This window comes from Thamnophis sirtalis, unplaced genomic scaffold (assembly GCF_051295495.1).
Source record: "Thamnophis sirtalis isolate CommonGarterSnake01/CBP01778 unplaced genomic scaffold, rThaSir2_p1.2 scaffold_3, whole genome shotgun sequence".
Taxonomy (NCBI): domain Eukaryota; kingdom Metazoa; phylum Chordata; class Lepidosauria; order Squamata; family Natricidae; genus Thamnophis; species Thamnophis sirtalis.
Genome location: NW_028261383.1, coordinates 130,352,034 through 130,640,391, shown reverse-complemented (window position 1 = coordinate 130,640,391; position 288,358 = coordinate 130,352,034). Strand labels below are relative to the sequence as shown.

Sequence of the window (288,358 nt, the reverse complement as noted above, 5' to 3'; positions counted from 1 at the left end):
CACCCACCAACCTAGCAGTATCCCAAAGGCGTCAAGCAATGTGAGCGCCTTTGTCCCCCCAGCTCCTGTAGCTTTGTGCCTTCGGGATATCGCTAGGTTGGTGAGTGGCGCTCTGCCTGGCTGTAGGGGAGGTTGTCCAGGGGGCTTATTATTGGGGGAGGGTGTATATTTTTGCCCACAGGAAAAATACGGCATGGTCTTATTATCAGGACATGTCGTAATTTCGGGGAAACACGGCATGTTTAGCTCGCTTGACATTTTGAAGAATAGCTGCAGTATTTGAGCAGAACTATTAAGCTGCATATGCAGAAGAACTAGAGTTTGTTATGGCTCAGGATACAAATTGAAGGCTGCTTGGTTGGCTACATGCTGACCCAGTTCTAAAGAGGTTCTTCACATTGAGGAGGTTAAGCAAGTAGAGGAGGTTAAGCACAACTTTGTCACCTTCTGCAAGATGGGTGGCTATATAAATTTGATGAATCCATAAAATTATAGTCATATTGACTATCAGAATAAGACAATGTCTATTATTAGTTGTTTTTGTGCTTCCCCTTAGATATAGAAGTGACCATGGTTTAGGGTAGATTCTTGCCATCTAGTCAAGAGAGGTTGATTGAAACAAAAGAAATGAGGATTTAGAAGTGAAATGCAATTTCCAACATTTAATATTCCATTTCAGGAAACAAATTTACTTCAGTTCCAAAGGCAGAATGTTTTGTTGTTTGCATTTCAACTTCTATGGCAACTGTTTTAAAAAATATGTCTCAAATTGTGACCGTATTAATGCCAAGAACCCCAACATTGTACCTTACACCCAATTCTGCAATCCCCATCATTGTAGGTCAAATCTTTTTAGAACTGTCATGATTATGTCTATTCAGTGACATCATTTAAAAAAAGAGAACTGCAGCATTGTGCAATTCAGGAAAATGTGGCTAAGAGCACAGCAAAGAAGGGGAGACTGAGGTTTGCCCTGTAGAGACAGGAAAATTGGGAGGGGGTTTCCATTATTCATCCAGAGGGAGACACAAGGCCTCTTTGCTGTGTTCCAGAGGGGAGGGTTGAAGGAGGTGGAGGTAACAGGAGAACAAAGGTGGATCAGGTAGGCCCACTGGCCTTGACTGTGTGGGATATAACCCTGGTTTTCTCCACATATGGCTGTTCTTTGGCTGAACCCTTTGGCCCTTGATGATGCATGCTGCCCTTCCCATCCCACTCCTAGAGGTCTCCTGGCTCCAGGCCATTTTAACACCCACACCACTGCCTTGGTACTAAAATCACTAACTCCTCAGTCAACTGTTTGTGTGGCAAACACATTCATGATATGGCCAATGGCAAGAATTAATCCAGAGAGGTGAACCTTTCTATCAAGTATCCCAGCGGCTGCTGCATTCATAGCCTTGGCATGCTGGTAGCCCCAAAAATGTATCGGTCCTTTTTTTTTTTTGTATTAAAGTAGGAGATATGTTGACTCCCTTTAAGGAGAGCTCTCCCTCCCTCCTTTGTCCCTTTTGCTCAAAAATGTTTAGCTTGGGCGGTGCCCACTGCTGACTGCAATTGAAATGTGCACGAAGGGCAAATTTTAGTCCTTTGTTTTTTAATTTTCTTTTTCCCTCATTTGTATGTTTCCATGATTTTGGCTCTGCCTTTCCCTGCCCCCAAACTTCAGGAGGTACGTACCCCCATATCTCCTTGCTAGCTTTGCTGGGGCCGAGGCCGTGCTGCAAGTGCTTGCTTGTTTTTTCTGTTCTCTTTTATTTTTACTTGCTGCTGATGTTTCTCGTATTGCTATTGTTGCCACCATTGCTAATTGGCTGCACAGTCCCTGGGGAACTGGGGTGGGGTGGGGGAGACGTGGGATGGTGGGGGGCAGAGGTGGGGAGAGGAAGTGCTTGTGTTCTGCTAGGCACGAAACGGAGAGAGAAGAGAGAGCAGTGACTTTCCCAAACCATGATTCGGGTAGCTATCCTCTTCATCCTGCTTTTCTAAAATTCACATTGATCTTGCTGGATGTCTTCTGTGAGAGTATGGCAAGTTCTAAAGTCCTGAAGTATTTCATGTTGTCAAAACTAGGCCTGGCTGTGGGTTTCAGCTTCCGGAGGGACAGGAGCTACCCTGTTTCCCTGAAAATAAGACCTCCCTGGATAATAAGGCCAATCAGGCTTTTGAGCGCATGTGCTAAAAAAAGCCCTCCCCAAAAACAAGCCCTTTCCAAAAATATTGCAACAATGCAGTAGCCATGAGGTGACCATGTTTGCCACCTCCCAAAAATAATAAGACCTCCCCCAAAATAAGGCCAAGTACTTATTTCAGGGGTCAAAAGAAAATAAGACCCTGTCTTATTTTGGGGAAAACACGGTAGGAAGGGCATGATAGGGCTTGGGGAAAAAACCCTCTTCCTCCTGTGGAATAGGTTGCTTCCCTTGCTTTAGGAAGCCCACATCCCTTTGGAAGTATTCAGGGTTACAATTTGATAGCAGAGAATATGGATATATCTGCATAATATTTTCAGTAATACTAATTTTTAAATAATACTTTTAAAAAAAGGAAAGAATTGAAAGAGGGCAAATTTAAATATCTCCAACCCCATTAAAAAAAAAGAGTGGGGAGAACTCACAATTGTCAGCTTCTCTCTTTTTTTCAACCTCGCCCTTAGTATTACTGAAATTTTTCCCTATGGTGCTGACAGGCTGAAAATAATAATAATTAAAAATAAAGTATGACTTCCAACCCCAAAATGTTGTTTGACCTGTTCTGGGATAGATATTGCAGAAAAAAAAACATTTCTCATTAAGTTTGAAGTTGCTGGAAGTTGTATTTCGGCTACACTTAGCATACCACAGATTAATTATGTATTTAACACAATTGTTATACCATTCCAGTCTTAGGTAATGGGCAGTTCACAGCAATGTAGTTGCTTCAAGAGGCTTTTTCCAGATGCTATACTTCAGTCTTGATGATTGTAGTGCCATCATGAACCTTCATCTACCCTGCATCATACAGCTGATGAACTTAAAATGATTGTAAGATGAATCATGAATCTCTTTTCCATTTAAAAGTCTAGCGATTCTCAGTCATCCAGGTGATGGTTGTCCCAATGGTACTTTTTCTAGAGGCAACTGGACTTTCTTGTTTTTTCTTTTGAAGAAGTTTTGCTTCTCAGCCAAGAAGCTTCTTCAGCTCTGACAGGATAGTGGGGAATGGAAGGATTTATTTTCCTTCAATTTTCAAAAGAAAAAACAAAATCCAGTTGCCTCAGAAAAAAGCACCTTTGGGACAAGCTCTCGCCCAAGGCCCTAGAATAGTGCGTATTTTTCATCCAGGGGCACTAAACAAAACAAAAATGCTGCCAGTGTGAAAAGGAATAATAAAATATTAGTTGTTTAATTGATTGTGGCAATGAGTTAGCCATGCTCTGGTCCTGTGTGGAACAGAGAAGAAGAACCTTCTCTTAATTATATATGAGAGAGCTTCTAGTTAGTTGGGATGGCACAGGATCAGAATATCCAACTGGATCAGAGGAGAGAAGATCGTGATCCTATCTCTTATTAGATTCAGGTTTTTGGTTTAGTGCTACTCCAACTGACTAGAATTCACCACACATAATAAAGGTTCTTCTTTTCAATTGGTTAACTTACTGATCAATTTATGGATGTCACTTTTTAACAATCCCTTTTCTGATATTTACAATAAATCTGTAAATAGGTTATCCTTTCTATTTTATGGACTTGGAATAAGAACAGGATTGGAACCAGAGGTGGGTTCTTACTGGTTTGGCCGAGTGGTATGGCAGGCTGCTCGCTGCTGTCGCCATTTTGTTTTTGAGTTCAATTTTAATTGAACTGCACAAAGCGCGCATGCGTGGGCAAACTTGCAGTAAAGCCAGCCAGAACCCACCCCTGATCGGAACCTTCCCGAACCCTGTAATTTTTAGCCTGCATGGTTATTAAAGTATCATTATACCTGGAGATGCCTGGTTGAAGAAGGCAGAGGCTTGATTAATGCCACCCAGTGAATTTGTAGCTGAATGGATTGAATCCATCATTTGTTAATCATATAATATTAGCATTAGCTATAATTGTATTATTCAGTGATTTGTAACCGGGAGGGGTTAAAATAGTTTGTAACTAAAAGCAACGCAGGTGTTTCCTTTATTGTAGGAATCTCCCTAGGCCAGGTGTGTCAAACTTGTGGCCTGCGCCGGATGTCTCATATGCTAGCCACCCCCACCCACAGTTTTGTGAAGGGGGAAAAAGTTGTGATACATCACATGATAATGTGACACCACGAGTTTGACGCCCCTGCCCTAGGCCATTAAAAATATACCCCAACTATTAAAGTTGCCATGTCTGAATTGAAAATCAGGATGAACAATAGTTGACAGCAAGGAGCTCTTTGGGATTTTAATAACCCTGTCAGTTATTATTCTATAAGTTATTAGTTTGTAACATTTCAGATATAATACTGTTCCCTCAGCATTTCTTAGTTATAAATATGGCAGCAAATTGGAATTCTCTGAAGCGAGGGTGTTTCTTGAATATTCAGCTGTTTTACACTTACAGTTGTTCAATTGTCAAAAGATAAAAGTTGGAAAATGATGGCTGAAACTTCCTGGAGGTTTATGTCCCTCTAATTATTCACTGGAACTCTAGAGTTTATTTACATATTCACCCAAATTCAAAGGATGTTTTGAAATTGACACTTGTAAGTCTACCATCCTGAAACAAGAGCTTCACTTAAGAACTTTTAAGAGAAAAGGGAGGGGAGATGAAATGGCAGAGCTTTTCACATTTTGCTTTTCAGTTCACAGTTTAGGACAAATACATCAAAAAAACTTTAATCATCATCTTCATCCAAGGCCCTGATCCTCAATTGTTGGTCTTAGTTTTAATATCATGGTGGACAATTCACTTCTCTTCCGGTTGAATAAAAGCCTCAGTTTAAAGGTGGCTGGCCTAGGGTTCCTTAGAAGCCAGCTCACCGCATTCTTTTCTGGTGGGCTCTTCTGGAAGTTGTCTTCTGCTTGCACAAGTTGTTTGTCCACCCTGCTGAGCTTGGTCTACAGTGAAATGAAATGGGCAAAACACTACTGCCAAATACTTGTGAGGATACAACTGGAGACTTGCTGAGTTTACCAATCGGCTCCCCTGGGGATGTTTTGTTTTCTTTGTCTTTCTGTAATATATTGACTCGCGATGAAGTTGATCATTCCATGGTTAGAGGGGCTCACAACAGTTGAAGCTTTCCAGGTTCCTTGGGGACTGTAGCAGGCGTTATCTGGAGCAATTGGCTTCTTCCACCCACCATTGTCCCTTTCTTTCTGTTTTTTGTTTTTATGTTGCTTGAATGAAGTCTTGTTTGTGTGTGCCTATATGTGGCGTAAGAATCTCCCTGAGTGGGTCTTTATATTTTTGCTCCTGGTAATTTCTGGTTAGCTCAACTCTACTCTTCTGGATGTGCCAGAGTAGCCCCTGCTGATTGAGCGGATCTTGCCTCTTCACTTCTCAACTTTGATCTGCCTCTTGGAACCACAGGATACCCCCTCCCCCTTGCATAAACTGGCTAGACCAGCCCAAGGGGGCTGTGCAAACCTCCGTCCTTTAATGAGTGAAGGCAGGCAGTTGTGGATGGAAGTGACCTTGGTGGTCCCTCTGGGAAGTAACTGTTTAGAATAGTACCCATTTGTACCGATTCCTTCACAGTTTCTGAATCTCTGACAAAACCCGAGGTCGGTTTTTTTAAATGTTTGTCACAATTTGCCAAAAGTAATGTGCTTCCCTGCATCTGAGGCTTCTTATTGACATTGAGTTGACTTCCGGGAAAAAACCATTGGCTAATTGTGGGCACAGTTTAGTTGGGGAAAAGGGGAGAAAATCCAGAAAGAACCAATTGCTATGAAATAAACTGACAGGATTTATGTCTTTTCCACCGAGCTTCTGCTTTGGATAAACAGAAGGATAAATGTCTGAAATACACTGGGAGTAAAAAGGTTGTTTAGCAACTGGCAAAGCCAGGTTGTTTTACCTGTGAAGAACTTAGTATTGGGAAAAAGAAAGGAGATCGCTATATACCGTATTTTTCAGAGTATAAGACGCACCAAGGTTTTGAAGAGGCAAACTAAAAAAAAAGTTTTTGCACTCTGCAAACCTCCCCAAAACGGCCTGTTTTTCACAAAAACGGACCTGTTTTTTGTCAAAAAAAGGGTATTAGAAAGCTTATAGAGTGCTCCTGGGGGCTGGGGGGGCAAAATTGAGCAAAAAGTGGCCCGTTTTTTGCTCATTTCTGCCCTCCCCAGCCCCCAGGAGCTCTCTGAAGGCCTCCTACAAGCTATACACGGCCATTTTGGTGAAGGGGGTGGGGTTTCAGGAGGGAAAAGGAATGCTGTATTCAGTGTATAATATGCACACAGATTTTCAGCCCCTTTTTTGAGGGAAAAAGGTGTGTCTTATACTCTGAAAAATACCGTACATAGCCCTAATAGGTGTTAATTTGAGCCAACTCCCTTGTAGACCTATCCCCTATCTATTGGGGAAATCTCATCTGAAAATATCCTGTTTACATAGGATAATGTTTGTTCACCTGGTACCCTTTGGGTGATTTGGACCGCTGTCTTAGGCTGGGAAAATGGGAATCGTAGGTCTGAGATAGTCATTTAGAAGGCATGGAGTTGAAAGAATAAGCTAAGAGCAAATTCAAATATCAGGCCCTTTAGCATGCTTCCTTTTTTCTGCATGGGGCACAAGTAATGTTTCACAAATCCAAAATCCTTATTGCATCTTAAAGGCAAGTGGGGTGGGGATAGCTATTCCTGTCACCCATTTTGATCAAGGACTTTTCCCTTAGCCTAGCTTATTGTATCTTAAAATGCAATGGTATCTCATGGGGTGAGAGCATCAAGATCAAAAAGGCTGTTTCCTGGCTGCCAAATTATCATGCAGTGTAAATAATTCCCTCTTCTTTCACCTGTAATAAAAAAGAGGTGAGAGGGTGGTATAGATTTGGCTTTCCAGGCTCAAGTGGAATCCTAGAGAGCAGCTTCATCTGAGGATCTGGCTAAAATACAGACTTTACTCATAGCAATTCTATCTTAGTGGAAATCTGTTGCCTCTTCTCCATCCTTGTGCAGAGCAGACACAGGCTTGTTCGGTAGCATATAATAGGGTTGACCAATGCAACCTTTTCTCCTTCCCCCAAGCTGTTGTGCTCAGCTGGAAGCCACCTGCTGCTCTGGTGTGGGGCTGGCTCTGCTTGCGCTCTTGACAACCATGTGCTCGGCTACTGTCTGTTGTGCCCATAGGCTGTAGCTCTGCCTTTGCCTTAGCTGCTCTTGTGTCCAGAGCCAGCTTTTTGGCCTGGGCACGCATTGTCAAGCTTGCTTCTCCCTTGTGCAGGTGGCCGAGTGAAGACGTGGAAGCGACGCTGGTTCATCCTGACAGACAACTGCCTCTACTACTTTGAGTACACCACAGTGAGTGTCTCAGGTTGTTACCATTTGTGCAGATGCATCCAAGTACAACCCAAGGGCTACTCTAAATGTGAATTCTTGTTTTAACATAAGATTGGAGTATTTACCCTGTTTCCTTGAAAATAGGACCTCCCCGGATAATAAGCCCAATCAGGCTTTTGAGCGCATGCTCTAAAATAAGCCCTCCCTGAAAATATTGCAACACAGCAGCAGCCCTGAGGTGACCATGCTCGCCGCCTCCTGCACCTAAAAAATAATAAGACCTCCCCCCAAATAAGGCCAAGGGCTTATTTCGGGGGTCAAAAGAAAATAAGACCCTGTCTTATTTTTGGGGAAACACAATAGCATAAACTGTTGTCCTGAAATCTTCACTATTGGAACAAATACCACAATGAAAACCAGAAAACTGTACCTCAATATATTTGTTGGCCTTTTCCATGCCATTTTCCCCTTACTTTATTATGATATATGCCTTTAGCCTCCTCACTGAAAGTTTTGTCTTTAAAGCATCTGTCTAGATATATTTGTCTAAGAGAGGAGGTTTTTCCCCACTTAACTTTGTGATGAACTGAGAAGATAATTTATGGATTCAAATCTGACTATCTTGTAGGACAAGGAACCGAGAGGCATTATTCCACTGGAGAATCTAAGCATCCGTGAAGTGGAAGATTCTAAGAAGCCGGTGAGTCATTCTAATCCTGGAGACTGTGTTGAGATAGGGCGAGATCACCTTTTTGCAGCCTTTCGTTCCTTTTTGTTTTGTTTTAATTATGTAACTATGGTTACTAAAAGTTGAAAGCATAGTTTCTTATGGGAAGCTCTATGAAAGTTCTAGTACTGTGATGGTGAACCTATGGCACATGCGCTAGAGGTGGCACGCAGAGCCCTCTCTGTGGGCATGTGTGCCGTCACCAGCTACTGTTCTGATTTCCGGCACGCATGCGGGTTTTCATGGGCGCTGGAGCACCGGAAAACGGCCTGAAAAATGAACAAAACCCAGACCCCTTCGGGCTGTTTTCAGGCTGGTTTTTGGGCCAAAAACGTCCCAAATACCAGCATGAAAACAGCCCCCAAAATGGTGAAAAAACAGGCATGTGCATGACAGCCAGCTGGTCTTCAGGTTTCCAACACTCCAGCGCGCACATATACACGCATGCTGATACGTTCCAGTTTGGGCACTCAGTGCCGAAAAAGTTTGCCATTGCTGTTCTAGTATATGCACCAAGATGGGGAGATCATTATTCAAAACCAAAATGAACCCCCCAAATGAACTCTCCCAAGCCCTCATTTGTTGCCCTTCTACATGCTTTGAAAGAAAATGAGAGGGAATTCAAGAAAAGTGGGAGTAACCTTGAAATATGAGTTATTAAGCAGGCTTACCCACATTGCAGAATTGTTTCTGTTTCTATTACTCAGTGAGAGAAGGAAAATTATGTGTGACACCCCCAAAGCACTGAGATCAGGGAAATCCCACAGAGGAAAAAAATAGTTTTCTGAGAATTGACCAGGTCTTTCCCACAACATTTTCAAGTCCTACCTTGCTGCCTTTGATCTATTTTACAATAGATCTTGATCAGATGATTTCTTAAGGTGATCGGCGTTTGTTTGTTTTTTAGAATATTTTATTTTAGTGCACAAAACTGAGGCTGTCCTTGCTTCAAAAGTGATTTGGAAGAGGTTTTTTGAATCATAAGGGAACAGTACTTCTTTAATACAAAGGAGAAATACTTCCTTAATACAAATAACACCAAGAATTATACATATAAAAGATAAGCATCTATGAAAAAAAAACATTACAAAGAAAAGAAAAACTAGGTGTGTAAAAAAACAGAAAGAGAAAGAAAAAATAAATAACTTCCTCCTTCATCCCAGCAGGTAAAAACTATTTTAATAGCTTAACACTGTTTCTTAAAAAGGTGCTTCTCGGAGGGAGATTGGGCAGTTCAAAAATGTGAATAAATAAATAAATAGGAAGCACTTCTTTAATGTGGTTGTATCTTTTCCAGGTGTGCACAGTAGCCTGAAAAAAGATTTAAGTTACCTTAAGGAGGTGATCTGCTCATGTTCCCCAGCATTCCAAATGATTTCTGAAGCATGGACAACTCTGATATACGCTATCCAGGGGTGGGCTTCAAAATTTTAGCAAGGGGTTCTCTGCCCGGTTGCTGGGCAGGCGTGGCTTAGTTGGCCTTCTGCACCATGTTTGGGGGGGGGTTTGCCCTTCCTGGGCTCCAGAGGCTTACCTTGAGGTTCCAGGAGGGTAAAAATGGCCTCCACAGGCTCCAGAGGCCCTCTGGAGGCCAGAAACAGGCCCATTTCTGGCCTTCCCGACTTCCGATACACCCATTTTTCACCCTCCCTGAGTCTCCGCGTGAGCCCTGCACTTACCTGCATCCAAAATGGGCTGTGTGGGGACTCTTGGGAGGGGAGGAGTGGGGTGGGCGGGGTCAGCCAGGAGTGGGATTTGGGGGTTCTCTGAACTGTACTGAATCTTAACTAGATGTTCTCCCAAACCCCTGCAAACCCCTGGAAGCCCACCCCTGGTGCTATCCTGAAATTGTTGCCCAGTCAAGATGAACTTTGTCGTATCTGAGCTAGGATGTAGATGCCACCTTAACATTTCTATAAATTGCTATAACTTGACTTTGGCTTAATAAAAGAATAGATGAAGACACTTCTTGACAATGCCTACCAGTTTTCTTTTGTTCAGGCCTCCAACAGAGGAACAATCAAACTGGGAAGCCTTTTAATCATAGTTTCCTGTTTCAACTGAATTTGGAAATTAATACGACCAGTTTTGCAATAAAGTGATTGATTCAAGATTAATACTGATGGTTTAATTGGTAGTCATGATTTATCATTTTGGATGACATTGGAAACTGAATTAATATCTTCCTACTTCAGTTAATAGAAGTTGGTTTACGGAACTGATATTTGCTGCAGAAAACTTGTGACTTTTCTGTCAACTGCATTCTGTGTGTTGACACTTCTGACTTCCGTCTTCAATGAAGCAATAAGTTTTGACCTGTTCTTGCAGAACTGCTTTGAACTGTATATCCCTGACAACAAGGACCAGGTCATCAAAGCATGTAAGACGGAGGCAGACGGACGTGTGGTTGAAGGAAACCACACTGTGTACCGCATCTCGGCACCCACGACAGAAGAGAAGGACGAGTGGATCAAATGCATCAAGTGAGACAGAAGAAGGGAATGGCCAGGGTTTGAAGCAATATGGCAATTTGCTAGAACTTTGTGTGTATAATTCAAATTTTTGATAGGGAAGCAGGAAGAGGAAGTATAAATCTCTTGCCAAAGAAGAACCTGAAATTGGGGAGAGAGGAGCAGCATTAGGTTTTTGCTACCGTTTTTCCGAACATAAGACAGGATCTTATTTTCTTTTGACCCCCGAAATAGGCCCCTGGCCTTATTTTGGGGGAGGTCTTATTATTTTTGAAGTGCAGGAGGAGGCGAGCTTGGTCACCTCATGGCTGCTGCTGTGTTGCAACATTTTCAGGGAGGGCTTATCTTAGTGCATGCGCTCAAAAGCCCGATTGGGCTTATTATCAGGGAGGGCTTATTTTCATGGAAACAGGGTAAACTTTGTCACTAGACTTGTAGGGATACAAGTGGTCCTTGACTTACAACTGTTTGCTCAATGACATTTTGAATTAATGACAGCTCCCCAAAAAAGTTGGTTATGGTTATGACTTAAATTAAAACTTATGGCCATTACCCCATTCCTGCGCCCACATGATCTAAATTTGGGTAACCAGCTCACGTTTAGGTGTCCTTGGTGCTCTCTGAGCTTAGTTGTTTTCTTGCAGGTGTTTCATTACCCAAAATAACATCAACAGCACTGATGATGTTACTAGTTTAGGTAATGAAACGTCTGCAAGAAAACAACCAAATTCACAGTGTACCCTGAGCTGCACATTTTCTCCTTTATTCTCTTGATTACGATTTGCAATTTTAAGTACGATTTACACTTTCAGTGGGGAAAAAAAAAATTTAGTCAGCCACCAATTGTGCAAATTCTCCCATTTAAAAAGATGAGAAAGGCCTGTAATTGACATCATAGGTAGACCTCAACTATGAAAGACAAAATGAGAAAACAAATCCAACAATCACATTGTCTGATTTGGAAAGAATTTTTTTGCAAATTATGGTGGAAAATAAGTATTTGGTCAATATCAAAAGTTCATCTCAATACTTTGTTATATATCCTTTGTTGGCAATGACAGAGGTCAAACGTTTTCTGTAAGTCTTCACAAGGTTGGCACACACTGTTGCTGGTATGTTGGCCCATTCCACCATGCAGATCTCCTCTAGAGCAGTGATGTTTTGGGGCTGTCGCTGGGCAACATGGACTTTCAACTCCCTCCAAAGGTTTTCTGTGGGGTTAAGATCTGGAGATCTCCTTGTTAGGTAGGAGAATGGCCGGTGAAGGCAGCTTTCCTTAAAAGAGTCAGGAAAGAAGTTGAAGCCATTCTAAGCTCCTGTGATTTAAGTCCTCCTGGGAAGCTGACTAAGAGTTTAATTATCTCTCCCCCCCCCCCATTTTTCTCTCTTCAGAGCTGCAATCAGCCGGGACCCTTTCTACGAGATGCTTGCGGCACGCAAGAAGAAGGTTTCCTCCACCAAGCGGCATTAGTCCCCTGGTCTAACTCTATGGTGGTGACCTTGGCAGGGGATGCCTCTTCATCTCCACCAGAGTGGGGGAAACAAGAGGCTGCCCTAGACTGTCTGCTCTCTATTGCTGCCTTCAGGAGCCCAGCTTCAGCTTTTGCTATTCTTTTCCTGTTTGGGAGCAGGAAGAAGGGGCGGGGGCACTAAGCGGACGGCAGCCACCAACTCACTAACTTCTTTCTTGGGGAAGAATGCCAGCTTCTTATCTTGGCAACCTGAATCCCAACGGCATCTTCTGCAGTCCAGTTGACCAGAAGAGAAAGCGGTTGGAGTCTTTGGGGGCTATCATAGTTTAATTGTTCATTGTGTGAGCTTAATGGAGAGGTAGAGCGCATCACGCAGTACGCACCCCTAAGGGGATGCAGCTCTATTTTAAGTTGCCGTTGCTACTTTCTAAAGCCCAAGCACCAGGAGTGGACCACAGACCTTTAAAGGCATACATTGATCTATAGAGCAGACATGCTAGCTTTGAAGCCTAGAGATTCCAGAGACACACCTCCTATTGCCTTTATTTTTTTATTTGTTAGTCAAGCAAGATTGGTGGCTTCCATTCCCAAAGCGATTCAGTCATGGGGTCTGTTAGGCATGGTTAGCTGGGGATCCTCTTTCACTTTTTTTATAATTAATCATTAGGAGTATTGAGCAATCAAGATGTCTGCTCCAACACCTGGATGAGGGGGCCTAGGGCAAGGCTGCCACCTCCAGGATCTCCACTGCCCTCATTCTAGAGGGCACCTACTTTAGGGGGTTCTTGTTATTGCTGCAAGCCAGTTCACAGACTTGCAGAAGCGGGCAGGCGGATTGTGTGGTTAGTATTGATGCTTTGCAGGAAGACCTTTGCCAACAGTTGGTGGGGACTGCCCCACGGAGCTGCTGGCTGTGAAATCTCCACCCTCTGTTTTATTTAGCATTGGAATAATAGCTCAGAATAGCAGCATTTAAGGAAGAAGGGGAGGGGGGACTTCCGATAATAAGGAACCGTAGAGCACACACACCTTGAGTGTTGTCTTTCTGATCAGTTCTGTTGCAGTTCTTTTTTTGGCAGGGATGAGTTCAACTGAGGTGGCCAGTAGAAGCAGTAGTTCTTGACCTCGAGTGAAGCACAAGTGACTGGTTGGAGATGAGGGATTTGGAGCGGGTGTGCTTTGCTGGCTAATGTTTGCAACTCTGTTTGTGGGGTGGGTAGGTGAGAAGGGTAGCCACAAAGAAGGCTGCTTTCCCTTGCAAAGCTTTGGGGGAACTCTCGATTCTTCACACAGTTCTCCAAGCCTCCTAACCCACCGCTGTATCAGTCTATTTATCTTGAGATGTAGATACTCTCTGTACAGATTTCTTTCCCCTGGAGATTATTTTGTATTTGTTTTAAAGATTGTTTTTATGAAACACGGCAGGATTCCTGCATATTGCTGTAGCACAAGGGGGAAATGGGGGAAGAGTAAAAGCTATTACAAGTCAGGCAGTTGGGTTATAGTTTCGTTTTGAATCTGTTTTTCAGGGCTAGTTTGGAACTTTTATTTCCCACCACTTTGTGATTTAGCACAGAACACCTGCAGCAAATAAACATTGAACTCACCTCTGGCTCACATTCATCTTTGTCTGCTTGTGTTCCTCTGCCGACAGTTAGGCAAATTTTGTGTTCTGAGAACTGTCTTGCACCAAAAAAAGAAGAAGAAAAAAGATTCCGACTCTTGCTAGTTAGGGGCCAGATAATCTCAGCAGTCTCTTTGAATTTGCAAAATCAAAATCATATGAAGGTCTTCTTGTAGCTGGGTAAACAAGGATAATGAGATTGAACTAATTTGGAATCCAAGCAGCAATGTTTTTGCATGAGGTTATTGCCAGCCAATCCTAGGTTTTTTCCTATTGTTGGGGGGGGGGAATAGTACACTGAGGTGGGTCTAAGCAATTCTTAATAGCTATGGAGGATGTAGGCAGGATGAAGTCCAGTGTTGGACGTAACTTTTCCTGATTTGCACCTTATACTGAAAGATGTCTATTTTCTTTAAATAATTATATGATATTAAAAATATGATACAGAAATGATGAGCTTTTCAACATGTGCAGACTTGTCTGATGATGGGATTTTGTATATAAAAAACTAAGATAATTGTTGAAGTCTTAGAACATTTCAGGGCTATTCTATGTAATTAAACTAAATAAAATGCCATCTTGTATATAAAAAAATTAAGATAATTGTTGAAGTCTTAGAACATTTCAGGGCTATTCTATGTAATTAAACTAAATAAAATGCACAGTTGCAAGAAGGAAGCGGGAAGTTTCCCACTCAGCCAAGAAAATTTGTAACTTTGTAACTTTAATAAGATCTGTATGGCACCCACTCCCTTGGGACTCTGAGCGGCTCACAACAAAAGTAAAAACATATAAAAATTTTAAAAATACCATTGTTAAAATTAATCTAGCATCCATTCAATCAAATGGAGCTGGATATTCATCAACAGCCCCATGCCTGCCGGAACAGCCAGGTCTTGGTTGCTTTATGGAAGGCCGGGAGAGTGGTGAGGGTCCGGATCTCGGCGGGTAGCTCGTTCCACAAGGCCGGTGCAGCTACAGAGAAGGCCCTCCCTCGGGGAGCCGCCAGCCGGCATTGTCCAGTCGACGGCACCCGGAGGAGGTCCAACCTGTGTGATCTTATTGGTCGTTGGGAGATGAATGGCAGGAGGCGTTCTCTCAGGTAGCCAGGTCCAATACCATGCAGGGCTTTAAAAGTAACGACTAGCACCTTGAAGCGGGTCCGGAGACCAATGGGGAGCCAGTGCAGCTCGCAGAGGATAGGTGTAACATGGGTGTATCTAGGTACACCCATTATCACTCGCGCGGCTGCATTCTGGACCAACTGCAGTCTTCGAACATTCTTCAGGGGCAGCCCCATGTAGAGTGCATTACAGTAATCCAGTCTTGAGGTGACGAGGGCGTGAGTGACCATTTGAAGTGCCTCCCGGTCCAGATAGGGCCGCAACTGGTGCACCAGGCGAACCTGGGCAGAGGCCCCCCTGGTCACAGCCAATAAATGGTGTTCTAACATCAGCTGTGGATCCAGGAGGACACCCAAATTGCGGGCCCTCTCCGAGGGGTGTATAACTTCACCCCCCAGGCTAAGAGGTGGAATGTCTGGACCATCCTTGGGGGGCAACATCAATAGCCACTCGGTCTTGTCAGGATTGAGTGCAAGCTTGTTCGCTCCCATCCAGACCCTGACAGCCTCCAGGCACTGGCACATCACTTCAACTGCTTCACTGAGTTGGCACGGGGCGGACAGATACAATTGAGTGTCATCCGCATATTGATGGTATTTGAGCCCGTGCCGGCATATGATCTCACCCAGCGGCTTCATGTAGATATTAAATAGGAGGGGGGACAGGACCAAACCCTGCGGCACCCCATATTTGAGGGGCCTAGGGGTCGATCTCTGTCCCCCAACCAACACCGACTGCGACCTGTCTGAGAGGTAGGAGGAGAACCACCTTAGGACGGTGCCTCCCACTCCCACCTCCCGTAACCGTCGCAGAAGGATACCATGGTCGATGGTATCGAAGGCCGCTGAGAGGTCAAGAAGCACCAGGATAGAGGTGTCCTCTATCCCTGGCCAGCCAGAGATCATCGATCAGCGCGACCAAAGCAGTTTCGGTGCCGTAACCAGGCCTGAAACCCGACTGAAAGGGATCCAGATAATCTGTTTCATCCAAGGTCCGTCGGAGTTGAAAGGCCACCACCTTCTCGACAATCTTCCCCACGAAGGGGAGGTTGGAGACTGGGCGATAGTTGTTCAAAATGGCTGGATCCAGGGACGGTTTCTTAAGGAGGGGTCTCACCACTGCATCCTTTAGGGGGTGCGGGAAGGATCCCTCCCGAAGAGAGATGTTAACAATCCTCTGGAGCCAGCCACGTGTCACTTCCCTGCTGGACGAGACCAGCCAGGATGGACACGGGTCCAGTAAACAGGTGGAGGCACTCACCGCTCCCATGGCCTTGTCCATTTCCTCAGGAGCGACAAGTTGAAACTCGCTCCATAAAATCCGATCAAGACCTTCCCCTGGTACCTCGGCTGGTACCGTCCAAGTGGAGTCCAGGTCCGTCCGAATCCGAGCGATTTTATCCGACAGAAACTGAACAAATTCCTCAGCTCTACCCTGTAGAGGTTCATCCATATCCCTCCCTTTCAAGAGGGAGTGGGCTATCCTAAACAGGGCGGCTGGGCGCGATTCTGCGGATGTAATAAAAGCAGAAAAATGCGCATATTTTGCTGCCCATATCGCCGCTAGACAAGTCCTAATAAAGGCTCTTAATTGTGTTTGGTCAGATTCAGAGTTACTAACCCTCCAGCGTCGCTCTAGGTGTCTCTTTTGGCGCTTCATCTCCCAGAGTTCCTTGGTAAACCAAGGAGCCCTCCTGGATCCACTGCCGCAGAGAGGCCGTAAAGGCGCAATCCAGTTTAGAGCCTCCGCCGCCGCTATATTCCAAGCAGCGACCAAGGACTATGCTGGACTGTGGGCCAGAGTCAGGTATCTCACCAAGTGCCATCTGAAATCCCATCGGGTCCATCAGGCGCCTGGGGCGGAACCACCTAATCGGTTCCACCTCCCTACAGTGGGGGATTGGTTTCCGAAAGTCGAGCCTCAATAGGAAGTGATCTGACCATGACAAGGGCAAAATCTTAATGCCCCTCAAATCTAGATCACGTCTCCACTGCTCTGAGAGAAATGCAAGGTCGAGCGTGTGACCCACTGTATGAGTCGGACCCTGAATTACTTGGGTCAAGTCCATGGCTGTCATGGAAGCCATGAACTCCTGTGCTCCATCAGAGCGTTCACCGAGCGACGACAGGTTGAAGTCCCCCAGCACTATAAGTCTGGGGAACTCAACCGCCAGCTCGGCTACTGATTTGAGGAGCACAGGCAGGGCTGTTGTAATGCAGTTGGGAGGTAGGTACGTTAGTAACCCCACTTGACCCCCAAGGTCCAACTTCACCAGAAGGGACTCACACCCGACAATCTCCGGAGTAGGGATCGTACGAGGAACTAGTGACTCTCGGATGATGACTGCCACTCCCCCACCCCTTTCTGGTGTCGTGACTGGTGGAGCACCTGAAACCCTTCTGGGCACATTTCAGTGAGGGGGACTCCTCACTCATGGCCCAGCCAGGTTTTGGTAATACATGCCAGGTCTGCCCCCTCGTCTAACATTAGGTCCCGGACGTGGGGAGCTTTATGAACCACAGACCTGGAATTTAGCAACAGCAGCCTGAGACCAGGGCCCTGACAACTCTCGCCATCTTGTCCTGGAGTGAAGCTAACAGGGCCGGAAGGGGGGATCGCTGTAACATAGCGAACCCTCCTTCCCCAGTAATGGCTAGCCCTAAAACTCCTGTCAAACCTGCCTCTCCCAACTATGACCGGAATGCACCGTCCCGTCCCCGCACCTGTAGTCCCCACTTCCCCTCTCATGGCCTCGGTTCTCCCCAGCAGGCCATTCATACCACCCATTCTGGGACGAGAGGCCCCCTCCACTGAGTGCTTCTGCACTCAGTGGAGGGGGCACCAGGCTGCACTCTCAATCCCCCCATACATACCGACCTAACATTCTCCGCATGCATACCCCACTAATATTAAATATACAAAGATACAGTAAAAAACAATAATTAAAAAGCGTAAAAATAAAATAACCAGGTCCCTTTAGAGCAATAGCAATAGCAATAGTTAGACTTATATACCGCTTCATAGGGCTTTCAGTCCTCTCTAAGCGGTTTACAGAGTTAGCATATTGCCCCCAACAACAATCCGGGTCCTCATTTTACCCACCTCGGAAGGATGGAAGGCTGAGTCAACCTTGAGCCTAGTGGGATTTGAACAGCCGAACTGCTGAACTGCAGTCAGCTGAAGTAGCCTGCAGTGCTGCATTTAACCACTGCTCCACCTTGGCTCTTTTAGAGCTAACGAATGCAGTGTTTATCCTTGGAGCAGGCAAAAAGGAAACTCTGATATGCTAGAGCTAGACCGTGTTTGGGTAATTGGAAATAAAACAGCAAGAGTTTCTGACTCCCAAGCATTTCACAACAGCCCACTAAATTGGGATGCTGAAATTAAAAAAGTGTGGATGAAGAGGAAAGTTAGCTAGGAATGGATGTTTGTATAGAAAATGAGTTGGCACATCTTGTTTCCACATTCACAATTTTATTTACTGACCCCTTCTGTGTTGTAGAGAAAAAAGTAGATTTCACCAGCCAAAGGCAGAAGGCATGGACTTTCCACTGGGGCACCAGGGAAGGAAGGCTGCTCAAAGAGAAGATTTTCCTCCCAGAACTTTGCAACTGAGAGGCTGTTGCAGAGGTGGTATTCTATTGGCTCGCACCAGTTCGGGCGAACCGGGAGTGGCAGTGGTACAAGGCTCCACCCACCCACCCAGACATCATCATGCACACTGCGCATGCTCCCGCTGCTGAATTGGTAGCAGAGATAAGAGGATTTCATGCCTGAGCTGTTGATAGTGCTTTTGCGTGCAGACATGACCTAATCTTAAATTTAGCCTACCCTGGATGCCTTTCAAAATAGATTCTGAAATGAGGTAAGCATTTAGAGCAGCTGAAGTTCTATAACGAATCAGGCAAGGGAGTCAGCAATGCTGTCTGGGAATGCTGGGTGTTGTAGTCCAGCACATCTATTGAACACATGGTTGTGTTCTAAAGAATAAATTGTGAAGCATTACAGTATTGTAAACTACCTAGAACAGGGGTGTCAAACACAAGGCCTGTGGGCCGAAACCGGCCTGTGAGACCATCCTGGAAAATGTAAAGGCCCATGTCGCTTCAGCCTGCTTTACCCAATGTGAAGAGGAAATGTCATGCCAGTGTGCCTTTAGCCCAGTCTACCCAATGCGAAGAGGAAACATGCCAGCAGTTTGGGGAATGGCGTCAACCTGTCCACGCCCACCCAGTCAGCCACACCCAGTGAGTGGCATCAAGCTGGTCATGCCCATCCAATTGGCCACACCCAGCCAGCCAACCAAGCCCCCTGAGCCCCCGAGGTAAACCACAGCTGTGATGCGGTCCTCAGTGAAATTGATTTTGACTACCCCTGACCTAGAAAGTTGAGTAGCCAATGCTATACCACTTGGCGTGCCAAGTTAAATACAAATATTCATTTGCTTACAGGGAGGATCGGTGTTGAAGAGGGATGACTCTTCAGAGTTAGAGCTACATCCACCATCCTCTCCAATTTTCCAGATCATTTAAAAGGAACGGTGGTGGCGAAATGAACCAAATTTGTTTCCTAGTTTGCTTACAATTTGTAAAGAAATGTTTGAGAAAGGAAAGCAAAAGGAGAGAAAGAAAAGGAAGAACAAAGAAAAGAAAGTCATATTATTAGTCTACTTTATTCAAAACTCAACATGTTCTGACAGTCACTGTCCATGGTTTCAGTGCAGGAGTTGGCCACAGATGAAATCTCAGATATGTTATTTAGTGTCACTAAGCAGGCCCACCAAAACAAAGAGATCTATTGTGTGGTTTTGGGAGTGATTTTTTTTTACTCTTCATCAAAACCCAAACATTTCATTCATTGTCTATGAGGCATACAAGGGTGTCTGAATCACTCCAGCGCTATTTTCTCGTTTCTCTTGCAAGCACGCAGGCAAATTATATTCACTTTATTATTTCCACTGGCAAAATGGAAAAGAAATGTCTGATGGTGATTATCTCCCTTTTACTTTCACTGCCAGTCAGAATTTGAAGCTGCTTAGTTTTGTAGCTACCTGATTCAAGTTATGGAGCCCTTGTTTATTAAAGACACGCAGGAAATGAGTGTGTGGGTGTATCGTGTATTTCCTCAAATGTACGTTTTGAAACTCCTGCTGCCTGGTTGATTATACCTGAAGGTGGCAGCAAACTCTGCTTTTTGAATTGTCACTCTACTATTGCAGACCTTGTTTAAAATGAGAATTGCCTATTTGGAATTCAGTATTTTTGTGAAATGGCCTTTAGCAATCACAAAGAAATCATGTCTAGAAAATGTAATTTGACAACTGGAATGGGGGTGGTGGTATTGTGTTGATTCATACTGTAGAGTACCTCACTTTATACCTACATGCAAAGTTTCTTCTGTATATGAAAAGTGTTGTGGCCTGCCAGCGGCCAGCGGAGCTGGCAGAACTTTCGGACAGTGAGGAGGTTGGGGAGAAACATGGGCCAGGCCTGGAGTCTGGGGAAGGCTCTGATGAGGGCTCTGTGTTGGAGGCAGAGAGTGGGCCAGAGCTGTATGCCACATATCAGCTGCCTTCAGAGTCAGACAACAGTGAGGCAGATGAACAGCTGGAGCCTGTTCCCAGTGTGCGCATGCACAGAGTTGACAGACGAAGGGAACAGCTAAAGAACAGGGGTCGATTTGGGAGTACGTTCACAGATGGATGATGAATGGCCAGAGGAAATAAAAGGACGGAAAGGGGAGTGGAGTTTGCAGGAGACAATTAGTTCACTTAATTGGTTCGTGACTCTCCGAGACTCCTTGCCAAGTTTTGCAGATATCAGCCTGCCAGCTCTCTAAGCCAGATAAGGTCTGTGATTGTAAATCCTCCCTTGAAAGACTTTGCTGGATGTGAATGAGCAGAATTCACAGTAAATTAATAAAAGGGTTGTTTGTCGGGGCAAGGAGTTGCTTCATGCTCTTGGGAAGCCTCGGTTAGAATAAAAAGCTGTTTCCTTCAGATCATAGAATCAGGGCTGGAAGAGACCTGGACGTTCTATCAATCCAACCCCCTGCCTAAGGCAGGGATTCCTATACCACCTCATATAAACAGATGTCCAATCTTTTCTTGAAAACTTCCAGGAAAGCATATCAGTCCTCATCTGCATAAAAATTTATTAACTTTCTATTTCTCTGCTTGTTATGGTGGCAAACATCCACTGCCTTCCAAACTCTTAATATGGGCATGGCAGCACTTTTGTTTATCTAACAGCCTAACATCCTGGGAATACAAGAAGTGAGAAGAGATGATGTGAATCCCTTTCAATGAGAGCAAGATTTACTTACCAAAGAAAAATAAATAAATAAATTTCAGAAGTGATTTTTCACCCCTCACCAAAACTCAGAAGGATCTGTTGGAACTTTCCACAAGGGCAAGTCCTTCAGTGATGACTATGTTTCATCATCAGGGGCCCCCTTGTGACGGATCCAGAGCTGTCCTTTAATCTGCAACTATAAACTTCTAAATAAATCAACATTGAGCAAATTGTGTGAATGTATGACTGCAGTTGCAAAGCTTCTTACCAACTGGCGCGCCGAAAACTTAGAAGGTGGAACAGACAGCTTATTATAAGTAACTTGCAATGGAAGAATTAAAGTTGGGATGGTATCCAGGAAACTTCTGGGACTTCATACTATTATGTCTCTGTAAAGTGTTCAGACAGTCTTTTCTTCCTCCTCCCCCAACATGTTTGGGGATATTTTATAACTCCTTGTAAAGATAAAAATGCTATAACCTGCTTTTATATTTTTATTTGAGATTCTTGCATCTGCCAGCTTTCCTCTAAGAAGTCTACTGAGAATGGTAAGAACGATGATAGATTTCTGTCATCTGGGAACTAGAAACATCTGCCACCTTTAATTGTTTGCAGGTGCAATATGTTGGTGCTGCTACTAACTACTAAATAGATGGCATTTACTAACTAGTGGACTGGACAACAGTTTTAGGAGAACCTGTTGATAAATGCAAATGCATTCTGAAGTCTTGTTTCTCTCCAACTGCTCTTAAACATGATTTAAGAATTAATGCTACACACTCCCTCTGTATATATAGCATGATATGTTTATTATAGTGTGATATGTAACAAAGGTAACGGGTGCCTCAATTCTGCCCTGTTCTCAAAGATGCTTCACACAGAGATCGAGATCAATCCAACTTTTTTTCTTCCAGATTGCCAAACATTTTGCAGAACCTCGAACCCAGGGGTGGGCTGCTGGGGGTTCGCAAAGGTTCGGAAGAACCTCTAGCTAAGATTCTATGCAGTTCAGAGAACCCCCATATCCCATTCCTGGCTGGCTCTGCCCACCCCTCCCCTCCCAGGAGTCCACATGTGGCCCATTTTGGATTCAGGTAAGTGCAGGGTATGCGCGGAGGCTCAGGGAGGGCAAAAAACAGGCCCACTGGAAGTTCAGGAATGCTGGAAGTGGGCCCGTTTCCGGCCTCCAGAGGGCCTCCACAACCTGGGAAGGCTGTTTTCACCCTCCCGGAGGCTCGAGAAAAGCTCTGGAGCCTGTGGAGGGCGAAAAAATCCCCTCGCACCGTGGTGCAGGAGGCCGAATAGGCCACCCCCACCATTGCCATGCCCACCCAACAACCGGGCAGAGAACCCCTTGGTAAAATTTTTGAAGCCCATCCCTGCTCAAACGCTTTGTAATCCCAAACATACATTAATTCCAGTAAACCAGATGCGATGCAGAGTATGATTTTATTAAGCAAGAGTGGAAAATTGTGGAGAAACCATAACAAAACAAAACAAAACAATCATTTGAAGACAACTATATCTACTCATTAATGTTTGTTACCACTATGATTCACAGACATTTCCTTGAAAATAGGTTGCTTTATTTATTGCAAAATATGTGAGTCAGACCACCTATGCTAAAGATGGGGAAGCCGTGTTCTAGAGATAACTGAAGATTACTGATCCAGCAGTATCTGGAAGGACACACTGCTCATTTCCTCTTCTAAGTTATTCCAGCAATTGGATGGCTAACCCTTTTCTCAGTCTTCTTTTTGATCATTCAAAGGCCTCTTCCATTTTAGTTGAATGTCCTCAGACCAGCTTGCTATAGCACCCTTCTCCGACACAGTCCTCGCATGGAAAGGTTTCTGGGATTATGTGAAGTTCGGATGTTATTATTAATTTTTCACGGGAATCCGTAGAGCTGGAATATGTAGCCTGTAATGGAATCATATTCTTGAAAGTCTGCTTCAGAAAAAGGTGCAAAAATTGCTGTGCCAAACAGTTCCTTATTCCTCGATTTATATTGCTCATGAAGATGGCGAGGAGGCATTAAGGCATAGTTGGGCAATTATATTAACATGCGGTCTATCCATTTTTGAGTGAATAGAGAAGGAAGCTGCAATATTATACCCTATGCCAGTGATGGTGAATCTTTTCGGCACTCAGTGCTGAAAAGGGACAGAGAGTGCGCTTCTGACCTGGAAGAGGAGCTGCCCAGGGGGGCATGCGCGCACCAGAAAATGCACGCACCAGAAAATGCACTTCTGGTTTCCAGCGGGTGCCTGCATGTCAACCAGCTAGACTTCCAGTTACTACTGTGCATGTGCGTGGAACAATCAGCTGGTGGGAGAAAACCCTTCCAGTTTCCAGCACTGCCCCATGCATGGATAGCTGATCATTGCATGCACATGCACACCAGAAATCTGGAAGAGGAACGGGCAATGCCGCGCATGCCAGGTGACATGGCTCCGCATGCCACTTTAGCTATGCATGCCATAGGTTCGCCACCATGGCGCTATGCTCTTCTGGTTGGAAAGTAGAACTGCCCTCACAGTTTTATCATAGCACAAATTAAGCAGATTGGTTTTTCAACTGAGTATTACCTTCCAGGTACCTTCATTTATTTATTGCAATCATACCTTTCTTATTTATACAAATAACTCAAGGCAGTGAACATATCCTACAGACTTTCCTCCTCCTATTTACGCCTCAAGAACAACTCTGTGAGATGGTTTGCACTGAGAGTGACTGGCCCCAAGTCACTCAGTTGGCTTTGATGGTTTAAAGTGGGGCTAGAACTCATGGACTCTGCTTTCTAGCCTGGTGTCCTAATTACTAGATCAAACTGGCTTTCACTTTAGTGTAAGAATTACTCATTCTAAAGAATTATTAACGTAATTCCTCACTCTCAGGTTTGTTCCCTCTGGGATAAGAATTTGTTTTCGATAGATGATGGGTAGATATCTGCACTCTGTTACTGAGGATGTTGATGTACGAACTCAACAAGGATCACCTGGTAAAGCAGGATAAATTTCTCCCTATTCCATAGATCAGCCACAGGTAAAGCACCTGGGGACAAGACTCTCAGATTCACTTGCCATCTTCCAGCCCTAGCAGTCATGTTACAAGGTGTGGCAGTGGGGGTTAAGTTGCTAATGCCTGCAAGCTGTATTTCTGTCTACTGTTGAATACAAGTTTAGTGTGCGTCTAAATCTAAACATCGCTAAACCTATGTTCTGGTTGCTTCTGAACATGGATTTAGCATTCTTTTAGAAGAAGGATTTAAAGAAGCCCCAGTTACTCGTTGACCTTACAGCTAAGATCAAGCATACACAGTAAAGTAGCCCAACTAACAGTTGGCTGCAGGTCTGGTTGCTCCCACACCACAAACACTGTCCACCCCCACCCCCACACCACCAGCCATCTGCCTGTCAGCTGTATTTCAAATTATTTTTAAACACAGCTTTTGACACACTTCTGAAAGAACCTGAAGTAGCTGAAACAGTAGTTTTAAGAACAGGGGAATTGCTTGGTTAAATGGAAATTTGGCAGAGCTGATTGACAAATATTGGTGGTTCAAAACAGGCAAGCAAAATACCAATGAAGACTCTAATCTCAGAAGTAGCAAAAAGAGGAGGAATCATTCCTGCCAAATTTCCAAAACGTGTGATCGACCTGGCAGCTAAAGTGCAAATCTTTTGCTGACAAGTACATCATAATCCTTATGCTTCTAAAAACTCTCATATCTGTAACCTTTAACTGGATGAAATGGTACATCATAGATGAACACTTTTTCTAACAAGATACTTCAAGTGGACTAACAGAATGTGTCCAAAAACTGGGATCCATGACTCCCATGGAACTGAAATTTGGCAAATTTTATGAAACATAACATAAAATTATCATCAGGCATTTTATGACATAATATGACATGCCACAAAACATTTAGTTAGAACAATTGATCAGTGGAACAACTTGCCTCCAGAAGTTGTGAATGCCCCAACATGGAAGTCTTTAAGAAGATGTTGGATAGCCATTTGTCTGAAACGGTATAGGGCTTCCTGCCTAGGCAGGGGGTTGGCCTAGAAGACCTCCAAGGTCCCTTCCAACTCTGCTATTGTATTTGTATTTGTATTTATTTCCTGGAGTCAATTGCTGATGTTTGACTCTGCTGTACAGCTCAGCATGGACTACTTTCAAGGTAGATGCATCTCTGAATAGTTCTCTGAGTTTTTAACAATGCCCCCCATTGTTGAAGGCATTCATTAAGGACTCTGGTAAGGAAATATCTCTGAAACAATAACCCAGCAGGTTTCTATTTGTAGTAAAATGAACAGCAGATAAAAATGGAGGAGAACTGCACCTTCAAACTACTATTTCTCTCTCTGTAGCTTCACTGCCTTACCGTATCACCCCACTGCAACATCTGCATTGGGTTGATCCTTGAGAAGGGGCCAGTTTGAAAGAACCAAGTTGCCAAGAGCAGCTAGGTAGGGCCCAGCCCCTGACCCTATCATCCACCACACTACCACTGAAACATCCTGGATCGCATCAATGGCAAAAATTGTGTCAGGAGCAGTGGGAAAGAGCTAATTTAAAATGGAAGCATCTAAAGCCGGGGTGTCAAACTCGATTTCATTGAGGGTCGCATCAGGGTTGTGTTTGACCTCGTGGGTGGCAGGGTGTGTGTGGACAGGGTCAGCTTGATGTCACTCATGTTGGGGGCACCTGTGGTGGCCCAAGCGCTCGGAGAGCAAAAACAGGTTCCCAAGCTCTGTTTTTAGCTGAGATGGCCTCCTGCACCCTCTGCCAGCGAAAATGAAATTTGAGAGAGCTGCACATGATCCTCAGAAGCTCCGTTTTTGGCTGCCACAGCCTCCTGCAATCCTCTGCCAGTGAAAACGGAGCTCAGGAGAGCCACATATAGCCCCCAAGAGCTCCATTTTCACTGGCAGAGGCACCACGGGCCACTGTTTCTAGGGCAGCCCCATGGGCCAGATTTAAGCACCCCACGGGCCGGATCCAGTCCCTGGGCCTTGAGTTTGACACCCTTGCCCTAAAGACAATAGAACATATAACTACTTTTATAAGAACAAATATTAAATGGGGCAGAAGACAGACCCCATGTCACTGCATAGGGCTAGCTTATCACCACTTGCTCCCCCCACAAATGTGGTTCTCCCCTTCTCATATTGGTTTTATTTTTTTATTTCCCCTTGTTTATTCCTCCTTTGGAACAACAAAAACAGAACTAGATGCAGAGGCATCTCCAGAATAGACGCTTGCATCAGAATGCTGAAGCAATTTCTGCTGTAGACTTTCTGCTCCCCCCTGCCCCCCAGGTACAGACAACTCCAAATGGGATGGATTGTCCATTTCATCATTTGCCCCCTCTGCCAAGGTGGCGCAGTGGTTAAATGCAGCACTGCAGGCTACTGCTAGATCAGCAGGTCAGCGGTTCAAATCTCACCGGCTCAGGGTTGACTCAGCCTTCCATCCTTCCGAGGTGGGTAAAATGAGGACCCAGATTGTTGGGGGCAATATGCTGACTCTCTGTAAACCGCTTAGAGAGGCCTGATAGGCCTATGAAGCGGTATATAAGTCTACTGCTATTGCTATTGCTATTGCCTCTGCAGACCTCAAGTCCATCTGTCCCATCCCCTTTCAAACATTAGAATACCCGGGATCCGAATTAAAGCATGCTTCTTTGGCAAATGTGAAACAATTCTTTGCATGCAGAGGCAGGGATATGAGTCCTACTTTAAAAACATTTGGTTCCCCCCCCCCAGCTTTATAAAATAAGGAAATAAGTCTTGAATATCCAGAAGTGGAAGAAGCACAGTTTTTAACCCTGACTGCCCTCTGCCCCCCACCCCCTTCAATGAAAAAATCATCTGCAAAACTCAATATTTACCTCAATGAAGAATCCTATCCATCCTTTGCCTGGATTTTTTATTTCTTTCTTATAAACATTTGTGCTCTTTCCAAGAAAGAAAAAGACAGGAAATAGCTGGTTACTGTTTAGAAAGTTGAAATTATCCATGAGGAAACAAGATAGCATGATCATGATGTATATTAATGAGTATTATTTATAATGGTGGTGGTTTTTTTTTTGAGTTTTTGTTAGTTTTGGCCAGATTGAGCCTGAACCAATGGTGGGTTCTGGGCGGTACGGCCCGGTACGGCCGTACTGGTAGTAGCCGGGAGCAGCGGCCACCATACCGGTTCGGTGGCTTGTTTGGCCCACCCACCTGCCCATCTTCCTTACCTGCTTTTGAAGCAAACGGACCAATTGCGCACGCACACACAGTGTGCGGCGCCTGCACGACCTTTGCCGAGCAGCTGGGTGTTGTAGGGCAGTGGCGTGCACATGCGTGCACATGCGTGCGCAGCGCACATGCCTGACTAAGACGCTCGGCCCCATGCACAGTGTACCAGTTGCGACGGGATCCAGAACCCACCACTGGCCTGAATGTGCAGTTGGGGGGGTGGGAAGGGGAAATCATGAAACATACATTAAGAAAAGAAGGCAAAACAGATAAAAACAAATGTTTTGCTGCATTTGAAAGTGGTCAGGACAGCCAAGGAACTAGCCCAAAGTGAGATCTGGATAGCTACTCCGTCTGATGAGTTACAATATGATAACGCTTCTTCAGAGATAACAGGTGAAGGAGCTGCTCAGCTAGACACTCAATGGTGGGATATGTTGGGAACTATAGTAATAGCAATATTTAAACATCCATAAGTTTCCTATCCATGTCTTACACACCTGGGTGCTTGCTATTAATTGGATGGCTTTATTTCTTCCCGCCAAAGCTGAATGAATGAATGAATGTCTACTCACCACTTTATGCACCTTAGTACGAGTCCATTTAATAGGATTCTTTTTATGTTGTTCTCCAGATAGCACATGCATCCTGAAATCTCTCCTAGAGATGTTAAAAGTAGTGGAGAAAATTGTACACTCCAATATTGTTTTTGAATTGGTTTATTTCTCATTTTAATTCTATATTTCTTTTTGGTTTATATCATTTTTAAAAAAGAAATGTCATTTGGTTTTGCAAATTTAACTCTCAAAAAGGGACAGAGAATGGGAAAATAAATAAATGTATAGGGCCCCCATACCTTTCATCATCATTAGTCTTAGCATAGTAAGCATAGATCAATGAAGGCTCCTGGTCTGTTGAAAAGTGAATAGCTCCTCCAGTATTTTTCTAGAAAAAGAGGAAGGATCAATGAGAAAGAAATGAAGACAGGTGTTCTTTGAGTGCTGTTTTCCTTTTCCCTAAGTGGAAACAAAAAACACTGTTGACACATAAATCAAATCTTGGATGACCATGTCATTAATGCGGTCTTCTCAATTTGCTGTTGACCTGATGTATTTAGAAGTCAACCCTCATCCTCCTCTATTACGACCTGATGAAGTCAAGTTATGATGGACCATCAGTTAAATAGCTTTATATAAATCTGGTATATGGAACAAACAAACTTTGGTAGCTTGAGGCTGAATTTGATATTTGGATGGGGTGCAAATAGACTGCAATAGGAAACATGCATTAAGAGACAAGCAAATTCGAGTCACATCAGTGCATGGGTGGGCCTGGGACTCTTATTTTTAAAGGGTAGGATCTTTCTTTATGTCTGTTTAAGGTTTGCATTCCTATTTATCTGATGCTTTCTGTTTTGAGATAATTTTACAGTTACTGGACCATAGAGAGCTCTCTGCAAAATCAGCAGTGGAAGCAACACTGGAACACCAGGAAAGAGACAGGCAAGTCAATAGAAATAGCACTTAGACTTAGATACAACTTTACAGTGCTTTACAGCGCTCTCTAAGCAGTTTACAAAGGCCCCATATTGCCCCCAACAATCTGGATCCTCATTTTACCCACCTCGGAAGGATGGGAGACTGGGTCAACCTTGAGCCTGGTGAGATTTGAGCTGCCAAATTGCAGGCAGGCAGCAGAAGTAGCCTGCAGTACTGCACTCTAACCACTGCGCCACCGTGGCTCATCCTTTTTGCCTTAGCTATCTCAGCTGCAGTGGGATCACTGGGTGGATAGGACTGTGAGTGAATGTATGGAGCCTGATTCCTACCCCAACAGCTGGCATTGCATGTGGTCCTCAGGGCTGCAATCCTCCTGCTCCAGCTCTCCTTCTCCCACCAACCCCAGTTCTCCCACCCACCCTATCACCCCAGAATTGGATTGGGAGTATAGTCTATATTGATTTGTGGTGACTAATGTTTGTTCAAAATAAAGAAATAGCTCATTTAAAGTCTACTTAAAAGTAATGAGTAGCATAACAAAGATTTCCCATGAAGAGTTCACCAGAGGTATTATGACTGAAACTCTTAGAATTCCCAACCACTCCATCTGGACGGTTCCAGGTTGGTGTTCTCATTGACCATCGTATTGGATATACTAAAGTAATAAGGAATATTCTAAATTGTTTGTTGAAAATGCCTTTCTGTGGAACCTAAGCTTTTTTTTCCTTCACGTTTTGTTTCATTTATATAACATCCAATTTTCATCGAATAGTGTGTGTTCTGAGTACAATTGTGCTTAAGTAATCATATTATACATTTTTGTTATTATAATTCCTTGCCATCATATTAATAATAATAATAACATAAGAATATCGTAACATTGATATTTAACTTTTAATACAGGGGTGAAATGCTACCGATTTGCACCAGTTTGCGCAAACCAGTAGGGACGATTGTCATTGGTTCCACGAACTGATAGTAAAAAAAAAAGCTTCTGAGGATCGTGTGGCTCAGCTGTGAGCTGCACAATTGTCGGAAGCTTCCCCCCCCACTTTTTAAAGAATTTTTTTACTACATATTCCCCTGAATCAGTAGTAAAAAAATGCTTTAAAAGTTTTTTTTTAAAAAGGTTCCCACAATTGCACAGCACAGCTGAACCTTTTTTTCCACTTCTTAAAGCATTTTTTACTACCGGTTTGAGCAAATAGGTAGTAAAAAATGCTTTAAAATTTTAAAAAAGTTGCCCATGCCCGCCCAGTCACATGACTCCCCCACCAAGCCATCCCCACCAAGACACGCCCAGAGAACCAGTGGCAAAAAATTTTATATTTCACGACTGATTTAAAATGACTGATTTAAAATCATCTTCTTTAACAACTCTCCTCTTTACCATCTTGTTGAATACTAGCGCGGGAAGTAAGGTCCCCCTTTCTGATTGGTTCTCGGGCGGGGCCGGTTTAATCCTCACCTTGATTGGTTGAGCTACTCGACGCCCTATTGGCTCATTGTTCAAACTTGGGGGTATAAATGTTTGGCGCGAACCACGCCACGTTGAATCGTAGTTACTATGCTTTGAATAAAGGTTACTGCTTTGCTACACCTCTTGTCGCGTCCTCTCCCTTCGCTCCAAGATGCAAAACTGGCGACGAGGATGGGATGAGATTCCCGCGACCACGGAGGAGAACAAGCCAGCTTGCCACCGCGTCTGAAGCAGCAAGAACCCGCTCCTCAGGCTGAGAACTCCGGCAGCGAACGCAAAAATTTTCTTTGCCGTCCTTCTTCCCCCTCCGGCTTCATACCACAATGGCATCATCGCTTCCTCCTTTCGCGCCGTTTGGATCCGCTGGAGAATCATGGGACGGTTTTATGGAGCGTTTCGAGTGTTATCTAATCGCGTCGAAGAACCGGGCGCAGACTGATGAGGAGAAATGCAGTTTCTTCTTATCCTGCTGTGAGCCTTCCATGTTTGCCTCTGCGAGAGCTCTGGCCGCCCCGAGGCCAGCCTACAAACTTGGGTGGGACGAGCTGATGTCCAGGTTGAGGGACCATTACGCCCCCTCACCTTCTTTAATCGCACGGCGTTTTACTTTTCGCCGCCGAGTGCAGAAGCCCAACGAATCCATCAGCCAGTTTCTAGAGGCTTTGCGCACAGTGGCCGCTCAGTGCGATTTTGCAGACCTGGAGGAGAACCTCGTGGAGCAGTTTGTATGCGGGGTCCGCGACGTGCAATTGCGCAGCCGTATGCTCCGGAACCACAAAATTACCTTGGTGCAAGCAGTGGAAACCGCACGAGCAGCAGAGCTCTCCGAACAATCCACGGCCGACATCGAACGCCTCCAGCTGAAAACCCCCGCGCAAACCGCTGCAGCGCCTTCCACCCAGACGAACCTCGTCGACGACCCCTCTCCTTCGGAAGATGAGGAGGAGGAAACCGTCGGACAAATGAGGACGCAACCAAAGCGGAGGCCACACCAGCAACCACCGACGCCTGCTCAGCCAGTCTCAAACGCTCCTTGCCGCGGATGCGGCGGCCGTCATAGCCGCGCATCCTGCCCGTTTCGTTCCGCCGTCTGCCGCCGTTGCCGAGGAGAAGGACACCTCGCCAGGGTCTGCCGGGCTCTCGTGCCAGCCCCATCGTTTATGCAGCCCAGCGACCAGCGCCAGGCACTGAAAGGCCGCCAACAACCACGTTCTGCGAGGCGGGCTGAGGACTGCCATTCAACCTACCAGCTCTCCAGCGCCGACTGCGTGGTCTACCAGGCTTCTCACGTTCCCGCCGGCCATCGTAAAATTAGCACCGCCGTCCGTCTCGAAGGTCAGCTTTGCCGAATGGAGGTGGACTCTGGGTCTTCCCGTTCCCTTCTATCTTGGGCTCTGTTTTCCCGCCTTTGCCCCAGGGTTCCCCAGAGTAAATTGCGTCCCGCTGGGGTTTCCCTTCTAGATTACCAGGGAAATGGGATTCCCACGGCAGGAATATTCCACATCCGGGTGGAATACGGAGATTTTAAAGGAAAACTTCCAGTTTTAATTGTTAGGAATGACCTGCCCGCTCTCCTTGGGTTGGATTGGTTCCCCGCTTTGGGTCTCACCATAGAAGGGGTACATAGGGTAGTTCCCCGCACCGTAGATAGTGTGCTAGACGAGTTTGCAGATGTGTTCGATGGGAGATTGGGCTGTTATAAGGGCACCCCCATTTCCCTTTGCCTCGATCCTCAGGTCGCGCCTATCAGGCTGAAGGCACGCAGAGTCCCCCTTGCATTGAGAGCAAAGGTAGATGCTGAACTTGATAAGCTTATAGAGCAGGGGGTAATCGAGCCCGTAGATCATGCCCGTTGGGAAACTCCCATAGTCCTCCCGGTAAAACCCGATGGATCGGTGAGAATATGTGCCGACTATAAGTCGACCATCAATTTGGCCCTGCAGGCAAATCCATATCCTGTTCCCGTAGTGCAACATCTACTCCACTCCTTAGGACAAGGCCGTATTTTCGCCAAGCTAGATATGGCACAGGCCTACCAGCAGCTCCCCGTAGACGATGACGCGGCTACGGCCCAGACCATTGTCACCCACCGCGGGGCTTTCCGTTGCCGCCGTCTCCAGTTCGGCGTTTCGGTTGCCCCGGGGATATTTCAGAGCCTCATGGAGCGGTTGCTCCATGGGCTCCCCGGCGTCGTTCCTTACTTTGACGACGTCCTGGTCGCAGCCCCTAGCCACTCGGAACTCCTGAAAATATTGCGGGAGGTCCTTACACGTTTTAGGGAGGCAGGACTGAAACTAAAGCGCAGCAAATGCGAAATTGCTGTTCCCCAAGTAGAATTTTTGGGATTTCTCATCGATGCACAAGGCATCCACCCCACTCCCTCCAAAGTTGCCGCCATTAAAAACGCACCTGCACCCACCTCTAGGGCGAAATTGCAGGCGTTCCTGGGGCTGTTAAATTTTTATGCCCCTTTTATTCCCCACAAGGCCTCGCTAGCTGAACCGTTACATCGACTGCTTGACCGGTCAGCGGCCTGGAAATGGGGTAGCCGTGAAGCGCACGCGTTCGCGGCTATAAAAGATATTTTAACTTCGTCGGCAGTCCTTATTCAATACAGCGATAAGATGCCCCTAGTCTTGACATGCGACGCCTCTCCCTATGGTATAGGGGCGGTCCTGAGCCATGCCCTCCCGAATGGCTCAGAGGCCCCCATAGCCTTTTTACTCCCGGACACTTTCTTCAACGGAGCGGAACTACAGCCAAATCGATAAAGAAGCCCTGGCTGCAGTGTCCGGCATTAAGCGATTCCATGACTACCTTTATGGTAGGAATTTCACCCTTGTCACGGATCACAAGCCGCTCCTGGGGCTACTAGCAGGCGATAAGCCAACGCCCCCCATTTTGTCTCCCCGCATGACACGCTGGACTGAGTTTTTAACGGCGTATTCGTATACGCTGTTATACCGTCCGGGTAAGCAGCTAGGGCACGCAGATGCCCTGAGCCGTTGCCCCTTGCCACAGACGGACACAGCCCACGTGCCTTCTCTCTCTATTTTGTCCATTGCTGAATCTGATCTCCCCGTCTCTGCTGCGGATGTCGCAGCTTGCACAAAGGCTGACCCCGTCTTATCCCAAGTAGCTACGTGGGTTTTGAGGGGTTGGCCCGCGGAAAAGGTAGCGGAACGATTCCGACCGTTTAAAGCACGACAAGCCGAACTTGCCCTTCATGGGGGTTGTCTTGTCTGGGGGGATAGGGTAGTGATCCCCACAGCCTTGCGGGCTCGAATTCTGCCCGCACTTCACAAAAACCATCCAGGCATAGCGCGAATGAAAGCTTTAGCCCGCAGCTATGTGTAGTGGCCCTTGCTAGATTCGGAAATTGCAGATTATGTAGGTCGCTGCAGGATATGTCAAAATTCTAGGCCGAATCCTCCCACAGCCGCCCCCCGGGAGTGGGAAATTCCTAGAGGCCCATGGTCCCGTTTACACATCGACTTCGCCGGCCCCTTCCACGGCCGAACCTTTATGATAGTAGTCGATGCTTACTCCAAGTGGGTGGAGTTGGTAATTATGACCTCCACTACAGCAGAGAGTACAGTGAGGGCCCTTCGTAAGATGTTCGCCACACATGGGCTACCGGATGTGATAGTCTCAGATAATGGGCCCCAGTTTACCTCCACCACGTTCCAAGAATTCCTGGCCGAACAAGGAATTAGACACGCAGCCACAGCCCCTTACCATCCAGCTAGTAACGGCCGGGCGGAGCGCGCAGTTCGCTCAGCCAAAGAAGCCTTGGGCCGCATGGACCAGGGCGACTGGCAGGAAAGAGTGGCGGCGTATCTCTTGAGCCAGCACTCTACACCCTGCCCAACGACTAATAAAAGTCCTGCGGAGCTCTTGATGGGTAGGAGATTGCGAACCCCCCTAGACAGGCTCCATCCACTTTACGCAGGGGATCTGCCGAGCAACCTGGGGGCCCTCCCTTCCCACGCGTTTAAGTTAGGGGATCCTGTATGGGCCCGCTCCTTCTCCGGGGATCCACGGTGGGTTCCCGCAACCATCACAGCCCTGACTGGCCCCTGTTCCTTCAGGGTCGGCCTGGCCGACGGAACACAATGGAGGCGCCACCTGGACCAGTTAAGGCGACGCCTCCCCGCGGAAGCAGACGGCCCGAGCCTCTCAGACACTCGCTCTCAGCGTGAGCTACCCTCGATGACCTTTTCCCCAACGGACTGTCTCCACTCAGGGAACGGGGGACAAGCCGACTTTTCGGACAGACGTGCCTCATCCGGCTATTTCTTTTCTCGAAGCCCTTATCGAGACTCTGAATCTACATCCCAACCAGATTGCAGGGGGCCACTGTCGGACACTCCTGTTGCCACGGAGCCGCCACCTTGGACAAATGGACATGGGGCACGGGGCCCGGGGCCAGCACCATCCCTCGGGGCCGCGTCGCAGACTCCCCGCCTCACCACGGACACGCCTCCGCCGGTGGTCTCCCCCCCGACGACAGCCGCCGGGGAGTTACGAAGGTCGGGACGAGAGCGTCACCCCCCCACCTATCTACAAGACTATGTTTGCCCTTCCTAAGGGTACCTTGACTAGGGGGGGAGGGGTGTTGAATACTAGCGCGGGAAGTAAGGTCCCCCTTTCTGATTGGTTCTCGGGCGGGGCCGGTTTAATCCTCACCTTGATTGGTTGAGCTACTCGACGCCCTATTGGCTCATTGTTCAAACTTGGGGGTATAAATGTTTGGCGCGAACCACGCCACGTTGAATCGTAGTTACTATGCTTTGAATAAAGGTTACTGCTTTGCTACACCTCTTGTCGCGTCCTCTCCCTTCGCTCCAAGATGCAAAACATCTCTTCCAGTTGTATCTCCTCCTTTCCCACTTCTATTATTTAGCCAACTGATAAAATATGTCCCATATCAAAATGTATTCCATTTCTTCTTTAGCCTTAATAGCAAGTGTTAATCTATCCATTTCTGCACAGTCTAAAATTTTCTTAATCATATTCCCACAGACAGGATCTCATCATCTTTCCATTTTTGCACAAATACAAGTTGCAGTTAAGATATGCAAGATCAAGCATGTGGTCTTTTTATCATATGTTTCAGGTCGAATGTCCAAGAAAAATATCTCTGGTTTCAAATGTATATGTTGCTTTGTCATTTTTTCCAGCCATGTATGTATTTTTGTCTAATATTTTCTTGTGTTGGGGCATGTCCACCACATATGATAGAATGAACCAGATGCTTGCTTACACTTCCAACAATTAGCCGATCTATCTTTAAACATTTTTGCCAGTCTTGCTGGTACATCTATAAAAAAATTTATACAAATTTTCCTTATATGCAGTCAACATTGTCAATTTAATATTTCTGTCTGTGGAACCTAAGCTCTTATTTTAGCATAGTAGAGCAACAGTTTTTGGCTGTTGTGAATAATATGTCTCTCACCACAGTCCTGTTCCAATGGACCTCTGGATGCTGTTGATTCTGCATGGTGATAAGGTAAAAAGTGGCAGTTGGAACTCCAATACTGTCTTTATGGAAACCTAAGTCATGGTTCTTATTTGGCATGATCCTATAAATGATCAGGATGAGAATGGTATGAAATGCAAGCATTGCTTGATAAGAGTTCGCTTTGAAACAACTTTGCACAGCTGCCTATCTAATTTTGCACTGGCACACAAAGTAAACAAATCCTGCTATGGGGTTAAAATAAGCTGCAGTACTGGGTTATTTTTCTGCTCCTAAAAAAAATGCCGTTTCTCCTCTACCTTGACCAAGGAGGCTATTTAGTGATCCTTGGATATTATATAGGCTTGATATTACTCATCAATCGGCAAAGCCCAATAAATCCACAAACATTGTCAGAGAATTGGAATTCAAGCTATATTTGAGGCAATTTTCAAATAAGACAAGCTTATCATTATTACAAGGCACTTAGGAATAGTAAAGTCTGATTGTTCTCCTCCACTGCTCTCATTAAGCTCTACGGTGCCTAATTAAACTTGTTCATTGATTTACATGTCCGAAGGAGAGCTTGGATTTTGCCCAGCACAATTTCCCCCCTCATTTTAAATTGAAAGTGACTGTCTAACCCAGGGGTGTCAAGCTCAAGGCCTGTGGGCCGGATCTGGTCTGCAGGGTGCTTAGATCTGGCCCATGGGCCACCCTGGAAACAGTGAAGGACCAGCCCACAGTGCCTCTGTCAGGTTGCAGGAGGCTGTCATGACTGAAAACAGAGCTCGCAAGGGCAGTGCCCCCCCCCCCCAGCTCCATTTTCACTGGTAGAGGGTTGCAGAAGGCGCTGAAAACAGAGCTCAGGAGCTGTTTTTCACTGGCAGAGCACTCGGTCCATCACAGGTACCACCAACACAAATTATGTCAAGCTGGACACACCCTCCCTGGCCACCACCCCCCAAGGTCAAACACAATCCTGATGCAGCCCTCAGTGAAGTGGAGTTTGATACCCCTGGGACTCTAACGTATGCTATCAGTATAGTTGTTGCAAGAGTTAAGACGTAATTGTAATAAAATCCCTCAGATGCTCTCTTTTTGTAGAATTTATTTGCAATTCATTAATTCAAACTCTCGCTGAGCACTGGTTATTGCTCCGCTCCACTCTTCTAAAAATGCAACCCAAGAGCCTCTACACCAGAGATTGTTCTGCTATGGCTCAACTCACCTGAGGTATTTCTCTCCTTGTAGCTGATTAAAATAATAATAAGAATTGTCAGGCTGGCCCACTTCATCTCCTGATGCCACAAGTAGATACTTTGTTTTGTTTATATAATGCTTATTATATTCTGGGAACAGAAAAAGGCGGGGGGGGGGGAGGAATATGTGTGGATCTCAGCCTTGCCTCAGTTTGAGCAGAAAGCAAAATAGGATAGGGGTAATTGTTCAGAGGAAAGAGAATAGAATTGCTTTTGATATTTAATTTGTCCCCTCACCCACACCTTAAGTATGTGTCAGCCCTTCAAGGCAAATTGGATATCAGAGTAGATGATCAGAGTAACAGAATCTAGAAACTCAGGTTGTATCTTCCCCTCCCTGCCTTTATGCTGAAGAGAATTAGGGAAAGTCTGGCCTGAGACATTTTCTCAAATTCTTTTCCTCCTTTGGGCTGAGATTTCTCTTATCTGACCATTGCATTAGCTGCAGCTCTTCCTCCTGTTCCTCAAGGTTGTTCTCACAGCCCAACAATGCATGTTTCAAGTTTCTTTCACATACTCTGCATCTCCCTAAATCCATTTTTATCCTGATAAATACCACAGTCCTATAATCTAGTCCTTCATTAATTCAACCCATTCGTTTCATCTTCAGTGGTGCTTACTTACTCAAAGGGTCGATATTTGAAGCAATAAGTTCAAAACGGGGATGGTCGATCTGTTGAGTAATATTGAGGAAGTAGAAAGGCGCCAGTGCGAAACTCCAGCCACAATATGATCTGTACTGGTGATGTAAACTCTGCAGAAGATTACAGCTGTGATCTTTTGATGCAATAAAGGGAACCTTGACAAAAAGCTAGGTTGTTGGCATTAGATTTTTAAGTAGCCGACTCCCCAATCCTGCAAGCATCAGGCATAGTTTGGCTCCTGAGGTCCTATCAGTAATATTGGGGTCAAACCAAATTGTAGCATAGAGGTCAGCTTTTCCCAACTCTGTTCCCTCCATTTGTAAGAACTGCAACTCTCTGAAATTCTCAGGGGACATGGCCAGGGGTGGATTAAGGCTCACTGGTGCCATAAGCACTGACAAATCTTGTTGCCCCCACCTCCTTTGTACATACTGTACACATCTTCATTGTTTTCTTTTCTTTTCTCAACTTTGTGGTGCCCCTTTTGGGCCTGGTGCCCTAGGTACGTGCTTAGTATGTTTAATGGTTAATACACCACTGGACATGGCATATGCTATGAGCTAGATGGGATACAGGTCTGGTAACCCAGAAAGAGATAGCTTCTTCAAGGGACAGTTTAGTTAGGATTTTTGGAAACTGCCTCTATTTTTTTTAGTGACACATCAGATGACATCTCTGCCTTGGAGCAAATGCTCATTTTCATTATTTTTATTCTGAATGAAATAACAGAGATGATAATTCCACTAACTTTTCTAGGGATAAAGGTGATACTCCCAATTATTTTAAGACAGTCTAACTGTGCTCCTTCTTAAAAAAAAAAAACCAAATGGAAAAGTTTTAAATTTTTGTTTTCTTTCTGGCAGTCATTTTGTATTTTCTATAAATCCTTCAACCTTAGTATTATACTAGGATATTGGGAGGAGGCTGGCGGTGGTTGCCATAGAAACTACTGAACCACCACCCCCTGCAAAGTAGCCTTCTTTGGGAGAAGACACCTGAGAACTTTCCAACATGTATTTAATCATCTCAAACCTTGAAACAAAATGCCCCTTTTGGTTTATGCAATAATTTGTAAGTCTATATGTTCAAGTGTAGAGATTTGGATTTATATCTCAACTCAATTTGAACTGAATGGAGAAGTAACCTGCAGATAGGGAAGCACTGAGAGTAGCTCGGACAGGACAGGATATTTCCCCCCATTAAAATGAGAGCTGGCAATGGCGGCTTGGTTCCATCCATTATTTTGGACTCCAACTTTTCCAGTGCTTTCCCACTTGCTGTGCTGATGAGGACCATTCTGAGGCCAAGTCCAGGACTTCTAAAACAGGCTGCCCACCCCTCTTCTGCAATAACCCAATTTTCATTTCCAATAGCTGAAGTCACCCAATTAATGTCTCAGCCCCATCAGGCTTTGTATTCTACGTATTCTAAGCTGTTTATCTTTATAATTATGGAACTCCTTCGAAAAGTTAAGAAACTCCTTTAGAATAATCTGTAGGAATAGAAGATTTCTTCTGTCACGATCCAACCCAGTATACACAAAATACAGGTGTATACTGTACTGCATTTGAAAACTCTCACCTTAGCCAAATTCAGGATGTCCATAACGACTGAGACAAATGACACCACACGCTTGTCAACGGCTGCAGTCAGCCAAGCAATCCATCCACGCTAAGAGGGAGACATAGAAAGATGGAGAAGGTCTGCTGGAAATAAACTCAGGAATGCATCTGGGATGGATAGCCTTTTCAATACTTTAATGAAGAAAGACAGTGGTGAGCAGTACTTTTTTGTTGTTTACAACTGCATGACTTACAATAAACCACACCATCACTCCATCACATTAAAGATTAATTGTAGATATATACATATTTATCTTATAACATGTATGTAGAACTGTTTGGCTTTTATGCTATTTATGCTATTTATGCTATTTATGCTATTATACAACTGTCTTGTTGTTAACTTTAAAATTTGTGCTGGCAGCCACCAGAGAATGAAGAAAGACTTGGAAACGTAACTCAGTTTTGTCTCCTTTGCTTTTCCTCCCACCTTCAAGCAATAGCAAAAGCAATAGCAGTTAGATTTATATACTGTCCCATAATGTTTTACAGCACTCTCTGGATGGCTTACACATGTCAGTATATTACCCCCAACAATCTAGGTCCCCATTTTATTGACACTGGAAGGATGTTAAGCTGAGTCAATCTTGAGCCCTCCAGGATCAAACACCAGGCGGTGGGCAGAGCCAGCTTCCAATGCTGCATTGTAACCACTGTACCACCAGTACTCACCATTATGGATGCCAGACAAATCAAATTTGCATGGAATATCACACTTCGGCTGCAAAAGTCCAGGCAACCACTAGATGTAACTTACAGGTACAGAAAACTCTGTTGTCATTTGGAGTTTAGCAGAATTTTTGCAGCCAAGCTGTACTACCTCTACCAAAGAAGAATTAGACGCAGAGAAGACAAAGGAAGGTGGGGGAATAAAAGGGAGGGTGTCCCCCAGAGGGTGAAAGGAGATTTTACACACACACATCCTACTTAGGCTTTGGTCCTCTCAGATACCTTGGATGAGCCTAGTAGCATAAATTTGGTGAGTTTTACATTTCCACCAGTCTGTTTCACCAAGAAATCTGTAACTGTGTCCATGGCTCGTACAGTGGCCTGCATAGGAAGAGAGCAGGATTATAGCTTCTGGCTTTAATGCCGATTTAACATGGTACATTCAAAGCATCAACAAAATTATATTTTAAACATACAGTATATGTTTAATTGGCTCCTGTGAAAAAACAACATCTTTCTGCTGAAAAGGGAAAAAAGAACAAGCAGTGCTCCACATGTGAGGCAGCAGAACAATTATTATATGTTTAATTCATTTGCCATAACTTGAAAGGTTAGCCATTGCATCATCTATGTGCTAATCTTAAAGCGGTCACAAGGATTTATTTAGGTGCATGTATTTAAAAGTCCTGAAATTCTTTTCTAAATGTGGCAAGTACAAGTTATTTGCTAATGATTTTTGTGAAGTCTTCCTAGGAAAAGAGCAACAGTATTTTGGAAACCTTTTTATTGCCCACATGAGTGAACAGTTTGGTCTGAGAATGCCTTTCTCTCTCTCTTCTTTCTTTTAATTGACAACTAAGCATTGCTGATGCTAAATAGATGTTAAATAGAAAAGAGCTTTCTACAGCTCACAAGGTAATCACATGTGGTCTACAGCAACGGTCCCCAACCTTTCCAGCTTGGCAGACTGGCGAGTGGGACGGGATGGTTTTCTGTGAGTGCCAGGTGCACGAGCGTATGCACCTTCATTTGTGCAACCGCCCACTGCTCCCACAAGTGGAGCTGTGCATGTGTACAAGCGCTTGCCCCCCACTTGTGTGACCCGGTTATGAAAGGGCCACGGGATTGAAGACTCCTGGTCTACAGATACAGACATTAGAAGGACATATAGCTACACAAATCATCTGTAACCTAGAAAGATTCCATTGAGTTCAACACAATTGTGGAATTAAAAAAAAATTACTACCGGTTCTGTGGCTCTGGCTTGGTGGGCGTGGTGTAGCTTGGTGGGCATGGCAGGGGAAGGATACTGTAAAATCCCCATTCCCTCCTGATCAGCTGGGACTTGGGAGGCAGAGAATAGATGGGGGCTGGGCCAGTCAAAGGTGGCATTTACCGGTACTCAAAATTTCCGCTACTGGTTCTCCAGAACTGGTCAGAACCTGCTGAATACCACTTCTGGTACAACAGCTACACTGTACAGTAAATATGGGAAATCTGCAGTCCTCTATATCAGTGGTCCCCAACCTTTTTATCGCCGCGGACCAGTCAGCCTTTGATAATTTTACCGTGGCCCGCTGAGCGCGCGCAGGGGTGGGGGTGGGGGCGTTGTTTTAAATCCACCTTCCCAATTCAACACCTGAATCATATCCCACCTTCCATTTTGTATGTAGATTTTAAGGAATAAACAGCTGAATTAATCAAGGTCAAAGATAAAAAGAGCAAGGGCAAAATTAAATAAGCCAGAGGATAGCAATGTAAAAAGAATACAGTATTAAGGAGAGAAAGGAGAAGAAAAAACCTCGCTTCTGCTGAGGTCAGGGAAATGTTTGATACTGATCTGGCTGGGTAAGAGTCCAAGAGTCCATATCGCCAATAACTACGCGTGGGGGGAAAGGAAATGTGTTTTGTGAGGAAGGGAAAGAGCGCGCTTCACCTATGCCCGTTGGCGAAATTTTGGAAGAGAGGCAAGAGACTTCAGGCACCGAGCCCCCACCCCTGGCTGCGGCAACTGGAGCGGGCGGGAGGCAGGGAAGGGGTGGGCAAGACCGCCGCTTTTCCACCGTGCGCTGCAATAGCGGCAGCGGCGGCCTGAATCTGGCGACTGCCCCTCACCACCTCAGGCGGCGCTCATACCCTCCCCTTTCCTGCGCTACCGTTAGACTCCTCTCAGCCCCCCACCCACGCCTGCGGAGGGCGCACGCGCACCAAAATCGTGCACCCCCCATCTCCCCTCAAAAGACCCCCCCCCGCCCTCGGCTGCCCGACGTTCTCTCTCTCTCTCTCTCTCTCTCTCTACCTCTCCCGCCGTTCCTTCTCACAAGCCAAGGCCGGGCGGGGAAGCGCCGTCTCCGTCCCGGGCGCGCCGCCCCTCCCTGGGCAACTCAGAGACGACTGAGCCGAGCCGAGGAGGACAGCGAGAAAAAGAAGAGAGCGGCCAGCAACGACCGCCGGGGAAGCCGCCAGGGCCTCCAAGGGCTCCGCTTCCAGCGCATGGTCCGCCCCCTCCTCACCTCGCTTCCAGGCGAGCCGACTGAGGCGAGAAAGGAGAAAGAGGCGGAGGCGTTCACTGAGGGGACGGCTGACTCGGGGAGGGGGCGGAGGTGGTGTAGTAGCGGGGGATTCTTCCTCCTCGCCTCACTTGCTCCTGTGCTTCCGCGCAGCTCCCCCCCTCCGGCGACGGCGCTGCATGAGTGAAGAGTCGGCCGTTGCATGGCCCCCGGCCGCTGCGCGGCCCGGTGCCAGGTACTCCACGGCCCAGCACCGGTCCGCGGACCGGGGGTTGGGGACCACTGCTCTATATCAGCAGTCCCAAAACTTTTTGAAACTGAGACAGATTTCATGTAAAGGAATTCTTCCATGGACAAGATAGGTGGGTGGGATGGTTTCATGTGCTACCTAGATCCCACACAGGTGCAGATGAAGTTTCACTCACTTGCGTGGCTGGGTCTCTAACAGGCCACAGATTAGTACTGGTCCACATCCTGGAGGTTGGGGATTCCTGCTCTATATGTTGTAGATTACCAGTTTGTCTTTTCTGTTCAAGTGGGCTGAGGTTGATGGGGATTAGAACCCAATAATCTCTGGAGAATCCCAAGCTCTACAACTCTATAGTAAGGAATGTGAATTTCAGAATTACCTTGACCATTGGGAATTGGATGACCCAGTCCAGTGAAGCAGTTGGGTCATTAATAAATCTCCATAAAATATACGCAAATAAACTATTTTCTGTAATATTCTTCATCCCAAAAGGATGTTTCTGGAAATAATAATACGAAAAAATAGTCATTTCTTGTTTTACAAAATAATGACAGATATTATCACTTGCTCCAAGGAAGAATGCATTTAGTCCACTTTCCAGCATCTGTTGCAAATTGCTCAGCACACAAACCTAACCTCTTTGCTTAGCAAGAGATTTTTAGCCAATAATTTACATACTTGTATTTTTCTCTTCAACTGCAGTCTAGGAAAAAAAAGTGTATGTATGATTTCATATCTGTAAAAGTAATGCAAGTAGAAGTAATCCTCACTTAGCAATTGGGACCGACAATTCCATTGCTATGCAACATAGTTACTAAGTAAAACATTGCACAACTGCAATGGACTTTCCATTCAGCCATTAAGCAAGCCATCACCTCACTACAACTCATAATTTTACTGCTTCTCTATTGATCCTGCTTATTGGAAGCTGGTTGTGAAATAGAGAAATAATGATGGTGTATCTACAGGATGTTGCAATTATTGTAAAGGCCCACCTGTTGCAAAGCACTCAGATGTCAAGCATGTCATACTGCCATGATCAGAATGTCAAGAACTTTTTCTGGATCTGTTCCTGCTGCCGTGGAAACTCCAGAATATGACAGAACTATTATTCTCAAGTTTTGAAAGGCTGCTTAGTTGATATACAATAAAGTACCATAAGGAAATTTGTAGGACTCCAAAGTTGCAGGCCAATGTATAGCATTTACTCAAGAGCCATATGTGCATATTTATACAACTAAGTTACCATTGGGTTTTTTGGTTTGTGTGTGTGTTTGTGTAATACACATTATTTCTAAATTTACACTGATTTAAGTATTTGAATACACGTATATGATATAAAAATGAGTGATTTCATTTTGTAAAAAAACCCCAACAACCTCTAAGTGGCTATATTTTTTTATTCCACTCAGTTTATGACTATTGAAATACTGGCTGTTATTTCTGTTTTCCTTTGAATGTTATTACCTGCTCTTCTGCACTGCTGCAGGCCATACAGTCTACTGCAGTGGCACAGAAAGTTTCCATCATGAGCTTCTTTGGGGTCCAAAATGATTGTCCTGCATCACTACCTCTCCTCTGAAAGCTAGAAGGGAACTTCAAAGCAGGCAAAAGCCACAAGTACCGGTACTTACGTGGAAAGTGAGAGGCTGGAAGGGGATCTGCAGCAGACGAACTGCAACCCTGCCAAGACAAATCAGTCAGTCCAAACCAGTTTCGAAGAACAAAAACATCACCCTGGCAGAGCCTACTTTATAATAGGCAAACTCAGACAAAATACTGAATTTCCGGAGTGTAAGACGCACCAGAGTATAAGACGCACTAAGGTTTTGAAGAGGCAAGTTAAAGAAAAAAGTTTTTTCACTCTGCAGACCTCCCCAAAATGGCCCATTTTTTGCGAAAATGGCTCAGTTTTTTGTCAAACAAAAGGGCATGTATAGCCTTTAGGTGGCTTATAAAGTGCTCCTGGGGGCTGGGGGGGCAAAATTGAGCAAAAAATGACCCGCTTTTACTCATTTCTTCCCTTCCCAGCCCCCAGGAGCATTCTGCAAAGCTCCTAAAGGCTCTGCATGGCCATTTTGGTGAAGGCGCGGGGTTTCAGGGGGCAAAAAATGCTGTATTCAGTGTGTAAGATACACCCAGCTTTTCAGCCTCTTTTCTGAGGGGAAAAGGTGCGTCTTATACTCCAAAAAATACAGTACTTTGACACCAGTAACACCAGGTAGATGTCATTTCAAAGTTAGTCAGCCTGTGGCCTGTACCCAGCTTTCACTCCCTTTTTATGACCCCATGAATTCCCAGCTGTCACAGGGCTGCAAGTATCCTTAGCTAGTTGTTAAGTCAAGACTATTCCACTATTCTAAACAGAAAGTAACAATTGAAAGGGCCCAAGCTTTTCATTTCCACAAAATAGAAATCAAACTGCAGGTTCATAAACATCCATTCGTCACTCCCACCCACTCGTTAGAAAAACAATAAATCTGAGCTCTGCAATTGTGGAAGCATTTTTCCACCACTTTTGTTTCTTCGCCCTCACCACCCCCAAATCCATATATGCCAGGCAAAGATTTGACCTGCATTTGGAACAAATGGTAATCTATTATGTTGCATTGAATGAACTCCTTTAGTAGCCAAATTATATTTAGCAACTGTAGCAAAACTCTGATTTTTAGATGTGGCTGAAAACCAGAGAATGGTGGATATGCTCACTGTTTAGTAGCTAAGGGTTCTATAATAGCAATAGAAATAGCACTTGGACTTGGAAGAAGGCGGGGCTTAGCAGTGAGAAGATGGAGTTTCAGGCTACTCCTGAAATTCCTCTATACCGACCGTTTTGGACGGGTTCTTTGAACTCTAGCTGTCCCGGAGACGACAGTGAAGGTGAGGAGAGACCCAGGACCTCAGAGACACCCGCAAGTCTCTGGGGGGGGGGTATTAACTCCTCGTGCCAATTCCTTTCTGGATTAGCTGCGTGCTAACTGAAACTGCAGGTTGCCCCTAAGAATGGTAGAAGTGATGTCATCTGGTAAGCTGATTTTATTATCCAAGAGAGACTGTTCGCGTTAAAAACTTAAGCTAACTGAAACCAAAGAATAGGGAAATTTAGCGGCGAATTGGCTTTCTCTAATGGATTTATGGCTGGTGGTTACTTTACTTCTTAAATGCTTCAAGAAACTCCTTGACATCCTCCCCCCTCTGACTCTCCCTAAGTGAATCGTAAAATTTATTTTCTACTAATTAGCCCGTCACGATTCGACATTTTTATTACTTTATTACTTGGCTCTGTTTACGATCAGATAAGATTGCACAGCCTGCAAGAGACTAAGAAAAGTGCTTCGAAGTCTGTGGAAAAAAAAAAGAGCTTGCAATTTTTAACTGCGACACATCATGGCGTCTCAAAATACCTCTAAGATTTCATTTCAGATTCTTTTTTCCGCATGCAGAGGGCTTTTTGACTCTTATCAAAGGCTGGAAAGAAAATTGGATCATCTGATTTTAAAATATGAAGTAAAAACTGAGATCGTTGAATGTTTAAATGTTCCTGAAATACAAATGGAAAATGTGAGAAATGGTGTCTGGTCTATCTCAGAGGAAGAAAGGAGGGGGGGAGCTATAAAGAAGACTCATTTAAAGAGACAGAGTGCAGGAGGAATGGAAAATCCACCCTTGAGAATTAAAGTTAACTTGGAAAATTTTACAAGCCTAGGACAACATTATTATTTCATCACTGACATTCAGAGTTCAAAGGTGCCAAAATATCTTTGTCTGGATTTGCTTATGAAAACATTTGGTAAATTTATCCAACGCGTGGCAATTGGCTTGAGAAGGCTTTGCTATTGGAGAGACACTGGCTGACAGATGGAAGAACGTAATTTAAAATTAGCTAAATCTGATTACCTCAATGTGTAATAGATATAGCTGAATAATGACTGATATGGATAGTAATATATATAATTTGGAACTGGCTGATAGATTGAAGAATACAATTGAAAACTAGCTAAACCTAATTGTTTTTTTTGTAATAGACATAGTTGAATAATAATTGATATTTATAGTAATGTATATAATGTGGAGTTGATATGATAACTAACAATTGGATATGAGAAAACATCTTTAGATTATACATAAAGAGTATTAACTACAATAATTATCACTATTAAAAAAACTAAATAAAATACATACAATCAAATGTTAATCAATACTGGGAAAATGATATGATATATGATATAATTAAATAATATGGATGTCCAGCTAAAATAGGACATGAGGATTTGATGATAATAGAGGATTTTACAAATAAGTAAATGAATTGTCAGCATGTGTTATGGATTAATTCTTTAGCATAACCATAGGTAATTAAAACTGGAGGTATAATGATGTTGATATGGTAAATATCCGAGTTAAGATATTTGAATTAATATGAGTTAATGGAAGAGAAGCACCAAAGCATGTTGTAACCAGTTGATATACTTCTTTTTTTTTTCATAATAGATACCTGTGTTTTGTTTTGTTTTCCTGTCCTGTCTCTTGTCGTTTTTGTCTCTTTTTGTATTATTTTTATTTTTTACTTTTTATTTTAATTGTTATTTTTTATTTGCTCTTTTTTTATTTTTTATTTTCCCACTGGTGTGGGCAGGTATTGTTCAAGATTATTACTTTTATTAATATTTTTAAATAATAATTACAGTTAAATGAAAATGGATATATAATAATGCTTGAGTTAATATGAGTTATGTTGGTTGACTGTGGAGGAGATGTACTAAAACTTATCTGTAATTGATTGATACATTTTCTACAGATGTAAAGAAAGATGCTGTACCTGTTTTAAATTAAAATTAAAAAACATTTATTAAAAAAAAAGAAATAGCACTTGGACTTATATACCGCTTCACAGGGCTTTTCATCCCCCTCTAAGCGGTTTACGTAGTCAGCATATTGCTCCCAACAAGCTGGGTCCACAATTTACCGACCTCGGAAGGATGGAAGGCTGAGTCAACCTTGAGCCTGGTAAGAATCGAACTGCCGAACTGCTGGCAGCTGGCAGTCAGCAGAAGTAGCCTGCAGTACTGCACTCTAACCACTGAGTCACCACAGCTCAATGCAATGCAATACGCTCGCTCTAAAATTCATGGTCCTTGCTCATGTACCCAATGTCTCTAGCTATGTGACATTGAAAATAATTCTGCTTTTCAGATGTAAAACATTCAGCTTATTCCATTAGATCCAACTCTAATATAGTATTGCATTGTAAGAAAATAATGAATTAGTGTGCATTTGAATGTTGCTGGGGTTTAAAGTCTTCATTTAAAAAAACTTAATGGAATGTAACTGCAGACTTGGAGAGGATATTCAAATAAGTATTAAACTATATTTAGAAAAAGACACTCATAGGTTTATTTTTTAATCATAACCCCCATAATTTTCTGTCCTTGTCTTATGTAGGTAGTCCTCAACTTACAACCATTCATTTAGTGACTGTTCAAAGTTACAGTGGCACTGAAAAAAGTGACGCATGAGTGTTTTTCACCCTTACGACCGTCGCAACAGCTCCATAGTCACATGATCAAAATTCAGATGCTTGGCAACTGGTTCATATTTAAGACGGTTGCAGTGTCCCGGGGTCATGTGATCAGTTTTTGCAACCTTCTGACAAGCAAAGTCAAGGGGAAGCCAGATTCACCTTAACAACCGTGTTACTAAATGAACAATTGCAGTGATCAACTTAACAATTGTGGCAAGAAAGGTTGTAAAATGGGGCATACTCGCTTAACTATTATCTTGCTTAGCAACAGAAATCCTGAGCTCAGTTGTGATCATAAGTCAAGGACTACCTGTATCTTTATTCAATACTTCAAGAATCAAAATGAACAAAATTAGAGATAGTGGATATACTATACTAGGTTTTGTTTGTTTTCCATTAAGAATTATTTGTGCTTTCTGAGAAGTATAAATCAACTTTACCTATTTAATAGAGTTCGTATGTTCCAGAACTTTAAACAGCAAAAGAATAATAAATCCAAATCATCAAAGGACCTTCTCTGCAACTAAGAATATTAATGTAACTTGAAACTTACAAATTAAGGTCATTTGTAAATATCCTAATGTTAATTTTAGAAGATCCACTAGAGGGAGTAGAAGCATTAATGGGAAAATCAAAGGAATTTCGTATATTAGCATATTTAAGATTAATAAACAGAAGACAAAAATATTAACAAAATGAAACCATAAGATTAATTAGAACTGATTAAGAAGACGTGTTTTAAAAATGAGAAAAAGTTAAACATTTGAGCATTACTGTGATAAATATGAATTATATGCTATTTCAAAATGATTATGTTAAGACAAGAACTGAAATTAAGAAAGACGTATTAAGATGGGAGTAATTACAACTGTCACTGTTGGGGAGAATTTGTGTAATAAGATGGATTTTTTGCCCAAAATGATATTTTTGTTTCAGACAATGTACATCTTTTGATATCAGATGTACTATTTAAATGCCAAGATAAAAACATTAGGATTAAATATGGTATAACTTGCTTAATTAGAGAAAAAGACATTATCTATATTTTTATCGGTGACTGGAAGCCTTTTTTCAATTTTTTGTAGAAAAATGAAAAGAATGAAGTTTAATTTATGATTTTCATGATCAGACAGGATAGATTATAGAAAGAAGAACCCTATGATGTAACTTCATAGAAAGATGTATGTATGTATGTATGCATGTATGCATGTATGTATGTACGTCACTAGCCAATTTACTTTTGTTACCAAAAGTAAGTGCACTTTGGGGTACCTACTCTGTTTTCTTGGCTTTCCCCACCCTCAAATTATTCCCACAGTAGTGATTTATATAAGGTGACCAGATGTCCCGATTTCAGCGGGACAGTCATGCTTTATAACAATTTGTCCCGTGTCCCGGGGCATTTTTAAAAAGTCCCAATTTTCTGGCTTCATGTTGAAAGCCCGGTGGATTTGCTTAAGAACTCCTAACCGGGGCAAGACAAAAGACACTCTGTCCTAACCTCTCTCTCTGTCTCAGTACTTTCATTGAAGATATAATTAAAACATTAAAGAAAGAAAACGGACCCCCCGCACCCCTTTTACCTCATTTTATAAGAAAAAATGACCAAGTACCATAGAGCTCCAGAAAATGCTTGGCTAGAGAAGCCGCGAGTGTTACTTCCTGGATTTTCCGGAGGGGAGGGGCACGGAGGTTGGAGGTCGGAAAAAATGGTGGCAAAGTTTCTTTGAAAAATATTTCCCTGACTAATTTCACCATTTTAAGTTGCTCAGTTCTTTGTATTAACATCTACATCATTCTGGATTGACTTAGAATCCTCACTTGTGCCTGCTGGTAAGTGAGCTGGGTTTTTTCTTTTATTTTTTTAATGTATTTTAAAATAATATTTTATTTATTGTGCATAGGATTTTTTAAAATATTTTTATTCTGTGTGGATTATTTTTTTAAATTGTCTTAGACTATTTAAAAAAGATTCTATCCAAAATAAATTGAAGTGAAACCATTTTTAAAAATTCTATGCACAATACTTTGAAATGTTTTACTTCAATTTATTCTGTGTGGATTCTTTTTTTAAATTGTCTTAGACTATTTAAAAAAAGATTCTATCCAAAATACAAAATACCAGCTGCAGTTATTCACTTAAGACCAAAGTTACAATGGCATTGAAAAAAGTGTCTGATGACCATTTTCACACTTAGTGACCATTTTCACACTTAGCGACCATTGCAGCATCCTCATGGTCACGCGATCAAAATTTTGATGTTTGACAACAGATTCGTATTTATGATGGTTTCAGTGTCCTGGGGTCATATAATCACCTTTTGACAAAGTCAAATGGGGAAACCAGATTCACTTATGCTACTAACTTATCAGGTGCTGTTATTCACTTAAGAACTGTGGCTAGAAAGGTGGTATAGTGACCAAAGTTACAATGGCATTGAAAAAAGTGACTGATTACCATTTTTCACACTTAGTGACCATTTTCACACTTAGCGACCGTTGTAGCATCCTCATGGTCACGTGATCAAAATTTTGATGTTTGGCAACAGTTACAATTTATATTTGTAAATTGTAGATATGTTGAAATAAAAAAAATATTACAATACTATTTTTGCATTGTATGAAAATTTTTGTTGCCCCGTATAAAATTTTTAATCAAGTCTCTCCCCTCCCCCCCCAGTCAAAGGTGTCCCTCTTTACCAATCTGAAAATCTGGTCACCTTAGATTTATAGCATCTTCAAGCATCTCCAGACACAAATACACTGATATAACAGCAATGAAGACATGTTTTATATTTCCAGAGCAATATATGATGATACTATAAATCATGATTATGCAAATAGCTGAACTCCTCCTTCAGTCTTTTCCCCCTCTGATTGCTTTGCTTTTTGTTCTGGTAAAGTTTGCAGTTATTGCTGTTCCACTTTTTCCTCTGCCAGCTTTCAAAGACCTTTTCCTCCCTCAAAAGATTAATGTTCTTTCTCCTTTGCTGCCCTTAATATTTCAAACTACCTTCTGGAGCCTTTGTGCTGAGCCATCTATCTTAATTCCTTTACATGGTCACAGGAGACTCTACAAAAAAGACTTATGATGGGCCAATAGGGTGATCAGATGAAATAAAGACTTGGACAGGTACTTGGGGAAAATGCTGTGATCAAAACTTCTGGAAAAGCATATTCAAGAAGTCCAAGTTAAGTATTAGTAACAATCAACATTCTACTTTATTAGTTCTTAATCTAGGAAGGTGGAGTTACAGCTCTATTTAATCCTACTTCTATTCCTCTTTCCTCCCTCTATATTATTAGGTTTTAAATCCTAATCTTATATGAGACAAAGAAAATGTAAAAATAACTAGAGATACAATAGATGTACAGTTGAGACACATTCAGTCATTACTTTCTACATCTTCCTGCCTTCAGGTTCCTAATTCCTGTAGGATTGGTGATAGCAATAGTACTCAAATTCAGTGGTGGGATTCAACCTGTGTAACAACTAGTTCGCTGAGAGTGCGTGCGGTGTGTTTGAAAACTTACCTTCTACTGCAGCCCCGATGCAAAACAACTGGGCTTCAGAAAAGGGAATATAGGTCAGTACAGCACAGGGGCAGGCAGCTGGACCCAGCTGATCATCAGAGCGAACTGGTTCACTCTCAGCTGATGGTTGGAGCTACCGGTTAGCCAAAACTGGCCCAAACCGGCTGAATCCCACCCCTGCTCAGATTTATATACTGCTTCACAATGCTTCACAGCCTCTCTAAATGTTTACAGAGTCAGCAACCATCTGGGTCCTCATTTTATTGGCCTCAAAAGGATGGATGGCTGGTCAACCTTGAGGATCGAACCGTTGGCAGTCAGCAGAATTAGCCTGCAGTACTGTATTCTAACTATTATGCCACCACGGCTGCTGATTCTATGGAAACCATTGAGAACTTTTCCTAAAAAGTTGTTGAACTGCCATTATCCCTACTTAAGGAAAAGTTTACATACGATCCAGTTGTGACTGCTAGAGTTCTAATTTGATTAGCAGAGTATTCAGCAGGTTCTTCTGGATTGTCATTACTTCCACCAGCAAGCAAAAGGAAACATGACTTCTTCATCTGTGCATTCTTATATACTTTGGGCACAGCAATGGTCACCATGTGCCACCAGATTGTTTTATCCACTTCAGAATCTGGGGATGAAAAGACACATATAGTAAAGATGGGACTCCCAAGGCCCACACCAATGCAACCAGACACAAACTCCAACAACGATACATTATCACATCATAAAGTATTCGCTGGGACCATCCATCTCCGTGGGATGAAAGAGCCTGTTAAGTTGGTCTGCCCCAGGCAACTGATGGGCCCTGTTGATTTCCAGAGACAGCATGGGACCAGACCTATCAGGCAGTTGGGCTGAGTCATTGGCTATAGCAGTGACGGCTAAGCCTTTTCTCCTTGTGTGCTAAAATCGCACCTGGGACAGCGCCTGCACGCGTGCCCACACCCATAATGCAATGCACCCCACCCCTTGCACATGCATGCATGACCCCCAGCACTCCCCTGCTCCTGGGACCACAAATGGGCCGCAGGGAGGCATGCCGCACTCCCTGCACTCCCCTCACTCCCTGCACATGTGCATGCGACCCTCAGTCCCCCTGTACATGCGTGTGCATCTCCTGCATTTGCAGCAGAGACCCAAAAATCAACTGACCTTTGGGAGGCACGTGCACATGCGCAGTGCAGCTGAGCTGGCCAATGGCTTGTGTGTCAACTGTGGCACATGTGCCATAGATTCGCCATCATGGGTCTAAAGCCTCTAATAGGCATGTGACTAAGGCCTTGGACAGATTGCTCCTATGTGGCCTCTGTGTGTGTGCCAATCCCAGGATGCTCCTTTGATTTCTGAAGAGTTCAAGGAGATGGAATGACAGAAGTGACCCTTGCTTTTGGTCTCAGGCCTGCGGTTAGTGTATTTTATATTGAAATGTTTTGTTTCATTTGCGTTTCTTTTAAGATTATTTTAGTTCAAGTTTTTACGATTTTGTACAGTGTCCAGAGTGTACAATAGCCTACAACATTCTTGTGCACTCCCACGTAAGGAAATATGTAGATTTGTTGACCTACTGAATCCAGGAACTATTTTTGCTGCTCTCCACTGTTGTTTCATTTTACTACTTATGCTATCACATTCCACTTATTGTAGTTGATTATCCCCAACAAAACCGTAAGTTATAGAGTGATTAATATGTTCTTAGAAATGAAGTGAAATAAATCTGAGAGAGAGCTCCTCCAGACCTTCTTTCAGGATTCCACCAGACAACTGCACTAATATACACTCCTCCCATGCTTCAATAGGAAGAGAGATGTGTCCCATGGCGTTATCCCATGGCCCTGCCAGATAGTTTCAAGTAGTCCTCAATTTACAACCATTCATTTAGTGACTGTTCAAAGTTACAACAGCACTGAAAAAAGTGATTTATGACCTTTTTTCACCGTTGCACCATCTCCATGGGCACATGATCAAAATTTGGATGGTTGGTGACTGGTTATGACAGTTGCAATGTCCAGGTTGTTCATCTGATCCCCTTTTGCAACCTTCTGACAAGCAAAGTCAATGGGGGAGCCAGATCCACTTAACATCCATGTTACTAATTTAACAGCTGCAGCGATTCATTTTACAAGTATGGCAAGAAAGATAATAAAATGTGAAAACTCAATAACTGTCTCACTTAGCAACAGAAATTTTGGGATCAGTTGTGGTCGTAGGTCAAGGGTTGCCTGTACTCAACCATGTGACAGATGTCTGTTATGAGGAGGAAGAGAATAATCTGAGGGTAAAGAAACTGAGGGTGACAACAAGGGCTCAAAATTTGCAGGATGTAGGAAACAGGACCTAAAGATGAATAGATGAGGTAATTAGATGATAGGGTGAGATGGGTAGCTTTTGGGAAGATCAATGGGAGTCTGAGAGGTAATCGGGAGAAGGTAATGAATGGAATAAATTGATAATTTATAAAAAATATATATAAAAGTGTGAGGTCGTGGGGAGACTCATTACTAGCAGGCTTATTAGTGCCAGGAAAAAGATAACATAACTTAGGTAATCAAAGGAGATACAAATGAAAACACAGATTTACAATAGCAATAACAGACTTATATACCACTTCATAGTGCTTTACAGGCCTCTCTAAGCAGTTTACAGAGTCAGCATATTGCCCCCCAGCAACAATCTGGGTCCTCATTTTACTGACCTTGGAAGGATGGAAGGCTGAGTCAACTTTGACCCATGAGGCAGAAAGTTTACTCAAGAATAAGAGAGGAAAAAGGCAAAAATGTAAAGGAAGAGAGTGGCTACTCATGAGCCATCTTAAGAAGACAAAAGGGTAATAAGGAACAAATTGTCCCATTTAGGGAAGCAACTAACCCAAAGATTACTTGTGAGGAAAAAGTAATAGGATAAGGTGACCAGACGTCCCGCTTTTGGCGGGACAGTCACACTTTTTAATAATTTGTCTCACATCCCGCGGCGTTTTTAAAAAGTCCCGATTTTTGGCAAGTAAATTTTGGCAAGTAAATACATGGCAAGTAAACATTGCGCAGCAGTTTCCCACTGCCACGCAGTGTCGTTTGCTGGACACGGACTGCAGTCTCTGTACTCTGCAGAATGGCCGTGGAATCGTGAACGAAACCCCCTCCAGCTAATTGCAAACAGAGATGAATGCTGTTTGCCCTGTATCTATATCAGTCAACGCTTGACGGCTTTCCATTGGATTTGGAGGCATCACCGCATAGCCTGGCATCCATTGCACGTTGATGACGTAGATGGCTTTTTTGGGGGGAGTTGTTTGTGACGTGGCAGATCGGCAAGGCGGCAGCATACAGCAAACTCTTTTAAAGATTGCTGGTGCTTACTGGTCATTTTTAACTCAAATATCGTAAGGTGGCCTTAACATATCGCATGAACAGCAGGTTCGCGGCAGTATTATATGCCTGTGAATTGGAATACATGACATTAAGTTTAGAATTGTTTTATTTAGTCATGCAACTAAGTATATTTCCCACTGGTAATTTATAATGTCTTCTAGAGTCATCCCATAATACATTTGAAAGATTATGATCAGAAAGATCATAATACATAGGATCAGCTGCTCCTCTGATCATGGTCTATCAAAATGTTACTGCCTGCCTGATGCAAATTTAGACAGACGGTGCTTTGGGCTGCCCCTCAAATCCCCCCCTTTACTCCTCCCCCTGTAGAATTCAGCCCCCTGAGTTTTGCCTTTGCATGTGTGGTTATGGCGGATGGCAGAGTCAGCTGGAGGTTGAGAGGGGATTGGGGTTTTTTGTCTGCCTGTGGAGTTCTCCCCATGGACAGGATGGGATGTTGGCATGAAAGGGATCCGGGCACAACCTCACCTGTTCCAAGTAAAGTTGCCTTTTGCAATTGGCTACCCGTAATCCTTGACTTACGACCAGGATTGATCCCTCAATTTCTGTTGCTAAGGGAGATGTTTGTTAAATGAATTTTGCCACATTTTGCGACCTTTTATTGCCATGTTAAGTGAATCATGGTGGTTGTTAAGTCAGGAACATGGCTATTAAGTAAATCTGGGCTTCTCCATTGGGTAAGGTGACCAGACGTCCCGATTTTGGCAGGACAGTCCCGATTTTTAACAATTTCTCCTGCGTCCCGCGGCGTTTTAAAAATAGTCCTGATTTTTTAAAAAATTTTAATCAACCCCCTCCCCCCGGTCAATGGTGTCCCTCTTTACCAATGTTAAAATCTGGTCACCTTATAATAGGAGAACATGACAGGTTTTTCTCTCCACCCTGCCTTATGCCCAGCTGATATACCTGCTTGCAGCTAAGTTCAGGGGAGATGATCATCGCTACCTGTAAAGAGCTGCGTCCCATGAATCTGGTGGAAAGAGGGCTGGAGCCAAAAGAGTAAGAGGTGTCCAGTTTGTGATGGTTGGTGCAGAGAATCAAGACTGGCAGAGTCTATGAACAGCCCAACCTGCATTTGGATCAGCAAGGATGCCAGCTGGTTCAAAGGAGGGCAAGCCATCAGAAATGCATTGCCCTTTGAGGAAGCAGTTCACATGGGTGAGAGAGACACAAGAACAAAATTCTTGTTCACAGAGCATTATAAGTTACAGTTGCATAAAATTATCCTTTTAGTTGTTTAACTCTGATTGCAGACCTGTGTAGTTATTCTTCATCTGAGTAGTGAAATAAAAAGTTAAAAACGGGAAGTAAAATCTTTTCACTTACTGAAGGAGTGAAATGGCCCCTAAAATCCCCTTCGGCTAGAAAGTGTTGCTTTTGAGTTGACAATTTGTATTAACTCAACATAACTTCTCCAAGATATGGGCTGACCGGCATGAGAGATGGTGGGAAGGCATACATAATTAAATAGCCTCTTTGCTGAATGTGTTGGCCACCCATGAATTATTTATTCTGGAAAGTGTACTGCTAGGTCAAGTTTAGTACTATTTATACAATTTCATCTATAAATAAAATTCACTGTATTTCTTCAAAAAGCGCTATAACTCAGTAATGCTTTGTTCCAATCACTGGAAACAAATCAAAGGAATATGAGCCTTTTGATGATCAGCACAGGAGCATCATGTTACCATAACTTTTGGAAAGCTGGTAGGTCGTTCCAGCTGAATTTCTCCTGGCACTTCCAATGAAAATACTTTGGTGCGGCTATTCTGTCTTTCACTTCTAGACAGTTTTAGGTAAGTAAAACAAGAATCTATATTCAAACTACAGGTGGGATATAATAGAAAAGAGGATCTGGGGGCCAACTTTTTCCCATCACATTTTATGAAGAAGAAGGAAATTTTTTTATCAACTTGTCAGAAAGCATCTCTGCCTTTTTAATAAACTTCTTCCCTGAAAAGTGTTTAGGTTTCCCCTCCACCAAGAGCAACAACCAAACAAGTCCCAAATCACCACTTCCAGAGGGCTACTTACCGTCCAACCACTTCAGTGAGGTCATATTGATGGTATAGACAGTGGAGTCATGGTGCTTCGTTTTAGACACAAGGGTGTAACTGTAATGAAGATCAGGACGCGCCACATATTCATCCAAAGCCTTCCGACCGATTGGGTAAACAGGGGGCAAATGGATGAAGAAGAAGAGGTGGAACAGAAGGTCCATGCCTCAGTAGACAGTTGGAGCTGTGTGTGGTTCCTCTTCCTGCTCCTCCTTTCTTAGAAGGATCCAGGATTTCCTTTTCAGCCAAATAGGTGGGAGAGATCTACTTGCCTTATTCCTCACCTCAAAACTATCATGGAGTAATTTTCAAAAGGTATGTCAGTCCAAATATCCCACTTCTGCTTATATGTGCAACTCTGGAGGGCTGTACCTGAGGGACATTATACAAGGGAACCCAACGTCCTGAGGGATGAGTCTAACGACAAGCATAATGAGGAGCTTTCCTTCTCTTGTTGATGAGAAAAGAAACAGGACCATCAGTTGGAGAAGCCTAGAGAAAAGTCACATGCATACACGTGACAACTCTTTTTCCTGATATTCAGCCAGCTGCAAAAGGGAAGCAAAGAATATAACTGAAGACAGACCTAAAATAAGATTTATAGCACAGTCTGGAATGTGGTACAAATTGTGGAATTAATGAAAAGAAGGCTCAATATGAAAAGATAAAGGAAGAATACAGAAATACATGCAGATATCCATAGGGTTTAAATCTCTTTAGGTACAAGAAGAAAAAAATAATAATCCTGTCCATTTTTATATGTGTATGCCCTATCTTTGGGGACCAGTAGACAAAGATGTCCTGAATCTTTGGGGACCAGTAGACAAATGTGGAATTTTGAGAATATGTTGGGGCCATGCCTAAGGTGACCAGATTTTCAGATTGGTAAAGAGGGACACCTTTGACCGGGAGGGGGGGGGGGGCTTCATTAAAAATTTTATACGGAGCAACAAAATTTTTCATACAACGCAAAAATAGTGTTGTAATATTTTTTTTATTTCAACATAACTACAATTTACAAATATAAATTGTAACTGTTGCCAAACATCAAAATTTTGATTAAGTGACCATGAGGATGCTGCAACGGTCACTAAGTGTGAAAATGGTCGCTAAGTGTGAAAAATGGTCATCAGTCACTTTTTTCAATGCCATTGTAACTTTGGTCACTATACCACCTTTCTTGCCACAGTTCTTAAGTGAATCTTAAGTGAAGATGTTATATCTTAAGTGAATCTTAAGTCTTAAGTGAAGATGTTATACAGTAGAACCTCTGGTCACGAACGCTTCTGACCAAAATATTCACATTGTCCCCCCACCCACCCCCGGCTGCTGATTTCCCCTTCTGCACCATTTTTTTTGTAAGCGCCAAATTTCCAAAATTAGGTTTGATTCATGACCAAATCAGTTTGCGACCAATGTTATGGAATGAATTAAGTTTGTGACCAGAGGTTCTACTGTATTCATGCCTTTACATACTCTATATCACCTCAAAATGTTGCACAGCCTTCATAAGTTTCTAATACAGATAAAATTAAATACAACATCAAAACCATAAAAAAGTAAAATTAACCTGGCTGGAAAATCCTATAGCTATAAATCCTATAAATAGCAAGATAAAGTCTTGCTATTATTACTGACACACTTGCTGCAGTATTTGATGGCTAAAAGAAAAAAAAATTGTTAAAGTGTGTATTATGTTCACTCCCATGTCAGCGCACTCGCCGCCTCCCCCTCCCCCGGGAGGAGCTCTGCAGTGGGACAGACGAATGGAGGGGGAGATCGCCCCTTACTCCTCCGAGCCCCCAAACCCCGTCTTCCCTGGCCTGCACCCCTGCACCCAGGCTCCTTTGGGCTTGGGGGTAATCCGAATGGGTGGGATCCCCAGGGTGGAGGCCTCCTGGTGCAACGGTCTTCCGCAGCTCCGGAGCGAACCTTCGCCTCCCCTACCCAGGATTGCAAGGCTGGAGGCCTCAGCAGCAGCCACCCTCACTCCCAGCCAGCCAACCCTCACCCGTACCATGAGCGGCGGGACCCGCGCAGTTCCTCTCCTCCCCGGGGCCGTCCTGTGGGCATGCGAGCACTGGGTGCGAGTGGTGAATGGCCGGCCCGGAAGGCTTCCGGCAGGGCTCGGCCGCCATTCAGCGACACATGTTTCACTGAATGGCGGCTGAGGGGCACGCTAAAGTGCCAGCATGACTTTGAAGTGCCGGCTTGCCTTCCGCGCGGGCCGACGTGGAAGGCAAGCCAGCACTTCAAAGTCATGCTGGCACTTTAGCGTGCCGGCAGGCAGGGCTGGAGCGAGCGAGCGAGCGTGCTCCATCCCTGTGGGTGCATGAGTGGAGCACTTTTCCAGCTCTCCTGTGCCTGGAGAGCTCCGTCTGCATATGAGCCCAGGATCCGCCACTTGCACTCCCTTGCTCCGCCCCGCGACCCACCTTCCCTATCTAGGGGCTCCTCCAGCAGAAGTAGCAGAGCCGCGTCGAGCGCCGCTTTGCCTTCCTCCACGCTCTTCCCGCCCAGACGCCCAAAGCCTCCCAGCCCGCCCGGCCCACGGTGAGTCAGCTGCAGTGCAGCGGGCGGCGAGCCCACCACCATCCTCCCACTCACTCGCCCCGCCAGTCACTTACTCTGAGTTCGGAGAAGAAGCAGCGGCCCCAGGTGGCTCTTTTCGTGGAGGCTTTTCCACGGCTTGTCCGGAAGTGGGGCTGGAAAGGTGAGCTCATTCCCCCGCCCATCCGCCTGCTCACTCGCTACGCTACCCCGCCCATGCGAGTGGCAGTAGATGGGCGGGGGAGTGAGTCGAAGAAGGCGCCAAAATTAAGCGGGATCTTTTGGGAATGGCCCGGGATGTGGGAAAAATTATGAAAAGCCGTGCCTATCCCGCCAAATGCGGGACGTCTGGTCACTTTAGCCATGCCCCCCGCCCAAAGCTGAAAAATGATATGCTCATTCACAGATTCTTTGTCATGAGGGACATTCCATTAACAAAGGAATTACTTATTAGAATGCTACTGCTGAAATCCTTGTTTCTCATGTGTTTCCTAAATCCATGTTTCCTTTATTCCATTTCTGGGCACACTAAGCACATTTCCAAAGCACTGGCCTCGAGCTCTTTATGTTCACTTCCCAAGAAAGCTTATGTGGGACCATTTGGAGACCAGAGGCACTCCTAGCAGTAAGAATGCTTTTTTGTGATGATATGTGAAAATGACCTTGGGACAGGAGGAAAAGCTAGTAGGCAGTTATCATGCCGAAGATATCTCAGCCAAGAGAAGGAAAATGAGCATTGGAAGTGTCTCAGAAAGGATCTGTCAGAAATGTTGCAGATTCAAAACACAAGTAAGGTTAAATATTTGGGGATATATTTATCACCTAGATGTAGCACTCTTAAAGAGGATAACTATACCAGACTAAAACGACAAATAGCAATTGACTTGGAGAAATTGGAAAATTTGCATTTATCAATGATGGGAAGAATCTCTACAATTAAAATGAACATTCTACCTAGAATTCTATATCTGTTTCAGACAATCCCAATCAGATTGGGTAAGGATTTTTTTCAAGATTTAAATAAAATAGTTTGGAAATTTATTTGGCAAGGGAAAAAAGCTAGAATAAAACTTAAATTACTACAAGATGTTAGATCGAGAGGAGGATTTGGGCTACCTGATTGGGAGCTATACTATCAGGCAACAAACTTGATGTGGATTAAGGAATGGATATTATTAAAAAACACTAGATTATTGAATGTAGAAGGTCACGACTTGTTGTTGAGATGGCATGCTTTCTTATGGTATAAGGGTACTAAATCACATGGTTACTTTAGAAGACATTATATAAGGGAGGCGTTGTTGTTAAATTGGGAAAAGGTTAAAAGACTACATTATTTAAAAATTCCAGTCTGGATATAAACAATTGAAGCATTTTCATATCCGATAATATATAAAAAGGAACAAACAGTTAGATATAGAGAATTATTGAATACAGAGGGTGAGCTCAAATCTATTCAAGAGCTGAAACAAGAAGGGATGGAAATGAACTGGTATTCATATGTACAGATACAATCTAGATATAATGAAGATAGAAAAACTAAAGGTCTTTATAATAAAATGACCGGGTTAGACAAAATTCTAACAGGTACTGATGAAAAAGTAATCAAAAAACTATATGGATATTTATTGGAGTTTAAATTGCATGAAGAACAAGTTAAAGAAACTATGATAGCTTGGGGAAAAAACTTTAGGTATGGGATTGATTTAGAGAATTGGCAGAAATTGTGGTCTCAAAATTACAAAATGACAATGTCTACTGCATATAGAGAAAACTTGTATAAGATGTTTTACAGGTGGCACCTACCCCCGACCAGAATCGCAAGAATGTTCAAGAATAAATCAGAAAAATGTTGGAAATGTCACCAGATACCTGGCTCATACTACCACATGTGGTGGACTTGCACTGAAGCTAAAAGATACTGGACTAAAATCCACATGTGGTTGGAGAAAATGACACACAAACAAATAGACTTTAAACCAGAGGTCTTTTTATTGGGGATTATACCAGAAACCTACAACAAAGACTTAAAATATTTGATTGTAAATGTGTTAACAGCAGCCAGAATTGTATTTGCAAAAAACTGGAAAAACGAAACAATACCAAAACAGGAAGAAGTTATCCGAAAAATAATGGACTGTGCTGAAATGAGTAAATTGACATTTGAAATTAGAGAGCAAGAGAATGAACAATTTTATAAGATATGGGATTTGTTTTATCGGTGGCTAGGGGAAAAAAAAAACTTTGGACATGAAAAATGATATACTTATGCCTTAATTGAAAAAAGTAAATGATGATATAATTATGCTGTGAAATAATCTAATAATGACACAATGAAGTATTAATATAAGGTCTGGGGATATAATGTATAAGGTTAAGAACTTATTATAATGATATTTTGCTGCTGATAAAGCAATTCTAATAGGGGAACAAATGAAAACTGGTATATATAGGTAGCGATGCTTTGTTGAACAATGAAGGAATAAGATCTCTGTTTGAAGGTATGAAATGCAAGGTTAACAATAAATAGAAGTATACTCTCTGGGGAAAAATAATGCTAATGTTAACTAAATATATATTGTAGAATGAAAATAAGGCCTTTAGTTATATTAGATGAAATATTTGAGATGGTAAATATTATTTGAAGATGTAGAGGTTAAAACAATTGTAACCAAACGACATGCTGCATGTGATGATGGTTTTTTTTGTCTTTTTTGTCTCCCCCCCCCATTTTTTTTTCTTTTTTTTAAACCTTAGGTTATTGTGGTGTTTATTAAATATACAACAGAGAGATATGGGATGTATAAACGTAGTAGGGATGCACCTGTGATCAAATGACATATTGTATGTGATGATGGGGGTTTTTTTTCTCTCCTTTTCCCATTGTTTTTTTCCCCATTGTTATGTGATGTTGTCTATGTAATAAAAAATAAAATTATATAAAAAGAAAAGAAAAGAAAGGATCTTCCAAGGGTAGGCTTCAAAAATTTTAGCAAGGGGTTCTCTGCCTGGTTGCTGGATAGGCATGGCCCTCCCCGGGCTCTGGAGGCTTTCCTTGAGTCTCCAGGTGGGGGGAAACGGCCTCCACAGGCTCCAGAAGCCCTTTGGAGGCCCAAATCGGGCCTGTTTCCGGCCTTCCTGAACTTCCGGTAGGCCAGTTTTTCACTCACCCTGAGCCTCTGCATGCACTCTGCACTTATCTGCCTCCAAAATGGGCCGTGTGGGGACTCCTGGGAGGGGTGGGGTGGGCAGGGCCAGCCAGGAATGGGATATGGGGGTTCTCCGAACAGAATCTTAGCCAGATGTTCTTCCGAACCCCTGCAAACCCCCAGCAGCCCTCCCCTGGGATCTTCCCTAGTTTTCTGAACATAAAAATGAAGAAGAAAAGTACTTTTAGAGTTGCAAGTCACTATTACACTAACTTTACAATAAGGGTAATCTTAGTACTCGTGGTATAATGCCTCTTGTCTGGATACCCTGAAGGGCTGTGAAAGATTGATGTTATGGTTTGCCACATGCTGGCTTCTGAAAAATTTAAACAATTCTCCAGGGCAGGGAAACACAAAAGGAAATGCTTGTAGGCATACCAAAAGGCACTCTGGATCATAAATATTTTTCATGCCATTTATGCCATGCCAAAATTAGCTTCTAGGGTTTTGAAGGAACCTAGGCAGAGAGAGTAACCTAAGGTGAAGGAGAGTAACCTAACATGCTAATATTATGTTCTTTGGATCATTAGACAATATGTCCTGTTCACCATTTTTGAAGTCAAAGTACAGAACAACATGCAAACATTGCTTTGATTGGGATAATATTTATTATTTATCTTGCCTAAAAGGCATAGAAGACAGACAGCTCTCAGACCAGTGGGAGAAGCAATAGCTGTTGCAATTCTTTTAATGAGATTTTCAAAAATAATTTTAGATTAAATTATTTTTAACCGCCAAATAAAAAATGTCCTGTGCGTTCTCAAAGTAAAGATAACTACTGATAACTGTACTGTACAATATGGCACTGTTCTAATAAAAAAGGGATATGATTGGAAAAAGGAGTAAAAAAAAATAGTCCACTGAGGATACTGGAAGTTGAGTTAACTTCCAGACAACTCTACTGGATGACTGAGAATCTTCACTGCATACATCCACTGAGAATACTGTAAGTCTACATAGCTTTATCAGCACTACACCCAATATGACTGCATGATCTCTGCATATATTCCTGAAGGGACATAATAATAACTTGCTGTTTCCCTTCTGTAAGAATTGCTTTGCTCCTGTAAGAATTAGAATTGCCTCTGCCATTTGCTTCTACCAGTGATCTAACTCCTGATATCTTGTTTTTTTTGTATAACTCAGAGCCTGGTACATATCTCAAACAAGAAGCGGGGTATGTCATACCTTGGCAGGGGTACATCGAGCAAATACCTGTGTTGCTAAGCACTCAGCCCCCCGCCCTGTTCCTTGCTGCACAGCCAGTGCAGGGCTACAAGGAAGGCAGTGGCCAGGGGGACAGAATTGGGTACTAAGCTGATGTCTCTGAAGGTGTATAAAAGGACACCATACATTCCCCAAGGTGTGGCCTTCCTTGCATGCACCTTATCTATATGTTCATGGAATGGTCTACCCACCCTTTTGCTTTGATCAAAATAAATGCTGCTTCTTTCTCAAGCTTCTGCTTAAGTTCTTCTTTTGGCTCATTGTTGACTTAAGTATATCTCCGAATCTTACATTCTTATTTCAGGCATCCTGATCTTAACTTCCTTCACCCTTAGACCTGAGTCACTTCTCTGAATCTGTCCAACTGGGAAGGCAGTTGAGTGATGCATTACAATAGCAGCCGTTACTACATTACAGTAGTAATGTGTGTGTGTTCAAAAACAGCACCAAAATAAATTAGAAAAGAATGATAAAGCATGCAAAGAGCGAAAGACAAGAAAAGTAATCTCGGCTTGGTATTCGCTTATCACATAGGATTCATCTGGTGAGCCAGCTCAAGTCCATTTCCACTCAATGCTACTTAGAAATATTGTCACCACCTTCCTGCATGAACTGTATTTTAATTTTCAGACTGGCCTCAAATGTTGCTGTGAGCAACTCATTATAGTTTTTTGGTTCAATAAGTCACAATTGGCTGGATCCATATATCCACGTCACAAACCAGAAGTTAGTACGGTAGTTTGCCTGTGGCCAGATGCTACACTCACTCACTTTTTTCAGCCTCTCAAGGTCTCAGGGAGCATTATTGCTAGACTAATGAAATCCAAGATTACCATATTTATGGCATTTCTGTGAATACAGCAGATGTGGAGACTTCAAAGGGCAAAACAAGGGCCTTGAGGCTGCTCAATCTATTGCCATTTAATTGGAAATCTGAATGTTTATCTTCGACATTTCTAATACAAATTTGTTTCCTCTGCAGTCAAAAGAGAATGATGACTATTCCAAAAATGATAGTTTGCTTAAAGGTTAAAGTTGGACATGTTTCTATAACGCTCTGGTACTTATGGACTTCATGTTGACACCACAGGACTGAAAAATTGATGATTTATGGATCTGCATAAGGTTGTGTGGAAAAGCTATTTCACGCCCAACCTACAGGGAGTGAAGTTTTATAGGTTTTTCTATACTTGTGATGAAGATCCGAAATCACTTCTTTAAATATTTCTTTTATTTTTCATTTCATTTCATTTATTTTCTTTCTTTGTGTAGGAAGTTAAAACCCACCCCTCTACTAGTAAATGAAATATTTTAGGAAACATTAAAAGGACAGAATATGTTCTCTAAAAGGGAGACAGAAACTCAGCTCCCCCCCCCTTTGTCAATGGATCATTAAGGCCTGAGCTAGTCTATTCTACATAACAAAGATCTACCCTTCCTTCAGGCAGACCCATCTAGCAAATAGAAACTCACCACAAGGCACCTGGGAAAATTACATCAGCTAGCAAGGCAAACAAGCTTTGGTGTCAGGACAGCCTGCAAGCTAAGACTCCCCCCTGCCTGACAACCAATCAAAATAATTTCTTACACAGGAACAGGAAGCTCTGGGGTGGGACCCCGAGAGGGCATAAAACCAGGGCACTCTCAGCATCTCCTCCCTTTTCTGTTCAGGAGCTCATGCCATGTGATCCTGTCCACCATTAAACCATCTTTCCAAGCAGCCTCCTTGTCTCCAGTGTCTTTTTCCCCACTTGGTACTGAACCCAGATGGACATTTCTTCCAACATTTGCACTGTTTATTCTTTATTTCTATTACCCCTTTTCATGGGAAATCTCAGCAGGTGGCAGTATATGTCTGTCCCATTTAGGCTTAGAAGCTAAGCATTGTGAGATTCAACTAGTTCTTAGATAGAAGACCCAAAGGGACTTTCACTGTTGTGGGGCGACTGGGAAGAATCAAACAACCAAAAGAAGACCAGCAAATCATTTTTTCTGTTGCCAAAAACAAAACTACAAGCTGAGCATTCACCCACATACATCGCAGTTCAGAATTGAATATGTTATTTTCCCTGAAGTCTCACTCAAAAAGAGGGGGGGAAAGGAAGACTGAAAAATTATTTTTTAGGCAAGAGATATCTAAGAGAATCCTATTTTTAGAGCCAATCATATTATCAAAGCAATATGTAATTAATATGATACAATGAAGGTTTTTAAATACTGAATAATTGATTTCTTTCCATATTGCAGCAAATTTGAGAGCTGTAGTGCTGAATATATATGCAAAAGGTTAAATCAAAATTATGGTATTACATAAGATACTTTTACATAGTTTTAGAAATACAACATGTGAGCTAGGCTAATCATTGATGTGATCAGAACAGGCACAAAAAGGGGTTTTTAAACTTTCTTCACAGTTTTTGAAATATGCCTTTCAAAGTTAATAAAAGATATAGGAAGATGGCCTAATTTCTGTTTCCAAAGTAGTAGGTAATACAGTGTATGTATGTATCTCATCTGGTTCCAAAGTTACTGTATGTATGTATGTATGTGTGTATATATATATATATATATATATATGTATATGTATATGTATATGTATATGTATATGTATATGTATATGTATATGTATATGTATATGTATATGTATATGTATATGTATATGTATATGTATATGTATGTGTGTGTCTGTATGTATGTATGTGTGTGTCTGTATGTGTGTGTATATATATATATATATATATATATATATATATGTATGTATGTATGTATGTATGTATGTATGTATGTATGTATATGATCATTATGTGGTCTATAAGCAGAATTCCTGTGTTCAATTATTTTGAGAAATTGGGAAAAATATTATTCCAGGTATTAGGAATTGGATCCAGGAGATGAGTAATTTACCCACTTTTTGAAAAGGTACTCTTTTTTGCTATTCCAATACAATATATGACAAAATGATATATTATGAAAGATTTGGAACAAAAACAATTATTGTTTATTGCTCAGATTTTCCAGAAAATGAGAAGTCAGTCTTTTGTCATTTGCCAATAAACCAGAAGCTTAAACAAGAACATCTAGTAAACTACAAAATTATAGCCTTATTTTGCTTGCTGGCAAAGCAAAAATTGTTATAGCAAATTTTCCAGTACAAAAGGCTTTAACTTTAGAAGAAGGAACATCTGCCGTCCTTCTTTCTATTAATATTCTGTTGCCATTATGTACATAAAAGGGCCAAAGCTGAACTAACAAAAGCATTCTTTTTGGGACTGTCCATGCTAATTATTTATAGTATTGTTTTAGTGGCTGTGGAAACTCTCTTTTGAGAGATAAATAATGAGGATTTTTTGTCTGTTGGATAATGTCTTCCTTCTTTTGTCCCATTGTGTCCCATTGTTGCCAGTTAACGTTTGATGTTTGCTGATGTTTATTAAATGAACATCAAGCTCTACTTTCATTAGCTGAAGTGAGTGGCCTGCAGTGGTTTCAAATTTTTTTAGAACCTATTCTGTAGGTATGGCCTGCTTTGTGGGAGTAGCTTGCCGGCCATGTGACCAGGGGGGAGTGGCTTGCTGGCCATGTGACTGGGTGGGAGTGGCTTGTCAGCCAAGTGACTGGGTGGGCGTGGCCAACTTGTAAAATGTGGTGAAACTCACTTAACAATGTTCTTGCTTAGCAACCAAAATGTTGGCTCAGACACTTTGGCATTTGAAGCACGCAAGTCTTAAGACTGTCAAGTTACAAGACCCTTCCACCCCTAACCCTTTAGAAAAAAAAAACCCAGGGATGTTCAAACTTGACAGCTTTAAGACTTGTGGACTTCAACTCCCAGAATTCCTTCCCAGTCATGTTGGCTCAGGAACTCTGGCACTGAAGCACACAAATCTTAAAGCTGTTAAGTTACAAGGCCCTTGCACCCCTAACCCTTTACGTAGAAAAAAAACCCCAGGGTGTTCAAACTTGACAGCTTTGAGACTTGTGAACTTCAGCTCCCAGAATTCCTCCTCTCGCTCTTCATCTTGATGATGTCCGGACGGGTGGGGGGAGGGAGCTGGAACCGGTTCTAAATGGCACTGTAGATTTGTGGAACCTCTTCTATAGGAGAGGTTAGAACTGGCAGGAACCCACCCCTGGTGGCCTGGTACTTTTTTGATCTGATTGTAGGGATTGACTAGTAGTGTGCTATGTACAAACTAAATGGAACATTTTCCACAGTAATTTTCCAAACTCTGTTTTTGCAGGGCAATCAATAATCTATGTAACAGAAATCAGCAATTTGTTTTTCTGGAGGGAAAAATAAAATTTAAAATCTCCCTTATTTTGTAAAATAAATCCAATGTAAGGAGATAAATTACATTTGGATTGGTGGTGGGATTCACATAGGTTTACCACTGGTTCGCAACTGTGAGCGCATGCGCACACTCACGTGTGCACGTGTGCCTTCTGCACAACATGCAGCTATCCGTGCATGTGCTATGCTCATATGCACAGGGTACAGACATGTGCACGGTATTGAAAATGAGGCCATATAGGACATTTTGGAGGCGAGGTCGGTGGGTGGGTGGGAAGGTCACTTCACCACTACTGGTTCGGATGAACTGGTCTGAACCGGCTGAATACCACCTCTGATTTAGATAGATTGGAATCTACTAGAATTGCATCATTCAAAATTTCATAAAGCTGGCTCAAAATGCAATATTTTGGTTTGGTTTGGTTTATTGAATTTATATGCTGCCCTTCTCCCAAAGATTCAGAGCGGCGTGCAACATTAAAAAAACACATATTACAAAAGTTTAAAAAAATTAAATTGAATATCCAAAAAACAAACCCAATTAAGATTAACAATAACATTAAAAAAATCGATTAAAATTAATTTATTTTGTTTTGTTTAGGCTAGGTTGGCTTGCTAGAAAAGCCAACTTTTTAGGGCGCATCAGAAGGTCCGGAGGTCGGGGATTATACGAAGCTCCGGGGGCAGCTTATTCCAGAGAGAGGGCGCTTCCACAGAGAAGGCTCTCCCCCTGGGGATCGCTAGCTGACACTGTCTGGCCAACAGCACCCTAAGGAGGCCAACTCTGTGGGATCGCACTGGACGGTGGGAGGCTACCGGTGGCAGTAGGTGGTTTCGCAGGTATCCTGGGCCTAAGCCATGGAGAGCTTTAAAGGTCATAATTAGTACCTTGAATTGCACCCAGAAGACAACCGGCAACCAGTGCAGGCCGCCTAAAAGGGGTGAAACATGGGAGCACCTAGATGCCCCCAAGATAACCCGCGCAGCTGCATTCTGGACCAGTTGAATCCTCCGGCTGCTTTTCAAGGGCAGCCCCATGTAGAGAGCTTTACAGCGTTCATTTTCTTTTGCCAAGAAACAGGCTCAAGATCTATAAAAAATGTGGACCAATTGTAGCTATTATTCTTCCCTGACTTTTTCGTCCAAAGCCTTTTTAAAATGTGAGCTTTCTTCATATTCATTACTAATGTTCTTCTGTTTAGCAGAAATTATACATGGCTTTTACAGTGATGAAATCATGCAAAGGTTCAGTGACTTTGCAACTTCTCCATTTCTCTTTCTTTTCTTCAAACTCTTGCAGGAAGGAAAAACATTTAGCGGGCTATAGATGTAGCACCAACCTTGCCTTTTGTAATTTCTCAGTAAAATAGGGATTTTAATTGGATGATGTAAATTTCTACTCCCAAATTCTTGTTGCTGGGGAACCGTAGTTTCAACAATAGGTCTAAAACACTCCATGTTTCAGTAACTGATGTCTGGATTAATTTTAGCATGAAAGTTAGTAAATAGCAAATTTTTTCATTTCTATTTCTTTTTAAAAAACAGTTTATTTTGTGGTCACTGGGAGGACAGTCAGTGTTATGAAAAATGGATTCCTTTTACCTAGTTAAAACAAACAAATAAAGAGAAACCTCTTTAAAAATTTTATCTTCTCAAGAAGATCATTGTCCCACAGGAGCAGATGGCAACTCTTAAACACCAGTCTTTTTTTAACTGCATAATACAAAGTAGAGAAAAACTTTGCATTTGCGCTAAAAGCTTTTTCCCAGATGCTTCAAATAATCAGAATATTCTCCAAGACTAGAACTCTGATGTTGGGAAAGAGGGAAGAAGGCAGATCAGAAACTATGGACCATTGGAATTCACAGTTCTCCAGTCCTCAAGTATTCCAGTGGTGGGATTCAAAATCTTTTACTACCTGTTCTGTGGGCCTGGCTTGATGGGCGTAGCATGGGTTGGTGGGTGTGGCTTGATGGACATGGCAGGAGAAGGATACTGTAAAAACTCCATTCCCTCCTGATCAGTTAGGACTCGGGAGGCAAAGAATATATGGGGGTGGGGCCAGTCAGAAGTGGTATTTGCTGGTTCTCTGAACTATTCAAAATTTCCACTACCGGTTCTCCAGAACTGGTCAGAACCTGCTGAATACTATCTCTGAAGTATTCCCTCCAGCAGATAACAAAGTGATATCACTCCTAGTTCTGATATGTTAAAATAAGTGGGAGGTGTTATGTATTGAATACTGTATATATAGTTGTGTTAAGCCCTGCTAAAGTAAAACTAACATTTAGATGACCCTAATTGTTAACTGCAACTGTTTTGGAGGGAAACTTAGAACATTCATATTTGGGCGGGTTCTTTCAAGTATTATGATTGGTTAAGGCCCTATGGGCCCAGAGTATAATTACAGGGATTTGCCTGTTGTTCCGCAGTTCCAGTTTGAGTCAATAAATGCTGTTGTATCTCTGCTGGTCTGCTTCTTGCCTCCTGCAGCCCTATAAAGAATAGGAGGAAAAATATAATTTAAAAAAAGTTGGGGGAAAGTCAGGGTTGGGAGAAAAAAAAAATGATTCCTTCCTTATACCCTCTCTTCAAGTTTTTGTTGTAATAGTTTGTCTATCTAAAGATCTCCCAGATAAAGAAAAAGGAACTGTAAATGAAAGAGTGGGGATAGGGATTACAAATAAACTACTTCTATGTTAAGTCTACAAAATTAGAAATTAGTATGGCATACTCAAAAGTCTGAATCGTTAGGCTTAATCTTGAAGTATTGCCACTGAGTTTAGCCTGAAAGTTCTTTCTCCCCAGAAATGATTTCTTAAAAGAAGTAATTGACAATGTTGATCCACATTAAAATTTATCTTAAAAGGCCTCATTTGTTAATTATTAAGTCCCCTGAGTAGGTAAAGGAGCTTGGAAAGATACAGCCAATTAAGCAAAAAGTAAAGACCAATGAAAATAATGAATTGTAATCGGTCAAATCTAACCATTGAGCTGGTTTTGTACAAATAATGTTATATTTATTTTAAAAAATGAAGAAGGGAGTACTTGAACTATGGGTGATGAGATCTGCTTTTATGTTCTTTGTAATCCCTGCCAAAAATATGTGTAGAACCATCAGCCACTTTATTGGTAGTCTAATTTCAGAATACATTTCTGCTCTAGTTCAGGAAAAGAGTCAGCTCATTGGCTCTGCAGAAGGTGAAAACAATGGAAATACTTCTCTGTTTTTACACTGATAAAAATAGTTAAACGAGCTATCAAGCAGTAAGAGTTCATCTGGTACCTGAAAATAAGAAAAGAAGAATACAAAGTCCAAACATTTGTGGACGACTTAGTATTTATATTTTGAACAACTATTAGAGACAGGTCCTGAACTGGTGCAACACATAGAAGAATACGGTAGAGTAGCAGGACTTAAAACAAACAAAAATAAAACAAAGGCAGTAATGAAAAATCTTAGCAAAAAACAGGAAAGAGAACTGGAAGAAAGAATGGGCATACAAGTGACCAAAAAAGTAAAATATCTGGGAATTTGGTTATCAGCCAGATGCTCTTCAATTAAAGCAGATAATTATAGCAAATTAATGCAACAGATTAAAAAAAGATTTGGAAACATGGAAAAAATTACAATTGCCCCTTATAGGCAGAATAGCTGCCATCAAAATGAACATTTTACCAAGAATATTGTTCCTTTTTCAAGTAGTACCAATAAATGTAGAGAAAAGTTTTTTTTAAAGATTTAAAATATTGATTACGAAATATATTTGGCTGGGGGAAAAGCATGAATCAAAATAAAATTATTGCAGGATAGTAGAGAAAGCGGTAGAGATACTACCAGGCAATACTACCGTACATGGATTAAAGATAGGATAGAGCTAAAAAATGAAAGAATTCTAATTTTAGGAGGCATGTATTTATGTGGGATAGCAAAAATAAAATCCATAGTTATTTTCAGAAACATTTAATTAGGGATGCATTGCTACAAGTATGGCAAAAAATTAAAGAAAAGCATTATATTAAAATTCCAAATTGGCTAACAATTATGAAAGCACTAATCTACCCATATGTATTATATAGATAAAAGGATATAAAGTTTTACTAAATGATCAGGGGGAATTGAAAACAAGATTAGAACTAAATGAACAGGGCATAGACATATATTGATTGACGGGCATATATGCAGATACAGGCTAGATATAAAAAAGATAAAAAACAATATGGATTCCAAACAGAACCACAAGATTTAGATAAGATTTTACAAGGTACAGAGGATAAATTGATTTAAGAAATTATATAATTACTTATTGAACTATAGAATGGAGGAGGGGTAGTTAAAGAAACTATGATAACATGGGCCAAAAACCTTGGCTATAGTATAGATTTGGAGAAATGGGAAAAAATTTGGAATGAAAATTATAAATTGACAATGGCAGTAGCCTACAAGGAAAATATGTATAAAATGTTCTACACATGGCACCTTCTGCCAGCGACACTGGCTAAAATGTACCTGAATACATCACCAGACTGTTGAAAATGTAGATGAAATCAGGGAACATATTACCACATGTGGTGGTTGTTCCCAAAAGCCAAACAATATTGGAATAGAGTAACAAAATGGCTTGAAGAGATAACTAAACAGCAAATAGATATGAAACTGGAACTATTTTTTACTGAGAATGCCTACAAGGAAATATGATTTAAAAAATAATATTTAATTTTACATATTACAACAGCAGCGTGAATAATATATGCACAAAATTGGAAGAACAGTAATATACCAACAGAGGAAAATGTGATAAGGAAAGTTTTAGAATGTGCAGAGATGGATAGATTCACATGCACAAAAAAAAAAGAGGAAACAGAATATTATATGGCATGGAACGAATGGTATAAATGGTTAGAGTACAGGTGTAAAGGTTAAGGAAAGATATAAATTTGTAATATATATATATAGAGAGAGATGAATAAACATGTATAGATGGAAACGATACACAATGAAGGATTGTAATTTAAAGAATGTATATATTAGTATCATATGTACAGATAGGGAAATTGAAACAAGGGGGAAGAAATGCATATACAATGGATGTATACTGATGTGGAAATGTTCTATAGAAGAAAATTGTAAAAAAAATGTTTTTAAAAAACTGTTTAATAAAAATATTTTTAAAAATATAGTTCATCTGGTACATAATATTTATGTATTGTATTTGGCTGATTACTGAATCATACATTGTACTTCATAAAAGTGAGGGAAACAGTAGTTTCACTAAAGATAAATACAAAAAAATTTCCAGTGACTATTCATTTATATTAAAAACAATGGTAGGATAGGAGTATAACAACATGCAGAGGTGGCTTAAAAAAATAAATCCATTAAATATTTATACAGTTAGCAGATGAAGACAATGAGGCAATTTCTTTAAATACAGTATATTTGAAAAGCACTTAAAGCACTTAAACCACTTTCCTTTCTATTATGGAAGGTTAATTTTAAAGGTGCCATGTTGAAATGAGAGCTGCTATGAAATATATATCTTTTTAAAAAGAAGATAAGAATGCTCTTCCTGTGTTATTAAACAAGCAATATGTTGTCTATAAATGCACTGATGCTTTTTAAAGATGGTCCCCCCTTCCTCATTTTTCCCCTCTTCCTTCCCCTCCCTCTCCCCACTCCCTCCCTCCCGCCCTCCTTCCTTCCTTCCCCTTTCAGTTCTTCCTAAAAGAGTTAACACCTTCCTGTCACAATTAGGAAGCCATGCAAACCAGTGAGAAGCAGCTAAGCTACATGTGTAGATTTTATAACAATTATTAGTCTCATAAGGATAGAGAAATATTGGAAAATAAACAGCAGGCAAATGTCTGAATTTGCAGCCTTGCATTATGCATTATGGTCATAAAGCTATTACACATTGTGACAAAATGGTTATATATGTACACTATTAGGTTGGATAATGGATAGGGACACACAGGCTTAATGGTAACAACAGCTCTTTATTAACTACAACAAGTGAGAACAATCCAGCAAAGGTTGAGTCTGATAGCAGCCCTTTTATAGGGAGCTGTCAGACCCTTTGACCAATAGGATTAAACCTCTGTTCCCACTGGAACAGAGGACCTTGGTGGAAACCACTGTAGTTAGAACAAGCATCTAACATACACACATTTTTTAATTCATTACAAACATTGAATATCCTATAGCAGTGATGGCTAACCTTTTTCTCATCACGTGGCAAAAGCAGGGGGAGCACAGGGGGTCGTGTGCGGGCATGCTCACACCAATAATGCTATGCATGCGACCCTCGCCCTGCCTTGGCGCGCGATGGACCTGTTTTACGCCCACTCCAGGCTCCAGAGGCTTTCTAGAATCTAGCATCCCCCGCCTACCCGGAGGCCCTCCGGAGGCTTTCAGGAGGCAACCCAGAAGTTCGGGAACAGGCTTCAGGAGGCTTCTCCAAAGGGTAAAAAATGGCACTACAGGCAAACGAAATCTGTTCCCAAACTTCCAGTTTGCCCGTAGGGCCATTTTTTTGCCCTCCAGAGCCTTCAGGAGGCTCCGGAGCACAAACTGGTAGTACGTTTCAATGCGCAAACTAGAAGTACATCTCCAAACTTCCAGTTTGCACATTGGGTTGTTTTTCTCCCTCCAGAGGCTTTAGGGAAGCTTCTGGAGGGCGAAAAACGGCTGAAAAAGAAGACTGAAGTCAGCTGGCCAGCCTGTGCATGCGTGCTGGAGCTGACAGGGCAATGCCCTTGCGTGCCCTAACAAATGGCTCCGCATGCCACCTCATCACAGTCCTATAGCAAATCACTTTTAAGATAAAGCGCAAAAATGTAATCTTATAAAAGCAAATTAATTAAAACACATCCGTTTAAAAAAGAATATGAACTCCTACAAATTAAAAACTATTTTAGCAACTCATTGAGTGTGAAAAACCTATTGGGACAATACATTCTACCCTAGAAAGGTACTTCCTTTCTAGTGGAAGGGATTAGGAGAGGAATCTGGCCCTGCCTCCCTTGGTTGGGCATCTAAGACTTTGAAACAGCTAGCAAGGAGGATGTTTTCCATATTGTTAGCAAAGGGTCTTGCATGGTTGATTATATCAGTGGTGCCAAGTAAGGTGTCATCACTATCAAGGTCCTGAGTTCTGCAGCCTACAGGACCCTAAAATTCTGCAGTAGACAGACAACAGCAGCAACAACATAACAAAAAGTGCAAGGAATTTTGAAATAAATTTAAAAAAAGAACACACAGGAAACCTCACAATCACATGCAGCAGAGAAGATGTTTATTTGGAGTATGCCAAATATGTTGTTGGAAGAAATACCCTTCTGAGTTTAATTCCAAGTGGGGAGAAAGACACTGGAAACATGCTGGCTGTTTGGAAAGATGGTTTTCAATGGTAGACAGGATCACATGGTTTGAGGTCCTCTGGGAAAAGGGAAAAGATGCTGAGAGTGCCCTGGTTTTGTGCCCTCTCTGGGCCCCACCTTAGAGCTTCCTGTTCCTTTGTAAGAAATGTACTCTGATTGGTGGTCAGACTCCCAGGGGGCGGAGGTCTTAGCTAACTTTGTAGGCTGTCTTTTTTTTCTTTCTAGGCTGGGAAGGTGATGTAATCTTCCCAGATGCCATGTGATGAGATGGGTAGAGGGCTAATCCTATCATGTCATGTCTTAATCCCATCACTCTGGAGCTGTAGATCTTTGTTATGTAGAATAGACTGGCTCAGGCCTTAATGGCCCATTGACAAAGGGGGGGAATGAGTTTCTGCTTCCCTTTTACAGGAAATATTCTGCCCTTTTAATATTTCCTAAAATATCTAATTTTTCTAGGAGCGGGGTGAGTGCTAACTTCCTACGATGTTTTCAGAGATCAAAGCTTTGGTGGAATCTTTTAAACTCAGATTTTCTTTCAGTATCTATAGGTTTAGCCTTCCCAGGGTTTCCCTCCCCCCCCAGCTGTTGCATTAGATTTTGGGAACTTTCAACAAATTCATTGGCAGAAAACAGATCATCATGCAGTGGTTTACAGCTCATCTCCCCAGGGATTTTCTTACTGTGCCTATTTTGATTGCCTTGGCAACTCACAGGCACTTTTCCAATGATCTTTCTCTCCGTTCATCCTTTAAAGAACTTAAATACAATTGTGCGGGAAGTAATATGTGTAGTTGATGAATACAGACATTATGGTAATAATGATCAATGAAAATGTCTGCTTACAGGAATAAGACTGAATCAAATAGCTAATAGCATTGCATGGGTGTTACACTCACACTATGTCAAGCATCCCTCATTGGCATCTTGTCACAAAAGGTTCTCCCACTCAGTTATTGCAGCCAAACTGGAGCCAGTAGATCCTTTAGTCCCACACGGAAAGTCTTCAGCCCATATAACCAAATCGTGGTTATTTTAAGCAGGCGTTTCAAATAATAGCACGACCATTTTCTCCTTCAATAACTAAAGTATCTACGTCGTATATGTTGCATACACTTCAAAAATGATTAATAAATGTTTGATATTATTAATAGATTATAGATCAAAGTGACAGAGGGCTTAATCAAAAAACGCACAATGTGAACAAGAATAAGTGAAGATGAGGTATGGAGAATAATAGTTACAATTATTGTGTGTATAAGATTTACTATCTGTATTCAATAAGGGTTGTAGAAATTGTACCCAGATGATATACTGTTATTGTGAATATAGAAATTCTATACATAACCAAGAAAATTGTACAATAAAACATATTTTTAAAAGATTAATAAATGTTGTTTAGTAAAGCAGACTCATTTTTAATGCTTCTGTGCCAGCTTGGAAAAATGGCATCTTCAGATTCCATTTGATATCCCAAGAGGTTGATGTGGCAGCAGATTATACAAGGTCTTTTTTAGAATAGAAGGCATGAGCTGGAAGGGACATTGGAGATCTTCTAGTCCAGCCCCCTGCTCAAGCAGGAGAAACTATACTATTTAAGATATGTAACTATCTAGATTCGTCTTTAAAATATCCAGTGATGGAGCACCCACAGTTTCTGAAGGCAAGCTGTTCCACTGCTTAATTGTCCTCACTTTTAGGAAGTTTTTTCTTAATTCTGGGGTGCTTCTTTCCTTGATTAGTTCCATCCGTTGTTTCTTGTCCTGTCCTCTAGTGCTTTGGAGAACAATTTAACCCCCGCTTCTTTGTGGCAGCTTCTCCAATTTTGGAATATTGCTATCATATCACCCCTAATCAGTGGTGGGTTTCAAATTTTTTTAGAACCTCTTCTGTAGGTGTGGCCTGTTTGTGGGAGTGGCTTGCCAGCCATGTGACTGGGTGGGCATGGCCAACTTGTAAAATATGGTGAAACTCACTTAACAACACTCTTGCTTAGCAATCAAAATGTTGGCTCAGAAACTCTGGCATTTGAAGCACGCAAGTCTTAAAGCTGTCAAGTTACAAGACCTGGATTCTATAGAAATCTTCATGCTAAATTAGTACAGTGGGACTATAGATCTTGTATACTACTGGGTGATTGGAACGGTGTGATAGACACTAAAAGAGATAGGAAGACCTCCTGCCCAAATATTAAAATGCGAGCTAAGCTACCCAAACCTTTTTTTGACATGATGGACGACTTTGAATTGAGAGATGTTTGGCGAGAAAGAAACGCAGAGGAATATGACTTCACCTTCTTTTCTGATAGACACCAATCCCTTTCAAGGATTGATTTTATACTAATCACTAATGATTTGCTTTCTATGGTGAAGAGGACAAAGATTGCAGATAGGGTCTTTTCGGATCATAACCCAGTTTGGATGGAATTGGGAAGGGCAGTGCAGGCAAGAAGGTCTTGGAGATTGAATGGAAACTTATTCAGATATGAAAAGTACATTAATGATTGTAAAAAATTATTATCTGAATACTTTGTTTTGAATATGAATAAGGGTACACCTATGGAATTCGTATGGGATGCAAGCAAAGCGTATATGAGAGGAGTGCTGATGAATATAAATAAAATACATAGACATAAACAAGGGCTAAAACGAACAGAATTGGAAGAGGAAATTAAGAGGAAAGAGTTGGAGTTAACAAAGAATCCAGGCGATACAAAGGTTAAGAAAGCAATTACCATATTAAAATCTCAATTTGACATGTTGATCTCTGACCAGGTAGCCACTAGTTTATTATATGCAAAACACAATACTTTCTGTAACGCAAACAAACCTGGCAGATGGTTAGCGTATCAGATTAGGAAAAAAAGGAAAACTCGAAATATAACTAAACTGATTTATAGAGGGAAGGAGGTGTTTCAACAGGAGGAGATTCAAAAGGCATTTCGGGAATTTTAACAGAATTGTATAAAGGGGATAAAATTAATGGTTTAGATATAGACAAATACTTAGATAAAGAGAAAATACCCTCAGTTAGAGAAGAGCACAGGCAAAAAATGGAACCAACCAATAACTTCGGGGAAAATTTTGCAGGTAATTAAGCAACTAAAGTTAGGGAAAGAACCAGGTACAGATGGTTTGACAGCGGTTTACTATAAAAATTTACAGTTAGAAATGGTAGAACCTCTTAGAGAATTATTTAATAAGATTCAAACAGAAGGTAAGGTGCCTCCATCTTGGAAGACAGCGTTTATATCTTTGATACCCAAAGAAGATCAAGATACTACCCAACCAAAAAATTATAGACCTATCTCACTACTTGATGTAGATTATAAAATTTTTACTAAAATACTAGCAAATAGGTTAATGCTGGTTATTCAACAATTGATACACACTGACCAAACAGGTTTTATACAGGGGAGACAGATGAAAAGTAATGTTAGATTAATTATTAATGCATTAGAATATTTGGGAAAGAACAACCAAATTCCTGCTGCGTTTATATTTTTGGATGCTGAGAAGGCCTTTGATCGAGTTAACTGGCAATTTCTGTTGAAGATATTGCAAAAAATGCAGATAAGAGATAGCTTTTTACAGTCAATTAAAGCAATATACCAACAGCAAACAGCACAAATCATAGTCAATGGAAGTTTAACAGACTCTTTTCAAATTGGAAAAGGTACAAGACAGGGCTGTCCTTTGTCCCACTATTGTTTATTATAACTTTGGAAGTATTGTTGAATAAAATACGGGGCTTGGATGGTCTAAAAGGGATTAAGATTAGGCAGCAAGAATACAGAGTCCACGCTTTTGCGGATGATTTGGTCATAATATTGGAACAACCGCAGGAATCCAGTATGGTTTTAATGAATACGATTAATCAATATGGTCAAGTGTCTGGTTTTAAAATAAATTTAGGAAAAACAAAAATATTAGCTATAAATATGAATACTAAACAAAAGGAAGAACTAGGAAGGATGCTAGGATGTGAGGTAGTCAAAAAAGTCAAATATCTTGGGGTTAATATTTTAACCTCAAACGGGAAATTATATAAGCATAGTATACAGATAGAGATGAAAAAATGAGAGAAATTGCACTTATCTTTGTTGGGTAGGATAGCGGCAGTAAAAATGAACATCTTATCAAAATTTTTATTTCTCTTCCAAATGTTACCTATACTTAAAAAAGATGTGAATCTTTTAGAATGGCAGAAGGGTATCAACAAATTTGTATGGGCAGGAAAGAAGCCGAGGGTAAAGATGAAAATAATGCAAGATGTACGCGAGAGAGGAGGCTTGAAATTACCTAACCTAAAACTATATTATGATGCAGTGGCGCTATCTGTAATTAGTGATTGGACTCATCTAACTAATGATAGAATACTGAATATTGAGGGACCCGATCTGGTATATGGTTGGCATGCTTATCTGTTATTCAACAAAAAATTGGATAAGAATTTTAAAAGTCATATTTTAAGAAATGCTTTACTGCGGGTCTGGAAAAAATACCAATATAAATTAAATGACATATAGTAGAAATACACCAAGGGGAGGAGGAGTGGGATAGAAGAAAGAGGTGTAGAGAGGGCGGGAGAGAAGATGGGAGGGAGGGTGAGAAGGAAGGGAGGGAGTGGACTGGGAGAGAGGAGTGGTAGAGGGGGAGGGGAAGTAGGGTAGAGGGGAATGATGGAGGGAAGATAGTAAGTTGGAGGGGGGCGGAAGAAAGAGGTGTATGGAGAGTGGAAGAGGTATACTGGGCTTCTATTGGAGTTTGAGTTTCATTTTATTTATATTTCTGGGGGTATTTTTGACAAGAGGAATTGCTGTGATTATTGTTTAATGTTGTATGGCCCCGGTTATGCACAGTATATATGTGACTGTACGAAAATGGAAAATGGAAAATAAAAACATTTAATGAGAAAAAAAAAAGTTACAAGACCTTTGCACCCCTAACCCTTTAGAGAGAAAAAACCCAGGGGTGTTCAAACTTGACAGCTTTAAGACTTTAAGGTTTAGATAGCACTCTTAGAGGCGGGTGGGGCGATTGGTGAGCCAGCCAATCAGTGAATGGCGGGCGGGGCAAGTATGGTGTGGATGGGCGGGGGGAAGGAGCTGGAACCAGTTCTAAATGGCACGGTAGATTTGTGGAACCTCTTCTATAGAAGATGTTAGATAGAACTGGCAGGAAACCACCCTTGCCTCTAATCCTTCTTTTCTTTAGACTAGCCCAGGGATCTGCAACCTTAAACACTCAAAGAGCCATTTGGACCTGTTTCCCACAAAAAAGAAAACACTGGGAGCCACAAAACTTGGGTGGGCATGGCCAACTCAACGTCATGCCCACCCAGTTACATGACCTGCCCCAGCCACACCTACCCAGGTTTTGTGGCTCCAGGTGTTTTGTGTGGGAAATGTGTTGGTGTGTATGTGTCTCTCTCTCTTGTTTTTCTCTTTTTCCTCTCCCTCCCTCTCCCTTCCTTCCTTCCTTTCTTTCTTTCCCCATCTCTCTCATTTCTTTCCCTTGGTTCACTGACAAAACTGCGAAGCCCTTATCCGTGCTGACATAAGCGCGGAGGGCAAATCCACACCATCCGAAGTGCTAAGGAAAAAGGCGACCCTAGCGCGATGACATAAGCGCGGAGGCCAAATCTGCGCCTTCCGAAGCACTCAGCACTCAGCACTCAGCACCCTAAACCTAACCCTAAACCTAACCCTAAACCTAACCCTAAACCTAACCCTAACCCTAACCCTAACCCTAAACCTAAACCTAACCCTAAACCTAACCCTAAACCTAATCCTAACCCTTACCTTAATTTAAATCGGCTTTCTGAAGGCGCGCTGTTTTAAAGCGCCCTTCTGTCGCCGCGCTGTTGTCGCTGCACTGATGATATCACGGTGATGATGTCGTGGTTTTAGCGACACGGTTTTGTCGCCGCTATTTTGACGAGCGCGGTTTTGTTGGGCCATGCTTTCCCTTTTCCCTCTCTCTCATTCTCTCCCTCCAGCTCTCTCTCATTTTTCTCTCCCCCCTCTCTCTCCCTTCTTTCCCTGGTTTCATTTTTTCCCCTCTCTCTCATACTCGCCCTCCATCATTTTCTCTTTTTCTGCTCTTTTCTCTCTCCCTTTCATTTGTTTTTCTTTCTTTTCTTTCTCTCCCATTCTCTCTCTCTCTCTCTCTCTCTCTCTCTCTCTCTCTCTCTCTCTCTCTCTCTCTCTCTCTCTCATGTGTGTGTGTGCTCCCCCTTGAACCATTTCCAAAAACAGGTGAGGGTTGGATGGTTCCTGATGTTTTTTCTTCTTCTTTGGATGCTTTTTACCATATGGTTTAAATCAAGAGTCATTTCAGGTTCCTAGATAAATGAAGCTCTTTCGTCTCCCTGCTATGGCTCCCTTTTGGCTGGTGGCTCCTCCCCTCGCTCTCCCCTCCCAGTCACTTCCTGTGTAGCCTGAGAAGGTAAGGGTGACGGCGGGGATGGAGACTCACTCTGAACGAGAGGGAAGCGCTCCTCTACTTGCCTCTTATCTCGCAGAGGCTTTTCCCAGCACTTCTTAGTTCTGCGCGCACATCGGTCGCTTAGGAAGATGCGCAACTTGCTCTCTGCCCCAAGATGCTTGCCCAGGTCGGCTGTGGCTTATGCTCCACATTGTAAATGGCATCACCTCCTCCTCCTGAAGCCCATTACAATGTGGAGCATTGGCTGTAGCTGGCCCAGGACAACGTCTTGGGACAGAGAGCAAAACTCACTTCTCCCCAAGCAACCAAGGTGTGTGCAGTACTAAGAAGTGCTGGAAGAGGCACCCACGAAGTGAGAGGAAAATACAGGGGTGCTTTCCTCTGGTTTGGAGCAAGTCTCCACTCCCGCTGTCGCTCTTACCTTCTCAGGCTACGCAAGGAGTGACTGGGAGGGAGGGCGAGAGGCGGGGTCAGCCAGCCGACAGGGAGCCAGAGCAGGGGGAACAAAAGAGCCACATGCGGCTCTGGGGACGCAGGTTGCCAACACCCGGACTAGCCAAACCCAGTTCCTGCAGCCTTTCTTCATATGTTTTAGTCTCCAGACCTTTGATCATCTTAGTTGCTCTTCTCTGAACTTTTTCCAAAGTCTCAACATCTTTTTTGTAGTATAGTGACCAAAATTGTTTGCAGTATTCCAGGTGTGGTCTTACTAGGGTTTTATAAAGTGCTACTAATACTTTTTACAACCTGGGTGCAATAACTCAATGTTATAATCTGCCCTGCATTACTGAACTGTGGCAAAAAAAAAGATGTAATGCAGGCAGATTATAACATTGAGTTATTGCACCTGTGTTGTTAAAAAAAAGGACCTTGTGTAAAGAGTCATGGTGGCGCAGCAGGTAGAATGTGGTATTGCAGACTAATTCTGCTGACTGCCAGGTGTTTGAGCCTGACTGGATCAAGGTTGGTTCAGCCTTCCATCCTTCTGAGATTGGTAAAATGAGGACCCAGATTTCTGGGAGCAATATGCTGACTCTGTAAACTACTCAGAGAGGGCTGTAAAGCCCCGTGAAGCTATAGATAAATCTAAGTGCTAAGTGCTATTGCTATTATCTAAATTAGGCAACAATTGGTTTCATCATTTGCAAGTCTCAGAGTGGTTCCTGTCACTCCCTGTGCATATAGGGCTCCAAAAGAAATAGCCAAAAGAATGCTTCAGAGTCACCAACTGGACAGCATAGCAGCTGTTGAACTCTGCTGTTAGTGCAAACTAAAAAAAAAAAAATCAAGAATCTATACAGGTGCAGAATCCATTATATTTCTGGACAAGATGAGGATTATTTTATGGAATCTGCCCAAGGATGAGAAACCTATGAACCACACAGTCATTGATCATGCAGAAAGGATTGCTGGGGTGTATTTCACTTGCAGGGATCAAATGTGCAAGTGGAGTATGGGGTGTGGTGCCCTGTTTTCCTGAAAATAAGACCTCCCCCGAAAATAAGCCCTCCCTGAAAATATTTAAATGCATGTGCAGCCGGTCTCCATCATTTTCTCGCGTTGCTTGCTGCACAAACAACATGGTGGGGAGCAAGGCAGGAGGGGTAAGAAGGGAGGGGAAAACATGCCCCATGCACCCCACAAGCCCTTACCTAATGGCTGCCCCCACAAATCTAGCCTCCGCAGCCCTTCTGCCATGCTAATGGGCGCTGCAAAAAGAGCAGCAGGCCCAGCAATGCACAACACAGCAGCAGCCATGAGGTGACCATGCTTGCCACCTCCTGCACCTCAAAAATAATAAGACCTCCCCGAAAATAAGGCTAATCACTTATTTCAGGGTTCAACAGAAAATAAGACCCTGTCTTATTTTTGGGAAAACATGGTAGGAGTTTGCAACACAAAGATTTCTATTAAATAAAAACGTATCATGCCATAAATCAGTAGGTCTTCTAATCCCGGTGATTATAGGGATATTGCCGGAAGCAGTGGAAAGCTATTTGAGAGAAAGAGATATTCTTGAGTTAAACAGGGACTTGATGTGTTTCCAGATAATGCTTATATTGTAGAATAATTCTGCTTTATTCACAGAATCTGTCAGCCTTGCGAGGTAGTCCAGACTTGCGAGGTAGTCTAAGAAACTAGTCCGGGTCCTCTTCCGAGACATTTGCATGTCCATGTTCCTTGTATGGATTCAGTTGCCTCTTTTCCAACCATTCCTCTGTGTCTGGCTCCTCCCCTTGTCCCCCAAGGTCATTCTTACATATCACTTACCTGTTGCTCTCTTTTCAGTTGCAAACCTCCTAGTTTATCTCACTACTTTTGTTTTTCCTCTTTTCATACACAGAGATTGTTTAAGGAGATGTAGGAAGAACCACGATGCAGTGCCTTAATATCCGGTTTACGGTTTCAAGCAGACCTTGGTAGCGCATGCTGCTAAGCGGTTCCAGTTATCTAGACACAGCCTAAGGCAATCAGGACAATGTGGTTTAAGTATATTTACTCAGAAGAGCTCCATGAGGCTTATCGCCAGAGAGATCTACTTACAATTGCAGCCTTCTTATCTTCCTAGAAATAAGTTTCGCTGAAATTAGTGGATATTGTTTCCGAGTAAAATATATTGCACTGTCAGTTATGCTTTTGTTGCTATCTTTACACATCTTTTCAACGAATCATAGAATTGAAAAGGACCCAGAGGTCATTAGTTCACTCCACAGTGCAAGGTCAGCTAAAACATTTTAGATAGAGTATATCACAGAATATACCCCCTCACATTTTGTAAATATTTAAGTATATCTTTTCATGTGACAACACTGAAAAAATGACACTTGGCTACAATGTAAAGTAGTGAGTATACAACTTGTATAACAGTGTAAATGCCCTCAAAATAACGCAACACAGAGCCATTAATGTCTAAACTGCTGGCAATAAAAGTGAGCACCTTATCCAAATGTGTCTAAATCCTTCAGACTCCTTTCGGTGGCTAGTGAAGTGATAATCGATTTTGAATTTGATAATAATCCTTTCAACTCCTGTATTTAGATCATTGTTATGGACTTTCTCAGAGCTTGAGAAAGTAAAGTCTTGCAAAACATTCCTCCACTATCAGCAAAACTACAGTTCCTCTCCATCAAGCAGCCATTGTAAAGAAAATTAAGAATTCCCTGCCTTGGAGAGATAATGGATTCTAAATTGAAAGCACCCAGTTGTCAAGATTGTGGTAATGTTACTTCTCTCTTCCAATACATCTGATTGAAGAATACAATGAAAATCTCATTTCCTGTTGCCAAGAGTTTCATAGTCATTAATAAAAATATTGAATAGCACAGATTCCTGTAGCTCTGCACTTGTTCTCTGTTCTCTAAGCTCTAAGTACGCTCTACGTGTGGTCATTCAGCCAATGATGAATTCATCTAAAATTCGTGTTATTTAGCCCAGATTTCTCAAGCTTTATTCATCTGTCCTATCCCGGGACAAGCACAAATAAGTGCATAGAGAGGCAGTTGCAAACTTTACTGATACATTTTGTAAATAAACTAATATGCAAACAAATATGCATGCAAATACACATGCACTCACAGAAGAGAAATAGGTCCCCAAAAGTTCAGCCAGCTTGCCTTAAAAGTGCAAAACATAAGAGTGGTCAAGCAAAGGGCAACGGTCCAGATGTTCTGGAAGGTTCCTCAGCCAATTCAAGCCCAGAATCCAAGTCATGAGTGTTTGGAATCAGGAATCAAGGCACATAGAAGTTAAGTAAACCAACAGTTATAGCCAACAGAGAGCCTTATGCTCACTGGTCTTCTTCACTGCTGGTGTTGCCAATTTGGAAGGGTGATGCTCTTTTATCTTGTCAGAGACCTTCACTACAGTATCCTGTTTTGCAGGTTTTCCTGTTTTTCCTGGATTGCTTACCTCCTTCTGGATTTTAAGTCATTAGATCAGACTCACCTTCCGCCTCTGAAATCTAGTCTTCTGAATCCAGTAGAGAAGTCTGAATCTTCCTTTCCAGCCCATTTCCTTAATATTATGCATTCAGAACTAATATTCATAGAGCTTTAATCCAGAACGTGTAGGCCTTTGCAGCTTCATCTTTCAGGGGAGTTGAAATAGTAATTTTTATTAAACTGAACGTTTATTTTAGTAAAAAAATAATAATTATTTTACAGTATTTCATCTTGTAAGCTGTTGGAAGTTAAAATGATTTGATGCTACAATCAATCAATTGCTTCACCATTCCTTTAATGGATTTTTCATTTCAGTCTTATAAACAACCACTTTCTGCAGAGAGAAATGAACATTTATAAACCTAAATATGAAAGAGACTAACTAGATGTTTTGTAGAGTCCAGAAAATCCACCATAGTAGAATTTCCCTTTTATCTTCCTGTGATTCAGGTGTGGCTCTTTGTTCTTTTAATGTCCCAGGACCACAGTCTATAACATAGGGGTTCCTAAACTTTTTGCCATCACATCTCACTTTAATGTAACCTTAATGTCTTCACTTCTCTTAAAAATGTAAACATCAAAAAGGATACAAATTAACAATGTGTAGGAAGTTAGCACCCACCCCTCTCCTAGGAAAATGAGATATTTTAGGAAATATTAAAAGGACAGAATATTTCCCCTAAAAGGGAGGCAGAAACTCAGCCCCACCACCTTTGTCAATGGGCCATTAAGGCCTGAGCCAGTCTATTCTACATAACAATGTAGAATAATACATTGCAGAGCCATAATAGGACATCCAAAGCCCTTTCATTACATCACCACCTAGCAAGGCTCAACTAAGCTTGGGACTCAAAAACACAATCTACAAAGATAACCCAGCATGGTCCCATGGGAGTCTGACAACCAATCAGAATACAAGCTCACATTCAAATTCCAACAGAGGGTATAAATCTCTCTCTCTTTCTCTCTCTCTTTCTCTCTCCCTCTCTCTCTCTCTCCCTCTCTCGTGCCTTTTTGCCCAGGACCTCAAACCATGTGGTCCTGTCCACCATTAAAACCACCCTTCCAAGCAATCTCCATGAATCCAGTCTCTTTTTTCCCACTTGGAACTGAACCCAGATGGACAATTCTTCCAACAAATGAAAACAATATAATGAAAGTTTAGGAAAGATGGGCTTCTTGAACTATATATAATAAAAGGTTCTTCATGCTTGCCCTGGATTCTGTCTGCATCTCCCCAAGGGAGGAGCACCTTACAGTTTGGGAAACTCTGCCATAACCAATAAGGAAGACACACTTCTTCCAGAAATTAATGACCTACTCAGCTTACCTGACTATGAGAGTTTCAACTCTTCCCTGAATCACTCCTTTCCAGGAATCATGCCTTTTGAGATATGATTTCTAACCACCACCACCACTAAAGAATAGTGTGGTGTGTAGGGCATATTTGGTGGCATTCGTTTATGCTAGGCTGATTGAAAAATCTTCTTACATCAGTGAGACTCTTGTTCGCCAGCCCCAGTAGGCACTGGGCCTGTTGCTCTGTAGGCATCTCCTGTTGCTTTGTCATTCAAGATGTCGAGAACTGAAACTGAGAATCTCAAATTATAAAGCTATATACAGTATTGCTATAGCAAAAAGGTGCTACAATTGAGTAAATTAATAGCTTTGTGATGAGAAAACTGATGTGGATATATATCCTTGACTATAAACACTATTTTAAATGCTAGATCCTCATCACTTCTTCAATGCTGCACAGATACAGAAACACATGACTCAGTTGCCTGATCAACTACCCAGTGTCTCATCTAGATGAGAGAGACAAAAATGTGACAATCATTAAAATAAATATTTTTTTGAAAGAGGCGTCATCCTCAGTTTGATGCCTTTGAAAAAAACCTAAAGGTGAAAATGTAGTGATATTTGATAGACGAAGGTTTCTGTTTTGTGAAGAAATAGACTCTAGTGGTGTTTATCTAGAAAGTATGAGACAGGCTCAGAAACATAATAATTGAAGAAAGCAATTCTGTTCTCCCATTTCGATTTCTTTCACAAATAAGGAATACAGAACCTAGAACTCCGATGGTGAACTAAGTGGCACACAGACCCATCTCTCCAGGTACGCCAGCCATCACCTGTTGCTCTTCCACGTTCTGGCGCACACATGCGCAGTACCCAACTGATCTTTACACACACGGGAGCACTGGAAACTGGAAGAGCAGCTCCCTGGCATGCATGTGCACGCCGGGAAGCTGAGCTTCTGGTTTCCGGCGCATGCATGCACGCTGGCCAGCTGGTCTTTGCACATGCATGTGTACCAGAAACCAAAAGCCCAGGTGACTGGGGCACATGTGCATACTTGAAACTGGAAGCTCAGCTTCCCAGCGCACGCTTGCATGCTGGAGAACTGCTCTTCCAGTTTCTGGCGCTCCCTCTCCCACACATGCTCCTTTTTTAGCCAAAAAGGTTCACCAACAATAGCAATAGCAGTTAGACTTATATACCGCTTCATAGGGCTTTCAGCCCTCTCTAAGCGGTTTACAGAGTCAGCATATTGCCCCCTAACAATCCGGGTCCTCATGACCTAGAAGAATTTCAGGACAGTCCTACTTCAAGAGCAGCTGTTGAGTTATTAGCTGGTTGGCATTGAAAGGTCATTTTGTACCGATTGTGTCTAATTATAACCTAAATTAAATCAGCAGGTAGCAAGAAGGAACACAAAAAGAATCCATACCTTGGAGACTGCTTGAAAGTTGTTTGTGTATTTATGTTGTTAATGGTGACATGCATCCAGAAATGTTGATTGAGGCGAACACAGTTGTTATTTAAGAAGTTCATCAAAGAGCTACAATTCCATCATACTTGCGAAACATCCAGCTACTGTCACAGAATATAATCTGGGACATGAATGTAGGACTGGGTGTTTCCTCCCAGGATGCTCCACATTGCCAGAAATTTTATAGCCAACTTTTCATTTTTTTTAAGTCCAAGACTGCTTGGCCAACAGCATCTGAAAAAGGAGTTTCATTTCTTATGTTAGTGTAATATTCTGTCAGGCTGTGGATGAAATATCACTGGTGTGCAATGTATAAATTACAGACTACAGACACAAACCTCAGTAAATGTTGCCCTTTACTAGCAACTGTTAAAATAAAAGCCAGAGGGGAATATTAAAAGAAAACTTGACTTGGATCAATAAACTTCAAACCTTTCTCTTCTGTTTACACAGTAATGTCATTGGCAGAAGTGATGGATCATGAGGGAATGAATGAAGCACCCTATGGCTCTTGCACACTCCATGTTTGTTGGGAAACTGCTGATTTGTCAATAGCTGCAAGAATAATAATGAACGCTGGATAGATGGAATGATGCCTTGGTTAATGTTTCCAAAAATTAATGTTAAATAAGTAAATGTAGGTTATCTATTTGTTTTGCTTCTTTGCAAAAAGGGATATAGAAGCTAGTCCAGGAACAAAGTGAAGAAAGAAGGGGAAAAGCTTTTCATATGTTATCTGGCTTCATTATTAGCATTTTAATAATGGTGATATTAGCATTTTAGCAAGCCATTCATATCTTCTCTGAAGCTCAGGAAATTACATTTTCTTTTTAATCAAAACCATTTTTTTTTGATAGCAGAACTAGCCTTTTAAACAATACAGAGCAGAATAACAGAGTAACAGACGTGGAAGAAACCTTGGAGGTCTTCTAATCCAACCTCTTGCTCAAGCAGGAGACCCGATACTACTTCAGACAAATGGTTATCCAAAACTACTGATGGAGCACCCATGACATATTCTGGAAGTTCTAGAATACACTTGCAAGTATATTAAGAAAGACAAAACTCAGCTGAGAAAGGGGTGACATAAGCTATAAATTTGCCACCTATGGAATGTTATCTAAGACTGGTGCTTCCTATTTTTAATTCTTATGTCTAATTACTGTCTTGTAATTTGATTGTTGCTTTCTGATGCATCACATATACTGAATGTATTATTTGTTTCTGTACCATATAAAAAGACTTTGACTCCCCTTAATAAATGCTTTCTGTTCCGCCTGAATTACTTAGTGATTTGTATTTTGGAGTGCACTAAAAAAAACCTTTGCAAAAGTAAAATTGTTTTCTCTTCCACATTAAGGAAATAAGATCTTCAGCTCCACACACACCTGATCCCTGAGTTTCTAGGCAACATGGCAATATGTTATTTGGGAATATTGTTTGGGGCTTTAGGAAGCAGTAAGGTATTCTCTCAGCAGGGCACCTGCAGGACAGCTGTTGATTCCCACAAAATGAATTCTAAATGCAAAAGTACATCTGCCTTAAAGCCCACTGGATTTTGATCAAATCATAACAGGTGGAAATATTATTCTAGGAAAAGGGGAGATTACCATTTTACCATATTCAGGGCCAGTAAGGGAATGTAGGTGAAAGAAGGTTCTAGCAGGTGTGGCCGTTGATAAATGATGTCACTAGACTTCTGTTTGGAAGCAATATTCCTTGGCAGTTGGAGATTTTCAACTGGATGCCTCCAGGCCTATTAGGTAAGGGAAAACATGGTAAAACCCTGCTTGTCTGTGGGTGTGAGGAGCCTTTTGTGAGTATCTTGATTCCCCTAAAGCAGGGTTGTCAAACTCTTGGCCCATGGGCCGGTTTAAAGAAGGGGAAAAATGTCCCGATACATTGCTTGATTTCTCTGTGACGGGGTGAGTTTGACACTCCCGCCCTAAAGCAAGGGAATCTTTGGCAATGTGTAGCCCTCCAAACAAGACAATGCTTAATCTTCTCACCTGTTGGTCGTGCTAGCTATCCAGGGCTAATGGGAATTCAACCATTGCCTAGTGTTCAGGGTTTACATATTTATTTATTTACTTTTATTTATTTAGAAAATTTATATAGCCACCCAGTGGTGGGGTTCAATTTTTTTAAATAGTTTTTATTGAACGTTTAAAAACAGAAAGAAAAACACAAGAAAAAACAAAACACAAAGCATACTTAACAATATAAAGTAATTATACAGCCTTCTGTATTGGCTTTCATGTTTAGCCTTTATAATTCTCCATTCTGCATTGCCTTCCTATTGCTTTTACCTTGTCCTATAATATAACAATAGTAGTACTAACATTTATAATAATATTAATTATTTATATCACCATATATTTACATTCTCTATTTTCTGTTTTGGCTTCTGTTTTCTAGCCACTTATAAATTCTATTTCATATTTTATAGAAATCTAATTCTTCTCTTTCTTTTAGCTCTATTGTCATTTTGTCCATCTCTGCGCATTCGAGTACTTTTCTAATTATTGTTCCATCTGCAGGTGTATTGATTTTTGTCCAGTTTTGTGTGAAAGCAATCCGAGCTGCAGTGAGTATGTGTATTATTATGTATTGAAGTTCTTTATCCATTTTTTTGGTCTAATAGTCCTAATAAGAATGCTTCTGGTTTCAATTCTATTTTTTGCTCCATAATTTCTTCCAACCATTTCCGAATTTTGCACCAGTATTTCATCATGATGGGGATTCAAAATTTTTGACTACCAGTTCTGTGGGCATGGTTTTGTGGGCGTGGCAGGGGAAGGATATTGCAAAATCCCTATTCCCTCCCCAATCCTGGAGGAAGGATACTGCAAAATCCCCGTTCCCTCCCCACCCCACTTAACCTGCTTTCCAGCTCCGTTCATCTGTTCAGGGCAACAGAAGATCGGCTGGGAGGCAGCGATGGCAGGGCCAGCCTATTTTCTGGTTCTCCGAACTACTCAAAGTTTCTGCTACTGGTTCTCCAGAACCTGTCAGAACTGGCTGGATACCCCTCTGTAGCCACCTACTCACCCACAGTGACTCTAGGCAGCTTACAAACAATAAAAACACAATATGGGAAAAAAATAAAACTAAAAAAGCAATACCCCCACCAGTGACAGCACATGGTCAAATAAGCAATTTGATTGGCTCTATCCCATTCTGGGTTCCCCAAACCCGCTGGCAAAACCAAGTCTTCCAAGCCTTCCGAAAGAGTGCCAAAGTAGGGACCAGTCTCATTTCTGGAGGGATGGTATTCCAAAGGGAGGGAGCCACCATGGAGAAGCCCTTCTTCTGGGTCCCGCTAGATGTACCTCCTTGGGACCCGCAACATTTCTTGCCTCCCTGCTCTAGTGGGTCAGGTGGATGTGATCAAGAGACAGTTCCTTAGATAGCCTGGTCCCAAGCCATGAAGGGCTTTAAAGGTGACAACCAGCACCTTGCATTGCACCCAGAAACAAATCAGCAACCAATGTACTTGTAGCTCTTGCAGGAGAGGTGAGGCATGTGCACACCAACGTCTGCATAAAACCACGTGGGTTGCCGCATTTTGAACCAACTGGAACTTCCAGATGCTTTTCACGGGCAGTTCCATGTAGAGTACATTGCAATAGTCAAGATGGGAAGTGACTAGGGCATGAGTGGCCATGAGTAGGGATTGTTGGTCCAGGAAAAGGCATAACTGGCACACAATCTGCAATTGAGCAGGAGTTGTGAGTCCAGAGAACCCCCAGATTATGCACTGGGTCTGTTTGGGGCAGTGCCACCCCATCAAAGACCAAGAGTGGCAATTTTCCATGGGCCAAAGAACCCCAAACCCAGAGCCAGGGTTCAGCTTCCACCTGTTGCACCCCATCCAGTCTCTAACAGATGTTTTTTCCCCAAGACAGGAAATACAATTGGGAGAGGAGACTTTCCAGTTTGTTAGCTACTCAGCTCTGTTCATTCCGTGGTTAGCTGGTGAGCAATCAACATGGCAACAGTGGCTGATAAACGACTGGATTTCATAGAGAATTATTGCACTCTGTCTCTTCATGTTAAACCTGACAAATGGTCCAAGTTTGCAACCAGTGAAGAGACTCATACCATGCTCAATGAGTTCTATGAGAAGCAGGATGTGACAACGTTGGTGATCACCCTCAATCCTACTGGACAACTAATCCCCTGCCTTGGCTTCCCATCAACACTGAAAAATAAAGGAGTTTATTTTGTGAAAAAGAAGAATGAAAACATTACCAAAGATAACTTCCAGGAAGCACTCATTGTGGGAGATATCAGCCCTTCCCCAGTAGAGCAGATGATGGCTATTGTGGAAGAGGTAGGCTTCCAGTTTTGGTTTGTGGTTCGCTACAGGATGCTTCCATTTTCAGCAAATAGAGAGACTGTTGTTTTGACAGCAGGACTGGCATCAACAAGATGGATAACTCACAGAATATTGGTTAATCCAGACCATTGGAACTGTACCAGTATTCAGTACTACATGAAAATGGAAGCAAAAATCCTACAATATTATGGCTGAAACTATTGTTTTTCACTATTGTATAAAGCCAATATGATGCAGTATCTACAGTCCTGGAGGGAGGGGGGAATTCGTTTTCTCAATCCCATTCCCATTCCCAATCTCAATCCTAATTTATTCCTATAATGGTTGTGAGGAGCTTTGCTTGTTGGAAGCACTCTGTTAAGGTTGCAAATGGCAATCACGTGACTCCAGGATGCATGGTGGTTGCCAAATGCCCAAATTTTGACCGTGTGACTGTGGGTTTACTGGATTGATTGCAAATGCGAGGACCGATCATAAATCCCCTTTTCAGCACTCTCATAACCAACATTTATTTGGTTCTCTTTGGAGAAAGAGCTAGGATTGAAATATAACAAATTATACCTAGCACAATCTGGCCACTTTTTTTATTCTTGTTTTTCCCCCCAAAAAATGTAATATTCCTTTCCAGTGTTTATGACACTGTTTCAAATGGCACGGTGGTATCTGTTGTGTAAAGAAATGTCTGACTCCTGTGGGATGTCCATGCAGGAGTATTCCCAGAAAATCCTATGAGGTTTATATTCAACACAGACATTCTCCTTATTTATGAACCTAGGAGGTAGAATTATGAAGCAAATATCTGGAGAATCTGTGAAATATCCGGAGAAATAGCATTAATGTCGCCAGTGAACTTAAGTTTCTCCATGTAACTGATCTTGCTGTTTTTTACATATGATGGGCACCATCAGAAGCTGCCTCAGGCCAGTCAAAATATTGGTTTATCTATCAGTAAAGGAGAATATTTGTAGCTCAGGATGAAATGATTTATCTATTGAAATTAACAGCAGTTTTCCGGAGACTCAGGCCAAGGCTTCCCTTCATCCTTTAAAATGTGGATAAAGTGCAGAACTGAAACCGAGACCTTGGCATATGACAGTGCCCTGCCTTTAGGATATACTCAGTTTCCTCACCAGAAGCATGCAAAGACAGAAACAGGCTGAGATAATATGTGCCTGAAGGCCAGTAAAAAGGAAATGACACTAAGAAGGACTGGTAAAACAGTGCTAAGAAAGCATTGCTCCCACCACCACTTTTATATTACACAAGTTGCCACTCTGGTACATATACAAAACCCTACTCCCGCAATATGAGACACAGCAGAAACACAAATATATTCTCTAACTAACACACAGGTAACACTTGTCCTGGTTTAGAACTTCACAAATACATTCTGTGCAAGTCCCTTATGGACACACAGTCTGATTAGTCCCACAGGAAAAAATGCACATAAACACATATATACAGAGTTGGGGGCCCAGGACTTCATTGCAAAGAAAGAAAATATTAAAACCTCCAATGGCCATCGGTGGTAAAAGGAGTAGAAATGATTCCATGGAGCTGCCCATATGTTTCTATAGAGATATTTTAATATTGGTAAACATTTCCTCTAGTTCAAACTTTGAAACTGATCTTTTTCATAGATTTATAGGCTGCTTCAACAGTTTAACTGGCCTAAAAATGAAATTTCCTCGTATTGCCTAAAATAGTGCACTTATCTCTTCTTAGAGAGTAATATGCTGAAAGAGAAAGGATCAGTGCTCGCACAGAGTTATTGTTAAACCAGCATTATGCATATTACTAGTACATCACTGACATGGCTCTGATGGAGCATCTTCAAGAATAGTGTCATTAGATGAATGCTGCTGTTCTGTAATGAAATTCCAGGCATGGGTGTTTTAAAATAGAATGGATTTTTCCAGAAAAGTTTTAGTTTGATTAGGTCTGTTATGATTCAAAAAAAGGTATTTATTAGGAGGTATATAAAGTAATAATTTCAAATTTAAAACAATTCCAGAAGACTTTTGAGCTCCGAGTTGTTGTTTTTTTTAACTTGAAACCAAATTGCTTCAAAGTCCAAGCTTCCAAAATAACAATGTATTTCTAATGTGAAACTATTTATTTATTTAGTTAGTTAGTTAGTTAGTTAGTTAGTTAATTAGTCAAGCATGAATTATATAACAGATATAAGTATAGACATGATTATGAATATATGATTATGAATATATGAAATGAATAAGAATACAAGGGAATATTAGGACAGGGACAGTGGGAAGGCTGATGCGCTTATGCACGCCCCTGAAAGATCTCTTAGGAATGGCATTAGGTTGACAGTAGACAGTCTAAGGTTAAAGGTTTTGGGGTTTGGGGAAGAAACCACAGTGTACGGTAGTGCATTCCAGGCATTGACAACTCCGTTACTGACGTCAGTTTGGTGCAGTTTACCTTAAGTTTGTATCTCTTGTGTGCTCATGTATTGTTGCAGTTGAAGCTGAAGTAGTCATTGACAGGTAGGACATTGTAGCAGATAATTTTAGCATTTCATAATTATATTATATGTATAAATTATAAAATTATCTAAATGATATATGTGTGTGTGTGTGTGTGTGTGTGTGTGTGTTATATATATATATATTAAATTATAAAATTTAGATAATTTTAGCAGATAATGTCAGACCTGAAATAATTATTTTGTGCTCAAAATGATTTTTTCCCCCAAATCCAAAATTGTTTTATGCCAGTATTATATGTTCTAATAAAATCCTTTTCCTATAGGTGGGCTACTCCTTGTTCATGAAAAGTGTAAACCTTAGCGGATGGCCTCGAGTAGTAGCTGACGATGTGATTCGGCAAGCTCACAAGCTGAAAAATGAGATGTTTGTGATGGGAGGAAAGATCAAAGGAAAAACGCTGCTCCCTTTACCAGAGAACATGGATGCTCTGGAGAGTGTCTCAGAAGTCTTTGACAGGTGGATGCCTCTCAGTTATGTCTGCCACCTTCTGTAAATTTGTGTGGAGTGAGAGAGGATAGGCAGGACTCTTTCAATTACAAATAAATAGATGCACATACTATTAGGTTTATTATACTCTTTAGACAATATACTATTATTTTAATCACCTGAATAATATGTGGGTATATTCAGTTAGCCCTTATGTTACGCTCCATAGCACTTTGTTCCCTTCAGTTACTCAGGAAATTACACATTGTCCATTCATTCCTCACTTTTTATTAATCTCTTGTCAAGCTACCATCAAAAGATTCCAAAGCTTGCATTAAGTTTATGTAATGTATCTTGCTGTTTGAGTGTGCTTATATGCAGAATCCAATTTACAAAATTGAACCCAATCCCATAATTTGGATCTTCATTAGAGAATTGTTAGCTTTTTATTTACATGGTTCTTTAGTATGTGATGGTTTTCAACAGAAAACTTACTGGACAGAGGAGTCTTAGTATGATGTCTTATATACGCTATGCATATGATCTGTTAACTATGGAATCAAACATTCAGATTATTTCCACTATACCATTAAGTCTTCTCTGTGCTTTTCCCCACCCAGTCTACATGCTACTGTGGACAGTTCCCTACTACACTCCATTGAAACAATAATTATTGACTGGTCTCATCAGATCCGAGATATCTTGAGTAAGGATTCTGCTCAGCCTCTCCTGGATGGTTTAAACCCATTACCCAGAGTAGAATTTGATTTCTGGTACAGTAGGCAGGTCAATCTGCAATGCATAAATGAGCAGGTAGGCTGAACGGCTTCTTTCAGATTTGCAAGGACATCAGCCTGTGATACTGAAGGCCGACATGTTTTTCTGATCTGGCTTTTGCTTTTCCCCATCAGCTTTATGCGCCTCAAGTCAAAGCGATTGCTGACATTTTAGAGCGAGCAAAAAGCTGCTATTGGCCAGCACTTAAGAATGTCTTCAGGGATGTATCTGCAGGTAAACTCTATTTCCTAGAATATCTAGTTGTGTAACCTATGTAAGTGGCTGTTTCATTGGATTCTAGAAATCAGAGGAGTAGCAACCAACGTAATATATGAGCCGAGGTGGCGCAGTGGTTAAAATGCAGCACTGCAGTTCAGCAGTTTGGCTGTTCAAATCCCACCAGGCTCAAGGTTGACTCAGCCTTCCATCCTTCCGAGGTGGGTAAAATGAGGACCCAGATTGTTGTTGGGGGCAATATGCTGACTCTGTAAACAGCTTAGAGAGGGCTGAAAGCCCTATGAAGCGGTATATAAGCCTAACTATTGCTATATAATACACGGTATTTTATAACCATATTTTTTTAAACAGAGGAGTTCCAGGGCCTACTGCTCTCCCTATTACCCGTACCCTTCCCACTCTTTCAAATTCCTGCATTTTCAGGTTCCAAGTCCAACCAACCTAAACATGATTGTGAAAAAAGTTCTACAAAAAACTAAGCAGTTCTCTTTCTCTTCTTAATTCACTTACCCTCAAGCATTCTTTTTATTCAGGATTGAAAGAAGCCGATGATATTAACCTGTATTTGCAGCCTCTAAAAGTTACACTTGAGGAAGTGGAACAAGCTGACTATCACCAGGTATGTCAAAAATAAATAAATAATGTTTTGAGAGCCACCATGTGGAAGCTTACAAGCCAGTGGTTGGCTGCTAACCGGATTACTACTGGTTTGCTCATGCTTGCAACACTTCTGTGCATGGAACGAGCTCTCCCGCCACCGCCATTACCAGTTTGGCCGAACCGTGCCGAACCGTGATCAACCCACCTCTGTTACAGGCCACTATATCACTTTTAAAAACCATATTGACCTTTTCAGCTTTGTGGGACTTTGCAAGTAGAAGTTCCCTCTGCTTCTATGGCTAGATACTATGGGCAATGAAGTCCATCCCCGAAGAATACTAGGCTGGGTGAGGAGCTGTATGCGAGAGTAGCATAAGAATTCTCTGGAAGATATTATCAAACAAAGAACAAGTAAAGATCCTGACTACACTGTTTAGGATTAAATTAAAATTACAAGTCAGCCTAAATCCAATCATGGAAACCTGGGCAGAGAGGGAAATGGCTGATTCCAAAATGATTGGAAACAAGCTATTGCCACTTCCAACACAAACAATGACTAGTCCTCAGAAAATCCAAATATTTTAGGAAAGCAATCATGGCTTATAAATAGAGACCAAAAGCAGGAAATATGGCTTGGCAATACTTACACTTATTATCATCAACCTGCACAACTCTACTGAAATATAAGGGCTCACCTATGGGTTCCACTGAAGTGCATCAGGCCCGCCTCCACTCAACCTGAAGTGTAACTTTATCAATAAAACCTCATTCTTGTCCTCTTATGTGTCTGTAGTCCTGGAATCTCTTAAACTGGAGATAATTTTCTCATGCAGCACAACACATTCTAAGTTTTCTTCATTAAGCTTACAACAGAGAGAAGGAAAAGCCATTTAGGAGACATTCTATGCAACTGACAAATTTTGTCCATAGAGTGTTGCACAGTCTAGAGCTGTGTTTCTCAACCTTGGCAACTTGAAGATGTCTGGACTTCGAATGCTGGCTGGGGAATTCTGGGAGTTGAAGTCCGGACATCTTCAAGTTGCCAAGGTTGAGAAACACTGGTCTAGAGTAAGGTTTCCCAACCTCAGTAAGTTTAAGGCGGGTGGGACTTCAACTCCCAGAATTCCACAGACAACACTGGTCTTAGAGAGTCTCCTTGCTCTGATTTAGCATGCAAGCAGAAACCTCCATGTGATTATTAAAATGAGAAGGAGGGTAAACTGATACATTATGTTGGGTGTTAGTTGCTTCTATTTCTTTATAATGATTTCCTGGAGTTCTGGAAATGAGAATGCTTTGGGCACATGCAAAGTTAAGGATAAGCTGTCCCAAAGGTGTTTTTTCAAGAGACAGCTGAACTTTCTGATTTTTCTTTTTTTCTTTGAAGATGTTACGCTTCTCATCCAAGAAGCTTCTTTTTTCAAAGAAAAGAAAAAGAAAGATCAGAATGGCTAGTTGCCTCTTGAAAAAGCACCTTTGGGACAACCATAATCTGGATGACTGAGAATCTCCACAGACATTCAAGGATTAACTGTGCTTGTTTATAGTTGCCCAACTATAGGTTTTTTTCCCCTAGCCTGGGGAACATTGTTCACACATTCAGAAGTGTGGATGGGATTTTCAGACTAGGAAAGGATGATCTTGATCAGCACACCATAAACATATGCAGTACTATTGAAATGTTTATTTCACCTTGCTGAAATTCCTATCCTGCTGTTTCCATACAGGTGTCTTCGCACATCAATAGCATCATGTACACAGTATGCTTGATCTGGGCTAATTCTGAATATTACAACATTCCATCCCGAGTCATTGTCATTTTGCAGGAGATTTGTAATCTCTTCATTGAAATGGTATTTTACTATGGAAATTAAACATTCTTTATTGAGAAGGGGTTTTCCTTATCACTTTGATGTTTGTGACCACTGTAAAGGTTTAACCATAGAAACAATGAAAAAGAAATAATGAAACCAAGCTTATTATTCTTTAAATATGCATACATACCAGGCCAAGGGACCGTACTGGTATGGGGGCATGGCCAGGCCACCAGTCCTAACGGTATGCTACGGTACGGCTGGTTTCTAGTACCTATTCAACCCACCTCTGATACATACATATTGTTTTTCAAAAGAAATGGAAAACAAAAGTGTAGAACAAAATGTCATTTTAAAATCATGATGTGTATATAATTGATTCTGAAAAGTTTTATTAATATAGTTAAGCAATTTGGTGACAAATATGACTGGATTTGTTTATCACTAGAATTTTTCCAAGACAGTTATTGTTCTATTATTATTTTTAGCCTAGGCAATTTCCTACAGCTTTAAATAGGATTCAGTAAAAATGCATTTTAGTTTCCCAATGCTTTGAATTATAAATCTAGCTGACAATAAGCGAATCAATTTCTTGTGATGAATTAGTTTATGTGCATTAGGTGGTGTAGACAGTAAACCAAATTCAGGATTATAGTACTATTAAAAAATTCTGAGCAGTTTTCTTACCTCAAAAACCTTCAAACAAAAGCACTGTCTAGTCGGGCACTGTTATCAAGATGTTAATATACATTGATTTCTTTACAATTCCTACCATCAGTCTAAAGAGCTGCAATTTACAGTATGTAATATAAACTTAGTAGAATGTACTACCACTGACAGATTATTTTTATAATCTTGCTTGATTGCCTGCTGAAATAGATTGAAAAGGAATTTTATAATGCAAAGAATTTCAAATGAAATTTATCTAGTCCGTTGTCCATTCCTCTTAAGTTTTTAAAGGTATGGCTTCCAAGAAAAGCTCAAATATAAATGTAGCATATTACAGGCTTCTCTTAGTGTTGATAGATTGGGTAGATAAAGAGTGGTGCAGAATTAAGGGGAATATCATCACTTTTACCCACTTTCTTTATGGCATGCTATCTTGCATTTGGCATTCAAGAGAAAGAGTGGGTCTCATGAACCAGGACAATAATACTAAAAGTCATTCAGGTTTGAAGTATCCAAAAATGCTGTGATTGGTTTTTTCTTCCTCTTACAATTTAGTCTTATAGAGGTTCAATATAGGTTTTTAGAAATTATTTCAGTTAATTCAAGATTGAATTAATGTTGCTTTTGCATCTTGGAGCGAAGGGAAAGGACGCGACAAACGGGTATGCGAAACAGCAACCTTTATTCAGAACATAGTAACTGCGATTCAACGTGGCGTGGTTCGCGCCAAACATTTATACCTCCGGGTTTGAACGAGGAGCCAATGGGGCGTCGAGTAGCTCGACCAATAGGGGCGAGGATTGAACCGGCTCCGCCCGGGAACCAATCAGAAGGGAGTTCTTTATTCCCGCGCTTGTATTTCCCGCGCTAGTATTCAACACCCCTCCCCCCCCAGTCAAAGAGTTCCCTCAGGAAGGGCAAACATAGTCTTGCAAGTAGGCGGGACGGTGACGTTCTCGTCCCGACCTTCGTGGCTCCCCGGCGGTTGTCGTCGGGGGGGGAACCGCCGGCGGAGGTGTGTCCGTGGCAGGGCGGTGACTCTGCGATGCGGCCCCGTGAGATGGCGCTGGTCCCGGGCCCCGTGCCCGATGTCCAATTGTCCGGGGAGGCGTCTCCGTGGCAACAGGAGTGTCCGACAGTGGCTCCGTGCAGCCTGGTTGGGGTGTAGGTTCAGAGTCTCGATAAGGGCTTCGAGGAAAGGAGTAGCCGGGTGAGGCGCGTCTGTCCGAAAAGTTCGCACCGGCTTGTCCCCCGTTCCCCGTGTGGAGGCGGTCCGTTGGGGGGAAGGTCAACGAGGGTGGCTCGTGCTGAGAGCGGGTGTCTGAGAGGCTCGGGCCGTCTGTTTCCGCGGGGAGGCGTCGCCTTAACTGGTCCACGTGGCGCCTCCATTGTGTTCCGTCGGCCAGGTCGACCCTGAAGGAACAGGGGCCAGTCAGGGCTGTAATGGTTGCGGGAACCCACCGTGGATCCCCAGAAAAGGAGCGGGCCCATACAGGATCCCCTAACTTAAACGCGTGGGAAGGGAGGGCCCCCAGGTTGCTCGGCAGATCCCCTGCGTAAAGTGGATGGAGCCTGTCTAGGGGGGTTCGCAATCTCCTACCCATCAAGAGCTCCGCGGGACTTTTATTAGTTGTTGGGCAGGGTATGGAGTGCTGGCTCAAGAGGTAAGCCGCCACTCTTTCTTGCCAGTCGCCCTGGTCCATGCGGCCCAAGGCTTCTTTGGCTGAGCGAACTGCGCGCTCCGCCCGGCCGTTACTAGCTGGGTGATAAGGGGCTGTGGCTGCGTGTCTGATTCCTTGTTCGGCCAGGAATTCTTGGAACGTGGTGGAGGTAAACTGGGGCCCATTATCTGAGACTATCACATCCGGTAACCCATGTGTGGCGAACATCTTGCGAAGAGCCCTCACTGTACTCTCTGCTGTGGTGGAGGTCATGATTACCAGCTCCACCCACTTGGAGTAAGCATCGACTACTATCATGAAGTTTCGGCCGTGGAAGGGGCCGGCAAAGTCAATGTGTAAACGGGACCATGGGCCTCTAGGGATTTCCCACTCACGAGGGGCGGCTGTGGGGGGATTCGGCCTAGAGTTTTGGCAGATCCTGCATCGGCCTACGAAGTCTGCAATTTCCGAATCTAGCAAGGGCCACCACACATAGCTACGGGCTAGGGCTTTCATTCGCGCTATGCCTGGGTGGTTTTTGTGGAGTGCGGGCAGGATTCGTGCCCGCAGGGCTGTGGGGATCACTACCCTATCCCCCCAGACAAGACAACCCCCGTGAAGGGCGAGTTCGGCTTGTCGTGCCTTAAATGGTCGGAATTCTTCCGCTACCTTTTCCGTGGGCCACCCCCTCAAAACCCATGAGGCTACCTGGGATAGGACGGGGTCAGCCTTTGTGCAAGCTGCGACGTCCGTGGCAGAGACGGGGAGGTCGGATTCGGCGATGGACAAAACAGAGAGAGCGGGCACGTGGGCTGTGTCCGTCTCTGGCAAAGGGCAACGGCTCAGGGCGTCTGCGTGCCCTAGCTGCTTACCCGGACGGTATAACAGCGTATACGAATACGCCGTTAGGAACTCCGTCCAGCGTGTCATGCGGGGAGACAAAATGGGGGGGGTTGGCTTGTCGCCTGCCAGTAGCCCCAGGAGCGGCTTGTGATCCGTGACAAGGGTGAAATTCCTACCATAGAGGTAGTCATGGAACCGCTTAATGCCGGACACTGCAGCCAGGGCTTCTTTATCGATTTGGCTGTAGTTCCGCTCCGTGGAGGAGAGTGTCCTGGAATAGAAAGCTATGGGGGCTTCTGAGCCGTTCGGGAGGGCATGGCTCAGGACCGCCCCTATGCCATAGGGAGAGGCGTCGCAAGTTAGGACTAGGGGCATCCTATCGCTATATTGAATTAGGACTGCCGACGAGGTCAAAATGTCTTTTATAGCCGCGAACGCGTGCGCTTCACGGCTACCCCATTTCCAGGCCGCTGACCGGTCAAGTAGTCGGTGTAGCGGCTCAGCTAGCGACGCCTTGTGGGGAATAAAAGGGGCGTAAAAGTTTAAAAGCCCCAGGAACGCCTGCAATTCCGCCCTAGAGGTGGGTACAGGTGCGTTTTTGATGGCGGCAACTTTGGAAGGAGTGGGGTGGATGCCTTGGGCATCAATGAGGAACCCCAAGAATTCTACTTTGGGAACAGCAATTTCGCATTTGCTGCGCTTTAGTTTCAGTCCTGCCTCCCTAAAACGTGTGAGGACCTCCCGCAGTATTTTCAGGAGTTCCGAGTGGCTGGGGGCTGCGACCAGGACGTCGTCGAAGTAGGGAACGACACCTGGGAGCCCGTGGAGCAACCGCTCCATGAGGCTCTGAAAAATTCCCGGGGCAACCGAAACGCCGAATTGGAGGCGGCGGCAACGGAAGGCCCCGCGGTGGGTGACGATGGTCTGGGCTGTAGCCGCATCGTCGTCTACGGGAAGCTGCTGGTAGGCCTGTGCCATATCTAGCTTGGCGAAAATGCGGCCTTGCCCTAGGGAGTGGAGTAGGTGTTGTACTACGGGGACCGGATATGGATTTGCCTGCAGGGCCAAATTGATGGTCGACTTATAGTCGGCACATATTCTCACCGATCCGTCGGGTTTGACCGGGAGGACTATGGGGGTTTCCCAACGGGCGTGATCTACGGGCTCGATTACCCCCTGCTCTATAAGCTTATCAAGTTCAGCGTCTACCTTTGCTCTCAATGCGAAGGGGACCCTGCGTGCCTTCAGCCTAATGGGAGCGACCTGGGGATCGAGGCAGAGGGAAATGGGGGTGCCCTTATAACAGCCCAATTTCCCGTCGAACACATCTGCGAACTCGTCTAGAACGCTATCTACGGTGAGGGGAACTACCCTGTGCACCCCCTCTATGGTGAGGCCCAAGGCGGGAAACCAATCCAACCCAAGGAGAGCGGGCAGATCGTTCCTGACGATTAGAACTGGGAGTTTCCCCTTAAAGTCTCCGTATTCCACCCGGATGTGGAATATTCCTGCCGTGGGAATCCCGTTTCCCTGGTAGTCTAGGAGGGAGACCCCGACGGGGCGCAATTTGCTCTGGGGAACCCCGGGACACAGGCGGGAAAACAGGGCCCAAGATAGGAGAGAACGGGAAGACCCGGAGTCCACCTCCATTCGACAAAGCTGACCTTCGAGTCGGACGGCGGTGCTGATTTTGCGATCGCCGGCGGGAACGTGGGAAGCCTGGTAGACCACGCAGTCGGCGCTGGAGGGCTGGTAGGTCGAGTGGCAGTCCTCAGCTCGCCTCGCGGGACGTGGCTGTTGGCAGCGTTGCGGTGCCTGGCGCTGGTCGCTGGGCTGCATGAACGATGGGGCTGGCACGAGAGCCCGGCAGACCTTGGCGAGGTGTCCTTCTCCTCGGCAGCGGCGGCAGACGGCAGAACGGAACGGGCAGGATGCGCGGCTGTGGCGGCCGCCGCATCCGCGGCAAGGGGCGTTTGAGGCTGGCTGAGCTGGCGTCGGTGGTTGCTGGTGTGGCCTCCGCTTCGGCTGCGTCCTCATTTGCCCGACGGTTTCCTCCTCCTCGTCTTCAGTAGGAGAGAGGTCGTCGACGAGATTCGTCTGGGTGGAAGGCCCCGCGGCGGTTTGCGCGGGGGGTTTCAGCTGGAGGCGTTCGATGTCGGCCGTGGATTGTTTGGAGAGTTCTGCGGCTCGCGCGGTCTCCACGGCTTGCACCAAGGTGATTTTGTGGTTCCGGAGCATGCGGCTGCGCAAATGCACGTCGCGGACCCCGCATACAAACTGCTCCACGAGGTTCTCCTCCAGGTCTGCAAAATCGCACTGGGCGGCCACGGTGCGCAAAGCCTCTAGAAACTGGCTGATGGATTCGTTGGGCTTCTGCACTCGGCGGCGGAAGGTGAAGCGGCGTGCGATCAGAGAGGGTGAGGGAGCGTAGTGGTTCCTCAGCCTGGACATCAGCTCGTCCCACCCAAGTTTGTAGGCTGGCCTCGGGGTGGCCAGGGCTCTCGCAGAGGCGAACATGGAAGGCTCACAGCAGGACAAGAAGAAGCTGCATTTCTCCTCGTCGGTCTGTGCCTGGTTTCTCGATGCGATTAAGTAGCACTCGAAACGCTCCATGAAGCCGTCCCATGATTCTCCGGCAGACCCGAATGGCGCGAAAGGAGGAAGCGCTGATGCCATCGTGGTGTGGAGCCAGAGAGGGGAGGAAGAGGGCGGAGAAAAATTTTGCGTTCGCTGCCGGAGTTCTCAGCCTGAGATAGCGTTCGTGCCGGTTCAGACGCGGTGGCAGCTGGCTTGTTCTTCTCCGTGGTCGCGGGAATCGGAATCCCATCCTCGTCGCCAGTTTTGCATCTTGGAGCGAAGGGAAAGGACGCGACAAACGGGTATGCGAAACAGCAACCTTTATTCAGAACATAGTAACTGCGATTCAACGTGGCGTGGTTCGCGCCAAACATTTATACCTCCGGGTTTGAACGAGGAGCCAATGGGGCGTCGAGTAGCTCGACCAATAGGGGCGAGGATTGAACCGGCTCCGCCCGGGAACCAATCAGAAGGGAGTTCTTTATTCCCGCGCTTGTATTTCCCGCGCTAGTATTCAACAGTTGCCCAGCATTTTTATTTGACCAATCAAAGGAAAAAACGAAGGAGCAAGCTTTCTTGATCTGCAGTGTTACGGATGGAAGACAATCTTGCATATGATTGATTTTGCCATCACAGACAGAAGTGGGTTTCCGCTGGTTTGCCCTGGATCGGGCGAACAAGTAGTGGCGGTGGTGGGAGGCTCCGCCCACTTGCCCGGACACTTCTGCGCATGCGCACGAGTGAACCGGTAGTAAAATAAATTGAAACCCACCACTGACCACAATCTCTTGTGCATTCAGGGTGTGGGCTCCAGTTTATATGAAAACAATTTGCCCTGAAACTAAATAAAGACTTTAGAGATTGAGGGACTGTGCAAATTAACCCCAATAATTTGCCAGTGAAGAAGCACTGCGAGAGAAGCATTTCTGATTATGTCTGAACATTGCATCCAGAGAAGGGAATATAGGTAGAGCCAGGATGGGGAATCTTTACCCTGTCAACAACTCTGGGCCTTCTCTCATAAACTCTGCTTTCTCCTCTTTGCCACTGCTATTCCATAAGCCAATCTGAGACATTTCTTCTACCAGATAGTCCATCCTGAAAAGACTTAAATACCAGCATAAACAAAGGAGACTTTCATCTGGTAACTATGTTACTGAAACAACCCTTCAAGCATGAGACCATTGATTGCCAAGCTGTTAATGACATTTCAGTCACAATGTCTGGTTTTATAAGCCTTGTTCATCTTTATTTGCCTCTTTTCCTGTTTAGACACGTACCTTTTTGAGTCCCGAGGAAGTGCTGAAAGGCTTGCAAGGCGAAATTGAGGAGGTTTTATCTGGAATCAAGGTGGCCATTGCTGTGATTGAGAAACTCTACAAGACCTATGACCTTTGCTCCAATGATACAATGCCTTCTTTTTTTAAGGTTAGCCACAACAGCCAGAGCAGCAGAACCTGGTGAATCTTAGAGGGAATATTACTGTAAGCTTCTCAGAGTATGGGAAAGAAGAGGGCGGTTCGCAAAGCATTAGTATCACATAAGAAATCCTTAGTTAATGACTATAATTGACACTGGGAACTTTGTTGCTAAGCAATGTGCTCGCAAAGTGAAAAAAATCACATGACTGTGCCAATCAGGGGTGGGGTCTGGCTGCCATTACTACTGGCTCGGTGCCCGAAAAATTTTGCACATATACACGTTTGCACTTAAAATGATCTGCACATGCACACAACATTAAAAAAGGAATAAAAATCACATTTTTTTCAATGAAGATTGCTCTGCGCATTTGCAGAACAGAAAATCAAGATGGTGCCACCAAGGATAGAACCTGTACGGTCACGTATCCGCTAGAGTTACTACCTATTCGGCCGAATCGGATCTTCCCCATTGATTTTCTTCTCAAAAGCCAGTGGTGAAGATCACAAATGCCAATTACACACCCAACAAAATGCTGCAAATGTCGGAATTGTGTGCCAAGTGCCCAAATTGTCATCATGCAACTGGGGGGACCCGGCAATAGCTGCAACTTTGAGGACCAGCCATAAATTTCCTTACTAACTTCAAACAATTGTTGAACAAGTGGTGATTAATGGAGGACTGTCCCCATACAGCATCTGCATGTACTTCCGTTGTCAGGAAATATCTGCCCTAATGAACTTAGAGATAAATTGGCAAATGTATCCCGTTGCCAAGAATTCAGCCCTTACCACAATCAAAAAGCAAGATTCTCACAAAAGGTTTAACTGGATTAATTCAAATAGAGAAGGTTATTAGGATACAGGACAGCTAAACTGCTGAAACCCATATATAGAGGCAACATATATTCATCTACCCTGATTGGATGATCTTTCTATCACCCCTATGCACACTTTGGAAAGAAAGAGCAGTCACACAAATCACATTGTTTCATTAAAGGTGTCTCCTATGGCCACCCTGTCATGTCATGTTGTAAGAATGGCTGATGGTCAGATTCTGAAAGATCTCCTTTATGGAGAATTAGTGCAGGGAAAGCGCCCCAGAGAGAGACTACAGCTGCGACATGAGGATATCTGCAAGAAGGATCTAAAGGCCTTGGCAATGGACATTAACAGCTGGGAAACCTTAACCTCTGATCCTTCAGCTTGGAGGCTAAAGACACAGCATGGCCTTCTCCAATTTGAAGAGACACTTATTCGGTAGGCTGAGACAAAGAAGCAGTCCCAGAACCAGTGAAATCTGGGTACTGGGCAGGGGACAGAATGTATCTGCCATCAGCGTGGAAGGGATTGCCACTCTTGAATTGGCCTTTTTAGCCACACCAGATGTTGCTTTAGAACTTCTTTCCAGAGCACAATACCATAGTCTTTTGAGACTGAAGGATGCCAATGATGGCCACCAGTAGCATAGATTGGAAAGAATTTAAGAAGCAAAGTTCTGTAAATATTTCTTACCTCTTTTTTTTGAGACCTGATATTAGGTATTGCAACAAGATGGGTGATAAATGAATTTAATAAATAAATAAAATATTTTTATTTATGTTTTCAGGATAAAGAACCTCAGTACTGGGAATTCCCCTCTACTCTTGTCTTTACAAGAATGAATTTATTTTTTCATAGATTGAAGACCATAGAGGTAGGAATTAAGTAGCTGCTATAAAATGGGAAATGACTGCAATAAGAATTAGCATAAAATGATATATTCTTATATAAAAAGCAGATTATTTATATAACATATCAGTAGTTATAAAAATCTAAACTTTTAAACTCTATTTTTTAAAAAGTCTGAAATTAGATAAAATTGTTTTATGAATAATAGCACTTAATTTTTTTTTAAAAAAAATCTGTGAATAATGTGGTTATATGTCTTTTTAAGGAACTTTATGTGACTGCAATTGAATTTTTCAAACTGGAGAAAATTGAACTGGGAGGTGTGAAAGGCAATATCCTAGGGAGTTTGGTGTTCCAAATTTACGAAGAGGTTCTTGAATATGTGAAAGTTTTTGCAGAATGCAAATATGATCCATTAGATCCAGCAGATGAGGTTGGTCCTTTTATGACAGAAAACAAATGTACTAATAAAACTGATTAATTATTCATTTAATATAACCTAGGAAATCCTGGTGTTTATAATTGTTAGAGCAACAAATGCATTTCTTGTAATGTAAATTGGCCCAAATACTTCTCTGATTGGGAGTGGGAATAACTTCTGCCAGTCCACGTATATAGATATTAACTGATCTAATTTAGTCTATTACTTTTGTTATTTAAAGCAATTTGATGAAGATTATGCACATTTTGAGATCAAAATCCAGGATTTGGATAGGCGATTGGGCACCATTTTCTGTCAAGGATTTGCTGATTGTTGCAGTTTTGAATCAGCTGTCAAGGTACCCGTATTCCTGTGAAGCTTTACCTGTTTCTTATCTAACACTCTGGGTAGTAGGTGTGAGCCGCGGTGGCGCAGTGGTTAGAATGCAGTACTGCAGAATACTTCTGCTGCCTGCCGGCTGCCTGCCATTTAGTAGATCGAATCCTACCAGGCTCAAGGTAGACTCAGCCTTCCATCCTTCTGAGGTGGGTAAAATGAGGACCCAGATTGTTGGGGGCAATAGGCTGACTCTGTAAACCGCTTAGAGAGAGCTGTAAAAGCACTTAGACTTAAAGTGCTTATTGCTATTGCTAGTAGGACAAGCAGCTGTTTCTGTTCTTGCCAGAAAAAAACCATTTTTATGACCGGATAATCTGGAGGACTTTTCTAGTTCTATCTCTGATCTGAAGAACAAAAACTGTTTTTCTAAACTGTGCTCAATATGGAACAGCATTACTGAAACTTCTCAGACTCTTTCAGAATTAAACAACTCCCAAGATCAATCCCCACTCAATATATAATTTAACTTCACCCTAGCCCTCCAGAGATTGGGTAGATCAGTCCTACCATTATCTGTTCTTCAGAGAATGGAGAAGAAGCTACTGACTTGACAAAGGACTGGAAGCAGTGGTGGGATTCAAATCAACAACCAGTTCTCTGCCCTAATGACCAGCTGGGTAGGCGGGACTCAGTGGTCATATGACTAGGTGGGCAGGGCCAACTCAACGTCACTCACGTGGATGGCTGCTTTGCCTTAGCTGTTACAATGTAATAAGGATTAACCCGAGAGGCAGCTTTTGTAAGCAGGGCAATAAGGATTAGGCTAGAAACAACACCAGAATGTTTCCTTCCTGTCTTCCTTACAGCATTAGCCCTGTAAAGTGGAAAAAAACAACAACAGGTTCTCCCAACTGCTTAGAAAATTAACAACTGGTTCTCCCAAATAGGTGCAAACTGGCTAAATCCCACCACTGACTGGAAGTATTTCCAGAATTATTCATTTCACAAATCAGAAGAATTTTAATAGCACTTTTCACAGTAATATATTTGATTAGGGAACATAACTTTCATGAACTCTTGTTCACTTCATCAGATGCCAGGTTTCTTAAACTGTAGTTCATGAAAGTTTTGGGTATTAAGCAAATATGTTAGGCTGAAAAGTTAGTACCAGAATTTTTTTCTTGTTGGCTACCATAGACTAACATGGTTCTCTTCTTACAATATCTGCAATTGGAAGCACCAGATTTCTTTCACATAGAACCATTAACTTTATGGATTTTATTAAAAGTCCAGATCAAGATTCTGGGAGCAAGAAATGGGTAGATGAAATCTCACTGCTTCCAACTAATTATAATTAGGATTTTAAAAAAATTATCTGAAATTAATACAAATTTAAAATGTATGTAAATGTGTTCATAATATATTCCATTGCTATCATCATCAGTAAAATACAGTTTCAAGAAATGGGCTGTTCTTTTGATACATTGTCTCTCTTGTCTGATTAGCAGGTTGAAAAACACTGATATAAGGGTATACTTTTGAGGAATACACTGAAAAATGATGCAGGGTTTGCATGCAAAAAAATATCAATTCACCCATATTTCTATGAGCATTTTTATCCCCATTATATCGTTAGACAACAAAAGAAACGGTGATTTGTTGCAAAAAGAGTTAGTACTTGGATTAGAGAAAAGTTTTGTAAGATGATGCCGAACCTTTTTGGTTTTTTTTTTTAAAGGAATTGCCTGGCTGAACTCTGATTGTTTTTATGATAGCTACAAAATTTTAGAATTGCTAAAACCATAAGATAACAATAAAGCATTATTGCCATGAATGGGGGAAATATATTTTAAAGAACAAACAGTTTGATTCATGCTGCACAAATCACAAGTTGTGTGTTGTGTCCCAGTTTCTTTGTGTAGGAAGTAGATTCCTAAAAGCCAAGCAGCACAAGGAAAGAAACAGATAGTAGCTTTCACTCTGAATATAGCACAATGGAGGCATTGTTATTTGTGCTGTTGCATTCCTTGTATCTCTTCCATGGTTACCTTAGTTCACACTTCCTTGTATGTTTTCAATATGCGCATACATAAGTTTACATGATCATTCTCTTAATTACTGTTGTTTATCTCAGCAATTTTACTGGCACTGTTAATACAGATCTGAACATGCTTAGTAGTCACAGAATGGGGTCATTTGAAAAGAAAACAACATTGGGGATGAAGTTGCATACCAAGAAGCATGGCTAGGAATAACTGCTTAAAGAACCTCAAAAAGTTTCTGCAGATGTATATTGAAAGATGAGGGATATAAATCCCCTATATGTATACACGAACACACTCGCTCACTCACACATACACACTTATTCATACCACTTTTCTTCTCCAGCAAATCCATATGTTTTCATCTCTGTTGGAACGACCGTTGATCAAAGCAGACGCCGCTCCCCACTACACTACCCTTCTGGAGATGTTCAATGTTGAATTGGACAATGCAAAGATTTTGTATGATGCCCAGATAGAAGCTACTGAAACTGGAGATCATGTGCCTCCCATTAGCAAAAATATGCCACCTGTTGCTGGGCAACTGAAATGGGCTTTAGAACTCCAGGAACGATTGCAGAACCCAAGGAAAGAGTTGCATGCCATTGATCATCCGTAAGTAACAACCTGCCATTACTGACTGTCCAGTTTTTAGTAATATTTTCCCTGGAGTAGAATTACAAGCTATTAGCTTTGTTCAAGCTATTGTTAATTAAACTCTATTTCCCTTCTCGAACTGAGGGGTTTCTTTCCTCTTTGCAGGGTAATGGTCAGTTCTGAAGCCAAACTGATATATGGAAAATATGATGAGATGATACGTTTGCTGAAAGGCTACCGTGAAAGAATTTATGCACAGTGGATTTCCAGAGTTGATAGAGACTGCCAGTTTAATCTAGAGCAACCACTGATCCATAGAGATCCAGAAACAAGACTTATTAGTGTCAACTTCAGCAAAGAGGTTGGTAAAGGAAGTGGAAGCAAACTGAACAGTTCAATGTTCAGTTTGACTGCAAGTTTTTAGCCTTCTCCAAAATGGCAGACTATAGCTATATAGGACTATTTTCCCCCTGATTCTCAGACAGCGCTGACTCTTCTGTCTGGGAATGATGGGCATCAGTAGTGGGATTCAATTTTTTTTACTTCCAGTTCATGGCTTGGTGGGCGTGGCAGGGAAAAGGATACTGTAAAATCTCCATTCCCTCCTGATCAGCTGGGACTCGGAAGACAGAGAATAGTTGGAGGCGGGGCCAGTCAGAGGTGGTATTTACCGATTCTCCGAACTACTCAAAATGTCCATTACCGGTTCTCCAGAACTGGTCAGAACCTGCGGAATACCACCTTTGATCGGCATGGTCCGACATCTATGTATGATGTTTCTTTAGTATGCAATGACTGATCCTAGCAGAATCTTTCCCAAAATTATATACAGAAAGAATAACCTTACAAGGTTTTGAAATTAATTCTGTTTAAATGACATTGATTAGATTGCTTATGAGCTTTCAAGCTTTACAAGACTTTGATTGCACTGGTACATCAGATGATACGTTATTTGGTTACTGACTATCCAAATTCTTTTGCTACTCAGTAAAACCTGTAAGATTTCCTTATGCAGGCTGAAACCTTGCAATAGGAGGAGACGGTCCTTAGCTACTATTATCCCCAGCTTTGGATTCTTATAGCTGTTCTTTGCATTGAAAGGAAAGCTTCCTCAGCAACATGAATAGCAATAAGACTTACATATTAGCTACACGCAGCTTTATGTGGAACAGATTTTAACATATTTCAACATTATAGAAATGGATAAAACCAGATGGGTTCATACAACTTCCTGTTGTATTACAAGCATATCCATCACATTTTAGTTCAATTTTGTTTTCTATTGTATATTTGGAAAATCACTTATTTCTCATGGCTGCATTCCTATACAGCTCATAGCTGTTCTCCGTGAAGTCAAGTACCTGAACTTTCAGCAGCAAAAAGAAATTCCAGACAGTGCTGGCAGCCTTTTCTCTCAGAGTGGAACTTTCCAGAAGTTTGTGGATAACCTAGATCTCATTGTTGGCTGGTACAATAAGGTATTTATTTATGAACTGCCCAGTGGTGGGATTTAAAATTATTTACTACCGGTTCTGTGGGTGTGGCTTGGTGGGCGTGGCAGGGGAGGGATACTGTAAAATCTCCATTTCCTCCCCACTCCAGGGGAAGGTTACTGCCAAATCTCCATTCCCTCCCTATCAGCTGGGACTCTGGAGGCAGACAATAGATGGGGGCGTCAGAGGTAGTACTTACTGGTTCTCCGAGCTACTCAAAATTTCCACTAACGGTTCTCCAGAACTGGTCAGAACCTGCTGAATACCACCTCTGGAACTGTGATTATAAATCACACTCCTTCATTAGCAATAGAGATCAGTATGACTAACAATAAAATGGAGATAAAATAAAGTTGGAACTAAAGCATTAAGATTCATAAAGATTCAAAGAAAAAGGCATCAGCAAGACATTAATTATAGCGCACAGACACTAATCTTTTTTCAACAGCTTGTCAATTTAAGGCCAAATAGCTTGTCTTAATCAAAACATGGTTGCCCATCAGTGGAACAGGAATGCTATATCTTCCCTAGCAGTTCGTTCTTCATTTAGTAATCATTGCGAAAGCCCTCTCTATGGATGAGAGGTTCAAGAAAAGGTCCCAAGGATCTTAGAAACTAGGCAAGCTCTGTTGTCTTTCAGATAAGCCTCAAGACAATTAATAGTTCCTAAACAGTCTTTCAGTTGTGTCTGGAATCTACTAGAAATCATTCCAATCCATCTTTCATTATTTGCTAATCTGTAGAAGCTGTGAGTCACGCTAAGTGATGGTCTGAATAATGATTCATTCCTTAGGTAATGATCAGTCCATCACAACAGAATTATCAAACCTAAATTTTATGCCACCAAATACAGAAAACTGGAATCAAGTATACTTTGATTGATAAATAGTACCAGATGCTAATTTGGACATAATCCTGGAGCCCATCTTACACAGTAGTTTCAGATAGTCAAAGCTAAATCTACCCCCCCCCCCAAAAAAAAAGCAAGCCTAGGGAACTTGGGCACATTTCTCAGACTTCAGATGGTTGGGAAGGGAGGCTGAATCTCTGTTCCAAACACACAGAATGATGGAAAAGATCACAACAGATCTTTGGAAATCTGCCTCCGATCAGGCTAAGCTTGAAGAAATTATTTCTTTGAATGTCATCTACCCTGTCTCTGTGACGTAGAGTCAATCAGAATCCAAACCTGAGTGGCTATTTTTCAATGCCCTGACTTGGCATTTGGCAATAAAGTACTCAACTCAGAGAATTCTTATCTAGGCTTCCTGAACTAGAAGACGGTCGGAGTAATCAAATCCTGTCACAACTGCCTCCCAGTGTCATATTTTCTTCTTGCTTTTTGTTATAATCTTAGCAACTTCCCATTTTCTTCCACTGACCCCTTTTAAGACAAATCCCCCCCCCCCACCCGCTTAGCTCCATTAGATTATAAAGAGGCATACCCCATCTTTCTTTGTCAGGAAGAATGATGAGCTATTTCATGTATCCATCCATTCATTATGTGAATAAATTGGAAGGGATTATAAGAAAGCAGCACAATTCAGCCCTGCAAATAAAAACCTGTACTGCATATAAGCAATAGCACTTAGACTTACTGTACATACCGCTTCATAGTGCTTTACAGCCCTCTCTAAGCAGTTTACAGAGTCAGCCTATTGCCCCCAACAATCTGGGCCTGCAGTACTACATTCTAACCATTGCACTACTACGGCTCTTGTAATGTAATGTAACATAATATAATTTAATATAATTCTGCAAACTTCACAGCTTTTTTGAACTTGCTGAATGTCCACCACAAATGCTTCTAAAGCGGGACTCAGTTACCACAATAGCATTTCTTTTTTTTGACAAAAAATAATAATAATTCCCCCCCTCCTTAACTTGCGCATAAGCAAAAAAGTTTCGAGGACTAAAATAAAATATGCCACTATCAAGACAATACCATATATCTACAAAATGAGCTAAGAATGCATCCTGAAATAAACTGCCTATTTTTTTAGATCAAGAGAACAATTTTGCCAGTAGAACTTCCTCTGGTCAAAACTGAATTGGAAGAAATTGATGTTGGCCTAGAGAAAGCTGAGACCAATCTGTTTTGGAGTAATGAAGGTACATTTATCTAATACCAGCTGGGATCTGCCTTGAATCTCCTTATTTCCAAACTGGAGGGAGTGCGCTTCCAAATATCAGTTGCAGGAAGCAGTGGCAGGAGAGGAATATTTTTGTGTCTCTTTCTAGCAAGGACAACCAGAGGCCACCGATTTGCTTAGAAGGGCCAGCAGTGCCATTCTTATGTTCTTATGGCCTTTTGTTTCTAATGCCATTATATTGCAGTGATAAAATTGTGGGAACTGGATATTAACTCCATGGGAAATGATAGACTAGCTACTAACTAAGTTTCCCTTCCATTACCCATCCAGATGTTATGGATTATATTCAAGAGATGCGAAATGTTTTATATGATTTAGAGACAAGAATTCAAAAAACCAAATTAAATGTGGAGAATATTGAACAGCTTATGCAAGTGAGTAAAGCATTGCTACCAGACACTTTAAAAAAGGAGGTTCTTTGATTTTAGTTTTAATTTTGTTCTGCTACAGATTTATTTGTGACAACTGCTGTACAAGAACTTCCTATCCTGTTTCTTTTTTAAAAAAAGAGGAGGCTCCTTGATTTTTAGTTTTAACAGAATAGAATGACAGATTTGGAAGGTGCCTTGAAAGTCTTCTAGTTCAACCTCCTATACCATTTCAGACAAGTGGCTGCCCAGTCTCTTCTTAAAAGCACCCACAACTTCTGAAGGCAAGCAATTTCACTGGTTAATTGTTTTCACTATTGGGAAATTTCTCCGTATTTCTAGGTTGCGTCTCTCCTTGATTGGTTTATATCAGTTGTGTTTTGTCTTGTCTTCTGGTGCCTTGGGAAATAGGCTGACTCCCTCTTTTCTGTGGCAACCCCTCAAATATTGGAACACTGCTATCAAATCACCCCTAGCCCTTCTTTTTACTAGAATAGATAAACTGAATTCCTGCAACGATTCCTCATATGTTTTAACTTCCAGCTCCCTAATCATCTTTGTTGTTCTATTCTGCACTCTTTCCACAGTCTCTACCTCTTTTTTAATAATATGGCAACCGCTTTATAAAGCGTTAGTAAGATCACACTTGAATATGGTCTTACTAAGGCTTTATGAAGTGGTACTAATACTTTATGTGATCTTGATTCCATCCCTCTGTTAATGCAACCTAGGATTGCATTGGCTACAGATTTATTTGTGACAGCTGCTCTAAAGGAGTTTCGTCTTATCCTGTTTCTTCTCACAGGAATGGTCAGCTAGTCCTTTGTTTGAAAGGAAAGACAACAAAGAGACAGCCCTTCTTGATCTAGATGGAAGACAAACCAATATAAACAAACGCTATGCAGCAATCAAAGATGCTGGGCAGAAGATCCAGAGTATGGTGGAGGTATGAAGGAATGAGAGAAAGATAGTTTTCATAGTAATGTGGACTATTTGTTGAATGTTATGTTTGTCAATAGCACTAGTTTTTATACACTTTCAGAAACATAGGAAATTGTTTTATCATAATATATTATGACTTCATCTCTTTCAGTGTTGACCATAGTATTGCCTACATTGGTTAAGATAATCTTCATGAACCTTACTTAGATGCAGCAAGGATTAAATCTGAGATTTTTTGTATATAAAGAATGTGCATTATTCTTGCACTTCAGTCTTCCTTTATACCCTATGTGGCTACATTATAATATGAATATTTATTTTTGAAACTATATTATTACTAGCTACTTTTGGAGGGTTTTGCTCAGTGGAGGCTGTTAGCTTGAGATATGTGTACTCCTTGTAATGTGTGAAGTACGAAGCTGAGATACTTTGGTGGTAGGAAACCACAATATTTGTTTTAAGTCATTGATTTAGAGCATTTGTAGTCTTCCTTTTGAAGATTCATAAGGCAATTTACAAAATGACTTTAAAATACGCAAGTAGCTGTAAAGTGTGCTTAAGCATTAAAAGTGGTCCAGACTATTGAATAACTATTATTTTGCTAATTGAACTGCAAAGTAAACCCTTGAATAACATTAGTTCACACTCACAGGAGGTTCAAGTAAAAAGGTACAGTAAAAAAGATTTTAAGCTTTTTAAAAAAATATGTAACCTCTCTCAGCCAAATAATTTTTGTTCAGCCTCACATTTCCACCAGTCAAATTTGTAACCTTCCATATAAATACTTGTTTTCATGAATGAAAGGAACATGATAAGCATCAAACAGAATTATTTATTTATTTATTTATTTATTTATTTATTTATGGGCCATTAAGTTTCATTAATGGCATCAGAGGCATAATATTTTCTGGGTTTTGTTAAGTGGGCCTTTGAGAATATATGTATTTCAGCCTCAGTTGTCCATATATATAGAGAGAGACATTCTAACAATAAAATTTGTTACACTGAAAATGTAGCATTTAGGGTCCCAAGGCTGAAGATGAAAGAATGTAATCCACTCACGGATAGCTGAACCAAGAGAAGTTTATTGAGCAACCAGAATTGACATAATAATCAACAGCAAAATTATTAATCATGAAACATCATACTTATAGTGTTTGCAGTTTCTTTAGCTCTACCTACTTTATGTGTTATATCATTATTGGCTAACAAGTCTCCAAGGCACAATAATTGGTTAGTCCTTACATCATAGGTGTTCGTGAGAATGTGCATGTTGTTATAGCTGAATGAATCAAGTGTTATCAAATGAGTGAATAAAATGTTGCAGGTTTATTACTTTGTTTCATCCCGTGTCCTTGATCATGCCTGGGAACACTGCAAGCAAAGAATAGCTGACAGGCAAATATTTTCTGCAGATTGCTGCAGTTTTTACTTACACATGTAACCTCAGTTCTAAGAACCATCCAGATGATTCACTGTAAAAACCCTACGTGATACCACATGCTACACTCTCTTTTAGCATATTTTGGTCAGTCTGCCAGAAATGCAGTGAAGGCCTGGTTTTATCCCAAGCATGCTCATATTATGGTATCTACCTCTGTTTTCGAATCTAGAAATTGTCTTGCAAATCAATGTACAGCTGATAGCATTTCCCTCCCCTTGCCCCCCTCCCAGTTAAAAAATACAGACAATGCTCTGAGGGAAGCATATGCTATTTTAGAAATAGAAACGTTACAGGAGTTCCTGTCTAGGAGGGAAGAAACAATGCCCCAAATGCACTATATGGTAAAAAAAAATGTTATACAGGCAGTCCTCAACTTACAACCACATTTGAGCCCAACATTTCTGTTGTTAAGTGAGACAGTTGTTAAGTCAGTTTTGTCCCATTTTATGACTTTCTTGCCTCAGTTGTTAAGTGAATCATTGCAGTTGATAAGTTAGTAACTGAGTTGTAAGTGAATCTGGCTTTCCTATTCACTTTGCTCATCAGAATCATACCAGTGGTCATAAATATGAACCAGTTGCCAAGCATCTGAATTTTGATCAAATGATCATGGGAATGCTGGAAGGGTTGAAACTGTGAAAAACAGTCAAAAGTCACTTTTTTCAATGCCATTGTAACTTTGAACGGTCACTAAATGAACTGCGGTAAGTCAAGGACTACAAGCCATCAGTGTGGATGCAGGGCAGTGGTGGGATTCAAATAATTTAACAACTGGTTCTTGGCCTTAATGATTCCTTCCAAAAACCAGTTCACCCACTGCTCAGAAAGTTAACGACTTATTCCTTAGCCTTTCCCTTCTCCTGGCAGCTCTGCGCATGCACACACTGCAGTGGTGGGATTCAAATAATTTAACAACCGGTTCCCTGCCCTAATGATTTCTTCCAACAACCGGTTCTCCAAAAGTGGTGCGAACTGGCTGAATCCCACCACTGATGCAGAGCCATATGTGATGGGATATGCTTAAAGTGAACATGTTTTTAATCTCTTAGTTCTCTCCCATAGTTTCTCTTTACTGATATTGGAAATGATATCATATGTGTACTGGTAAATTCTAGTTACCGAAGTATTGTTGAATGACTCTTTCTATGACCATTAAAGCAATTACTATTGACAGAAAGGATCTGATTAAACTTGATTCACTGCTTCTCTGAAATATTTTTTTTCTATCTCCAGGAAAATGCAGACTTGTTCAAGGTTGACAAGACAACTGTAATATGGTCTCATTATGTAGAATATATAGACGAAATAATCTTAGATGGCTACTTTAAGTTTATTCGCAAATCACTGCAGTTTCTACTCAGCAATATGGCAGCCGATGTAAGTAAATGAAGTTTCAGAAGTATTTTTTCCTTTAATACTACCTTTGAAACACAAAGATATTAAGGGGCGCAAACTTGCATACTAATTTGAAGATGTTTGCATGAAAGCTCAATAAATTAAATCTCTGTGTCCAGAGAGGCTTTCTTAGTATAGGTAGCCCCCGACTTACGACCACAATGTAGCCTAAAAGTTATGTTGCTGAGACATTTGTTAAGTGAATTTTGCCCCATTTGATGACTTTTCTTGCTATCGTTGTTAAATGAACACTGCAGTTGTTAAGTTAGTGACGTGGTTGTTAAGTGAACCTGGCTTCGCCATTAGTTTTATTTGTCAGAAAGTCACAAAAGGTGATCATATGAACCTAGGACACTGCAATGGTCATAAATATGAGTCAGCGGCCATGCGTCTGAATTTTGATCATGTGACCATGGGAATGCTGCAATGGGGTGCAGTGTGAAAAAACCGGCTGTAAGTCACTTTTTTCTAGTGCCGTTGTAACTTTGAACGCTCACTAAATGAACCAAGGACTACCTGGTAAAAGTAATTAAGCAAGATGTGTTAGCGCCCACATATTTTGTAATGAGCCTACAGTGCAATACAATTGCTGTTTAATAGTGCTCAAAATGACATACTGATACAAGAGCAATTTTGGATTTACTGGGTTCACAGCTCTTCTCCTCTTCTATGTGGCCCACAATTCTTGTTGACTCCAGGGGGTTGCATGCATATTCCCCTCCCACTGAAACCTTTGGGAATTATTCTTTTGAAAACTGTGGAGGTGGGGAGAGCAAGCACTGTATGTCCTGCTGCTCCCCCGTACTGCTCTTCCCTTGTTTTACAATTGTTCTGCACTTTATTATTACCATTCTCAACCAATCTGAATAACACAAATCAGAATGATTCAAAATACAAATAAAGAAAAGTGATATAAAGGGATAATTTTCTTTTGAATCCATAACATACTGGTCTCTTTATGTACCTGCTGATTAAATTGTCAGATTCTTTAAAATGATTTAATATCACTTCAATGAAAGCAAGTCTGCTTTATACATTGAAATAGGACTGTAACAATAATGATAAGACCAAGGGCCCAGTGAGCTTGTAGAAAAGGAACAAAAATTTTATACATGAGACTGAAAACTGGCAAATGAAAACTGCACCGATGTGCTTTCAGGCCAATGTTGCCCCGTTATTTGAAGTACGGATGGAGTTGTATAAAGATGACTTAAGGTATCGTCCATCACTGGAAGTTGGAGTAGAACATGGTTTTTTGGAAATGGTAGAAAACTTAATGAATGATATCTATGAAACAGCAAATCTTATACCCCGACTGGCAAAAGGGAAACACAACTATAAGGTTAGTCCCAATCTAAGGATTTTTTTTCACCTGAATAAATCTAGGGCAAGTGATAACCAGTCAGGCAAGAGTTGATTATTGCTTTCGTTCAAAATGCCTTGAGGGCATCAAACTAGGTCCACCTGGCTTTACACAAAGTACTGATTGTTTCTGATGAGGCAAAGGGAGAGCAGTGCTTAAATTTTTAAGAATAATTAAATGCGCCCCGCAATTTCTGCATACCTTTCTGAGGACAGAACCATGCAGTGATGTATGTGCTAGTCATTCCCAACTCTAGGGGGTGGTGCTCATCTCTGTTTAAAAGCCAAAGAGCCAGCGCTGTCCAAAGACTTCTCCATGGTCATGTGGCTGGCATGACTAAACACTGAAGGTGCCTGGAACACTATTACCTTCCCACCAAAGTGGGTCCCTATTTTTCTACTTGCATTTTTGCATGCTTTCAAACTGTTAGGTTGGCAGAAGCTGGGACAAGTAACGAGAGCTCACTCTATTATATGGCACTAGGGATTCAACCACCAAACTGCCGACCTTTCTGATCGACAAGCTCAGCATCTTAACCCCTGAGCCACCATGTCCACAATGTCTCTTTAAGCAATTGCTAATTGAACACCCAAGGAATAGCAAATAATGGGCACAACAGCTATTAATGGGCACAACAGCAAATAATGGGCACAACAGCAAGCAGGCACAACAAATCACGAGCATTGTAAATTGGTATTAATGGGCTGGTGCACATCTCTTACTTTTTTTTTTTTTTAGAGGAGGGTTGAGTCAAAGGACAGCTCACTAGCCATGATGTTAATAGTGATGATGATTTCCTGTGGGAAGGTAGTATTGCAGGCATTCTTCATTCTGTCCCCAAAATAATTGTGTGAGCTGGGATGAGAAATAGCAATGTGTGAAGAGTGAGGCAGTGAGCTCCAGGATTGAGTGGGAACCTGAACGTGGACCTTCCCTGCCCCAGTTCAGCAGCTTCAACAGTAGCTATCTTGAAAAAAATCCTCTTCTACCATTAAAAACATATTAACCATTGCAACATGTTCATGTACGGTAATGCACATTGTTGCCCCAAGGGATCTTTCCCCCACTTATAATTATTTGATTTATACGTTTTGTTACCAGATAGAGATTTCCTGCAAATTTCTCCTATAGTTAAAAACAAAAATGGGGAAACAGACAGGTACTATGAAAGAAGCAACACAAGCTCCTTCTCAATAGATAGCAAAGAAGCAGCCCTGGAATACTCTAATTATTAAGAACAAATACATAAAGGTTCATTTAATACAACACATGACTTTTTTTTTAACAGGTGGAAACTAGCTGCTTTATGTAATTGCCTAATGCCAGTATTGTCCTTGATGTTTGCAGACTGACTTGGAAGATAATGGAGAACTAATGGAGATGAGGGAGGAAGTGGCTAACATTGTGGTGAATGCCATGAAGCAGGGCGAGGAATATCAAGACTCCTTCGAAAAATACTCCTACCTTTGGATGGATGATCCCCAAGAATTCATGCAGCGCTTCCTGACTTTTGGGCATGCTCTCACACAGGAAGAGCTTGAATCTCACGCGGAGGAGTATTTGCCACATGTTGCACCCACTCTTGAGCAATTCCAACTACAGGTTAGAAGAGGAGGGGATGGATAGGTCAAGGGAGACTCTCATTCTTTATCTGAGTAAACCATAGAGTGCAATATTATGGGGATATCTCCTACCCCGTTTCCTTAACCCCATAATGGCCATATCACTGCTAATAAGGGTGTGTAATAGTACGTCATCTGTCTTCTTTCAGTGGCCTCATTTCAATCATTCTCTTTCTATCTCTCTGTTTAGTCCTCTTTCTTTTATAATGTCCCAAATTTGATTCATAGACTATTACCTCATTCCTATCTTTGATTTGAATAAGAATATTCTCATCATTCCTATCACCCATCTCCTCCCACTTATGACTGCATGACTGTAACTTTGTTGCTTGTATTCTTTTGATTTATATTGATTGTTTTCTGATTGCTTATTTGTACCCTATGACTATCATTAAGTGTTGTACTTTATGATTCTTGACAAATGTATCTTGTCTTTTTATGTACACTGAGAGTATACACACAAAAGACAAATTCCTTAGGTGTCCAATCACATGGCCAATAAAGAATTCTATTCTATTCTATTCTATTCTATTCTATTCTATTCTATTCTATTCTATTCTATTCTATTCTATTCTATTCCATTCCATTCCATTCCATTCCACTCCACTCCACTCCACTCCACTCCATTCCATTCCATTCCATTCCATTCTATATGCATCTGGTGTTCCTTCTAATTTTTACATTTTAATAATGATCACCACATAAATTGTACAAATGTCCAATGGCAGGTGGTGTGTGTGTGTGTGTGTGTGTGTGTATCCAACAAAAACAAAACAACACATATAAAAAACTTTCCTCAATTTCGTCAAGCATGTTGTTTGGTTACAAACTTTTGTGCATCAGTTTTTACAATTAAAAATAAGATCACTGGTTATCCATCAAACATAACTAAATACATCATTATCATTGAGCATTATGTGTTCAAGTTACTGCTAATATTAATCATCCATAGAATATACAATACTTATAGTGTGGCATATTCAACTCCAGAAATAATTTCCCATTGATAATCCAAGTAGTTATTGAACATTTCAATTCATGTATGTAAAAATTATTCATTACATCATCATTAGTCCATTTAATATATAAAAAACTTTTCAGTATAACATGGTCAATACTTACAATTATACATAGGATTCAAATCATCATTCAAATAATCCCATTCTTATACATTGAATACATTATTGTCCTTTACATATCATATGATCAAAGGTGGTTTTTTCTTAACCTAAGAATTGTTTTGTCCTGAGTACCTGTGCTTTCTTTTCTTCATCTTTTGTAAAGTATGTTTGCTAATCATCTACAACCGAAAGAGGGCACTCTGTCCCTAGAAAAGATAGCCTTTCCTTACCTTTTTCAATTCTGTGGCAGTAATGGGAAGTTGACTAATGCAGACTTTGTAAGACACATTTATCCTCCAGTCATCTATGTTTTGCCCATCAGTGAAAGAGTTTATGCTGTCTACCTCAGAAAAGATAGGCAGCAGGAAGGTTTTATGTAGAAATTGTACCTCTGCTAGGTCCATTTCTTTTCGAAACTTTTTTTTGTTTTGTTTCCTAGATTGATACATATGAAAAACTATATGAAGAAGTATCCAAGTTTGATAATACCAAAGTGTTCAATGGTTGGCTGCAAAGTGATTGTCGGCCCTTCAAGCAAGCACTCCTGAACACTATCAAACGCTGGAGTTTAATGTTCAAGCAGCACCTCATCAATCATGTCACTAATAGGTAGGATCGGAAGATTTTGACAATTTCCAAGCATCTGATAACACAACCCTTCCTCCTCCCCAAATATGGAGTGTGTTCAAGGCAATCACAGTGATTACCTTCAGAAACTCACTATTTGTAATTGGGAAGCCCACAAGTAGCCCACCCATGTAACAACACCTCTCACACTTGAATTAGCTATCAACTCTACCGAATAAACACGCTGATTCTGATTCTGAAAATGCCACACAAGATGACAGCTAGTAATCTCTGATGGCCTTATCCTTTGTCAATTTGTCTAATCTAGTTTTAAAGGAATCTGAGTTGGTGGGCACTTCCACATGAGGATGTGAGTTTACAAAAACACTTTAAAGATTTGCTGTAAATTAGAGTAACATGGCTACTTCCTCTAAAGTTCAAATCAATGTTATTACTGCATTGAAGGAAGCCAGAATATCATTTTTTTTGCCCTTTGTAGCCTCCAGGAGCTTGCTGCTTTCATGAAGGAGGCAAATGTAGGCTTAACTAAACCAGTGAAAGAGGGTGACTACGATGGGCTTGTTGAAGTGATGGGACACTTGATGAAAGTCAAAGAAAGACAAGTAGCTACAGACAATATGTTTGAGCCTCTAAAGCAGACTATTGAATTACTAAAATTGTACGGAGAAGAAATGCCTGAAGAGATCCATATGCAGTTGCATGTAAGTATGCCAGCAGTAATTTTCACTAGAAACAATTAGCTATTAGTTATCTTTCTTTAAAAAAGTATTTGGATATAGTATAAAATGATACGATTCCTTTTGTACAATATAAACAATCACAAGTATCAAACATTTTTATAGTTCCTATATGTTGGAGTTGAAAGAAGTACAGAACATTTAGAGAAAAAATAATAATTTAGGAAGGTAAATACCTAATTAAACGCTAAATTTGCACAATCTGCAGGGATCCTTTCTATAATTCTGTTTCAGCTCTTTGAGATCCATGTGATCTGCCATATTTCTTTACTGTTCACTCTGCTGAAATTGGTGTTCGAAAAGTCACAAATATGAATAGAGCAAGTCCCCAACAAATGTGTTCATCCTCTTATTTAGCTATTTGACTTCTTTATTTTCTTTTTTCTCCTCATGTTACCTATAATAGTCTGTATTTATTCCCCTCATCCAAAGGTCTCTCACACCTGCATGGACAAAATCAATCTCTCTCTCTCTCTCTCTCTCTCTCTCTCTCTCTCTCTCTCTCTCTCTCTCTCTCTCCCTCCCACCCTCCCTCCCTCCCTCCCTCTCTCTCTCTCTCTGTGTCTCTCTGTCTCTCTGTCTCTGTCTCTGTCTCTCTCTGTCTCTCTCTGTCTCTCTGTCTCTCTCTCCCTCTCCCTCTCCCTCTCCCTCTCCCTCTCCCTCTCCCTCTCCCTCTCCCTCTCCCTCCCTCCCTCCCTCTCTCTCTCTCTCTCTCTCTCTTTTCCTCTTTTTTAGGAATTGCCAGAGCAATGGAACAATACCAAAAAGTTGTCCTTCCAAGTCAAACAAAATGTGGCTCCTCTGCAGGCCAATGAAGTTACAATTATCCGAAGAAAATGCCAACAATTTGAGGTATGTTTTATGATTAAGGTCCAACATTGCTCAAATTCCCTCAAGTATAACATAGATTAAGCATATGAGGGGAGGAAAGAGGCTTTAGATGGATACCTGCCCTCCGTTTGGCAGCAAGGTCACATTATGAGCCATGGTGGCGCAGTGGTTAGAATGCTGTAGTGCAAGCTACTTCTGTTGACTGCTGATTGACTGCAATTTGGCGGTTCAAATCTCGCCAGGCTCAAGGTTGACTCAGCCTTCCATCCTTCTGAGGTGGGTAAAATGAAGACCCAGATTGTTGGGGGCAATAGGCTGACTCTGCATACCCTGTTAACTATGACAAGTGTAACATAGAAACAATTCTTAAGGCTTATCTTACTATCTTTAAAAAGGTCATCCAGAAAAGCCCAATATCATTCTTTCAGAAGGCCAACCAGGTTAAGGGAGTTAATCTCCAGCGATGAACTAAGCATCTCCTCTCAGCTCCAGTCCTTCTGTTCTGATGGTAGTGGGGACTGGCAGCAACTTTTTCATATTGGACAGGCCAATTCTGGTTGAAGGAGGAGGTCCTTAAGTGTTCCAGTGTTGCATTTTAACCATTATTAATTACCTGTTCAAAATTTCCTTTCTCTTTCTTTTTTGTTCAGCTTAAACAACATGAGTTCAGAGAGAAATTCCGAGTTGAGGCACCTTTCACTTTTGTTGATCCAGACGCATATAAATCCCTAAGCAAGGTATAATCTGCTAAAACAGTGCTTCCCAAACCTGGGGCAAAATACCCCAAGTTGTTGGGGGGGGGGGAGGAATAACAACACACAATTGCATTAACCAGACATTTACATTGTCTTGAAGACTGTCACATGTACTAAAATATGCCCCAAAATTTTCCAAAGCATTTGCAAACCACTGAAATTACCAATGGTTATTTGTTGAAATGACATAAGATTATAAATATTATTGTCTTTATAATACTGGTAGTCCTAGAGCAGTGGTTCCCAAACTTGGCAACTTTAAGACTTGTGGACTTCAACTCCCAGAATTCTCCAGGCAGCTCTGCCTGGAGAATTCTGGGAGTTGAAGTCCACAAGTCTTAAAGTTGCCAAGTTTGGGAACCACTGTCCTAGAGCTACAATTCACTGATCATTTGAAGTTACAACAGTGCTGAAGGAAGGGACTTACAACTGGTCATCGAAGTTTGATAAAACTTTCTGATAAGCGATGTAGGGTAATGAAGGAAAAGATTTGGGAAGCGCCATACTAAGATGTCGAAATGTCTATCTGGGCAATATTGAATGGATTTCAAAGAACAGCTGCTCTAATACATGTGCAGTACTTTTAGTGCCATAGTAAAATTCCTAGACCGATTGAGCTCTGTTGTTTCCCTTTGTTGAGATATGTATGTCAGTTAATAATTGTCGCATGTGCTATCAATCAGGCATCAAGAAAACTTCAGTAAGGTCTTGAAAGATGGCCTGGAGTGTCACTCTGTAGATATTTATTGTAATGTTCCTTGCTTTAGTGCTACTAAGATAGAAAGACAGTAAAGGTCCAACCTCTGTACTCAGCAAGTGGAAACCAATGCTTTTTCGTTGTGTGCTTCCAGCAACAAAAAATGATTACGGGCATGGAAAAAGAGATGGAAGCCCTATCCAAATCGGCAGGCTTGTTTGAAGTATCTGTTCCAGACTACAAGCAGCTAAAAGCATGCCACAAGGAAGTGCGCTTGCTCAAGGAGCTCTGGGACATGATAGTCTTGGTAAGACTTGGAAGTGTAATTTGTGGAATAGGATCAGCGCTAAACCCTGAGCCAAAATGACAGGTCTTGTCACATCAAAAAGCAGAAAAAGGGAAGCACCAAGGGAAGAAAATCCCAAGTCAGATCAATGTTGCTTCTCCTGTAACCCAAGTCGTTTGTTTGTTCGTTTGTTTGTTTGTTTGTTTCATTGACAATCTGCTGGTTGATTTCTTTGAGTGACTCCATCGCTGTACTTTTATTTGGAAGTGGAAATGTTGCCAGGGTCTTTGACAAACACAATATTATTTCTTTAATGGTTACAACATGATCTTCTATGTGTAGGACATAGACATCAACCTGAATGTTTGATGGGAATTATGAGAAGCCATTGCAATTGATGGGCTCTTGTGAAGGGTGAGGGAACTAACTGTGTAGGAGAAGAGCTTGGCTTCTCTCTAGGATCTGAAGGAGAACAGTGGGTGCCTTGCCACATTGCTTATTTGCGGCGTCCTGTGACCTGTTGATATAAACAAGTTGCTTGTTTTTTCACAACAATCCAAAGTGCTATCTGTGTGTGTATCCATAAGGCAGGCAGAAGAGAAAAATGACAATACTGGGGTAATGACATTGCCATGTAAAATTCATGATGTATATGCTTGTGTCAGACACCATAAAATCCTTACAAAATGTTGTCACTTGCATAATGACACCACACCCCTGAGCCACCACTTTGATATCAGGTGGCTTGTTACAAACACTTATGACTATTTCCAACTTCTTGGCATTGGGGGATTTTTCTATCCGTATTTCTGGAGATATTGATTATCTGCCACCAGAGCACCCACAAACAACTTGTTTATGCACTCATTAAATAGCAAATTGTTTAAAGCTCTGTGCTCTCTGTTTCTAATGCTGGAAAACCTTTATTTTGAATGGACCTATTTGGGCTACTGAGAAGTAGGTTTGAATAGCACATTATTTGCATTGCATAGGGATGAATAGTAGTAAAGGATTCAAATAGATATCTCCTTGCTTTTTTTCTCCTTTGAGTTGTAAAATCTGTTGAAGCCTTCAAAATGATTCAACATAAGTTTTATAATAGACTGTTTCTCCAGTCAAAGATTGCACACATACATACATTTCCATCTAGGTAAATGAAAGCATTAACGATTGGAAGACAACCAAGTGGAAAGAGATTAATGTTGAACAAATGGATCTTGACTGCAAGAAATTTGCTAAGGATGTGAGAACTTTGGACAAGGAAATGAGACCGTGGGATGCTTTTATAGGACTTGATAATACAGTTAAGAACATGATCACATCTCTTCGAGCTGTCAGTGACCTCCAGAATCCAGCTATCCGAGATAGACATTGGAAAGAACTCATGGAGGCCACCCAGGTAATCTAATGTAGGCTAAAACAAAGGCCCACCATAATTGTCATCCTCATCCTCTTTCTAATATTTGATCTTCCACCAACAAATTTGAAGTGTTCCGATAAAGTGAAATACAAAAAATAATATATATAAAAATGTTCTGACCCCCCCCCCCCCTTCTCCATCCAGGAACGAACGCCGAAACCAACGTAAATGAGAATGTTTTTAATCAGTCCAGACTCTAGTTGGCTGCAAGCCACATAAACAAAGAGATAAGCACTCCAGCAGCAAGTCCTACAAAACCTGGCAGCAATGCAAACAAACTCTGGCAGCAATCTAGCCTGCCAAGTTTGTTTCCTGTTAATCCTTAACGTTGACTTCTGCAGAAGGGCGTTGCACAAGCAGTCTCTTTTATAATCAGGAGAGGATCTTAATGAGCATCAGCTGAGTGTAATCACCTCCTGCAGTTGTTCTTGCCGCCGAGTAGCCCTTCGACGGCGTGCATCCCAGAACAACTCACAGGTGTATTCTGGATCACTCACTCTTGTCTCCTCCCCACTGATCCAAGGCTCAGGCGTCACCTGGAGACCAACTAGTCTCTCTGCACCCTGCTCGGTGTTGGAACCCTGTCCAGGGTCCTCCGCATCTTCCAGGGCCGACTCATAAGACCTCTCGAGTCTGGTGGCAGCTCCAACGGTTCCTGCCGAGCCACAACATAAAAACTATATTTTAAAAATTGTTTTTATTATTGTATTGTGAGCTGCCTAGAGTTATGAAAAATAAATAGCTATATAAAGTCTTTTAAATAAATAAATCTACTATAAGTAAAGTCATAAAATTGTTAGATCCAAACATTGGTTCTTCTGATTTGTTGTTAATCTGAATATAAATTGAAGCTGCAATTATTATAAAATTGCAGAGTAGAAAAGAAAAACTACAGAAGAATGTTCTGCTCTGATTGACTGTCCTTCCTAACATGTCTTCTGCACCAGGTGAAGTTTATCATGTCTGAGGAAACAACACTGGCAGACCTACTTCAGCTGAATCTTCACAACTTTGAAGATGAGGTTCGCAGCATTGTAGATAAGGCTGTGAAAGAATCTGGGATGGAAAAGGTACGGTTTGTCTCATGCCATGACCATTAATTACTCCCTCATAGGTACAGAACAGTTTGAAATGACATTGAACACAGCTGTGATTCTCATTCCTTTCTTCATTGTGTGGGCAAATCTTCACCATGGGATCTGTTCGATGTTTTCAGAATAGCTGAGAATAAAATCTGACCAAGGCTCTGCATGCTAGGGAGCAAGCAAGCAAACATTGTACAGTGTTAAGCAGTGGTGGGATTCAATTTTTTTACTACCGGTTCTGTGGGCATGGCTTGATGGGAGTGGCAGGGGAAGGATACTGTAAAATCTCCATTCCCTTCCGATCAGCTGGGACTTGGGAGGCAGAGAATAGATGGGGGTGGGGGCAGTCAGAGGTGGTATTTACCGGTTCTCTAAACTACTCAAAAATTCCACTACCGGTTCTCCAAAACTGCTCAGAACCTGCTGAATGCCACCTCTGGTATTAAGCATTTTTAGAAACCAAAGTTAAAATAAGCCTATCAATTCTACTGATTAAGATGAATGTTTGCTTTTTCATATAAACTTTTGCACCTTCTGTTTAAATGCTTTTTTTTAATATAGTGTAATTACAAATAGGCATAATTATTTTTTTTGAAAAGTTTTTTATTTTATTTTAATTGAACAAAAACACAAAAAAAGAATCATTCTTCATTACATCTTGAAGAAAGTGTGTCGATTGGTTACAAATAACTTTCATGCATTTCTTCCACAGTCATTACTTATAGTTCATATTAGATTATACACTTTAAATCAAAAATCTTTGTATATCTTACTATCAATGTACCACAATTCTCATTTGACTACAATTATTTGAACATGCTTTTACCTCAAATCATTCATACTTAAAGACACAACCACATAATGGCATTCATTAGCTATTTCAAAAAATCCTCCAATAACATGACACCTTTATAGCATCTTTTAAGTAAAAGTCAATTAATAAAGTTTCTAAACCTTCCCGCCCCTTTCCCCCCCCCAACTCACTGTTTAGAATTTATATCCAAGTTACTTTTGCCAATACCATAGCATGTATATATTATTATACAATGTCCATTGACATTTCCTTGTTATTATAATTGGCTAAAAATCATTTACTATTTATGTCCCATCTCCTCTCGTCAGACACCCCCCCAAAAAGAAAAAAAACTTACACCTTTGTGACAAGATCTAAATAAAAATTTGTTAATAAAATGTACAGGTCTTTTTCCCAAGTTGCAGTTTGCAATTTATATCCAAATTGCTTTTAATAGTTTGCCAGTACATGTATATATCACTAATCTGTATCCATTATCATTTCATTATTGTTATTATAGTTAATTATTTGTTAACGAATAAACATTTAATAACAATCTAAAACAATCTAAGCGTTACTAAATTCCTACTTACTGATCACCAAAATCAACTAATTTTTTATTATCAACTTTCATTGTCAACCTGTATCTTTCTAGTAACAAAACAGTCTTATCTCTCTTGCCAATTGTGGTGTCAGTCGTCTTTTTATCTCCTTTGTAAGGTTTTTATAGACTTCTCTCTGCACTTTGTTGCTTGAAGGATCTCTCAGGTAATCTCATTACCCTCCAGCTGCTACTAAAATTAACTTGTCTTTGGTTGTCAATCTTGCTTCTGAAAAAAATTCTCTTCTTAAGTTCATCATCATTACCATTTTTTTTCCTTCTGTATCTTGGAATCTGGGGTAGAGCCCCAATTTGTCGAATTCCCTTTTCCGTAATCCCTTCTTTCCACTTTCACCCACATTTGCTCCATTAATAAATTCATCTATTGTCTTGTCTTTATCTTCTATATCTTCATTTTCCCTTTTAATTTTTGGGGCTCCAACTCCATCATCTTTTGCTGTGAGAAAGACTAGTCTTTCCAACTTCTTCTCAATTCTCCCATAGCCTTCCAATAGATTTTGAATTCCAGCCAAGATATTTTGGAATTTTAATGTTTCCTCACCTGAATATTGATCCATGTTTCCAAAAAAGAAGAAAGAAAGAAAAAAGAAAAAAAACTAATAGCCACTGCCACTCTAGCCTTCCAGGCTTCTTTTATTTTTTAATTTTAGGTTGACTTGAACACAAGTTCTTTTATGCTCTTCAAACGAGAAGGGTTCTATTTTTTCCCCTTTCTTTTCCTTGCCAAAATAGTTCTCAAAAGCACCTGTGAAAACAATTCATGCCCTTGACTCTTTATCAGTTTCTGTAAACAAGTTGCAAACCCTTCAGCTACAAAGTCAGTGAAATCAAAGAAGGCAAGAGAAGAGATACGTTGTTTCAAAAACTCCAGCCTCTGATCTCCGAGTGGCAGTGTTGCTACTTTTCACTTTATAATTTTATCTCTAGTTTATAGGAAACAAAGTTCTTTAGATTTCTTTTAATAACAAGTAATACGAAGAATTGTTAAAATAAGAAGGTTTTAATCCAGAAGTCAAGGAATAAAGCAACAAAAAGCAGAAGAAAACAAATCAATCCGTTCACTTTAAGAGGAGAAATAAGAAATGTTGCGAGCACCTCAATCCACAAAGAATAGTTACAGAGGAAAAAAAAGCTTTCCAAGGCAATCCAATTAGGGTTAATTTCGCCGCTCAATTCTTTTGCTTAAGGATCTAATGTGGCTTTAAAACATTTTTTCTTTGGACAGTCTGTCGCAAAATAGAAAATATACCTCACCAGATGGACTCACTTTCTCTTTTCACTTCTTTCCTTCCGGAGCCGTCCCAACTTCATCAGCCTGGGGGCTGCCTGTTTCCCTTGAGTCGATCAGGGACTTTGCAATGTCCCTGAGACCAGCAAGGCTTCATCTTCCTGATGGCCAACTCTACGGGATGGTTTAGGTCTCAATGGACCGTCCAGCGGCAAAAGTGTCAACGGCAGTCTTGGAGTATCGAGACTGCATGTTGTGACATCGTGACATTGGCTCCTCCAATTGGATCATAAAGGCCAAGAAAACTTTCAAACAAAGAGTCAATGATGTACCTCCCCAAGACGATATAGCAGCACTTAAATATATGTTAAGTCTTTGAAGTGGTCTTTTCAATACAAATCAGCCACCCAGTTAGAAAAATGTCTAACAACTTATATACCTTAGTATCTCAGAAGAGCTTTTTCTAGAGTTTGTTTCAAACAAGTAGACTTCATGGTAGGACAGGGGAGGTTTTGTGTAGTCTCAATTGAAGAATTTTGTGAAGAACTAGCTGTTGAGGACATTGTACATATTCTTCTTGACTGCAAACGGTAGTCTGCAGAAAGGGCTTTTTATTTACATTCTTATTTAAAAACTAAAACTGAAAAATACACGGGCATCCAGGAGAAATTGTCTTACTTTTTACAGGGAATGAACCTGCACATAACTACTGTGTTTCCTCGAAAATAATACAGGGTCTTATTTTCTTTTGCCCCCCCCCAAATAAGTGCTTGGTCTTATTTTCAAGGAGGTCTTATTATTTTTTAGGTGCAGGAGGCTCTCTAACCTCGGCCCGTGGATCAGCTGATCCAGAGAGGGCCGGAAGTTCTGTCTCTGTTTCTGGCACACTCTTGTCAGCCCTAGCATCGCTGGGTCTGCCACTCTTTTTGCAGCCGCCACTAAGAGAAGGGGTGCGGTAGCTAGGGTTTGCAGGAGTGGCCTCAGTCCATTCCGCATGGATGGGAGATGTGGGGCATATTTTCCCCCTTCCCTCCCAGGAAATGGTGGGGACTGGCTGTGCATGCATTTAAATATTTTAGGGGAGGGCTTATTTTCAGGGGAGGGATTATTTTAGCACATGTGCACAAAAGCCCGATTAGGCTTATTATCCGGGGAGGTCTTATTTTTGGGGAAACAGGGTAGTAAGACTGCAGTGGTTTTTTTCAAAGGCCATTTCAAAGTAGATGGGATAATTCGATCAGATTGGAATTAGTTTGAAATCGTACACAGGAGTCCACTAATTTTTTCTGAGCAACATTCAAAGCCTTACATATTTTGGGATCAGAAGGATTCTCTGCTGCACATCAATTTGTCTTCAGCTCATAAATGGAAGCTTTTCTCTGGGTGAAAGGATGACTAGCGGAGGGGTCCTTCTTCCCACGGATGGAACCCTCTCCTAGCAAAGCCATTAGTGACATTGTGTTTTCTTGTCCTTTTGGCACCAAGGAGACACATATTTATTCTTTGCAGAGCTTTGAAGTTTGCCATCATTACTGATTGTAATGGCTGTTTCCATGCTGGCTTTACTCAGAGTAATTTGTTGTGCGTTATCGCTTTGTTTGTTCTTTTATCTGGGAACTGTTCTGGAACATAGAGTATACAACATATAAAATAAGTTCAAGCGAATCTTTAACCCTGCTGTGTAAAATCTGGAACAGTTGCTGTGTTTGCCTCATTAGCTGGTATAATACACAACTGTGACCAGGAATGGTGCTGCCTTCTTTAATATTTGTCCTCCTTTCTAAAATCCCTTATTCACGAATAAGAAAATGGTGTATAAAGAATCCTATTGGCTTCAGTTCTCATGATTCCAGCAGGCATAGCTTTGGGCCAAGGTCGTTGACGTGTTATGAATATGTAAATTCAACAGATTAGGATAACACCAAGCAAGGGAGGAGTGGGTTCTCTCACATTGTTGCCTTGCTTTGGTTTGCTTTAGCAAAATGGAAGAAATCCACCTGCATTTGCAATACCTCAATTTTTAAAATGTTTCTCCCCTTTTATTATTGTCTTAAAGGTGCTGAAGGCTCTTGACAGTACCTGGTCAACCATGCAGTTTGAACATGAGCCTCACCACAGGACGGGAACAATGATGCTGAAGGCAGACGAAGCACTAGTAGAAACCCTTGAAGAGAACCAAGTGCAGCTCCAGACTCTGATGACTTCGAAGTATCTGTCCCACTTCCTACAGGAGGTCTCCGGCTGGCAGCAGAAATTATCCACTGCTGACTCTGTGATAGCCATTTGGTTTGAAGTCCAGAGAACATGGAGTCACCTGGAGAGCATCTTCATTGGCTCAGAGGACATTCGAAATCAGCTGCCTGAGGATTCAAAGCGTTTTGATATCATTGACAAAGAATTCAAAGTAAGCAGACTTCCTCTTAAGCACTGATTCTGTGATGTTACTATTGCAAAAAATACTACTTGAATGGCTGATAAATTTTTCTTCTCTTTAAAGATATTAATGGCAGATGCAGTAAAAACTCCCAATGTGGTTGAGGCAACAAATAAACCAGGTCTCTATGACAAGCTAGAGAGCTTGCAGCAAAGGTCAGAAGGCTAATTTTGTCAAAATGCAAATGTAAAATAGAGTAGAGACAGAATGAATTTTTTTTTGCAGCAGAAGCAAGTCATAGGGCAGTGATGGCTAACCCTTTTGGTCCCGATTCCCAAACCACGCACGCGTAACCCCAAAATACAATGCGAGCGATCCAAATGCAGGCGCCATGCCCCACCTGCATACACACCACACCCCCATGCCCCCCGCCCAATTTTGGCTTCCAGGTTGGTGCAGGAGGCCTTTCAGGCCCAAAATGGGTTGTACACAAACCCTAAAATGCAATGCGCCCCTCCCTGCACGTACCCCACCCCTCACCCCGTGCATGCGCAGCAGAAACCAGAAGACCAGCTGGCCGGTGGGAGGCATGCACGCTTCCATGGTGGAGCTGGGCTGGGCTGACGGCTGGTGTGCCCGCAGAGAGGGTTCTGTGTGCCGCCTGTGGCACACATGCTATAGGTTCGCCATCACAGTCATAGGGTGACAGTTATAGGGTGACAGTTCTTGCAAGTCCACGTTTTAGCAAAAAAAAAAAAAAAGCACCATTTCGTCAGTGCCAATTTCTATTTATAATTTTTATTTTTTTAAATGCCAACTATAAATGGTGCTAGGTCCCCCACTCTGAATAACTAAAATTCTTCAGCTAGAGCTTGGAGACAGAAGCGTTTTCTGCCTGGCCTTGGTTTGGAAATAATTGTCTCTCACAATAATAACTAGGGAGAGTTATGTTTCAGTGGCTATGGATCATGTATTTCAGTAGTTGTACCAGTGTACTGTCTCAAACTAGAAGTGTTGGCAGTGAAGGCAATGAAGATTATTTCATTATTTCTTTAAACTGAACAATAGTAGATAATATGCAGAGAATAACCCAAGCACCAAGTTTATCACAACCTCTGATATGACATTTGGGGCATATTTGCAAGTAACCTTTTGCTTCTAAGTTAGGTATTATTCCTATAATTTATTTATTTTATTTATTAAATTTCTACACCATCCGTCTTACCTGAGGCTGGTGAGATATGCATGCACATTTCAAGTCCCAGCTGATCGGGAGGAAATGGGGATTTTGCAGTAACTTTCCCCTGGAGTGGGAAGATTTTGCAGTAACCTTCCCCTAGAGTGGGGAGGGAATGGGAGAATTTACAGTATCCTTCACCTGCCACACCCACCAAGCCACACCTACAGAACCGGTAGTAAAAAAAATCGAATCCCACCACTGGTCTAAATCAATGTACAACAATAGTGTTGAATAAGGATAATTACTTAGAGAGGGCAAAAAGAGGGGTGTTACTACTTTCCTCTCGCTTGCTTTTTAGTTTGGCACTCTGTGAAAAAGCTCTGGCTGAATATTTGGAAACCAAGAGACTGGCTTTCCCTCGATTTTATTTTGTATCCTCTGCTGACCTGCTGGATATTTTGTCCAATGGTAACGACCCTGTTGAGGTACGATGGAATGTCTTGAGTGTGTGTGTGTGGGGGGGAAACTTATAATGGAATATGTAATAGAATGTCAGGAGTTTGACTAAGTTCTTTCCCACATAAAAGTTGATGTATCCAATACAAACATCACAGACTAATAGAAACTGAACAGAATTTCTTTGACTTGATAACAATTAAGGAAAGGGGTTGTAGTTCAGTGAAGCCTATGGTTTAAATTTTGATAATCCACCTTAAAAGAGGGTCTCACTTAACAGCTGATAAAAAGACCTCCCTCATGGGATCAAACAGTGAGAGAAGAAAATACATAAATGGCTCACTTACACAGATTTGACTGGCGTTTTCAAATTAGACACTTTTGTTCAATTGATCAGTGCATGCTTACTTCAAGCTTTCAACAGTGATTATCACTTTAAAGACCTGCCGATGTCTTCATCAGACCTCTAATACTATTGTCTGGTCTTTTGTGTTGTAATTCTTGAAGGTGTCCCGCCATTTGTCCAAATTATTTGATAGCATGGCAAAGCTGAAATTCAAGCTAGATGCAGAAGGACAGCCTCTGAAGATTGGCTTGGGAATGTACAGCAAAGAAGATGAGTATGTTGATTTTGACAAGGAGTGCGACTGCTCTGGACAGGTTAGTTATAAATCACTTTAAATGCAGTATTCCTGTGGACCTTAAGTCGGCAGAAAAATATCACAGTGCCAATTCCACTCCAGGACAATGTTCTGCTCAAGGATTAGGCCAGGGGTGAAATCCTCTTGGTTCAGCCTGGTTCGGCTGAACCAGCAGGGACGATTGGTATCAGTTCTCCAAACGGGTGGCAAAAATTCCTGGTGACCCTGCCACCTGGTCTCCCTGTCACCACTCACCTCTTCCGGCTGCTCGACCCACCCACCCAATCCGAACGTTTCTTACTCCATTCACAGCAGAGCTGCTGCAGCCTGTCCCTTTAAGGTACTTCAACTGCATCTTCTCTGTGAATGGACTCATAGACACATTTTCCCCTACTGGGTTCTGTGGGCGTGGCTTGGTGATGGTGGGGGCATGTGACTGAGTGGGCATGGTCATAAGTGACATGAATTCGCCACACCCAGTCAGTCACAGGACCCCACCACCAAGCCACACCCACAGAACTGGTAGTTAAAAATTTGAATTTCACAACTGGATTAGGCTACTGAGCATATTGACCTTACCTTCTCAATGTGGGGCGCTTGAAAAGCACTGAAGGGTGGACTCCCCTGAATAATTTTCCTCTCATAGCATTACCTGCTGATGGGGGGGGGGGAATCATCACTAATTACAGTTTTTACCAGCAGCTTGGTTAATTCAAGTTGCTACCTTGGCAGGTTACTGGCCCTCACATAACTTCCATAGTGGTGTCACTCACTATCTCTGAACAGATATCTAGCACTTTTCTGGAAGAATGCTAAGCCTGTGCTCCTCCTTGATTCCCACCTCTCTGCTGCACCTACAATCTGGTTGGTTTTTTTTTAATCTGGGATAAAATGGGAGAACTCTTGCTTGCTATCTCAACCCTGCTGTCATAAATCCCAAATAAAATAGTGCTGCCAGGGAATAGCTAACAATGAATGACAACCAGCAAAATTACATCCTTCATTGCCAAAATAATTATGATACTGAGAAATATGGCCAGACAAACCCCCCTGTTATAGGCAGACGTGACAAACCATTGGTTGCAGAATCAGCAACATTCAATTGGCAAAATCAGGCTCTATCTCCTGTTTTTTAAGCTTAGTCCATTTTTTAATAGGTAAGTCTACTGTTCTTCCAGAAGGGACCAACACCTGTATATATAGGGTACCCACATAATTTTTGAATTATGCTTCCTGAAACACTGGTTGGACATTATATAGGCACATTCCCTTGCAAAAGCCAAGAACTGAGTGTCTCTTCCAGCCAAAGTAAAAATACCCATGGAGGCCATGAAGAGGTACTATGTCTGCAATATTTTCAGTGGCCAGCAAGGATTGAGCAGACCTAACTCTTTGACCTCTTCTCACCATCATCATAATGACACATCATGGTAAATTATTTTTATGGAAAAGCTCATGCTGGAAGAAAGGGAAAACACTCCTTTAACACCAGAATAGCTAAAACTGAATATAAGCTGCTCTACCCTGAGCTGAAGGAGAAAGCCTGAAAGTATATATCCTTTGAAAATAGTGACGGAAGTGGCTTCACACTGCAGTTGCTGGGAGGTAAGGCTGTACCCTTTGAAAAATGATAAATGGAAGAATGGAAGGAATATGAATAGATCTACCCTATATGTTTAAATGATATTGTGATTGATATTAGAATTGTATGTTGAAACACTGAACAATGAAAGAATGAAGGATGGAACTTTAATATATACAGATGTGAAGAGTTAAATAAGTGATATATGAATAATAAATCAGGTGAAAGATGGAAGATCGAAAAGAAACATTTTTGAATACAACAGTGACATGAATAAAAGTTAGAATAGAAATATAAATAAGAGGGGAACAACAATACATATATTTTAACATAACAAGATACATGTAATAAAAAGAGGGAGGTTTAGAAATTGAAGGGCAGTAGTATTAGATATGTTTAACCAATATGAAATGAAAATGAAATGTAATAACTATGAGTCAGTGGTGGGTTCCTACCAGTTTGGATCGGTTCACCTGAACCGGTAGTGGTTTGGCAGCTTGGGTTCACTGGAAGTGGCAGTGACCCAGGTCTGCCACGCCCCTAAACCAGTTCTCCCGGCAACACCATAGGTGCGTCATAGGCGCCGCCATCTTGTTTTGTGCTTCTGCGCATGCACAGAGCAATTTTTGTTGTACTGCAAATGCACACGCAGCGTGCATCAAGCACACGCCACCTGGCCATGAGCAAACCAGCAGTAGCGACTGCCGGAACCCATCCCTGCTATGAGTAATAATATTAAGTTTATGTGTACTAAAATGTATGATACCCAGGTATCTATCAAACTGTTCACGCATTGATATGTATAAGCAATATAAAATAAAAAACCAAAGTAATAATAATAATAAAATCCTGCTGTCTGGGACATGTCATGAAAGAACAGTTCAACACAAAAGCAAGGAACACTAGGTGATTTATAGTAACAGGACGTCTGCTAGCAGAAATTTCCTCCGAGTGATGCTAAATTTTCATTATTTCTTTTCCATTGTATGCTTTAATAGCTGGATGTCATCAGCAAATGTGGCACCTCTAACTCCAGATCAGTTGTAAAGTTTAAAAGACCTTTGGTGTAAAAACTACATTTATTTGTTTTTTAAAAAATCAATTTATTCTTAATCCCTGCTTTTTGTTCTCTAATTATTAATCAGTGACATTAATGACAGCTGAGTTTATTTCTAAGGTTTTAGTGAGGAGCTTCCTGAAAATCCAAATATACACCTTCATTTAGATCATTTTTACTCACATTTGCAAAGTCACTCTCAAAAAATGTAGAAGGCTAACATTATGGCTGCCATGCTAGCTCTTCAGCAGTAATTTTTCTACTATAGGTTTGGTTATACAACTATGTTTTCCACAAGTTTAACCAAAACTTACTGATTCTCAATTTATCTCATCAGTCCCTCAAAAAATAGTTACACTTTTTCCAGACAAGAGTAGATGCCGAGTTAGAGGAAATTCTATTAGATGATCAACAATTTCAGCCTTTTTAATTTTATTAGTAAATCATATCAACAGGAGCTATCTTGTCAATTCATGGAGGAGCCTGATAAATTCTAGTATAGGATAAGATCAGGATAGCTAACAAAAATTACTTTTTTTAGCTATAGCAAAATGCAACAACCTTACAGTAGTATACTGATTTTTGTGTTCTCATAATCATCACTCCACCATTCTGCAAATAGGGTAGAGGATACAAATGAGTAAAAATTACACCTGTATTTTGTAATACAATCCGGTGAAGAAAGAAAGCTAGAATACAGACATTTAGGAGGATGTATTTCAAGGCACTAAAACATGCACAAAACTAACTTGAAAAGTCTACATCCAGGTTGAAGTTTGGTTAAACCGAGTGATGGTGAGAATGCAGAGCACCTTGCGCCAGCTAATAGCTGAAGCTGTAGTGACATATGAGGAAAAGCCAAGAGAACAATGGATATTTGATTACCCAGCCCAGGTAAGCAAAAACCACTGTGATTCAAACAAAAAAGAGGCAGGAACCAAATGAACCAAGTTCATTTATTTTTATTCCATCTAAATTTTTGGTCCTCTTTAGGCAGCATACACACCTAATTCTTCCATCTCCTGTTTTCCCCACAACAACTCTGTGAGTGAGTTGACTTGGGCTAAGAGAGAGGGACTGGCCCAAAATCACCCATGAACTTTCAGGCCTAAGGAACTTCCAGCCCAAAATCACAGTCCTGATTTCTAGCTCAACATCTCAGCCTCTACTCCAGAGTGGCTGAAATTGTAGCAAAATACAAAGGTAGACAGAAGAAGCCTTTTTTTTTGTAAGTTTAAGCTTCAGATCTGACTACTCATACCTCCACAAGGGCAATGTTTGTAGATGATTCACAGGACTGAAACATTTCATAATTTGTTTTTGTCTATGACAGATTGCTTTAACATGTACCCAGATCTGGTGGACTACGGAAGTTGGCATTGCCTTTTCACGACTGGAAGAAGGCTATGAAAATGCAATTAAAGATTACAATAAAAAGCAGGTGAATAGGAGGTCTCTCAGTTCACCTTACTTTAAAACATTGGTGCGGGCAATGATAGAACATGAGTGCGTTTGTGTGTGCATCTGTGTCAGGGGTGGGTTTCTGCCAGTTTTCTAAAGAGTTAGGGGTGCAAGGGTCTTGTAACTTGACAGCTTTAAGACTTGCGTGGTTCAAATGCCAGAGTTTCTGAGCCAACATTTTGGTTGCTAAGCAAGTGCGTTGTTAAGTGAGTTTCACCACATTTTACAAGTTGGCCACACATCCCAGTCACATGGCTGGCAAGCCACTCCCACCTGGTCACATGGCCAGCAAGCCACTCCCACAAAGCAGGCCACACCTACAGAAGAGGTTCTAAAAAAATTTGAAACCCACCACTGGTGTGTGTGTATATACACTTATATCAAACAAGTTTCCACAGCTCATTCTGAAAGAGATCAGAAAACCCTTTCATCTCTTTGGTTTTCCTCTTCACAGATTAACCAGTTGAACACCTTAATTACGCTGCTGATTGGGAGCTTATCTCCAGGGGACAGAATGAAGATTATGACCATTTGTACTATTGATGTGCATGCCAGGGACGTCATTGCCAAAATGATTTTAGCAAAGGTATATTGTGAACAAAAAACTGTGCAGTATTTTGTTCTTGGGCATGTTTGAGCAAACCTTTTGTTCTGTTTGTTCGTCCTGAAATTTCTTAATTTCAGGTTGAAAGATGAATTGCAAGAGTCAGCCTCCTCCAGCCTGGGGCACTTCAGATACAGTGGAGCACACTTTTTATAACCCCCATTGAACATGTCTAGGAGATTTCAGGATTGTAATTTGATGTATCCACCGTGGAAAAATGAATGAGCAAAGAGGTTGGGCCATTCATAACACTACAAATTGTTTGAGTTAGCAGATGCCCCAGAACTCAGTCTGCTCCAAGGCAGAACAATTTTTCATGAACAATCATGAAAAAAATGTGTAGGACAATTGTGACTGTTCCAAATATAAAATGAAGTCTTCCTCTCTTAGTGTGTCTTTGAGAGGTCAAAAGTTTGGGAATTTGACTATAAAACTTCAATAATCGGATCTCCGAGAGATCCGGTTATTGTATTGGCAATAGCATGAAACCTTCTCCCTTATTTACTAAGGGCAAAAAGATCTGCTATGGCAGTGATGGCAAACTTTTTTCAGCACAAAGCGCCCAAACCAGAACACGTGTGTATATGTGTGGATATGTGTGTGCCCGAGTGCCAGAAACACAAAGATCAGCTGGCCTGTGAGAATGTGCAAGCCAGCCAACTGGTCTTTGGGTTTCTGGCATGTGCATGTGTGCCAGCCAGCTGGTCTTCGCATGCAACGGAGCACTGGAAACCCTAAGACCAGCTGCTTGGCACACTCATGCCTGTTTTTTGGATTGTTTTCAGGCCATTTTGGGCTTGAAAAATGACCTGAAAATGACCCAAAAAACAGCCTGTTTTGGGGGCATTTTGGGGGACATTTTCAGGCTGTTGCTCCAGCACCCACAAAGACCAACTGGCTGGAAACCAGAAGAGTAGCTGGCAACAGCAGACATATCCACAGAAGGCTCTGTGTGCCACCTGTGGCACGCATGCCATAGGTTCGCCATCACGGTGCTATGGCATGAGAAATCCTGAACAGGTGGTTCCACTTGGTTGCATTAACTTACATGATTGGAAAATACACACTTGGAAAGTCAGTGTATGAAAGGTTTTTGCCTGTTCACATAGTCAGCCACCTGACAAAAGAACACCAAGAGTTATCTTTAACCTTTAGAAAGAACATTATTAAAAATATTAATACTGCAAACCATTGTTCCAGCTGGATGGAACAATGGAGGAACGTGGAAGATCACCTAGCTTTCACTAAAGGCAAAAGAATTATCATCCATCCATAATGAGGAAAACCTTCTTTATTTAAGAAGCTTGTGATGTTCATAAATGAGATGTGCATAAAAGGTTGGTGGTCAATTTGCAAATCCCAGGCCAGCTGATGGCACAATGGATGTCTTTTGTAAGACATACATACAAAGAAGCAAGATCATTATTCGTTCATCCATCTCTGGATCAGTCCTAATTTAGTAGATAGTCGTGGCATGGCTATCTCATTTCCTGCTCCCCCCCCCCAAGCTACCCAAATACAGAGCTGATACAGCTGCAAAAAGGGGATATTAAAAGCTGATAATGAAACAAAATGGCTGGAAAACTCTCATCCTGAGAGTGTTTGGCTCCATCCAAGAGAAAATGGCTGCCACTCCGCCAACTTGCTACTCAGTTCATTTGCTTCTTCTGTAAGACACACATTGAAGGAAGCAAAGCCCTTAGTCATTCATATTAATAATAATGATTGCCACCAGCTATTCCCCTTCTTCCTCAGCTTCTCAGTAAACCCCAGTAAGGGCCTCCTCACACACCCTAGTCAGAACTAAATTGCACTCCTTTTGTGACAGGTGGAGAGCTCTCAGGCCTTTACGTGGCAGTCCCAACTTAGGCACCGTTGGGATGAAGAGAAGAGGCACTGCTTTGCCAATATCTGTGATGCTCAACTCCAGTATTCCTATGAATACCTTGGCAACACTCCTCGTCTGGTGATCACCCCGCTTACTGACCGGTACGAGCTCACCCTCACAAATTTGAGCCTGGCACAGCCTGATCTGTCGGGCCCAAAGGATAACATGCCTAATCCCTGTGTTTTGCAGTTGCTATATCACCCTGACCCAGTCCCTCCACTTAATCATGGGAGGAGCCCCTGCAGGCCCTGCAGGAACAGGAAAAACCGAGACAACCAAAGACTTGGGCAGGGCTGTAGGAATCATGGTGTATGTCTTCAACTGCTCTGAGCAAATGGACTATAAGGTAGGGATCTAGCGGGCGAAATGAAATATATGGGTCACGAGAACAGCTTCCATCCTATAAAGTCTCCTGTTGTTGTTCTAAATGAATGCTTCTGCATCGTTTCTTTGATTCGATTCAAGGACAAGCACTTAGCGCATTTGGGTCATGTGCAAATCGCTTAGAAAAGAAATCCAAAGGAAAGGGTATATGAGAACCATTCATTGAGAGCTACAATTAAATATACATGAATTTTTGTTGGTTATGCAAAGATTGTGTTACCTTTAAAGCAATGGGCTTTTTCCCAAGTTCCATGCAGTAAAATAACCATTTTCCATCTGCATTGTTTCCATTTGGCAGCACTAATTATACCACTCAAAACAGCCCCCCCCAAAAAAAAGAAGAAAAAGAAGAAGAACAAGCTGCTCATCTTTACATGAGTGCTTTACAACAGTTTCTTTTTTTTAATGTCCTTTTTGGTATTACCTCATCTGTTTTCTGCAGTTTGTGAGTACTAAGAAGAGGGCAATTGCCTGTCAAATATCAGTGATGGTTGGGGTATCTCCCCCTTGCAAAGCACTCATTTCTAAAACAATGCATCTCATTTTGCGAAAACAGCCTCCCCCAGCCCTCCCAGAGACCCTCCAGAAGCTGGAAACGGTCCATTTCTGAACTTCCGGTATGCCTGGTAGGACTGTTTGTTGCCCTCCTCAGGCTTCGGAGGTTTTCCTGAAGCCTGGGAGGGCAAAAGCGTCCTCCCCCAGCGCTTCAGAGGCCCTTTGAAGGCCAAAAATCAGCTGGCTGGCTGGCGTGCGCATGCGTGCTGCAGCTGATCTAGGGTAATGGCTCACGTGCCCTCAGAGATGGCTCCACATAACACAGGTTCGCCATCACAGCCCTAGGATGTTAGGAATACTTGCAAATCTCCCCCATATTAGTCCTTAAAACCCAATCACTCCCCTACTTGCTAACTCTTGATAGGGCTTGTTCATTGAAATATCACATCATTCCACTGGTATTTCCATCAACAAACACCGCAATATTGCATGGCCCATATTATTTTCACTGTGTACAAAATAAAGACAACTGCAATTTAATAATACTTGCCTCGGGGGGAAAACCCAAACCTTCATTCGGAACAACTTTTCTCTCTTTCTCTCTCTCTCTAGTCCTGTGGAAATATCTACAAAGGGCTGTCCCAAACCGGGGCCTGGGGATGTTTTGATGAGTTCAATCGGATTTCAGTAGAAGTCCTGTCAGTAATTGCTGTACAGGTAAATCTTTTCCACAAGAGGCCGGTACTGTTGTGTGTAAATAACTAGAAGCAGGGGAGGTGATTTCATCTTGATGATTGCAGCTAAATGTCTATCTTGTGGGTGTTTCAAGAACAACAGCTGCTAAAAAAAAGGCTGGGCAGCTAGTCCATCTTTTTTATGTTCTGATGAGATAAAAGATATGGAAGTGGTAGTGGGAGGCTGTTCAAAGGAATAAAATGTTCAGGACTCGGTGTAAAAGTCTGCGAATGATGCAGAGCAATCACACAATGAAAGATTTGTATGGGTAAAGTAGTGCTATAGGAATAATGGATCAGATCCAAACATCCTATAAATGGAATCCTGCAGATAAAATGTCCCAGAAAGCAGAAGGAAACCTCTGTGCATGCTTTTTCTCCATCTTCTATAATATCCCTTGCAGCTTCTATAAGCTAAATCTACCAGACCAGAACTGCAAATTTCAGGTAACCACTGTGTAACAGCAAATGGAGCTTTATATGCTTCATGACTGCCATCTAATTAGTGATGGTCTGAATCAGGGGTGGGTTGCTGCCGGCATTACTGCCGGCTCGGTGCATGCGCAATTTGCCAGTGCGAACCGGTAGCAACCCACCTCTGGTCTGGATTTTTGGAATCCTAATCTGGTAGCTCTGTTACAAACAGGATTATATCCAAAATTTTAATCGTTACAGTGGAATCTGCCTATAACTGTTAACTACAATTAAGCAATTACTACTGCCAGCATGAAGCATCAAGTTGTCTCACATAAAACGTTGAAATAAGTTTAATATTAGTGTAGCACTATGACAAGTTGTAGATGTGACTGATTGTCTCAAATGTTGATTATGAGACTGCCATGAATGTTGTTTTCAAAGAACCCAGAGAGTTCCCCAGAGTTCCTTTATTCCTCCTCACTGGATTGATGGGTGCTGAGACTGCCCAGAACCAAGCAGTCAGTGAGATGTTGTCAAAACCACACAATAGAGCCCATTAGATTTGACAACATGAAACCGTCCAGAAGCTATTCATAGGAAATGCTTTCTCTTCTCATTCTTAACAGTGAACAATTTGCCATTTATAGCTGAACCCTACAGCGGCATTTTAAAAATGGGTACTTTTCAACTTGCAAAAAGCCTTATTCAGATGCATAAGCATTATTTTAGTCATGGCTAATTTGCCATAAAATGTCCTGGGAAATGAATGTGTGAGCTTCAGTGTGCAGTTATTCCTGGGTTTATTATTTATCCAACATGCCTTGGGTATTATCAGTGCCAAGTAGTTTGAATTGTTATACATTTATATGTAAATATTTGTACACTGCTCTTCATTTTCCAAATGCAGCCACGTGTGAATCAATAAAATGATCTTCTGCTCATTGTTTAGGTTAAATGTGTTCAAGATGCTATTCGAGCCAAGAAGAAGACATTCAATTTCCTTGGAGAGATTATCTCTCTGATTCCCACTGTTGGAATGTTTATTACCATGAATCCTGGGTATGCAGGTCGTACTGAACTGCCTGAAAATCTGAAAGCTTTGTTCAGGTATTAATATCTTGATGAAATGAAGAAATGCAGGTTGGCTTGAATAATGAAAAAGTTTGACTTGGGGAATTGGCTCAAAAGAAAGACCAAGCATTAAATACAGAAACTCAGGTGGCTATGTTTGTTTTGGCTTTGAAGCTAATTGGGGCATTTGGATGAGAGGCCTGCAAGGAATATCTGGGCTGTAGACTAATATGAGCAAAATTAGAGTTCTCTCAGAAGAAACGATGGCAAACTACTTCTATTATATTGCCACTACAAGAACATGTCCATATTCATGTCTATTAAATCAGCAAGAGCTGAATTTGACATGGAAATGTATATTTAAGATTGCCTACTTTGGCAGTCTTTAATGGGACATAGTCCCCCAGAATGCCCATTTCAAGAAGGCACTCAATGAGATGCTCTTAAATTGCCAAATTGAATACTTTATTGTCATTATACATATATACACAGTATACCCATACAACAAAATTCACATAACACCCAGAGACCAGGCCCAGCACACATGACAATCCCTCCACACCAGTAGTGGGTTTCAAATTTTTTTAGAACTTCTTCTGTAGGTGTGGCCTGCTTTGTGGGAGTGTCTTGCCTGCCATGTGACCAGGTGGGAGTGGCTTGCTGGCCATGTGACTGGGTGGGTGAGGCCAACTTGTAAAATGTGATGAAACTCACTTAACAACGCTTTTGCTTAGCAACCAAAATGTTGGCACGCAAGTCTTAAAGCTGCCAAGTTACAAGATCCTTGCACCCCTAACCCTTTAGAAAAACAAACAAACCCAGGGGTGTTCTAACTTGACAGCTTTAAGACTTATGGACTTCAACTCCCAGAATTCCTCCTCTCGCTCTTCATCTTGATGATGTGTGGATGGGCAGGGGGAGGGAGCTGGAACCGGTTCTAAACGGCACTGTAGATTTGTGGAACCTCTTCTATATAAGAGGTTAGAACTGGCAGGAACCTACCCCTGCTCCACGCACCAAAAATTCCCTGCCCCTAAACCACCCAAGCATCCACACAACAGACCAAGTAATGCTGTCCAACAGCTCACTGATGGTGGCCCTTTAGTTCATTGTTAAGTAAAATTATAGCTCTGGAACAAAAACTATTCAGAAGACGTGTGGTCCGAGCTTTAATTGTTCTGTATCTTCTGCCACAAGGCAACAGTCCAAAAAGATTGTAAGCAGGATGGGAGGAGTCTCTGAGAATGTTGTGCAACTTCTTCAAACAGCAAGATGTGAAGATGTCATTCAGGGCTGGTAGCTGAAGCCCGATGATATTATGGGCAAAATGTGTCACCAGCCAAGAAAGGCTGGAAATCCCTGAACTAGTATATGGACTGGGTGCCCTAAAATAGACTTTCAAAGTATACCTGAAGTCCCTTTATACTGAAAATGTGGCTAGGTATATTCAAAATGACTTCTTTGCATAAAATATCATTATATGAGAAAGCTGTCAATTACACATCACCCCCAAAAAATGTATGCATCATTGTTTTATCTTTTTACAGCAGGTGGATTTTTTTTCTAATAGAGGCACTTGAAATTGAATTGTGTCTGACACTTGCAGCGAGTGCTCCCTGTAACTGAATGGAAAGATGTGCTGTTGCTTGTGCAGTATAAGCACTCCACATGTTCATTTTCCCTCATGTCCTCTCGTAGGCCCTGTGCCATGGTTGTTCCTGATTTTGAGCTTATCTGTGAAATCATGCTTGTTGCTGAAGGTTTTATTGAAGCGAGGCTCCTGGCCAGGAAATTTATTACTCTCTACACACTCTGTAAGGAGCTACTTTCCAAGCAGGTAATTGAATGTGGTTCCACAGCTCTCCTATGGCGCCAAATATTTCAAAGCAAACAAAAGAATTGGTGGGAAAGAATTGGCAGAGATTTCTGAAAATTTTACAGTAATATAATTCGCTGAATTCCATCTCCAATACTCCATTATGCCGTGTGCTGTTTCCAAAGCCCTTGATAATACTGCGAGAATGTACAGATTTCAATATCTGGAATAAATCCATGATAAATGCAGCTGAGCACCCTGTTCATTTGGGTAGGCCAAAACGGCCTGCAGGAGCCTTCCCCGACCAGGAGAACCACAGACGTATTTGGATTTCAATTCCTATCATCCCTGTTCAGCATAATGAGGGAGATGGGATTAGTGGTTCAGGAAAATATATAGTAACCTCAGTGGGGAAAGCTGGTTTAAAGCAGAGGCGGGCTCCTACTGGTTCAGATCAGTTCGGCCAAGTAGGTAGTAACTCGACCGGGCCATGTGCCCAAACCGATTCTCTCGGTGGCACGTAGCTGCCGCCATCTTGTTTTTTGCTTCTGCATATGCACAGAAACATTTTTTTAATTTCTGCCCATGCACCTGAAGCGCGTCCCCAAGCAAACCGGCAGTAAAAGATGCCAGAACCCACCCCTGGTTTAAAGTCTTTGAGAAAAGACTTTAAAAGGTTTGTGAAGGGCCATCTTCTTCTGATTAATAGTGGATACCTTTGCTAAGGGGAGCATCGGTCCTTTTTTCTCATTGGAAGTGGATGATCTTTTGTGCCTTATTTATTCACCTGGCATTCTAATGGCATTTCCTGTCTCTCAGGATCACTATGACTGGGGGTTGAGAGCTATCAAATCTGTGCTAGTGGTGGCAGGGTCCCTGAAGAGAGGAGACCCAGGCCGGGCTGAAGACCAGGTCCTCATGAGAGCTTTGCGAGACTTTAATATACCTAAGATTGTGACTGACGACTTACCTGTATTCATGGGACTCATTGGGGACCTTTTCCCAGCCTTGGATGTACCCCGGAAGCGTGACCTGAACTTTGAGAAGGTAAGTTCAAGCAAGGGGCTAAGGAAAGCAACTAAATGCTTTTTGTTAGAAATACAAGTACTTTCTTCTGTGGGAAACTCAAGATGTCATCAGAAGAACAGCCTTGATTCAGAAACTGCCCTCTCTTCTTACTTGTTATAAGACTGAAAAACAGGGCCTATAAGGAGAATCATGATACCAGGCCATGCTTCAGAGGATACAGAGGAATTTGCTTGGCCCATCTCTCTCTCTCTCTCTCTCTCTCTCTCTCTCTCTCTCTCTCTCTCTCTCTCTCTCTCTCTCTCTCTCTCTCTCTCCTCTCCCTCTCCCTCTCCCTCTCCCTCTCCCTCTCCCTCTCCCTCTCCCTCTCCCTCTCCCTCACTCCCTCTTCCTCTCACTCTCCCTTCCTCCCTCTTTCCCTCTCCCTCTCTCCCTCCCTCCCCCCTCTCTCCTTGTTTTGGTCAGTCATGAAGATTAATAGAAATAACCCGGAATACAGTAGATGGATAAATAAAACATGCAAGACTGACCCAATCAGGAAACAAATCTGTTTGTGATTTCTCTTATCCTCAGATTATTAAACAAGCTGTTGTTGAGCTCCGTCTTCAACCCGAGGAGAGTTTTGTTTTGAAGGTGGTGCAGCTGGAGGAACTACTGCAAGTCCGACACTCAGTGTTCGTGATTGGAAATGCCGGCTCTGGCAAGTCACAGGTGGGAACCCTGCTTCACCACTTGGGACTTTTTAGCCAAGGACTCAGATGTGAGTTCAGTATCATCACCGAGGGCCAACTGGAAATAGAAACGTTTTGCTTAAAATTGGTTTCACAGAACATGGCAGCCATCACACGCTGACTCCCAGAATATTTGTGATTGACAGATCTTACACCTAAGGTCAGGGGCCTGAATGCACTGCTGTCTGGAGGAAGCCCAGATAAGTGGTTAGCTACATCACACACTGGTGGTTCCAATGATCTCATTTGCTTGGGGAAGTGGGATATAAAGAGGCTATGAGCATTTGGATAGACAACAACGGACTTTGGCTAAACCAGGGGTCAGCAACCTGAGGCTCTGGAACCGCATGTGGCTCTTTCATCCCTCTGCTGTGGCTCCCTGTTATCGGTCAGCTACACAATTGATAGGGCTTTCAGTTAGGGCAGGTAGAGGAAAAAGGATGCCGTGCTAGGAGGAGACCCTATGGTGAGGGAACTGGACTTCTGGTCAGCTTCAGAATTGAATGGGGTTAGGACTTTTGTAGCTCTTTGAGTGGGTTTGGGAACCCTCCTCATCTTTGGTCCTGGTTGAGATTATATTCCCTCAGATAGAACTGGTGCACAAAATAATCCCATTTAGTGGGAATCAGGAGTTATATCCCTGCCCCACGAGACATCATTTCCCCCTGATTTAGATTCCCCTTCTCTATTTCTACAGGGCACTAAAAGCTTGGTTCTTTTGCCAAGCATTGACCAGATCCCAGGATGAGCTCAGAGATAAGGCTTTTGAACAAGACCTGAGCCTTAGTTGATTCCCTGATTATTATTATTTCTGTTGTGTTAGCCTGTTTGTTTATGGTCTGGGATTACATATTACATTATAATACTTTTAATTCCCAATTTTTACATGTAAGCTACCCAAAGTCTTCCTTGCAAATTAGGCAACCATACATATCCAGTCAATCCAATATCCAGTCTGGGTCGGTCACCAGGACCAGAGGTCTTCCCTTCCAAGCTTTCGGACTTGTGCTGGAACCCATCAATTCAATCAATACCTTTGGAGTTCCAATTGTGGGGCTTTCCAAAAGTGTGTTAGTGGCTGCATCTTTTGCGTAGGCTGGTTCGAAGAAGTTTAAAATTGAAATCCAATATATCTGGAGAACGCCAGATTAGGAATGTACACAATAGTGTGAACATGATGGACAAAGCACTCAATCTTTTCCTTCTGGCAGGTATTAAAATCTCTGAATAAAACTTATCAGCTCATGAAGAGGAAGCCTGTAGCTATTGATCTTGATCCTAAAGCTGTGACTTGTGATGAGCTATTTGGCATAATTAATCCAGCAACAAGAGAATGGAAAGATGGTAAGAAACAATATAGCTACTTTCTGGAGATTGTAGCTGAACAACATTTTTTAATTTGAATTGTTGTTCAACTACAAACTCCAGAGATCACAAAAAAGGTGATTCTATAAAAGCTGAGAAAACAGTACAAAATAGCAGATGTGTTACATGAATGTGCATAGAAACATCATACATTTGTTTTACAGAATGACATTTAATTTTTTCCCCTGAAATACTACTATTGTGGCACTATATTTTTTTAAACAAAATTAGAGTCTTGATGAAAATAATAATAATTACAATTCACTTATCTTCACTTAGAATAATGGCTTGCTTAGGAAGCTCAGATATATTTTATATGGGAAAATTACATACTACAATCATGAACTTAAAACACATTCCTGCTGTTTAAAATTCTAATACTATCACTTTCTTAAAAGAACCCTTTGTTACACTGTGTATAAATTCTTCCCCACTTCAGTTATTTGTGCCAACATCAAGCAGGACAAAAAAAATAAAAATAAACAGGATTATTTTTTTATCCATGGAATATCCGATGACAAATCTCTTTAATGATTTGACATTTAAAAAGCTTATAACTAAGGAAGATACCAAATGCATATACTGTATATGATAGCTGCCAACTGTTATCAGGTTTATTTTAATTATTCAAAGAAAGGTTTTTTTTTGTTTCCACCACTTTTACTGTTCAAATTCTCTGAAACATTTCCGAAATGATTTGAGACCAATCACATTGGAAGCAGCTTCAACACTTTGAAAACGACATATGAGCCAACCAGTTCTTTACTAAACAAAGGCAAATGGATTATTATTATTATTTGTGACTTGGTATGACTACTGTTACACTGGTGTGAGTTAGCAAAAGGAGAGAGAAATAGGAGAAAGGAAACTCAATTCTGGCCTGGAAGCGCAGGTACATAGGGCTGTGGTGGCACAGTGGTTAGAAAGCAGTACTTCTGCTGACTACCAGCTGCCAGCAGTTCGAGTCCCACAGGCTCATGGTTGACTCAGCCGTCCATCCTTCCGAGGTGGGTAAAATGAGGACCCAGATTGTTGGGGCAATAGGCTGATGCTGTAAACTGCTTAGAGAGGGCTGTAAAGCACTGTGAAGCAGTATATAAGTCTATTGCTATTGCTACTCCATTATACAGGCCAGTGATGGGTTTCAATTTATTTCACTACCAGTTCGCTTGTGTGCATGCTCGTGCGATGCTTCTGCACAGAAATGTCTGGTTGGGTGGGCGGAGCCTCCCGGCACCGCCACTACTGGTTGCCCGATCCTGGGCGAAATGGCAGAAGCTCACTTCTGACACAGGCTGATAGCTGAACTGTCTACCAGCCAGTACTCTTGTGGGGCACAGATAGAAAGCAACCCCATTGGTCCAGCCTTATATAGAGAGGTTAGGGACTAGAACCCTGGGAGGGACACACACCTGATTTGTTGCTGGATGGATATGCTGCTGCTCTAGCCTAAAATTGGAGAGAGGAAGAAGGAGAGAGGAGAAAATTGTGGTGGGGGAGAAAAATGAGGAGAGAAAATATACTATAGAGTGTTGTAGAAGGCAATGGCTGGAGAGAAAATATGGAGAGTTAGTGTCAGTGTATAGAGCAGTTTTTGGTGTCCAGTCAGAGAAGCTAAGTTGTAGAGGGATGACATCTTTACCCAAGGTCCAAGATGGGAAAGAGATAGAGAGAACTGCCCATGGACAGAAGATTGGAATCTTTGGCAAAGCTGTAGTCTCTGTACAAGGATTGAGCAGAAGACTGCAAAGAGAGTTTTGTTCCCCAAATGGAGGAGGAGACTTCTGAGTATTTAGGCAAGAAAAACAAAATGCACAGGTACAGTATATGTGGTACCTTGCTCAATAGTAGTGAGAGGGATCTTGGAGTCCTGGTGGACAATCATTTCAATATGAGCCAGCCATGTGCAGCAGCTGCCAAAAAAGCCAACACAGTTCTAGGCTACATAATCAGAGGGATAGAATCAAGATCACGTGAAGTGTTAATACCACTTTATAATGCCTTGGTAAGGCCACACTTGGAATACTGCATCCAGTTTTGGTCACCACGATGTAGAAAGAGTGCAGAGAAGAGCAACAAAGATGATTAGGGGACTGGAGGCTAAAACATATGCAGAATGGTTGCTGGAACTGGTATGTCTAGTTTAATGAAAAGAAGGACTGGGGGAGACATGATAGCAATATCTCAGGAGTTGCCACAAAGAAGAGGGAGTCAACCAAAGCACCTGAAGGCAGGACAAGAAGCAATGAGTGGAAACTAATCAAGGAGAGAAGCAACTTAGAACTGAGGAGAACTTTCCTGACAGTGAGAACAATTAATCAGTGGAACAGCTTGCCTCCAGAAGTTCTGAATGCTCCCACACTGGAAGTCTTTAAGCAGATGTTGGATAACCATTTGTCTGAAGTGGTGTAAGGTTTCCTGCCTGAGCAGGGGGTTGGACTAGAAGACCTCCAAGGTCCCTTCCAACTATGTTATTCTAAGTATCTAAGTGTCATTTATAAATGTAGCTTATTTCTTCCTTTATTCCCTCTATAATTACTAAAATGGAGGACTCTAGCATGGTCTCCTTCTTTATTGCACAATTTAAATTAGTGGTGAATGATGACACCAAAGTCCTTCTGCTTCACCTTCTTTGGGATGACTCTCTGTCAATTGGAGTATGCCTAGAATTTAGAAAGCCGGTGTTTTCCCACTTGAGGAAATGGCCCAGCTGCAACTCTGCAGAGATCCACTGATTCACCTGGAAAAACAATTATAGTTGTGCCAGGAAATACACTCACTCAGCTGCCAAACAGGGATAAAAATACTCGATCAGAAGTATGCAGAGTTATTTGGAATGGCACAATCCCTTGTTTGGCAGTATCTTAAAAAGATACATAATCTTGTTCTAAGGAAAAGTTTATGAACATCTGGAGTCAATTTGCCCCCATTCATATTTACCAGGGGCAAATATGAATACATTAACATATCTGTTGCTAATTCTCTTTGTGGGGCAGCCCCATATAGAGCCAGAAAGTAGCTAGGTGATAGCTCCCCCAATACATGATTTTAAAACACCAGTCTGTGTAGAATATAGTGGCTTTACTGTTCGAAGTGCCTTGCTGTTAATATTCATGTACAAAGCCTTGAAGCACCTAAAGAATTATCTCCACTAATGTCAGCAATTTAGACACTTATGATCTTTAGGGCAAATACTGTTGGTGATTTGCAAATCTGCTGAGAACACACTACTGAACCCTTTTTTGCAGCAGTATCTGTCTTGTACCAAAATTCTTTACCATCTGTAAGACTGAAATGGGCTCTTTAGGTGCTCTTTGAAAATTGTTTATGTCAGCTTTGCCGAAGACCAAATAGTATTTCCCCCTGTTTTCTGGATGATGAATTTCTAGCACATTACAGCTTGGGGATTTATGTAAATGAGATGATAATCACAAATAGTTTAATAACTTTATTGGTCAGCAAATGTTGATATATGTTTTTATCAGCTCTGTGCCTCTTTCTGCTAAAACATTATGGCAACTTGAGCACATACATGCATATTATAAAATTCATTGAGAATTTCTCTGTTCTGGACAGGCTTATTTTCAACTATAATGCGAGATCTAGCTAATGTAACTCACCGCGGACCTAAATGGATTGTTCTAGATGGAGATATTGATCCCATGTGGATTGAATCTTTGAATACCGTGATGGATGACAACAAGGTCAGCACAATAAGCTAGGGACTCAATCATTGGCATCCACTTTTATGAAATTAGGAAGTTGCATTGTATGATTTGATTTCCTCCTTCCTAGGTGCTGACCTTAGCCAGCAATGAGAGAATCCCACTAAACCCCACCATGAGGCTTGTGTTTGAAATCAGTCACCTGAGGACAGCAACACCTGCCACGGTGTCTCGAGCAGGAATCTTGTATATCAATCCCGCTGATCTGGGCTGGAATCCGTAAGTCCTGATTCCCTTTGAAAGTGTATCAGTGCATCCATTTTTAGATGTGGGATGTATATATCCCATTATAGATCAAACACAGTCCTCACTGGTCATATGAAGATGTTGCCAGGAATCTATTATTGCACTATTCCAGATTATTCTAGTTCCAACAGCAAGTTACTTGCTGCCTAAGCAAACCTTGGACAGACAGTGCTACATGAGATAATGTAATCATTAAAGAAAATTTTCCCTTGACCCATTTCCTAGGTCCTGGAACCCTTCTGTAGTGCCTGGATATTATTATGGGGTTAAGGTCCTCCATATATAGTATAGTTGCTATGACAGCATAAGGACACTTGTGAAGGACAACGTCTGCCTCCATGATGAGTGTGACATTATGATTTCTCCCTCCCTCCCTTGGGTTGTGCAGAGGGGAGAGAAATGAATTTGGGTTTTAGAATAAAATTGAGAAGGCGGGATGAGATATTATTGGGAACAAGTACTAATAGATCAACTATTAACTATTGTTTGATTGTCAATCCTTGCTTCTCCTTTTCCTTTCAAACATGTTGACCTGTTCTCCAAAATAAGGAACTTCTGATGCTTTATTTTTACCAAAAGGTGTAACTTGTTTATGCAATGTAGTTTACACAAAAATGATTAGCTTCATAGGTAATTTACCAAAACACACTGATCATACACTGATGGTATTTATTGAGTAGTATGTGATGTCTTTCTTAACAGCTAAATATCTTCCCTGTAATTTAAATGGCATTCCTATAAAGATGTAGTGTAAGAGGGGGGGGGGGGAGAGAAGAATAAAAAATATCAGTTGATGGGTAGAATGTACATGTTACATGCATGAGAATGCATATTCAATAATTAATTTTATGTCACTCGACAGAATAGTGAGCAGCTGGATTGAGCGCCGAGAAGTGCAATCAGAAAAAGCTAACCTGATGATCTTGTTTGATAAATACTTACCCGTTTGTTTGGACAAACTGAAATTTGGATTCAAGAAGATAACCCCTGTTCCTGAAGTGACTGTGGTGCAAATGATTCTCTATTTACTGGAATGCCTCTTGACCCCAATCAACACACCTCCAGATTCTCCCAAAGAGCTATACGAACTCTATTTTGTATTTGCTTGCTTCTGGGCTTTCGGAGGAGCAATGTTCCAAGATCAGGTATCTTCAGAAATGGAAGCAATCAGGTTTTCCATTACTATAATTCAAGAGCTATCTCATTATAGATCCGTGATGGCAAACCTATGGCACACATGGAAATTGGAAAATGGGCTGTTTCTGGCCTCCGGAGGGCCTTCGGGGGGGGGGGGGGAGGCCATTTTCAGCCACCCCAGTTTCCAAGAAAGATGTGCGCAGTGGTGGTGGGAGTCATGCACACATGCACAGGGGTACAATGTGGGGGGCATTAAATTACGGGGTAAGCATACGAGCGTGCGCGATGCTTATGGCACCCGAGGCAAAAAAGGTTTGCCATCACTAATATAGACCAATGACGCCATAAGCAACGTTGAGTCCATTTTTCTATGGGCCTTTTCAAAGGTTTCTGCACTGACACAATTGATACCAAAATCACTTCCATCTTCTTAGGGTTTAACATTTCATTGATATGTTATATTGTTTACCAGGATTCTTTTCAAGGCCACACGTCCTTTAGAATCAATGGAAGTAGTGGGGTTTTGGCCCATCTTTGAAGGGGGAAAAATCATATATTTCACTATTACTACTGCATTGTGGTAATTTGGGCCCTCATTGAGATGAATGGGGTAATGGGTTTTGGGAAGTTAACCCTGTTTATCATAGCAGTTGATTCAGATCATTCACTCAGATTATGCCTGCATTTGATTTTTTTTTAAGTTCATTTAGCTTTGATAAATTTTCTTTTGATGTTTTATTATATTCCCTCTGGTCAAGTCATGTTTTTAGAACATATTCTAATTTAAATCAAATGTAAGTTTAAAACCATAATAAATATGCATAACTTTCTCCGCAGCTTGTGGATTATCGTGTGGAATTTAGCAAGTGGTGGGTGAATGAATTTAAAACAATCAAATTCCCATCTCAGGGAACGATTTTTGACTATTACATTGACCCAGAATCAAAGAAATTCATGCCATGGACTGATAAAGTGCCACAATTTGAATTGGATCCAGATGTCCCATTGCAGGTAATTTGCTGGAAATAATTCTGCTTCTGATATTGCTTGTTTTAGAGTAGTTTTAGAGTTGTTTTGCAGTATTCTGAGACAAAAATCACTCTCACATCAGCAAAAGATGCTGAATCTACTAACTCAAAACAAGTTCAGGAGAAATACAGATTGTTGATTTATATTCTACTGGTAATTTGAGATACCAGATTCTTGTCATGTTCCCAATATATCTACCCACATCTCCCAGTAAGGGTATGGCTAGCTGATGAGAGCTAAATAGCTTGAAATAGATCTATACTAGTCTCCCTTTATTTATTTATCAGCACAAATACTACATATATATATATCAGATATATCAGATAAAATAAATGAAAGGTAAACATGTCTGTTGTGATACGGTTGTCATGAAATTTAAAATAGAAGTCCTGCACAGCTACGGTAGTTTAATTATCCTGGTGGATTAATTATCCTGGTGGATGTTTGTATCTTACTGTGGGTAAGCCACATATTTGTAGAAGAATAATGACAGTGGGTCAATACTAGAGGAAATCATCCCTGACTACCCTTTGGAAGGATACTGAAGTCGAAGCTCAAATACGTTGGCCACCAAATGAGAAGAGAGGATTCATTGGAAAAGGTCCAGATGTTGGGAAAGATTGGAGGCAAAAGGAAAAGGGGGCGGCAGAGGATGAATTGGCTAGAGAGTGCCATTGTTGCAATGAACATGAATTTGGGCAAACTCTGGGAGACAGTGGAGGGCAGGGAAGGCCTGGAATGCTATGGTCCATGGGGTTGCAAAGAATTGGACATGACTTAGTGACTGAACAATAGCAATGAGAGTGGAAGCATGTGCAGAGTTCCAGCTGCCTTATTCCAGGCTGACCCGATCCTACCATCCTTGCCAACTTTATCATTCTGTGGCCATGACACATACACAGTTCTCGTGGTGGTTTTTGCATTTTCCCTCTTTAAGGTATATTTTTGCTTTTAAGTTTTGCCTTAAAGATATATTTTTGCATTTCTACTAATTTGGAACTTTCCCAAGCTTCCTGATCCCTTCCTTTTATACATGGCTAATATGAGGGCTGGCACTCAAGACTGGTTTTCTTTTCTGGGGCTGAGAACACGTTGTTACTGTTCCACTTTGGCTGCAACGACATCATCTGTACTTATAGAGCAGTTATCCTCTGACTTTTAAAAACAAATATTTTTCATTACATTAATTTATTTAATTAATGTAAATTTAAATTTTAAAAAATCAGCTCTGAGAAGTAGAGATATAGGCAATATTTTTGCTTCAAATATTGTCAGTGTAGTATTCATGACCTGGAATAAGGCTTAGTAACAAGGTCAGCCAATGGGAGCTGAAACAGCTAGGAGCCAGGGCATGGCTTAGCTCTGCAGCTCTGAGTCTATGCTGAACCAAAAAAACCTGCTTTGCTGCTCTGAACTGAAACTGTAACTGTTCTCTTCTCTGCCTGTATTTTACTTGTATTTACTACCATGTTGGAAAACCTGCTTTTGGTATTGTATATTTACTTCATGTGTTATATTATATATAAAGAGAAGTTAATGAATCCTGCTGAATCAGTTTCCTGTGTGCGCGTTCTGGATGTGTTTGCTGCAACAAACTCTGACAAATATCTTATTCAAACACAGCTGGGTTTTGCCAATCCTGTGTGTACATTTATTTTCAAAGGGAGCTCTCTCTAGCTACCAATGCTTCTTTTCTTAGAAGCTATTTCATTATTCGGTTTCTTTTAAAATTACAATTCAGGTTGTTGTTCTTTTAATTGATGTAGATTTCATAGGGGGTCTGTTTTGCAGGCTTCAATGGTCCACACAACAGAAACCATCCGGATTCGTTACTTCATGGACTTACTAATGGAGAAAAAATGGCCAGTGATGTTAGTTGGGAATGCAGGCACTGGGAAGTCAGTGCTGATGGGAGATAAGCTGGATACTCTGAACCTGGATGATTTTATGGTGCAAGCTGTTCCCTTTAACTTCTACACAACTTCAGCTATGCTTCAGGGTAAGGGGATTGGATGGATTTTCATTCTTAACAATTAGGGGTGCACAATCTGAGCCCCCTCAAAGCTACAGACGAGTTCTCCAAACCCTTGGTTGTGTCTCTGCAAAAGCAATTTCCATATTGTAATCTTAATGCAAAGAAATAGGGTAATTGTTAAAGATTTATGGGAATATTCTGGTGAGAGAGAAGTTCCCTGAGGATGGACTCCAGCATGAGTAAAAAACTCGGAAGACTAAACCTTGGGTCCCGGTGACCGACCCAGATTAGATCCTGCAACATTATCCTGGGACATGAATATTTTAATTCATTCATTTATGAGAATACATAAAAAGTGAGACTTTGTATATCATGTGAACTCTCCTAAATATCTTTTGGAGTACATGCTCTCAGCAAAAAAAATGCCACTTTATGTTGATTTAAATATTTCATATTACTTAATTGACCAATATTGATATACAGGAAAACGTCCTTGTGTTTAAGGGGAAGAACAGATATTGTTAAAATGAATATCATTTCTTCAGATTAGATAGATAATGAGAATTTTATTATCAATCCAAATCCACCCTATTGAATTATGAAAAAGAGTTCCATCACTGACATAATCAAGCCAGCATTTGTAGAGTTTGCTTACATAAGCTGCTAATCAGTGGTAGGATTCAAATAATTTAACAACCAGTTCTCTGCCTTAATGACCAGATAGGTAGGCATGGCTTGGTGGTCATAAGTATAGGTATAAGTTATTACTTGTATTTATATTACTTATAAATATTATTACTTATAAAGCCCTACATGGTATTGGACCTGGGTACTTGAGAGACCGCCTTCTGCCGATTACCTCCCACAGACCCATTCGATCCCACAGATTAGGCCTCCTCCGTATTCCATCTGCCGGCCAATGTCGGCTGGCGACTACTCGGAGGAGGGCCTTCTCTGTGGCTGCTCCGGCCCTTTGGAACGAGCTCCCCGTGGAGATTCGGACCCTCTCCACCCTTCAGGCCTTCCGGACGGCCGTGAAGACCTGGCTGTCCCAGCAAGCCTGGGGTTGAGTTCCCCCTCCCTACTCGAATTTGCTGTGTCTGTTGTGCTTTTAAGTTGTTCGTATTGTCTGTTTGTTTCTGTCTTACTTTTTGTAATTTCCCCTCCCTTGGCTTTTGTTCAGCCGCCCTGAGTCCCTTCGGGGAATAGGGTGGCCTACAAATTGAATAAACTCCAAACTCCAACTCCAACTCCATATGGCTGTATGGGTGTGGCCAACTCAACATCACTCAGGTTGATGGGCACTTCGCCTTAGCTGTTACAATGTAATAAGGGTTAACTGGAGAGGCAGTTTGTGTAATCAAGGCAAAAAGATTAGGCTAGAAACAACAACAGAATGTTTCCTTCCTGCCTTCCTTACAGGAGTAACCCTGTAAAGTGGGGGGAAAAACAAAATAAGATTTCTTCCAACAACCAGTTCTCCGAACTGCTTAGAAAGTTAACAGCTGGTTCTCCCGAATAGGTACGAACTGGCTGAATCCCACCACTGCTGCTAATGTTATGGCATTCCTTAACTTTATTCTCCCCTGATGAATTGGATTTCAAATCCCTCCATCTCTGTCTATGGATAATGCTGTAGCCTAATGGGAATAGTATTACAGAACATCAAAAGAGGAACAGGTAGTGTTTCAGCTCTACTGAATACAATACAACACAACACAACACAACACAATACAATACAATACAATAGCAGAGTTGGAAGGGACCTTGGAGGTTTTCTAGTCCAACCCCCTGCCTAGGCAGGAAACCCTATACCATTTCAGACAAATGACTATTCAACATCTTCTTAAAGACTTCCAGTGTTGGGGCATTCACAACTTCTGGAGGCAAGCTGTTCCACTGATTAATTGTTCTCACTGCCAGGAAATTTCTCCTCAATTCTAAGTTGCTTCTCTCCTTGATCAGTTTCTACCCATTGCTTCTTGTTCTACCCTCAGGTACCTTGGAGAATAGTTTGACTCCCTCTTCTTTGTGGCAACCCCTGAGATATTGGAAAACTGCTATCATGTCTCCCCTAGTCCTTCTTTTCATTAAACTAGACATACCCAGTTCCTGCAACCGTTCTTCATATGTTTTAGTCTCCAGTCTCCTAATCATCTTTGTTGCTCTTCTCTAGATTCTCAACATTTTTTCTACATCGTGGTGACCGAAACTGAATGCAGTATTCCAAGTGCGGCCTTACCAAGGCATTATAAAGTGGTATTAACACTTCACGTGATCTTGATTCTATCCCTCTGTTTAAGTAGCCTGGAACTGTGTTGACTTTTTGGCAGTTGCTGCACACTGCCGGCTCATATTTAAATGGTTGTCCACTAGGACTCCAAGATCCCTCTCACAGTTATTACTATTGAGCAAGGTACCACCTATACTGTACCTGTGCATTTCGTTTTTCTTGCCTAAATGTAAAACCTTACTCTTTTCACCATTGAATTTCATTTTATTAAGTAGTGCCTAATGTTCAAGTTTGTCAAGATCCTTCTGTATCTTGAGCCTGTCTTCTGGAGTGTTGGCTATTCCTGCCAGCTTGGTATCATCTGCAAATTTGATGAGTTCCCCATTTATTCCCTCATCCAAATCATTGATGAAGATGTTGAAGAGTATTGGGCCTAAAATAGAGCCTTGGGGTACTCCACTGCATACTTTCCTCCATGTAGATGCAGTTCCATTGAGGACTACACATTGAGTGTGGTTGGTCAGCCAGTTACGAATCCATCTGGTAGTGATGCTGTTTAACTCACATTCTTCTACTTTATCTAGTATTAGGTTATGGTCTACCTTATCAAATGCCTCATTGAAGTCCAAGTAAACTATATCAACAGCATTCCTCTGGTCCATTAATTTTGTCACTTTATCAAAGAATGCAATAAGATTAGTCTGGCATGATCTGTTTTTGACAAACCCATGCTGGCTTTTGGCTATTACTTCTAGATGTTTGCTAATTTGTTGCTTGATTATCTTTTCCAGAATCTTTCCTGGTATTGAGGTCAGGCTGATAGGTCTGTAGTTTTCTGGATCTATTTTTTTTCCTTTTTTGAAGATGGGAACCACATCAGCTCTTTTTTAGTCCTCTGGCAGGTTCCCCAGTGCTCCAGAATCTCTGAAAGATATAGTTCAGTGGTTCTGAGATCTCATCTGCCAGTTCCTTAAGAACCCTGGGGTGTAATCTATCCAGTCCTGGTGATTTGAACTCGTCTAGGGTAGACAGGTGCTCACTTATCATTTTCTTCCCTATTTCAACTTGTGTTCCTAATCTGATATTTGTGGTGCTGTTTTTGATAGGTTGGACTGTATTATCCCTTTGTGTAAAAACAGATGCAAAAAATGAGTTAAATAGTTCTGCTTTATCCCTATTGCTTGTCACCTTCTTGCCACTTTCTCCCAGAAATTGACCAATTGTTTCCTTAACTTTTTTTCTTGTTTTTAATGTGTTGGAAGAAGCTTTTTTTGTTATTTTTTACTTTTGTGGCAAGCCTTTCTTCGTTGTGAGCCTTAGCTTTCCTCACTTCATATTTACAGGCTTGGGCTATTTGCTGATATTCTGCCTTAGTTATGTCCCCCTCTTTCCACTTTTTATACTTATCTTTTTTGTCTTTCAATTTGTCAGAGAGTTCTTTATGCAGCCATGCTGGTTTCTTTTGGGAGCTGTTATTTTTCTTCTTCATTGGCATTGTGCTAGACTGGGCTTTTGTAATCTCATTTTTCAAAATTTCCCAAGCTTCTTGAGTTGTTTTTCCCTTGAGGATTCTCATCCATAAAATTCTTCCCAAGCTCTCTCTAAGTTTATTGAAATTAGCTCTCTTAAAGTCCAAGACTCTAGTTTGACTTTCTTCTACTATTTGTGTTTGCATAATGTTGAATTCCAATATTGTATGGTCACTTGCCCCCAGGGTTCCTGTGGCTTCAACACCTTCTATCATTTCCTGTCTGTTAGTGAGAATTAAGTCCAATATAGCTGATCCCCTTGTTCCCTTCTCTACTTTTTGAGAAACAAAGTTGTCTGTTAAGTTTGTTAGGAACCTGTTGGATCTTTCACTTGGTGTGGAGTTTGTTTCCCAGTTGATGTCAGGGTAGTTAAAATCTCCTATTACTATTGCGGTGTGCTTCCTACATACCTTAGTTAGCTGACTAGCAAAAAATTCATCTACTTCCTCTACTTGGTTGGGTGGCCTGTAATATAGACCTATGACAATGTCATTTCCCCCCAACCTTTAATATTGACCCAAATGCATTCAAGATAGTTCTCATCATTGTGCTCTATTTCTGTAGAGATGTAGTTATTTCTTATATATAGTGCAACTCTATCTCCTCTTTTATTTGGTCTATTTCTTTTAAATAATTTAAATCCTTCTAGCTGTATGTTTCATTTGTGGGTTTCATCCCACCAAGTTTCTGTAATGACAACAATATCATATCTGCCCTCATTTACTTGAATTTCTAATTCACCCTGTTTATTCTTCATTGTGCATTGGTGTATAGACATTTGAGTCCATTTTGATTGACTCTGTGTTTACTGTCTACATAACCTGTGTTATGCCTGACAGCCCCTATTTTCTTGCCACTTGTATGATTCACGCACATGGTATGGTACTCACTATTAAATGTTTGGTTTTGCTTGACAGCAGGAGTGATAATCTTACCGCACAAACATCTATGTTACACGCACTGATAACCCTATGAATTTTAGATTGCTGGGGACAGAAATGTTCTGTATCAATTAATTCTCTGTCCCCGGTGTTCCATTTAAATGTTTATCCAGAAAATCTGTGAATTTAATGCCAAGTAACTCAGTCCCTTTCTTGGATGGGTGCAAACCATTTCTTGCTATTATACTTGCTATTTGAGAAGGAGACTCCTGCTCTTTTCCACTGCCATTATTCAGCACAGCATGTGTATATCTGCATCCTAGACAGGTTGTGAGAAAAGGTATTTTAACTGGTCTGCCTGTACTAATGGAACTGATTCGGTACTTCTTGTTCCTTGCATCAAGGTGTTTTCAAGTTATCATTTAGGTAATGATAACTTACAAAGTCTTACAGTGGAGGTAGGTTACCTGCCTCCTCTGTTAAGACTTTGATGCACTGAAGAAAAGCTGCCTTCCTCAAGAACATTACATAACTAACTTTTACTTTGGAACTTGTGCATGAGATGGAAGGACATTTGACCAGATCATTTAGATAAGGTCCAATGCCATCTGTTGATTAATGGTCTTCTGTTTGCACAGCTATTCTGGAGAAGCCTCTGGAGAAGAAATCAGGGCGTAATTTTGGACCCCCTGGTACCAAGAAGCTGATTTACTTCATAGATGATATGAACATGCCAGAAGTTGACAAATACGGCACTGTGGCTCCTCATACCTTGATCCGGCAGCACATGGATCATGGCCATTGGTATAAATACATTTTTTTCCTTGATAATTACTATGGCTGTATGGCTAAAGGATAGGCTCAGAGAACCCCATGCAAAAAAAAGCAACTAACCTTCAGGTTGAACCATTTGTGTTTTCTATTATTATTATATTATACAATATTATAATATATTGTAATGTAATGCATTGCAATGTATTAATGTATTATAGAGATGATATCGTTTGAATGCTATGCTATGCATGTTGCAGGCTATCAATATGATGCCTGCATGTTTAAAGATAGGCCATATTGTCTCCTACTTGTAGATTAAGCTCAATATTTTCATGGATAGATGTGTTATTTAAAACTTCTGCTTTTTTTAAATGAAAAGACATCAAAGCCCTTAATTCTTTGTTCATTTTGTATAAAAGATAGGAAGATTATCTTAAGTGTAAGGGAATAGTGGAGCATCGCTTTCTCAAAAATATTGGGTCAGTATAATATCCACCAATTTGCTTCTTTCCATTAGGTATGATAGAAACAAACTGACCTTAAAGGATATCCACAACTGTCAGTATGTTGCCTGTATGAACCCAACTTCTGGATCCTTCACTATTGATTCCAGGCTCCAGGTACCTAATAGAGGGAGACGTGGTACTTTGGTGATTTCAGTGAAAAATAAGACCGTCTCCCTTACATTACTGTAGTTGCTTTTTTAAAAAAAATGACTAAACTGTGAGCAGAAAAAGTGGGAGGCCTAAATTTAGAGGGAATTTTTTTTTTAGTTGATGTTGTTAAGAGACCTACCTAGCAGCATTGCAAGATGTTGTAAATTGTGTTTTGTTTGTAGAGGCACTTCTGTGTGTTTGCGGTGAGTTTCCCAGGCCAGGATGCCCTAATGTCCATCTACAGTACTATTTTAGGACAGCACTTGGCTGCTCGGAATGTCTCAATCGTCGTCCAGAAGGTTAACCAACAGCTTGTTTCGGCAGCTCTGGGTAAGCACTGCAGAAAAACCAGCATGAACTAAAACAGGTTTTCCCGTTAATGTTCTACCTCTTGGCATCTTATTCATATTTGTAACATGCATGATGCTGAAGGCTTTCAGATTCAGATCTCTTTGTGCAAAGAATGTTTGGGAAATGGGGGCAATGGTTAGCCAATAGTGTATTTTGCTGGGGGAAAAGGTACAACTGACTGAATCACTGGGATGGAATTTTGCCTGGCATGATTGTCACAGGTACTTCCTGCCTTGGATGCTACCACATCATTATCATTTTTCTTTGGAACTGCCATCTTTTGTTGATTCGGGCTTATTCAACTTCCACTTAGCGTTGTTAAATTTTTCTAGTTAGGTGAGTTTTGTAGGTGTTATGAATCCTCTATTGGATTGTAAAACTGACAAGGCTTTGCAAGAGTCCTACACATTTAATTAAACAATCTGGAGATCAACCCATTCCATTGTTTTTTGTTGATCCTGACTGAGGAATTAATCATGAATAACCTGTTTCTTATCCCAAGCAACTCCATGCTTTTTTGGTATGATTATGGCATGTTTCTTCATAACAGGTTTACATCAAAAAATTACATCAACATTTCTTCCTACGGCCATAAAATTTCACTACGTTTTCAATCTCCGGGATCTCTCAAATATATTCCAGGTACAATATCATTTTTGTATTTTGGTATGTATGAATTTTCCAATACCTTGGAATAAAAATGACACCACACAGGTCACTTGTTTGTGAACCATTTCTTTGAAGCTATATTATAATAAATGCTAGAAATTGTGAACTCAGTTTCCTTGAGATATTCAGGGTTTCAGATTTCACAAGCCACAGTCAGCATGGCCAATATGTAGTAAGAGATGGTAAAATTAGTGGATATAAGGAGGAACGAAGCTTCTACCTCTCATATATGTCTTTTGATACAGTCAATTTAATAAAATAAAATTGGCCAAATGAACTAAACCTAGAGAGTTTCCTTTGTCCATGTTAGTATTGTTACAATTGCTAATTTGCCCTATCATATTAAAGAAAATAGCCTTAGAACTAGAGTGCTGTATGAATTCTTGAGGGTAAGACTTTCCACAATTATCACATTCCATTAATCAAAGGACACTTCCACAGCAGAAGTGGTATTCAGCAAGTTCTGACCAGTTCAGGAGAATCGGTAGTGAAAATTTTGAGTAGTTCGGAGAACCTGTAAATACAATTTCTGACTGGCCCCACTCCATCTATTCTCTGCCCCACAAGTCCCAGCTGATCGGGAAGAAATTGAGATTTTACAGAATCGTTCCCCTGCCACACCCACCAAACCATGTCACGCCCACCAAGCCATGCCCACAGAACCGGTAGTAATTTTTTTTTAAAAAAAATCTCATCACTGTTCCACAGGGCTTCTGTCTGAATTAAGATGTTCCTACTCTGGCTTTAAGATTTCTGATATTATCTTGCCTTTTAGAATTTTTTTCTTATTATAGGGTACAACGTTCTTCTTCGTTTATTATGACTGCTCATTGTATGACCAGTATGAATGTATACAACATATTTTTTTCACACTGTTACCCTCCATTTTAACCCTTTATATCCAGAGGGCACTAAGTTGAAAAAGAATAGAATAGAATAGAATAGAATAGAATAGAGGAGTGAATGGAATAGAATGCAATCCAATGCCATGCCATACCATACTATACCATACCATAATGTCCTGATCCAGGAAAAGCTGGTATATATTATGAAATGGCATCATCTAGGATAGATGGCAGTCCATCACCTCTCTTAAATCCAAAATCAACATATAAAAGCCATGGTGAGCAGAAAACCATTTCGAGTTAATTTAGAATTGCTGAAGTTGCTTTTGCCTTTTATAATCATCTGAATATATCTTTCTTAATAATGCATATTTGAATTACTTAGTCATGACCTTCCACATAAATATATTGGAAGATAAACATATCTGCAAATAACCTGAGAAAACATCAACTTCTCTCCCAATTCTTAAAATATTTTTTTGCAAACATGTTCTCTGGTGACTGTTGCATACAAATTTTTGCATATTCTGTATATGAATTAATAAATATGTACTTTGCTAAAATGGATTTACATAGATTAAAATATACTTCCAACAACCTATACAACAGCATCATTAATAACTTTACTTTTACTTTATAGAGATCTGTATATCTTAAGACTCAAACAAGGAATGTATTTATTTTTTATAGTCTTTCTTTGTCTGAGTTCCACTGATGTGGCCTTGCAAACACAACGACCCAAGTTAGATTAGGGGATATAGTACAATATACTACCAAATTAGTTGTTAGTCAAGGGTATGTAGCTTGGAAGCATTATTTATATTAAAAGATCGAGCACAAATCCTCAGGAGAATTGTTTTTCCGAGAAAGTATTATCATGACAGAACATTTTTCACTAGCTCATATGGAGGCTGCAACAATGGATTAGGGTCAAAGGAATAAGAAATTGTGGATCTTTTTGAGGTAATTGGAAATAGACCATGGGAGTGTATTGTCAAGTATTGGTTATGATGCAGCCTTGTCCTTTGTGGGGATAGGTATGAAATCCATCTGCCCATCTACACCCATGTATGTATATACGGTAGTAGGAGCGGGAGAGATAAACAGAGATTCATACTCAGAATATTATTCAACCATTTCCTTTTTTCTTCTTCTTAGCATCTTTACTGTGCTTATTATCATGCTTACAAGGCTCATTGTGTCAACTTCAGCCTGACCATTTTAGAGCAGAGTGACCACAACCCCTCATTTCTTAAGACCTTGGAAAATGTCAGAAATTTCACCCAAAAGAGATGCCTGCAATTTCAGCAACAATGCTTAATTCCGCCTCAGTCAAAGAATACATAGATTTGAAGTCTGCAGGTGTCTCCTTTATTCCAGTTTAGCTCATATAGGACTTTAAATGTCACCGAAACAGAACATCCTGCTCCTGGCTTCCTCAGATCTTTTCTGTCATGCCCTTTGAGAATATTGGATACTAATCACCGGGGGTGGGTGGGTAATATAACGGTGGCCTTGGAAAGGAATGAAATATTGTTATAGAGGTGGACTGCACTGAAGATCCTCTCAGAAAACAATGGCAGAGGTCCTGCCTTAGTAACATACTAAGGAGAAAGCAACCTTGATCCTTTTGTCTCTGCCAGGGACTCCTGTTTTCCACTCATGAATGCCTCAAAATACCATCAGACCTGGTCCGGCTGTGGCTGCATGAAGCAGAGAGGGTTTACTATGACAAACTTGTGGAAGATAAAGATCAAGAGACCTATACCCGGGTCATGACAGCAAATTGCAAGAAATTCTTTGAGGTGAAGGAACTGTTGATGCTACTTCTCTACCTCCACCTTTTTCTCTTCCTCCAGCTGAGATTCAAAAGTGACTTTGAACTCAACCACAATGTACTTTTCCAATACCAGTAGTTAAACGTTAATTACTTTGATATAGGAATATGCTTGCTTTAAAAGACCATATGCAGGTATTCAGAGGCTTCGTTAAATTAGGAAGAAATGTTGTGTCTAGGTCAGGGGTGAAATCCGCCCAGTTTGGCCCAGTTCAACTGAACCGGTAGGGACAATTGTCGTTGGTTCTGCTAACCAATAGTAAAAAAAAAAAGCTTCCGAAGATCGCATGACTCACCTGTGAGCCACGCAATCGTCGGAAGCTTTCCCCCTGCTTTTTAAAGCAATTTGTTTCCTGCCTATTCGCCCGAACCGGCGGGAAAAAAAATGCTTTAAAAAGTGAAAAAAAGTTGGCCACACCCATCCAGTCACATGACCCCTCCCCATCAAGCCATGCCCCCAGAACCAGTGGCAAAAAAATTAGATTTCACCACTGGTCTAGGTTGAACAATGAGCCCAGCTCTCAGGTGCTAACTTTTTAAAATTTATCTTGTGTCAAAATAACTCTCCAGACTTTACTTGCAGGCTAGCCCTAGATAATTAATCCCAAACGTTGTCTTAGATGTTTCAAATAAATCCAAGATTAAAAAGCAGCTGATGAGTGGATAAAAAGTAGCTTCGGGTTGATGCATTGTTTTGTTTTGTTTTGTTTTGCAGGATCTGGGTGAAAATATTATCTTTGCAAAGCCCAACATTTTTTGCCACTTTGCTCAAGGCATTGGAGATCCAAAGTACTTTCCTGTTTCCAATATACAGAGTTTGAATAAATTGCTTGTGGAAGCCTTAGATAGCTACAATGAGGTCAATGCAGTGATGAGTTTGGTAAGTGAAACTGGAGCTGGGCCAGAGAGAGAATGCTGCTGCTGAGCACATGAAGCAGCGCTAAACTAACGGATGCCTGTGCTACAATTTCCATAATACAAAGTCATTAGCAATAGCAACAGCACTTATACTGCTGTATCTGAACAGTTTATAATGTCAGCATATTTAGCCTTTGACAATCTGGGTCGTCATTTGACCGACTTTGAAAGAATGCCAATCTCAAGCCCCATCAGGATTGAACTCCTGACTGGGGACAGAATTTGCCTGCAATACTGGATTCTAACCACTGCATCACCACAGCTCATTAACTACAGTATGGTGGCTTAGAGGTTTAGCAGTTCTAGCCCAAAATGTAAACATTTGGAGGAGAAAAAGTTGCTTCTTTCTAGTAAAGGCATTGTTTTTATTTAGGTTAGTCTTCCCTATTGATTTTATTTCCTGCTTCTTTGAGCTGGAACAAGCTCTTGCATCACTTGGCTATAACACAGCAATCCTTAAACCATAGAAAGGTGCTTCTGGTCGTAGCATTCACCGATGGTGGAAAGAATTATGTTAAACATAATAGGCTCTATCACATTACCCAAACACCCTTATGCGGGAACCAAGTAGAGTTTTCTTTTTGTTGTTACTCTTTACCATATTTCCTTCTTTTCTTTCCCCCATTACAGTAATCTCATACTTAGTGAATTTTGAGGCAGGTTTGAATAATTCTGTAATTTTACAGGCACTGCTAAATTTTTGGGGCTCCTGGTCTTTAAAAAGATGGAATGGGGAGGGGGAATCATGATTCCTTGGGATCCTGCCAAATATCCATAGTTTTAAAAGGTTGAGGGTAATGAGAATGAAGTTAGAGTTTGGAGTTGATGAATAATTAATAGGCACAACCATAAATTAGATGATGGAAATTGGAGGATGGGTCAGTGGCCAAGATAAAAATGTTGTATGGACTGTTTTTATTCCCAGAATCCAGAAGCATCAATTAGAATATGGTTCAGATTAGGATGAGAATAAGGCATGAGTAAACCTGATGCTGCAACTAAGATATAGTGGTGTGCCCCAGCCCCCTGCCCCAAAAGGCTACTATTGGCTGGGAAGGATGAAACAAAGTAGATGGAACCAGTGGTGGGATTCAAATTTTTTTTACTACTGGTTCTGTGGGCATGGCTTGGTGGGCATGGCAGGGGAAGGTTACTGCAAAATCCTCGTTCCCTCCTGATCAGCTGGGACTCGGGAGGCAGAGAATAGTTGGGGGTGGGGCCAGTCAGGGGTGGTCTTTATTGTTTCTCCAAACTATCAAAATGTCCACTACCGGTTCTCCAGAACTGGTCAGAACCTTCTGAATACCACCTCTGGATGGAACTCAGCTGAGTCGCCATGTTTTGTTTTGCTTTGCTTTGCTTTCCTTGTTGGGGGTAGAGTCGGGTGTTAAATGATTTTCCCTGTCTTGAGGATTATACAGTCCTACATCTTTTGCTTTGTTCACTGTTTAAAATGCCATTCAGCTTTGAATGGAGAGGTAGAATCTAATGTTATTGTTTTGGTTGTTTCAATGTTGTTGGGTCAAAACTAGGATCGGGCCTTCTTGTCTACTGCAGGTGCTGTTTGAAGATGCTGTGTCGCATGTCTGTAGAATCAATCGCATCCTAGAGTCTCCCAGAGGCAATGCTTTGCTTGTGGGGGTTGGAGGCAGTGGCAAGCAAAGTCTGTCTCGACTGGCTGCCTATATTAGCGCCCTGGATGTCTTTCAGATCACTTTGAAGAAGGGTTATGGTATTCCAGATCTCAAGGTGAGGACAATTTGTCCAGGTATATATTAGCAAACTTCAAAAAAATGGTATGAAGAGGCCTAAAATGAAAGATAAATGCTGGGTCCAGCTACCTGACAAGTTATACATTGTAATCAAACCAACATTTCTGAGTTTATCATTGTTAGTGTGCTGCGATGCCATGTGTTATAGACATACTGTCAGGGTTCCAAATAGCATCCAAAAGTAAATTCGAATCCAAGGCAAAGTATTGCTCAAAGTTCCAATTTATTAAGAGAGTCATGTTGGCACATCTGGGAAAACCCAAATTTGAACGCTTCCTGGTTTTCCCCACCCAGTTGAAAGTTCATGATCTTGCCCCCACACCCACAAGTCCATCACATGGTCCAAACTTCCACTGCCATGCTGGCAGTTCCACTCATCCAGGTCCGGTAAGGTGCATAGGTGCGAAGACAAAGGATGACCTTGGCTTTCTAGAAAGAATTTTGTTATGGCTACATAGCATCTAACTCCTAAAATCCTCCTTCCCATTTTTCCACAATAGAAAATGCATAGTAGAATAATAGAAAGTGTGGCAGGTCAAAGATCCAAAAGAAAAGATGGCTGCAGGCCTGCCATGCATGCTTCTAAAGACAGAAACTTGAGATCTTTCTACCTAGGATGGACAGTAGGGAGCTACAGGAAAAACAGGAATATAAAACAAGAAGCATCAAGGAATATAAAAGAGGAATTAGTTCTACTTAGGTTGTTGAGAAGATTGAGATAAGGCCTTCAGAGGTTTAGACAGGGATAGCTATCTTTTTTTTTTTTATGGCCGGGAGCATGGCAGGGACATGTGGACATCACCAAAAGGGTGGATCCAGAAATGATTATTTTCTTTTTTTAAAGACAGGGAATGATGTGTTCTGGCTAGAGGAACCTTAATATCAATTCATATTGTGGAATTTCCCAGACTTACACCTGCATTGCCTAATGTCCTCATTTTGATATCGGCACAGGGGACTGTGCATGAGGCTGAGAAAACAGGATTAGAGAATTGCATGGGGAATGAGCTATGCAGGTTATATATCCTTGCCATAAACAAGAAGCTGGTTGGGATGTGACAGGAGATTGTTTTCATGCATATCATCCTAACCCTTCCTATACTACAATGGGCCCTACAATGTGTTTGTGGAATTAAGCCATTTATGCATTTTATATGCTAATTTATTTTGGATTTTGGCCTCAAACATTGTATTTTGGTCCTGATCTGTGTACAGAGATAATACTTTGGAATAGCCTGTCCAAACCTGGTGCCTTCTCGATGTCTCAGGAATAAAATTTCCAAGCTTCCCAGTCATCATTTTCTTTTCCATGCTGAAAGTGCTGAAAGATGTACTCTCAACATATTTGGAGAGCCCTGGGTCAGGAAAGGCTGCATTGTGCTTTCCTGCCTGATAAGTACAAGAGTGACACCAAGGGTGGGTTACTGCTGGTGTTACTGCCGGTTCACAACTCACGTGCAACGTGTGCGCATACCAGACGCCCGCAGCGCTTGCATGCGCTGTTCAATGTAAATTGTTCTGCGTGCATGCACAGAACAATTTAAAATCCAAAATGGCAGTGCTCAAGTGGCATTTGGGGAGGTGGCAGGCATAGATCGCTGCCGGTTCTGGCGACCCAAACCTGAATTCCACTACCAGTTCGGCTGAACCTGGACGAACCGGTAGAAATCCACTTCTGGGTGACACCTCAGGACCATTGGGGAACATGCTGGTTGCTTTTACATAATGATGCTTTCAACATCATTAACCAGCTTTCATAATACTATGGGAAAGTTTTCTACATGAAATTCGGCATTTTTTTTTTAAATTGTTCACTCTTGAAACGAAATAGGAAGGATGCTAAACTGACAAGTATTTGTTCTGTGATTCAGGCTGATCTGGCTTCCCAGTACATCAAATCTGCTGTGAAGAATACCCCTACCGTTTTCCTTATGACAGACTCACAGGTTGCTGAAGAGCAGTTTTTGGTTTTGATCAATGATCTCTTGGCATCTGGTGAGATTCCAGGGCTATTTCAGGATGATGAAGTGGAAAATATTATTAGCTCCATGAGGCCTCAGGTAAAATCTATGGGCTTGCCGGACACTCGTGAAAACGCCTGGAAATTTTTCATTGACAAAGTCCGAAAACAATTAAAGGTAAGAAGTTGGAAGAGTTCAAATTCTATTCGGCCACAAATTGTTTTGGCTAACCAATTGCCAGGTTCAACATACTAGCTTACACAATCATGGTTTGTGTAAGTGGTTTTTTGGTTTGTGCAAAGTATTATGAAATGAAGGCACTGGGGTTTGTAAACCACGGTTTATGGGTTAACAATGAGCAAATATTGCCCTCATTCACAGCCTAACCTACCTCACAAGATTTTTGTGAAGATTAAATTGAAACAGATGGAAGATGCACTCTACATTGTGCCCTTAAAGGAAATGTCAAATGTGTGCATAACTAATAATATCTAAATTAATATTCTTTATTATTGCATGACTGATGGAAGGAGAGGACATTTAATCTTTTGAGTGGGGCTGTTAATGTAAAAAAAAAATAGTAACTGGTTTTGTGTCATGTGGCAATATGAAAATGCTTTAGCCAACCTTTGTGTATTGTACAAATGAAGGTAGGAATATCTACAGTATCCACTCTAATAGGGAGAGCATTTTTCAGATGTAAATTTGATATACAGAGATTTACAGGGACTCCCCAATAATATTTGAGTAGTAAAAGCTCTTAAGTAATTAATAGTAGTGATTATGCCCATTGATGAGTCTTCACTCCCTCCTCAGGTAATCCTATGTTTCTCTCCTGTGGGATCTACTCTCCGTGTGAGGGCCAGAAAATTCCCTGCTGTAGTAAACTGCACAGCTATTGACTGGTTTCACGAATGGCCTGAAGATGCCTTAGTGTCTGTCAGTGGAAGGTTTCTTGAGGAGATTGAAGGGATTGAGGTATGCATCCATTTTTCAAAAAAGTAAACACTGTGTTCTCCCAATATCTCTTGGCACTAAATAGAACCTTTTTTGGGGGGGGGGGCAATGTTCCATTATGGTTTTGTTTTTTTCCTGCCTACAACTTTTATTCTTTGATTTCTTTCAAATGGCAATCCCTCTGTCTCTTTAGACTGTGGTGAGCAATGGCGAATTAAGGCTCACTGGTGCCCTAAACACTGACAAATTTATTTATTTATTTATTTATTTATTTATTTATTTATTTATTTATTTATTTATTTATTTATTTATTTATTTAGTTATTTGGTTATTTATTTATTTATTATTAAAATGTATATGCCACCCAATCCTGAAGGACTCCGGGCGGCTTACAAAACAAGAAGAAAAAATAAGAAAAAAATAAGAGAAAGGCAGTTTAAAATCACAAAACACATGCATTCGTTCTAATCGGGGCCGGACCTCAACAATGAGGTCAACAGCCCCAGGCCTGCCGGAATAGCCAGGTTTTTAAAGCTTTCCGGAAGGCCATGAGAGTGGGTATGGTCCGGATCTCTGGGGGTAGCTGATTCCAAAGGGTCGGAGCAGCCACAGAGAAGGCTCTCCTCCGGGGGCCCGCCAGCCGACACTGTCTGGCGGACAGCATCTGAAGGAGGCCCAATCTGTGGGATCTTACCGGCCGCTGGGAGGTATGTGGCAGTAGGCGGTCTCGTAGGTGCCCTCCTCTTTTGTACATACATACTGTACAAATCTTCATTGGTTCTTTTTCTTTCTCAACTTTGTGGTGCCCCGTGCCCTACGCATGTGCTTAGTCTGCTTAATGGTTAATACACCACTGGTAGTGAGCAACACATGCTCCCTTCCAAAACCTTAATTACAATCTCCAGAGCCAGCCTAAACTTTGTCACCACAAATATGATAGATGTTGAAAATCCTTTCTGGTTCCTCCCAGTTTTGGGATGCAGGCCAAGTGTGCCCCTAGTCTCATTCCAAAAAGAGTTCATTCTTGGTAAATGGCATCACATGTTCAAAGTTGTCTGGATTCGGAAACTAAGCAGGATGAGGTCACTAAGAAGGATCAGTGTGTATCTCACAATCAACCATTTTTTCAGCAATTTATAGAACAGTTTACAAAAATATGTGTCAGATTGAATAATTAATTCTATATGATCAGGTTGGCACAAATTCTTAGCAATTATCTAGGTAGATTTTTTCCCCAAGACTATTTGTCCCTTGCTTAGTCCTTCAGGCCTTCCCACAGTGCATCTATTGCCACTGTAACTGAATTTGTCCACCTTGTTGGTCATCTTCTTTTTCTCTTTCCTTCTACCTTCCCAACATTACACCTTTTTTCCAGAAAGATGGGTTTTTGCATAATGTGTCTGAAGTCAAATAATTAGAATCTGGTTGTTTGTGCCTCAAGTGAGGACTCTGGTTTGATTTGTACAAGGATCCATTTGTTTATTTCCTTGGCTATTCAAAAATCTTCAGGAGTCTTCTCAACATCAGCATGTCAGTTTGAAAGCCTTTATTTTGCTCAGAATGTTTGTTTCAAATAATCATTTAAAATATAAAGCAGGGCTTCAAGAGTAGCCAACCTTTGATCCTCCCAAATTTTATTAGAGTTGGGGCATTTCCCCACAGGTACTTAACCACATCACATACATATCCTAGCACATTTTGTATCTCCATGCTGAAACCTTTTGCCTTCTAGCCAGTAAGGTCTGTGTCTCCTGCCTTTTTGATGGTCAAGGCATGTGATGCTGGAAAATTAAATAAAATATGGAATTTATAATTATTGCATATTTTTTAATAAATGTAATATATACATTAGAATGTAAGTCAGTGATGGGTTGCAGGCAGTACGCCCCGGTACAGGCGTACGGGAGCCTGCCTGGAGCACTGGTACCGTTCTGGTAGGGTGCTCCGGAGGGCCCACCCGCCTGCCTGTGCTCTTTACCTGTCTTTAAACTTTTCGGCGCTTCCACACACAACGCGTACAGTGCCTGCATAACACTCCACCGAGCAGCTGGAGCATCGCGGAGGCTCGTGGAGGCATTGCTGGACTGTAAGACACATGTACGTGCTGCACGCATGTGCATGCACGCTGCACGCATTCATGTGGAGGACGCCGGGTCCCACCACTGATGTAATTCTTAATATGTTTACTTAGAAATATGTAAACGTAATATGTTTACTGGCCTATTGAGCATAAAAGCTTGCAAATATTAATAGAATTCCTGAAAGGACAGGAAATCTTGGAAACAGGCTTCATGAAGATAAGGAAAACTTTTAGCCTTAATAAGATTTTTAAAAGATATTGTTTGCTTAGTTACCAATTCTCCGACCTTTGGAAGGGTTGCCTCTTTACTAGCTGTTGCAGGATTTTGATGCTGATATGGATATTTTCTACATAAGCAGTTATATATTCCATGCCTCTTTCCATCATTATGTCTCTCTTTTATGTTATAGTTTGTGCTTCACATAGTGTTGGCTTGAAAATACCACTTTATAGATTTTGGCCTGGAGCTTTTGTTTCCTGGAAAGAGCATGATACATTTATTTATTTTTCATTTGACATATATTCCAGATTTTTAAAAACTGCAGTATAAGCCCAATGTAATTTTATTTGTGTATAGCATTAGCATCAGTGTTCTCCTGGGACTTGTCAAAAATGCTAATATTGACCAGAGCCTTTATGTCTGTGTTTCTTTGCTATACATGCTATCTCTTCCTAAGTACATTTAGTATTAATAATTCTGTTTCTTATACCACAGTGTTTATATCAGATTCTTAGAGAAAGGTATGTGGGGCATGCAAAACCTCAAATCTGCAGAATAACATTAACTTATCAACTGCATGTCATAGTAGTATTTGAAGCTAAAATTTCCAAAACGCAATTAGGTGTAAAACATGCATTCTCTGAGTTGTCTGTTTCTTATTTGGTGCCTTTCAGGATGTGCAGTTTTTAATGTCACCGACTTTAGGCAGAGATAGGAACCCAAATAAATGCTTTTCATTCAAAGTTAGACAAACAATGTACTTTGTTCCATGCTCAGTGTGCTCATTATATATAACCTGAACTAATTCAGGAGAGTTAACTGTAGGTGTGTTACTGTATTTTTCCTCTAGAGAGTTCAAATTTGTTTAGAAGATGGAGCAAGAGATTAGTAATTTGGTGACGATGATGTTGGTGTTGAATTAGGATTGATGAGGCCATGTTGAGTTATGATCAATGAGGCTGAGGTTCAAATCCACTTTCCAACATGGAATCTCTCTGGGAATGAACCCCCATCTCACAGCATGATTGTTGTAGAGAAAATTAGAGCAAGGGGGAACAGTGAATTATAAGAAATGAAACGTTGAAATTGATCAAGTAAAGTTCCTTCAAGTTAACAAATGCAGAGTTTCTGAATGGTTGGAAAAGCTATTTGGCAGTCAATCAACTTTATTCAAATTATTTCCCATTATTCTGTTTGGTATCCAGTTTGTCTCCTTTTAGGCAAATGTAGCCTTATCAAGTAGCAATTGGGCCTGGGACTTACTCAGGAGGGAAATTCCCATAAATGCCTGTATGGAAATGTGTGGATTTTGTTACAGATAGTGAAAAATTATAAATGATATAATCAAGTCTTAATTTAATTAAGATAATGATAAATAAATAACTTTTAAATTACAAAAAAAACAGTGGGGAGGGGGGAAAGAGAGCACAAGGTTGATGTTGCACAAATTAGCCTAATATTTTCTGGTCCTTCTTGCAGTCTGGAGTTAAAACCTCCATCAGCCTGTTTATGTCATTCGTCCATACAACCGTCAACGAAATGTCCAAGGTCTACCTGGCCACTGAAAGGCGTTATAATTATACCACCCCAAAGACCTTCCTGGAACAGATCAAACTTTACCAGAATCTCCTAACCAAAAAAAGAAAAGAACTGATTGCTAAAATTGAGAGGTTGGAGAATGGCTTAATGAAACTTCAGAGTACAGCTTCACAGGTTTGTGGGCAAATTGGATGTTCCTGGTTGTAGCCATTTTCAGATCTCATTGTGGAACCCTTGTTGGCTGCCTACAGTGACTGGTTATTTCAATTCAGGTTTAACAAGATCCATCTAGATTCTAGAAGTGTCTTGGCTGATCTATTTTAGAGGATTTGAGTGGCACAAAAATTATCTGTTTCGTCTTGAAATTCCAATCTGAGGCAAAAGATTGGGAATCTATAGGAAAATATTTTTTTTCTCCAAGATTATGCCAAGTTCTCTCATAATATGCTAAAGATAATTGCATGTAAATGAAACTCTTTTCCAAATGAGCAGCCACATTCAACTACTACCTTTAGTCCACTGTCTAATATTCCACTCCCTCTGCAATAATCTACTGTGTAAAATTATATACCGCCTGGAGCGGAGTAATTTTCTCCCCACCCATCTTTTCTTTTTAAAAGCTCAATCAGGTTAAGAGGTAAGGAATCTGAGTACCATAGCAGAAGAATGGAGATGGAGACCCTTGACTGAATGTGGGTGGCAGAGATGTTCAAAATCCCCCTCTAAAGCCTGCTGCAATTGACTGAGCCTTGTTTTCTTTTATGGGGGGTGGGAGGATGTCTATAGGAGAAAAGATATTTCTGTACAAAGATTATGCACTAGTTTGAAAACAACTTCAGTCCTATGCAGCCTCCTGATATTATCAGCGTTGGAGAGTTTGGATGATTTCCTGCTAGCTTATCAACATGTAATTCAGACAGTGGCAAATGTTTTGATTTTGTTTTCCTTTGTTTTCTCACATTCTGTAGCTACATTTCCGCTTTAGAGGGATACCCTTCCTGGTTTCTGAATATAAGTCCTGTAAGTGAAATACTGGGGACGCGGTGGCTCAGTGGCTAAGACGCTGAGCTTGTTGATCAGAAAGTTCAACAGTTCAGCGGTTCAAATCTGTAGCACCGCCTAACAGAGTGAGCTCGTTATTTGTCCCAGCTTCTGCCAACTTAGCAGTCTGAAAGCATGTAAAAATGCAAGTAGAAAAATAGGAACCACTTTTGGTGGGAAAGTAAGTGTTCTGTGCGCCTTCAGTGTTTAGTCATGCTGGCCACATGACCACGGAAACGTCTTCACACAGCACTGGCTCTTCGGCTTTGAAACAAAGATGAGCACTGCCCCCTAGAGTCGGGAATGACTAGCACATATGTGTGAGGGGAACCTTTAAGTGAAATACTACCTTGATGGCTGCAGAAATACCCCATAAAACTAAGATTCATATTCTGGATGGACAGATTTCCAAGGGTCGGGCTCCTGGGGTTGCTTTGTTTTTCATTTTCTTTCTTTCCATACAATAAAGAGATGTTCTTGCTGCTGAGTTTGCAGTGGTTTGGGAGAGGGCACTGAGTTTCTCTACTTGTTTTCATCATGTTGTGTTGCCAGACGTGAAGCCAGCCACAAATCCTCTTCAGAATGCCTTTGAATATTTGGCATGGAAATGGTGAGATTATGGCATTCTCATTATTGCCTGAGTTAATTCTGGCTCCAAAGAAATGTAGAAGGGGGGTGGAGTGGGGGAGGTTGCAAATGCCATTTAAGAATGTCCTGTCTCTGGGGTCTTTTTGTTTTATTAAAAGCAATCACATTTTGGCTGGTGAAAAGCTGCTTCACTTTTTCTTCTTGCAACTCTTTCTGAATTTAACCAGTCTCCTAACAAATGTATTAATTGCAAAGAAAACAAGAATTCTAAGCCAATCATGTAGAGTAGGAAGAAATGCTCAAGCTGTCAGAGTTCCGACTGATGCCCTAATAATAATCAGGAGCCTTCAAGCCATTTAGCAAGAAAAATCCAGTTGTTTATTAGGAATGCCATGTCGGCATGAACCCAGTGAAGCCAGCTCTGACTTCACTCAATTCATGCCTTGTCTCTGACACTGTTTCCCCCTCCCCCCCCAAGGTGTGTCACCAGTCATATTCCCCAATTTTGGGGTTGTAGAATTCACTTCCTCCAGCTGTTGCGGGTCTCTGTGGAGGTGGCCTTGACTTCGGCCAACAAGCATGTGTTTTGTTTTGACTGAGGTGCGATTTCTTCAGGGCAGCTGCAAGGTGCGATTTCCCATCCCCCTGCCTATGGCAACTCAGGAGCAGGTCAGGAAAGTTTCGCGAGTTGACACAAGCGTTACCCTATCAGGATGATTTTACTTGGTTTGCTTGGAGGAGGTGATAGATACTTAGACTTCCTGAATAGGTATTAGCACTATTTGGGATAAATATTTCATATTTTACTAGGATGCGCATGGAAGTTATACTAAGATACCACAGACCCTCAGCTTTCAATGTGTAAATTAGGTCTTTTGGTGTGCCAATGGGTCACAATCTACTTCCCACAACCTCCCCTTCTTCCATCTTCCTGATCTATAGCTTTGATTTTATTTATTTATTTTAAGAACAGCTATTCTCTGAAATAAGCCCATGTGGTCAGAATCCATTTCTAAGAGGCTAGAACAAGTAAATGTAAGAAGTCAAACATATTTCATTGGGAGGAGCAGCTGTAAACATACATGTATTTGAGAGTTTGTCTTCATGTGGAACTTTATAGGTGGATGATCTGAAAGCCAAACTTGCTGTTCAGGAGCTGGAGCTTAAGCACAAGAATGAAGATGCTGACAAACTGATTCATGTGGTAGGAGTTGAAACGGAGAAAGTGAGCAGGGAAAAAGCAATTGCTGATGAAGAGGAACTCAAAGTGCAAGTCATTAACTTGGTAGGGGTTTTTTTTTAGTTTGATTTGATTTGGCACTGACAGTTGCTCCCCTTGTAAAAGAGGTAGAAAGAGAAAGCTGCTAATTAAGCAAAGAATGCATATGGAGGCCTATGCAAGAACCAGATGCTGGCCTGAGACACATATTCTATCTGTAAACAATACAATGCAATGCAATGCAATGCAATGCAATACAATACAATACAATACAATACAATACAATACAATACAATACAATACAATACAATACAATACAATACAATACAATACAATACAATAGCAGAGTTGGAAGGGACCTTGGAGGTCTTCTAGTCCAACCCCCTGCCTAAGCAGGAAACTCTGTACCATTTCAGACAAATGGCTATCCAACAATTTCTTAAAGACTTCCAATGTTGGGGCATTCACAAACCTGGAAGGAACTACTCAAAACCTCGTTTCATTTTGTTTTGCTTTAATTCTGTGATGGCGAACCTATAGCAAACATGCCACAGAAGCACATAGAGCCCTCTCTGCGGGCACATGACCCGTTGCCCCAGCTCAGTTTCACCACACATGTGCACATACCTCCTGCTGGCCAGTTAATTTTCTGGTCTCTGCCACATATGTGTAGGGAGCAGGATGCATGCAGGAGATGTGCAGGGATGCACAGAGATGCTTGTGCATGTGTAATGTGTATACGTATGCATGGGGTGCATGCACTTGCATGCGCTTGCACGAGATGGGGTGGGGTGCCCACCCCCCATGGTCTGTTTTTGCTCCCAGGAAGCTACAGGGAAGCCTACTAGGCCCAAAATGAGGCATGGGTGTGTGCACAGCACGGCCCCTCTGTGGCTTGTTTTTACTCCCAGGAGGCTGTAGGGATGGTGCACATGCATGGGGGGAAGGCGGAGCACAGCGAAGGGGTCGTGCATGCGTGCATTCACAGAGGGGGGCCCTGCGGGATGGATTCTGCACACGCATTTCATTATGGCTGTCACGCATGTACATACTTTTTGGCATGCAATGACAAAAAGGTTAGTGATCACTGCTTTAATTCCTGGCATCTTTTTTTTAACTAAGTGTGACCAGTGGTTTATTACACTAGTTTTTGATCATTTAAATCAGTGTTGCTAGTAGAATTTAATTGTCACCTCCATTGGTTGTCTAAGATATTGTTCCTCAACCATGATGAGCTCTCATAATCTCTAACCAACCATTTTAACATTAATTATATGTATAACCCACAATAGTTTTTTAACCAGTTGCCCTTTGCTCCAAGTCCCATTCACTAGTTTTGCTCATTAGAAAACACTGCATTGTAAGAAGAGGTCATGATTTTTAAAGATAAGATTACATACTTTATACAAATATGAGAAATTGATATTATTGATGGATTTGCTACAGTGTACTCTGTTATCTTTATTTATTTGTTTTAAACGTTTACATCACTGCCCATCTTATACCAAACTCTAAGTAGCTCCCAATCAAGAATTAAAATAATAGTAAAAAAGACATAAAAAACCAAATTAAATCAATTAATATTCTAAATATTAAAAAGCAAAAACTTGGCACCAAATTAAGCTAAAAATTGGTGTATTAAAAATACTAAAGAATTTAGCCACAAAGCCACACATTGTTCCCTGCAGATCCGCTCCTTTCGTGTGCTCTTTCTAGTGTGTATTGAAGCACTGAATGGATCTTCAGGGGGGAAAATTGCAGACTAGAAGATTCAGGTGACTCTGAGGGCACATATAAACCTCCAAGTGTCCTCCAACAATTCTCAGAAAGAGGGCTATTGACCAGATGACTGCAAAAAATATAAATCAGTCCATTGTCCTCCATTTAGTCAGAACTGAATAAGCTTCTTGGATGAGAAGTGAAACGTCTTCAAGTAAAACTAGAAGGTCCAACTGCCTTTTGAAAGAAAGCACCTTTGGGACATCCATGACCTGGATGACAAAGAATCTCCATAGACACTGAAAACTGCATTGCACCATATGCCAATCATATATGAGGATGAATCTGCCTCAGCAAGGAGATAGAATGGATAGTCTCCTTCATTATTTTCCCTTTGTGCTTCTCTTTACTTGGCAGTTCATTTGAATTCATTTATTGGGTGTCCTAAATGCAGAACTCTTCTGGAAAATTTCCAGTTACCAAGCTTCGGCAATTGTTCACAGCCGGTGTTCTCAATTACTCTCTTTCTTAGCATTACTTTAGGACGGAAACTTTTTTGTTGATCTAACAAGGGAACCTTGATGGGATCTGAATGTTAAAACTGAACTAAAGAAACACATTTTCCCAAATAAATTGAGAAACATTCATATTTCCTTCCCCAGAACGTATCAGAAAAGCAAAGGGCTTGTGAAACTGATTTGGCTAAGGCTGAACCAGCACTGATTGCTGCTCAGGAAGCTCTCGACACCCTCAATAAGGTAAAAATCCTTTAGGTTTTCAATCATCCATTAAAAAAATGATGTACTCATTTCTAGTGATATACTCTGTTTCAACATGTCATTGATTAAGTAGATGAATATGCTTCTATTTTTATGAAGGAAGATCCCAGAGACAGAAATGTGGTCTGGATAATTGATTCCTCTTACAGGAACCATTTCCAAGCCATCAATTGTAAAAGGGCAGAGTTTCTCAGAGTTTGTTTGAAACTTCAAATCACTTTAGAAATAAATACTTCTCATTCAACAAAATATGAAGTAAAAAAAAAAACAACCAATCCCCACAGCCTGAGATTGTTTTGCATATCAAAAACCCAAGATCCCTTTTAGACTGAGCCCCTACCCTGGAAGGCTTTATCAAGGATTTGGAGCTGCACGGACTATGAAGCCTCTGAAGTACTGCTCCAAAATTCTGTAAATCCAAAATTCCACTAGAAGAGAATATTTGTAGCTTCAGGTTGAATTGTGGGTCCTTGGTGCTCTCTGAAGTTGGTTTACTTGTTGACCAGTGGTGGGATTCAATTTTTTTTTACTACTGGTTTTGTGGGCGTGGCTTGGTAGGCATGGCAGGGGAAGGATACTGTAAAATCTCCATTCCCTCCCCATTCCAGGGGAAGTTTCCTGCAAAATCCCCATTTCCTCTCGATCAGCTGGGACTCGGGAGGCAGAGAATAGATGGGGGTGGGGCCAGTCAGAGGTGGTATTTACTGGTTCTCTGAACTACTCAAAATGTCCGCTACCAATTCTCCAGAACTGGTCAGAACCTGCGGAATACCACCTCTGTTGTAGCCATTTCATTACTCAACTAGGTAACATCCAAGCTCAAAGGCCATACTATAGCATGTAATATTCTGCTGCTCTGCTAACACGAATATATTGTAGTCAATATGGGGTGCTTAATGGGTTATTTTCTTAATCATGGAATTTACTATTTCATTGTTAAAAAAGTTCTTTCTCTTCTCCCTCATCTTTGGCTACCTTTTTAGAACAACCTGACAGAGCTGAAGTCTTTTGGATCTCCTCCAGAAGCAGTGGTTAATGTAACAGCAGCAGTTCTGATTCTAACTGCTCCAGGTGGCAAGATACCAAAAGATAGAAGTTGGAAAGCAGCAAAATCCATGATGGGCAAAGTAGATGCTTTCCTGGATGCCCTGAAGAAATATGACAAAGAACACATTCCCGAATCTTGCTTGAAAGCTTTTAAGTAAGAAGCATCTACACATATATGATCTTACAGTGAAATAAATTGAAATGGCAGGTCATGCATTGGAGGGAGAGAGAGAGGAGAGAAAGAGAGGAGGGGGGAAGAGAGAGAGAGGAGAGAGAGAAAGAGAGGGGTGAGAGAAAGAGAGGAGAGAAAGGGAGGAGAGAGAGGAGAGAGAGAGAAGAGAGAAAGAGAGAGAGGAGAGAGAAAGAGAGGGGGAGAGAAAGAGGGGTGAGAGAAAGAGAGGAGAGAGAGGTGAGAAAGAGAGGAGAGAGAGGAGAGAAAGAGAGGGGTAAGAGAGAGAGAGGAGAGAAAGAGAGGAGAGAGAGGAGAGAAAGAGGAGAGAGAGAGAAGAGAGAAAGAGAGAGAGAGAAAGAGAGAGGAGAGAGAAAGAGAGGGGTGAGAGAGGAGAGAAAGAGAGGAGAGAGAGGAGAGAGAGAGAGAGAGAGAGAGGAAGATTTAAACTTAGAATCTTCTTCTGTGTAGCTCACTGGCACCACCTTCAAAAATAAAAGTGGGGTAAATGCCAATAATTGTGGCTGAGCAGAGGCTCTGAATGCAAAAGGTCCCAGTCTTTCCAAACATGTCGGGGAATTCTTCCCTGAAACTGTGAGAAGTCTGTGTTGATTATTGCTGACACTGCCGAAGTTTGATGGCATTTTGTGTTGCCTTTGACTTGGGGTGAGGCTGTATCTGTCTCTCCAGTGCCCAGAGCAGATTTTCTCCTTCCTGTTTCTGTCTTCTTCCTTCTCATGCCAGGCCCGCAAGGAGTTTAACATTTTCCCCAGTTGTCGTCGCCCTCTGGATGAGTCACAATTCTTAGATTTCTAGATTTAATTTAAGAGCTAATCTGGAACCTTCTTAAAAGGTGACAAATGTAACCAGAATTTGTCCCATTTTCTAAGAAAAATCTGTTCTTGCATCTCTTGCCTTTGGCAGCAATCAACCGATGCAGTAAGTAGAAAAGGACTTTTCTGCTTTTATTTATTTAGATATAGATAGCTGCCCAGTTCATCACAGCGGCTCTGAGCAGCAAACAAAGATTAAACAGAAACCATACGGACATATAATTAAAAACAAAAGCAGGAGCTACAAGTTTTAAAAAAAAATTAATTATATAAGGCTATGTTAACCCACTCAGGCTTTGCTAACTTCACAACCCCCATGCTTGACAAATAACTGGCTTTTGACGATTTCCAGAGAGGTAGCAGGGTCAGGGCCAGCCTAATTTCAGATGTTATAGTGTCTCAGAGGCAGAGGTGGGGTTCAATTTTTTTTTACTGCCGGTTCTGTGGGCGGGGTGGGGCCTGGTGGGTGGGGCTTGGCTTGGTGGGTGTGGCAATGAAAGGACACTGCAAAATCCCCAGTCCCTCCGCACTCCTGGGGAAAGGATACTGTAAAATCTCCATTCCCACCCCACCCCACCAACTTGTTTTCCAGCTCCGTTCTCCTGTGCAGGGCAACAGAAGAAGACCCAGCCGATCAGCTGGGACTCAGGAGGCAGCAAATAGATAGGGGCGGGGCCAGTCAGAAGTGGTATTTGCCGGTTCTCCGAACTACTCAAAATGTACATTACCGGTTCGCCAGAACCAGTCTGAACTGGCTGAATACCACCTCTGCTCAGAGGACAGGGGTCATGATAGAACAGGTACATTTCTGGTTCCTGAAAGATGACAATCTTTAATTGATAGCAGTTGAAGTGTACCCTTCCAGGCAGCTCTCAAAGGAGAATACAGCCCATTGGAGAGACAGTATTTCCAGTTTCCATGATTTGCTGAGAGAGGAAGAAAAAGATGGAAGATCCACTTCAATGTACATTGCCTTTTTGTGCCTTCTGTCTTTATTGGCCATTACCAATAATAAGTGTAATCTTTAGTGGAAGATTCCTCTTGTTCACTTCTTTATATTCCATCTATGATACCATCAAGCATGCCTATAACTAGACATTCTGATAGTCTCAGGACTCCCATCACTTCCAGTACCTAATCCTTGTCCTCACAATTCCTCTTTCCACAATTCCCCTCCAGTAATAAAGTAAATACTGTGTGTGCCAGGCTCCACGCTGTCTAGCAGACGTGTCTTTCATTCACTTACTGTACTTTGAATATAACTGAATTAGATATGGAGGCTATGTATCTAAATGTAATTTCCTAATAAAGAATGTATTCCTTTTTAAAGACAAATACCAGTTATATATAAATCTTATTGTGAATTTAGAAGCAACGGAGCAAAAACTGGAGCAGTATTTCTACTTCAGATCAGAAATAGGGATTTTTTTTCCATAATTTAAACATTTTTTAATGTTTCCATCAACAGATTACATTATTTTATGAGTGTGTGTGTTGTGTGTTGCAAAAGTAGCAAAAAGAATATGAATTATAGCAGTCTTACTGTTGTAGCGCTCATTCTAAGATGACCTGGAACATGTTTGTCTCTTCAACTGCTTTCACTTTGTCCAGTTTGTGATTGATATCAGAGAGTAAACAATTTTCTTCAATTTCATTCTTTGAAAAGTGCTAATAGCCTATATCTCTGTTTCACTTGCTAAAAAAGAAACAGCACAATTCCTAGGATCAGTTCATACACATTTGCAGGGAGATCAGTTGACAAGACCGTGTTATGATGTCAAATGTGCTGTAAAACCTTTGACTTACATATTGTTCCGCAACATTTTGATGTAAATATAAAAGAACAGGGATTTGCACTATAACATCATGTGTGCCATTGTTCATCACAGTTGCTGGGCTCAGAGCAAACATCTTTGTAGTTCTTTGGGGCACTTAGATTATAACTGTGGTCACTCTTTTTCCCTCTTTCTTGTAAATACAGTAACACAGCTTTATCTTTCATTACTGCGTTTGTTCATTTAAGTGATCAGCTGCTTTATAAAACTTGAAGACGTCCTTGTTCCCCCAGTTCCAATATATCCCTTTGTAAACTTTTCTCTGCAGACCATTTCAGAATGATCCAACATTTGATCCTGACTTTATAGTCTCCAAGTCCACAGCTGCGTCTGGTTTATGCTCTTGGTGCTTAAACATTGTTCGTTTCTATGAAGTCTACTGTGATGTGGCACCTAAGCGGCAGGCCTTGGAAGAGGCTAATGCTGAACTGGCAGAGGCACAAGCCAAACTCACAATGATTAAAAACAAGATTGCAGTAAGTAGGCTTCAACTTCATTTGGGTAATGTGCCAGACCCCAGGGCATCTTGTTGAAGTAGATATCAGTGTTCAAATTGGCTGACATTCGCTGCTGGCGCCAAGCAAGAGAATTAATTATTTAGCCAAAGTTACACAATTAAACCAATTGCATGCAAACAACATTCCGTTGTATCTATACAGATCAAGAACCGGTATAAACATGAACTCTTGAGTCACACATTTTCCTGCGCATGAATGGCATGAAATGAAATGAAAACTGTACTGGCCCAGTTCAGATGTGGTGACCTCGTGGCTTTCCAAAATTTGCTAAGCTGTAACAGTAGCTCCAGCCAAGGAGTGGAATGCTGGGAGTTGAAGTTATGCAATATCTGATGGGACACGTTACCCATTCCTGAGCTAAATGAGAAGCATCTCACCCTTCCTTTCCTCCACATAGCCAGAGGAATTAATTTAGACTTTAGATTTTACAGATTTCTGGCTTTTGAGAAGGGCTGTGATTTATAATATGCTCTGATTTTGGGATAAACTATTAAAGCATTTCAGTGTTCAAAGTTGGTTCCAAACAGGCATGGTGGTAGTTGCAGTGTCACAATTAAGGCCTTCTCCCTTTGGGTTTGCATGTGACATCCTATAAGGGCAAGTCTTTGCCACAATCACCATGTTGCCTCTTTGAATAGACAAACACATATCTGTCCTGGCAGATGCCACTGTTGGTTTGTTTAGCCACAGTTTCTGGTTTAAACAAAACAGCAAGCAGGCATTTGCTAAGTCCAATGTATTTTCTCCTCCCTTTTACTTCAGAGGAGAAAAGTGAGCATAGGCTGTGCATGAACTCATACCCACTTGTACACCAGTTTGTGAAGGAGAACCTGGCTCAATCAATAGCTTACCTAGCCCTGGATCTATTTCAATAGAAGATAGTCAGAAGTTAACATGAGTGTAACAGCTTTTTCTACTGCATGTGAGGCTCAGTTAATTTTAACCTTGCTTAATGGCTACTTAGTACATTTCTGCTTGGTTTTATTATTTCATTTCATTTCATTTATTATTTTAAATAATTGGGAAATTTATCCTCTTGTACTTATGTTATTATTCAATATATTGTGCAAATCCAGAAACTAGATTGATTCAGAGCCTAAGTTATATACAGTATATAGTTTGTTCTGAATCCTTCATTATGTGCAACTTGAAGAAGTATTTCATTTACCAGCTTTACATCTCTTATTTAGGACTAAGATACAGGTAGTCCTTGACTTACAACAGTTCGTTTAGTGACCGTTCAAAGTTACAATGGCCCTGAAAAAAGTAACTTATGACCATTTTTCACATTTACGACCGTTGCAGCATCCCCATGATCATGTGATCAAAATTTGAACACTTGGCAACTGGCTCATATTTATGACGGTTGCAGTGTCCCAGGGTCATGGGATGAGCTTTTATGACCTTCTGACAAGCAAAGTCAATGGGGAAGCCAGATTCACGGAACAACTGTGCTACTAATTTAACAATTGTAATGATTCACTTAACAACTGTGGTAAGAAAAGTTGTAAAATGGGGCAACAGTCACTTAACAGATGTCTCACTTAGCAACATAAATTCTGTGGTTCACTTGTGGTCGTTAGTTGAGGATTATCTGTATGAACAGGACTCTCAGCCTCCCTGTTTCTAGCCTAATGTCTTTAACCACTACACCAAATTGATTCATTTTCTAAATTGGATATCTTTTTACAAACCTCCCTGACTTTTCCATTCTTTGCCTTTTCCCCCCCTAATCTATCACCACCCATTAGTGCAGCCTTTTCTCCCTCACCATTTTAGACAACTTTACTTGACGAAATTATTGCAATGATTACTGATAAATTACGCTTCAATCAGAAGGCTATTCAGGGGCATGGTGGTGTGATTATGAAAGCAGAATGACACACAGCACAGCCTCCGCCCCTTTTCCTGTGCACATTGTGTGGTTGCACACACGAACAACGTTTTCATCATTTCGATATACATGTTAGGCCCTGCGACACCTCCAAAATTATTGCGTATTTGTAAGCATTTCCAACAACAAGTAGGGGTATCTTTTTTTAAAAAATCATATGAGTAGTTGTCTGCTTTTCTGTGATGAATTAATATTACTCCCCTGTCAGATCTGGTTACATGATGCAGCACTTACTCATCCTTCAAAACTAGCTTGTGCGTAAAGGCTCAATTTAAATCAATTTCTTTTAGCCAAACTATTGCCTCATTAATATGGGAAGAAATTACATCGGTTTAATTTGTCATTTCCATATATGTAACTTTTCAAACTTTTTGTCTGAAAGGATCTAAATGCCAATTTAGCTAATCTGACTGCCGAATTCGAAAAGGCCACAGCTGCGAAAATCAAGTGCCAGCAAGAAGCTGATGCAACAAATAGAGTAATATCATTGGCTAACAGGTACACTGTCTCTAAATACTTCCTAGGGTGCTCTTTGTTAATGCTGGTTAATTACCATGGTTGGTTTGTGTCAGCATGAGCCTGACCACATGAGGTCCATGATCGATCTTCCTCTTTTTAAAAACTGAAACCCAGAAGTAGGGTGGGAAGGGGAGGGGGCTGCCATTGTCTCTGAAGCAGCAGTTACAGAAAGAGAGTTTCACTGTTTGAACCCCAACCCATTTCTCAATTCAGATTGACTCTTGTAAATGTATATTGTGGACATATGCTCCATCTTAATTTTCTTGGGGATAGGTCTGAATAATATGATTTCTAAAAGTATTTGTTTCATTACATCAAAAAACATGCTGGTATAAGAGATTTGTTTGGGTTTTCCTATATCGTTAACTCTAACGGCTAATAGTTTACATTCAGGGGTGGGCTGCTACGGGTTTGCCTGGGTTTGGGAGAACCTGTAGCTAACATTATGGCCGGTTCAGAAAACATCCAAATCCCACCCCTGGCTGGCCCTGCCCACCCTGCTACTCCAGGAGTCTCCATGCAGCCCATTTTGGAGGTGAGGTAAATGCAGGGCATGCACAGAGGCTCAGGGAGCGGGGGGAAGGGCCTCCTGAAAGTTCCGGAGGGCCTACGGAGCCTGGGGAGGTAGTTTTCACCTTTCCAGAGGTTTGAGGAAAGCCTGGGGAAGACAAAAATGCTGCCCATCCCCGGCATGGTGCAGGAGGGCGACTAGGCCATTCCCACCATGGCTATGCCCACCCAGCAACCGGGTAGAGAACCCGTTCCTGAAATTTTTGAAGCCCGCCCCTGTTTACATTTGTATGTCTTCCAAAATTTCTAAGAGATAGAATCCAATACCTTCACTCTTACAAGCCCTTGGAAGAAGATGCTCTTCGTTTGGTTACACCAGGGGTCAGCAACTCGCAGCTCTGGAACCGCATGTGCCTCTTTCATCCCTCTGCTGTGGCTCCTTGTCGCGAGTCAATAAAAGAAAAAAAGCATGCCATACTATGAGGAGACTCTATGGTGCGGAAACCGGACTTCCGGTCAGCTGCAAAATTGAACAGGGGGCTTCCGGTTAGGACAGCTGTGGCTCTTTGAGTGTTTAAGGTTGCCAACCCCTGGGCTACACCAAACTATAGTATTGTTTGCAATTAATCATGGCTAGCCTAGGAGGATACATGATATTCCTTATTTGAATCCCAAGACTCTAAGCCACATTTCAAGATCAGAAAGAATAGTATAATATGAATCTTAAATATTATAAACCAGACAGTGATTGCTAAAGCTTCAAACCACTTGTGTATTCATATCAAATTGGGGTTTTTTTCATTCTTGTGAATCAGAAAGTATGAGAAATCACTGGGAAGCTTGATTCTCCCAAATCGGCTGGAAGTCCCAGCTGGTATGAAGAAAATTTTTCAGCTTCTCAGCAAGCTATGAACCATTTCCTGAAAATAAAATACTGCATACGAGAGAAAGCATGAATCAAAGATGAGTGGTTTGTTTAGAGGAACTGCAGTTAGCATTTGGAGAAGGCTGTTGGTTCATAAACAAGCAATGTTCTCTGCTTTTATGGGTCCTCTGGAGATGACAGTCTTAACTGATTCTCATCACTCTGCCCCTTGCTAGAAGCCACAAAGTATATCACCAAGGAAAAGAGTTACAGTACACATCTCGCACTAAGGCTTATGGTATGGATCTTCATAAAAGTTGTGACTTAAATATTGCTGAAAGCTGTTGTGGCCCTCAGATCTATCCTACTGTTATATGCTCCCTAATTTCTTTTAATGATGAGAAATCTGAGTGCTTTCAGAACTTACCAGGAAGTGGTAAACTTCAAATGAGAACATTTATTGTTTTGTACATCATATTTCACAGCAGCTGAAAGGAGGAGGGGGAAACATTTTAATTGCCAGATTCTTCTTTCCCAAAGAGCCCAGCAGCTGAGGGCAGCCCCCGCAATGAAGAAAAAAAATATTTGGTCATTTTCCCAAGTTCCTTATTAGTGGTTTTCTCCTTGGTAGTTCCTTGAAGAGGTCATTGTTTTCTGCTTGATGGTCTGTCTGGTGTTAATCCCTGGTTATCTGGGTGTAGGCTAATATAAAGGATATGTTCTGATCTTTTTATTTCCTCCTCAGCCTTTTAATTGTCTCTTTTGAATAAATGTGGTTTATTACAAACCCCAGATTTCCTAGCACTGATGATGTTACCTACTTAGGTAATGAAACACGCAGAGGCTTGGGGAGGGGGAAAACCAGGCCTCCCGGAAGACCTCTGGAGCCCAGAATCTCAAGGAAAGCCTCCAGAGCCTGGGGAGGGTGAAACACCCTTCCCCCCACCGCCGACTAGGTCACACCCACCATGGCCACGCCCACCCAGCAACTGGGCCGAGAACCCGTTGCTGAACTTTTTGAAGCCCAGCCCGGAAGTAAATAGCAAATCTCAGGGAGCACTAAGGACTCTGCAGTTCAGCCCTGAGCTCCATATATTTTCTTCTATTCTATGATTGACTATTCAAGCCAGATTGGGTTAGATCCTCACACATCCTAATCAGATCCTTCTCTCCTTTTGGAATGTTTCCTAAGGCTTGTTGGTGGATTAGCCTCTGAAAACGTGCGTTGGGCTGAATCGGTGGAAAATTTCAGTGAACAGGGAAAGACTCTGTGCGGGGATGTGCTACTGATTACTGCATTTGTTTCCTATGTTGGGTATTTTACCAAAAAGTATAGGACCGAGTTACTGGATAAGTTCTGGACTCCTTACTTAAAGCAGCTGAAGGTAAGTCTATGTGAACCACCTATTCCAGAAGATGAATGTTCTTTCAGTGGATCTGTCTGGCTTCTAATCCTAGTGGCTTTAGGTTACAAGTAGAGTGTCAGGGTTCCAAATGGCATCCAAAATTAAATCAGAGTCCAAGGCTAAGTATTGCTCATAGTTCCAATTTATTAAGAGAGCCATGTTGGCACATCTGGGAAAACCCAAATCTGAAGGCTTCTTGGTTTTCCCACCCAGTTGAAAGTTCAAGATCTTGCCCCCACATCCACAAGTCCATCACATGATCCAATCTTCCACTGCCATGCTGGCAGCTTCCACCAATCCAGTTGTGCTCAGGTTCAGAAGTACAGAAACAAAGGATGACCTTGGCTTCCTAAAAAGAATTTGTTTAGGCTACACAGTAAGTAACTCTGTACAATCCCCCCTCCCATTTTTCCCACAGTAAAAAAAAGGCATAGTAGAATAATAGAAAGTGTGGCAGGCCAAAGATCCAAAAGAAAACTGCAGGCCTGACAGGTTCTTCAGGTTATGCCCAGCTTTAGACTATAAACCTCTAACTCTCTGACCATTTCTTGACTTCTTGGCCAAGAAAGGAAACACCATCCTTTGCTTTTATTTTCCAGGGCACTTTGTAACAACCCATTAAAACAATTGAGCCTCAGAGTGATCTTTTCAGAAGTAATACCGTAGGACAGAACTGATGAAGAACCTTGGGGAATGAAGGGAACTTTGCTTCATACCTTAAAAATACGAACATTAATATCAGTAGCAGCCAAACCTTCCTAGAGAGAGTCACACGCAAGATGCCCTTGCTGGAAGGCCTACTCCCATTGCTTCTCTTCAGATGATAGATGGGAAGGGTGAAAAATACGGAAGCATCATATCCCCCTCAAGTGTTTTGCCAAGATGTATGCATGGCGTCAAAATAATAGTTTGTCAATGAAGGGTGCAGCAGGTCCAAGAGATGATAGATCTTGAGGACAAGATGTTATTCCTGCAGGCTATTCCTGCTAAAAATCTATAGTTCTTTCTACTCATTGTGTCATTTGTCTAAATTAGTGAGGAGCTCCTGGCCTGTGAGTCTCCTTATCCAATGTGCAGGGTTTTCTCATTTGAGCCCTGAAGCTTCCTTGATGCTGCTTTCTCTCTGCCCATCTGCCCTTTAGACAACTGCTGCTTTAGAGTGCTTCCTTGAACCAACACCTGATTTTCCAGTAACAAGTGAGATAGTCTCAGATAAGCAAAGAGATCGTGAAGTTCTGTTTTATGTTCACGGTGGCTTGTCAAAATCTGAGAAATTTGCAGCTGAACGCAAGCAGTGCCTTTTCTATCCTAACAGTCCATTCTTATCTTAACATTATGATAGGTACCAATTCCTATTACCTCTGGCCTGGATCCTTTGTCCCTGTTAACAGACGATGCAGATATAGCAACCTGGAACAACCAGGGGCTCCCCAGCGACCGAATGTCAACAGAAAATGCAACCATTCTGTGCAACACAGAACGTTGGCCCCTCATTGTAGACGCGCAGCTTCAAGGGATCAAATGGATCAAGAACAAACATGGACGAGATCTGAAGGCCATCCGGCTTGGACAGAAAAGGTGAACGAGTGTTAATCTGTTCGGTTTGGGCTTTATTCTAAAAGAATGGCCTTATAGGCTCAAAAACAAGAATTGCTCAGAGACCAGGGATGGGCTTCAAAAATTTTAGCAACGGGCTCTCTGCCTGGTTGCTGGGTGGGCGTGGCCATGGTGGGCCTCCTGCACCACGGCAGATAGGGGGCATTTTCTCCTTCGAGCCTCCAGCAGGGCAAAAATAGCTTCCCTTGGGCTCCAGAGGTCCTCCGGAGGCCGGAAACAGACCTGTTTCCAGCCTTCCAGAGACCCATTGTTTGCCCTCCCCAAGCCTCCATGTGGGCCCTGTACTTACCTGGCATTCCAAATGGGCTGTGTGGGGACTCCTGGGAGGGGAGGGGAGGGGCAGGGTGGCCGGGGCCAGCCAGGGGTAGTATTTGTGGGTTTTCCAAACTGGGCAGATTCCCGAACCCGTGCGAACCTGCAGCAGCCCACCCTGTCTGAGACACACCTTCATTTTGCTTGCATCTCTGGGAGTATTATAATTAGCCCCTTTGCGTTCTTTGCATTCAATCAATCTTCCTTGCATCACCCCTCAAAGCCCACACTATCAGATTTCCTCACTTGCAATGCCCACACTTAGGGAATGGCTGGGAACAGGCTCCTTGAGATGACTGGAGCCTTGATCAGTAGCCAGGAGTTTAGGTGGGAAACACACACGCATCTTTCAATGACATAGCAACATTTCCAGGATCATTTACAGGCAGGTAATTCACACCCAATGACACTTTATCCACAAACTATTCTTCATTAATCTCCTAGCTTTATTATTCGACACCAAGACCTTTCACTCCCCCATGCTTCCCCAACTCCGTCAGAAAAGCTAATCAAGAAACAGGTGAGAAGAAGATGGTTGCCATCCAGATGGTTGCATCTACACACAAAATGTCCTCTCTCCAGCCCTCCTCCTTATAGCAATTGTGGTCACAGTCACTCACCAGGTTGGGCTACATAGCTTTTACCCTGCGATGTGTAAACTGCCACATGGTAGCCAGTTTCTGGTTGGTCTCGTTTCAGACTGTGTCACTCACAGGTTTTACGCATCCAAAGACACACTCCTTAGACAGCTTTGTTGTTGTGTTTGCCTTCTTCCTTGTTTGATGTTTTTCTTAGGCCATAATAACCTATGTGCCCGTCCATTTAATTCAGGTAGATTTCATAAATTTTACAACTTCTTCTGCCCAAATTCCACAGATTTTAATAGGAGTTCTGGGCTTATTTATTTATTTAAATTTATATAATTGCCCATCTAATTTACGTGAGACTGGGTGACTCACAGGAAAAACAGTGACAAATTCATGCAAATAAAATGATTAAAATACTTAACCGAATAGACAAACTCAAGCAAGTGCCAATCTACAACTCAGTATTTAATGGGCTATTTCATCTAATGGGGTAGTTAATTAGTGTGAGGACTCCATTACCGCTTTTCTATCTTGCAATGCATGTCTGTCACTCTCTATTCACTTGAATTTTCACTGAATCTTTTCTTGTCCTGTGTCCGTGATGGCAAACCTATGGCATGTGTGCCAAGGCCAGCCCAGGCCAGCTCCACCATGCATGTACCTCCTGCTGGCCATTTGGTCTTCGGGTCTCTGCCGCACATGTGTGGGGGGCAGAGGGCATGCGTGGGATGCACATGTGTAGGGAGCAGGGCACATGTGGGGGGGGCACTCACATTGCATTTTGGGGGTTCATGTGTGTGCGCGCCTCATGCCCAGTTTTGAGCCTCCTGCACCAACCTGAAAGCCAAAAATGGGTGGGGGCCAAGGCACATGCGTGGGGTGTTTGCAGGATGGGGTGCAGGGGGAGGGATGCATGTGCAGGCGGTGGAGCACATGCACAAAGGCAGGGAGCATGCGCAGAGGGTGCCCTCATGGCATTTTGGTGTTTTGCACGCACACGCAAGCGCTTTGACCACTCGGCACCAAAAACATTAGCCCTCACAGTCCTATGTGCTCTGGCATCTGCTTCAGTGGCCCTGATAGAGCTCCCTTTCCCCGCATGCCTCTCCATTGCAATTGATTATGAAAACACATTAGACTTCTTTTTCAGTAGAGTAGGGTTTTTGTGTGTGTGTGTTCTCAAGAGACTGTGTGACACACGCTAAAGATTTATTATCAATTGTCCAGCTACCTAGATATCATTGAAAAAGCTGTTTCCGAGGGAGATACGCTGCTTATTGAAAATATTGGAGAGACAATAGAGCCTGTGCTGGACCCCCTGCTAGGTCGAAACACAATTAAGAAAGGAAGGTAAGTGCATTTGCAGCTGCAACAGCCCTTGGTTGTATCTTTGTAGCCTGACCTTTGCAGTCCAGTTTGCACTGGAAGTTGATGCATTTGGTGTGTATGCCTTCATTGTCCCAAGAGCGGGAATTTGATTCAAACAAAGATTAGTGAAGCATATTTTATGGTTACAGCAACAGAAGACTTATTTACAGTAAATACATTTTTTTCACTTCTATTCAATTGTGCTGATTCACAGAGACTGTCTGGATAATTCCCTCCAGTTTTCTTGGCAAGATTTTTCAGGTGTGGCTTGCTGTTTCCTCTTTCCTAAGGCTACGAAAGTGATGACCTTCCAGGGCCATTCAGTTGTCTTTGTCCCTAAGGAGAACCTAGAAGTTATACTGTCCTAGTTTCTAACGTAGTGCCTTAATCATTACACCAAACTGATAAAGCCAACACGTAGATAAAAGCATCCTAGGAAGAAAGTATCTGTTCTGGGCATGTGCACTTTTGGGAAGAAAGGCAGAAGCAGATGACCTCAGATTAGCAATCTCTTAAAGCAAAGAGCAGGCAAGATAATCAAGAAAGAAGGCGCACAATGAAAATCCTTCACTTTACACTCACACTAGGCAACTCTCTTTTGATCAGTAGACCACAAGGTGCTGAAGCGTCAGCACCGTCACATTATCTTCAACCATTTGGTAAAGAAGAGGAGAGCAGATCTCTGTTACTTTGTTGAGGGAAGAGGAACAGACATGTTTGTTCATTTTTTTCATTAACAGTATTCTAAAATGAAAAAAAATATTGTTTATACAGAACTGCACGTATGCATTTGCTTTAGGGGTAGGTTACTGCCGGCATTACTGGTGCGCGCGTGTGTATTTGCACATAAACAAAACTGTGCATGCGCAAAAAGTTTTAAAATAAAAAAAATTAAATTTGTGCAATGAAAATTGTTCTGCCCATGCGAAGAACCGAAAATCAAGATGGCACCGCCGTAGGAGAACTGGTTCGGGGGCGTGGCAGGGCTGGGTCACTGCTGGTTCCAGCGACCCAGGCCACCAAACCACTACAGGTTTGGCCAAACCGGTCTGAATCGGTAGGAACCCACCACTGACTTTCCTGTCTTTCCCAAATGAAGTGAGGAAGCTGTCCTCTATTTTTTTTTTGGGAAGCCTAGAGATTGCTTGGTTCAGAAATGGAGAGATAGGTGAGAAAGGAACACAAGGAAACAAATGCTGATACACAAAATAAACTCTTGAGAATGAAACAATTGTGAGTGACTGGCTGGTGACCAGAGAGGCCACCTCACCTAACCTTTAGGATAATGAATGATAAAGTATGACAGAAAACCCTGATTTACTGACTACCTCCAACAGTGGTTTTGTAACCAATCTCTCCCTCCCTCCCTCCCTCCCTCTCACTCTCCATCTTTCCCCCCTCCCTCCCCCTACTCTCTCTCTCTTCTCTGTCTCTGTCTCTCCCTCTCATCCTAGGCTAGATATACTTATCTTTAAACCTTCTGAGTTTTCACTGAGCTCTAACACCATCAGAGGGCTATAACAGAGGTGGTATTCAGCAGGTTCTGACCAGTTCTAGAGAACTGGTAAATTTTGAGTAGTTCGGAGAACCAGTAAATACCACCTCTGACTGGCCTCGCCCCCTTCTATTCTCTGACTTGTGAGTCCCAGCTGATCGGGAGGAAATGGGTAGTAATATTACCCTGAAGTGGGGAGGGAATGGAGATTTTACAGTGTCCTTCCCCTGCATGCCCAACAAGCCATGCCCACCAAGCCACACCACACCCACCAAGCCATACCCACAGAACCGGTAGTAAAAAAAAAAATGAATCCCACTACTGGGCTATAGCTGTTTAACACCTCTGCAATTTTAATTTATTTATTCTTCATATTACAATAATGTGTAAACTGCACGATCTGTCCAAATTAGTTCCCAAATTAGCTCATTGTTTTCAAGTCTGGTGGATGATGGTATGCCATTGCTTATCTGTCAGGTGCCCCTGCCATTTGAATTAGGGCTTCTTCCCCCATTCAGGATCAGGAGGGAGCACCATACACCCTTTTGCCTTAAGCAGCGAAGTGTCTCTGGTTATCCACGAGTGGATTTAGGACAGCAGTAAGAATTTCAGAAATGGCAGGCTCATGCCCTTTTCCTTTAAACTGATTCAGAATTGCAAGATTTGGCCTGCTGGCTTTTGTCCGCATCTACCTTTGTAAACACAAAGTTTACCTCTGCTGTAACCAAGACTGATAATGTTGGGGCAGGTTTCACTCCATTCAGAGGCGTCCCAAGAGGAGAAGAAAATTATTGTCCTGCCAGCCATCACAAAGCAACAAGCTGCAAAGCAACTTTAAGTGCACTTTAGGTCTGTCTTCACCCAAAGCATTTTAACTGAAATTCACTAAATCTCTTCCCAGCACTAGAGATTTGTATGGAATCCTGGAATGCTATTTAAGGATAGAAAAAACATAATTGCTTCCACTTCGTACCTGTTTCAAATTACACATTTTGAATCAATAAATGCTCCAGAATGTTGATAATTCAAGTTGTTATGATGAAAATCAAAGAGAGAGAAAAAAACCCAATGACAGCAAATATTCTTAAGTTGTGCTCTTTGTGCTCATGTCTCTGAATCTATCCAAAAGGATATTGAAATCTGTCACTCTTGTGTGGGTTGACAACACAAATCTAACTCCGCTTTAAACTATTTTTACTAGTTTTCATTTCAATGACCAACCTCCAACATCACAATGTCCCTCATTAACATTGACCTTACCTAATTAATCTCTTTTTTTTCAAGATGTGTTGCATAAGATGAGCGGATATGGAAAGGGGCTGCTCTATTACAATTTAATGCTGTGAATCTGCTTTGCATGCTGAAATTACCTAGTTTCACCTGCAGCATCTCCAGAAGAGGACGCAGAAAGATTCATTTGTGAAACTGGGGCAAAACTTAAACCAGACTTAAAGCCTTTATTTGCATCTATCTATAATAAATTATTTTGCCCTGGCCTCATGATAATCGCTTTCATCTCATTCTTAGATCGTAAGGCCACCTTAGGTGATCCTGAGCTGTGCCAATTTGAATAGTGTTTCCCCTTTAATCTAATACACTTTACTAACTGTTCTGCTGGAAGTGCAATTAGTAAACAGCCTGAATCTATTGGCCATTTGACAAGGCACAGCCCTTCCCTTGGGCCTCCAAGTGCTTGTCTTGGGCTGCCCTCCTTTTTAACTTCAGATAGAAAGAACTGGTGGCGGCAGCTATCATCAAGTTACCCTGCAGTTCCTTAGAAGCCATAGAAAAACAGACTGGGGGTCAGGGGGGAGCTGCACTACAAAGGAAAAAAAGGGTGTCGGTCTCAAGTCTGATCAACCTAAACTTCTTGCTTTGCCACAGTTTGTCCAGCCCGCTGATCAGCTGTTCAGCAATCTGGATTGCTGCCATTGGGTTTTGCAAATGCCCGTTCTGCTTTACCATGGAACTTCCCCGGTTCTGATAGACGTTTTGGCCAGTGGTGAAATTCATTTTTTTTTACTACCGTTTCTGTGGGAATGGCTCGGTGGGCGTGGTGTGATGGGCATGGCTTGGTGGGTGTGGCAGGGGATGGATACTGAAAAATCTCCATTCCCGCCCCACTCCAGGGGAAGGATACTGAAAAATCCTCATTCCCACCCTCCTCTGGGGCCAGCCAGAGGTGGCATTTGTCAGTTCTCCAAACTATTCAAAAATTCCGCTACCAGTTCTCCAGAACCTGTCAGAACCTGCTGGATTTCACCCCTGGTCTTGGTGTAATGATAATCTTGGAAGAGCTGCTCATAATCAAGTCAGCCACCAGTCAACATCTGCCATCACCCCAAGCCCCAAGACTGCATCGCTGCTCTGACTGGCATATGATTGGCCAATGGTTGGTCATATCCAAAAAGGAGGATGGTGCAGTAAAGCCAGAGAGCTTTACCCATAGCTTTGTACCTGAGCGGCTGGAATCAAGATACCACCATTTGGCAACAAGCCAAAAAAAACAAGCGGTTGGTGCAGGATAAAGATTGACAGTGTAGAAAGACAGCGACTGTAGAAAACTACAGCTTTCTGCCAATTGAAGCATGGGTCAATAGCACTACTCAGCGTTTGGCAACGGCTCCCAGTCTACATAGACAATCTTAAACTAAATGAATTGATGATCTGACCTGATAAGCAGTTCCCTGCATATTGAACCATCTGTTCTAGACAAAAAGGATTGATTTTCTATCACCGAGTCTAAGCTAAAATGAAAAAAAAAAGCAAAATGATGGTGGGACAGAGATAGTAGCTATGTCCATCAATAGTGAATACAAGCAAAAGTGAGTTACATTAGTTTATGCAATATTTTTACATATTTCCAAACTCTTATTCCCAGATACATTAAAATAGGAGACAAGGAAGTAGAGTACCACCCCGACTTTCGCCTGATTCTGCACACCAAGTACTTCAATCCCCACTACAAGCCAGAGATGCAGGCTCAGTGCACGTTGATCAACTTCTTGGTTACCAGGGATGGCTTGGAAGACCAGCTTTTAGCTGCTGTGGTTGCTAAGGAAAGACCTGACTTAGAGGAACTGAAGGTATTATCATTACTAGTTGTGGGCTTCTGAGTTATGGACTATGCAGTAGTCATCTTAGTAATGCCAAAGGAAACCAAGTTGTCTTAAGACAGCCTTCCTGATATGATAGTCTTCAGATGTATTGACACTTATTAAACCTCAGCTAGCATTGACAAAAATTATGAAAGCTGATATCCAGCCTATTTGGCAAATTGAAAAAAGCAGAGAATCTAAAACAAGTGTTCAGATTTGTCTTCTTCCTTAATATGTTTGTTTATTATGTCCCAGGACTGCAACAACCCAAGTGTTTTATAAAGGGGAATAGCACTGGTGTGTAGCTTTCACAATAGATAAATGTGTATTTAAAATGTAGTCAGTGGTGGGATGCTACCGGTTTAACAACCGGTTCAGTGATCGGGTGCTTTACACACATGCTCAGTTGAGAAAACTTACCTTTCGCATTACTGTTGGGGAGAAAAACAGCGGAGGCGCAGAAATTCACTGTGCTGCGCGACTCCGCTGAGAAGATATAAGTGAGTTAAGCGCAGGGCGGGTGGGTGGACTCACTTCATCATCGGAGCGAACCGGTCCACTCCCAACTGATGGTCGAAACTACCAGTTCGCCCGAACCCATCCGAACCAGTAGAATCCACCCCTGAGGTTAATGGGAAAATCCAAGAATTCATATCCCATTTTTACACAGTAACCTCATCTAAGATAGGAACCTGCAGCTCCATGTTGCAAATGGTCTCGCTTTGGTGTAAGAAGAAAAGAGATTTGCTGATAAATAACAAAAGCTCTCCCCCCCCCTCTCTGTTTCTGGTATAGGCTACTCTCACAAAACAACAGAATGAATTCAAGATCATCCTGAAAGAACTAGAGGATTCCTTGCTAGCTAGACTCTCTGCTGCATCAGGAAACTTCTTAGGAGATACAGCCTTGGTAGAAAATCTGGAGACCACAAAGCGCACAGCTAATGAAATAGAACAAAAAGTAAGCTAGCTGGCTCAACTTCACTATGCAACACTATGCACTCAGCAACAGCGCTGACAAATATACATGTGATTTACCAATCCAGCAACATAGATATCACACGTCGTGGTCTATTTTTTTATTCTTTAAAAATGGTGGGTTTTTTGTATTTCTTTAGGTGACAGAGGCTAAAGTTACTGAAATACAAATCAATGAAGCCAGAGAGAACTACAGGCCAGCTGCAGAAAGGGCATCCCTGTTGTATTTTATATTAAATGACCTAAACAAAATCAACCCCATCTATCAATTCTCCCTGAAGGTAACTAATAGTAGAACATGCTGTTTGGATAGTCATTGGTTCTATTTTTGTACAAAAAATAGCTCCCTCTGTCAGAGGTTCTGACCAGTTCAGAGTGGAAATTTGGAGTAGTTCGGAGAACCGGTAAATATCACCTCTGACTGGCCCCATCCCCATCTATTCTCTGCCTCCCGAGTCCCAGCTGATCAGGAGGAAATGGGGATTTTGCAGTATCCTCCCTGCCACGCCCACCAAGCCACGCCTAAGCCATGCCCACAGTAGTAAAAAAAAAATTGAATCCCACCACTGTCTCTTTCCTTATGGAGATACGCTCAGCTTTTTTTGCAGAAACCTTACAGCTGCCCATTGGGACTTTTTTCTATGATGAGGAAGAATGACTAAGATCCAAGCAGGAAGAAAACTCCTCAGATGCAGTGAGGGAAAAAACATTTTCCAGAGAGTCAAACCTTGGGCCTTATGTTTTGCTAATGCCCAAATATTCTGTTCCAGAATACAAAGCAAGGCATCTGCCTGAAACCCCACATGGTTTGGCATTTTGACTTCTTCTCCTTGTTCTTCTTTTCTGTTCAGGCTTTCAACGTGGTGTTTGAGAAAGCTATTCAGCGCACAGCTCCAGCAGAAGATGTCAAACACAGGGTGATCAACCTTACAGATGAAATCACCTATTCAGTTTTCATGTACACGGCTCGGGGACTTTTTGAGAGAGACAAACTTATTTTTCTAGCTCAGGTTGCCTTCCAGGTAAAGTGAATGGATGATGATCATAACAAAAAGTATTTTACTCTTGCCTGATAAAAAGGATATAAGAATGTAGAAACGTCGCCATTATATTGAAAATATCACTGGTTATTGGTTAACCGTATAACATGAGAAACTAAGCTGACACATTATTTACTTGCCATGGCTTGTTCAGTAGAATGTGTTCACACAGCATGCTAAGCCATCAACCACAATGGCTGGATTTACACTGCCCCTTAACCACAGTCAAGCCACAGGACAGTGTGATGAGATGTAGGAAACAAACCCCAGAATATTTTGCAAATGAGAATAAAGGTCCCCAAGAGGCCAAGGATCACCCTGTAATAGAGAATGCAGAAGCAGACCAGTCTTATTGCAAAATAAGTTGGGAAACCAATTTCTCAAGAAAATTCATGTAGGAAAAAATGCTCATAAATGAAGCAACTGGAATTGGAAGGCAGTTAGCCATGAAAGGTTAAAGGAGAAGGCAGGGTGGAAATAACTCTAAGCAATAAAGAATACTTATGCGGCAAGCGTTCTCTAGATTTGAGGACAGCTTCTATTAATTCCCAGCCAATTACCCTATGGATCATTTTGGCTATAGATTTTCAGTGCTGCAATTAAGAAAAGCTAATTAAGTATTGTACTCTAGGGAAGTAAGGTCAACATTGGCATGGCTACTACCACCAAGGTGGCCTCTTTCCTGAAAGCTCAAGCAGATATTTGTGCTATAAATTATCTTCAGTAGTCTGAATGCATTCATTTCTATAGAATCACACTACAGGTAGCCTTCAACTTATGACCACAATTGAGCCCAAAATTTATGTCACTAAGCAAGGCAGTTGTTAAGTGAATCTTTCCCCATTTTATGACTGTCAACTTGCGAAGCATTCCTGACCTGCTCTTGAGTTGCCATAGTCAGGGGGGTGGGGAATCGAGCCTCGCCAGCTGCATCAAGGAACTTGCACTACAGTTAAAACAAAGCACATTCTAGCTGGCAAACGTCAAGGCCATCTCCATGGAGATCCACGGTGGCCAGAGGGAGTGACTTCTATAACCCGTGAAATTGCCTCGTTGGGGTATGTGACTGATGACACACCTTGGGAGGAAGGGTAAACAGAGTCAGAGCCAAGGCGTGAATTAAGTGAGGTCAGAGTTCGCTTCATTTGGTCCGTGCTGACATGACGCTCCTAATAAATAACTGGATTTCTTTTGAAGCTTGGCTTGAAGCTCATGATTTAATTAGGGCATTGATCGGAATCCTGACAATGATCTTTCTTGCCACAGTTGTTAAGTGAAGACAACTTGTACAAAGATCTGCATTTGCTCCCCTTTCTCAGAATTTCCAAGCTAGCCCCCTCTGGTTTAAATTATGCCCTTTTATGTAGGCTCACCACAGGGGTGGGTTTCAGCTGGTCAGACCGGTACGGGCATATCGGTTGGTGAAATTTAGCGTGCTTTAGCGTATCCATTCTTCCGGAGGCCCCGACAAGCCCACATGGCGTGCGCTGCCCTCTTCTCTTTGATAGCCTCCTCATTGCCAATGAAGGTGGTGGGGAATCCTTGCAGATGGTTCCACGCAGGGCTTTTCCAACAGCTGAACTCTCCTCCTGTTCCTTCTTTGCCTGTTTGAAAAAGCCACGCGGGGCACGCTGCCTTGATTTTGACAGCTGCCTCGTTTCGAATTGGGGGGGGAGAAATTCATGTTTTTCCTCCCTCTGCATGGATCCCCCCCCCAAATTGGAAACAAGGCCACTGTCAAAGACAAGGGAACGTGCCCCACATGACTTCTTCAAACAGGTGAAGAAGAACAGGAGGGGAGTTTCACGTGGGGCTTTTCCAACAGCCGAACTCCCCTCCTGTTCCTTCTTCACCTCTTTACACAGAGATGAGGCCCGGGGCTCGCTTCCCTGTCTCCTTCCTCCGACAGCTGCGGGCAGCAGGGAAAATGAGGGTTCTTTGCCAGCCTCCCAGCTGGCAAAACAGAAATTTTCACCAACTGGAAGGCATCTGTGTGTGAGGGGGGGGGGGCAAAAGAAAGAGAGAAAGAGAAGCGTAAGAGAGAAAGAACGGAAAGAAGGGAGAGAGAGAGAGAGAGAAAGAGAGAGACAAAGATAGAAAGAGAAAGAAGGAAAGAAAGTTGGAGAGAGAGAAACAAGAAAGAAGGAAGAAGAAAGGAAAGAAAGAAAAAGAAAGAACTTACAATCACCATTGAGCCCAAAATTTTGGTTGTTTAACTGTTTAACTGTTTAACTGTTTATTAAATTTATAGGCCGCCCAATCCCGGAGGACTCCGGGCGGCTTACAGAAACAGAAATTAAGAGAAATTAAAAACAGATAAAACACGACAAATTTAAAAAGACACAACATGCACCCAATCTAAGCGGGGCTGGATCTCAATCCAGATGTCAACAGCCCCAGGCCTGCTGGAATAGCCAGGTCTTAATAGCTTTTCGGAAGGCCATGAGAGTGGTTAGGGTCCAGATCTCTGGGGATAGCTCATTCCAGAGCGGCAACAGAGAAGGCCCTACTCCGAGGCGTCGCCAGCCAGCATTGTCCAGCTGATGGCACCTGGAGAAGGCCCATCCTGTGCGATCTTATTGGTCTTAGGGAGGTGTGCAGCAGAAGACGGTCTCGAAGATATCTGGGTCCTAAGCCATGTAGGGCTTTAAAGGTGATAACCAGCACCTTGAATCGTGCTCGGAGACCAATAGGAAGCCAGTGCAGCTCACGGAGGATAGGTGTAATGTGGGTGTACCTAGGTACACCCAATATCGCTCGCGCAGCTGCATTCTGGACTAATTGTAGTCTCCGAGCACAATTGGTTGGTTCTGTCCAAGTGGAGTCAAGGTCTGTCCGAATCTGAGTGATTTTGTCTGACAGAAACTGGGCAAACTCCTCAGCCCGTCCCTGTAAGGCATCCCACGCTTCCCCCCCCCTTTCAGGAGGAAGCGGGTTATCCTAAACAGGGCGGCTGGGCGAGATTCTGCAGACGCAATAAGAGCAGAAAAATGTACACATTTTGCCGCCCGTATCACCACTAAATAAGTCCTAGTAAAGGCTCTTAGTAGTGTTCGGTCGGATTCCGAGTTGCTAGCCCTCCAGCGTCGCTCTAGACATCTCATTTGGTGCTTCATCTCCCGGAGTTCCTCGGTAAACCAAGGTGCCCTCCTGGATCCACTGCCGCAGAGTGGCCGCAAAGGCGCAATCCGGTCTAGTGCCTCAGTCGCCGCTGTATTCCACGCAGCAACCTAGGACTCCATCAGATTGTGAGTGAGAGAGTCAGGTATCTCCCCAAGCTCCTTCTGAAATCCCAACAGGTCCATCAGGTGCCTGGGGCGGAACCTCTTAACCGGTTCCACCTCCCTGCAGTGGGGGAGTAGCAATCAAGCCTCAACAGGAATAGCAGTAGACTTATATACCGCTTCATAGGCCTTTCAGGCCTCTCTAAGCGGTTTACAGAGAGTCAGCATATTGCCCCCAACAATCTGGGTCCTCATTTTACCCACCTCGGAAGGATGGAAGGCTGAGTCAACCCTGAGCCGGTGAGATTTGAACCGCTGACCTGCTGATCTAGCAGTAGTGATCTGACCATGACAAGGGCGAGATCTCTATACCCCTTAACTCAAGATCACGTCTCCACTGCCCCGAGAGAAACACTAGATCGAGCGTGTGTCCCGCTCTATGAGTAGGACCCTGAATTACCTGGGTCAAGTCCATAGTTGTCATGGAAGCCATGAATTCCTGGGCCCTGTCAGAGCGTTTGCCTAGGGACAGCAGGTTGAAGTCCCCCAGTACTATCAGTCTGGGGAACTCAACCGCCAGCCCGGCTACTGACTCCAGGAGCGCAGGCAGGGCTGTTGTGACGCAGCTGGGAGGTAGGTACATCAAAAGCAAGCCCACTTGAACCCCTAGGTCCAACTTCAAGAGAAGGGACTCACACCCTCCAGTCTCCGGAGCAGGGATCCTGCAAGGAACTAATGATCCTCGGATAATAGTTGCCACTCCCCCACCCCTTCTCTGGTGTCGTGGTTGGTCGAGCACCTGAAACCCTTCCGGGCACATTTCTGAGAGGGGGACTCCTCCCTCATGGCCCAGCCAGGTTTCAGTAATAGATGTCAGGTCTGCCCCCTCTTCAAGTATTAAGTTAAGCAAGAGCGTTGCTAAATGAGTTTCACCACATTTTACAAGTTGGCCACTGCCACCCGGTCACATGACCATCAGGCCATGCCCACAAAATAGGCCACACCTACAGAATAGGTTCTAAAATATTTTGAAACTTACCACTGGCTCATCACCTCTGAAAATCAATAAAATGGAAGGTGCATGAATTTGATTTCAAAGCTGTTGTTTGTTTGAATAAATATATCATTTGTAACATTCCTAATTTTCTCATTTTCCCTAGGTCTTGCTGGTTAAAAAAGAAGTGAATCCAGTGGAATTAGACTTCCTTCTGCGTTTTCCCTTTAAAGCTGGCTTGACATCTCCAGTAGAATTCTTATTAGGTCAAGGATGGGGTGGAATTAAGGTGTGCTCAAAACGACTATTTGTAGCCTAATCTCTTCTTAGTAACTTAGAGGGAGCCATGAAAAGTGCTAGGCAGGGGTGGGTTCCAGAAGCCACTCCTGCCGCTTTGCTCGTGGGCGCACAGTGCGTACATGCACTTCATGTGCGCTGCACGTGCATGCCCAGTACAATACAAATTATTCTGCGCATGCGCAGAATCAAAAACAAGATGGCGCCGCCTATGGCGCCACCAGGAGAACCATTTCAGGACCTTAGCAGGCCTGGGTTGCTGCCAGTTCCAGTGACCCAGGCCGCCAAACCACTATCGAACTGGTCCAAACCAGTAGGAACCCACCACTCGTGCTAGGCCTCATATCTGTAGTAGAGTCCATAATAGATATAAACATCTTCATGAACAATTTGCTTCAGTTACAAGAACAGGTGCTGGCTAGGCAGTGCATGCCTTTTGGTAGGCCATCTTTATACTTAGTTTTAAAGGTGAGATATGAGCTGCAGGACAGCAAAGAACTGGAGTAAGATATGCAAGAGGAAACATGGTATAAGGGTGATTTTACAACACAGATTTCAAAAGTAGTTGCAGTTTGTTACTCATGTAGTGGCTGGACAGGTATGAATTAGTTCTGAATAAATTCTAATACCAAATCTGCATCAATCCAAACCATTCAAATCTGTTCGGGGAGGTCCAAGAAGCAGATGGATTCTTCATCATTGATTAGTGGCAGTATTATGGCATCACTTGGCAAAAACAGTTTATCCTGTTGGGTATCATTGACCTTGGCCCACATCCAGTCCCTTACCTTGCTGTTTTCTATAGTGGAAAATACATTAGACTGCCAAGATCAAGGGCTGTTTTAATCCCAGAGAAATGGCTGGGTCCTATTAAAGACCACCACAACGGAAAACATGTTGTACTTGGATAACCACGTTATACTCATTAACATAGTTTTGTGATAAATTGTTTCTTTAAGTACAAACAGTCTTCCATGTCTGAGAAGTGCAGGTTGCTGGGGAGGGAGGCATTTAAAAATTGTTCATCAGAACTGACTAGGATATTTTATAATAAAATGGCAATGTCGTAAATGGATAAAGCTAAAGAAACCATATGGGAAGTATGCCTTAGTAACTTTGTACATCTGGAGATGAAAAACGTGTCCTTTCTTATAACCTTTTAAAGGACCAAAATATGGTCTAAATTTGACTGCCTGCAGATTTAGGTCCCCTTAGAAACAAAAACTTTAACATCATATAGTCACTCCCCTCCTTCCCCAGTGTTCGTGCAACCTGACTTTCTTTAGTTAAGTTGTCCAAGGCAAGGATAGTTGGTCCTTTTGTACCCACTTTGATCCTTTTGACACACTTGGAAGAAGAAAGAGATCAGCAAGACAAGTCAGGAATTTCCTAGAGGGACCTAGCTGAGGTTTTTTTTTTTCCTCAACAGAGGTTACACAATAGTCTGCCATTGCTGCTATTGCAATAGGCAAAACAGTTCATTATCCCCTCTTAATATTTTACTAATACTGGAGTGGCTTCATTTCTTTCTGTTGCAACACATCTAAAACATAGATGGAGAATGATAAGAACCAAGTGATCTAACTAGCCCCTCGCGGGAATTGGGAATTAGAGAACACTGCAACTCCTGTTGCTGTATCCCCAGGTACTTTCTGAAATGGACGAATTCAAAAACCTGGACAGCGATATTGAAGGCTCTGCGAAGCGATGGAAAAAATTTGTAGAATCGGAAACCCCAGAAAAGGAAGTTTTCCCGAAGGAGTGGAAGAATAAGACTGCCCTGCAAAAGCTGTGCATGATGCGGTGCATGAGGCCAGACCGCATGACCTACGCAGTCAAGTATGTATCCCGTTGTCTTATGCAGGCTTGGAAAATAGGAAATCTGAGGGTGCTTCACCTGGAGCTGAAGAATATTGTCATGGGGAACATCTCATATTATAGCTTGATATGTAATTCCAAGGATCGGAGTCTTCTGGTTTACTCTGGCCTTTTTCATGCTATACAGTCAAGAAGAGGACATAGGTTTGTACAGTCCAGAGGTTCAAAGGCAAGCAACAGGGACATCCATCTTGCAGATAGGCACACATAGACATGGGCACGAGGGCTCAGACAGATCTATATATCAGTGATAGGATTCAAATAATTTAACAACTGGTTCTCTGCCCTAATGACCAGTTGGGTAGGCGGGGCTCAGTATTCATATGACTGGGTAGGCGTGGTCAACTCAACATTACTCATGTCGATGGGCGCTTCGCCTTTGCTGTTACAATGTAATAAGGGTTAACTGGAGAGGGAGCATCTGTAAGGAGGGCAGTAAAGATTAGGCTAGAAACAACACCAGAATGTTTCTTTCCTGCCTTCCTTACAGGATTAGCCTTGTAAAGTAGAAAAAAACAAAAGGAGATTTCTTCCAACAACTGGTTCTCCCAACTGCTTAGAAAGTTAACAACCGGTTCTCCTGAATAGGTGCAAACTGGCTGAATCCCACCACTGCTATATATGTATATCACTCATTTTGTGTTCTTTTATCAACAATTTCCGAAAGCTTGAGCTGATATCAAACACTGATAATTCTGAAAAAATCCAAGCATATAGGAGCAGTTGCAAATGGTCAACTAGATTTTATTTAGGGGTTTGCTTGGTCTCATAATTATAGTTACTTCTGTGGTTTTAACAATACAAACAAAAACATCCCTTTTTCATGCTTGTAAATGATGAATCTACCCTACCTCAGAAACGGAATTACAGATTTATGCTATTTAAATTAATAGCACAAAACCCCTCAAGATTGGTTGCTTGGGGCTCAAGTGAAAAATGTACTAACGAGCAGACGGTTTCCCTGAGAATAAGGATAGGTAATCAGATTTTTTTTAAAAAAAAATATTTTTATTACACCTGTGGTCCTCAAGCAATGTGACCAGTAGACAGGGATCTGGAGACCTGTAGTCCAAAACATTTGGAGGACACTATGTACAAAACCATTCATACAGAAAGCTAATAATGTATTAGAGAAATACTACTGAATTCTATTGGACCTTGCCATTTCCAGTGCTATTACACATAGAGCATCTCTGCCATCAGTTTATAGTGGAGAAAGGGCCAACCTCAGTTATTTATATCTCTGTTTTATCCGTGTGTGTCTAAATCTGCCTGATGGGATTCAGTAGAACTTACTTTTAAGCAGTTGTTGACAGGATAACAAGCTAAAGTCCCTGTGACTGAAACTGAGTGAACTGATAATTCCCCAGACTGTTTGTTTTAATAGTCTATCTGGCTGCTTCTATTCCTCCCTCTCTGCCCCTCTCCTTCCCTCCCTTTCCAAAAAAATATATATGACTTTCTCAGAAACTTTGTCGAAGAGAAGATGGGAAGTAAATTTGTTGAAGGGCGTAGTGTTGAATTCTCAAAGTCCTATGAAGAAAGCAGTCAATCCACACCAATATTTTTCATTCTTTCTCCTGGAGTGGATCCCCTGAAGGATGTTGAAGCCCTAGGTAAGTTGATATAGCATTGCTGATAAATGTTCCCTATAGATAATATGACATTGGCTGCTGCAGTCCACAGATAGACAACCCAGTTATTAATTTTATAGATAGTTATACTGTGTTTCCCCAAAAATAAAACAGAGTCTTATTTTCTTTTGACCCCAGAAATAAGTATTTGGCCTTATTTTCAGGGAGGTCCTATTATTTTTGAGGTGCACGAGGCCCCTTAACCTTGGCCCGTGCCCCGTGCGGCTCAGCTGATCCAGAGAGGGACAGAAGTTCTGTTTCTGGTACACTCTTGCCAGCCCTAGCATCGCTGGGCCTGCTTCTTTTTTTGTGGCCGCCACTAAGACAATGGGCGTGGGAACTAGAGTTTGCAGGAGTGGCCTCCATGAGGCCGTTCCACGTGGATGGCAGGTCCATGCGGGGCACTTGGAACATGTTCCTCCCTTCCCCATCAGGAAATGGGAACTGGTTGTGCATTCATTTAAATATTTTAGGGGAGAGCTTATTTTTGGGGAGGGCTTATTTTAGGGCATGCACTCAAAATCCCGATTGGGCTTATTATCCTGGAAGGTCTTATTTTGGGGGAAGAGGGTATACAGACCTGGACAATGTGCAAGGAAATCAGAACAAAAACAAGCAATGAAGATGTCCAGTTCTTTAACTGTGTTATTGCTCCTAGGTCAAAAGCTTGGCTTCACCATAGACAATGGGAAAATCCATAATGTGTCCCTGGGACAGGGGCAAGAGGTTGTGGCTGAAAATGCTCTGGATGTGGCTGCAGAAGAAGGGCATTGGGTCATTCTTCAGGTATTGAATACCCATAGATTTCCTGTTTACAGTTCCTAGATTTGTCAGCTGCACTGACTCCACACACTATTCCTTTTCCTACGTGATTAAACAATTAGTCAATGCATAGTCCACACAAATTGCACAAACTGTCTGCATTCTGATCCAAAAACAAACCCAAAATAAATAAATTTCCAAATATTTGCTTACCCCAGAAATGCAGAATGCACATCAACAGAGGCTGTCACAAGGCAACCGCACCATTACATGCCAAGGGTCCTGTTACAACCTTTAGACAGAAGCATCCCACATTTTAGTTAAATTTGTTAAGTTATAATGTGAATACCCCCCTTCCCTCTGATTAACAGGAGGGACATTTTTAGTAATAAGACTGATCCAAATAGCACACATTGTTACGTAATAGCATTACTCATTAAATACAAAAGATATCAGATGCTGCTCTGGGCTAGCACAAAGAGAAGACATTATAAATAACACACTCATGATAATACACATCCAGTGCAGGCAACTTTAAACACACATAGCAGAGTCAGCAAAGAATTGCCCTACCAGAGCTTTATAGACAAATGCAGGAGGCTGAGCATTTTCTCAACGAGAGGGGGGTCAAAGCTTTGGAACAGGAGACAAGGGCAGTTTAAAGTAGCAGTCCAATCATTGCCAGACCAAAAAGACAAGTTAAACTTCCTCAGTGCCAAGTCATTTAATTTTACAATCTTGCAGAATATACATCTGGTAGCCAAGTGGCTGAGCACGCTGGATAAGAAAGTTGAACGCTACAGCATTGGGAGCCACGACGATTACCGCGTATTTATGAGTGCTGAACCTGCTCCTTGTCCTGATGCTCACATTATTCCTCAGGGCCTGCTAGAAAATGCCATTAAAATCACAAATGAGCCTCCAACTGGCATGCATGCCAACTTACACAAGGCTCTCGACCTCTTTACACAGGTAAACAAACTCCTCTGTCCAATTTGTTATACCTTTCTAGCCTCAAGTCCTAGTTCTTAAATACTAACACACCAATTGGTTTGATTTATTTGGGAGGACTGCCAGCACTTTATTGGTTAGAACAGATGCTTAAGTTTTGTCTTGCTTCTGGAGATTAGGACAGCCTTTGTGTTCTGAACATGTGCTACTTATTTCCTTCAAGTTTCTAATATCTTTTTTCTAGTTTGCCTAAGTAAATTTTTAGACCTTTACGACGAGCCAAGCGACAGAAAACATCATAACAAGATGAGGACTTAGAAGAATTGTCACTATGTCAAAAACATAGCTGAGGTCAAACTTGATCCTAAAATTACTCCTTTCCTTGCATCTGGGAGAACCATTCCCATTCTGTATATCATAACTGACTCCTTCTGGCCAAAATACTAAAACTGAAAAAGCAGGTATACATGTAGGAACAGAATTCAGATCTCAAATGATTTTTTTAAACAAGGACTTTAGTGGTAGTAGGTCATCTGAAGATATTAAAATACTAAAGAAATTAAGAACTTTAAGGTTCAGTCAAAACTTGTGTAAGACAAAACTATGGTACCACCTTAAAGCCTTAAAAACTACAACTAGAATTTCCTGGCAGCCTTTTAGTCTACTCTTCCTTGCTTCTGATTTTTATTTAATTTTCCACCGTTAATACCTTTCCACCGTTAATCTATTAATAGAATTTTCCATTCTATTAATTAATTAATAGAATTAATTCTATTTAATTTTATATTCTCTGTCTGAATACTACAGTAACTCTAAATTCTCTAGAAAGAATTGGAATTGTAGGGTTCCTAATGCCCTGGGCATTTTCACAAGTGCAGTATTTTCTTAGACCAATAGTGAAGTTTAGATTATGGTTCTCAAGAAAATGCCTTTGTCATTGCTCTGCTTTTGGAGTTCTCAGTTGAATTTCCAAAATAGGAGGAGTATTTTACACCCATCTTACAACATCCCATTTATACTTAGCTGCTGTGAGTGAGGGTATTTGAAATTTAGCTTATAGCTTCTGTAACCCTGGTGAGGACGCCATTTATTTTTAAGTCTGTATTTTAATTAGTCAATGAAGTATATTTCTACTGTTAAATGAAAGCTTGGTAGATTGCTTTAATTGTACAGTGCTAGGTTTTTAGGGGAAGGGTGTTTTTGTGGCAGGTTTTTGTATGTTTTGTATTATTATTCTTATTATATGAAGTCATTACCATTTTTTGCAACATGATTTGTATTGGTAACTGGAAAATGTTGTATTTAAAATTATAATAATATAAAGATAGGGTACTATTTCTGTCTTTAATTACGGATATGGCCAGATAACTATTTAACATGAATTACAATAGTACTTTTAAAAGATTGTGGTCACAATATGGCATTCCCCATAAAACTATAATGAGCACATAAGGTCTAATGGAGCCCTCTTCCCAATACATTAGTGCCTAACTAAAACCCTATTAAAGTGATGGATGAGTAGCCCTAAAGACAGATACACCTTAAGAAATCATGCTGTTCGTTCCGCCATTCTCCTGAAAACAGGAAGCATTCTGCACTCTGATGGAGATCAAATGAGAGTGCTTGAGTGACGGGATCTTGTGGGATCTATAAAGAGTGAGGGGCTGTCTAGTGTAGAAGAATCACCCTGGATTACAATCAAAGGAATTTAATGTACATCTGCCAGGGTTTTCTGAGCAATTTTCCTGAATTACAGGTAGTTCTCAATTTACAACCATTTCGTTTATTGACCAAAGTTACAACTGCGATGAAAAAAGTGACTCTATGATCATTTTTTACGCTTATGACTGTTGCAGCATCCCCATGGTAACATGATCAAAATTCAGACACTTGGTAACTGGCTTATATTTAGGATGGTTGCAGTGTCCCAAGGTCATGTGAACACCTTTTGTGGCTTTCCGACAAGCAAAGTCACTGGGGACGCCAGCTACACTTAGTAATTGTGTTACTAAATTAACAACTGCAGTGATTCACTTACCAACTGTGGCAAGAAAGTGGGACAAAATTCACTTAACGGTTTCTGTTGCTTAAGCAACAGAAATTTGGGGCTCTATTGTAGTTGTAAGTTAAGGACTACCTGTAAAGCAATAAGCATTGTAACAAAACGGTATCATTATATTTTATGCATATCCTTTCTTTCTATGCATCCCTTTAGGATACCCTGGAAATGTGCACCAAGGAAATTGAGTTTAAGTGCATTCTCTTTGCCCTCTGCTACTTCCACGCAGTGGTAGCAGAACGGAGGAAATTTGGAGCGCAAGGTTGGAACAGGTCTTACCCCTTTAACAATGGAGATCTCACCATTTCCATCAATGTCCTGTATAATTACCTGGAAGCTAACGTGAGGGTAAGATTATTTGATTGCTCATTTGCATGCTAATGCTGTTATAAAATAGTAATTAAATCTCTGCTTCCCCAATGACTTTATTAACGAACTAGATTTGTGAGGAATAAAGAAACATGGAATAAGGCATGTATCATTGTGGATAGCATGCTTTCTTTTTGAGGGGAAGACTGTCAGGGCTTCTGGACTTTGTCAAAAGGACTTATCCACTTTTTAACATGAAACTGCTTCAAATGAAGTAGACTTCCAGCAACTGAAAAGCAAAACGTGTGTTCTGCAATATAGAAGGTCAGTATAATAGAATCATTTTACTTCCCTCAAAAGCTGTTCCAGATTCCTGTTGTAATCCATCCAATTTCTATGGCGTTATATAGGTAAGAATGGGAGGAATGAACCTATAACACTTTCTCTGGTTACAAGGGTATCAATGTGACCCAAAGGGTGTATGTAAGACCAAGGGTGGGTTCCTGCCGGTGTTGCTACCGGTTCAGAGCGCAAAAATGTTTGCATACGAGCACTCATTTACCCATGCGCATGCCAGACGTGCGCTCCATGCACGTGCACATTTGCACCTAAAATGGTCTGTGCATGCACACATTAGAAAAGGAAGAAAAATATTTTTTTCAATGAAGATTGAAAAAATCAAGATGGCAGCCCCCAAGGATAGAACTGGTTCAGGCGCATATCCGGCGAAGTTACTACCTACTCGGCCAAATCGGGCTGAACCGGTAGGAACCGACCTCTGTGTGAGATGCAGACTCCCAATACATACACTTTTTATGGTACCCTATTTTCCCCAAAATAAGACCTCTGTGGATAATAATTCCAATTGGGCCTTTGAGCGCATGCGCTAAAATAAGCCCTCCCCAAAAAATATTGCAACACAGCAGCAATTTCAATTTTCAATTTACTTTATTTGTATGCCGCCCTTTTCCCTGAAGGGACTCAGGGCGGCTCACAGTTCAAGGGAGGGGAAAAACAGACAAAATTACAAAACATAAAGATCATACACAGTTAAAAAAACACAGCAATCATACCATTCGAGTGGGGCAGCAAGTCTTTAGCCCCAGGCCTGTCGGAACAGCCAGGTTTTAAGGGCTATGCGGAAGGCCTGGAGGGTGGTGAGGGTACGAATCTCCACGGGGAGTTCGTTCCAGAGGGTCGGAGCAGCCACAGAGAAGGCCCTCCTCCAGGTAGTCGCCAGCCGACACTGGCCGGCTGATGGAATTCGGAGGAGGCCTAGTCTATGGGATTTTATTGGTCTAGTGGAGGTAATTGGCAGTAGGCGGTCTCTCAAGTACCCAGATCTGATACCATGAAGGGCTTTGTAGGTGACAACTAGCACCTTGAAGCACACCCGGAGATCAACAGGTAGCCAGTGCAGCTCGCGGAGGATAGGTGTTACGTGGGTAAATCGAGGCGCACCCATGATCGCTCGCGCGGCTGCATTCTGGACAAGCTGAAGTCGCTGAATACTCTTCAAGGGCAGCCCCATGTAGAGCACGTTGCAGTACTCCAGCCTAGAGGTCACAAGGGCACGAGTGACTGTTGTGAGAGCCTCCCGGTTCAGGTAGGGACGCAACTGGTGCACCAGGCGAACCTGGGCAAATGCCCCCCTGGTCACAGCTGACAAATGGTGTTCGAAAGTCAGCTGTGGGTCCAGGAGGACTCCCAAGTTGTGGACCCTATCTGAGGGGCGTACTATTTGACCCCCCAGCCTGAGAGATGGAACACTTGGCCAATTGGTAGGAGGGAAGCACAGCAGCCACTCGGTCTTATCTGGATTGAGTACAAGCTTGTTAACCCCCATCCAGTCCCTAACAGCCTCAAGGCCCTGGCTCACCACATCCATCGCTTCATTGAGTTGGCATGGGGCGGACAGATACAGCTGTGTATCGTCCGCATACTGGTGGTATTTTATCCTGTGCCGTCGAATGATCTCACCCAGCGGTTTCATGTAGATATTAAAAAGAAGGGGGGACAGGACCGAACCCTGCAGCACCCCATATATTAGGGGCCTAGGGGTCGATCTCTGCCCTCCAACTAACACCGACTGCGACCTGTCCGAGAGGTAAGAGGAGAACCACCGCAAAACAATGCCTCCCACCCCCACCTCCCGCAGTCGTCGCAGAAGGATACCATGGTCGATGGTATCGAAAGCCTCAGAGAGGTCAAGGAGTACTAGGATGGAGGCATGGCCTCCATCCCTGGCTCTCCAGAGATCATCGGTCAATGCGACCAAAGCGGTTTCCGTGCTGTAGCCAGGCCTGAAGCCCGACTGGAATGGATCTAGATAACTGGTTTCCTCCAAGGACCGCTGGAGCTGAAAGGCCACCACCTTCTCAACAACCTTCCCCACAAAGGGGAGGTTGGAGACCGGACGATAGTTGTTTAGGACGCCTGGATCCAAAGATGATTTCTTCAGGAGGGGTCTCACCACCGCCGCCTTTAATGCAGGGGGAAAGACCCCCTCCCAAAGGGAGGCGGTAACAACCACCTGGATCCAGCCCCATGTCACCTCCCTGCTGTTAACAACCAGCCAGGAGGGGCACGGGTCCAGTACACAAGTGGAGGCACCTACAGCTCTCATGGCCTTGTCCACGTCCTCAGGGGTAACAGCTTGAAAATCAATCCAGTGATGTCCTACCAGATTATCCCTTGGTGCCTCAGCTGGTTCTGCAGGATTGGAGTCCAGGTCCGCCCGAAACCGAGCAACTTTATCCGCGAGGAATTGGACGTAGTCCTCAGCTCTGCCCTGCAAAGGATCGCTCGTATCCCTCCTATTTAGGAGGGAACGGGTTATCCTGAACAGGGCGGCTGGGCGCGACTCAGCGGAAGCAATCAGAGAGGCAATGTATGTTCTTTTTGACGTCATAATTGCCCGGATGTAAGCTCTGATGCTAGATGTTAAAAGTGCTCGGTTCGACTCGGATTTACTGGATCTCCATCGGTGCTCTAGGCGTCTCTTTCGGTGCTTCATCTCCCGGAGTTCCTCAGTAAACCAAGGAGCCCTCCTGGATCCACTGCCTCGGAGCGGCCGTAAAGGTGCAATCCGGTTAAGAGACTCCTTCGCTGCCGAATTCCAAGCAGCAACCAGAGTCTCCGCCGGACTGCGGGCGAGAGTATCAGGAATAACCCCAAGCTCCGTCTGGAAACCCAACGGGTCCATAAGTCGCCTGGGGCGGAACCACCTGGTCGGTTCCTCCTCCCTACAGTGGGGGTTTGGTCTCCGAAAGTCAAGCCTCAGTAGGTAGTGGTCCGACCATGACAGGGGTAAGATCTCACTTCCCCTCAGACCAAGATCACAGCTCCACTGCTCCGAGAGAAATACGAGGTCGAGCATGTGACCCGCCGAGTGGGTTGGGCCCCGGATTACTTGGGTCAAGCCCATGGCTGTCATGGAAGCCATGAACTCCTGCGCAGCCATGAGGTGACCGTGCTTGCCGCCTCCTGCACCTGAAAAGTAATAAGACCGCCCTGAAAATAAAGCCAAGCGCTTATTTCAGGGGTCAAAAGAAAATAAGACCCTGTCTTATTTTGGGAAAACACGGTAGCTATGTGAATTCCTCCCCTCCATTTCATTTCCAAATGTTGCAATCCTGCCATTATCAGGTGGAAGCAAAACTATAGTACCTGAAAGCTTAAAATATGCTTAAGGAAAATTTTAAAAGAGCCAGACTGATCTAGTAATTAAGGCACCAAGCTAGAAAGCAAGAGACCATAGTTCAAGTCCTCCCTTAGTCATGAAAGTCAGCTGGGTGGCTTTGGGCCAATCACACACCCTCTCTCAGCTCAACTCACCTCATAGGATTGTTGCTGTGGGGAAATTAGGAGGAGGAAGGTGTGTTGGATATGTTTGCCACCTTGAACTATTTGTAAAAATAATAAAGGTTGGATATAAACAAACAAACCAATAAAAAGCCTGGTAACTGTTAGAAAGGCCTTGAAAACCTGGTTCTTCCATATCCGCTAGGCCAGAATGCTACATTAGCCCCTCTCCCTTGTTTTGTTTATTTATTTTAATTTTATTCATTTCATCAAACATATATTAGATAACATATATAAGTATAAACATGATTTTGGATGCATGAAATGGATACTAATAAAAGGGAATATTAGAACAGGGAGGTTAGGCACATTGGTGTGCTTGTGCACACCCCTTACAAGATCTCTTAGGAATGGAATGAGGTCGACAGTAGAGTTTTGGGGAAGAAACCACAGAGTCAGGTAGTGCATTCCAGGCATTGACCACTCTGTTGCTGAAGTCGTATTTTCGGCAATCGAGTTTGGAGCAATTTACTTTGAGTTTGTATCTATTGTGTGCTCCTGTATTATTGTGGTTGAAGCTGAAGTAGTTGCTGACAGGTAGGACATTGTAGCAAATAATTTTGTGTACTACGCTTAGGTCAGACCGAAGCCGGTGTAGTTCTAAGTTGTCTAAGCCCAAAATTTTAAGTCTGGTGGCATAAGGTATTCTGTTGTGAGTAGGGCAATGGAGGACTCTTCTCGTGAAATATCTCTGGACTCGCTCAGTCTTTTTAATCATTTCTGTTGCATTTTTATTTTATTTTATTCACTCTGTTATAACAAAAACTGAAGGTGGGGATTCAGACTTCCCTCTCTTGCATAACAGTCCCACTTACCTCATTTCATCACCTGGAGTCCTCAAACCTCCCAAAACCATGAAGCATATGCCACAACTACCAAAAAGCATTATCTTCTTCAACTAGGTGTCACCAAGATTTTTTTTTTCATTCCTGAAATAAAATAGTCTTTATATTATCATTCATTTTCTGGAGGGAAAAGGATTAATTGAAAAAAACCTATTGTACATGCTAGGAATTCTGGAAGTTCCCATCTCAACCCAACTGGCTGGGTTTTGGATGCCACACTGGTACTATAGTCAAATCAAAAGCTGCATGTCTTTTGCATTATGAAGAACCAAGGAATAAAGTTCTATCTGCTAACATCACCGTCATAAATATTGTCCCCTGCTCTCTAGGTTCCGTGGGATGATTTACGGTATCTCTTTGGTGAAATCATGTATGGGGGACATATCACTGATGACTGGGACCGCAGACTGTGTCGGACGTACCTGGCTGAATACGTCCGCATGGAAATGCTGGAAGGCGAAATGTTTCTGGCTCCAGGATTCCTCATTCCACCCAATAGTGATTACAAGGTAAAAACAGGATGGATCCAATGTACAGAGAATCAGGCAGGGGCAGGGCAGTAAAGATGGCCACTGCACCAGAGGTGGTATTCAGCAGGTTCTGACCAGTTTTGGAGAACCGGTAGTGGAAATTTTGAGTAGTTCGCAGAACCGGTAAATACCACCTGACTGGCCCCGCCCCCATCTATTCTCTGTCTCCCAAATCCCAGCTGATTGGGGGGGGGAGGAATGGGGATTTTGCAGAGAGAGAAAGCTTCACTTGACATAGAGAATACAGGAAGCTCATTTGGAGCAAGCCAAAACAGTTTTTAGATAGATGAAAAATAAAAGCACTTTAATTGTAAGCAAGTCAGGCAGATGCTCCTGAGAGAACTATCAAATGGGAGGCAGAGATTGGGAAGATAATCTAAAACCTTCCTGGCCATCTTCCAAGAGCTCCTCAAAATGGAGGCTGTCACTGGTCAGGCTGGCCTTCCTGATGTTTCCAATCCAGGGGTGTCAAACTCACAGCCACAGGCCAGTTGTCTCACACACTGGCCACGCCCACCCCTGGTTTAGGGAAGGGGGGGTTGAGATATGTCACATGACGGCTCTGTGATGACACACGTTTGACACCCCTGCCCTCATCCATCAACTGAGGGGAATTTCACCCTTCTACCAAGAACTTCGTCCTGCAGGCCAGCCCTAGGCAAACTAACAAACAGATATGCTCTGGAGCGCCCTGCTGAAATACAGAATTTACTTAACTATCAGTCCTGAAATAGAAACAACAGCTGTGTTGTATGTGAGGAAGGTTTTAACAAGAAAACCAATTCAACCTATAAAGTCTAAATACGAAAAAATACTTCTTGGGAAAAGGGGAATATAGGCAAAGTTAACAGAAGACATGAATCACACAGAAAATTCAAGTTAAATGGATACAGAGTAAACTGGAAGCCATCATGTGAAGATCAGAATATCCAGACTCAGCTACTTGAATGAACGCATTGCTGTGTATCCACTAAAATTCTATTACATATATTCATAGGGCTATCATGAGTATATTGATGAAAATCTACCACCTGAGAGTCCTTATCTGTATGGGCTCCATCCGAATGCAGAGATTGGTTTCCTCACGGTAACCTCAGAGAAACTTTTCCGCACAGTGCTGGAAATGCAACCCAAAGAATCCGATGCTGGAGGAGGAACTGGCGTGTCCCGTGAAGAAAAGGTAAAATTGCATGTCATTTCCTGAGAAATGAAGCACCATAGAAAAATAGAGGATTGGTCGTAGAAAATCAATGTTCCGTCAAGTTTGCTTTTTGAGTTTTGGGAGTTTTTACCCTTATTTTTTTAATTTATTTATTTTAAATTATTATTTGTTTTTATTTTATTTATTTTAAATCACTTGACCTTTTTAATTTTCCTCATTTGCTCTGTCTCTCCCACTGTCAGGTTTTGTTTTGTAGGAGTTGGTTGATCTCTCATTCAGATTTAAATAAGGTTGGATCAGACTAGTATCTGGATGACAGACTACTTGGGAATTTCCAAGGTTGTTGATTAATCAATTAAAAATAATAATCCCACAAGACAGTAGTGTCTAGCCACCTCCAAAATGCTGTCAAGAAAACTGCCTGGTTGCAGCCCAAAGAATCACACTCAGGAAAGCTTTATCATCTTTTGGGGCCCTGCTGTGCTTAGCACTTCTTTGACCACATGAGAAGTAAACTTGATCATCCAAGTAATTTGCTTCCACAGCAAAATGTTCTGAGCAATAAAACATACAATTGGCCTTTTGTGTGTCAGGTGAAAGCAGTGCTAGATGAGATCATGGATCGTCTTCCAGAGCCCTTCAACATGGTGGAAATTATGGCAAAAGCAATGGAGAAAACGCCCTATGTGGTAGTTGCTTTCCAGGAATGTGAACGGATGAACATCCTCACCAGTGAAATCAGACGCTCTTTGAAAGAACTGAACTTGGGGCTGAAGGTGACTGTATATTATTACATGCTCTTACTGGTACTGTCTTCAATAAGACAATGATCAGCTCTTCAGTTGGTGTACTGATCCAGAAAAAAGATGAGTTTTTGTGGTAGTATATATCAGATCAAGTTTCACTTGATGAACAGAAATGTCCTTCCAGTGAATTTAATCCTTTTTGTAACACCAAATTGGACTTTTGCTTTTCTTCTCTAGCAAATTACCCTGACCCCTCATCTCATTGCTTTATCCCCCCATCCCATCCAAACGCTTTCTCGTTTTCTCCTTCCATTCATCGCATCTGCCTCCTGCCCCGTCCCGTTTTCCCCCCCCTCGCACCCCCCAGTCTCTTTTTTACTGTTGTCATGAGATAGGGAGATTGTATGTATACTGAATATTTCTGTGAATGAGGGAAAATGGTTATCTATGCAGATAGGGACTCTATTTAGGAAAATTTAACCAGTAGTCAATTAATATACCTCCCTCCCTTTCGGGGTCCTTGTTCTGCTCCTGGGTTTGCATGCTCATATACAGAACAAGACTGCCACTCACACACAAAGAGGCTGCGCAATCAGCTGCGGTGGGTAACTTTAGTTGACAAGACAAGCTGTACATATTAGATCTACTCTTTCTTTGGAGGTGAATAATCTTACATTCAGCGGGATGCGGTAGCTCAGTGGCTAAGAAGCTGAGTTTGTCGATCAAAAAGGTCAGCAGTTTGGCGGTTCGAATCCCTAGTGCCATGTAATAGAGTGAGCTTCCTTTACTTGTCCCAGCTTCTGCCAACCTGGCAGTTCAAAAGCATGTAAAAATGCAAGTAGAAAAATAGGGATCACCTTTGGTGGGAAGGTAACAGCATTCTGTGTGCCTTTGGCATTTAAGTCATGCCGGCCACATGACCACGGAGACGTCTTCAGACAGTGCTGGCTCTTCGGCTTTGAAACGGAGATGAGCACCGCCCCCTAGAGTCGGGAACGACTAGCACATATGTGCGAGCGGAACCTTTACCTTTAATCTTAAATTCAGAATAGTAATTTTTGAGTGATTATATAGTGAACACAAGTTTGTGTGTTTACATATGTAAAGATTGAGGGAGCTAGATCCAAAGTGTGGCTGAGATATGATGTAATATACTGGCTCACACGGCTTCCTTAAAAGCTGTCTCTGGTTCTTTGCATGAGTCGGCACAGGAACAGGCTCAAGACTTTTCCAGGAATTGCCAAAGCAACTCTTCAAAATAGCTGTATGAGCTTTCCAGAGGACATAGACATTTTAATATTTCAAGCAGGTGTACTTTATTGTACTAATACTCTTTTGCAAAGGATTTCTTTAAAGTGCTTAGTTGGGAGCTAGAAGCTAAAGTCCTAAAGTTCTAAAGCTCAAAAACGTGGAGATTGCTTCTCCTTTGAAACTATCGCACAAGCATTCAGAGACGAAAACTGATTTTTCGTGTTGAAAATCACTTTTGTGTATGCTATATATATGCTTTTGATTCATATTACAATCAGTCATCCTCTAATTTCAACCCTGGCAATTACAACAGTAACTGGGAAAATAATCTTATTTTCTCAGCAGTGTGTTGGGAAATTTAAATTGCCACACAGTACCATAATTAACTTGAAGGAAAATGCTGAAAAGTCCCCTGAAAGAATTTGCTTATTGGGTAATGCAATACTGAGAGGATCTTAATTAACATTCAGATAATCAGGACCAAGTGTGGGATGCCATTTCCTTAGTTACCCTGAAAATTATTCAAATGGACAATATGTTCAGGCAGGATGTTCTGATAATGGCAACAACTAATTTACAACTTTTACTTTTTCCAAAGGGTGAGTTGACAATCACAACAGACATGGAGGATTTATCCAATGCTCTTTTTTATGACAATGTGCCCGAATCCTGGACAAAACGTGCTTACCCATCTTTACTTAGCTTAGCAGCCTGGTATGCAGATCTACTGCTCCGGATCAGGGTAAGGACCATGAAGCCTTAGTTAAAACCTTCCATGCTAGGTTTTTTTTTAAGTACTTAGTTGTAAAATTTACTGTAAATTCTTTAGGCTGATTTTTTCAAAAAGCTGACCTGCCCTTAAGCATTGTTCTCCTATTAGGATCTTGTTTACTGAGCTTGGTTTTCTTCTGGTAAACCTTTCCTTCCATCCTTCCAAGGTCGATAAAATGAGGACCCAGATTGTTGTGGGCAATAGACCGTTGGCTTACCTGAATGGTCGTTCTCTAGGCGCTGCGGAGTGTCCAAGCACGGGTTAACTTCAGCTTGCTACCCAAGGAACTGAGTTTTAAAATTGATTGTAGCTCCGCCTCCTGGTTGCCTCAGAGGCTCAGTTTCAAAAAACGAAGAAGATCAATAGTCCATAACTCGAACCAGACAAAGTCCAAGTCCAAGACATGAAGGTGCTAAGAATACACCTCGCGGCCCCACCTTAAGGGTGGGTTTTGACACTCCGCAGCGCCTAGAGAATGACCATACAGGTAAGCCAACGGTCTTTCTCCTAGGCGCTGTTTGGAGTGTCCAAGCACGGGACATGTCAAAGCTATGTCGAAGTCGGGAGGGAAGCATTGTCCGGGGCCGCGGTGCTTGCCACGACTCTCTGCAAGACTCTTCTCCCAAATGACGCCTCAGCGGTGGCGAACATGTCAAGTCTGTAGTTACAGATGAATGGAGACGGTCCAGTCCACGTTGAAGCATGGCAAATTTCTTCAATTGGCGCTTGAATAGCCCAAGTGGCCAAAGTTGCTGCGCTCCTCGTAGAGTGTGCGGTAATACGAAGGGGAACCAGTCTGGCCTGAGTCTCGTAGGCCATCTTGATGCTTGCCCTAAGCCAGCATCCGATGGTGGAGGATGTGACCTTCTTTCCCATGGAAGCAGGTTGGAAGGAAACAAATAAGGCTTCCAACTTACGGAAAGGAGCAGTCCGCTTTATGTAAATGCGCACCGCCCGCCGCACGTCCAACTTGTGCCATGTTACCTCTCTCTGGTGCCTGAGACGAGGACAAAAGTCCGGAAGTATCACCTCCTGCGCCCTGTGGAAAACGGTGTCAATCTTCAGGACGAAGGCAGGATCCAACCGTAAGATGACTCTATCGGAGTGGAAGATGCTGAGGTCGCCTCTAACTGACAAGGCGGCCAACTCCGATATCCTGCGGGCCGAGGTGATGGCGACCAGAAGGGCAGTCTTAAGGGTCAGGTGGTGTAGGCCCACCGTCCGCAATGGTTCAAAGGGTGGCTCGGCAAGCGCCTGCAGTACAACAGTCAAGTCCAGGTAGGGTACCTATGGATGAGGGGCAGAAAGATGTTGGATGCCCCTTTCAGGAAACCCTTTACCTGGGGATGTCTGGAAAGCGGTAGCTGAGAGTCAGAGGACAGAATGGTGCTCAGAGCAGCCACTTGTCTACGGAGAGTGTTGGGCGCAAGCCCTTTGTCCAAACTGTCCTACAGAAAATCAAGGACCTGCAGGATGGTCACGGAAGAGGCCACTAGCTGACGGTTGAGGCACCAACAGGAAAAGGCCGACCAGGTTGCCTCGTAAATTCTGACGGTGAAAGGTCGTCTAGAAGCTTGAATCGTCTGGATGACTCTGTCAGAAAAACAGTGAAGCCTCAGGAGGTCCCCCTCAAGTGCCAGATGGCCAACTGCAGCCACTGGGGCTCCAGATGTTGGATGGCCCCCTGGCTGAGGGAGATTTGCTCCTGAGGTATGCGCCACGGCCGGGATACCGACAGACTGACCCTGTCAGCGAACCAAGTCCTCCTTGGCCAGTGAGGAGCTACCAGAAGCACCTCCGCCCCCTCCTCCAGTATTTTCCGGATGACTTGCGGAATCAGAGGAAGAGGAAGGAAGGCGTACAGTCGACCTGGAGGCCAGCGGGATCTTAAAGCATCTGTGCCCTCCGTCCCGGGGCAGTGGAACTGGGTGAAGAACCGGAGGAGGTGCATGTTGGTTGGCGAGGTGAACAGGTCGACCACCGGGTGGCCGAACCTCTGGGACAGCTGGCAGAACAGTCTCAGGTGCAGCCGCCATTCCGAGTTCTGGATGGTGATCCTGCTGAGCCAGTCCGCCGTCACATTGTCCATGCTGGAGATGTGGTCTGCTCGAATTGAGGCCAGATGTCTCTCCGCCCAGCGACCCAGGGCCTCCACTTCCGACATCAGGGCCAGGGACCATGTGCCGCCCTGGTGGTTGATGTAGGCTTTGGCTGCTATGTTGTCCATCAGAATCAGTACATCATGGCCCCTGACCTGATCAAGAAAATGGTGCAGGGCGAGTTTGGCCGCCCGGAACTCCAGCCAGTTGATGTTGTGGGCGAGCTCCACCTGCGACCATCTGCCCTGGACCACCGAGGTCCCTAGATGAGCGCCCCAGCCGAAGAGACTGGCGTCTGTGGTGATTATCAGGCGCTCCGGCTCCCTGAAATGGCTGCCCATGAGGAGGGCATCCAACAACCACCACCGGAGGAATCCGAGGACCTTCGGGGGGACCCGTATCACGCGTCTGGAGTTGCTGGCCTTCCTCCTTTGGAGAGGGATCAGGAACCACTGCAGTTCTTGTGTGTGCAACCGCGCCCATGGGACCACCGAGATGCACGATACCAGCTTCCCCATCAGCTGCAAGAGAGAGACGACTGATGCAGACCCGGTCGAGCAGATGCTCCTCACCAGGGTCCAGATGCTGTTTATTCTCTCCTGAGTGAGGAAGACTTGGCAGGTCTCAGAATCGATGATCGTTCCAAGGTGCTGGATTCTGCAGGTTGGGTTCAGGTGGCTCTTGGCGAGGTTGACGGAGAACCCGTGGAGTTGCAGGACCTTGATGGTGGTGGTCAGGTCTGCGTGGGCCTGCCCCCTGGATGACGAGTGTATAAGGATGTTGTCCAGGTAGCATTCCAATCTCACGGGAAGAGACTGGAGCCGTGCAGCCACAGCAGCCAGCAACTTGGTGAACGTCCGCGGGGCCGACAAGAGTCCGAAGGGGAGGGCCTTGTACTGGTAATGGCGATCGGCGAACTGGAACCTCAAGAACTTGCGAAGCGCCGAGTGAATCGGAACATGCAGGTACGCTTCTTTCAGGTCGATCGAAGTCAGCAGATCACCCCATCTGACGCAGCCCAGGATGGTCTGGAGAGACTGCATCTTGAAGCCCTTGTATGCTAGATGTTTGTTCAGCTTCTTGAGGTCCAGGATCGCCCTCACCCCACCTGATGACTTGGGGACCAGGAAGAGGATGGAATAAAACTCCCTGCCTTCTTGACCCCTGGGGACCTCCTCTATGGCCGCTATCTCCAGGAGGTGGTCTATCTCCACCCTCATCAGTTGGAGCTTGTGGGCGGACCTGGGGATGGGGCAACGGAGGAAGGTTCGAGGGGGAAAGGACAGGAACTCCAGAGTCAGCCCATGATGGACCGTATTCCTGACCCAACTGTCCATCGTCGTTTCCTCCCACTGGGCGGCATAGAGCTGAAGCCGGCCGCCTATGGGGGGAGACCTGTGATGGTCACTTGGATTTCCGAAAGGATTTGTTTGAATAACCCCCTCGGAAAGGCTTGCGGAACCCCTGCTGTCTGCCTCTGTCCCTAAACGAGGACCTATCCTGGGAGCGATCCTGAGGGGGTACGTAGGCGTGACTGGAGCCACCGGAGGTGGAGGGCTCGCTGTTCGAAAGGAATTCTTACGAAAGGGCTGGCCCTTTCGTTCCTGCTTTTTGGTGACTGGAGGGAGCACTTGGCGTTTGTCCTTGGACTCAGTTAGGAATGGGTCCAAGGCCTCCCCAAAAGAGCTTACCCCCTTTGAAGGGAGCGGAAGCCACCTTCCATTTCGCCTTCATGTCAGCCTGCCAGTGCCGAAGCCACAGCAGGCGCCTCGAGGTGACATTCGAGGCCAGGGCCCTGGAAGAAAATTTAGTGGCCGCCAGGGAGGCGTCGGCGGAGTACTCCACAGCGGCAATAATCTTAGTGATGTCCTGCCTAGTTCTGGAGTTCCCTGCCGGAAGCCCAGCCCGCAACTTGCGGAGCCAGAACAGGGCTGCCCTGCCAAAATAAGAGGAGCTGGCGGAAGCGTGCATGGCCCAGGCGGTAGCCTGGTGGGTCTTAAGAGCCGCGGATTCTGCTCTCTTGTCCTCCGCCTTAAGCCCTTCCAGCAATTCTGCAGGAAGGGAAGAGGGGGAGGTTAGGGCCACGATAAGGTCATCCACCTGGGGAAGCTTTAGGAGTTCCTCCAGTGGGGCCTCCATCGTGTACAGCTTCCTATCCGTCCCACTAGGACTGGCCATGGTCCCCGGCTGGGCCCATTGGCATTGGACAATATCTAGGAATAACTGCGGGGCCGGAACCAGTTCTAGGGGTGGAGGCACCTCCTTAAATAGGCCTGCACCAGGGTCCTGGGGCCCTATGGCCACATCTGTGGCCTGCTCAGATGGAGGTTTGGCTGCAGGGGCTGGAAGACCCATCTGGCCCAGGCCTTGGTGAGAATGGCCCTAAACATAGTGGGGTTGAAAAGGCCTGAACTGGTGGCCTGCTCAGGGAGGGGGTTCTCATCATCCGAGAGAACCGGGACCTCTACCTCAGCCTCTTCCAGGTCTGAGACCTCACTAAGACCCATTGGGGTAGGAGATGATGCCCTAGCTTCAGGGGCCTTAGGGCATGCAACTTGGCTGGCAGCAGTTGGGGGGCCACAGAGGGCAGCTTGGCCGCTAACTGCAACATGCCATTGGAAATGCCTTTTGATATGGCTCGTGCCACAACCTCCTCCATGGTCTTAGATAGAATGGCCTCCTGACCCTGGGGGGGAAGAGCTCCAATTCAGAGGGAGCCAAGGATTCCTCCTCAGCCATGGAATGGGTAGGTGACCCCAGGGATGCCCTATGAGGGTTGGGGGAGAACCTAAAATCCTCACTGTCTGGGTCTAAGGGAGATTCCCCTTGCTGGAAGACACTCCAGGGAGAACCACCCCCGATCTCACTTGGGGAGGGTTCCACTGAATTCTTATGCTGTGCGGCCTGGGCCTTCTGGAATTGTTTCTCCAGGGCCTTCTGGCGGCGCATTGCCATTTTTTCCTCAGCCTTAGAGGTCATCCCGGCTTTATGCTGATTCTCCCTGGGGGAAGAGCCCACTCCAACACCCTTGGCCGATGGATTGGGCCTACTTCGCTTGGTGGGTGTGGGCCCGGTCTGGCTGCCTCTGTGCTTCCCTTCATTGCTGCGCTGAGGGCTGATCTGCTTCTCCATGCTGTCAGCAATCTTGAAGGAACAGGCCTGATGATGGGTAGGCCTGGACCTCGAATCGGGCCCGAGGGATTAGGCCTTGGATGGCAGATGAGGCCTTAGTGGAGCTGGCTGCTGAATCAGCCAAGCGCCTGCAGATCCCTTGAGGCAGGTAGTAAGGCTGGCTAGGCCCAAGTTCCCTGCGGCCGCTGGTCCAAGATAGAGGAGGGCAAGAGTCTGTCTGGCCACCCAGCGCAAGACCCTGGGCTTAGGGCGGCCCTCCGCAGCGATCTGCGAGGTGGGACAGGCTGTGCGGCAAGGCAGGAGCCAAAAGGAACGAAACGCGCCAAATTCGGCAATCCAAAATGGCGGTCATTCGCACGCGCACGAATTAAGCAGCGACAGGGCTTTGGGGAGCCTAACGCTCCTCGTGAGGGGATCCCTGGCTGCCTAGCTTGCCCCTCAGGCTCAAGAGGCTGCTGCCCCAAGCACTCCGACCTTACGTTCGCCCAGAACAGCGCCTGGGCTGTCAGCGCCGCAACTAGCCTGTCCCAATGCTGCGGAGGCAATTAGAGCAATCGGAGGCTTGATAGGCAACAGATGAACTGCAAAGTAAATACAGCTAAATACTAAGCTAAAAACGAAGAAATAGAATAAAAGGAGCTACACTAACTCTAGGATTCGGGGTCCAGCTTGCTGTACAAGGACTGGAGCCCCAGAAATACGTCCTATAGGGCGACTGAGTTTTTTGAAACTGAGCCTCTGAGAGGCAACCAGGAGGCAGAGCTACAATCAACTTTAAAACTCAGTTCCTTGGGAAGCAAACTGAAGTTAACCCGTGCTTGGTCACTCCAAGCAGCGCCTAGGAGAAATGCTGACTCTATAAACCATTTGGAGAGGGCTGTAAAGCATTGTGAAGCGGTATATAAATCTAAGTGCTATTGCTATGTTGTTGTTAGTTGTGCAGTCGTGTCTGACCCATCGTGACCCCATGGACAACATTCCTCCAGGCCTTCCTGTCATCTACCATCCTCTGTAGTCCATTTAAGCTCACGCCTACTGCTTTAGTGACTCCATCTAGCCACCTCATTCTCTGCCGTCCCCTTCTTCTTTTGCCCTCAATCTTTCCCAGCATTAGGCTCTTTTCCAGTGAGTCCTTCCTTCTCATTAAGTGGCCAAAGTATTTGAGTTTCATCTTCAGAATCTGGCCTTTTAAAGAGCAGTCAGGGTTGATCTTCTCTAGGACTGACCGGTTTGATCGCTTTGCAGTCCAAGGGACTCGCAGGAGTCTTCTCCAGCACCATAGTTCAAAGGCCTCAATTCTTTGGCGCTCAACCTTTCTTATGGTCCAACTTTCACAGCCATACATTGCAAATGGAAAAACCACAGCCTTGACTATATGCACTTTTGTTGGCAAGGTGATGTCTCTGCTGTCTAGATTTGCCATAGCTTTCCTCCCCAGGAGCAAGCATCTTTTAATTTCTTGGCTGCAGCCCCCATCTGCGGTGATCTTGGAATTACTATACTAGGTAATATTATCATTTGATGGCTTTTTATGAGTAGCAGCCTGATCAGGAATGGTGTAGATTGCCTGTTTCCAATTTGTTTAACTAGTTTGGTTGACACTATTATTTCTCTGAAAATTGCTCCTATCTATTGTATTCTCACTCATCTATTTAATTGCTGGGTATAAGGATGTGCCTCAGGCTGCTTGCTTCCTTGTTGGATCACTGCTTTTTAAAAATAGTTTATACACTGGGATTTTATGTGTTTGTTAATGGCTGATCGATCAGAATGCCTTTGGCTTTTACAAATTCTCTCGCATTGATCTAAAACAGTTTCCCAGGTGAATTTATGGTTGCATTTGTCAACGTGCTATGAAATTAAAGAATCGTGTTTTGTAAGAACTAGTTTATGGATGTGTTCTGATAAGCTGCTTGTTTTTTCTACTTGGTGACATTCAGAATCCTTGCATTGTATCTTGCAAATAACTGTCTGTCTGTCTGTCCCGTCTTCTTCAGTTGTTGGGTCTTTGGGGTTTCTTCAGATTTTTAGAGAGATTTTTTGGAATTTTTATTATTCTGATGTCTATAGCAAATGAAGTAAACTGCTTGCAATTTTTAAATATTTTTGGGTTTTATGGGAGAATTGATCTTTTCATGAGTTGTGGTTGGGTTCTAGTTGGCTGCATAGAAAATTTTTTTTTCTATTTTATTAACATAATGTTACTTTACTTTGAAGTTCTTGGCTGTATGGCATTCTTACACAGCTTTTCTTGCAGACAGTTGGATTGGTAGGGTACCCCTTGGTTTGTTATTTTTAGTACACCTGAGTTGAAACTGGCAGTTTCCTCAGAAATATCTAGGAAGGGTAGTCGGTTTCTATTCTCTTCCCTTTTGAAATTATTAAATTAACTATTAATGATATTCTTGAGTTTCCTATTGTCCTCCTTTGACCATGACAACTGTGCATCTACATAACAGGTGTATAGTTTGTTTTACATATGTGGGAGGACTATTATTTCCAGCTATTGCATGCCTTGTTTGTGTTATGAATTCTGGGATTTGGTGTTCCCACAGAGCAGGCCTGGCAACATTTAAAAAAAGAAACACTGTAGCTGCCAGGGAGAAACTATACCACTACCTTTAAAAATTGAAAGGAGAATGAGTTGGTATCCTGCAGTCAAGAAAAAACTTTGTATTTCCTTATCTTCTTCCAGATCTCTGCAATACCTTTCTGTTTCTTGGTGACCCACTTAATTTGTTTTTTTTTTCCTTTTAAAAGTTAAATAACAGAAGCAGAACAAAACAGACTCACATATTATTCATAAAAGAATGGTTTTATTGCAGTGTTTCACCCAAAGTTATCATAATGGCCAGCAATAGACAAGTCTCTAGAAATTCTGCTAGGTCCAACAGCTGTCCCCCACCCCTTTTCTCCCAGTGTTTTTACAGAAGACTACAGAAGGAATAAATTTATAGTAGCTTATACCAACACTGTGATCCATTTGTGCTCCAATTCTTTTGTAAGTTTGCCTTGACAAAAGAAGTTTTTAAAACAGAAGATTGTCAAAGCTCCTGTACCTTAACGCTGTTTAATAGTACACAAAGCAAAACAAAAAGACCACTCTATTTGTCTGGATTTTTTGCTATCACCCAAATCTCAGAGTGCTTACTCCAATTTGTTCAGCAAATTTTATTTAATATATCTTCCCATTCAAGCTGTATATATTTTTAAAGAACACGCAGGAGAATTAAAGGGGCAATATGAAGTATGTGCGGTCTTTAATATGCTTATCTATAAAACACTGCCACTATTTTCATTTCCAGGAGCTGGAGGCTTGGACTACAGATTTTGCCCTGCCCACAACTGTGTGGCTAGCAGGTTTCTTCAATCCTCAGTCTTTCCTGACTGCCATTATGCAGTCCATGGCTAGGAGGAATGAATGGCCTCTTGACAGAATGTGTCTCTCAGTGGAAGTTACCAAGAAAACCCGGGAAGATATGACAGCTCCACCTCGAGAAGGCTCCTATATTTATGGGCTTTTCATGGAAGGTACAGACCATTCCTCTAGTAGTGTAGATAAGATATGGACATTGTTTTGTGGGACCCCGAGTTTAATTTCAAAACCCTTCTCAAGCATGAGTGCAGCTTACAAACAAACATTGGTGTTTTCTTCCACAGCAATTTGCCGAACAGATAGGAAGAGGAGAAAGAAAATAATTTTGGAAACAGAATTTTCAGATTTTACTTTGAGACTAAAGAGATAAATTCCTGAGAGATTTTTGCAGAATGTTGTTTTTAGGCTTTCTCTACCAGTGTTGCATCTGTTCCACAATTCTGTAACCAAGAAAAATAAAATAATTCAGGTGCCCATTTCACATTCTCCAAAATTAAAGAATAGAAGAGAATTCTTCAATTGCTGTTCAATGACAGCTTCTATAATTACCATGGGAACACTGAGGGTTGCAGGCCAATATATCAGGAGTGCAGTGACTTTGAGTAACCTTGAAATTAAAATTCCTCTTTGGTAGTTTAAGTCCCTAGAGTCAGGTCCGACACCTGGTGACTGCATAGATGAATATTCATTACCTCAGCCTGACCCCTAGTGCATCTCATATATATTCCAACAACTACCCTGTCATTTCTTTGATCCATCCATTCACAACGTGATTTTTTTCTAGCCCATCATCTACTTGCTTCCATTGTTGATCGCTGCTGCAAAAGAACAGTCAGCTTTAATTTGGTCCAGGTTTTATTGAATGATTACTGCAGTCTGTGGTACCCTTATTTTCCATCTCCAGATCTATAATTCAAAGACAACTATATTTCTATCCATCTCTCTTTCTTTTTCAGTGTCCAACTTTCATCCTTATACAAAGACTATTTGACAGAAATTATGCTAGAAATCAGCCACTTGGCAATACTCTTTGCACCCACAGCAGAATCAGAAAGAATCCTCTAAATTCATTCTGAGAAATAAATATTTGACACCACCATCCCCACCGACCAAAAAAATAAACCAGACAGATGTTTGGCTAGCTGCCTCTTTTATTTCATATCAGTAGAGGGCAGCAGATCCATTGCATTAGCAAACCAACCTGTGTTTAAAAAACAAGAGGACAGCTTCCACAATCCTTTCTACTTTGGGTCTAAGATACATTTCCCCCCCCCTCCCTTTTTTTTTTAGAAGCTGTTTTTTAAAGTTGAGCAAAACAAGCCTAGATTTTTCTGCTTAGCTGTGTATGAATGGACTTTATGTTAAAAGACCTTGTAGGAGTGCACAACCTTCTGCAATAAAATAATAGCTGCTGCAGGCCAAGGGCAGGGTATGAATCCAATTGTTTCATTTTGCTTATATTCCTGTAAAGCATGTTAAGTAAACCACCGGCATAGCATCAAAAGCAAGTGCAAGCCAAAGTCTAGCAGGTAGCCTTATTGCTAACGTTAGCAGGTTGATGATCATGCAAACTCCCTTTCCTTAGCCTTGCTGCAAAACAACTGCTCTTGAGAGTACTGCCCCATTATCGTTGCAGGTGCACGCTGGGATACTCAGACGGGGGTCATCACGGATGCACGCCTGAAGGAGCTGACGCCTTCGATGCCAGTCATTTTCATCAAGGCCATCCCTGTGGATCGCATGGATATCAAGAACATGTATGAGTGTCCCGTGTACAAGACACGCACAAGAGGCCCCACCTACGTCTGGACTTTCAACCTGAAAACAAAAGAGAAGCCGGCTAAGTGGATTCTTGCTGGAGTTGCTTTACTCTTACAGATTTAATGCCTGATAACATTTTGTCCATTCCATCACAGGACTTATATCCTTTCCCTGAAAACCCCAAGCAAAGTAATTGTAAGTTTCAAAATAAAATTTATTTTAAAATATATCTGGCCTGATGTTCCTACTCAAGTGATCATTAATAACATTGTTCCTATATTTAATTATTCTCCCCGAATGACAGAAAGGTGGTCTGCCCAAATAGTGGCTCTGCAAGCGCACACACACAGAAAAAAAGAAAAATAAGACTGCAGTAACTATCACTTAACAGCTTATGGCTTAACCCAGACATCTTCACCTTACTGGCCATACATGGAACTTGGTGAAATTGTAACTTGCACTTGCAAGGATAGCTAGCCATAAAACTCATTTCATTAACTAAAACCTGGTCAATCTAATAGTGAAATAATTTGCTCAAAACTCTGAATGTTAAGGTACAAATGGAATCTAAACCATTTTGAACCCAGAGTCACCTCTCACCCAACACTTACTTATCCTGGTGATAGACATTTCTCTGTACAAACACCAGGACCTGTTCCTGCTTTATCATCTTGGATTGCCTCTATTAACCTACTAGGTTACTTCTGAAGCTGCCTGTGAGGTCATGCCCATCTAGCCAAATCTTTTCACTTCTGCCTCCCACAATATTGGCTCACCACCAGATCTAACTTGGATCACTGTCAGGCTTGTAATGAAACTCAGCTCTGGAGTGTTTGAAATTGCACAGCCAGCATTCCTTAAAAATGCACAATGCTTGATAGGACATTATCACATTTCCATTCAAAAAAAGACTTGTTATGATGTCCAAAAATTGTAAATAAATGTGCACTTATTCAGGGAAATTATACTTCTTGTACAATCAATGAATTTCTCCTGTTTACTTGCCTTGTCTATTCAAGATAGACCAGTGCATGAGACATATTAGTTATTGTTGATATGAATTAAATTTATGTTATTTCAGTATATACTTGTGTAGTATGTAAACTATCTTTCTGGTTTAAGATTTGAACTTACTTTTAACATTTTGCTCTCCAAAAAGTAAATAAGCAAAATAAAATAAATATCAAGAGGCCATTGTGTGGGGAAGGAGAAAGTGTCCACAGCTGAATGATGCCTATCACTTCCTGATAATTATTATTTAAAAGTCCTCAGTGATTCCTGAAGTTTTAGGAATCTGATTACAAATGTTAATAAGCAACTTTTATTAGGCTTATCTAATTAGCAAAAAAGCCCATACATATAAAGGTAAAGGTTCCCCTCGCACATATGTGCTAGTTGTTTCCAACTCTAGGGGGCAGTGCTCATCTCCGTTTCAAAGCCGAAAAGCCAGCGCTGTCCAAAGAAGTCTCTGTGGTCATGTGGCCAGCAAAAGTCAAAAGCACACAGAACACTACTACCTTCCCACCAAAGGTGGTCCCTATTTTTCTACTTGCATTTTTTACGTGCTTTTTACAGCTAGGTTGGCAGAAGTTGGGACAAGTAACGGGAGCTCACTACATTATGTGGCGGTAAGGATTCAAACTGCCAAACTGCCAACCCCTCTGATCGACAAGTTCAGTATCTTAGCCACTGAGCCACCGTGTCCTTATCTAATTAGCAAATTTTTAAAAACCCATATATTCCTCCAATTTTTAAAGAAAAAAAATACCCAAATATATCCTTAACTTTTTTTTAGTCTTACACTGGAATTCACTCTTTAGAGCAGTCAGTAACAGCAAATCTAGGCACCTGCTCAAAATACTCATTGATCTGATAAAAGGTAGAACATGCTTACTATAAGGCTGTTTACTATCAAAATACAAAGGTAATATTGTAGTCTTTGATTAGAAGAGGTATCGTGTAGCTTTATGCCTGGGACACTAACAGACTTCTTGTTTATGTGGTGCTCATCCATATCACTTCTGTACCCAGCTCCAAATTGGCTCAACTTATCTCATGTTGCACATATGTTTTCCCAACAGAGCTTTCACCTCAGTGCCAACCCACTGCTGATAAATTAAAGCCACATCGAAGCTATATGGCAGGAAAGTAGTTTCTAATAAAATCTTGTCACCTCTCCCACCACATCTTTGCATGCTTTGGTCTTCCCAAAAGCACTGGGCATGGGAAAATTCCCCAGAGAAGCTGAGAAAAAAGCAAGCAAATGAGGGAAGCTAAGGATAAGGCCTGCACTAATGTTTTGCTCTCTTCCTTCCCCCACTCTGCCTCATCCAGTCACACCAAGAGAGGAATGCACTGCCTTACGCTGAACAGCAGCAGTGGCTGCCCACGTGAGGGCAGCAACACCGCAAGTCTTGTGCCTGAGGCAGAGTAAAGGACCACTGTATTTCAGGATCTGTCACCAAGGAGAGGACGAAAGCACATTGATGCAATGGGGTGAATGATCCCATATCAGATGAAAAGAATTTCCACTCCTCAGCAGTTCACAAATTAGCTTCACACATTACAGTCAAACATTATTAAGGAGCAAGACTATCGCAGGACTGCTTGTAAACTCATTCTATTTTTTTTTCCATTCAGCAATTGAAAAGAATTGTCTGAAGAATTATGCAGGGCTATTAACTCAAACAGTAGAAGGCCTGCAGTTCTCTGTGTGAAAATTAAATCTTGCTTCCTTGGCAATTCGGAGCATGCATCAGTTTTCAAAGCAGATTTTTGTTTAAAGGCAATTTTTAATGTACTTCCAACATTTAAAATGGTATTAACAGCATAGTAAAATTATAATTCCCACTCTCTAACAAAATAATTATCTATTGATTCTTTTTTCCTCGTAGCAACTTGGTCACAGTCTTTTCTTCTTCTGTTTTGCTCTTAGCATCAGAAGCCAAAGCAAGGAAAATTAGGACCCACTCTGTGTTCACAAAGTACATTTTAGAGCCAAGGTGGCGCAGTGGTTAAATGCAGCACTGCAGGCTACTGCTAGATCAGCAGTTCAGCGGTTCAAATCTCACCGGCTCAGGGTTGACTCAGCCTTCCATCCTTCCGAGGTGGGTAAAATGAGGACCCAGATTGTTGGGGGCAATATGCTGACTCTCTGTAAACCGCTTAGAGAGGCCTGAAAGGCCTATGAAGCAGTATATAAGTCAACTGCTATTGCTATTGCTATTTTACTATTATTCTTTTTAAAATCTACCATGGTTGGAATGAAACAACAGAGGAACTTGGTTGACCAGAACATATTACAAATAAGTCTAGATGCATTCTTAAGTCAGCAGCAGGGGAGGTTCTTCAGCTCCTTTGAATTACAAGAAGGAAACGGCATGAACTTTGCTTATGCAAAAGGGAAACAAAACAAATAGCACTTCAGAGAGAAACTGAAAAGGGTACAACCCTATACTCTTTCCCCAACTGCCAATCCAACCTTGCTAAAGCCATTTAAGACCAAAACCGTGAATTTTCTCCTCAAAATCTATTTCTAGCCGACTAACATGGTGCTTTAATGAAATCTCCTACAGCAGGGCTGTCAAACTTGTGGCCTTGCGGGCTGGATGCGTCACGCACTGGCCATGCCCACACTTGGTTTAGTGAAAGGGGGGAAAGTCATGATATGTCACGTGGCAACACGAATTTGACACCCCTGCCCCTGCCCTGAATTACAGTCACATCAAGGACTTTTTCTCCTCCTTAAGTTTGTGGATGAAGGGCTTATCAATAGCAAGTACTAGGAATAATTTTTTCTACTCTTCAGAAGTGAGGTGTTTTGACGACAACGTCCAAACTCTCTTTTGTTGGCTCCTAATTTTTTGCATCATTTCCCAGCCACTTTATTCCCTCTGAGGCCCCACTCCAAGTGTAATATTCTTACTACATTATTTTGCTTTCTAAAGAAAATTGTAGCCAGAAGCTGCAAACTGCAATCCACCAGCTATTCTTATAGTCCCACTCACATTATTTCTGAATAGCTATGCTGTCTGGACAGCGCTCAGGAACATCTAGAGAGCTACAAATTTCCCTCCCTTACACTATTTACATACCCAGGGGGAGGGATTATTTGATATGACTAATAGATTAGTATATTAAAATTACTTAAAATCCAAAAATTAGTTTCTTGGAATCTAGTGTTTCTTATTGTAAGTGCTGCAGAAAATGTCTATGGAGTCTATCGAACCAAAATACCAGAAGAAATGTGGCAGCACTTTTTCCAGCTAACAAATTTGTTAATTCGGTGCTACCAAAATTCTTTTGATTCCTCAGAACCTAGGTACCTACTCAAGGGTACAACAGAATTAGATTTGTGCTATCTCTGGCTATCCTATACTGTTCTAAAGAAGCACACAACAGATGATGGGTGCGGTATTTAACTATCATAGAACACCTCTTTTATTAAAAAATAGTCTTCTTACAAATTAGAAAATACATATCTAAAAATATTTAAACAATATAAAAAATCTCAAAAGCCCAATGTAAATGTTGTCTAAGACTTCTAGTATCTAAGAAACAGGTATTCGATTCCTTTTATATCTCCTCATAGTTACCAAACCCAAAATAAAATTCTCAGATAGGTAAAATAACATTTGGATTATATGAGAACACACATTTATGTAGTGATATTAATTACTAAACAGAAGATCCATATAATCCTCTGAGCTTTCTTTTTCTCTGAAACAGATTATGGACAGCCTTTTCTTTTCCTGAAGGGAAATGTTCAGGTTCTTTTATGACTAATTTCTAGCCATATGAAAAGGAACAGGCCCAGCAATTAAATCTATTTTCATGTTGGGTTGAAACCAACTTGTGTAGTTCTTAAATATGCTCAGTTTCACAAATGAGTAATAGGCCTTGAGGCTCACCATTAGTTAAGTCTTTATGAGCAATGTCTCCTCCCAAAATTTAAGTCTTCCAGGCATTCTTCTATTGAAAGAAGAGGGCTGACTCTTGGGTGCCCCTACCCAGTAGATTCATTCTTAGATAAGCCTACTGTATGTCTGTTTACCCTCAACAATACAGAATTTTACGCTTCCCTGTCCTTTCACGAGTCCTTATTTTAATTTTGAATTTCTGGGGAGAAGTTTTCTCACTGCGGAAACAACAAAAATCAAAACAAATTTCTTTATTTGTGGCCATATATATTTATGACAGAAAATCAATAGCTGATAATTATTAAAATACATTATTGTGCACCAAAATGAAATAAGTGAAAGGAAATTTAAAATAAGTGAAAGGAAAGTTCCAGAGGAGAAGGCAAAATTTAGTTCTATGTTTTGCTCTGAGATAGTTGGCTAAAAATATGTCTCACTGTTCCAGCATATTTCTACTTTAATAAAGCTGAGTTGCTACCTTACTCTTTGAAAAAGGTCTCTCCGTTTAAAAGGCTTATTTTTGTTTAAATAAGATGGAAATGTACAGAAATGTATTTGTAACTTTTCTTAACATAAATATATTTTTACTCAAAAGAACAGGGCACATTCAAAATTAACATAATTTTGATATATTTTGTACCCTTACAGACTCAGAATTCTTAAAAATCAAAATAGTGTTCCACAATTGAATTTAAAGTTGTAGAGAGATCCAGTTATTTTACATATAGCTTTTAAACATTTCCCAGAAGAAATCTGACCTATGACTGTGAGAGTTGACACCAAGAACTCAAGACTGCATAATGTTCAAGAACATTACACATTGTAGAAGTACCTTAAAATGAAATCAGCCCCTACGCATTTCCTGTTAACTGAAGTGCTTCCCAATAAGAGGAAGCTATAAAAAGCCTCATATCATACTCACCAAGACGATCTGTCTCTCCTTATTTCAGAAGAAGTTCTTAATCAGAGGTGTCAACATCTTTACCCACAGCTTGACATAACGGCTTGGCTGATCAAACGTTGAAGAAGACACTGTACCAGAACGGGAATAAAGTTGCTCCTGCTCCTAGAGTAAGAAAATTACAACCTGAATTTCAACATTTGCTCTAATTAGTACCTCCTGATCTGTAGTCCACCACTGCTGCTCAAGAACTAATAAGAGTCTACTACCATCACTGTCTAGCTTAACTGTTTTAAATCAAAATCAGTCTGACCAGAATCCTGGTATTTCATCCAGCAAATGTGATCAGAATTCTGTACAATCTTTCCAGAATTTGGCATCTTAGATGCTGATTGAGCCAAACCTCAAGTAATTGCAAACACAGAACCCAACCCACATGTGTATACAAACATACAAAGAGGAAAGCACTGCAAGATTGGCTCTATGGTTATTCTTTTTCCCGTAACACAGCCAAGCCCTGAGCTATAATTGTCCCAAAAGGAAACCCAGCTTTGATCTCCAGAGACTGGGTTGCTCATTTCTCTTTAGAAAAATCCAAGGCTCCATTCAAAAACTAATGTGCCGTCAAGGTTTCAATGTGGTTCCCAGAAATGTTAAGCTCTTTAAAAGTACAAACAGTACAGCTGGAAGGAAAAGTGAATGTTTCTATTACAAAAGCATACACATGGCATTTGAAAATGGTGTTTACAACACATGAATATTTCATCTGAATTAATAAAACAGACAACTATACGTAAAGAGCTATGATATCATTATGAGACTCCTGCCCACCTTCAACCAAGCTACACATTTCTATTCTCAATTCTTAAAATATCTTTAACGCCCGCTAAGCCTATGCAGCCCACACCACCTATGCAAACAGCATTGCTATGCTCTTTTTTCTTTCCTTTTCCCTACACTGTAGATCCCACTGAGGTTTAATAAGACCAGGGTTTTTTTTTGGGGGGGGGGGGAATAAACGGATCCCATTTAATACTTTTCCATCTGCCCAACTGATCTGAAGAACACTCCACAATATGGCTTCTAATTTTACATAATAATTGCAGCTCAATAGAATGCAGTGAGAAAAATCCTAAGGGGGGGCTAATTGAAGGTTCTGGTCTGAGAGCAAGAAAACCATTACAGACAGGAAGAACAGCCTTCACAGAGGGTGCTGCCCCATGTGACTGCTCCATTCTGAGGTTCATCATCTATTAGAGCATACAAAAAAGGCCGAGGAATAAGCCATATAGGAAAAAAAGAAAGCTTTTCAAAAGGTTTAAGGAAATATTCATTTCATCTCTCCTGCTTGGATCCACCAGAATGACCACAGGACAGACATTGACTTTCAAAAAGAAATTCGGAAAAGTAAACTAAATAAAAAATGATAACTATAGCTTCTCCTAGAGCTATGATGGCGAACCTATGGCACACGTGCTACAGATGGCATGCAGAGCCCTCTCTGCAGGCATGCCAGCCGTCGTCCCAGCCCAGCCTCCCGCTAGCCAGCTGGTCTTCGGATCTCTGCCATGCATGAGCGGGGGGGGGGGGCAAAGTGCATATGTGGGGGGGCTTGCATTGCATTTTGGAGTGTCATGCAGCACCCCCGTGCCCCATTTTTGCTTCCAGGTTGGTGCAGGAGGCCTTCCAGGCCCAAAGCAGGGTGCGTGGGGGGGCAGCCCATTTTGGGCCTGGAAGGCCTCCTGCACCAACCTGGAAGCCAAAACGGGGCATGGGGGCATATGTGTGGGGGGCAGGGTGCAAGTGGGGGGGTCATGTCCATGGGGGCGGGGTGCAAGGGGGGCACACATGCATTGCATTGCATTATGGATGTGGGCTTTTGGCAGGTGATGACGAAAAGGTTAGCCATCACTGCCATAGAGCTATCTAGAAGACGTACAGGTGGTGCTTGCTTAACTACAGTATTTAGGAATGGCAACTCCCTCTCTAAAGGCCGTGGTCATAAAGTGCACCGTCATATCACTGTGTCAACTTATGAAGGCAATTGAGAGGTTCTGGTTGCCAGTGAATCCAGGAACCGCTTGCATTGCATTTTGGGAATTAAGGCAAGAACGCTTGCATTCGCACATGTACGGGCGCACTTTGGGCGCTTAGCACCAAAAAGATTAACCATCACTGGATTAAGGCATACAAAAATAAGATAAATTAAAGGAGGATCAAGTTCAACCTCTAACAAAACGAACTAAATTAGGCAAATGGCAAAGTCTTTTTTCCTTGTCACAAAAGATTTCAAAAATTGTGGTGTGTGGTGGCATGAACTACATCAACTTCCCTTTCCCTCTTCCCAAAGTGCAATTCCTGCCACTTCCTATATTTCTGAAGTGTTGCACACAAAGTAAAAGCATCTCTTCCTTCCCAAATTGTTCACAGATGCCACAGAAATAAGGAAGGCATATAGCAAGGCTGCCTTTTTTTTAACGTTTTACAGATATCAAACATTTAGCCAAAGATACAGTAGTTCCACTGCTTCTGATTTCTACAAAATGAGATCAAACGATCAAAAGACATTTCCTTGAAATGTCTGATATAAGTAAATAACATGGGGTCAGGGGAAAGTTCAGTTCTGACTACAAGTTGCTACTAGTAAAACAAAATATGCAGCCTCGATGTGCATTATTTCTGGGATTCAATTCCAAAGAAACTGGGTACATCTTAACTGACTAAACACTGAATATTTATATAGTTCTGGTTCTCAAGGGGAATAAAAGAACAGTTTAAAGTGCATTTGCAATATTCAAAAGATTAATTCTATGAGCTCAGAACAATCATCGTTTTATTAAGCAAGTCTAGATGAAACAATTTACAAGGGCAGCACTGCACGAAATATTTACTTGTTGTAGAAGCAAGACTACAGCCCACCCTTGATTTGTGGGAAGAAAGCCAGGGAGAGACAGGAATTTTATCTCATAATAGAATTAACAAGGCTTATGAGTTATCTAAACACTGGGAGCTACTGGAAACAGTTTCTACAGATTTTGCTTGGGAAGTGAAGAGTTGCTACATTTTCCCGCAACAACCCCCCAGATGGGAGAACCGCTTCAGAGAAAGACAGAGGAATTAATTTACAACCAGAATAACGTACTTTCACATTTTTCTCATGCTCTCTTCAAATTCCTGGGTCAGCTTCTTATTCAGAATTCTTTCAGCATTCAACTAATTAAGGTAGTGGATCTTTAGTGAAAAGTCATTTTTTTAAAAAGCCCTTTGTCGATTCTCAATTACTGATTTTTTATTTATTTTTTTAAAAACCCTCCTGTCGCACCCAAACCCTCAGCCCTATGAAGTAGGCCCAGTGCTCAAAAAAACAAGAGTCCATGTTGCTACAAACCTGATGGAACTGCTGCTGTAGGGCTTTGTTTTCTGTCACTATCGCAATCTGTGCTTCCAGGTCACGATGGACTGACCTGTACCCGAAATTAGGAGAGCCAATCAAAGTGAAGCAGGGCAGGCAGCTTCCTGCTAGGTACAACCAGAGGCCTGCAAGGAAACATAGAAAGGAAATATGGCAGACAGAGGAAGTGACCAGGGTAGCTGTTAGGTGCTCCAAACAATTCTTTGTTGTCCAAAGGCACTGTAACAAAAGCACACTGAACGTTTTGTTAGGTTTACCAGCAGTGTAAATCATTAAAAGTGAGCAACCAGGAAATAGGGACGCTTCCCGCCAGAGATTGTCATCCAAGTTATACGAGAATTAGCCTCCTTCAGCTTGCACAATGCAATCGCCACATGGCTCAGACCATGTTCTAATTTCCATTGCTACATTCCAGCTGTCGCAAGTCTAACTAATAACCCAGGCCCCAATATTATACTTACCGCATTTGAAAATAAATAATTACAACGAAGACGGCAAGAACATGCCGGAATTGAGGCTGTTTTAGCAATTTTTAATAAGAAACTAAAACAAGGGCTCCTTTAATGTTATTAGGATAAATGGGCGGGGAAAACTGTACCAACTTGAACTCCTGCAGAGTACAATGAATAAATAAAAACTGTATTGACCTACCAGATATAGGCTACACCTATCCTAACTCCCCCCATGATACTTTGCTTGGTTTTTTACAATGATATCAACATCAATAAAAAGTCATAAACGGCTAATAGTAATCATAACTGAAAAATTAATTTGGGATCTGGGGAGGAAGGTGAAATACCATTAAAGTTTGAAAGTTTGAAAAGGCTTCCCTTAAGAAATTATATAGTGTGGCTTCCACATGCATAGATAAAATTAAGTTCATTTATTTCAAGAGTGAACAGCTCTTAGCAATCAAACCTACAGCAACACCTACTTGCCAAGCTCTTCCCCAACTGAAGCAAGCAGCAGGAATGTCCCAACAGTATTTCTAACATGGTATTTTATTTGTGTAATTCACAACACAAACAATATAGCAATACAACTCGCATTCGGAGAACATTTTCCCATTGGGAAAAACATTTAAATAAAACTCCTTATTACTACTACTATGTTTCCCCGAAAATAAGACAGAGTCTTTTGACTCCCCTCAATAAGCACACTCTTGCCATTCTTTTTGTGGATGCTACTAAAAGAAGGGGCGTGGTAGCTTGGGTTTGGGAGAGCAGCCTTCATAAGGCTGTTCTGCATGGATGGCAGGTGCATGCAGGGCACGTGGGGCATGCCACCCCCCCAGGGAAATGGCGGGGAATGGCTGCGCATGTGTTTAAATATTTTAGGGAATGGCTTATTTTCAGGGGAGGGCTTATTTTAGCGCCTGTGCTCAAAAGCCCAATTGGGCTTATTATCCGGGGGAGGTTTTATTTTTGGGGAAACAGGGTAGATGCCGCATTATGATAGAAGCCATTGTAGAATCCAAAACAAATTTATCCCTGTATTTCTAATTCTAATCTTCATTCTGGTAAATAAGGCTTTTTTTTTTGATAAACAAGCCAACCTTCATTGTATCTTTAAAATATGCCATGATTACATAAGATATGCTTTAATACAGATACTATATACTTTCAGCTAAAATAATGAGCAACCAACAGTTTTGATGTCTCTTTTGGGAAATTGAGCTTCCATCCGGCAGTTACCTTTTCATCACACAGTCACATCTGCCAGGACAAAAGTGGCACACACCCATTTTGCATGGTTTCCTATTTTCTAATCTCTTCCTCTTTACATACAAAAAAACTAAAGCAATATTCCAAAAACACCTGTAATAACTACCCCAAACTCCCAAACATACACATGCAATCACAAGGCTTCCCTGCAGCCTGGGATCTAATTCATATCACAGCAACTAAATGAGACCAGAGCAGAAAGGGCTAGTAACTTTACTCATGGGGGATTCATTTGCCCCTTCTTTTTAATTTTTGAAAGGGAATGGGGGATGGGCTGCTGAAGAGTGACAATTTTGCAATTGGGGCTAGGTGGTACAACCTGAAGGAGCTGTGAGGGTCACACTTCACCTGTGAGATGTAACACTTACAAGTTTTGAAAATTATTCCTGATGCCATTAATGAGGTGAGTACAGTATTGCAGTTTTCATGCAAGTAGTAGACTGCCAAAGAAAACACACCCTTACAAGTTGCGTTTGAAGAACCTGCAGTGCAGTAACATCTAATGAATTAATTATGCTCCTAAAACTTGGAGTTTAAAACATCCATGCTTTTTCTGTTAAAGTGCTGTTAAAAATATAAGAAAATTAATTATAGGATTCTTCCTTCCCAAGTTAAAGGTAAAGGTTCCCCTCACACATATGTGCTAGTCGTTCCTGACTCTAGGGAGCAGTGCTCATCTTTGTTTCAAAGCCGAAGAACCAGTGCTCTCCAAAGACGTCTCTGTGGTCATGTGGCCGGCATGACTAAACGCTGAAGGCGCTTGGAACGCTGTTACCTTCCCACCAAATGTAGCTCCTATTTTTCTACTTGCATTTTACATGCTTTCGAACTGCTAGGTTGGAAATAAGCCCTTCCAAGTTAGCAATTTCCTTTATATTTCTGCTTTTGTTTTCTTATACTTGAAATAAAATTAGTCACCCAGACACACTCAGTTGAGCCACACATTATTTTCCATCATTCTAAATATTCCATATTCTTCTATCCTCACTACATATCAATGGTTCCCTGGCAAACGAGGAGCTGGGTTGTCCAGTTGCTCTAACTGATAGCTCTGAGCACAACCTACAATGCAACCCAGCAGAAGTGAGGGAAAGGGCCGCCTGCTAGTCCACTGGAATCTGACAGAAAAGACCCCAATGATGCTTTTGATCATAGGGACCAAGTGCAGAATTGGAAGCCAAAAAGCAGGAGACTGACTGCCTACTGTAGGAGGGGATTGATCTTGGGACTTTTACCAACCTGTTTTTGCTCATGTCATGACTCACCTTTCCAGAGGGAAATATAAAGAATGTCTCAATTGTCACTCAATCGCAGTAGAGGAGATTTACCTCAGCACAAGGGATACTTTGCCCCCAGTTGCATAACAGAGAGCAAACCATTTTCCCTGCAAGAACACACTTGCCTTCTCCTAAGAGGTGCTTACAACTTTATTTACCTCAAGCCTCTTCATCTAATCTCATCCCTTCCTCCACAGCCAGATTCCAAGACAGGAATCTTAAATGTGCTTTCCCAAACTAGTGAGGATTTACTGCCTCTTACACAACTTGGTTTGGTAAGTGGATGAATTCTTGGTAGTCGTAACTGTTAAACAGTGCTTGGAAGTTTTTTTAAGCTGACACATCTTACCTAAAACTCTGGCCAGCACACAAGATGGAACGTATCAAGAGTGAGAAATTCTTCTTTAAGTTTGCAGCAACAAGAAACACATGGGATTGTGACTTTGTATGGCAACTGCACTTGCAATTTTTCTGCTTTGTGTAGACATTGCCATTGCTCAGTCAAAGCCAGTTACAGAATGCCCATGACATTATTCTAAGCTACTGCAGAATCCACAGTTTTTAAAGTATAGTGTGTATTTCACATCTCCTGGGAGAAACACTGAATCATAAAATGAGGAAAGCCATGTCATGTGTAGTCGAATGACAAAAGTATGAAGGCTTTGGAGAATTAAAAAAAAAAATCAGGGGGAAAACATTTCACAGCATTGAGAAACTAACCAAAGTCATCCTCCTAAAATTGTTTCCTCCACCCCACTAGTCCTCCTATTTCTAAAGAGGTTTGCAATATCGGAGCCCACTGCCAGTAAGACAGAAGATCAGCCATTCTGAGGCCATCCCCTTTCAAAGGGTTGCTGACAGGGGAAATCTTAAAAGAATGCATAAGCAGTGCTCTTGGTTACCCACACAATCCCATCCCTTCCTCTTTTTCCTGATTTTGGCTGAGCGGGAGCATGAGTATGTTTTCTTAAGAGAAAAGAGCTTGCTCAGCAGCCATCCCCCACACCCAACCTCCAAGCCTCTTCCCAGAAGCTCTGCAGGAAGGAGGTTGGGAAGATATCAGCATTCCCATAATGATTAACCGCCACAAACACAGACAAATAAAAGCCTAGAACCCTGGAGTACAACGGCCTGTTAGGACGTGAACTTTGGGACTTGCTCAAGGTAACAAGAGAAGGCTGCCCAGTTTACTCTAATCTAATGTATACAGTAAGTGACCAAGAAGTTCCTAAGGGCAATAAAAAGTGGACTGATGCAAGCGAGAACTTGGATTTTGCATGGGGAATACTAATTATTTCTGGCAGCAGCTTCTCTTCCAAGGGCTAAACAATGGATGCCATAGTATGGCAATGTACGACTGAATGGAAATTTCAGGCGCCTCAACTTGCCAGGACATGCAAAATATCCAAATTTGAGAAATTCAAATTTGGTTGCTTTCAAATAAAGACTATGAAAATTACTACATTTTTCCAACTGTTTAGAGATTCTGAGATCTTATGGTTTCCACTAAAATTGTGGCTTTATCACAGCTGGGACACTTAACTTCCACTTATGTTTTGGGCATCCATTTCCTCTCCCTGGCATATCACAATCTCACCCTGCTTAATCTTGAATTCCATTCTGCATACCACATCTTTCGCAGATAAATTTTTAAATCAAGGCTAGCTAGTAAAAATGCAGGAATCCATTGTCTTTTTCCCAAAATGGATCTGATTTCAGCCTCATTTCTCAGAACACAGGAAAGACGGGACTGTTTCATTAATGGGAGGATTTTTCCCTTCAGGCATACATCATTCTTAAACGTTACTGGAAAATTGGCAAATTCAGTTCAGTACCCAGATTGTTATTTGTCAGATGCCCCAACTGGCCTTTAGATCCCATTCAGCCACTACTTTCTTACATGGTAACACAATTTCCCGCTTTCCCAACTGGCCACATCACAGTAACGGGAAATGAAGAAATTGTAGCAGATTGCAAGGTCAGTAATGTAGTTAACAATTCCCATACATCTTCTTCCCAAATCTAGTACTATATAGTTCTTATTTTCTACTGTCTTTCTTATACGGAGAAATACTTTTGATTTTGATGTGGCCATCTTTTTTTTTAATGTTCTTCCTCTGTCTTGTTGTATTGCTGCCGTGTTTTCATCTTTTCTACTGAATTGATTTTAAGCTTTTTTTTCTATGTAAGACACTGAGAGTCCCAGTGGTATATAAATGCAATAAACAAACAAACAAATACTGCTGTAGTTTCACTAATGTTTGGTTCCAATATGTCATATTCCTGACCTAAATATAGAATTATCAAGATAAACTGATTATCAACAATATGGCACAGTGGTTTTGCTGCCACTGATTAGTTCAGGAACAGTATTTACATCTGCCCCTGTGGTTTGAAGGTCCAACTTGAAATCCTTTGCTAATCTCTACCCTTAGAGAGGCATCTTGGAAATGTATCATATAACCCCGCCTCACAAGGCTGTTGTTGTGTGGAAACCAGGAGGAGGAAGGAGTATGATGTATGTTGCCTTGAGTTACTTACAAAGTAATAAATACAGGATAAAAAAATTAACAAAAATACATTATATGACTCTGGCCTTTTCCTAGCCTTTTTAAACCTACAATTCATAATCAATTCATCAGCTGGATTTCCAGACAAGAACCTAGCATGAAAATTATCCAAGGACTATTCTCCAGAGCAGATGCAGAAAGATGTTTAAGACAGAATTAAGTCTAACTCGTTGATTTAAAAAACGTTCAACCACTTCAATGAATAAGCAAAAGTCCTTTGCCTAAAATGTCTCACCTTTGGCGTGGAAAGTCCATCCGCTCCTTGAATATTCCTGCAACTGGACTCTCTCTTCCTGACCCAGGCCACACACCTTGCTGAAGAATTGCTGTTCAATGTAAACGTAGGCAGCAGGGATGGCACCTGCCACCCCTTTGGCTCCAAAAAACCCATTCACCTCCGGTGAGGCTAGTAAAATCTGGAATTTTGCCCGGGTGCCTAGAATCAGGTCTATATATGTTTTTGTGAGGTTGAAATAACCTGTGGTGAGATATATGCTGGCACCCTGCTCTGCTTCCATAAGGAGAGTATTTGTGACTGTCTCATCTATCCGAATCCCAAACGGCTTCATCTGTATTAATGGATAAATCCATGTATCTGGTTCTGACTGCCCATCACCAATTGCCTTTGTATCACCGGATGAGATTTCTCCTTCTGTATTGTTGCTATGGAAAGTCCGAGTGTGAAATTGTTCTTGTTTGATCCTGGCAGAATTGATCACTTCCATCACTTTCTTATTTGCCATCTCATAATAGGCCCTCTTGTCTCCTGAGAAGATAAATGTATGATTTAATGAAATATAAGATCTATCAAAGAGATCAGAATAGTAGGTGGTTACTTCCTGCAGGCCAGGAATTTTGGAAGTCAAATTAACCTAAAACGGTGGTGCTTAAACCAGGAGGAATTGCACTTAAGGGGGTTTCTAGATATATCATGGAGCAATTTGTAACTGTTTGTTTGTGAACCAAAGGTCCAGCTGAAATAGCCCCTTCCAAGACCCTGGTGTAGAACAACAGAAGGTGGATGCTTGGGTGTCTGTGTGTGGTGATAATGGCATTATTTAAGACCAGGAAAAGATAACTGACATAACAAATAGAACTGGGAAAAGCCCCCTGGCTGCAGCTTCTACTTGTTGCACTTAAGCCTAAAGAAATCCCTAATGCTCTTTTAAAAGCATGTTCTTTGGACTCAGGACAGAGCCAAACCTGCCACCAATACACACTTTCTGTAACACTTTTTGCTTGTTGGATTGGCTTTCAATTGTATCTACTGAGTTACTAATGGCAATGGGATATAATAATGATATGGGAATGAAATCTGGTTCTCAAATGAAGAATTGAGGATTTACTCAATTAACTTTTGTCAGGCGCTAGTTTGCAAAGGAATAAGTGGATTAGAGATGAAAGCAGAGGCATGAGTAACTGAGGCATATGGGACATATTGGGAAGAATGTCTTCTTCCTGCCCTGACATGACTCATTTCCCAAGTTTTGACAATCAGGACCAGATGAAACAATTTAGCCTTATCCAAGTCATCTCAGATCTCTTGCAGAGACTCTTGACTTCCTTTCTTTCAGGTGGTGAAAATAAAAGGGGCCCCTATGTGACACCCTTTCAGCACCTGATTAAAGGTTTTTCTTCCCAAAGGTTTAACACAAAGAATTTGCCTGCCTATTTTATCTATCTATCATCTATCATCTATCTATCATCTATCTATCATCTATCTATCATCTATCTATCATCTATCTATCATCTATCTATCATCTATCTATCATCTATCTATCATCTATCTATCTATCTATCTATCTATCTATCTATCTATCATCATCATCATCTATCTATCTTATCTTATCTTATTATCTATCACCTACCTACCTACCTAATTTGGCATCTCACCAAAAGGAACTCTGGGCGATGCACAATAGATAAATCACACAACAAATAAAAATGTAAGCTACATAAATACCCCAAACTGGAAAAACTACTAAAGTAACATTCATGCTACATGCCTCTTCCATTTAATGAACATAATTTACTATGTATAAATAATAAAAAAATGGAACCTGTGATTTTAAAAAAATATAACAAAATGAAATGGAAATGAGACAAGAATTTACTACTGTTAAGGAATTGTCAGCTAAAGTGCATGTCAGGTACATTCTTCTGTGCCTATTTGAGCACAATTCAGTTTATGCTCATCAACATAACAAACGTCGAAGGGCAGTCCAGTCCCCCTTTACCTACTCCCAGAGTATTTGCTTTTGTTACCTGATCTAGAAATCACAGCAACTGACTTGCCGGAAAGAGCTCTCAACAATTGGTATTGCTTGGAAAATACCTCCCAAGGGAAAGCGACACCCAGTGACTTATGCTCTGCATTAAAAATTAGCTTTCCAGATTGTAACAAAGAAAGACTATTCCCCAGACACAAACAAAAAAAATATTTTAGTGAGAACAAATAGCATCCACCATACGAGCATTCACGTAGAGATTTTGAAACACACATATAGCAGTGCTTGGAGTTCTTCGCTTCTTCACATTCAGGAATCACCACAAAGTCACTCGAATTATTTACTAGCATGGGAATCATTAGAATGTTTAGCTTTAGTCTCACAATCTACAGAACCAAGTCAGCTTAGCCAAAGCCCCTGGCTACAAAAGATGAATGCAAAATTTTATTGTGGACTCAGCACTGTTTTAAATGGTTTTCTGTTTAAATTGTTTTGTGGGTTTTTATTCTTGTTTGCCATCCAGAGTTCCTTCTGTTTAGTCATCATCATAAAATTTAATGCCACCTGTGGATAAATTCCTTCCATCGTTGCGCCTCCTGTCTCAAAGGTTGCAGCCCTAAAGTGTATCAATTGGCAATTGTATCTGTAATCCCAGTAATCACGGTTAGCAGAGAAATTCCTACTACCTAAACCAGAATACTTCTCCTGTCACAAAAGAATCTCCATGGAAAAGTGTCTCTCCGGGGATCAAGCTAAATGCTGATTAGAAAGGAGCTTTAACTTTACAGAAAAATCACTTTCCAACTCCATCCTTAGGAATATAAAAGAAGATCAACAGGGTTTACTGGGCCTGGCAGTGCTTTCCTAGCTCTGCTTTCAGAGATCCTTATGAACCCCCAGGATACGGGTATCTGGAATGCATTAACAGAAGGTAGTCTGGATTGGTATTGGTATTAGGCCTTTCTGACATCTATGTTGACCACTGTTTAATTCTATTTGATTTAATAAATTATATAACCTAACTCAATTTTATAGGGCCTAATTTATACATTCTTTTTACGTAGTGACCTGTCGGGATTCTACTACTTCCTTAGAATTACAAGTGCCTAGGGTTTCATGTGTCTATTTTGTATTTTTGAATTAATATTAGTTTTAGTTAATTCAGTTTTTGTACTGTGCTTAGTTTTTAAACATATTCTAATTAATTATATAGATATAGTTAAACATCATAATGATTATTTCAACTACATATTATATTAATATATTATAATTATAATTTATATAATTTATATTATATCATTGGCAAGAAAGCTCAAATAAATTCTGGTAAGATACAAATCTCTCCATCTATCTATCTAGTCAGTCATCTGTGTACCAAAGTCTGGTTGAAATTGCTCAAGGCGTTTTAAAGTTACGCTGGAACACACACACACACACACACACACACACACACGTGTGTGTGTTTGTGTGTGTGTGTGTATTGCTTGACTTACAACAGTTCATTTAGTGATCGTTCAAATTTATAACAGTTTTTCACAGTTACAACCTTTGCAGCATCCCCATGATCAGATGAACAAAATTCAGATGCTTGGCAACTAGTTCACATTTATGACCGTTGCTGTGTCACAAGGTCATGTGATCCCCTTTTGCGACCTATTGACAAGCAAAGTTAATGGGGAAGCCAGATTCACTTAATAACCAGGTTATTAACTTAGTAACTGCAGTGATTTACTTAACAGTGGTGGCAAGAATGGTTGTAAAATGGGGCAAAAGTCACTTAACAAATGTCTCACTTAACAACAGAAATTTTGGGCTCAATGGTGGTTGTAAGTCAAGGACTACCTGTATACGTAATGAATTCCTTGCTAAAGACCTCCCAAAAATCTAAATTTATAGCAATGTAGAAAATAAAGTGAGAAATAAATGGCCATCCTACCTTTGTAAGGATGGATCATCCCATCTATGATTTTGACTGTGTCATCCTGCTGTAACTGTAAAGATACATCCCCAACTGCATTTACTAGCTCAGTGAAGAAATCTGCAATCTCTGGTGAGCCTTGCAGGAACACGTAACGGTCTTGCCGATTGCTGAAGTAAGAGTCACTTAAATTGGCTCTGGAGTGAGGAAATAGGAGGCAGTTAAGAATGCCAAATGATAGTATATAAATCATATTCAACTCACATACATTTGACAGTTGAAAAAACAATAGACAGGAAGGCACATAAGATTAATCAATACATGAACACTAATATTGTCTTCCTGATCCATTTCCCCATTAAAACTTTGGTTAAAGGCAAATGAATTGTAGAATGCTTATTCAGAATCACTTAAGACTAGAAACAGTCCAAAAATGGGAAAGTACAGAACAGAGCTATGACACAGATTCCAGAATTTTCAGAACGATCCTTATTATGATCTGGCTTCATTGATTTCTTTCTTTCTTTTCTTCTTTACTGGAAATCACCAAATTCTTCCTAACCCAATGCTATTTCCTTATAAAGAGGAACTCACCCACTCAAGATCACATTATCGTCAAAGAGATAGACTTTGATATGCTGCAACCCGATGGTCTCATTAAAACGCTCAGGAATTAGATATCTGAGAAGACCACGTAGATTAGGAGTGTGGAAGAGGGAGACACGGACCTTATCTGGAAATCGCCTCAGGAGTGGAAGCAGCATGGTTCGAGAATTCTTCTGGCCTTAGGGGGAGGAAAACAGACTGGATGGGATCACAGTAATACAGAATATCTGCTCCAACCCACTGTAAGAATTAGATAACCTTAACAACCAGGAGATGCTGGAAACTATTATGTATAGAATGTCTAAATATGTCCAGTTGTTCATCAGCTGCAGAGTAATAAAAAATGACCATTTACCTCTCTAGAAGCACATGTTAGAAGATATTTTGTGTCACCTCTAGTTGCTCTGGATTAATAATAAGAGAATTAAGTGGACAGTGGTTGAACCAGGCACACATGCTTTGGCTCATTTCCATCTCTGGTGATCAAGAATAATAGTTGAGCATATGATTAAGGTTTTTTTTTCTGATTTCCCAAAGATGGACCTAATAGGAAGATCTTAACTTCACCTCCTCCAGAGGCCATGCCTTAAGGCATTTCTATATTTTACAGCCTTCAGCTGCAAGTTGTGACTCCTTCTTTATTGTATATTTCACATAACAGAAAAACTTGCATCATGGGAACAGAAAAATGTAGATAAGACAGAATACTGTAAAAGTACGAAGCGTTTTGTGTACCTCTCATGCAGCATCTTCTGCAAATGAAGTTTGTTTTACTTGACAGTAGTGCCTGCTCTTTCTTTGCTAAGGCAGTTGTGCCTATCAGGCTACGAAGTTCATGCTTTTCGTCTAGGAGCAGCTCCTGGATTTTTCCATCCAGGACACTTCCATTACTATCTTACTAGCCTATCGTTTTGGAAGCACAATGCCATTCACTGAACTGTTCCTTTGACACATCACAGATCACTGCATGGAAAACCTGAGTCACGAACGTCTTGTCTTCTGGGAACTGCTCAAGGCACAAACTTAGGAAATATCAGCAGCAAGTCATGCAAGAGGAATAGAGATATCTCTTAGAACAAAATAAAAGAATTGGTCATCAGCAAGACGGTGGTTATTTAGTTGTGAGGCCAAAATCTGTAGTCATTCACAATAGCTGATCCACATACGGACAAAATCTTTGAGGGGAAGGGGCTCTGACAGTCTGGTGAAAAAGATGCACCAGCAAGGAGTCAGAAGTCTGTATGGATCTAAATTCGGACCTGAATAGGAAGTAGGAGAATTAGATAGTAAATGCTGCAAAAGAAGAGGCACCAGTGGCCATGAAAATAATCAAAATTAAAGGAAGGTTTCAAAGGAGCAAATAAAACATGATTAAGAAGAATGTACGTGGATTTTGATATATTTTGGATTTGTTTTGTTTTGTATTAGAAACAAAAAGAAAAAGAAAAGAAACAACAACAAAGAAAATATTCCTGATTATGTCAGGCAGTAAAAGGAGCTGAGGAAAACCAGCAGACTAATAATACATAAGTGGGGAGAGATAAGGTTCCTATCAATTTGGCTCAGCTGGGGAATGCTTCAAAACACTTAATTTGACAGATACAGACTCCTCAACAGGCTGCAGAGATCAAGAAAATTAACATTATTCTGCACAATTCAATAAAATAGGAAGAATTGTATAGGCAAGATTTACATTTTAGTAAGTAAAAAAAGAGTATCAGGAATATCTTGCCTGGGTTTTAAATTAAAAGAATTATTTGTGTTTTTTATGGTTGGTTGCAAAATAAAACTAAAGAGATAATATTTTGAAATCTACAGAAGAATTGAAGTTGTTTTTTGAGCATTGATTTCAGATAAAGGTCCAAATTCTTTGATTTGCAGAATTATTTAAACCAAATTCTTATATCAGAGATCCTGAACCATATCAGTCTATTCCAACTAAGTAAAAAGAGTTGGTCAATGAATAACATTTATGCTTACCTCGGGATCCTCTCGTGAAGTCTAACAGGATAGACACTCTAAAATTGGGATTCTCACATCCCTTCAATGAGCTTTCCAAAGCTATTTCAATACAATCCACCTACAAGAAGGAAACATACACAAATGGGAGTGAAGATTCATTCTCCAAGCTTGTGGGTTGATTTCTGAATGATTCGTTACCAGGCTAGGTAACATCTTCAGCGGGGTTTAGGGGATGTTAGTGTCAACCTTCACCCTCATCCTACACCCGAGCTACAGATATTCGCCACTATTGCAAACATACACAAATGCACAAGGCTGTCTTCCTGTCTTTCAAGCATACTAAATGTTGGGAAGTGAAGTGTGCGTAAAATAAATCAGATTTACACAGAACTTCAACTTGCCAAGAGGAAGTGTCACTGTTTTCCTAATTTATTTGTTTATTTAGCTTGTCAAACATGCACAAGATAACAGGTATAAGTATAAACATGGACATGAACAAGGAAATGAATATAAATAGATGGGGACAGTAGGACAGGGACAGAAAGCATGCTGGTGCGCTTATGCACGCCCCCTTTACGGACTTCTTAGGCATAAGGTGAGGTCCACGTAGACAATTTAAGATTGAAGCTGTGGGGATTAGAAGATGTAACAACGGAGTCAGGCAGAGCATTTCAGGCATTGACAACTCTGTTGTTGAAATCATATTTTCTGCAATCAATCTAACTTTTTTTCTCCTATCACAGTTACATTAACAACTCGCATACAGCAATATAACAGAGTGGATCTCTGAATTAGAGTTCTGAAGCCAGAGCTCCTGCCCCCTCCCTAAATAAAACTAAATCTAAGGCATCTCTTATCTAGCTATTTAGTAAAAAGGCTTCAGTCCCTCCTCCCCATTTTAGATACTTACTAATTCCTGTTCCAAAGAGCCTGTTCCAAGATATAGCGAAGCTAAAACGATTCGTTGCTTAGCCATCTTTGCCTGTCCCTGAAAAAGAAAAACATTTAGATTTGTAGTCTATCAAATGAAGCATCCAAGTACAGATAGTCCCTGACGCATGATGACAATTGAGTCCCAAATTTCCGATGCTAAGGAAGACATATGCTAAGTGAGTTTGCCCCATTCTACAACTTTCCTTGCCCCAGTTGTTAAGTGAATCACTGCACTTGCTTGGTAACACAGTTACTAAGTAAATCTGGCTTCCCCAGTGATTTTGTTTGTCAGAAGGTCACAAAAGATGATCACATGACTTCAGGACACTGCATCCGTCAGAAATACATTTTAATCACATGACCAAGGCGATACGGCAATAGTCATAAGTGTGGAAAACTGTAAGTCACTTTTTTCCAGTCCGTTGCAACTTTAAACAGTCGCTAAAAGAATGGTTGTACGTCAAGGGCTACTTGCATCTCCTATGGGAAACACTACTTAATTTTATAAGTATCAATAAAGCTTGAATTTACCAGGAAAAATATTAAACATTTTTTGCTCACAACTGGACTGAGAATAAGTTTCTTGGTTGCAAGTGAGTATACTGTATTTCTCTTGTCAACTAGAAGGTCAAGAAAGACAAATCTGCTAATACTGGATAGGTTGATCCTCTTTCATCACTTTTAATTATATACAAACTGACAGTTTTCTATTCTTAATAATGTTTATTATCTTCTAAAAAAGAAAAAAATGTTTGAAAGCCATTAATGTACTAAGTTAATGTACTAAGTTATATACAATGTACTAATGTATTAATGTACTAAGTTAAATACAATCACTCACATTTTAAAAAATACTTTAAAAGTCCCACTTTTATAAACTTAGAAGCACCTACTTCTTGATAGAAACTGGGGGAAAAATAATTTTGGGATTATTATTTTTTAACATGTTATGCTGAAATGTAATGAAAAAATTAAATAAATAAAGTTAGCAGCACCCATGTGGCAAAAATAGCTCGATATTTTTAAGCAAGAGTCTTTCTCTGCCCAGCTACTGGTTTTTCTACCTAAAGATGGCAATAACTGACACATTAAAACAAGCAACACTGAGCTACAAGACTGTAACTTTTCATGTCTCACTTTATTGAAAGAAATTTACACTAGTTTTTCTTCTTCTTTAGTCTTAAGAATTGAATATAGTAACTAATTCACCAAGGAATGGTAAGATAAAATTACTTTAACTTATAAGCCTGAAAAGATTTTTTAGAACCACAACAGAACCATTGAACAATCCTGTCTCATATATACAGTTTGTGTGTGTGTGTGTGTGTGTGTGTGTGTGTGTGAATGACTCTCTCCCTCTCTTTGTCTTTCTCTTTCTCTCTCTCTCTCTCTGTGTATGTTCCAGCGTAACTTTGAAACACCTTGAGCAATTTCAACCAAACTTGGTACACAGATAACTTACTCTCTGGAAACAAATACTGTGGGGGTAAGACACCCCTAATACCCTTTTTGGGGGGGATCCTGTTATGATACAGCCTGTTGTGCCTTCAAATGGCTTCTACTGTACTGCCATAAAATAGCTTTTATTATACAGCGCAATGAGTTTACATGGTAACGGCTTCACAGTACTCCCCAAGGGGGCTCCCTCTGTGAGGGGGCAAATCCAACATTAGAAATTATGTTTGGTTCAGACATTTTGCCCCTATAAATAAATACCCGGACAATGCTGGGTTATCAGCTATGTAGTATAACAAAACCAGTGACAAAACATGCAAAAGAAAAATATTGAGATCACCTTCATAAGTTCGTAGAATTCGGCTGGCGATGAAAGTACCTTGATGTGGGAGCCAGCAATACCAAATTCTGGAACCAAGTTTCTGATCCATTGAAATATGTGTGTTCCCTCAGGGCTAAGGCAATTTGTGGGAAGAATCAGCTGTGGAACTGCAGATGTGAGTAATGGAGCCAATAGCAGCCATGACGACCTAATTAAAAAAAAAGAGATTAGCTTAGCAACATATATGGTTTTCTCTTAAAGCCTGTAGACATGTGATATACTCAGTCCATATTTCACCTATATTACAGGTAGGTTTTTGGTATAAATAGAAACAATAGTCTGCAGGCAAAGAAGGGGCACCTACCCTATACTTTATATGTGGAAACTAAGCAATTACCTACTTAGTAATAAACCACCAACATGGTTAAAATATATACGTAATTGGCTGCTTACAAAAAGAAAAAGCAACAGAAACCACATAAATACTACTAAAATAGAGAGCCATTTTAGTTAAGGTGCTAGTCTAGAGAGACCATGAATAGAAGCCAGGTAGGTGACTGTAGCCATTCTCTCTTGCAGCCCAGCCATGTCACAGAATTAATGTGGGGAAAATAAGAATTGATGGATAGAGATAGGATACACACACACACACACACACACACACACAGAGAGAGAGAGAGAGACAGACAGACAGACAGACAGACAGAGACAGAGAGTGAGTATATGTAGGGAGAGGGAGATAGATAGATATTTTAGATATAAATATATACATATAGATATATCATACTGAATTAAATGGGATAAAATGAAATAAAAGTAATTAAAAACCAATTAATCAAATTAATAACAATTGTTCCATTAGTTCTTAAAATATTCCTGTCAGCTTCTGCTTTGCTACTGCTTCAGCTGTCATGAAACGGGGAGGGAGGGTTTGGTATTTGGGAGGGGTTATTCGATGTGTTGGAGGAATGTTCTAGTAATTGCTAGATGGTTGGACTACGCATGCGTGGGTGCTTCCCGCCTGGACCAACGGCCCCGACATTCCATCTTCGTGATGCCTTTTGAAGTTATCTCACACCTGACACTTGAAGGACTTATGATTGGCCTGAGGCTATGATCCCAAGGGGTGGGGAATGGACTATTCTATATATCATTTGCTTTCGCGCCTAATTAAACAGACTTCGCTTCGCAACTGCTCGCTAACCATTTGTAATTAGTAAAAGTACTTTTGATTTCCAATACATGGAATCTCTTGGTCTTTCTTTCCTAATTATATAATGGAGGGATGCTGACAATTCCTAAATGAGTAGACTGTTCTCCTAGCTGATTCCCTTCATTGACTTCAGATGTCTTTCTAGAATAAATGATTCTGGATGAGAGTATGCAACTTTTTTCTGATTTGCCGCATGTGACAGGGCTATATTGTTTAATTAGAAAAACACCACAAACCCATGCTTTGAATTCAGTTCCAAACACATAATTTGGAGTGTTCAAGAATACAAACACAGTACCTCTCTGCAGGCTTTTAAAGCAGCCACCCCTTTTCTTAGGACTATGCAACTGTGCTCTTCAACTATTTTGTGATGCCAGGAGGAGATGCAGCAACTTTACAAAATTATAGACCACTGCCCCACTCACATTCCTTGTTTTACAGCCTACTCTTGTTGGAAGATTGAATTACTATGTTCCCACATGCTAAGCCAGTGATGGGGAACCTTTTTGTAAATGTGTGCCAAAAGTGTGCATGCATGTGTGATAGCACACACCCATGTGCCCCACACCCACAATGCACTCCACGCACCTACCTGCATATGTGTCTCCCCCAGCACATGTGCACATGACTCCCCCTGCGGGCATGAGTGCCCCACATGGGGGGGGGAGTTTTTGGCCTCCCCAGGCTTCTGGAAAGCCTCCGGAGCCTGGGGAGGGTGAAAAACGGGCCCAACAAGTAAACTAGAAGTTCAGAAATGATCCGTTTCTGGCTTCTGGGGGGCCTCCAGGGGGCCAGGAGAGGCTGTTTTCACCCTCCCCAGGCTCCAGAGGCTTTCCTGACTGAAAACAGCCTCCATTGGCCCTCCGGAAGACCGAAAATCAGATGGCCGGTGCGTGCATGCGCGCTGAAGCTGACAGATAATGTGCCCGCAGATATTGCTACGTGTGCCACCTGTGGCATGCGTGCCATAGGTTTGCCGCCACGATGGTAAGCCATAGTTGGGATGATGTACAAAACTAATCAAGGGCTGCAAATTTGAGCGTGCAAATTTGGATTCTTAATATTAAATGCATATAATTTCTAAATTACCAAATTATGTTTTATATTTAACTATTATTTTAATCCATTATCATGTATTTGGATTCTTAATATTAAATGTATATCATTTCTTTTTATATTAACTATTATTTATCCTGTATTTCAAGTTTTTCTTTATATGAGCATTTGTATAAAAATTTAATAAACAACCAGTGAAGCTTGAAGAGGCACATCTAACTGCAGAATAGCCAGTTTCTAACACTAATACAGGTTTGACTAATATTTTCCTACCATAACATGAAAAAAAAATCAAATGACTTTAAAGGAAATATTTTTTTCTCTAAGTAATTTTTACATTACTATATACGTATCATCAAAGTATTTCTAACACAGAAACCACCGCTTCACTTGTCATCCTGGTACCACACCGCTCTGTGGTCATAGTTTACCCCAAAGTATTCCCCGTCTCACTACAAAGTCCTAAAATGCTTAAACGAAACAGCATTGTAGGAGGAACTCTTTAACTATGAGGAACTCTCAGTCCAAAGCATAAATTGACCACAGGTGCCAGGAAGATGATTTCACTTGTTTCACAGAAAAATGTTAAATCTATACAAGGTTTGCATGCATCCTTCCCCCTTATTCTCCAGAAAAAAAAGAGAAAAAATCAAAACCAAAAATGGTTTGCCACTGCATTTCCCAGAAAGCCCACCGCTTTGTCATTGCCTATTCATACAATGGAGATCTGACTCAGTGTGTACAAGAATTCCTAGCTACTCTGTTTTCAACAGTTTTGTGGGGACGGGCATTTCTTTGGCAATAGTGAATTACAGTAATCTGGAGGAATGTTGCCATTATCCTGAGCTTAAAAAGAGAACTTCACAAATTACTTCCCCAATGAAATCTTTGAAACATGCAATCAAAAGGCAGCGAAAAAACAGTGTCCTACTGAGGTTTAACCAATATTAGCCTAGACTATCTATCATGATAAAATTAGGGTATTTTAAAAAGTCATTGTGCACATGTAAAAAGTAACTTTTTAAAATATTATATTAAAGATGTTAATAAAAAAAGTTATTCCAACTCCTAGTTCTAGCACAATTAGAATTCATGGAATCATGGCTATACATATTGGTTTACAAGAAAAAAAAGCACATTATTTCTACACTTACATTTATATAACATAATCAATATTTTTCTTTCAGTAAGGCATACTAGTGCCTTCCCTATTTCCTCTGAAGCATCAATCCTCTGATTCATATATATTGATAATGGACATGCATTTAGGACAATACACAGTATTATCATTAATCTACTTTATAACTGGGGTTACAAAATAACTGCTGCTTTAAAGTGTGTGCCAGAGATGTGTGTGTGTGTGTATAGGGTACAGATCCTATTTATTTTAAGAAATTAATCTAGTTATATCTGATTCCAAAACATAGTTTCAATGTTTTTTTCCCATAAAACAGAGGACTGTAGTATTTTTAAGCTTCTCCGTGATTCAAGAATTATCCATCATTGTTATCTAGCGTGAAGTAGCATTGCAATTCTTTTTTTAAGAAAATAGCAGCCTTGAGGTACCCATAGTTATTTGTGAAAATTTAAATATGAAGATGCTATTGATTTCCTTCCTGTAAATAAATTATTTTGGCTAGATTACACTTAGAGTAACTGAAGTACTTAAAAGAACGTACAGTATGTCAAATATGCTGGCTCAAAGATACACTTTTGAAATGCCATTTAAAATTTTTTAATCTACCATGTTTCCCCAAAAAGAAACCCAGGGCCTTATTTTCTTTTGACCCCCAAAATAAGTGCCTTATTTTCAAGGTGGTCTTATTATTTTTGAGGTGTAGGAGGCAAGCGTGGTCACCTCATGGCTGCTGCTGTGTTGTAATATTTTTGGGGAGGGCTTATTTTAGCCCATGCGCTCGAAGGCCCGATTGGGATTAGTATCCAGGGAGGTCTTATTTTCAGACAAACAGGGTATTTCAAATCAGTGATCTAAGTAGAAAGCAACTAGTAGCGCATATTAAAATCAACATTATCCAGAAAGGAAAATGAACTGAAAATCATACCTTTCTTTTCTGAATTTGACTTTCTACTATTAATAAATCTGGGGGTTTTGGAATCTCTATTTTTAGGAAGTAGGATTTTGACTAATATTAGGAATGAACTCAAAGCACCATAATACTTGTTAAATTGCAACAACTTTATCAGAGGCAAAGAGAGATTAACAGGATATTTCTCATGGCATTTATCACCCACACATAAACCACATTAGAGTGACTTCTGCTAATGACTCTTGTTTCATTGGAATGCCTGAGTGTATATTACAGTATTTCTGCATATGTTATGACTGAATCTGGGAAACCAATTTTATTGTTAACATATTGATGCCAATGAACAATAAAGACTCAAGGGTAACTTCCTTAAACAAGAGAAGAGTGAGCATGGACATGTGGCCCCAGATTATCAGTCTGCCCTTGTTTCAACTGAGTCATGCTTACTGGATATTACATATTGCTTAAGTCTATGTCTTTCTGGATGCTATCTGACTTGTAAGAAATTAAAAGCGAAATGAAATCAAAGAGGAAACTGTTTCTAAAAACAAATTGTCATCTGATAAACACAAAACTATATTAATGAAATATAAACTATTTTACAGAATTTATACATAACAGCTATAGCATCAATTCTCCAAAAATTCATAACGCATGAGTACAATTTGAACTACCAAATTCCTGAAGTTGTCATCTGACTTAAATTTAGAACGAAGTGAATATTATATACAATGAACATAACTCTAAAAGGAATTGGCTTAAGCCACAGGTGTCAAACTCGCCACGTCACATTGCCATCACGTGATGTTTTATGACGTTTCCCCCCTTCGCGGAGCTGGGGTGGGTATGACCTGTGCATGACACCTCGGGCCCACTGGCCACGGGTTTGACACTCCTCGTCAGTCTTAAGCAATCTGACTGTAATGCATCATAGAAAAGAACATGCAAATCAAATGGAAGCCTGTCTCCATATTCTTTTTTAAATGCTTTTATTTAGCCAATAACTTTTCATACAGAGGATAATATAAACATATCTTCTTAATTTCTGTATCATAGTAGGTAAAGTAAAGGTAAAAGTTCCCCTCGCACATATGTGCTAGTCGTTCCCAACTCTAGGGGGTGGTGCTGATCTCCGTTTTAAAGCCGAAGAGCCAGCGCTGTCCGAAGATGTCTCCATGGTCATGTGGCCACCATGACTAAACACTGAAGGTGCCCGGAACGCTGTTACCTTCCCACCAAAGGTGATCCCTATTTTTCTACTTGCATTTTTACATGCTTTCGAACTGCTAGGTTGGCAGAAGCTGGGACAAGTAATGGGAGCTCACTAGGGATTTGAACCACCAAACTGCTGACTTTTCTGATCGACAAGCTCAGCATCTTAGCTACTGAGCCACCATGTCCCTATTTTGTATTATAGTACAAATATCTTTTTAGAGCCAATAATACAGACCTGCTTAAAATGCACAAACTGAATATTCTATTGAAAAATAAGGCTCACATGCAACTACCAGTATGTCCATGATAATGCATGAGCTAGAGGCTTCGATGGTTGCATAAAAGGACTTACCTTGAGAATATGTATTTTCCCTCATGAATGTACACATTTACAGCACAAAATCCCATCACAACTGTGAAGACAAGGTACATCCACAAGAAAAATCTTATTCCCATGAAATCTATTAAGAGTATGTATTAGAAAATCAGGCTGCTAAGTATCTTGGTGCTCCTATTCCAATTTGTGTGTAATCCATCCAACCACTTTTACATGATTATACTCTTTATGACTTGGGATTCACCCAACAGGGGCCTATTAAGGAAATTTATAAATGCAAAAACATTGTTTATTGTTTCCATAGTGTACAACTTTAGGGGTAAAAATGTTTGCTTTCAAAATATTGAGTTTTACTACTGGCAAGGACCCAGAACATCTGCTGAGAAAATAAAGAACCAATGTGAACGCAATGCACTTCCTGTAACACCAGCAAGTAATTTTTCCCAGATAATGCAAGACAAAGCATCAAGCATTATTCAGAAATCTTTCCTCCTTGAGAAAAAAGGAACTAGTTCAGTATGTGTGTTTTATGTGGTATAAAAATATTTTACATACAGTGTATTTATAAGCCAATTAACCCAGCAAGTCAAACTACTTCTCAGGTGCTGGTGGTAAAACAGAAGTTAAGGGAGTCAAAATTTTCACAATATCACTTTATAGACCAGGATGCTGATTAAGAAATTTAAGTAAATTAAACACCTTCACTCATTTAAAATTTGTGATGAAAAGCTTGTACATCTACATTTATAAGTTAGGAAATAGTTTTTATTGCTTTAGCATCTAATGACGTTGATAAACTCGGCTTCTTTCATCTTTCACATTTTTATTAGTTTATAAATTCAGCTTCTTAAGAATGAGGAAGATGACCCTGGTATTTGAAGGACTACTTCCACGGTGAAGTAATGCATAGCAGAAGAAGTTGTAAAGAATTAATAGGAACTTGCAAAGAAATTAAAAAGAACTTCCTATGAAGTCATAAAAGGTTCAAAAAAGCAATTTACAAAGAATTAAAAAGCAAGTTGTGGGTTTAACATTAGCAACTGTCTACAAAGTCAGGATATATCCTCTTCTCACTCTGCTGAACTACGTAAATGATTTCTGACATAGAATATAAACTCACAGGCCAAAATTCTACATACTTCAGATGTAGTAAGGTTGATAAAAATAATGCTCCACTGTCACCCTCACAAACTAATTCTTAAAATTGTAGGGAAAGGAGACCATAAAATTAATAATTTTTCTCACTTAAGTATGATAACCAAGTGAATAAATCCAAGTATGCTCTTTCAATTACCTAAAATTTTAATTTAACTTCTGTAGTTTTAATGTTTGTTAGGAAACTTAACAGAATGACAGAGTTGGAAGGGACCTTGGAGGTCCTCCAGTCCAACCCCTGCTCAAGCAGGAAACCCCAACCATTTCAGACAAATGGTTGTCCAATCTCTTCTTTAAATGTTGTATTGGACCACCTACAACTTCTGGAGGCACGTCATTCCGTCGATTAATTTTTCTGTCAGGAAATTTCTCTTTATTTCTAGGTTGCTTCTCTCCTTGATTAGTTTCCATCCATTGTTTCTTCTCCTACCTTCAGGTGTTTTGGAGAATAGGTTGAGCTCCTCTTCTTTGTGGCAACCCCTGAGATATTGGAACACTGCTTAACATAAGTAAGAGCATCTTGCCAAACAATTAGAAAAACAACAGTAACCCACCAGAAAAATTCCTGCAATATAAACCATTCGAAAATAGCTATTATTACAAGTACCTTGTTTTCCTGAAAATAAGACCTAGCCCAAAAATAAGCCCTAGCTTGATTTTCTTTCATATGCCCCCAATATAAGCCCTAATACCCACCACCAAATAAGCCCTAGTTAAGACCCCGCCTACTCTGTTGCATCCGGTTGCATGAGATGGGACGAGGCGCACAGGTAAATATCAAGCCATGGGTGGGGATGAGGGGGTGCTGCCCCACATGCCCCGCACTTGCTTACTTTACGATAATTGTAGCCAGGCCTCCAATGCCCCAACATCTGCCTCACTTTCCTGGCCCACTTCTTCTGCAGCCCCTGCCACCGCTCGCATGTGTCACCCCTGGCCTCCGTGTTGCCATCAGAAGCCTTCAGAAAAGCAGCCTCTGCAGCCAAGAAACTTAAGGAAAGGCCTCTGGGGGTGGAATAGAGGCTGGGGGGTGGGAGAGATGCCACGCACGTCAATTCGGAGCTCGTTTCTTGGCTGCAGAGGCCTTTCCTGAAAGCTTCTGATGGCAAAATGGAGGCTGGGGGTGCCATGCGCAAGTGGCGGCAAACAGCTGCAGAAGAAGTGGGCTCTTGCTGGGCGGGGCTGTCGGTGCCGCCACCACTGCAGCAAGTGGAAAAGACATCCCCTGAAAATAAGACCTGATGCCTCTTTTGGAGGAAAAAAAAATAACGGGTCTTATTTTCAATAGGATGTAAACGATATAAATTATATTGGATGGCTCTAGTATGTCAAAAATAAGCAACATGAATCCTAAATTTAGAGATCAAGAAAATCATAGTAAGCAAAAACCATGTGTAAAAGCAAAATCCTCCAGACTGACTCAGTTCTAAAATAAAGGCCAAGCCGTTTCAGCAATATTTCATCATTCATGGAGGTCATGCTGTGTTCTAGTGTTCCTCTCCTCATACTCCTCCAGCGATTATCTCAATAAACCAAGATGAAAGGCCTCTGTAGCAATGGGAGGTGAAACTCTCTTAATATTATGAAGTATCTCCGCTCTACAGCAGAGCCTGTTCTATTTGAAGTGTCTTGTCTCAATTAGGAATGTTTCTAACTTGCATATTGTTGGACTTAGAAATACAAGCCTGAGGGGGTTACTCTGTTTGCCTCCAAAAAGAAGCAAATATTGTGGCTCTTCATATCCGCCTACAATTCTGATAATAATCTAAACTGGAAAAGAACGTCCTATGTCTTTCTCATGTAACCTACCCTATACCACTGACTTTCAAACTTACTTCTCCCCAGGCAGATCCTTCTCAACCTGGTTGCAAGTGACATCTAACAGAAGAAAAGGTTTCTTCCCCATCCACTGAGCCAGACTCCATCCTGTTTTAAGGGTTACTATTGAGTTTTAGAAAAACTATACTTTGGGCCCTAGAAGGAGAAGGGAGGAAAACCATCTTCCCAACTTCTTACTAACATCAGAATATTTTCATTGACAAGAGAACTGACAGATCAGAGGATTGACAACACAGGAGCTCTCAGGGATGGGACAGGAAGCTTGAAGCTTTAGGGAAACAAAGATGGATGCAGTTCAAATTCAAAAATACATGTAAATAATGGAGGAGACCTTTCAGCTAAGTGAGACTGGTGCCTAAACTAACCTATTGTATAGTTTCCACAGTGCCCCAGATATTACCACTGAAATAGGATAGTAAATCTGATTTGGTTTGGGTCCGTGATGGCGAATCTATGGCACGCGTGCCACAGGGGGCACGTGGAGGCCTCTCTGCTGGCCTGCAAGCCGTCATCCTAGCTGAGTTTAATTGTGCATGTGCGTGCGCCTTCCACTGGCCATCTGATTTTGGGGTCTCTGCAGAATGTGTTGTTTAATCAAAATGCAGTTAAAACTCTATACAAGCCATCAAGAATATAACTATATACATCCAACAGGAACAGAGCAGGTAGAGGTACATCCTAGAGAGGTAGGAAATACATCACTGAACAATGGAGATGAATGCTAGAGAGGAATAAAGCTGCTCATAAGGCCAACATGACATCTGTAACAGCGTATGCCTGCATTGGGGCAGGGAGAGCATGGGGGGTGGCGCCTCCCCCCACACTCCATTTTTTGTGCCAGCAGGCCCAAAACAGAGCAGGGGGGGTCTCACATGTATGCATGGGGGGTGCGCAGGAGGTCACACACCCATGCACAGGTGCAGGGTACGCAGAAGGTCACTCATGCATTGTATTATGGGTGTGGGCACACACGCATGTGCACTGTCATGCATGCGCATTTTTTGCACTTGAGGACAAAAAGGTTGGCCATCCCTGGTTTAGGTGGTAGTGGCAGGAGAAAAAGTACGTGTATGACACACTTAAGCATCCCCAATCGTCACATGATCAAAATTCAGCTGCTTGGCAACTGATTCATATTTATGATGGCTCAAGTGTCCTGCGGTCATGTGATCATCTTTTGCGACCTTCTTGCAAATAAAGTCAATGAGGAGGTCAGATTCACTTAACAACTGCAGTGATTCAGTTAACTGTGGCAAGGTAGGTCATAATATGGGGCAAAATTCACTCAACAACTGCCTCTCTTATCAACAGAAATTTTGAGTTCAACCGTGGTCCTAAGTCGAGGACTACCTGAATTACTGAATTGGTACTATTTGATCACCTTTTGTGACCTTCTGGCAAGCAAAGTCAATGGGGAAGCCAGATTCATTTAACAACTGTGTTACTAACTTAACAACTGCAAGTGAGTCTCTTAACAACTGTGGCAAGAAAAGTCATAATCTGGGGCAAAGTTCACTTAACAGCTGTCTTGCTTAGCCACAGAATTTTTAGGTCAATTGTGGACATAAGTCGAGGACTACCTGTATTACAGATTTGGTACTATCAAGCCAAACTGTGTGAAAACAACCAAACTCAGAGAGCACCAGGGACCCATCATTTCAAGCATGAGCTACAAATATTCTCCTCAACTGAAACTACGAAATGTGGCGGTACAGCGCCAATCTTGTCTGGTTTTTAAAAGCTTAGCAGACTTTAGTTAGGAATAGACAGGACCACCAGGAAACTAGATTGGACTGAAGTACTGAAAAAACATCCTGGAAAAGCCAGTGGAAACTACTTTTCTATTGCTGCCAAGAAAACACCTGGACATATCCAAGAAGTTATGAGAGAGTTCCACACTTAAGCACTGTTAACATCCCACATTTGAATAATCCAAAACAAGAAAATATTATTGGGTGATCCTGGGCGCAAAAGTCTTTACTGTCATAGAAGCTGCAATAAAATGTACAAGAAATAAATTTGCTCTCACCAGCATCACATGGACACACTACTAAATAGAAATCTTAAAAACCATCTTTTAAAAATCATGGAAATATAGAGTTAAAAGATATTTTGCAGGTCATTTAGCACAACCCTCTGTGCTTACTCAGTGCAGAATCCACTAGCATTGATCGGTGATATAGTTATCTGAAGATCTTTGGCAAAGGAGAATTCACTACTTCATGTGGTAGCCTGTCTCACTGACCAACAAGGACAGACATATCTTTTTCATGTGTATTACTGCCAAGCCAGGTTTCCCACATCCAATACTTGAGCTTTACATACTGTATCTCCCCCCCCTCCCCAAATTCCAAGCTATTCATCTCAATTCACGGTTCTTCTCTAGGTTTTTTGGAACTTTCTCTCTCTTATCTAAAGTACTGGCCAGAACTTCTAATTTTGTATCATATGCAAACTTTACACGTGGCCCTTCACAACTGTTTCATTAAATCACTGATAAAAATGCTGAACAGCATAGGGCCCAGGACACCATATTATAGCCCTCCACACTTCTGCCCAAGCTGAAGTGGAGCCGTTCATGATGTGAACCCATCTACCAGGAGTATCATCCTGCCCATATTGTACCATTTTATTAAGCAAAAATATGAAGCAGTCTGTCAAAGACTTTGCTGAGGTCCAACTACATTTTGCTAATACCTGGCTCAATAGTAGTAATTGTGAGAGGGATCTTGGAGACCTAGTGGACAATCACTTAAATATGAGCCAGTGGTGTGCTGCAGCTGCCAAAAAAGCCAATGCAACCCTAGGCTGCATTAATGAGGGGATAGAATCAAGATCACATGAAGTGTTAATACCACTTTATAATGCCTTGGTGAGACCATATTTGGAATACTGCATTCAGTTTTGATTGCCACGATGTAGAAAAGATGTGGAGACTCTAGAAAGAGTGCAGAGAAGAGCAACAAAGATGATTAGGGGACAGGAAGCTAAAACATATAAAGAACGCTTGCTGGAACTGGGCATGTCTATTTTGATGAAAAGAAGGACTAGGAGAAACATGAGAGCAGTGTTCTGATATCTCAGGGGTTGCCACAAAGAAAAGGAAGTCAGCCTATTCTCCAAAGCAGCTGAAAGCAGGACAAGAAGCAATGGATGGGAACTAATCAAGGAAAGAAGCAACCTAGAATTAAAGAGAAATTTCCTGACAGATAGAGCAATTAATCGGTGGAACAATTTGTCTCCAGAAATTTTGAATGTTCCAACACCGGACGTTTTAAAGAAGAGATTGGACAACCATTTGTCTGGAATGGTATAGGGCTTCCTACCTGAGCAGGGGGTTGGACTAAAAGGCTTCCAAGGTCTCTTCCAACTCTGTCATTCTGTTATTATTCTGTTATTATTATTAATCTCTATAAAATAAAGCAATATGGTTAGATTAGCATGAACTGCTTGTGACACACCCACGCTGATACCTGTTATTGATAACAAGCTTGTAAAATACACACAAAGAAGCTGCTTGATAATAACCAGTTCTTGCCTAGTATAAATGTCAAACTTAGATTTGTAGTTCTCTACACCCTCCTTCCCCCTCTGGATAAGGACTAAGTATTATCTTGGGGGAGCAATGGCTCAGCGGTTAAAGGTGCTGAGCCTGTCAGCTGGAAAGAGCAATAGCAGTTAGACTTATCTACCACTTCACAGTGCTTTATAGTCCTCTCTAAGGAGTTTAAAAAGTCAGCATATTACTCCCAACAATCTGGGTCCTCATTTTACCCACTTCGGAAGGATGGAAGGCTGAGCCAATCTTGAGGAGGTGACATTCGAATTGCCAAACTACAGGCAGCAAACAAAGCCGGCAGGCAGCAAACAAAGCCTGCAGTACTGCATTCTAACCACGGTGCTACCACAGAAAGCTGACAGCGTGGGTTAGACACTCAAGTGCCACACAGCAGAGTGAACTCCTATTACTTGTCCTAGCTCCAACCTAGCAATTCGAAAGCATGCAAATGCAAGTAGATAAATAGGCAACATTTCAGTGGGAAGGTAATAGTGTTCCATGCGTATAGCAAAGCTGGCCACATGACCACGGAAATTGTCTTTGGACAACACTGACTCCCTCAGCTAAGATATGGAGATGAGCATGTTTCTCTTTATCTTTACTTATCTTTAAGTATTATCTTAACTTCAACTTGTCTATCTTCAGCTCAGTTCCCTCATTCCCCCAATGATATGACCAACAAGGGCACCATCTCCCTTGTGAGAGAAGATAAACAGGAAATAGGAGTGAAGAACACTTGCCTTCACAATCATCAATTAGCAGTTCATTTCTTTCACCTTGCAATGGACTGTAGTGGATAAAGAGAATGGCCTTGAAGGACAGAGGGAAGATTCATTACCAGGGTAACAATCAGATGAAGAAAATCTGACCCCAGGCCAAATAAATTATGAAAATGCCTCGGACAAGCCCAATATGACAGTGCCCTCCCACCCCCATTCTCATGAAAACAAAAGCAAGAAGATAGATAACACATTCAGATTTGTAAGATTTTGTTCCTATAGTGGTTCTAATAAAAATAGCTTACATCTGCATGATCCTGGCTTTCTTTTACCTGATAGGGCTGATGTGGACTTGCAGTATACCATCCTTGTCTTTCCTTTTATTTTCAACAAAAACTGGGGGGGAAACCTTTTTGCTGTTTTTGATATCTCATTCTGAGTTTTAGCCTGAAAGAACTTCAACAGCAGCAGTCACCAATCTTTTCGGCTCCACAGATTGGCGATGACAGCAAGGGAGAGAGGATGGTTTTGTGCACACAACCTAATTCTGCGCCTGGGCTTATAAAACTTTACATACTCACCCCCACTTATACTGTCCAATTCCCAATGGGGCACAGACCAGTACCAGTCAGTGCAGCAGGGATCGGGGACCTCAATTCTACAGCTTCAGAAAGACTACTTTCATCTGCTGTCCAGAGATTCAACAATACTTTTGGGTGTATCATTTGAAGATGGCAAGGAAGTAACAGGCAGTAGAGAGAAAGCAAGAGCTGTTTAATTCATTTTTTGCATCAGTCTTCACGCAAAAAGAACTATAGCCCAACCTACCAAAAACCAAACTGTAAAAGACAAACTATAAATAAAAATTAAAATAAGCAAGAAAATAATTAGAGGACACCTATCTGATCTTGATGAATATAAATCACCGGGACCTGATGGGTTTATATCCCAGAGTTCTGAAGGAGCTGGCAGATGGTATCTCAGATATCCTATATCTTTCAAAAGCCCTGGAACACCAAGGAATTTTACCCAAGGATTGGAAGAGAGCTGATGTGGTTCCCATCGTAAAAAAAAAAAAAGGGGGGGGGGATAACAGACCCCAGAAATTGCAGACCAATCAGCCTAACATCAATACCTGGGAAAATACTGGAAAAAATAATAAAACAAATATGTGAACATCTGGAAACAAACAAAATTATAACTAAAAGCCAGCATGGGTTTGTTAAAAACAGATCATGTCAAATCAATCTTATTTCATACTTTGACCATCAAAATGCTATGGACATAGTATACTTAGACTTCAGCAAAGCATTCAACAAAGTAGACCACACCCTACTTCTTGGTAAGCTAGAAAAATGTGGGATAGTCAACTTCACCACCAGATGGATTTGTAACTGCCTGACAAACCATACTCAACTAATAATCCTTAATGGCACTATATCTACTTAGAGGGAAGTAAGTAGTGGGGTTCCATCTTAGGCCCAGTACTCTTCAATATCATCATAAATGACTCAGATGAGGGAATAGAAAGGGAACTCATCACATTTGCAGAAGACACTAAGCTGGCAGGAATAGCCAACATTCTTGAAGACAACCCCAGGATCTAAAAAGATCTTGACAGACTTGAACAATGGGCCCTATCCAACAACATGAAATTTAATATGGAGAAAAGCAAGGTTTTACACTTAGGCAGGAAAAACCAAAGGTATAAGTACACGTTAGGTGAAATCTGGTTCAAAAACTATAACTATGAGAGGAACCTTAGAGTCCTAGTGGACGATCACTTAAATATGAGGCAGCAGTCTGCGGCAGCAGCCAAAAATGCTAATACGATCCTTGGTTGTATAAACAAAGGCATAAAATCAAAACCATGTGAAGTATTATTACCGGTGCATAAAGCCTTAGTAAGGCCACACTGGGAATACTGCATCCAGTTTTGGTCACATTACAAAAATGATGTTGAGACTTTGGAAAAAGTGTAAAGAACAGCAACTAAGATGATTAAACGCCTGGAGATTAAAACATATGAAGTTGCAGGATTTGAGTTTGGCTAGTATAGAGAAAAGAAGGACTAGGGGTGACATGATAGCAGTATTCCAGCATTTGAGTGGTTGCCACAAAGAGGAGGAGGTCAACTTATTTACCAAAGGACCTGTAGGCATGACAAGAAAATAGATGGAAACTAATCAAGGAGAGAAACAACCTGGAACTAAGGAGAAATTTCCTAACAGTGTGGACAATTAACCAGTGAAATGGCTTGCCTTCAGAAGTCATAGGTGTTTCATCGCTGGAGGTTTTTAAGAAGAGATTGGACAGTCACTTCTCTGAAATGGTATAGGGCAGAGATGGCGAAGCTTTTTTGGCTTGTGTGCCATAAGTAGGGGGAGCGCAGGGGGGGTCGTGCGTGGGCATGCCGCACCCATAATGCAATGCACGACCCCCCAGTGCACATGTGCACATGAGAGATGCTTCCCCCCCCCATTGTTTGCATGCCCCACCCCGGAAGCCCTCCGGAGGTTCAGGGACCTTCAGGAAGCCTCCGGAGGGCAAAAAAGGACCCTATGAGCAAACCGGAAGTCACTTCCGGTTTGCTCGTAGCTTCGGTTTAAGCCCTCCGGAAGCTTCGGGGACCTCCAGGAGGCTTCCCTGAAGCCTCCGGAGGACTTAAACCAACCCTACGAGCAAACTGGAAGTCAGTTCCTGAACATCCGGTTTGCCCATAGGGCCGGTTTTTTGTGTTTGTGCTCCGGAGGCTTCAGGGAAGCTCCTGAAGCCTCTGGAGGGCCTCGAGGGAGGGGAGCTCTTTTCGCCTTCCCCAGGCTCCTATAAAGCCTCTGGAGCCTGGGAAGGGCAAAAAATGCCTTTAAAAAAGGCTGAACTCAGCTGGCCAGCATGTGCCATAGGTTCGCCATCCCGGGTATAGGGTCTCCTGCTTGAACAGGAGGTCGAACTAGAAAACATCTAAGGTCCCTTTCAGCTCTATTCTGGTTGGTTGGTTGGTTGATTGATTGGTTGGTTGATTGACCGCACATGAACCAAAAAGAAATAATAAGGTAGTTTTTAGTGGATTTGAGTAATTTGGGTAACTTTTTCATCATGTTCTGTATATAGATACCTGGAAATCAGCACACCTCACACAACATCACTTCTGCATACAGCTACCCCATATCAAGGAACCCTGACATTCCTTTTTTTTTCCAAAGCAATTCTTGGGTTTTTTTAAAATCAATGACAGACCCAGTGTCTCCTACAATGTTTTTGACCTGGTTTGCCAGGTGGCTGTCAATTCTCATGTCTAGGAACCTATCATCTTCCCTAATACAGTACAATGTAGCAACTCTCTAATGTCCTTTACAGTTTGCTCCAATAAGCTTTTTTGCATATATTTTGGAGGTCACAATAATTTTTCCTCCCTGCCTTACCTACCAACGCTCCTAATGCACATTAATCTTATGTTTGCTTAATCTGGCTATAAGCTTCCAGGATTTGCTTCTTTAATGCAAAATAGAATGGACTTGATTTCCTTTTAATTTTCATGGCATGTCCAAGTTTATTTTTGAGACTTAGAGGAAGTAGCAAAGCCTCATGTCTTTCAGGCATCTTCTTGTTATACTTTTCCCCAAGTTCATATAAAGGAAGACATTGAAACTTTTCATAAAAATGTTTCGACATAACAGAAGTCCTGGAAAGATGTAAGGGTGGGACACACTCAGAATATTCAAGTTTTAAAGTTATTAAAGAGGAGGGAAGGAAGATAGAGAGGAGGAGAGGAAGATGGAAGGGAGAAGGAGAGAAAGAGAGAAGGGGAAGAGGAAGAGAGGAGGAGGGGAGAGGTAAGGGAAGAAGGGAAAGGAGGAAGGAAGGAAGTAGAGAAGGGAAGGAGGGAGAAAATAAAGGGAGAGGTGGTGTCAAAACAGGCGAGGGATGGTAAACAAAGCAACCCAAATGGAATATTATAATTCTATAAATGGAATGACAAATGTATAAGAACCATGAATGTAAAAAAAGAATAATAACTATGTGAATGTATACCTATAATTGTATATAGAGAACAAAAAATAAAAAAGTTTATATTAAAAAAAGAATATTAAAGTTTGGAACTGTAGTAAATTGATATAGCAAGTATTATTTATTAAAATGTGACTCTATTCTGAACCTAAATTACTAATAAGTAATCTGACCAATTTACATCAATTAGTAAAAGAATTAAAAGAATCAAAATAAAATATTTCTGAGAAAAAAACTTTCAAACTAATTAAAGTTGTACAAGTTATTTAGGAAAACCTGAAACTAATTTTAAAAAATGCAGATGACATTGTAGAAGTTTGGATAGTTTTTCTTTTTACCTGTGCAATTCTAATGGTAGGCTTTACACTAAATTTGTGCTTCCCCTCCCCATTATGAAGGAAATGAGCTCATCCATTTTCAAAGGTCCTATTGGAGAGGGACCACAAAAAATCAGCCAAGAACGGCACAAACTGGGCATATTTTAGCACAGCACATTAAGCAAACCAGTCTTGGTAATCAGTTTATGGTTCAGCGTATTGTAAGACCACCACCCCTCTCCCCAATGTAGGCTTTATATATCAGAATAACAGAGTCGGAAGGGACCTTGGAGGTCTTCTAGTCCAAACGCCTGCTCAAGTAGGAGACCCTATATCAGGGGTGAAATTCAGCAGGTTCTGATAGGTTTTGGAAAACCGATAGCAGAAATTTTGAATAGTTGGGAAAACTGGCAAATGCCATCTCTGGCTGGCCCCAGAGTGGGGAGGGAATAATGGAGATTTTACACTTACAGTATTCTTTCCCTGCCACGCCCACCATGCCACGCCCACCATGCCATTAAAAAAATGAATTTCACCACTGCCCTATACCATTTTAGACCAATGGCTGTCCAATCTCTTGTTAAAAGCATCCAACGATGAAGACACCTATAACCTCTAAAGGCAAACCGCTCCACCGGATTCATTGTTCTAACTGTCAGTGGATTCCTCCTTATTTCTAGCCTGGATCGATGGAACCCAAGCAAGCAACTTGAACAAATCCGTCTAGAAATCAAGTCCTTTTTCTCCTCTTACATAAAACAATCGCTTCTTAGGCCAGCCTACGGTTGCTTCAGATCAACTCCACCCAACAATCCAGGATGCTCCAAAAGGACAGAATTGCAGCTTCTACCAACAACAGATGCGCAACCCAACATTAGAGATCAAAGAAGCTGCAAATCCTACACACACTTCGAGGACGCGCGCCCATTGCAGACTTCCAACTGCATCGGTCCCCACGTGGATTTCTCCCGACTCGGCCCAAGCCACGGCATCTCACTGATTTACTGCATCCAGTGGGAATGCAGGTGAATTATGAGCGGGCGGAAAGGAGACTTCCCGGAGCGCAAAAAGGCGAAGATCCAGTGGCGCCCGCGCAGGCTTTTAGCCGCTCGTCCTCCTCCTCACCTGCGAGCGCTGCCTTCGCGGCCTCGGCTCAGACGATCCGAGAGCCTGCCCAAAAAGGCCGCCAGAGACGGCCTCCCGCGGGGCAAACAATCCAGCAACCGCCGCCAGAGCGCGGGAGCCGCCGCAACTACGGCCGCTGCCGCCATGGAAACACGGCCGCTTCTGTTTCCGGGGGTTGAAGCTCCGCCGGTTCCGCTTCCGGTCGTGGGGATGGAAGGCTTTGAGACAAAGGCGAAAAGGTGGGGGGAGCTCAGCGTAGGATTAGAATTCGGATAACAGAGTTAGAAGGGACCTTGGAGATTTTCTAGTCCAACCCCCTGCTCAGGCAGAAAACCCTGAACCCATTTCAAACAAGTGGCTGTCCATCTTCTTCAAAATCTTAAGTGACAAAGAGCACCCACAACTTCTGAATCCAAGACATTCCACTGATTAATTCAGAAATCTTCAAACTTTGCAACTTTAAGGCTTGTGGACTTCAACTCCCAGAATTCTCCAACCAGCATCTGGCTGGAGAATTCTGGGAGTTGAAGTCCACAAGTCTTAAAGTTGCAAAGTTTGGGGAGCCCTGGGTTAATTGTTCTAAGTGTCAGGAAATTTCTCTTTAGTTTTAAGTTGTTTCCTTGATTAGTTGCCACCCATTGCTTCTTGTCCTGCCTTCAGGTGCTTTGGAGAATAGTTTGACTCCCTCTTCTTTGTAGCAACCCCTGAGATATCGGAATATTGCTATCATTTTATTATGTGTATTTTGTCTTTTATGTTCCCCTTTGAATTGTTCGCCGCCCTGAGTCCTCCCGGAGAAGGGCGGCATACAAATAATAAAATACCAATACCAATCATGTCTCCCCTAGTCCTTCTTTTCATCAAAATAGACATACCCAGTTCCAGCAACCATTCTTTCTATGTTTTAGGTTCCAGTCTACTAATCATCTTTGTTGCTCTTCTCTAGATTATCAACATCTTTTTTTACATGGTGGTGAGACCAAAACTGGATGCAATATTTCAAATATGGTCTCACCAAGGCATTATAAAGTGGTATTAACACTTCACGTGATTTTGATTCTATCCCTCTCAATGCAGCCTAGGACTGTGTTGACTTTTTGGGCAGCTGTTTGTTCTGACTAGTTCCAGCTCGTGTTGTGTTTCATCATAAAGCCATGAAGTAGTAGCACTACTAATACTATACATGATCCAGTCTGGATTAGATATCGAGGCAGATAATAGTAGAGACCCTCAAGTCACCCACCTATTCACTGTCAACCCAACCTATCTGACACATCCTCTTTGAATTCCCGGAGAAAAGATACGCTATAAATCTAACACACATACTGGAATTGGCTTTCATTTTAAGACAGTATCTCTGCAACTAACCAAGGGCTAATCCAAGGCTACTTTACTTGAGTTGCAGAAATCAGGAGATAGGCAGCTGACTCTGGGATAATAAGAGTTGTCTGGATTGTTATAGTCCAAATCTGATAGCAGCAGCCTAATCTTAATTATTGAGTACAGTAAGTCAAGGACAATCTGTATAATTTGGCCCTAAAAAAATGTCTATAGAGTTGTGCTGTACTGCATTGTACCATACATTTTAAAGATCCAATCTGAGTATTATTACAGATGCTGAGTTGAGGGAATTGAAAACTAAGCAAAATGGTTTTGGTCCTCTCCCCCCCCCCCAGTCCGTATATTACACACATACAGTAATGATTTCAGAGATTAAGTACATATCTCTATGTTTTACAGAACTAAATTGACTGAAATTATAGATTAAATTATAGGAAATTATAGATTAAAAAGTTTTTTTTTACTTCATAGTCATTCCCACTTAAGTCAATTGTGCTTATTCTTATAAATGCATAGAACATAGCAGTGATAGAAACCCAAGTGTTTTTTTAATAAATTTGAATAATGTCAATCAGCATAATGAATGTGAGTTGTAGTTCAAAATATCTAGAAACTATGAATTGCATTTAATCTTGATGTTGAGCATTAAGAAATGAAACTAGGTCAGAATTACTAAAAAGCTTATGAGTACCACAACCCCCTGTACTATCCTCTTCAATGTATGTGGAAGTATTAAACAGAAGCCATATCTCCAATTTATGAATTGGAAATTCCAAATTAGAAGGTTATGACAAGGCATAAATTGCCATTGTTTGAACTTGTCTATTTGACTGAAGACAAAAATGATAACATGTATATTGCATGCTTTTGGAACTACTAGTATTCATTCAGCAACCATTCATTCAGCAACTGTTCAAAGTTACAGCAGCTCCAAGTAAGAGGAACTTACAATTGGCCCACAAAGTTGTGGCTGTTGCAGTACTCCCAAGTCAGGTGATCACAACCCAATCGATCAACTGATTACATCGCAGCAAGTCACAGTCACATGAAAATAATTTCTGATGTTCTCTACTGGCTTCCCAGGAGGGGAACTAAGAAAATCAAATACAAGACACATGGTTGTTGTTTTTTTCTTTGTTCGGTTTATTCGTCAGAGACAAAGAAGGGAAAATTAGAGAACTTAAATCCTTTTGAAATTATACTGGGTCGCTGCCGGTTCTGTGACCAAGGCAAAAATACCACTACCGGTTTGGCCGAACCGGGAGCAACCCACCTCTGCAACAGGTACATAGAAATGAACTATATTTATTTATCATTCAAAAGAGACAGAAAAGCTAAGGGAGAAAACAAAAAGATCAGAACATATCCTCTCCAGCAGCCAATACCCATAGAAGCAGGGATTAACCCCCTTAAACAATCAATCAAGCAGAAAACAATAGCCTAATCAAAGAACTGCTAAGGAGAAACCACACAAACCCCACCGAAACAGGCAAGGCAAGCTTCTGTTTATAAATAGGGAAAAAAACCAGTGGTGGGTTGCTCTTACTGTCGCTACCGGTACGCTGATCGCAGTCTGTTCGTGCACAAACTGGATGTGCACTATGCATGCACCTGATGAGCGCTACGCACGCATGTGCAATCCACCGCCCCTGCGACAACCAGCTGTTTTTTGGGGCTCTCGCAGGCACCGCATGCTGTGTACTTGCACACTTTGCCATTTGCCACAAAAACAGCTATAGAGCGCGGGCGGGCGGGTGGGCCAAACAAGCCACTGTACCGGTATGCTCTCAACTGCTCCTGACCACTACCGGTACGGCCATACCAGGCCGTACCCGCAGCAACCCACCTCTGGAATAAACCCCATGCTCACTAGCACTGATGATGCTACCTAGTCAGATAATGAAACATCTGTAAGCAAACAACCAAGCTCAGAGAGTACCAAGGACTCCATATGTTCCAAAGGATTCTATGGAGCTTCCTTCTACATAAGCAATCTCAGGATCCCAACTTTCAAACATAGCTATAGCAGCCAGATAAACTGTTTCTGTACCGTGCAGCAGCTTGAGTTTCCATTTACTGTATCTTTAAATAGTTCAATAGTTATTTAGAGAGCTTCAGCTGCTTTCCCAGCACCAAGGAATAGAAAACCTTTTACTTTCCGAAAGAAAGGTTTCACCCACAGTCTCCAACAGATATCAAAGCTTTTGCAGTCTACTAATCTCCAAATCACTTCTCAAACAAATTAGATTTTTTGTAGAGTGCAAGTCAAAAGATTTTTTCCCCTCTGCTGAAACCAGATCTTCTCTCTCCACAGTCAATTTCTGAGCTTGGGACTTTAATGTGACTGTCCCTTATCAGATCAAACAAAGCAGGAAATCCTGATTTAGGACTGTTATGGGCAGTAAGTCTATAATTCACCCTAAGGCAAACCCATTGAAAATTTCCCAATGCCTTTCATTCTCAAAATATCTTTCTGCTGTATGCCCACAGGCAATTGACAAAAACAAATGACATTCTTTTTAAGGAACGTGCCCTTTCATTTTGTCATTGTGGTTTTCACATCTGGCAGCTGGGCATTAAAATGCTATTGGAAGAAGTTTCCATTCAGCCGGAGTGCAGGTTAAGAATGTGTATGCAAAACAGTTTTGATGTTTTCATTTCTTTCCCCATAACATATTTTTAAAGCAATAACAAAAAATAGTATTGCCATCTACAATATATTTCTTAAATCTAAATACTTTAAAAGTGAAATTTCTTTTTTATTTTAAAATATTGATTTTCAAATCTTTTCTTTTAAAATACCATGATCTGAGGTTAAACATGAGGAACTTCCTCCTTATATAAGACTATAAAGGACAAGAAGAAAAAACAACTTATTTAGTTTAGCAAGGAATCTGACCAAAAGATTTCTTAAAATGGAAGATAGTAAACAAATGGGTTAAGTTGGTTTAGCATTCTCTCCCTTTCAGTTGAAGCCAGAGGTTAGCTAAAGAGAAAGCAAAGATTAATAACCTGCTCCCCTAAGATCTCCTTAGTATGCTTCAAAGTCCTTCCCTCAAGAAACCTTCCAATCAGTTAACTGTCCCCACTGTGGTTGGGTAGGGTCTTCCCACTATAAAGCTTTGCCTCAGAAAAATTCCAGCTTTCACTAGAGGAGAACAAATCAACCCAGGGATTTTGCTAGTGAGGAGAGCAAACCGCCACTGCTCTGGCAAAACAGATTTCCAGCTGCTATGTGGCAGAATATGCATTCTATAATTGGCTGAGTATGCTGCACATACATGGGACAATATCAGAAGCAGAGGTGAGCAGAGCCGGAATAGATACTGAACCTTTGGAAGGGATCGAGGTTCCTTATCATGTTCCTCTTGGCAAGTCCTTAACAGTAGTTTATTTTAGAACAGTGTCAAAATAGAAACCCAAGTAAAAACTTGATGAAACTATATTTGGTTTCTCATATTCTACACAGGGCTGAGGATTTATGGAGTTATCCCTAAAATAACAACACATGGTGCTTTTTATGAAAACACCGGCTTTCCTTGCAATTTCTGAATATCACATAGTGGGATTCCTGAGGCAAAGGGCATACAGGTAGTGTCAATCTCATTAGGAGAGTTAAAAAAATATAAAATCCTGAGTATAAATGCTCAGTCTAAGATGGTGGCAATTAACCAGATGTTTCTATGGTGTAGGAATGAAAATGGCAACTCCACATAAAAAAGACAAATTCCATGCAGGACTTCATTAGAAAATAGATATATTAACTGGGCACATATCTTGTGTTAAATCATGAGTTTGGTTTTGTATGTTGTTTAAACGCAAACATTGCTGAGTTTAAATTTTTCGTGGCCAAAAATTGTCATGTCACCAAACTTTGCTAGCATGGTGTTGGCTGATTGTGAGGGACATAAGAATGGGCCTGGCCTATAATAAGAGAGACAGTTAATCTAACTTATGATAATAGAGGCATCTGTTTTCTCAGCACAGGTTACTTCATGAAGAATAAAATGGCATCACAATACAAGTCTGCTTTTTCTTCAAAAAGTACCGTAATCTTATTTCAGTTAGAACATCTAAACACTACATACCTAATAAGGTAGTTAATACTGTGTTTAATTATTACTGTGCCTATTATTCTAGGAAAACCACTGAAAAGATTACCTGAAATATTGAAAAAAATGTATAATTTATATCCTAATTCATTTTTCCCATCAGTGCTAATCATTTCTTTAAGACAAGCATTTATTTGCTCCTCCCCTTGTGTTTGTCTTTTGAGTGTCTTCTGACTTTATGAGAAATATCTCCTTAGGCTGTTCCCTTTCTCTGAAAAACCATGAACTTGGCAAAAGGCTGCATTGAGTAATAAGGGGAAAACAATGCATGCTTCATTGTGTCAAAATCTATATCTGGTAAACTGTGAACCGACTAACCTATACTAGTATAGGATATAAACTTGCCCAACAAACAGAGTTTAGCTATAGAGGCAGAGGTAGGAGGAGGATGCTTGAATTTTTGGAACACAATCTTCCTCTTGCATTGGATTTTGAAGCTTAAGAAGGGCTATAAGAATAAACAGAAGGAAGGCAGAGTATTAGACATGTTTGCAGTCTTGATTTGTTTATAAAAATAATAATAATGGTGGGATATCAATTGAGTAAATAATAAAATAAGCCTGAGGTACTTAGAAAAGGTTTCTCAGCAAAACTGTACTATGGATGATTGGTGGAATCTGCTCTAGAATTTGGTTTTCTTTCCATTTCCAATGTGCTCCTGGATGTGCTTCACACCCCAACATCTAATGGGATGCCCTTAAAACTTCCTTCAAAACAACCACACCATCATTAGTACTCTAACATTCAGAGTTGCTTAATGCCACATAACACAAGAGGTCTTAATTCTGCACACCTAAATCTAACTCAGGCACTCTTTCCCCCATGCCAAATTACACCCATACAAAAAAATATGTCTATTGTTAGGTACTCATATCATCCCAGTTCAAACCTTTCCAGGGTGTTTTTAAGGTCTGCTGCTGTAGCAGTCCAGAACAGCACAAAATAGTGTGGGAAGTTATCATCCAGCCCTCTCCCAGAAAAATGAAATATCCTAGGAAATATTGAAAAGGTAGAATATTTCTCTGGATGTGAAAAGAAAGAAAAGTGTTTTAAAAGACAGAATATTTGCCTGTAGCTTCCTGCCCATCCCCACTGTTAATGGGCCATTGAGAAGGCCAGGCTAGTCCCTTTTACATAATAAAGACTTTTCCACTGCAGCCCCAGGGGGGATGGGAGTAAAGGCAGGATAATATTGGCCCTTTACTCAACTGACCACATGGCATCTGAGAACTCATCCATACCTGGATTCAAAACACAGCCTAGAGTGTAGCCCCTGCATGGCCCCATGGGAGTCTGACAACCAATCAGAATACATTTCTTACACAGGAACAGGAAACAGAGAGGTGGGACTGAACAGGTTATAAAAAGCCTAGCAAGCCCCTCCTTCAGTCCTTCTCTTCTTCTTCACCAACATTGAAGCGTGTGATCACCTTTTCTGTTCAGGGCTCAAGCCATGTGGCCCTGTCCAACAATAAACCATCTTTCCAAGCAGCCTCCATGTCTCCAGTGTCTTTTCCCCTACTTGGAGCCAAACCCAGAACGACATTTCTTTCATCAGTAGTATATCTGACTAAGATGCAGCTGATAAATAACCCCGTCACAATAAATGTAGTTATGCTTGAAGTGCCATGGGATTATCTTGGGTTGTGCTGAATATAAATATTGTCCCGAAACAGTTTTTCAAATCTGAATGAAAATTCAGTGGCTGAAGTCACACTTGGTGACACAAGTCATTACGGATAACCCTTGTCTTAAAACCATTCATTCAGTGACCATTCAAAGTTAAAATGGCACTGAAAGAAGTGACTTAAGACTAGCCTCTCACAGTCAGGTGATCAAAGTTTGAACACTTGGCAACTGGCATGTATTTACAAAGGTTGCAGGGTTCTGGCCCTTTGCTACCTTCACAGCTAGTTTCCAACAATAAAAGTCAAAATGGGGGTGGGGGTGATGCCGAAATCACTTAACAATCATAGTAAAAAAAAAGTTGTAAAATCGGCCACCACTCATTTAACTGCCTTATTTAGCCATGGAAATTATAGTCCCAATTACAGTCGTAAGAAAGTCGAAGGCTACCTGTACACACTATGTCTTCTTTGAGCTTAGTGCCACATGTCAGCCCTCTTGGTATCAGAATACATTTCACTTTAACTAATGGTGTGCCTTTCCAGGGTCTCTGAAAATTGTAAGTGTAGCTTGATGATAATCATGTTTGACTATTTAAAAAAAATTCTATCACTTTTGGAAGTTTTTTGACTGAATGTAGCAGTGGTGGGTTCGGGATCCCGGTGCAACTGGTACAGTGAAATGAGACCCGGCGTCCACCACATGAACGCGTGCAGCATGCGCGCAGACACGAGCAGCGCACACATATATCCTTACCTCCTGCGACACTCCACACCTCCGCCACGCTCCAGCTGTGGGCGGGCGGGTGAGTCCTCCGGAGCACCATACCAGAACGGTACACAGTGTTCCCGGCAGGCACCGGTACGGCTGTACCGGGGTGTACCAGTCGTAACCCACCACTGCAATGTAGATACCTCTAAGATAGTTGCAAAGAAGGACGATACTCAAAGAAAATTCCACTGTGGTTTTCCAAAGGGCAAGCTGAATTCCTGAATCTTTTTATTTATAGACTATATCTCTTGATTGTCTTCCTTACACTATTTGACCTACTATAATTGTTTGTTAGTACTTAATATAATAAAATATCTAACTATTTCAAAATATGGTATTAATATGCCTTCCACAAATAGTTTTCAAAATAAGGTATCCTGTGTAACTCATGCTACATTAGGTAGCAAGAACGGCATATTAGCAAAACAGTGCCTTTTTTTTTTTTGCTTCTTCCCTTAGTTTTCCTCTATGCCAGGGTGTCAAACCGGTGGCCCGTGAGCTGGATGCATCATGCACAGGCCAGCCCACCCCAGCTCCACAAAGGCAAAAAATGTCACAATATATCACGGGATATCACGGGATGTGATCGAGTTTGAAACCCGTGCTCTATGCTATCATCATTTCTATCACCTGAATGAGAAAGGAGAATTTTTTGAGTAAAAGGAATGTGAAAAGGTCATAAATTAAGGACTTAGCCTGGAATATATAGTACAATTGACCTGGCTACTCTCTTAATCTGATAACACATCCTCTAAACTGAAAGCAGCAGAAAAGAGAAAGTCTCCCCTGAATTGAACTTCATTCCTATTTGACTTCATGATTATGACAATTTAATAGAGAAGTGGCTTATATAGTGATCTGCCTTCCCACTCTAGTATGTAAATAAATTCAAAAGCTCATTTAAAATTTTGCAAATTAGACTGTAAAATTTCTTCTTCACAGATGTTTAAATGCAAC

At 41.7% G+C, this 288,358-nt stretch overlaps 4 protein-coding genes and 1 long non-coding RNA gene across 10 annotated transcripts in view; 2 read left to right on the top strand and 3 right to left on the bottom strand.

The window, feature by feature from the left end:
* The window catches only part of CYTH1 (cytohesin 1), a 79,403-nt gene extending 65,680 nt beyond the window's left edge, over positions 1 to 13,723 (top strand). For 2 of the 3 annotated variants that reach the window (XM_014059807.2, XM_014059808.2), the window contains exons 10-13: positions 7,390 to 7,468; positions 8,076 to 8,147; positions 10,503 to 10,657; positions 12,038 to 13,723. In XM_014059807.2, coding sequence (XP_013915282.2) covers positions 7,390 to 7,468; positions 8,076 to 8,147; positions 10,503 to 10,657; positions 12,038 to 12,116 — 385 coding nt within the window. In that variant the 3' untranslated portion in view covers positions 12,117 to 13,723. The remainder of the gene's footprint in view (positions 1 to 7,389; positions 7,469 to 8,075; positions 8,148 to 10,502; positions 10,658 to 12,037) is intronic. The other variant, XM_014059806.2, reaches the window with a different exon arrangement.
* Positions 13,724 to 22,591: 8,868 nt separating this feature from the next.
* LOC148048179 (autocrine proliferation repressor protein A-like) lies at positions 22,592 to 57,489 on the bottom strand. The gene is made up of 11 exons (XM_087708256.1): positions 57,303 to 57,489; positions 52,320 to 52,507; positions 40,338 to 40,436; positions 39,346 to 39,435; positions 37,745 to 37,874; positions 37,090 to 37,210; positions 35,856 to 35,982; positions 28,272 to 28,360; positions 27,991 to 28,075; positions 27,061 to 27,126; positions 22,592 to 23,081 (listed from the first exon to the last, which is right to left on the bottom strand). Exons 1-11 carry the CDS (start codon positions 57,487 to 57,489, stop codon positions 22,956 to 22,958), a joined length of 1,308 nt encoding a protein of 435 aa, XP_087564382.1. The 3' UTR covers positions 22,592 to 22,955.
* A 28,569-nt stretch (positions 57,490 to 86,058) lies between these two features.
* On the bottom strand, positions 86,059 to 91,325 carry LOC148048178 (uncharacterized). 3 transcript variants are annotated; one of them, XR_015695806.1, is made up of 4 exons: positions 90,759 to 91,325; positions 89,107 to 89,382; positions 87,703 to 87,963; positions 86,059 to 86,517 (listed from the first exon to the last, which is right to left on the bottom strand). It is a non-coding gene; the product is annotated as an uncharacterized LOC148048178 (long non-coding RNA). The 3 variants fall into 3 exon arrangements; XR_015695807.1 differs by having other exon boundaries at positions 90,767 to 91,323; XR_015695808.1 differs by lacking the exon at positions 86,059 to 86,517 and adding an exon at positions 86,649 to 86,706.
* A 106-nt stretch (positions 91,326 to 91,431) lies between these two features.
* On the top strand, positions 91,432 to 236,960 carry DNAH17 (dynein axonemal heavy chain 17). Its single transcript, XM_087710100.1, has 81 exons — positions 91,432 to 91,735; positions 93,053 to 93,484; positions 96,263 to 96,456; positions 97,047 to 97,239; positions 97,338 to 97,437; positions 97,974 to 98,059; positions 99,768 to 99,893; positions 106,877 to 107,032; positions 108,632 to 108,718; positions 108,959 to 109,126; positions 109,356 to 109,472; positions 111,842 to 112,110; positions 112,258 to 112,453; positions 113,424 to 113,570; positions 115,589 to 115,697; positions 116,009 to 116,112; positions 116,912 to 117,052; positions 119,726 to 119,869; positions 121,047 to 121,229; positions 122,598 to 122,852; positions 124,433 to 124,602; positions 125,060 to 125,282; positions 126,054 to 126,170; positions 126,800 to 126,886; positions 127,756 to 127,908; positions 129,038 to 129,286; positions 130,255 to 130,377; positions 135,092 to 135,439; positions 135,533 to 135,624; positions 136,948 to 137,074; positions 137,553 to 137,705; positions 141,094 to 141,219; positions 141,659 to 141,766; positions 142,241 to 142,372; positions 144,219 to 144,379; positions 144,468 to 144,624; positions 145,770 to 145,874; positions 147,258 to 147,415; positions 149,078 to 149,216; positions 150,015 to 150,242; positions 150,795 to 150,932; positions 152,164 to 152,296; positions 155,894 to 156,021; positions 156,113 to 156,261; positions 157,151 to 157,433; positions 158,263 to 158,436; positions 160,246 to 160,453; positions 165,711 to 165,876; positions 166,364 to 166,466; positions 166,685 to 166,832; positions 167,404 to 167,495; positions 170,011 to 170,172; positions 170,920 to 171,084; positions 172,680 to 172,871; positions 174,766 to 175,032; positions 175,672 to 175,833; positions 179,592 to 179,825; positions 182,401 to 182,565; positions 184,881 to 184,976; positions 185,981 to 186,198; positions 189,150 to 189,357; positions 191,676 to 191,791; positions 194,380 to 194,572; positions 195,936 to 196,171; positions 198,337 to 198,459; positions 202,854 to 203,058; positions 203,866 to 204,030; positions 204,188 to 204,328; positions 204,899 to 205,069; positions 209,472 to 209,594; positions 211,248 to 211,441; positions 212,948 to 213,096; positions 213,773 to 213,900; positions 214,621 to 214,848; positions 217,043 to 217,234; positions 222,234 to 222,413; positions 223,432 to 223,614; positions 224,190 to 224,372; positions 226,192 to 226,335; positions 234,902 to 235,127; positions 236,609 to 236,960. The coding sequence occupies exons 2-81, from the start codon at positions 93,140 to 93,142 to the stop codon at positions 236,854 to 236,856; spliced, it is 13,395 nt and encodes a 4,464-aa protein (XP_087566226.1). The 5' UTR covers positions 91,432 to 91,735; positions 93,053 to 93,139; the 3' UTR covers positions 236,857 to 236,960.
* PGS1 (phosphatidylglycerophosphate synthase 1) lies at positions 234,393 to 279,704 on the bottom strand. 2 transcript variants are annotated; one of them, XM_087710101.1, is made up of 10 exons: positions 279,552 to 279,704; positions 260,979 to 261,168; positions 259,161 to 259,238; positions 258,269 to 258,368; positions 256,277 to 256,466; positions 255,701 to 255,879; positions 251,772 to 252,302; positions 245,942 to 246,090; positions 242,575 to 242,718; positions 234,393 to 236,790 (listed from the first exon to the last, which is right to left on the bottom strand). In XM_087710101.1, exons 1-9 carry the CDS (start codon positions 279,695 to 279,697, stop codon positions 242,599 to 242,601), a joined length of 1,683 nt encoding a protein of 560 aa, XP_087566227.1. In that variant the 5' UTR covers positions 279,698 to 279,704; the 3' UTR covers positions 234,393 to 236,790; positions 242,575 to 242,598. The 2 variants fall into 2 exon arrangements, with proteins under 2 accessions (XP_087566227.1, XP_087566229.1); XM_087710103.1 differs by lacking the exon at positions 234,393 to 236,790 and adding an exon at positions 239,958 to 240,088.
* Between the last annotated feature and the right edge of the window lie 8,654 nt (positions 279,705 to 288,358).

What these genes read in the sequence shown, in the direction of transcription:
- PGS1 (XM_087710101.1), bottom strand. Translation starts at nt 279,697, where the DNA reads ATGGCGGCAGCGGCCGTAGTTGCGGCGGCTCCCGCGCTCTGGCGGCGG. An exon ending in AATTCTACGAACTTATGAAG is followed by an intron (nt 259,239 to 260,978) that starts GTGATCTCAATA and finishes TTTCTTTTTCAG; the next exon opens with GGACAGGCAAAGATGGCTAA. An exon ending in TACAGCAGCAGTTCCATCAG is followed by an intron (nt 242,719 to 245,941) that starts GTTTGTAGCAAC and finishes TTCTTACTCTAG; the next exon opens with GAGCAGGAGCAACTTTATTC.
- LOC148048179 (XM_087708256.1), bottom strand. Translation starts at nt 57,489, where the DNA reads ATGGACCTTCTGTTCCACCTCTTCTTCTTCATCCATTTGCCCCCTGTT. An exon ending in GTACTAAGGTGCATAAAGTG is followed by an intron (nt 27,127 to 27,990) that starts GTGAGTAGACAT and finishes TTTCTTGGAAAG; the next exon opens with AGCACAAATGTTTATAAGAA. An exon ending in GGATAGGATTCTTCATTGAG is followed by an intron (nt 23,082 to 27,060) that starts GTAAATATTGAG and finishes ATTCCATTACAG; the next exon opens with GCTACATATTCCAGCTCTAC.
- DNAH17 (XM_087710100.1), top strand. Translation starts at nt 93,140, where the DNA reads ATGGCAACAGTGGCTGATAAACGACTGGATTTCATAGAGAATTATTGC. An exon ending in TCAATGCAGTGATGAGTTTG is followed by an intron (nt 171,085 to 172,679) that starts GTAAGTGAAACT and finishes TGTCTACTGCAG; the next exon opens with GTGCTGTTTGAAGATGCTGT. An exon ending in CTGACTTAGAGGAACTGAAG is followed by an intron (nt 203,059 to 203,865) that starts GTATTATCATTA and finishes TTTCTGGTATAG; the next exon opens with GCTACTCTCACAAAACAACA.